General features: G+C 40.8%; 2 protein-coding genes and 1 long non-coding RNA gene across 9 annotated transcripts; 1 reads left to right on the top strand and 2 right to left on the bottom strand.

Annotated features, from left to right (window-relative positions):
* The first annotated feature begins 1686 nt into the window (after positions 1 to 1686).
* Positions 1687 to 117604, top strand: FLT1 (fms related receptor tyrosine kinase 1). 2 transcript variants are annotated; one of them, XM_030477809.1, is made up of 30 exons: positions 1687 to 2014; positions 17595 to 17691; positions 17996 to 18216; positions 27550 to 27674; positions 31430 to 31592; positions 31684 to 31820; positions 33341 to 33515; positions 35380 to 35497; positions 37511 to 37680; positions 38073 to 38232; positions 53293 to 53407; positions 62946 to 63054; positions 70655 to 70945; positions 75953 to 76099; positions 77987 to 78118; positions 84368 to 84474; positions 87810 to 87948; positions 94050 to 94154; positions 97201 to 97314; positions 98045 to 98133; positions 99880 to 100039; positions 100443 to 100540; positions 101082 to 101204; positions 102320 to 102431; positions 104040 to 104139; positions 105470 to 105575; positions 105669 to 105799; positions 106230 to 106314; positions 107168 to 107259; positions 115598 to 117604. In XM_030477809.1, exons 1-30 carry the CDS (start codon positions 1807 to 1809, stop codon positions 115800 to 115802), a joined length of 4134 nt encoding a protein of 1377 aa, XP_030333669.1. In that variant the 5' UTR covers positions 1687 to 1806; the 3' UTR covers positions 115803 to 117604. The 2 variants fall into 2 exon arrangements, with proteins under 2 accessions (XP_030333669.1, XP_030333670.1); XM_030477810.1 differs by lacking the exon at positions 77987 to 78118 and having other exon boundaries at positions 1717 to 2014.
* Positions 117605 to 118856: 1252 nt separating this feature from the next.
* PAN3 (poly(A) specific ribonuclease subunit PAN3) lies at positions 118857 to 199630 on the bottom strand. 6 transcript variants are annotated; one of them, XM_030477812.1, is made up of 21 exons: positions 198965 to 199394; positions 193205 to 193345; positions 186116 to 186237; positions 176022 to 176088; positions 174292 to 174362; positions 172003 to 172065; positions 164853 to 165014; positions 156348 to 156498; positions 149119 to 149366; positions 148461 to 148565; positions 147776 to 147833; positions 146468 to 146626; positions 146200 to 146316; positions 145993 to 146094; positions 135890 to 136055; positions 135363 to 135450; positions 129456 to 129595; positions 128745 to 128874; positions 125830 to 125894; positions 124952 to 125090; positions 118857 to 121894 (listed from the first exon to the last, which is right to left on the bottom strand). In XM_030477812.1, the coding sequence occupies exons 1-21, from the start codon at positions 199392 to 199394 to the stop codon at positions 121754 to 121756; spliced, it is 2865 nt and encodes a 954-aa protein (XP_030333672.1). In that variant the 3' UTR covers positions 118857 to 121753. The 6 variants fall into 6 exon arrangements, with proteins under 6 accessions (XP_030333672.1, XP_030333677.1, XP_030333671.1 ...); XM_030477817.1 differs by lacking the exon at positions 198965 to 199394 and adding an exon at positions 194036 to 195079 and having other exon boundaries at positions 146468 to 146629; positions 193205 to 193347; XM_030477811.1 differs by having other exon boundaries at positions 118935 to 121894; positions 146468 to 146629; positions 198965 to 199617.
* Positions 195639 to 198887, bottom strand: LOC115604564. The gene is made up of 2 exons (XR_003990322.1): positions 195976 to 198887; positions 195639 to 195796 (listed from the first exon to the last, which is right to left on the bottom strand). It is a non-coding gene; the product is annotated as an uncharacterized LOC115604564 (long non-coding RNA).
* Positions 199631 to 206522: the final 6892 nt, after the last annotated feature.

Raw genomic sequence — 206522 nt, forward strand, 5'->3', positions numbered from 1 at the left:
ACATCTGTTGGAGAAGGAAGAAGGTATGTCTTGCCAAAGTGCTGTGGTCTTTGGAGGACCATGACTGAATGCAGCCGTGATGTAGGAGGTGTGAAGAGGGCAGGGAGGAACTGGTGTGGCATGGCTGCTGAGCTTGTGGTGGGGCCTGTATCATCTCACACTCAGCACATACTCAGCACTGTGTAGGTCAAAGACAGGGACATACTGTTCCCTTAGCTCCTTCCACAGGGAGCCCCTGCTCCTAGGGAGTCTGAGCTGTCAGAATGCCCAGTGTCCCAGTTCTGGTTGGTCTGTCCTCACTGGCCGACAGCTGGTTTTCCCAGCTGCTATCCTCTCCGCTGGAGGAGGTGATGTCTTGTGAGTCACCCTCTTCTGGAAAGAAATCTCTGGGTTCTTCCCCCCATGGTGTGAGCAGATGAGGGGGAAGATATCCATAACTATTTTATTTTCAAGGTCTCAGCTGGGGGCAGGAAGATTGGAAAATGCAGACTCAAATTCTTAGCTTAGGGTGTCACTTACGAATAGGAGTCAGACAGAAGTGTCCAGGAAACATTCTCACAGACTTTAAACTTGAAAGTTAAACAGTTCTCAAGTTAAAAACAACACAAACTTCTCATCTTTTTTCTTGCACAGGATGGTCTGGTGGGACACAGGAGATCTGAGTTCTATTTCTGGCTCTTGTCACCAGCTTCCTATGACCTTGGACTAGCTGCCTAACCTCTCTACGTGCCTCCATTTCCTTCTCTGTAAAGTGGGGGTGACCACATCTACCTGCCTCATGCAGACAGTCTTGCAACTTATGTCATAGCATAAAGACATAGGAAGGGCCATACTGGGTCAAACCAAAGACTTGACGCACCCAATAGCCCTTCTCTAGCTACACAGAGGAGAAGCGGAAACATGGGGCTCAAGTTTTGCAGTCACGGGCTCTCTTCTGGTCTTTCACAAAATAAAACACGTATGGAAAACATGAGGTAAGTGATAGGGAGAAAAAATATATTTCTAGGATAGCCCTGGGTGTCGTAAGGTCAGTGAAGGCCAGCAGCAGCGCTAGCAGGGCAGAGTCCTGGAGTATCTTTAGCCCATGCTGCCCCTTCCTGGCTTCCCTGCTCGAAGTGCCCCGTGCTGCTGGCAGGGGACCCGAGCTGGTCCGGGCCAGGCCCTGCACAGGGCAGGCTCCCTCTCCCCAGGGAAGGCAGGGAGAGGAGCCTCAGCTCCCTGGGCACGGGCAGCGCTCTGGGGCGCGACGAGCATCCCGCCCGGCAGCCGCGGAAAGGCTGCGCGGCACCGGCCTGACCTGGGCCCCGGCCCCGGAGCCGACGGCGGGGCGCGGCACTGCCGAGGTCTTCTTGTGGAGCAGGAGAGGGGCTCTGCGAGACGAGGACCTCCGGCGCTCAGCCTTCGGTCCGGGAACCGCAAGCTCGGTGCGCGCCTTCCCCGGAGGTGGCCGGCGATGGGCCGGCGGCGAACCCCGCTCCCCGCCCCGGCAGCGCCGCAGCCCCGGTGGCTGGAAACCCACCAGCTCCGGGCATTGGGGAGGGCACGGCCGGGGGCGGTGGGGCTGGGAGACCCGCGGGAGAGCAGCCCCGTGCCCGCCGGCGGGCGGAGGACGCGTCCGGGGAGGGCGTGCTCCCGGCGGAGGATGTGGGCCGAGGGGGCGGAGGGGTGCGCGGTGAGGGGTGGAGAAGTTATAAATCAGCGGGGCCGGAGCTGGCTGCTAATTGATGCCGCAGGAGGTGAAGCTGGCAGGGCGGCTCGCAGCGGACACTCCCTTTCCGCGGGCGGGGAGGGCTCGGGGGCTGCTGGATGCGGATCCGCACCGCGCTGCGCCGTTATCTCCGCCACCGCGGGAGGAGCCTGGGACTGAGGAGAGCCCGTCGGAGCCTGGCCGGAGCCTCTGACTCTGCCTTGCCGCCGTGGGCAGGGGAAGAGCCCTGCGCTCCCGCGGGCAGGACCATGCACCGCCAGCTGCTCTCAGGGACCGTGCTGCTGGGAGCAGCCCTCCTGCTCGCAGGTAAGGGTCTGCTGGGACCCGCTGCCCCATCCAGTCCCCGCTCAGCGCCGAGCTCTCCGCGACGTGCCCCAGCATCGTACCTCCTCGGCGGCGCCTCCCGACTAGCCCCGCCGTACCCCGCTTGTCGGCTGGAGCCGGCGGCACCTGCCTTGCCCTCTGCGCGTCTCTCCTGGGCAGGGTCGGGGGAAGCGGTCCCCGCTTCTCGGGGGGTTGCCAAGCGCCGCATCTCAAGCGGCTCTTAGCCTCCGGATCCCCGGCAGTGTGTCCTGGGAGCGGCGTCCCAGGGATACAGGCGGTACGGGGCCTCAGTGCTTCCCCTGCCCTGGCAAGGCGGTGGCGCCGGAGGGAGGCTCTCCCGGGCACGGGGAATAGCCGCTCCGGGAGATGTCCGAACCGGTGCATCGCGGAAAGAGAGCATGTTTTGGCCGCAGGGCAGGCTTCTTCCCTCCCCACTTTGTTTCCAAGTGTCAGCCTCCCCCGTGAAGCCGAAAAGGTGCTCGTTTCCTTCGCGAGAATCCAGGTCCTGCTGCCTCCCGCCCGAGCCGGACAGCGGAGCATAAGGTCGGGGCTGCCTGCGGGGGATGCCCGCGCGGGTACCCGGCATGGGTCTCTCTGGAGAGTGGGATGGAGCTGCTCTCCGGAGCCTGCATCCCGCAGTGTTGCGTGTGCCGGGACGGATCAGTGAGGATTTGCTTTTCTTAACAGAGTTTTATTTTACTTCGAGCGAGGAGCCGGCCCTGCTGGGCCGGAGCGCCGGCTGCTGGGAGCGCGTCCCAGCGCTGCGTTGCTAGTCACCTGGGAGCTGTGGTGCGTGGGGCAGGGCAAGGGCTAGTTCCCCATGGGCTCATGGCACCTCAGGCCCGCCGACCCATGGGTCTGCCCTACGGAGCAGATCGGAGCGGGTCGACGGCTCCGCAGCCCTCCCGCGCTCGGGCTCCCCGTGCGCGCCCCGGAGTGCGGGCGGCTTCCGCGGTGCTGGCTCGCAGCATCGCCGGTGGGCAGCTAGAGCAAGCCCCGTCTCGGGGAGGAAAAACCCGAGCTGCCTCCGGGCCAGGCGTCAAGGCCAGCGGCGGAGCAGCGCGGTGTTTCTGCTTAGCGGTGCTGTTTCTGGTTAGCGGTGCTGCTGCCCGACCGGCACCGGTGAGTCCGCGGGAGCCGTCCCTGCGCAGCGCCGTGCTGAAGCAGCCCCGGCGTGGTGCTCCCCGACGCTGCCAGTGCTGCCGGCCGGCGTCAGCCGCGTCCCGGGGCTGCCGGGGAGCAGAGCTGGCGGAACCTCTCTGACGAGACGTTTTCCTGCTCGGGAAGTGCTGATTCATCAACTTTGGTGTAGATACATGGGTATTCTCTTTCTTTTCTTTTTTTTTTCCCCCCTTTCTTTTCCCCAGGAAAGTGCTAATTTCCCCACATTATTTGTCTCTGTCAAGGAGGTTCTTATGCCCAGGATGAAATAGGCACAAGCATGGGACAGCCACCCTGGATACAGGAAATGTGGGTTCAAATCCTTGCCAGGCTTCCTTCACAGCTTGAGCTTGAACTTCAGTGTCCTGCTCCCACATGGGCTCCTGCAGTGACCAGCTCTGCAAGGGGACTGGCTTCCTCTTTCCTGCCGGAAAGGTTTTCCATTGGGCAAATCATGGCAAACCCACTGCCCAGGGAGAAGGTGGACACTGGGAGCTAGGGGCTGCAAGGGACCCTGGTTCACCTTCCTGCTCCAGGGACTGTCAGAGATACGAGCACCCTAGACCAATTCCAATGGGGAAAACTTGCCTTGTTTAGGGGAAAACCTGGTCCTCTTAGTGCTGGGGACATACATCCTGGGGATGGCTAAGGTGCTGCAAGCATTGCAAAGACGCTTCGCTATAGTTTGGCTGAGTGCCTTTACAACTGTTTTGGCTGGAAATGCGTATCTCCTCCTTAAACGTACAAGAGAGTGTGCTCCAAATCTGAATCTAAACTTTTTCAAACGCTTCAGGATTTTGTTCCATTTTCTTTTTTTGAAAGAAAGTCATCCTCACACAGCTTCGTTTGGACATCCCATGGTTGATCATGGTTCTCCTGGTTCAGTGGTAAAACGCTCCATACTTTCATTTGCATGGAAAGTTTCAAAGTTATAGGTGAAGTGGGGGGATGTTTTGTACCATGCAGCTCTCTATGCCTTTCTTCCCATTTCACCCTCCTTTACTGCCTATTTACTTAAAACTCTTGCTTGGGCTGTCCAGCACTTCCCATTTTGAGTGTTGTTGATGAAACTCAATTCACCACCACCTTATGGTCCACTCTTGTAATTCAGTCTCTGTGGGTGTCTGCTGAGCTTCCATTTACTGGCAAGTACTAGAGGAGATTCACAGAAATAGTCAGTGGTTCAGGAGTTACTAGAGAGAGCTTTACAAGGAAGCAACAGAAGGAGGTCTTATAGCTTGTATATATTTGATAATTTAAATTTCTCCAAAGCAATATGCAATCTGTGACAGTCTCCATTTGAAAAAAAAGATTAAGGAAATTATGTTTCTTTGACATGTGAGTGTTGGATACTTCAGCTCTCTTGTATTTCTATGCACATGCATATTTTGGCTAATGTGGGAAAGAACAATACTTTTGTCTGTGTTTTGTGTAGTACTCTCATATGTTTCCCTTATAGTGCATATACATTTATTCCACAAACTGTATTGCATACACTTATGCCAAAGACTGCACACACAATGGTCAGCATGAAAATGTTGTTGCCATATTAAATTCAATCTCCCAATCCTAGTCTTTGTATGACAATTATATTAATTGATAGCATGTGGAAATGTGAAGGACTCGGTTTAAACCCTGAAAAGATCAGATTCTACAGCCTGGATTGAGGATTATGTGGCTGCATTTCCAGAATCATATGATGATAATTTGGCTGTGTTTCCAGCTTTCCACACCAAAGCAATACCTCATAATTAGCAGCTAGGAGGTAGTTACTCTACTGCAATCTTATCTGTGAACAGTGCAATATGAGTCTCAGTTATTCCAGTTGGATCTACTTCATCAAAATCCCCAGCAAATGATGGACTTTTCAATTTCATGGTCAGATGGAAAAAAATTAAGGAAGAAATTCCAGGTCAAATCTAGTCGGCGTTGGGGCTGATTTCTTGCAATAACTAAGCTGGCTTCTCTGAAAGTGCTATTCAGATGTATGTCAACACATTAAGGCTTCAATTTTATTTAAGTTCTTGCTGAAGCAACTGTGCAGACACACAGCTACAGTGGTGTAATCTGGGATTAGGGCTGGAGATCTTAACGGAGTCCAGAAAAACTGGGTTTCCCACTTCTGGATCTTCACAGAAACTGGGCTCCCTTAAAAATTTCAGACTGCATTCACATAAGCGAGAAGAGTTTGACCCTGCTGTATAACAGAGGCTTTAAAATAATGTACATACAGGGTTTAAACTTTCTGGCATTGCTGAAGAAAATCACTTTTATCACTTATGTTTTTCTAGACAGGTGTTTTGCTCATATGCTCAACACAAAGCTAGATTTCATTCTCTTATAGCTGGTGTAAATCTGGAGCAATTCCTTTGGGCAAGGCTAGCATCTTCTAGATTCATGGTTCCTGCTGGAGGAAATTAGGACATGGCCTGCACCCTAGTAAAGATCTTCATATCCCGAAGCACCCAGTACATTGAAAACCCTAAAAATTTGTCCCTGGGGAGAGTTGAAGATCCTTTTTTTGGTAGCGTTGGGGTTTTTTTTACATGTGAACAACTACAAACAAGCTGAGCCTATTTTTTGTCAGATGCTTCAAAGGCTGAAACCAGTAGCCCTTCACATTGTGTGGGTGTACAGCACAAAAGGAAATTGTCCAGATTTTCAGGACAGTTGCTGAGTCCTTACACTTTAATGTGGTTTGGAAACTTCAAGCACAATGTTTATCAGCTTGCTAGTTTTCATGTCCGACTGAGACTGGGAAAGGAAGAAGCTCAGCACATGAGGGTTAAGGTTTGGCATTTCAGAAGTCTGTGTCCAGTGGGGCTTTATCAGCAAAACGGTTCCTTTGAATCCCCCAAAGTCAGGGGTTGAGACTTCCTGCTGCAGCCCCAGAGGGAGTAGAAAGTGAGACTGTGGCAAGAGTAGCTTTGCTATGAAGTGTGGGATGCCCAACCACAGTCACCTCTGCTCTTGGAGGCAAGTCTCTCCTGTTGGTGTGAGACCTTCAAGAAGCAAACGCTCCCTCCACAGACACACTTCATCTTTAGGTCTCACTTCCCACAGCAGTACCTTTTTTCCCCTCTATCAATATTTGTAAGAATTTGGGGAAATGTTTCTGCGTATGTTTGAGCAGGAATTCCGCACATGGACAGCACCAGGCTCTTCTCTCTTTGCCTTTGTGATGCATCCTTACTACACATATTCCTGCAACTGAGAAACAATCTTTCCAAAGCATTCCTAGCTGGGAATGGCCTGACTTCTTTCTTCATCATGTGGGGACTGCTCACCCGAAAGCTGGTCTCATGATTGTCAGGAAGGTGCCCACACAGTTTTCTTCTACCAAGATGCAGAAGTTCAGTTTCATTCCCCCAGGGTTGGAGGTCAGCATTACATAAATTCTGGTAGTTAAAAGAAAAAGATGTGCTGCAAGCAGCAGTATGAAAAGTGAAAATACAGGCATTAGTGTTCTTTCCAAAGCCAAGCATGGCACAATGTCATGCCCTTTGTGACCGGCAGAATGAATTCATGCTGGAACTTAGCAAAGCAATAACAGATTGAGAAACGCAAGGGTGTGGGGGAAAAGATTTGAAACTATACATTTCAGAGGTACTTTTGTCTGAAACTTAAGTCTTGAGCCATAGAGATGTATGGACAAACTTGGACTGGGAGTGTGGATGACTGTTTCTTGTGTGTTAAGTCATGATTGGTATTTGGATTTTTATTTTCTGTGGCATGGTGTTTGGAAATGTGCCAGCCTAAAGATGAAGAAAAGGACAATTTTGCTTGTGATGCATCTTTAATACCATCTTTAATGGTATTAAAGACCATTATAGATGTTTGTGAAACAGTTAACTGATTTATTCATCACCTTCCCAGACTTTTGTTTGGCTTGTGTTAATGGAGAAGCAAAAGGTTCATGTTTGTGATGACCTGATTTTACTATCTTGATTTTTTTTCCATCAAATCTCAGCTGATTTTCATTACCAAAATCAATTTGTCCGTGATTGGACAAATCAACTCAATTTGTTGTTGTGGTGCCGAACCCACAATGTTAAGTCACCCCTGTAACATATTTGGATGGAGCACAATCCAGCATGTTGCAGTTGACACTGATTTCTGTTTGCATGACTTTTCTGGATGGTAAGGCTGCTCTTTCAACATCCACTGATACGTGGCACTAAGCACTGCTAAATACAATCCATTCTAAGTTGTATTCCATCTTTTGGAGCTACGGCTTTGAAACAATGTGCTATTAGAGCAGCTGAAGGATGGGGAAGTGGTTAGAAGGAAGCCGTTTCTAGGACTTCAGTGGTTGAAGATGCTGTGGCAATGCAGTGACATTTCCGCGCAGTGCCTGGAAGCGGGGGTGGAGCAGGCAGGGCATGGTAGCCCTCACAGACCTGGGGACCTGTAAGCAGATGTCTCCCCTTCTCGGAAGTTCCCTCGGGAAGCCCGTGCTCTGGGAACAGGACCCCCTGCTTAGTGCGTGAGGAGTGGCAAGGGATGAGTGTGAGGGTGTTTCATGAGAGGAATTTCACAAGTTCACATAGTTCACTTCAGCGTCCTTCCTGTGGGATTCTTCCCTGCCACGGAGTGAAGGAATTTGCCCCTTTTGTTCCCATTGTCATTCCTCTGTGGAAAAACCTCTCATCAGGATCACCATGGACTAATGTTAAGAGAAGTGTGAGAGTTGCCATCCTGGATCAGACAAGGGCTCTGTTTAGCTCCGAGTCATGTCTCTGTTGGTGTCCAGATCTGATCTTCAGGGGAGGTTCAAGGAACCTTGCAGGAAGCAGTTATCTGATAAAATTCTCCAGAGAGGAAATTTTTTTGTAGTATGATCTAAAATCCACGATTATTTAGTAGAAACCGTGGGATTGAGGGTCAAGGAAACTAAAGTTAGTGTCTGCCAAAATTTAGGTGTTGTCCGTATTTATGGCAAATGGATATAACATAGTGGGATAAAGTTGCATTATATCGTATAATACAGAGAATTTTCTTCTCATTTGCTGGTAGCCTTTTGGGTGAAAACCCCACCTTTTATTGTCTCATGAAGTGCTGTAATGTTCATCCTAATCTATTTTCTAGGTATTAATAATTACACATTTCCCAAAGTAAACTGGGACATAGGCAAGCTTGACAGAAGCTTTCTGCATGTGTACCTACTGCAGACCTTGTGGTTTTGATGTCATTCAACTTCAGAAGGGGTTTAGCATCTTGAGTTGTTGCAAAGGAGTCCTCTGCAGACTGTAGGGTGGATGGAAAGTCAATTCCCAACCTTGTCCTTTTACTTTTTTTGGTCTTGGAATGCTACAGGTCAGTTCAGCCTTAATGATTGGGCATCGGAAGTGATAACCGTCAGCCTCCAGCAGAGTGGAATTCCTGAAATTTTGCTTTAAATTTTCTTTTATATAGTTCCTAATTTATTTCTCCCTGCACAGCTTAATGAATAGTACAGCCCCAGATGAATTTGACAGACCTGTGCTGCTGGCTGAGCTGGCATGCTGCTGGCAGGTAGGCAGTTTGTCTGTCTATATGAAATAATCTTCCAGTTCAATCCTATTATACTGCTTAATTTTTCCTGCCAGGGAATCTGTAACAAATCTAAGCATCAAGTTGGTAAGGAAATTGAATTTGGTCAAGAAAACAAATCCTCTTACTTTATGTAGGAATTCTAAATCATTTTCATGTCTGTTTTAATGCACTTGTTTTGTCTTTATACCATATCAATACTTTTTTACTGTGCTAGTGTCCTGGGTTCAGCTCTGTGGCTGGGCTTAAACCACAACTAGTTAATGTGATAAACTTTCCTCAGAAATATTGGACTGATGATTATGGGCTAGGATCTGTCATGGTGGAATTAGAGCAGAGGCACAGTGGTTGCTGACACAGGTGACTAAGTGATAGAGTAGATATGATGGCTCATGGACATAATATGATTAGGGCTACCTACACTCCTGTAAGCAGCACGAGCTTGACCGTGTGTGGAAGTGTGAAGACATACTCCTGGGTGAATCAGCTGGGAATGGCTGATCACATGGGATTGCTTTTGGATGGGCAGATGATGGAGTCACAACCACAGCTTTGATATTACTCTTGCTTTTCTCAACTCACACCATCTATATGTGTGTTTTGCCCCTTGGTGTGGTTTATCGAAGTGATGGTCCTATAAGAGTTCATAACGGAGGCGTTAGACTGTACATTTAGATTCCCATTTTCAATTCCATATGCTCAATGGGAAATAAAAAGAGTGTGATTATGTCTGGTTTTATTTCCTCTCTAATTCTTTTTCTCTTGATACAGATAATGATGAGCATCTTCACCAGGCTAGGTAGTGGCAAAGGTGATCATTTCACATGATAGGTTTCTAGAGTTATTAAAGCTGGATGGATAAAAGAGGTAACTAAGATTATTGTTTTTTTTCTCTCAGGTTCTCTGAATGTTAAATTCTGAAATGTATTTTTAATTGGCATTATGTACAGTGCCCATGCTCATGCACAAAAGTCATCTGGTGACTTTAGGGAAGATAGGACACAACCTTCTGATGAGGCAAGTACCTTTAAGCAGGTGCTGTGTGGGCACAGCACACTGAACTGAGTGGTCTTGGCTGCCCAGGTGTGATGGGAAGTGGTAATAATTTCAGTTGGTAGTAACTGGAGCCAGATTTATTTCAACCAACCGTGATTTCAGTGTGTTAAATTTCTGCATCTAAATTTTTTTAATTAACAACCTCCCCCCTGTTGTTTAATAAAATGGCTTTACCACAGGCTTCTGCAAGAAACTAGGGCAAATACTGGCAAAACGTTGGACAATTATTGGGGAAATACATATTTGTTCGCATTTACAGCTATGGACTATATTGGCATGGTAGTGTGTACTGCTCAGGGATATTAATGAAGTACTACCAGAATTTTACGTGCTCCCTTTTTACCTACTGCATGTTTTGCTTTGCATCTATAGCATCTAATCTTATATCAGTGTGTATACGCATCTAAGGACAGTGAACACATGCAGATAGCAGACAAACTCTCATCACTCGCTCTGAGACCCAGAACTGAGAGGGTAAGGACACACTTGTTTAAATAATAGACACACACATCTTTCTGTGCTTGTGGAGGCCTTTCATGGGCAGTTGCATTTCTATTTGCCCTGCTGACTGATTTTTAGCTCCAGGGCATGCAGTCAGAGTAAAGACATTTTTAGTCTGCCCAGGACTCTTCTGATCTACTGTGATAAACCTTATGCTGTTCATTATGATGGAGTAGTATACAACAGAGTATTATGATAGAGTAATATCATTCAGCAGCCTAATGTTCTCATCCACTAACCTACCAATTTTCTTGTCTGGCTGTTATGTCTTGATGGTACTTTAAACTCTTAGATTATAGTTGAGATTAATCAGACTCAAGGGTTCGATCCAGAAATCACTTGGTGTATGTTGCAGAACATCAGACTGGATAATTGGGAGGTTCCTTCTGGAACTGAAAGGGACAAACCAATGAATTGGTGATTTTTATGCATTGATGTGTACTTTCTAGGTGGCTTCCAACAATTTTCTTGATTTTTAAAGCAAATGAGAATATATTTCAATCACAACAGCAGCATGTACAAGTAATAGATCCATTGAGAAGTGATAGAGCTCAAGCTGCTGCTTCTGCCCTGAGTGTGTTCTGTTTGCTGGCCATGTACCAGCACACATGGTGCCCCTCTTTGCACAAGAACCAAGAGGAAACGGGGGCAAAGCTACCTTGCAGTTCAAAGACCCATGGGTCTGTTAACCCTTGCAAGTCCCTATGGCCCTTAATTGCCCTGCAAAGTTCTGCTTTGACAGAAAATAGTGGTTGCAATTTGCTGCTTCAGATCATGAGCTTGCTTATTTGGACAATTGTTAACATGGCTTGAGACAAAGGCATACCTCCTTGTTTTCTCACAGATAAGCTGTCCTAGTTTCTCTTCTGCAGGTTTCAGGTGTGAAACTTGGATTTGTGTCAGAGAAGTGGTGTGAAATTAGATGTATGAAGGACTGTGAAGTCCCCTCTAGAATGGGGACCTAGATGGCATCGGAAAGACTTGGAAAAATGGCTCTGAATCTCATGGTGGCTCATGGTTTGGCACTGTAGGTCTTTCCTGGAGGCTTTTTCTAAGTGCAGGCAATGCAGATGGCGCTTTTGCCTCTGAAAGCAGGAACCAGGCTGCACTGCCTGCTTTGCCTGTGCCTGAGCATGAGAAACCCAGGTGACATAGATGAGATGGGGCCTATTGCTGCCATGGAGATAGAAGTGTGTGTTCTTCAATTAGCAGCTCTTCTCAGCCACCAGCAGTCATGGAAGTAGAAAGCTTCAATAACCAGTGTGATCCCTTTCCCTTCTAGTCGTGTGGCAGGTTCAGGCCAGACTTTCACACTTCAAGCAGGAAAACAGAAAGTTGTTTTCCAATCACCATGCAAATTTTGAGACAACTCTGCCTAAAAGTTCTTCTGTCTTATAAATGCAAGTATTGATGCTGAGGAGAATCTCAGTGTCCATTAAACTAGGAGGACCTGCTGGTCAACATGCCTCCTTATGGTCAGATGTAAATTTTAAATGGCTCTTCAGAGCTGACCACAAGTTCCTTTTTCTCTTTCTCTCTCTCTTTTTTTTTTTTTAATAGAGTAATTTGTTGTAATGATGCAGTTGAAATTACTGTGCATAGGTACAACTGTTTGACCAAAAAAAGGTTATATTTACTTATAGAATGGCCTGAAGTACCTTTAGAAGAGATGCTAATACAATAGCTTGTCAAGAAGAGCTCTGAAATTAAGAAAACTACTGTTATTCCAGGTTTCCTTGCAAAAATGATTTTATGATAATATTAAAATGGAGGAAAGCTGTATAGCTCACATGAGGTTAACTGGTGGCCATGTTCTGGTTAAGGTGCTGCTGTGGATCAGCCAGTTCATTTTCACTGAAGACACACTGAAGGTCAACCCACTGGACGCTACCGTGCGCTTAAGATTTTTGTCCAGATTCTGCAATTGCTTATTAGTTGCACACATGGGTATTCCCATTCCCTTCAATGGGATGACTCATAAGGAAGTGCTCATAAGCAAGAGTAAAGTCCTGGGCTGCATTTGAACTGAATGACCCACATTTTAAGGAGCACAGAGAGGTGAAGACTCTATTAAGCAATCTAGTGCAGTCTCTTTCCAGTGTAGGAGTGTCCTCTACAAAATACATTTGGGCTGAATGTGTTTGAATTGGGAGGAAATGATATTTGATGGTAAAAAGCACAAAGGGTTGGTTATGTTTAACAAGTCTTAAAACATGTGCAAATCCAGCAGTGACTGAAACAATTACTTCATGATGGATAATTTTATTAGCCACAGATGGCACTTTAAACCCAGAAGGTCAGATTCTTTGTATACACTGAAGTTGCAAAGATAAACTGATCATTCTCTTTAACCTCTCATTGTGTGGGTGAAAAAAGATTAGTCAACATGTTCAAGATAACTGGAGTGGTTGGAAGACAATCACTCAGCCTCAAATTATAAAGAAGATATTAAAAGTAAAAGGCCACCAAACCTGTTCACTTCAAGGAAATTTCTAGTAATTTCTAATTCTCTTTTTTTAACTAAGCCATAAAGCCAGCTTTTGGGTTTACTTTGTTTAGTCAAAGGTAGCAGAAATTCACAGTGTATGAAAAGAAATTGGAAAGTAGAAGCTGGAAAAATCAGTATGGGGATAATAATCCAGAATGTGGCCCTGCTTTTATGTTCAGCAGATCTGTCCTTGTAAAAGAAATCGAGATTTAGCCGAAATGTGCATGGTTACTTATTTGTCTGCAGAGCTGAACTTGCACATCATATTGGAAAATATGTGCATGTTCATTTATTTTATCTTCTTTTAATTACTAGTTAATCAGTGTGTTTGGTTAACAGATAATTTAAATTTTTGTTTACTTCATTCAGGAAGAGTATCATCTTTTTGCAAGGCAGAAAATAGCTGAAGAAAGTTTATTCTTTTGTTGCCTTGCAAATTACAGATTATACCCTCTGCTTTCTTAAAATAAATATTTGTCTTTTGTTTATTTTAGACAGAATGGCCAACTTTTGCAATCCAAATTAATGTTTGCTCATTAATTAAGCAACCCTGTTGACTGACTTTCATATGTACCTAATAAGCCTTCCGAAGCAAATAGAATATGTCCCCCAAAATCACCCCTTTCCTTATGGAAGGAGATTCCTCAGTTATCAGGATTAATTAGTTCTCTTGTTGTCACATGAAAAGAAGTTGCGCCCCCCAATGTAGGTCAGTGTGAGGGTAGGCTGCTGATGGTCGCTTAGTGACAGACACAATGATAAGTGAATGTGTCCTGTTGAGCCATGACCCTTCAGAAAAGACAGTGTCAAGTAAACTGCCCAGAGAAGGTACACAGAAGGCATAATCTGCTTCTAAATATTGACAGTAGGAATTTCCCTGCTATTCTCCTTCTTTTTTCTTTTCTGGTAAACATGTCAAACTCTATTGCACTTGTACTCTGCGTCAGTTTTGAAGCATTTAAAAATGTAAGGAAGCTAATGACCCATGAATAGATACGATGTCAACTAAAGCTATTTTTCTTCAAGACTTAACATCTGGCTGGTAAAAGCGTTGTCTCTCATACTTGTAAAAGCAACATTATTGGCTTGAAATAAGATCTTCTACTTCAGCTTTTTGTCAGTGAAAAACTAAATGAATGAGTATGTAACAAATCTGATATGTCATGCCAAATACACTGATGTTAGGTCTTGAATATTAATATGATTAACTACTGGAATTAAGCGTCTAAAATGTACTTGAATTCAATGATGAAACTCTGGCTTATAGAAACAAGAGCAAAGTTGGACAAACACTAAGCACTCCTTAAGATCCCGCCCACAATATTTACAAATACTGCAGTGTCTTTTAGATGTACATAATATGTGTAAAAAGGCAAAAGCTTGAATATGTATCCAGTGTATCTGGGTTTCTTTGTTGTCTACAGGATGGGTGAAAAGGTCTGTGTACGTTGTTTCGTGGTTTGTTTTTTATTTTATTTGAATTTATTTGAATTTAATAACTCTGAGGCAGACCTTCTGACATGCAGGCTTCCAGGCTGTCTCGTTTGGTATGCTTAATTTAAAACAGATCTTAAGATTTTCATGTGAAAGTCTTTGCTTATATCACTGTAGAGTTATCAAAAGTTTGTAGCATTTATAATGGTTTCTTGCCCTTCACCTTTGGCAGACTTTGAAAACAGTAGCCCACACACCCAAGATGGTCTTCTTGTCTCATCACGGTGCTGCATGGCTGGTTCTGCTCCTGGGCAAGGTGCTGGTGCTGAGCAAAGCCAAACACTCAGCATCAGGCACTACAGACTTGCTCTCAGTGCCTGTCACTCACATGGATTTTCCACTTTTCCATCAGTTTTACACCGGAAGGAACCCACATGTTGCTCTCTAGCAACTGTGTTGAATGTTCTTAACTCCAGCAGCTGGCTTTGATCCTGATGGAACCTAGTCTGGCAGACCATTACTGATGGTTTTTTCATGCACATTGAACTGTCTGTATACACTGTTGCTTGCTTTCAGCTTTTCTAGAGCCTGAAATAAGGAGAAGTTCAGGGAAGCTTGAGGCCAGGTTCTCTCCTGAAGTAAGGAACAACATTCATAAAGCTGAATATGAACGCTGCGTTCTTGGGAGAGCATCTGAGCCTCCAATTCTGGGATGACCAAAGGAATACAAATGAAAAGCAGGAACATGGTATTTTTATGAAACTGTCAGATTGTTTAGCTGAAGGACATTGAGAGAGCCTCTTGACCAAAGTGCCTGGGTTTTTCTTCAAGAAGCTGCCTGAGCTCTTGTACCATCTTATCTCAGCTCCTCAGTGTTTAGCTTTGGGGACATTATTACAGAACAGCACATAAGTAGATTCATAGACCGTAAGCATCTGCGGAAGACTCTCCCATAAAAGCACAGTGTGCTCTTTTGGAGATCCAGCATTTCAGAGTTGAGATCCATAAATAGTAGGTGAGAAAAATGTATGTTTGCAATATATCATGTAACAAATTGTTTCTTCAAAGATTTGCTGCATATTTTTTTTGTCGCATTTTAGCAGTTGGCAGAATATATTCATTTCTAGTTAGAAGTGTGATTGTCCAGACAAATCAGAGAAGTAGTCTGTGTATTTGTACAGCATCATCATTCAAATTTCTGGTAATATTTGTGCTGCAGTTCAGAGGACCTCTTTATTCTGAAAGCTTGTTATGCCCTTGCTTGAAGCCTGTTCAAGTGAGCTATAATTTAGTTTAAGTCTATGCTTAAGTGTACCCTTTAAATCTTGTTTTGAATAGGAATGGATGATAGTATATACAGGAAAACTACTGGAGCCACAGCTTAAATAAATTATTCAGAGCTAAAAAGAAAAATGCAGATAAATGAACTAACTTAGATGCCAAAGGTTAGTTAAAAGTTAGTTAACCCCTACAGTGTACATTTCCTATATTGCTAAGGAAGAGAAACAGGTCTCTGAACACCTCTAACAGACAGATTTGCAGACCTAATTGGCTATTTGCTTCTTTTCATGGATAGTGCTAGGGAGTCCCAGAAGTTGATTTAGACCTCTTGTCTCCACTGATGTTACAGGAAATCAGCAGGAAATACTGACAAGTGGAGCATAGCTGGCTCCTCAAAAAAAAGCCAGACAACCCCCAAACCAGTAGATGGGGGCACTACCTCTTTACCTTTTGTACAAAATACTTGTGCTTTGAGCATCTCTCTCCAAAAGTGGAGACTTGGCTTCTAGGCCTTTCTCAGGCTGAAGGAGTTCAAGTCCACATCTCGGAACAAAGTTTTGCTATTCAGCCTCTAATCTGAGGCTACATCTGCTGCTGGGTGAAAGCTGCTGAATTTGGAGCAGCCATTGACTTTGGAGGGTTTATGCAGCTAAAATTCAGTTGCCAATCTTGGCTGGAGCTAGTGTGCAAAAACTCCTTCTATAGTCAGCAAAGAGGGAAGCCTTTCCAGTGGATGATACATAGCAGCCAAATAACATTCGTGCATTGCTACTATGTTTGGTGTGTATGGCTGTTCATATCTAGCTGCAGTAGGGACCTCTTGAAAAAGCTTAACATAGGTAAACTGAAACTACTTGACTGAGTTCTAGTGGAAAACCTGCATTACCCTTGTTTACATGATGCTGCTTTTCTTGTATATTGACAGCAGAACTCTTGGAGTAAACTGATTCAGGGTGCCCTCTGCTCCTCTCTCACAGCACTGAAATCTTTACGAATTGCACTCAGTTCCAGATTTAGACTTAAACTGGTTTTCGACTTGAACTGTTTCAAAATATTTTCTTGTTATGTTTCTCGCTTCTGGAACACTTTGCTGTCAGTGCGAGGGCAACGGGATGGATCAAGGACTGTTTTTTCCCCAAGGAAGGCAATTCTGACTGCTTGCCGTGAAAGCTTTTGTGGCCATAGCCTATTATGGGGCAAAGATTAAACATTATACCTTTCCAGCACTTGCTGGCTTGATGAGAGAGAAGGTCCAGTGTTCCTCTAGTCTTCTGCCCACAGGGTTTTTTCATGGACTCCCTAAAAATTACCTTCACATGACCTGTGAGAAGCCTGCCTGGATGTTTTCAAGTGTCCTAAGCAACCTCATGTGTTACTGACACCCAGGGTTTCATGCATACCAGAATGTTCTGGCCACAGCTGGGGCCATGTTGGCATGCTTGCTTTCTCAACAAACAGCAAATCTGGTCTGGAAGGTGCTTCATCTTGTTCTCAAAACCTATTGTAAAGCTGTCCAGTTACCTTTTGACACCACTTCACTGGTAGGAAGCCTGGAGCTAGTGAGGGACCATAGGTAACAGTGCTGGGACCTTCAGTCAGGAAGGGAAGATCTTTAATCCCCTTTCATTTCTTCCAGAGCAGTTCCAGCTTTCCAACAAGTTGTTTGAGTGAGAGTTCAGTATCTTAGAGGTGAATACGTGTCTCCTGCTATGGAAGTGAACGACTTTTGCCCTTCCCATTGAAGGGGGGCTGTCATGGTGGTGTTTCCTAAGGAAATGCAGCCAGCGGTGCTTGAGGGCACGCTTCCCTGGTTAGATGTGTAACTGCAAGGTCCTGAACTTTCTTCATGGTCTGCGCAGTGAACAATTTGAGAGCAAAGTTGCTGACTGAAACTTGCATAGCTTTCATTCCTACTTTCTTTCCTGAGTAATTCTTGTGGAGGATTATGTGAGTCCTGACTCAGGACAGCAGGAAGAGAGTATGTGCAGCGAGGGGACACCCCATTTTCTTTGCTTTTCCCTTCCAGTGTAACATCATAAATGTGAGTGGACTGGGAATGGGATGATTTGTCATTATTAATGTTTGTTTGTTTTTTCTTTGTTTTTCTAGGATCTAGTTCAGGATCAAAATTAAAAGTTCCTGAGCTGAGTATAAATGGCACACAGCACGTTGTTCAAGCAGGACAGTCTTTAAATCTCACCTGCAGGTAACCAGCTGAGTTGGATTCTGATAATTTGGCTGGGAGTTCATACACCTGACACTTTATTTTACTTTTTTTTTGTAACTGAAATTAGAAAAAAAAGAAAACTTATGTTGTGGGGAAAGGTGGGGAGTGAACTTCAATGGCAATTGTTTGATAGTTCTTTGTTTTTTCTGTTGTTGTTTTTGGAAAACAAGATAAAAGAGAACCCCAGAAATAGCCTAATATAATAAAAAAGAAAGCTTGGGAACTGGAGCTATATAATTGCAGCCCAACATAATTGTTTCTGCTTCCTTATCTGTATTTGCAGGGGGGAAATGGTTCATTCATGGTCTTTGCCTGAAACTCTAAGTAAGGATAGCAAAAGACTGAAAGTAATTAAATATGCCTGTGGAAGGAATGGAAAGCAGTCCTGCAGCAGTCTGACCTTGAGCAGAACTCAAGCAAGTGACACTGGAAACTATAGCTGCAAATACCCAACAAGTCCAGCAAAAAAGAAGAAGGAATCTACAGTCTATGTATTTATTAACGGTAAGATTGTTTTTTAACACTTCTTGGTATTTGCACTTCAATACAGCAAAATGGATAAATAAGGCAGTTCAGCTGTGGTTAAATACAGGGTTTTGAATGATATTTTCAGCCTTGCAAAATGTGCGGTGATTTACCAATCAATGTATAAAATCTGCTTTCTCAGAGCTTGCAAATACAAATGTTAGTGTTTTATCTGTTAGGGAAAAAATGAAGAAAAAGACCCAATTCACCCAGTCTGCAAGAGTAAATAGAACTCCACATGGAGGTAGACTAGAAGTGAATCTGTGAAATGGGTACTAGAGAAATCATATCTTACAGAATCAGATGATGACTGATAAAACCCAGGTATCTGGTACAATGTCCACTTTAACCTATCTGTGTAAGATTATAGATTTCTAGGCAGCTGAAGGATGCCAAAGATGTCTATCTAGATCACTGAATTATCTCATGCTGTAGAAAATTACTATTTGTGTGTTAAGTCACATTCAAAAATGTACTCCGTAGTCCATATTACACAGGTTGTAAAAATACAGAATAAATGAAATCAAACTAAACACAGAATTGTGTTCAGCAAACAAGCATTGTGCAATGTATGGAAAATGCTGGAATTAGGTCAGTTAGGATGTTACAGAAATTACTTTCTGATCTTGTTTTTTTTCCAGGTTATTAATCAGATACTTCTCAGAACAGTTGAACTCAATAGACACAGTAATAAAAGAAGAAATTATAAATATTTTAGGGGTTTAATTTAATTTTATATTTTAGTTTTTCTTGATTTTTACATAATAAAATTAATAGATTAATGTAAGATAGCAGATTCAAAGACTTAGCCCATATTACAAAGAATGTGCAACTGGAATTTTTCCGAATTATGTGTCTGCTGCTTCTAATGAATTCACATCGGAGTGAATTAGCCTTTGTTTTAATTTTTTGACACAAAGTGGGACTGGCGCTGTGAAAAAGCAGAATAAAGCGGGCCTTTTATTACAATGATAGAAAATAAGATCCCCCCATTATTGTGTTTTATTGAGAATTACTGAAAAATTCATGCTGTTCATCCTGCTTTCTTTCATCTGAAATATACTGCAGAGTGTTTTTCTCACCCAACTATTTCCATACAATTCATTCTATGGGTATCCAACTACACATGCATCCATGGAAGCATAACCAAATTAAGTTAATCATTTGGCGACCAACATTTCCTGCTGCCTAGGAAAACTTAATAATTTTCTTGGATGACTTTTGCAAGTTTCCTGTCATAGGATTCTCTTGAACCTCCCACCTTAGATGTCATCTCTAGCTGAGATCTACCCACAATCCTTTCCATTCACCACATGAGAAGAGCAAGGATGGTTGTGACTCTGACTGAAAACCTAACTGCTCTGTTAAACCCACTTTACGATATAAAGAGATTTCTTTATGTTCTCTTGGTCTCTTTCCTACTTGAAGTGTTAGTTTTTCTATATCCTGATTTTTTAGAAATGGAAGCTACAACTAGTCTTTCTAACTCTTCACTGCTTTCCTGAGTTGTATGTAGCATAACTTGCTTGCATGTGAAAGAGTTCCTCAGTTAGAAGTATGTGAACCAAGATTAACTGCCTCATCACATGGTGATGGAAGAGAAACATATCATCAGACAAATAGTTTTATGACAAATCTCCCCCCTCTTCCCAAAACAGCTAAGAAAGACTGCCTAAGTGTCTTGGTTTGTTGACTTTTTTTCAAGGACATTCAGTCATTGAATGTTGATGTCAGTATTGAAGATAGGATTAGATTATGTTTCTCCTCCTACTTTACTTGCCAAAAAACCTGTAAAATGTTTAAAGGACAAACCTGTACCAAGCTTAGACCTCTTTGGCATCTTAATTTTCTGAATTTGACAATCCTTTTGATTGAAAATCAATTTTTTAACACTTAAGTGTTGACTCTGTCCTACTAAGCCCATATGAGAGTTAGGGCAAACTACTGGTAACAAGGGAGGCTGTAAGGAAACAGCTCATTCAATGCCTGTTGAAATTGTCACTCTGCCCTAAGGTGGAGAAAGATATATTAGTCCTCAAAAATTCTACATTTGCGGGAAGAATTGTTGAGTAAGTTGAAAAGAAACAAGATATTGAGTACCAAAAGTCACCCTTTCTGATCACTGTCAGTGTAGCATTAGGAAAGAAAATACTCAAGGAATCTCTTAATATAGGTCATTGTTTCTGTGAACATGCATGAAATTCAATTATCTGGCATAAGCGGGAGTGAAAAGGGGGTAACAAAATCCTCTGTGGAGACTACCTTTCCTGAGTTTAGTTGTATTTTAAGTGAATTTGTGGGTGCTTAGGAAATAAACATTTGTAAAATTGGATCCCTACTAGTTTTGTATTGTTTCCTGTGGCAGGACGTTGTGTCAGTCTATTTCCCATATTAGCTCCATGTGGATCACCAAGGTGCCTGTTTCCCATGTCTTAGCATGCTAGTTGCTATTTACAAACACAGAATCCGAATCACGAAAGTTGATATTGTTTGTACAGGAAGCCATCACTTCTTGTTTTAAAAATGTTATTCATTTCCGTAATTAGAGTGATACTGAAAATGAACTGCATTAAAACAAATAATTAATTAAATAAACCCCAACAGCCCTCTCCCCCAAAAAACCCCAACAACAACAAAACAATAAACCCAGTAAGGCCTTTAGTTCAGTAATGAATGTATGCTATGGCAGAAGATGAGCTTCTATAAGAAAAAAAACTCAAGGTGCCAGATGATGAAGAAACTGCAGGTCCCATGTGCCCCTGGATGACTTGAAGCACTTCTGAATTCCTGTGTTTGGGTGATCAAGAAGAAGGCATGCTAGTGACTTCTCTTGCAGGAGCTAGTCCTGACACCACCCTTCTTTCAGCTGGAGAGGTCACTACTGAGTTGCACAGGGGAGTCAGTGTACAGTGTGTGCTGCAACTCTTGACCACACGCAGTTCAGGAATTGACACAACAAGCAAGGGAAATGAATTCTCTTAGGAGCCTTGGGCTTTGCTCTAAGAAAACTGATGGCCTGATTTCCACCACGAGCCATGGGAAAAATATGAAATGAAGAAGAGCTTCTTTGCCAATTTCTCCACTGTCTCAGACCCAAAGCTACTCAGATCTTTATTCAGCTACGCAACTGCAGCCTAGTAGTAAAATGGAAAGATTGTAATGAACACTCATTGCATACCTTAGAGTGAGGCATGGGGAATTTTCTGCTTGAAAAGAGGTATTTATGAAATAAAGACATTTAAGAAACACCAAATTATCAACAGACTGTTTTGAAACCTATTCAGATTTCCCTGAGGACAGTGCTAAAGGCTTTTCTTTCTGTCTGGCTTTGTACTGGTATCTTCAAGATACTCTTTTCCAGTTTCTGGAGCTTATTCACTTTCTTCAAAAAAAGTGCAGCTCTCATTGTCTCTTGCCTTTGATCAATTGTTCCCATTATATGACAGAGGAAAAGCATATAAATTCAATTAAATTGATATATCAAGGTTCAATTTTTGCAAGAATTTAAACAAACTTTGATTCAAATCAAAGTGTTGTGTCGTTACTTCCTGTGATGAAGACAGCTGTCAGCTATTAATATACAATAGTAATGCCTTAATTCTGCTGCAACAGAATTCTTTGCTAGATGAGGTTTACTTGGCTTTAGGGTATTATCCCATTTATTAGTCAGTGTTCTCCCTCTCCTCGTCTTTCCTCACGCTCCCGCTGAGCACGTCTTCTGGCTGCATGCTTTTCCTTGCAAAATGAGACGTACTGGTGCTTCAATCAAACACCATTCAAAATATTCTGTTTTAAAATCAGACCTCTAGGTTGAGTCAGTTGTCTATTCTCTGTCTGTACTTAACAGAGGAACAAGAAAGAACCTTCTGATACCTATGTCTCATCACTGACTTTACAAGGTATCTGGAGAACAAGCTTAGAAGAGATGTCTTTCTTTGAGATGATATAAGTCAGGTGACGCCAATCAAAGCTGGAGAATAAAAGGTGCTAGTTCTAAGAGTATTTGTACTCACTAATGCCTAGAACATCGAACACATCCACTGGTTTGGGATATTTGGCTTGAGATGTGTCTCGGGTTGGACAGTCCAAAACGAAGGGCTTTAGTGCTAGTGAAGGGTTCAAAATGTGTGTCTTTCACGTGCCAAAACGTCTGCGGTTTTGAGTGCATTTTCAAACTTTAGGGTTGTATTCTGCAAGTGCTGAATATATGGCATCTCCTTGGGAGGTCCACATGTTGACAGATAGCTGGATCCAGCCCCAGAACTGACATGGATTTAAGATTTAGCTTGAATGGTTTGACTCCTGTAACCCTAAAGGTACTATATTGCAGAACAAGGAGGGCATCCATGGAGTTCCCCAAAAAGGTCTTTTAAGATCAAATATGTCCAAGTCAAAATATTCAACAGGTGAAATAAGCAGTAAGAAAAACACCCTGAAAGCTGACAGAAAGGGAGAATTTCTTCTTCTTTTTCCTTCTTATTCAGAAATAATGTACTGATAGAAGAACCTACCAAAGCCTGGGAAACTCTTCCTCCCCTGTGCCTTTTTTCTGTCTTTGCTTTTGGCACAGTTTTAGCATATGAGCAGTACGGTTTCTGCTTGCACTGTCAGAGTCAATAATATGATAGTGCTTCTGTTATGAAAAGGAAACTAGTTGAAATTAAACTATGCTACAGCTGTATCAAGTATGTGGACACATTTTTAGTGTCTAATGAGGTTCCTGTTACAAAACAGACCCCTCTCGGACTTGCTGACGTCAATCACTTATAATTGCCATGTTTCTGTCATTGTGTGTACATCAACTTTGCATCATAGTACACTGTGTTGAGTGGAACATGTGTGGATGCCTTGGCAGCATCAAAGGCCATGCACTAAGCCCTCTGAGGTCCTTCCTTGCCAAGGCTTATGGCTCCTACTGAAACAGAAATACATTTCTGAGATGAAGCATCATAAGGGAGGGATACATCTGAAAAAGTGTTCCTAATGTCCATTAGCCTTTCCAGAGATCACTTTCTGAACATAGAAATTGCTGTAGTGTGGATTTTCTGGGTAATGTGGGTAAGAATATTTTTTCTTAAGAGTTTTAACTGTGTTTTTTATGTGTTATGGACTTACACTGATGATAGCGTAGTATAACTAGCCCCAAAAGAAAATAAACAAACCCTGACTAAAAGTCACTGTACAGTTAGGCTAGCAATGCTTTGTGTCTGAATGTGCTCCAGATATGAAGTATTCCCCTCCTTTGTACTGTTCTTTTTCCTGGACTTCTGTGATCATTAATTTTTTATCTCAAGTCTTCCTTCAAGGTTTAGGAAGAATTTGAAGAGTATTATTTTACAGGCTAAGAAGAGGCAAGAGTGGAAAAGCTTTTCTTGCGGTTAAGTGTTGTGCTTCCAGACACACAAAATGAGATTATTTTTTCTTTTGTTCTTAAGGAACATAGACACCTACACGTGAGCAGGTTGAATAGGTGTGTTTCTTAGGGCATGATTCATCTCATCATAAAACGGATGTCTAAAACAGATCAGATGAACCCATGGCAGAATTCCTTCTTTTTCCCCAGTGACAACACTACCAGTTTGGCCACCCATCCTAGTGAGAAATGTCTATATTTTCAATATGCAAGTGAAATGAGAGCCACTTAGGTTTGTAAGGTTCTCCTTGAATTCATTCTGAATAGACTTACTAATTTAGCAGGGATAAATAAAGATACTTAGGGTGAATCCCTACAATGGAAAGGGGAATTTGGCAATTGGCCCATTAACTTTAATGAAGTTTGCATGTCTGTACTTCAGCAAAGACTGGTCCTCTCTCCGCATGCATGAGGGAAAAGGGTGTAATGTGAATGTGAGGAAACTGATTTGGCTCTTTCAGCTTGAAAAAGATCTTAATGATGAGCCAAATGTAAGTAGGTATTCTGGAAGAACTTCAGAAGACAAGCTTTCAGAGATTTCAAGAAGCTGTGATTTTCCTGCAGAGACTTTTATTCTTGCAAATGTATGCGTAAGTACTGTCTTATATAGCTCAGATTATTAAAAATAAAACAAACTCCAGAACAGTAGCTGAAGCTTGTGGAAACAAAGAACCTCTCCATCTTTCCAGAATTTGCCATTTCAGTGTTGGCTAATTTAGTTGTTTGTGCAAACCCCATAAATAGCCTAGACAGGTTACTGATACCAGACATAATATTGCTTGTGTTAAGTCTCTTACCAAGTTTGTATCTGGCTGCCAACCAACTTAATAAAAAGCTGCTATTTATGTTCTTTAACAATATAGCAAATGACCTTCATGGGTTTTGTGATTTCATAAATGCTCTTTGTGGTTTCATGTTTATTGTAACTGAGAGATATTGTAAGGAACACAGTCAAACTAGCGCACAGCCAGTAATTCCAGGCAGAATTTAAAAATACAGCAAGCGGACTTCTAGAGTAACCTTTGGCATATGTAAATATTCTGGCTGTCCATCTTTCATTTTGCTATTCTTGCAGGCAGCTCTAAAGAGATTAAAAAAAAAAACAACAACAAAAACTCAAAAACCAAGGTCGACCCTCTTAGATCTTCCATTCCAAGTTTAATGGACCTAAATGTGTAACTTGGATGTGGTCTTCAAGATAGGTCAATCCATGATGTTCCTTTTATGTCTAGAGATTTCTGAATGTAAAAGTGAATGAAGCTGGCCCAGAAGACCTCTGGCAGGAGGTTAGGTCATCCCAGATGGACTGCCAACTGGCTATTCAGGGAAGGATGGCGTTTACTTTCCCTCAGGAAGGAGTTGAAAGGAAATGTAGCAAAAACACTGGCAATAGCTAGGGCTATGACGGGAGGGAAAGAATTAAAAAGAATCCGGGAGTGCTATTACTTGAGGGAAAGAAGGGTTCCATGTTGTTGGCATACCCTGCCAACATGGAATAACCTGCCATCATGCTGCTGTGGGTTCACCTTTACCTCATCCAGGCTGGTAGAGCCTGTACCAGATTCTGGTCTTGAGGCACTGAGAGTATCCCATTATGGCCATTAAGACGGAAGGAGAATAAAATCAAAGGGAATAGGAAAAGCCTCCACACTCATTATGAAAACAAAACTGTGCTAGGAAACATAATGCGTATTTCTTTTCATCAAAAGCAGGAAGACATTTGGAGCACTCGGGGCCACCAATTGCCCTCCGGCCCATGGCGGAAGTCCCCAGTGATGTCAATGGGAGCTCTGCACGCGAATAGCGGGGGCATGGAGACGCCTTGGCGTACCTCTGCAGGGAGTGTACCAAGAAAGTCTGTGACTGAGCTTTAAAGCCTACCAAGAGCAGCTGGGGTGTTTGGTTGACTTTTATAGAGCACTTCATTGACTTTTCCAGGTGCAAACATGCATTTCCATTGTAGAAGAAGGAAAAGAATGCCAAGCTTGATGTTTTGTGCTTGTTTCCTGTCCCTGCCTTCATATGGGCAGGAATTCTGTGAAATCTGAACTGCACAGCCCCCACTGCCTTGATATTGGCATCAGTCAGTGGTGACACTGTGTCTGCAGACAGCACCGGTAGTCCCCAGAACAGCTCTTCCTCACACTTGTAATGATCTAGAGATTATGATACAGGAAACTACTTTGCAAAGCTTGCTGGTTTTGGGCAGGAGCTCTTGATTTTGTGACAAAGACAAATGAGTCTTTGGGGAGTAGTAAATCGTTTTGTCTGGTGATAAGAGGCAGGTGACCTCTTCTGTGGCTGCAGCCCCTGAAACAAAAAAGGTTCTTTTCACCGTCCTACAAACAGGTTCATTCTTGGTCTTTCCTTGAAACGTACTGCAGAGGAAAAGTCAGCCTAACAAGTCCTTAGGGTTTTTTTTATTACATACGCATTCTCTATTACTCATAAGTTCCTTTTGCGATTTTGGTGGACATTTAACACTTATTATTATTATTAAATAAAGCATTGTGGCTTTCATTTCAGAAAGTTTGCATAACAATTTCATTAAACCTCTTTATGAAAACTTCTTCCGTGTCATGGGGTACATTTGAGATGCCCCACCTTAGGATTCTCCCCAGTATAAATCAGAGTAGAATTTGCTTTTCCTCCTGTTTGTTGTCTTAAAAATATTATTGCATAAAACAAGAAAAGAAGATCCTAGGGGCAGAACAATTTTACGACACTGGGAAGTACAGATAATACTTTTGAAAGAGAAGCAGAAGTAATGTATTTGAAGAACTACTTGAGTGAACATAGGTCAACATGCAGAAGTCTGGGACCAGAACACTTGAATAAAGTATTGCAATTTGAGGTTTCATAAAGGATCAGGTCTTGCTAGCTTTACTCATTTCTTGTCCAAGAAAGATTTCCATTGTTTTTTGTAAGATTCTTGACTGACTGGGAATAATAGGATTTGCCTGAAAAAACATTGGAGCTGTAGATAAACACACAATTAAGATCTGAATGTTTCACTTTTTTAAGAGTTAAACCCCAATCTGACATGAATTTTGAGCTGGTCTATCTGCAATGTGAGTCAACCCAAACCTTCAGATCTGAACACCTGCAAAGAAGATTTGGAGCTAGAGCCTGTGGCTTGAGCCCCTCTTTGTTAAGTGGTTCAAACAATAGCAGCAGCAATGTTCCCTGTTCCCAGCGCAAGCTATTTATGACAATGCCCTTTGTTAAAGAGATTGTTCAAGGGACAGTAAATTACTCTGCCAAGCTTTAGTTATTGAGTCGAAAGGAATTAATGTTTTCCTGGCATTTTCATTTACCTTGTCATTTAAAAAAGAGACATACAGGTATTTTGGTAGTGGGAAGAAGGATAATAATTAACTCTTGCTAGTCTGTATTCTCAGAGTTGAAAATATGACTACATATTCACAGTAGATTCTTTCTCCTGGTGAATTCACTTGAGTTTTTCCCATCAATATCTTTACAGAGAGCAGGAACGTGTACTGTGTAGGGGTTTTCTGATAAGTCAATTTCAGTTCACTTCCCATATAATTACTTTTCCTGGTGATAACAAGATAGAAATGTCCTGAAATACGAAACATGTATCTTGGCAGTAGAGATGACGCTGTAATGGGAAAACTGTACCTTAACTATCCTGGATTTTAAAGGAGATGCCAAAGTGCTCCTATTGATACTGACGAATAAACATATTTTCAAATATTTAGTTATATTTTGCTGAACTTGTTTACACAAAAGTAAACAGAAGATTGATTTGAGGGCTTTGTCTACTTTTCATTATGGACAGGGTTAGTCTGTTCTCTCAAAGCTGTATGCACCATTACGATTTCCATACACTGCCTAAAAAGTTCAGATATTAACCTTTTCTTTTTCTTCTCTTGCAGACACAAGCAGTCCATTTGTAGAAATGCACAGTGATATTCCTAAAATAATACACATGACTGTGGGAAGAGAAATGATCATTCCATGCAGAGCTACAGCTCCAAACATTGCTGTTAGTTTAAAAAAGGTACTTCAATCCAAGCATGCTCTGAAAGTGTTATTGTGGATGATGCTTTATTTGTTTGCTTGTTTAGAACTATTTTAATGCTTTTGAAATATTTCAACAATTTAGTATTTCTTATACAAGGTTTCTGGGTGTCAGTGTGTTTAGAAACATTTAGTATTTCAACTCTGGAGGCTTTGCATCATATCTCACAGAAGAGCTTCATCAAATCTCTTTCACTGGATGCGAATTTTCTGAAGAAACTTAAGCTTTTCATACCATTTTAGTAAATCTTTACTAACAAAGGTTTCTGAAGCCCAGGAAGGAATTTCTTGTTAGGAGAAGAGATTTCCTCCCACCTCTTCCCCTGCCCTTCCTCCCCTTTCCTCTTCTGTCCTATGGAACAGGCAGTAAGTGCAGTCCCTAGAGACTTGCTGGGGCTGTACAAGGATCTCTGCAAGCCTTTACCCTACCTCACTCTCACCAGTGGCTTTGCTGCTTCCTTTTACATATGAATGCACTTATCAGACAAGGGATTGCTTCTCTTTGCAGGGAAACTTCTGCAGAGTTTTTGTGGGGCCAGTTTTAGAAAAACTAGACCTCTTTCATGTTTAGGAGAAACCCTTTCTTTCCTAGGTGCCTTGAGAGTTACATGGACAGGTAACTGACCTATATATATGTAGTAAAGTACCTGGTATCAAGACAGAGAATGATGCTTCTTTTTCCTGAAGTTCTTTAGTTTGGTTTAAAAAGCAAGTGGAGCTATCAATCAGTGATGTTTTGTTTCTAAATAAAGGGAGTTCTGTACACAGTGGTATAAGTATTCACCATTGTTACAAGGAAAAGAAATTTGTCTTTTTATAGAATAACATGCAATTGCCAAATAATATCACCATAAGATGCTTATCTAAATCAATACACGTCTTTGATTCCTCTTTGACTGCAGAATTTTACAGCAGCCACAGATTTGATCCTGTGTTTTAACTTGACCTGGAGTTTACAAATTCTATCCAGTGCTGTTTTGGTAATATAGATACTGATTTGGCCTTTCGGCTTCCATCTGCTAAATCACATGAAAGAAAGCAAGATACAGAGAAAAGAAAGTAATCTGACCTAGGATGTTACCGTATGTGTATGCACGCACACACACACAGGGTTCTGCTACAAGAAGTGTACCAGGCATGGATGGTGCACAAGATCCTGTGGCTATAGAATCAGAAGCAAATGAGGTTTTGCTTTCCATAGGGTGGAATGTAGTAAAGTGGGAACTTATTAAGGCAGTGTAGTGTTGCATCTGAAATCTCCACACATTAAATTCCTGAGAAAAATCCTGACAGGTTCTTCTCTTATTAAGCAATATAAAATCTTTTTTTTTTCTGCTTATTTGGAGGAGATTGGGACATATCTGCTATCTTTTTTTATATCAACTTGCCGTCAGCTTGGGGTTGTGGTGTGAGGCACATTTTTACACTTTCAATACCAGATATAATACTCTGAGAAGGAGAAAGAGGAAGTGGAGCTAAGTCTTGAAAGAAAGGATTAGTTGCTTACGTGTTTTGCATTCCAGGAAAAATAAATGTGTATCCTAATTAATCCCAGAATTTCCTGAAGCATGCAAGCTACAGTGCACTACATCATATCTTTATTTATCACCTGTGACACCCATATACGAAGATTCCAGCAAGTTTTTGCTCACAAAGCAATTAAGAGGTGCGTTAAATGAATTTCACAGCTGCAGGCTTAGTACTTCTGGAAAAAGGGGAAAATCTATTCTGTTTTCCATTCAGTGATAAAGGAAGAAGTTGGTGTCTCCATAATGCAGTCTTCTGGAGCTGGAAAGAAAACCCCAGCATTAGAGTCATTAGGTGCTGCATTCTATATTGCCAGGAAGTAAAAAAAGCTGTGGAGGAATACACTCAGAAATCTTTGGTTTCCACCAAAGCAGCAAAATGATAAATCTAGTTGAAGCCTTGAAAGCGTAACTGTGATCTACTTAAACCAAAGCTTGAATATTTGTTTTACTTAGAACAGGAATGGTAACAGAGCTCTTAGATTCCAAGATATGGTAGCCAGCAAGCTGTAATGTAATAGGCTTTACTTGTGTGTAACACACCCTTCCCCTGTGATTTGCATGCTTATTATAGCATCTTATCAGCTGTTGTAAAGATAAGGAATTCTACCACAACATTTTGTGCTCCGTAATTATTGCTCATCTGATTCATCATGCATTTCTGTTGGAGGAAGTGGCATGAGATGAGTGGAGGTGATCTCAAGTGTAGCTTTCTGCACGCACTGAGGAGGCAGCATCAAGGGTGTCCTGTTTTGGAGAGAATCTGTACCATGCAGGAAGGTCCTGGGCAGCCATGCTTCTCCCAGCATCTGGCAGCCATTCATTTTGGCTTTGGCCATAACAAGGAGAGGGCTGGCCAACACATAAGTCCTCTATTCAAATAAAAGAGAAGAAAGAGGTGAAGGAGACTTAGTGAGACTGGGTGCGCAGTGAGAGGTGATGGGCTGCAAGGTGCTTAGTTGACCCACAGGTCTGTGCTTAGGGCATTAATTCACCCAAACTCTGCTCTATGACATCTTTAAAAACATGTTATTTTTACCACAAAAGTAGGCTTTATAAATGTAGGCTCACATCCAGGCTTTGTATTCATGGCTGATATCTGTGTTACCCAAATGGTGGTATTTATTCCATCAATAAGACATAATAAAAAGCACAATGTGGAAGCAAGAGGTCTTGTCTGACCTTCAATGTCTATGTCATGCTTTGCATTTTCAGGGTTGGTTTTTTTTTTTTTGATACCTTATGGGGCTTAAAACTCCAAGGAACTTAATGTAAAATCTGATTTGTAACACTGACAAAGTGAGTGCTTGATCCCACATGGTGATATTTTAGTCTGTATTACATTTCAGGTCTTCTAATAACACTGCTGGCTTTACACTAGTTGTTGGCTCCTCAACTTTTCAAGGTCTTATAAGTGCTATATTTTTAAAATGTGATGAATACTTTTCCTGTAGAAATGTGATGTATCTAGTGTTTCAAGGTGTTGTTTCAAAATCTCTAGTCAATATCACTTGTCAATATGACTTGTCAATAGTCAATGTACCTCATTAAGTATGATCAAAAGTTCTCAATAAAAGTGCCCAAGGAAGCTTTCTGGCTTTAAAATTTGCTCATCATGTTATATGACTTAGAGACACATACTCTGTGACCTGCCAGCTTTGGAACAGCCATTTATGTCCTCGACTGTTTGGGGTTTTTTGAAGTAGTCCAGTCCTTTAGACAACATGAATGTGAGAAGCATCAGATTGAATTCTGGCAGGAATTTGTTAAAGCCACAAAATGACAGCAAATTAAGCCCATTTGTCACCTCTAGTGAAAAATGTGTATTTGTGTCTCAGTGGTGAAACCAGGATACTTAATTACAAAGGTTCACCAAGACAAGCACTTTAGCTGCCAACCAGGAGCCAACAGAATAGCAGTCCAAGTGCTGAAGCTGATGATAGTGTCAATCTATTATGTCATAAATTACATCCTGTTATAAATAATGAAATCTTGGAAACAAATAAAACATTCACATTTTTCACCCAGTTTTTTCCTCTATTTTGTGCTGAAAATGTGTCCTGAAAAATTTGCATAATTAGATGTCATCCTTTCTAGTTTGATTGGCATTTTTGGGGTGTTTTTTTCACATTCCTTTTTATTAGGCTGCTTTGATTAGAGAGTGGCATGAGGATGAGTTGTTTTTATGATGCGTGTTTGACACTTCCAGATTCCAGGAGAAACCCTAATTCCTGATGGCAAGACAATAATCTGGGACAGCATGAAAGGCTTCAGAATACCTAAGGCAACTTATAAATTCATAGGGCTCCTGAGCTGTGAGACAACCATCGGTGGACACAAGTACAGCACAAAATACCTAACGCACCGAGAAAGTAAGTAGTGCTCTCCACACGTTCCCTGTTTTTCCAAAAGCACTCTGCCCTGGTGACATTATTCACTTTTCTTTCTCTTCATCATGTGCAGCCAACACAATTTTTGATGTTCAGTTAAGCACCCCGCGTCTTGTCAAGTTGCTGAAGGGAGACAGCCTAGCAATTAACTGCACTGTCACTGCAGCCTGGAACACCAGAGTGCAGATGACGTGGACTTATCCTGGAGAGGTGAGTGCTGTGGTTGAAATGAAGAAAACAGGGGTTTCCCACAGACCACACTGCATCTAATATCCCAGGAGGAATTTTGCCTCGAAATGCTTGCCATGGTTCACATTCCATCATTTTGACCCTTGCTGACATGTCTCTTAAGGTTTCCTTTTTTCTTTCTGGTGCACAATTGGATAAGTAAAAATGTTTACACAACGTACTCTGGTTATATTGCATAATCATGAGTAAACGCTAGAATTGTTTCATCCCTGGGAGCTTCTTTTCAACCTGGTGAGATGACAGAAATTTGTCACCAAGTCCTGATCAGGGACAAAAAAGTTTTCAGCAAGGCTGTCTTTCTTGACACATTCATTTCAAAGACTGGCAGACAGTCAGGCACCCGACTCGAGCATGTTTAGAAAAGATATTTTGATTTAGCTAGCCAAAATCTCATTTGTTAAGTGTCACATGAACAATCCTCTTGTTTTGACAACTTACAGGAATGATCTTGAATGTGCTTCTCCTCCCCCCACATTGGGAGCATCCTCGTAAATACTTGTCACATACAGAGTAACTGCCAGGGAGTCAGTGTAAAACTGATAAGAAATTTGACATTAGTTTAAGGTTTACAACTCCCATTTCTTTCATGTCAGTTTGATTTATGCTGGTGATTCAAGTCAAGATCATTTATTATGTCACTCATTGTGCCTAATCACAAACCAAAATTATGATTACATTATATAGGGAAGATTAATGCAATTGTTTTTTGCCATTTTCTCTGGATTTTTTTCTCTGGCACTTTTTCTCCTTGGAAATAAACAACTTAGCAACAAGCAATGCTTCAAATACATCATATTGCTCATTGCTTCCTTACCCCTAGTTGGGCACCACACTTGTGAAATTCTGCTTTGCTTTTATTTGGATGGTAACTGAAGGGTGCTCAGTGTTTGAGAGACACCAACAATGTCCTGGGTTAAATAAACTTTGAGGCCAAAGGCTGAGGGGGAGTTGCAGGAAATAACTCCTCAGACTCACATTATATTATCTTCAGTTCCACCCTGTTATTCCCTTGCCAAATCTAGTCCTTTTTCTGTCTATAGTATTTCCAGAATCCTCCCTTTCTTGTGTTAATGCCCTCTTCTTCTATATGTCTGCTGTCTATGGCACTGAATCCAGGCACCAAACTATGTGCTGCTCTTCACGTTGTGGCTTCCAGGATTTTTATGAGCGATGCTGGACAAGGCGCAATGAGGAGCAGGTGTCTTGGTGTGGCAGGCCATATAGAAGGAATGATTTTCATCTGGAAAAAACTAATTTGGATGCTGTTAAAATTTTGGTGAAGATAAGAATGACTTCCCATATGATGTTACTTACAATTTTTATTGTTGATCCTCTGGGAATGTTAGGCATTTTTTCACGTCTGTGCTGTACAGAGGAATTGGATTTTTTTAAATTTATGCATGCTGGCAGTATAGTAAAATAAAAATCTTAACAAAAAGTAGTCTGTTTAAGCTCACTCTTGTTCATTTTCATTTTTATAGGCAAGAAGGAGAGGTTCTGTAACACAGCGCATTGACCAGAAGAATACAGAAGCCAATATTTTTTACAGCATCCTTGTTGTTGACAAAGTGCGTGATATTGATAAAGGCCAGTATACCTGCCACGTGAAGAGCGGGCCATCAATCAAAGCTGTTAACACAACAGTCATTGTTTATGGTAAGAAGTGGTGCAAATTTGTAGAATACTGAATGCTCATGTACCAAGTTCAGCCATATGATAGCTTTACATCTTGACATAAAGTGGAAGTGAATTTATAGCACGTTCATTGTGGCCAGAAAAAGGACTGCAACCAGAGAGAATCTGCGCCTTTACTTCCAGCATTGTTTTGTATTGTTGGCAGTACACCTATTAATGCTAAGTTTGATCACTGCTAAATACTATGATGACCCTGTCCTCAGACAGTTCTGGAGGAAGCAATCTGTTAAACTACAATTTGGGGGAAAAAAGCACTCAAGATGAATTTAAATAGAAGAATTCCACTTCCTTTTCTACGGTACTTATTCACTGATTTATATAAAAAATGAAGAAGAAATAGATACTCTAGCTTTGCATGGAGCAGGTGGCTGTTAGGCCATTTAAAAAAATGAAACAAGCACTAGATACTGCAACTCATTAATATGGTTTTACAGTGGGAGCCTTAAATGAGTTCCCTATGATCTGCCAGGAACTTCAGTGAAATCTAGAAATTTCTGGTGTCATTTCAAATTTATGTGAATTGGGACTTTTTTGCATTGGGACTCCCTTCTTTGTGGCATCCTGTTACAATTCGGACTACCCAGGATCTTTGGAGCATTATTGGTATTAAAGACCAAGCAGTTGGTGGATGTCCTCTATGACAGATGACTTATGGTCAGAATATTGATTAGTTCCATGTTTTCAGTGGTCTAGCTTTTCTCTCTCATCTCAAATTGTGGGCTGAACACCCTGTGTTGGTATTCTTAGAGAGTATTTCAGTCCATTTTCTCTATTTACGCTCTGGACTAAGTCACTGGGAGCATAGGATGAATCATGATATTCACTTGTACTCTTGAACAGTAAGCTGAAGCTGTCAGAAAGTAAGTTTTAAAGTCAGAGAAGCTGGAACTGTTAAAGGTAGCCTGTAAGCTCTTTTTCACATGAGCAACCCCATCTATGGGATACCCATGTTAGAAAGAAAAGGGTTTGCAGCATCAGGGTTGTATATTTATAACTTGACTTGTGTAATTTAACTACTGATTTGTCTTGTGCATGTTGTTTACAATGTATGTGGCAAATGTGATTAAATATTGCAGTTTTTTAATAGATATTCAACATCCTTATGCAGTCTCTAATGTGGGTAAACATTGCACCGTAGGTATTATGAAAACGACACTCAAATAGTTTTTCATGTTTTGAATGTTCTTATTTTCTCAAGGGCAGTTTGAGGGGGGCAGGGAAAAAGAATAAGATTTTTCTAATGTATTGTGTTTTATTGCCTCTGGTAAAACCCATCAAGAGTTTGAAATATGGGCAGTACAACTGGAAAAGAACAAATTCCAGCAGGTTGAGATTGTTCCAATGAAGTGATAAAGATTTGTTTGTTTGATGAAACAGCTGTTTACCAGTGATAAAGAAAGTTTCTGCCTTTTCCTTTGCTGTTTCTCTGAAGGTCCCTTAAATCATCTCAGGCAGAATATGTTCTTTTGGGACATTTATTGATTCTTGGCCTTTAGGAGTGGAAGGGTCATATGACCATCTAGTTCAGCTTCCCCTGTACCACAAACCACCTTATCTTTTGTGTCTTTTGACTGAAGCACAATGTGAATTTGGCTAGAATATATCTTCTCCAGGCGGATTCATGGCCTGGAAACTCTATCTCAGTTTCTTTTATGTTTGTGGTATTCCTCTCTAGGATGTTAGGCTTTTTTCTTGCTGTTGCCATGTGGGAACATCAAAACTATTAAAGATTATTTTTATTTGGATTCCTGTTCTCTTTAGTAGAAAAATTTTTTTTGCAGGCTGAAAATCAGTAATAAAATGGACTCTTTTTATTTTGTTTAAGATAAAGTGTTCATTAATTTGAAACGCCGAAGAAAAACTGCACTGGAGGCTGTAGCTGGAAGAAAGTCTTATCGTTTGTCAATGAAAGTGAAGGCATTTCCTTCTCCAGAGGTCATATGGTAGGACAACAATTGCTTGCACATATGCATACTGGACCTTTTCCTAAATCAAAAATACTGTCTTGGTAAAATATTCAAATATGACCCCTTGAAATGGCAACAAACTGGATACAACACAGTTGTGGAGTTTTGCTGGAAGTTTTAGGGTTGTCCTGGGTTTTAACAATTTATGAGAACATTATCTCCATTTTGCAAGTGTGAAAAAGGAGATCTGGAAAGTTTAAAGCTCACATCCTCAAATATATTAGGTATGTCTCCTACTGAAATCAGTGGACACCCTACAGCTTAATATCTCTACCAAGCTTGACTGAAGTGTTGCATCTAACTTTATTCAGACCTAGATATGAGACCTGAATTTCCTTTCCAGAGAGTAGGAGAAAGAAAAGATGATTTTCATTAAAATAAGTAACTGAATTGAGTCACACAGACATGCAGTAATAGAAAAAACAATGGAAGTTGGGTTTATTATATGGTGAAATGCAGGTTGTGCATCTACTTTAGTGACTGGAGCATTCACTTTGGCTCAAATATACCGTACTAAGAAATCTTTTGAACAGTTTTTTGTATTAATCCAAACCACTTTTATATGAAACAATGTTATCTATTCATGATCTCAAGTGCTGAGGGTTTTTTTGTTGTTGTTGTTGTTTTGTTTTTTTTAAATAATTCTAAACACCAGTAGCCCTGCCTCAATTCATTGCACTTTAACAAAGGGTTTATGACAAGACTGATTAAGAAAACAAACTGTACACACATGAACAGCGAGAGTTCATGTTACTCACAGCCAGGAATTACTTTTGCTCCAAACTTTTTGTTTTACAAAACCCTTACGTTTATAGATCCACATGAAAAATTAAGCGGCAAAAGTAGAGCTGATGCTAGCTATTTATACAGTATTTTCAGTTTCTTTAATGGTTGGGCTTGTGGACTACACATATAGATCCAGAACTTCTGAAATATGAAAAAATAAAGCCAATTTAAACAAGAATTTTTATTTATCTATTTATTTATTACAGTGAGGTTGGCCAAACACTGGAACAAGTAGTCCAGAGATGCTGTGGAGTCTCCACCCTTGGAGATACTTAAAACCAGACTGAAAATGGTCTTGGGCCACCGTCTGACCTTGCTTTGAACAGTAGGTTGGACTAGACAACCTCCAGAGGCTCTTTCAGCCTCAATCATTCTGTGGTTCTATAAAACACAGATGCAATGAAATGCCTAAGTCCATAATCCTTAGACCAAATTTTTAGTCCTCTTTTACTGACAGTAGGTTTTCTGTAAATACTTACTAAAACGGATTTTAATCAAGTCCGTCATCATAGTGAAACTCTGTTGCACTCTTCTACTAACATCATGTCAACCTTCATATATCATGCAACCTACCGAAATGTGGTTTACACTGTATTTTAGACTTCGAAGAAAAGAGTTGTGCTTCTTCAGGAATCTGTGTGTGAGCAAGAGTTAGTATTTTCTATGCTGATTTTCTGTTATCTTTAAAAACATTCGCTTGATAGCAGGATATCTGATTCTTTAGTGCTTATCTAATCTACTTACTCTTCCTCTTCCTAAAATCACAGCTGTGCTTAGGCTACTGTAATACTTTGTCCCAGGATGTATTCTGAGGTCATAGAGAAATGGTCAGTGCTGGATGATGCAACCTTTTTTTCTGAAGGACCCTTAGCCAAAATGGTTGTCTTCTAGACTAAATGGCGGCACAAGCATGGAAAACTGGGATCTTCAGAGATAGAGCTGCAATTTTCAGCAGCTCTCAAATACTATAGAGCCCTGTCAGATCCTTATCAATTTTATACATAGAATAATGATATTTATAAAACAGTTTGGAGAATACCAATCTTATTTGTAAGGGAAGGATGAGCCTCTGGTAAACAGAATCTCAGGCTGTAAATTCAGTCCTTGCCCAAAGATTGAGAAATGTTGTGAAATGAAATAATGCAGGCAGTTTAAGCAACACTATTTTTTCTAAATTTTGATTTCTGGAATTCTTTTAAACAGGTTAAAAGATGGGCTGCTCGCAGCTGAAAAGTGTGCCCGATACATGGTTAAAGACTATTCATTAATCATCAAGGATGTTGCTGAGGAAGATGCTGGAAACTACACTATAATGTTGAGCATACGGCAGTGGAATTTGTCTAAGAACCTTACAGTCACTCTTACAGTAAATGGTAAGTATACAGCATGTTCCCACTCTTTTCCCGAATCTTGAACTAGATATTCTTTTATCTTGCACATTTAAGGTCATCGAGGATTTTCTTACTGACTTTCATGAACCCAAATCCAAGCCCCATATGGAGGGTGACAGACCCATCTTGGAATCAGAAAACGGACGCTGGTTTTAATTAGAAGGGTTTCTGTCTTCCATGGTCACATACTTGTTCCTGATGACTTAAATGTGTTACTAATCACTCATCTGACTTGACTTAAGTTTGCTGTTTTTCTTTGTTTTCTGGGGGATTTTTCGTATTACTCATCCTGCAGGAATATAGTATTTTCATGATCATGTAATACATTGGAGATAAGCTGGTTTTAATTGCTTTCCAATTTTTGTCCTTTGCAGTGAAACCCCAGATATATGAAAATGCCGTGTCATCATTCCCTGATCCCAATCTGTATTTACTGGGCAGCAAGCAAGTGCTGACATGCACCGTGTATGGTATTCCTCAGCCTAAAATTAAGTGGATGTGGTACCCATGCAGACAAAATCATTCTAAAACAAGGTAGGACAACTTCCTTACTTCTATTTGTCATGTTTTCCCTTACTATTACATTTAAATATTTACTTATTTTACAAGAATAAAGCTTGCCTTGACCATTGCTTAGTTAGTAGAGTTTGTGTGCTTTTAATTAATGTAGTTTTTAGTAAACATGTGGGCACAATGCATTTTGTTCTGCATCATTATTTGAAAATGGAGGGCAGAGTTGTTATTTTGTATTGCGACTTAGGTTTGTTTACAGTTCACTACCATTCATGCATGTAATGTCCAGAGGCGATAATCACTTCTTAATTTTTGAGGGAAGCATTGCAGACAATGTCTTGCAAAGTTCACACACTTTCTCATGAAGGAGATTTACATGCTTTCTTCCATGCACAGTGATTCCCCTGTGTGGCATCTTTTGAAATTCAACAGAACTAATCTTAACGACTTTTTCCATTACGAAGGTCAAATGTCTTTTATGATACATTGACTCACAGATTCAGTTCAGCAAGCCAAATGTGCCCAGCATTCTCCAGATGATATTTCAACAGCGTAAAATACAAATGGCGCCATACAAGCTTACGTGGTGCTGATGTGGCGCTTAACTTATCCTCTTTTATATTTAAGCTTTCTTTGAACTTCATTTCTTACTATTACAAGTTTGTTTGTTGACTCATCTATCCAAAGCTCTTCCCACATTATGAAATCTGACAAAATCTTAATGATTAACAATCAAGCTCCGCAATGGCATTAGCAATAAGCTACTATTGGAGGGTTCAAACATGTAAGGTATTTGGATCACACCACAATGAAGATACTTCAACCTAACAGAAGTTTAGGAACCAGAATTTTCTCAGTTTGAGCTGAAGATAATAACTTACATAGGACTTATGTTCTTTAACGCTTTCACAGAATTGGGTTTTAGTGCCAATCCAGCCACACATTTAAGCATATGCTTAACTGCAGGGGTATAAGACACTTCAGCCAATTAAATAGGACAAATATCTTATTTCAAATTAAGGGCAGTTGTAAGTACTTTGTTATCACTAAGAGAGTGGTCAGCACTTCCTAGAAGCATACAAAATTTTTCCAAATATGCCTTGCTTTGGTATTGTGCTAATGGATGGCTTTCTGTGCCCTTCTCACCAAGAGGTGGCACTAGCAATCTCTCCTTTTGACGGAATAAATATAACCTGAAATTCTCCATTTTGAGGACAGGTGAGAGCTGTCCTCAATTTTCTCTATCTGTTATATTACCTTTGAAGGATGAGTTGCAAAATTCTGGGTATTAATTTGGCTTTGCTCATGGTTGCAAGGTGTAAGACAAAAGAAATAGCAACATCTTTTAAGCAGAGAAACCCTGTGAAATGTGTATGTGAAAATTTTCAATCTATTCATTTCTGTCAAGTGTTTATACATCTATGCATACTCTTGGTGGAAATCACAATGCAGCACTGTTATAACCATTGGTTCTTCTTTGGGAGATGGGATGGTGCTTGTCCATTGTCAAATATTTCCTTTGGTTAACAAGCACGGATCTGCACTACAGCACAGGAGACCGTGTCATTAGAAATAGAAATCAATATCCACAAGCAGGTGTTTAATAATGTGTTAAACTGTAGACTCAATTAAATGCTAATTAGAAGTGTGTTTGAGCAGGTGATCAAAGGAGAAATGTAACAACTGGAATCCACTATTGGCTCTGTTACAAGGTTGTTTCCAGACTTGCTTCCAAATTGCCTTCATAATTGTTCTGTGACAATTCTCTTTAACCCCCTCCCCTTCCTTCTGCTTTAAATGCTCATTGAAGAAGTAGCCTGGAGAACACCATTTTTATTGCTTTGTCTAAGAGGAGTGAGGTGGCTCCTCCTGAATGATATGGTGGCAACTAACTATCACAGAAAGGCAGAAATGCCTGAAAAACTACATTTTGTCTCTGGCTCTGGGAAGGGAGCAGTGTGGACTACCTCGTTGGTTGGCACACTGTGCTCAGGCTGATATCTGTGCCACTTCAGGTATTCTCCCTGAAGAATTGGAGAACCCTGTGATTCCACTTATTTCACTATACTTTCCCTATTGTGTGAGGGGAGTTTTGCCTAAAAAAACAGATTTAAGGTGTGCATACCTTGTGCAGCAGAGAAAAAAATGTATCTTGTTCTGTCATTACAGCATTTCTCTGGGTTTACCTTCTCAAAATTAGGTTTCTTAGGCTAAAATGTTACTTTATTTGTGTTTGAGTAGTGCCTATTTCTGTGCCTTTCCCTTAAGTTGATAAACCCCCACAGGTTACCATCATTCAGTGTATGGCAGTAGGGATTCTCCTCAAGTTTGACTCCCATGCCATTGGACAGATTGTGCACTCTGAATGAAAGGACGCTGTTGCTGCAAAGACCTTGCAATGCACAGATCTGTTTGCTCCAAGGTTTATATGTGTGTTTAACTTCACATCACTTGAGTACTATCACTTCAAGCCGGAGAATGACAATTAGTGTAAAAATTAGATGGTTTTATTTTTAAAGAACCATTGCCTATGGGCTCCTTAATAGAAACTATTAGATTATCTGGCTTTCAATTTCTGTTCCAAACAGTTTCTGTTTCAAAAGTCTAAAAATAACTCAAAAGGATTCCATTGCTTTTAAATAAAACGCAGATGTATTTTGATGTTTTGTGATTTATCTTCATAAATCAATCTGCATAACTCTTCTCTGTACTTCATTCAAGCCAGTAACAGAAGGCCAGCCAAATTAAAGAGTTTCCATAGTTTCCTGGTAGCAAATTTAAAAAAAACAGACAAACAAAACAAAAAAAACCAACCCAAACTTGTAAAATTGCTCAACAAATGGACTTTTGGAATGTGGAGAGACCAACATCATTAAAATTTCCCCTTCTTTATTTTCTCTTAAAGTTACTTTGCTTAAACCAATGCTATTGCAATTAGATAACCTGCTGTTAGTCAGCTAGCTAACTAGATGGATAAGTGGAAAGATGATCTTCTGATGTGTACCCCAACAAGGAAACGTAGAACACTGAAGAAAAACTGTCTTGGGCAAAAAATTATGTTCTGGTGATTATTAAAGCTTATGCAGAGCTAGTAAATTCAGAGATGGCACGCAAAAGACAGTAGAAGATGCAAGAAGAGTTAAAATAAAATGCAATTTAAATAATGAAAGATTAGTCTTTCTTAAGTGACTGAGAAACTTCTTTTTCAGTGCTATCTTACTCCAGCTTACTCTCCTGCTCTGTAGCAGACACAGCCCCCAGTTGTTCAATGGATATAGCAGAAGACAGCCTGTGGGACACTTGCCCTGCAGTGTCCATCAGCCTCCTTGGCCTCTTCCCTACCACCCTCGAGTGGTTTCTTCTCGATTTGTTTTGGCTTGGGCTGGCTTGTCAGAGGAGGCGTGCAGAAGGGCAGCAGCAGCAGGGCTTGCTGAAGGTCTCTGGAGACAGCCAGGCTGGGCTCCACCTAAAAATGATCAGCTCTGAGCCTGCAGAACGAGCGTCTGCACACTAGGAACGTGCTTGATGTTAATGGTTCTTGACCTGAATCTCTTCAGCAGATTTATGTTTATCTTAAACTGGTCTGGCAGAGATTGCCAAGAAAGGCATGTGGGATACTGATATTGCTCAGTGGAAGCACTGGTTTCCTCAGCGGTTGTGTGGTGTCATTTGGGAGCAGTTTCTCTCTGTGGACATTTCCATGTGGGCAGTTCCAGAGAGGGCTTCGTCATGGTCTGCCCAAGGTTTGGCCAATCGGCCCTTCAGAAGCCTCAAACAGATGCAACACTGAAATTTTACCTTGAGTGTTTCAACTGTCCCACCACCTCGCTGACTCCCTCTCTCCTCGAGCTATCAGGTTTGTTTAGCTTCAAACTGCATATCAAATTCTTTTGTAATCCTGCCATCGCATCAGTCTGCATTTTCTGGCTTTTGTTTTTTCCTCTGTGTGTGTATGTGCACATGAGGCAAAGGGAAACAACAGTATTGCGGAGATGCCTACAAAAACAAAAAGTCATTGCAAAAACTGGTACATGATTCTCTGCCCCCGCTGACTTATAGCATAAGGATATGAACTCCTCTTGGTGTAAACCCACCTGAATGATGGGATTGAGAATGAAGGGCTGAGTATATGAAGCTGAGGACAGAAGCAGGCAGCAGGGCTCTGGTGCTGTGCAGCAATGCCTAAGCTGATACTGCTGCCAAAGAGCTAAGCTCAGGAAACCACAGCCCTCTGGTGTGTGGGTCCTCACCGAAATCACTACTGATTTAACACAGAGTGATCAGAAGAGAATATTACCTCCCTTTGAGGCTTGTCTGCAGTGTAAAGTTTGGGTCACATGTCTTATTTTCAATAGAAATCTCTCTCCAGCACTACAGAGGGAGGAAGAGGAACATGTTGTGGATCTCCGAGAGGCGGAAACTAGAGGCTTTCCTTGAAACTTCTGTGGAGATATAGAAAGACTGAAACTACCAGAATGAAAGTGCATGGCCAGACTCCCACCAGCTTCAGTGAAAGAGGAGGCAGGCCATGTATGCATAGCAGTCTAATTGCATTTCTTCATTGTTTATGTCAATGTATTAAGAAGGGATTGAAAGGCAGAATCATTAGGATGTGCTTGGATAGATTAGCAGGGTAAACCGGATTCGAAACATCAGTGAGGTATGTAAAATGGACAAGTAAAGAACAAATGTTAATTGTACTTAATTAGAAATGTACTGAACCACCCAAATTTAATTGTTGGATGTCTGCAAACATTGATGCCCATTAGTTTGTCCACAGCAACTGTTTTTGTTCCCCATGCCACCTTCTATTTTCAGGAAGGGGAAGTCTGAGTCCATAGAGCTGGTAAAAGTAGGTCAGATGCCATTAATAAACAGGTAGTTCAAAAATGCCTTTGTTTAATTTGACATGTGGCCAGATCCTCAGCTCTAAATTCACACTGGCTGAGGATCTGGCTGGTGACCTTCATGCCTTCCATGCTCTACTACAAGAAAATCTTCCTGCAGCAATCTAGTAATGTAAAGGTACTTAAAATGGGTACATCAGAAAATATGCTAGCTATTCCCTGATTTTGCTATGGTTGGGGAAATAGATTAGCATAAGAAAAATCAGCCTCTGTGTTTTTCACATAGCTTTCAAAATATGCAGAGGAGCAGACATGAGTGTACGTTGCAGCAGTGTGGACCTGCAGAGAATTTGAAGCCAAAAGAAAGAGTGAAGTATCATCTGGTCCGCAGTGTGCAGAGGCATCTCATTCTGCACTTCCACTGTGAGCCAAAAGTCAATGCTTGCTTGTGAACACCTTCTATCCTCTGAAAACAGCTAGTAGGGCTGTGTCCTTGTCCTCAGTCAGTATTTCAGATTTTTCTGATAGATATGTTTTAATATATTACTAATAAAATGCCATATGAATCAGACCTGGCATATACATATGGATGAATGTTTGACAAACACATGCTATACACTGCATACAGTTTGCCTCAGTCTGTCCTCAGGGTGACACACTGATGAACTTACATTCTGCAAGCTGTTAATGATTTGATTATGGGTCTTAGCTAAACCAGAAGTTTAAGCTTCCAAATTTCAAATTTTTTCTAACTCACTTTAAATCAAAGTTTTTAATATTCAGTTGGAAATATTTTAAAACAAATTGCAGTCTATTTCCCAAGTAATTTTTTTAATTGGTCATTGATCAAACCTAAACCATAAGGACTTCAGTAAGATCCAGATGGCACCACACTTTTATCCTCACTCCCCTACCTTTTTTTTCCCTGCCTCCTGTCCCTCTTTTTTTTTTTTTTTCCCAGTTCCTTTTTTTTCCCCTCTTGTTGCCTTTACAGTGTGGTGTCTTGGCTTTACTATGGACAGCCTGACCCCCAGACTTAAGGAAGAACACATAAGGGTCAGGCAGACAGTGGGATGTTTTTGCTGGATCTTTTACTCACTGTGGCCCAGCCCATAGAAAATAAAACATGTGACAAGTTGTACGTGGGGACTGCACGTCGTGAGCGAGGGCCTGCATGCTGGTGGTGTCTGAGCCAGTGGGACGTCCCAGCCTGTAGCCAGAAACCTCTTGGCCAAAGGAAGGCACCAGTTCAAACTCTGTGTGTGCTTAGGAGTGATTATGAATGGAGAACTATTACTGGATCAAGTACACCTTTTACAAAAATATACAAACTTTAGTTAGCATCCTTTTTCCTTTTAAGTATACGCCTTTCAAAAAGCCTTTGCAGAAGGCTTTGAACAGATACCGCGTATGGGGTAAGATCACGCACAGAAAAATATATTCAGTTAAAAAATAGAAAACAGAGGCTAAGAGGGAACAGCCAGTTCTTGCAGCAAGGGGAGGCGACTCGTGAAGCTTTTCAGGAGCTGGTGCTGGGGTCTATACTTGTCAACATGTTCAGAAATAACCTGGTAAAGGTGGTAAGGACGTGACAGAGTTTGCTGATGATACAAAGTTATTCAGATTTGTAAGGATGAGGGCTGATGGCGAAGAAATGCAGAACTATGTGAATCTGGATATCTGAGTGATAAAGTGGCAGATGAAATTCATGGAAGATAAACATGCATGATGCGCATAGGGAAAAAACAATCCTGCTTTCACATGTAAAATTGAAGTGTAAGAAGGCTGTTGGCTGATCATTACTACCACAAAGAGGGATCAGAGTGTTGTGATACACAGGTTTGTGAAAGTGATCACAATCATGAGCAGCTCTAAAAGCAGATTAAGTGCTAGGAATTCCCAGGAAAGAAATAAAGAACAAAATAGAGAACACCATGATAACTCCATGTAAATCCATAAATTACTGACATCTTTTATACTATGAGCATTTCTGATCCTTTCATCTCAAAGGATGCAGCCAAACTGGGAGGCACACTAGGAGGGGAAACAAAAAGGATCAAAGGAAATTCAAGGAATGAGAGGAATGTGTGAGGGATGAGTGAGGAGGGAGGTCAAGGCCCTCAGACCCCAAAAAGAGCTGACTTGGGGGGTACATGGTAGAGATCTACAGACTTGTGAAGGGGACACATGTCTGGGGTTCAGTTGTGTATGTCTTTTCCAATTCAAGAATTAAGGCCTATTAAAAGAAGCCAGGAGAAACGTAGTTTGGAACATAAAAAGGAGGTGGCTCTTCATGTAGTGGGTAGCAGATCTGTGAAACTCTTTGCTAGAGGACTTCGGGGGTTTGAAAAGTCTGCACAATGTCTTGGAAATCCACTGAAGTGTAGAAATGGCCTCCATTGCTTTAAGTTCCTGAGCTGACAATAATTGGTGACTGGGGGAGTATTAGGAGGAAGTACCTGAAGTTAGTCCTGCTCTTACTCATCCCCAACCATCTGCTTATGGTCATTGTTGAGACAGGATATGGGGTAGGTGGATCCTTGTTCTTATATCCACATCTGTCAGTATTTTCTCTTCCTGTTTTCCCTCTAATCGATTCCCCTCTCTCCTTAAAAATGTTTCCCTCCATTCTTTCTCATCCTTTCCTTGTTTTCTGCCTGCGCTTCCAGTCCCTCTCTCCAGTCAGCCCAGAGCTGCTCTCAAACCTCTACTTGCAGTGAAGCTGAAAACAAATAATTTTGAAAAACACAACCTCAGTGCGGCAATAGCTCTTTCATCTCCTCTGCTGATCACTGGGAAATAAAAAGAGTGTTACTTGTGCTTCCTGCTTGTCAACAAGACAAGGAGTATTAAGGATTGTGTAAATAAATTAGTGAAGAGTTACTCCTTTTTAGAGATAAAAGAAAAGAGGATCCAGTCAGGACAGCAAGGGAAAGGAAGGGAATTTTGGCATTGTGAGAAAGAAGATGTTGAGTATACCTGGATCTTGGAAGCTGAGGTGACGTTATGTCTAGAAGTCATGTGAGCTGTTGGAAGTGACTTGTGCATGGGAAATAACTTACATCAGAAGGGTCTGAACAATATCTTGGACTTTATATATGGGGAACTTAGATTGGAAATAGGAGAAATGGAGTACGAGCGTGGACATTGTACGTAGAGGCTTCATGGTCTTTCTCTTCAGGTTTCTTACTACTCAACCAGATCAGAAAACGCATCTTCCTTTCAGTACTACAGACTATTAAAACCAAATACTATTTTTCCTCTGAAAGAAATACTAGGTGCCCATGGAAATCTCATGCTCTGAGTGATAATTCTGTAGTTCCAGCCAACATCCAGCTCCTCTGTGGAGGATATGGTTGCCACTTTCACACAGGGAAAGTGGGGGCTGAGTCGCACTGACTGCATGGGATATGAGAGTGATTGTAGTCTAGCAAAGGAGGGAAAGGAGGCGGAGAAGAAGGAAGGAGGGAAGGATTGGCTAAAATATGATCGTATTCTGCATCCATGAAGAACACTAAGCAGTGTGAAGCAGGAAATTGAGGGTCAAGAAGCAAAATATAATTATCTGATAAGAAACATCAGATGTGAAAATGTCAAGTCACCTCAGGATGTGCAAACACCTTAAAAATTACTTTCAAGTGCTCTCATGTTCCCTAATGGCCAGAGGTATCAAGTACCGGCAAAGATGTTGGAAGCACCAAAATGTGTGTTTTGGTGGCTGTCAGCTCCAGGCATTTGCATTTTTCTTGTGAATAGCTGGTGTGCAGATGTAGAAGTGATCCCCCCCCCCCCCCCCCGTAGAAACGTGAGTGTGGGATGATGAAGAGCTGAAAGGTGGTTAGGTAAGACTGCTGTTGATCATACTGCTTCTTTTGACATAGCTCAAATAAATCAGTTTTCAGTGGTAGCATACTGGAATAGTCCAGGGCAAGCCATAATGTTTGGAAAGGATGAGTGTGAAAGGGAAACACTATGCATTTATCTGGTTGCACGTAGATAACAGCAAGAAAGGCAGTGAGCAGCTGTCAAATGTTTTCTTTTCCCATTAAGCCATGGCAATATGCAGCAAAGCTATGAATGCCATATACCCTACTGTTTTCAAAGATGCTCACCAGGAGGATGAGGCATCTAGGGGAGGATCTTCCCTAAGAGAATGAGCTTTCCCTCTAGGTAACCACCTTAACGAGCACACAGATCATCCTGCAAAACAGAAGACAACTCAATCCTCAATCTGGCAAGTGAGCAGTGCCAACCTAATGCCAGGAGGCCACTGAGAAATCTTTCAGCCACCCTGCAGCTCATCAGTGAGTAACTTCTCAGCATGGCTAATAGTGTCCTTGGTCATAAGTTGGTCCTGCACTGCGGACAAGGGTTCATGAGTGGTGATGGAGAGTTGCTGCTCTCTGAGAATCATGATGGTGTCTGAAGTGAGATGGGCTGGTGACATCTCATCTCCTCTTGGTGGGCAAGTGCTGACATTACCGTAGGAACCAGTGCCAGTGAGAACAGAGAGGCAAATGAGATGTGCAGAGGAGGAATCTGCACTGCTTTCACAAGGATTTCTTGTTTAGCATTCCTTGCTAAGCTCCTAAATAAATATAAATAAACAAACTACAATATACAAAGTAAAATGTATCCAGCTCTTACTATTTGTAGCCCCACTAACCTGCATATCAGTGAAGGTGCTTGGGACGAAATCCCAGCTGGCTGCAGTTTTTCCACTGAATGCAGTAGAGCCAGCATTGATTATTTTTGACCTAAAGCAAGAACACTTAGACCATAGCTCCTTAGAATCATAGAATCATAGCCAAAGCCGTGGAGCACACTGGCAGAGGGCCGGCACATGTTCTCACCCTCCACCCCCATAAGGCACATTTCACAACCTGTACATGTCCCTCCTTCTATTTTCCCTCTCTGTTTCCTGCCTCAAATCAACTCAATATACTCCAGGACACGTGGCTAAACAAGCCCTTTGCTACCAATTGCACAGTGCTGGATGCCAAGGCGTGGAGCAGGCAAGGCCCATGTCATTCAGATTCTTTTGATAACTTTCAAGTGGAAAACAGTTCCTATATATTCTTTACAATTCCAGGAATTTCCAGAGTTCCTGTCTTAAAGTTGGTGTCGTCACCATTGCCTCTTGAAAGATGTGAGTCAGCCCAACTTGAGTTTATAATAACATTGTCCTAATGCTGCTAGAAATTGATTGCTGCCCTAAAAAAAGGGTAGATGCTGAGAAAAATATTGTGCCTGTTGCTAATTGTGCTCAAAAATGATCACCGTCAGTGACAGGGTGGTTTCCTTTTGCTCATAGTACTGGTGTAATTGCCAAATACTACCTCAGTAAACAACAGTGTGATTGAGGTTGACAGTGGCTTTGCCAAAAGGAATGCTTAGAGAATTGAATGGGATATTACATGAGGGAAAGATTGCAATGGCCTCTGGCATCACATAAGAGGGCTTGGGAGGGAGGAGCTGGGAAGATGAGCAGACAGATGATTAGTATTTTTCCAACTGATACAGGGATCAAGGGTCTTCCATTCGTATTTGTCACTGTACTACTTAAACTGCAGAATGTCTCCAGGATGGGGAAGAAGATGTGTCTGGACAAACTGGGTCTAGGGCTTTCACTTAGGACTGTCACGCAGAGGGTCAACTCCATCCTGCGAATAATTAGACAAATCCCTTACCTCAGCTAGTTTGCTCCTCTATAAATCACTGGGGTGACAACAAAATAGCTTTTCTTCTGAGACCGTAGGCAGGACTTTAGCTTGGAGCTGGTCTGTAGTTTTATTTCAGTGAAATACATCAAGATGACATGAAGTACACTCTTACCCTGGAAACTTTTCCCCATCGATAGTTATAAATACACCACTCTATTGTGCTTGGCATGCTGTATGCTAATAGAGGTGAGGGCTCTGAAACTCATTAGGAAAGGGAGAGGGCTGCGCAACAGAGTGAGGACAGTGTGAAGCTAAGGTTGATAACCACGGCCTTGTCCAGAATAGGCCATGGGAGTTTTCTTATCTCACTTTGGCAGGAGGTGCTGCTAGCTTCCTGTGCGAAATCAGGAGCATATGCTGCTTTCCTCTTGTTGTTTGGCTTCCTCCGCTACACAAGACGGTTCCCAGCACTGTGATTATCTTTGCATCTTCAAACATGGCATACTCTGCTTCCTCAAGGGCTTGATGTATTCTTGAGAAGCAGGCTGGGTCCCCTCCCCCAGGCCACTTCTCTAGGGCCCCCGCCGGTGCCAGCTCCGCACATCACAGACCTTTTATACAGCTGAACTTATTCTGGTTGCATAAACCACTCCTAGGCCTTCCAAAGAAGTGTAAATTCCCAAAGCTAAGGGCAGCGAGCAGGTCTGCTGGTGGAGCTCGCCCTGCTCTGCAGACAGCTGGGCAGGGCAGGCAGTGCATGCTGCCAGCTTGCCCCAGCGCCTGCAGAGCTGCCCTCACCCCTGCTTCCGCCCTGGATACCCACAGGAGAATTAACAGTTTCTGTTTTTACAAAGGAATAGCCTATTTCTCAGGCTCTGGACACAAAGGACGAAGTGCGCCTGTGCATGCGGGTGTGTGTGTGCATGCGGGTGTGTGCATGCACGCAGGCAAATGCGCATGCGAGCATGCATGCAGGCACATGGAAAAACTACTTTGAGGGGGAGAAACCTGGTTATTCTGTTTCTCCCAGCACTCCACTAAGACAGCAGAGTCTGATCACCTTGCTCTGAGGTTGCATAAAGTTTAGAAGCATACATTTCTACATCCCCCTGCCCCCATCCATTATTATTTATTCTATAGGGTCTCTACACTTGCATAGTTGCACTCACAAAGTAGGGAAGAGAAAGGACTGCAGGGAAATATAGAAGAAGTGCTTAGAAATGTGCTGGCAGATTTCAGCTTGTTTATCAATCTCTGTGCACACTGTGTGCTTTTTCATTAACCTGGCAGTAACCCTGCTGTAAGCTTTCCTGAAGATGCAAAGTAATGAGGCTCATCCCACAACAAAACATTTCAGGAATTCGCATGCTCTGGAGATACCTAGAGTAAGATTCAGATATTCAGTGGGATTTCCCTGCAAACACAGGCAGTTCTTGCTACAAATAGGGTACTGAGTGGATAGGTGGAGTAACTTGTAACTTCTTTACGAAGAAAAATATATAGCTGATGTTATCTAAGGACACACGCAACAAAACATCGATTGGATTAACAGGAAGATGATTTGTATTTTGGTCCCAGCCAGAATAAAATTTTATATTTTCATTTTTCTCTCTTTCTTTCCAAGCATCTGTAGTTAACACAAACATTTGGTTTGATGACTACTTCTAAGTTCAGCAGAGCCTTTTCTCTTTCTGTTACAAAATGCCTGTTGTTAGAAGCTGAGGTCAGGTTAGGAGATAGGACTCTTAATTACTTCCATTTGTTCCATCCCCATCACTTCCTGATGCCACTGGCTTAAGCAGTGGCTTCAGGTGGCACCTCTGACAGCCGCATGAGGCAGGGTGACTGAGTACTAGCCTGATCAACCAGCTTAGGAGACTGGAGGTGGCTTGTGTGCTGTCCTAAGCTCTCTTACTGTGTTTGAGGTTAAAGAGAGAGCATTTGGCAGCTGAGGAGAGAAAGCATCTGGTTCTGCATCCAAAGGGATGAGCCTGAGTCTTGTCCTAGAGTTTGCCTGGCAGTTGTGCTGCAACTGATTTGTAAACGTTTGCTGATCCAGCAGGCTGTGGAGTCGAAGTGGCGCATATGACTGTGCTCACATCTCCCGCTGTTTACTGTGGGCTGTTTACTGTGGGCTCTCAGCTTGATTGTGACTCCTTTTTTATTAAAACCATGGACAACAGCTATTAAGGGTATTTGATTTTCTACTATAATTGCATTAACATCGTAATTGGCAGCTTGGAGATAGTATAGTATGTGAAATCAGTAGGGTTCACATATGTGCCTCCAGGGCTAATATTTCATCTAGAGTTTTACATGTGTTTCTCTTGTTATTGTGATGTTATTGTAATTATGTTGATGGTTTGTGTTATGGTATTAATGAGTAATCAGCATTTCATTGTGCTAAGCATCAACAAAGACATACCACTGTCCTCATCCCTAAGAGATTGCAACCTAATTATATACAGTTTTGTTGAAGGAATTATGAGGACGAGTATCATAATAACTAAGCCTGGAGGCTCCAGATCTGCAAGAAAAGAGATTGCCTTTCAGAGATGCACAAGTAGTTTCTGAATATACATTATTCAGAAAATATCTGTCCTTCTTTCTGTCCTTTACCAAAATATGTGTCTCTGTAAGGTCTTTTGTAGTAAAAAGCAAAAATTTTCAGCATTGTAACAAAGAAACATAAATTATTTCTGTGCGGAAAGGAAAAAAAAATTAAAAATTACTTTTTACTATGGGTGAAATGAGATTTTGGGGTCTCTGTCTTCCTCTACAGAGATTGCCCAAATATCCAGTGACAGGGATGTGCCTTTGATACTGCCTGTTTGTGTGCCTGTACTGGCATCATGAAATAAGTTCTGCTATGGCACAAAAATGTTATCAGCTTACCAACATTATTATGTCTTCTGTGTTCTAGTCTTGTTACAGAACCAAACTTCTTAAAGCTTTAAATGTGCAAAGTAAATAGCATCTACCCTTCTGAATAATTTTTAACCACTTTCTTTTCCAATCTGAATGCATCAACTGTCTTAATGCAGTTGTCTGTCATCTACCATGGCCTCAAAAATCATATCTTAGAAGCTGGCTTTCAAATCAGAGTCTGGAAGAAATGGTTGTGCAGATAGGGCTTTCTTGACATGCTATTGCTTCCTATCCGCTTTCCATGCCTGAATGACAATGGCTTGCTCCTGGTTTTTGGCTTTTTCAGCTCACTGAGCCTCACAGTGCACATTAAGAAATTTGGGCAGGCAATCATGTATTTGTGCTAATGATCATAGCCCAAGTTAGTTTACATATCATAATTTCTTTAAGCTGTAATATCTGCTAAGACACTGGCCAGAGTGACGCAAAATGCACAATTAAGAACAAGCATGTAAAGTTAGTGTACCATTGATATTATAAACAACACAAAGTTTAAGCAAATTGCACAGTTAGCTGAAGGGAAATAAACCTCATTCTTTGCTCGGGATTGCATCACATGCTGTTATCCAGTCACTGCATTTTAAAGGTCATTTCTCCAAACAACTGATATACATGTCAGAACTATTTGATTACAGATACTAGAATCATTATCTTTGAAATCCATGAAAGATCAAAGGACCGTGTCATATTTGAAAGAGCCTGACCCTGCTGAAGGGTTAAGCTCTACTGATGAAGCTGGAATTGAACAAGCAACAACTACATTTTGGATGAAAAGCAAAACTAGATATCCTCAAACAGGAATAGGGACAGACAGCATTTAAGAAGCATTCCAATGTGTTTATTTCCATGTGTGTACCACATTAGGCTTTGAGAAACAAATCAGCTCTACCGTGACCACACCTGAATGTTCTGATTATAAGCCAATTTGTTGCATAAGGCAAAACCACTTCTTTTCCCTGAGGTTTGCATTCATTAACATGACATTGATTCCCCTCCCCAGATTAAATGAACATTGAAATCCCTTTGACAATCATATATAGTTTAGTTTAACTTTGTTTTGCTAATTTACAGGATTATAGTGATTTTTACTGTGTGTCTTGTAATCGCTGAACCTTGGTATGGATATTTTGACATTTTTGTAAACTAAACTAAAGAAAACACACAGAAACAAGAACTTGCATCATTTTTCATGATAACAAAAAAACCCTGCATATAGTAAAGCAGCATCCATTGTGCAATGGATCTCAAAACAAATATAACTTGTCTTGAATTTAAGGCTGAAAATAGTATGAACTCATGTTTGAAGCCAAGCTTGAACTATGACAATGGCTCTGGAGCACTGGAAATGGGATGCTGGTCTTGCACAGTCCTATAATTAGACTCCGACTGTAAATTCTGACCTCCCAGTCCATAGTGGGTTATGTGTTGAGAGCTAATATTCAAGGAGGAGCTGTGGAAGTGGATACAATTGTCAGGCTACAAACCACAGGATTTAATGAGAAGTATACTTTCCTGGTTAACACCACACCTGCAGTTTCCTCACTGATCACTGAAAACCAATCCAGAAGAATTGGTTTGTCTTGTGTGTTGGTTGTTTCTCTCAATCACCAAATCAATAAAATTTCAATTTTTGTTGTCTTCAGGCATGGCTTTTGCTCTTATACTGAAGGATCTTTCATCTTGAAGGCTGGCAGCAATATAGGAAACAGGATCCAGAGCATCACTGAGAGGACAGCTGTAATAGAGGGCAAAAATAAGGTATGATTCTTAGCAGCAGATAACCTTTCTGTGTGACAGCATGTATTGAAAAAGCACTGTAAAATGCTATTGAGGTAATGGTGAAGAAGACAGTGTTTTTCTATTGTTTAGATCTGAAGAAGAGCTGCATATATGCAAATAACTTTCATACTTGGTATTTATCTGCTGAGATGTACTTGTTTCTGCAAACAGTCATATTAAGGTAAGAGACATGCCAAGAGAGTGTATCAGTGGGATTCACCATATATGCTTTCTTAGAGTTGGTTTGTAGTATCTTGGGGCACCTCAGGAACACAAGGGCATGGTTCCAGGCCATCTTTGCTTCATTTGTGACATTGCACAATTTCCTGTTGTTTTTCCTATGAGAATTAAACAATTTACTCTCATTAGAGTTTATTCGCAGATGTGGTCCTAGGTTATTAGATGACCAGGTCTTTTCTTGCAATAAAACTTTTAAAGGGCCAAATGAGTCAGATTACAGAAACAAAGTTCATAAGACATCTCAGTCGGAGAGAACAAGGTGAGATTCATTCCAGTATTATTAACCATCTAAATGTTAACTGTCTAGTACAAGTCAAGCATTCCTTTATGGGCCACAGGGAGATGTAGGCACTTCTGAAGGATGAGTAAGCCTGTAGTCTATTGGTGAGAGAGAAAGCCAATGTGATTAACTTGCCAAGGGCTATGGAGGACTGTCCATCAGTTAAAACCTTCAAATCAAGATGTTTTACTAAAGGATGCCCTAGATCAACTGCCTTTCTCTTGGTTAGACGAAAGACTGATTTGTTGTGGTTGGGTAGCCTGTGCTACAGGGGAGCTCAGCTGAAGATGCACAATGCCATGCCACTGTCACAACATCTGTTTTCATAGGCTGGTTTGGTTTGTGGTAGTAATGGCTGAAGAAGTTATATATTTTAAAGCCTACTTTATTCTAGGCTTGTCATTTCTAAGGACACTGAAATGCTTTTTATAATTCTAAGGGCACTGGGGATAGAGGTCTCATTTCCTTACAACCTTCAATCTTCTGCATATGAAAATGAGCATAAGCTGTAATTATTCTCGTGTTAGGGCCATTTCACACACTGCAGAATAAATACAGCTTATGTGAAGTCAAGAATCAGGCCTGAGACTGCATTTTCTCCTGCTGTTGTATTATTTAGAAAGTACCACAGGTGTTCATGGCATTGTTCCAGTGCATGGGAACGGGCTGGATCCCAGTGAGGCATTTGCTCCTATTCAGCTGGCCACCTCTACGTGCTTAAAGATCCAGGCAAAGATGGGAGCAAACAGCTTCGTAGAGGAGACTATCATAGGAAAGCACATGAAAAGTGAGATATAAAGAGGGATTTGAAGGAGGAAAGGGAAATAATTTCAGGCACAGGAAGACACAGTCTATTCCAAAGGGGGAATGATGATACAGATTATAACCAGTTATTTTCAAGAAAACATCTAGCCATGTTATGGGTGAAGTCCTACCTGCTCACAAGGTGCAGAAGGAGCTCTCTAACAACAGATCTCATTCTTCTTGTGTGCCATGCATTTTGGAGACAGCGGAAGAGGAGTGGCTGAAATGTCAAAGCAACTTCCAGTCAACAGCAAATAAATTCCTCCCTGGAGGAAGATGCTAATAATGGGTCCTAGCAGCAGAACTGCAGGTTTTGTTTGAAATCTTTGGCAAGCAGCCCTTTTTAAAAAATGTGCCCAGAAATGACCCAAGGAATGGTCTCTGCATGTGTTACATGGAAATTTTTGCCATAAACCTTAGTGGTTTTCCCTGGTATTCCTTGTCTTCATGCTGTTTAGTTCAACTAAGAAAGGTCTACCTTGCATTACTTTATTCCTCCTGGTCCCTATGGGGAAGGGGAGGTTAGTGAAGCAACCTTTTTGCTCAGCTTTTTCGTAGCTTTTCTGAGGTTTCTTAATTTCTGCTGCTCTTCCATAGCTTTTCAAGCACAGCTGGATTGCTATTGTAAGCAGAAAACTCTCTCTAGGCTTGGGTTCCTGGCCAAGCTGTGAGTTGCATGATTTGCGCACACACGGCTGCTCTAGAGCATCCAGGATTTATTTTTTTTTTCCATGGAAGTCTATAGGCTTTTCACTCTTTGCAGTCCAAGAGTCGTTCTTGGTCTCCCAGAGCAAACTGAAAGGGGCACAGTTCCTCATCTGCTGGGATATTGTAAGACTGTTAATAGCACTGAGATCACTGAATGCAGCACATCATCACAAGTGTCTGGCTCTGATGGACTGCTACTGTGAGCAGTTCTGCTACTGCAAACAGCTATGAACAGCTCTCTGAGGCACTTCCACATCGATGGAGTCCTGCTATCTAAACAGAGCATCTACCCCACTTCCACATCCGAGCATAGCAAGCATGGTAAAAACGATCTTAAAGCTCAATGGACACAACAAAGATGTAGGAGACAAAGCAGTAGGAAATGGATGACGAAACTCAAAAAGTTGCACATTTGGGTTAGCATGAAAGGAGAAATGGGGATGACCACATTGGATGAGATTATTGTAATCAAGGGAAGAGATGAATGAGAAATGGTCGGAAGGTTTCTTTCAGCAACCAAGGTAGCTGTTTTCACCTTGCTTAAAGACATTGTGCCAGTTTCCTGTATGTGCAACATCTGAGTCCCTCCAGTTTGGCTTTTCTCTGTGGTAGGTTGATTGGTCGTTTGTTTGTCTGTGATTATCAAGGTAGCCACAAATATATTTTTAAAGTTAGAAAAACCTTAAACCCAGTGTCTGTATGGTTAAAGTAATGCAGGAAGCCTGTGCTACGTTATTCTTCCAGTGACAGAGAAACCGTGACAACAACAGTGTTTTAGTAACGTTTCCGTTGAAGCCTCTCTAAACGGACATTAAGAAACTCGAGTGGTATAATGGAAGAACTTTGTAACATAAGCCATAATACTTAGTCATAAGACAACTCTCGAAGTGATTTGATTCCCCCACCCAGAGTTTTCATTTTGAGTTTGTTGGACATTTCAGTGACCTCCCACAAGTTCCTACAAGTCCTATTCTTAGACTTATCATGTAAACAGGTCACAGACACTCTTCTGTCATTCAGCTGCTAAATCTCATCACTTCTCAGTGTTCACAGCTAAAGCTAACTGCTATGTATATAACTCAGGGCTAATACTGATGAATATTATTCTTAGCATGACCAGTGTTCATTAAAATGTCAATCTGTGAATGTGCAGCAAAAATGAGGTACAAAGAGCTGGTGTATTCATTGGTATCAGTGCATACATATGGAGCACGTATTCTCTCCTGTGTGTGCAGGCACACACTGGTTCATAAACAGCTTCGAAAGAAGGAGTCTGTATGCCTTGTACAGGGGTACAAGGGACAGGGAGGTGCAGGAGAGATGGACAAAGTTCCTGGGTTTGGAGAATGCACACAAGAGCACTAAGGCAATTTCAGATGAGGGAGAGAATAAAGTGTTGGCCAAGAAGAAAGGATGATAAATCCAAGGGAACGAAACAATAGACAGGAGGGCGGTTGAGTACAGGGAAAATTTAGAGGGAGTGGGAAAAAAAATACCCTCTTTTTTTAGGGAAGTAGCATACTAGAGCCACAGGTTTGGGAACCTGAAATGGAACAGAAGGTCTCTGACTGTCCCATTCCTCTGCTGCTAGCAAATGTTGGGATCCCACTGACATTAACAAGTACCATGAAATCTGGGTCTGTGTCACAGTGCATGCCTCCAGGAGCTCTGTATAAAGAATAGTAATGCATCAAGGTGTTTATTATTCATGTATGTATGTTTATATGTATGTGTATACCTATATGTATGTATGGCCTTGTTTTCAACTGCATAAATACCTTACTGGTGCAAGTTTTTAGTGGTGCCATCCCTCGTGGGTGACAAAGCCACTTGACTTCAAAGAAAAAGGAAAGTAATGGCCCTGTAACAGGATTCTGCAAGACCAAAACTAGGCTTGCCCTTGTCCATCTTTGGTTTGGCTGACAATGATGGGTCAACCTACATGTGCTGGTGGTGGGTAGTATTAAAATCTGTGACCATCCAACATAAAGGTGGAGTGCTAGATAGTCAAAAGAGTCGATCCTTCTTGGACATGACTGATAAGTTTTGACCACGCAAAATAAGATGGGTCCATCTGTCTTGCATCTTCTATGCCAATCCCTAAACCTCTAGCTCTCTTCCATGTCCGCTTGTTACTGATGAGACCAGGAAGCATGTGTTGTGTCTGTTCTTAGTTTCTACGCATGCCAGCTGTCTGGCCAGTACATGTGTGCTGATTTGCCATCTGGAACCTAAAGCTGTTTAACTGACTACATAACACTCATTTTGATCTTCCTCCTCTACTGAACAGCTAGTTTTCATGAGATGTATAAGGTCTTGGGAGCTTTGAGTTGTCTGTCAATTTTGGTTGAAATTGGGCAATCGGTTCAAAAACTACTGAGCACATGGTGGAGGACAGACTGGTGACAGACAAATAGATGGGCTGGCCGTCAGATGGACAGACAGACAGTGTGATCTTACTAGGAAGCCAGGCTAAAGATAGCAGTGGGAGTGTAGCTTGCCTCTATTCAGCACATTGTAACTTCTCCTGGGGCCTTCATAAGCACTATTAAAATAGCTGTCAACACTTCTGAGTAGATCACTGGGAGGTGCTCGCTGAGCCGAGCCCTTGGTGAGATTAAAACCAGCAGAACTTGGCACCTGCCTCTGCCAAGCTGCAGCTCCCTCCAGCTCTGAAAGCAATGCCCTCCCTCAGTGAGGGAATCGAGCACTGCCTCACTCTACCGACGGCCCTAGGAGGAGGGCAGGGGGTGCCCGTGGCATAACTGTTGTAGCGTGGTTTCCTCATGAGTCAGCAAAACCAACCCAATGATGTGCTGCCAATATTTCAATATCGGTCTTCCTAAACATATTCCTTTAGCCAAAGATAAATCCAAGAGGGTGAGGAGAGCATATTTTCATTTCTTTTTGGGTTGGTTTTGTGTTGGGTTTTTTTTTTTGTTGTTTGGTTGGTTGGTTTTGGTTTTGGGGGGTTTTTTTGTTTGTTTGTTTTTTTGGGTTTGTTTGGTTTTTGTATTGTTTGTTTGGTTTATGTTTTGGTTGGTTGGTTTGTTTTGGGGTTTTTTTTAACAAATACATCCTAAAAGCATAACTAAGAGGGACTCCACAATATTTGGCAGACTTGCACTGACCTGCTCAATGTTGAAAGGACAGTACTTTGCTTTTTAAATGTACAGGCTGTTTCAAGCAGTTAGGACAGCACTCTCTGAAAGGAGAGTGTTTATGCCAGTGTCTGCAGAGGCCTTCTAGGAGTCAGGCAAGAGTCAAGTTGCCAACCATTTTCTGAAAACTCCTCTTGCTTCTCTGGCATCAGCTGGAGCAGTTGGAATCCTCTATTTCAGCTACTTTGAGACAAGAGAAATTCAAGCAGACCCTCCAGGGGAAAGATCAGCCTATCTCCAAGCACCATGATCATGCCCATTGCTTTGCATTCTATTTTCCTCCCAGCCGTTTTCTCAGAGTTTTCCACTGTGAACAAATCTGTTAGTCCCTTTTCCAATTCTTAGGATTTCTGCTTTATGCCTCTTTTATTTGCCAGCAGAAGCAGCGGCAGTATGGGATTTACTTCCCTAGCCCCTGGCTTTGAGATGAGCCTGTAGTGTAATGCCTCAGCTGAGATGATGGGTGAAGAAAGGAGGAATAAAAGATCAAAACTTTGATGATAAATGGGGTTTGCGAACAGATTATGCTCAAGATGCCAAGCATGCCAGAAAGGATTTGCCGTGTTCTGCTGATCATGATAACTGGATTCAGACTTTCTGTATATAACACTGTTGCAAATCCAGGGCCTGAAACTCTCTGTTGCAAAGCCAGGCAATACAAGGCTGCAAGAAATTTTTCTCTTGCTCTTTTTTCAGCAATAGCTGTATAGAGGAATGGTGCAGCACAGACTGATCTTAAACAACCGTAACTGTTCAATAAACGACATGCCAGGCTTAGTTTTGTACACACTGCTTCTCTCGTGGGTTTTGGCTCGCATCCACAATGCAGAACACAGACCGCACCACTGGAGGGCTCACAAACTATTTAAAGAGATGTTATCTTCTGCTTATGACTAATTTATAAGCTACAAGATTTATGCAGAGACGTGTTGTCTCTAAAATATTCTGTTCTGTTGCAAAGTCAGTCTTGCTTTTTCCTAGATTCTATGGCTTTCTCTGCCTTAGTTAATTAAATCTACCAGCGACTTCTCCCTGGCACTAACATTCATCATAACATTTATCTCTCTTGCCCTCCAAAGACATTGGTTGCATGGACGTTGCCTGTTAGAAATGATCCTTGGCCCATTCTAAAGGAGTAGTTGGGACAGTGCAAGTTGGACAAAACCAAAACAATGTTGGGCAAAAGCTAAGTTTTAATCACTGAATTTCAGTGCTAAGGAATGTTCTGTAGAGCCATTTAATATCCAAAAAAAAGGGACAATCTGTAAGCACTCTGGTCAGTAACTGCATTCATACTGCTTTAGTGTAACTAAATATGCTTGAGCTGTGGGCCAATGCCAGCCTCATGAAGTTCGACAATTCAAAGTGCAAGGTCCTACACCTGGGCTGGGGAAATCCCAGGCACAGCTACAGGTTGGGCGGAGAAGAGATTCAGAGCAGTCCTGCAGAGAAGGACTTGGTGGTGTTGGTTGATGAGAAATTGAACATGAGCCGGCTTCAGTGTGTGCTTGCAGCCCAGAAACGAATCATGTCCTGGGCTGCATCAAAAGAAGCGTGACCAGCAGGTCAAAGGAGGTGATCCTGCCCCTCTACTCTGCTTTCGTGAGACCCCACTTCAAGTACTGTGTGCAGCTCTCATGTCCTCAACATAAGAAGGATGCGGAGCTGTTGGGGCAAGTCCAGAGGAGGACCACAAGGATGATAAGGGGGCTGGAGCACCTCCCGTATGAAGACGGGCTGAGAAAGTTGGGGCTGTTCACCTTGGAGAAGAGAAGGCTGGGTGGAGACCTCAAAGCAGTCTTCCAGTATCTGAAGGGAGCCTACACGGATGCCAGAGTGGGACTCTTCATCAGGGACTGTAGTGATAGGACAAGGGGCAAGGGATTCAAACTTACCCAGGGGAGATTCAAGTTAGGTATAAGGAAGAAATTCTTTACTATGAGGGTGGTGAGACACTGGCACAGGTTGCCCAGAGATACTGTGGATGCCCTATACCTGGAAGTGTTCAAGGCCAGGTTGGATAGGGCCTTGGGCAACATGGTCTAGTGTGAGATGCCCCTGCCCATGGCAGGGGGGTTGGAACTGGATGATCTTAAGGTCCTTTCCAACCCAAAGCATGCTATGATTCTATAACTGTACATCCCCAGCATAACAAAAGTAATAACAACATCATAGTGGGCTGGAGTAGTAAAACTCAGACAGGATGCATAATTTTTCAGTAGGAACTAATACCTGATAATGACAAATACATTTTGATACTACCAAAAACTTTCCAAATCATTGGAGTAATTGTGGGAGGAATAATTGACTTGTATTTTTCAGGCTTACTAATGCTCTGGTTCTGAGCATAGTAGAATAAATACAGGTATCATGGAGTCAGAGAGTAAGAGTTTCATTGTCTTTCACTATGCATTTTAAGTCACTATTCCTTCCAGGGCAAAGTTGCTATGAGACACATAAAAGGCTAATTTTGTGGTGGGAAGTCTGGGATGGCAGAAGCAGTGTTTAGCCACCCACATTAGCCCTCTGGCAGATGTTTTGGGACTTCCTTCTATTCTGAGTTAGTGTTGATAAAATGGCTGCACGAATCCTGGTGCTGGGCCCTATGTCCACACTTTATAAAATTATGTTTAAAAACTGGAAGGAATTCAAAGTGAATGACAAAATATAGACAGGGCTGGACCCATGCTTTATAATTAGGAATCTGTAGAGGTCAATCTACTGAATTTAGCAAAACAGGATGATTTTTTTTAAGGGCTGTAATTATCTATCTGATATTACTGAGCCTCTTTCATCTCACAGAAGAGCCAAAAAGGTAGGCTAGAAAAATTCTAGCTAGAAATGAGATGTAGTTCGTTAGCAGACAAATAGCTGACCATTAAGACACCTTAACAAGGTAGAGGTGCTGTTAGCATCACTTGTAGTCTTGAATTTGCCATAGGGTAGTTTTCTAAAACAAATAAGCCAAAATCAAACGTCTTGACTCCACTGTGTTTGCTAATGTAGTAGGAAAAGTAATAGACTCTTTCTACTAAAGAATGTTAGGAGAAACCAGAAGATCTGTATTATATAGGGGTTCAACCAGGAGCCTGGGGACAGCCATAAAGTTTGAGTAGGAGTCACAGAAGCAGTGCAAATGTTGAGCCAGTGTTTATGTAGAAATGTAGATAACTGGTTCTTATTTATTACTGACTCACCCTCTTGTTCTTGTCTCTGGACTCCAGCAATCAGGCAGACTTAAAGGAATGTATCAATTGTACAAAAATTATTTTGAAGGTTTTTAAAAAAGCCAAATAATTCCAAAGCAGGATTCTGCAGCCACACAATTTCCTTTCGTCACTGTCCCAGCTCTGTCTGTAACTCCAGCTAAAGCATGTTCTACAGAAGAAGAAAAATGGAGACAGAAAGACAGAAAATTAAGCTACTGAGCTGCATCTGAAAGCACATCCCACTGCTGAGCTGCACATGCAAGCCCCATGTCTCCACTCCATATCAGAATGACACCAGAGTTATTTCTTCATAACTTTCTTTTTTTCACTTAATGCCAACTCATTAGACCATGTCATTCCATCACCATAAAGGTGTAACTGTTATTGTTACAATGGGTTCTATTTTTCTAATCTGACATCAGTTGTTGTTGGTCCCTGGCCTTCTGAGGTCTTATCTTACAAGTCATATTACTTTGTGAAAATACTTAGTGTGCTGAACCTCTGAAGTTGGTGATAGAATACAATGTAAAGAAAACTGACATGTTATTATTTAATAACAGAAATGGTAAGTCCAAGAAGAGGAAATAGTCTGAAAAAGGATGAGTAAACATCTCTTCTGCCCCTGTCTTTTGTCACGCAACATGTATATGAGAAAATGAAAGAGAAATCAAATTGGTAGTGCCAAACAGATACTTTTTTCCCAGCATTTTCCAAGTGCCTGAGGCATGCTTCACCTATTCCTCTTGCAGTCTGGCTCTCCTACAGGCTATTTATCTCCTCAGGTATACCACATTTTGTCATGTTCCATGTTTTGTAGCTTATCATTACATCAACAGCAAGAGATAAATCAATCTGAAAGACACATTCAAGGGTTTTTGGTTATGATGGCTCTGATAATATAAGGGTCATGCAAGGAGCTTGTTTCCTGTTATTCTTCTACCCTTTCCAAAACTGTATATGGTGACATGTCCTTTAAATAGCCCCAGTGGTGCCATCACTGAGCAAATGGAGAGAGTGAATCATGGGACTGTCAAGGGTGGCTTAGGAAAAAGAGAAGGGAAGCTTTAACTGAATTCCTGAGCCTGTGAGAGCTAAACCTCTTCTTTCTTTCACAGACTGCTAGCACTCTCGTTATAGCTGAAGCCAAATCTTCTGGAATCTACAGCTGTGTGGCATCCAATAAAGTGGGAAAATCGGAAAGAAATGTCAGCTTTATTGTAACAGGTAAGACCTAGACCCCACTAGAGCCAAACATGTTTCCTGGTCCTGAGATTATAACTGTTAGGTTCTTGTGGCTTTTTCATATATCACAGTTTGAGAATTGTAACGCGTGAACCTGCAAACTCATATCATGCTTTTGGGTGATCCTAGAAGGGTTTGCCACAACAGCTGGCTCATACTCATCCGTCCACCAAGTGTCCAGCATGACACAAATTGCTCACAAATATAGCAACCTGTAATTCCCCCTTTTAAATCACCCAGTCTCTGCAATCACTCCATACCTGAAATTTTACTGTATTCTCATATGTCCGTAAGCCAGTATCATGTGTGACATTGGCGGTGTCTACAGCCTGATCCTGCTGCCAACCAGGAGGTCTCACAATGAGCAGTGCCACTGTCTTTAGGCAGCTTGGTGCTAGAGGAGGGGTGTCTGGGGTACCCGGGCAGCCTCTCATAGCTCTCAAGGACTATGGTAACTTGTATGTAGAAAAGTGGCAGGGCAAAAATTAGAGTTCTGTTCCCTCTTCTGAGAAAGACAACTTTGGATGTCATTTGGGCCATGACACTGAGCATACTCGTGTTAGCTGCACATATGAGTATGCTTCCAGCTATTTTTCCATTACAAGATGTATTTGGATGTTTTCAGAAACAAGTTGTTAAATGTTTGAATTCAGGAATTACCAGGGAAAAATCCCAAAACCAAGGAGTTTTCAAGAATAACTACTGCATGATTTGGCAGCATGTCTGCAAGTGCCATTACAAGGAGTTTGTTTTCTGGTGAAAGATTTTATTCTGGTTTTGTTTACAAAGTGGTAGTACATAGAACACTTAGGATAATGAGAACTTTCAGGGTAGGTCATTCAAGAAATGTGATTCATTCAGAAGTATGACAAAAGACAAAAAGGTTAAAAAATTTGGATATTTTAATCCCAAAGTTGTAATCTTGAAGATGAAATGGAAAAATAGTTTTTATGTATCCCTTTTAATTTTTGCTTTCTCATATGTTTTTTGTTGTCAACCTTTTAGTTATCATTCTGATGAGTGATTTTTGTCTAACTCATTCTGTTAACACTCTGAGTAGACACACACTCATTAGATATGGTTAAAAAAGGAAGAAAACTTTTTTGAAAAATGTCCCCCCTCTGGATTTTGTGGACCAAAATTTGTGTTTTTGAAATATTCTGACCAGCTGTAATATAATCATAGAACACCAGGTTGGAGGGGACCTTAAGGATCATCTGCTCCAACCTTTCTTGGCAAAAGCACAGTCTAGACAAGATGTCCCAGCACCCTGTCCAACTGAATCTTATAAGTGTCCAATTTGGGCAATCCACGACTTCCCTGGGGAAATTATTCCAATGGCTGACTGTTCTCACTGTGGAAAATTTTCCTTTTTATGTACCAACTCTTCCTTCACTGATGGTGGGTCTGTGTTTGCATCAACCTTGAGTTTTGTCCCCAGGCCCCAGGGCCCAACAGCTTTGCAGTGCTGGTAAAGACAGAAAGTGTTGAGAACCTCTGCCTTTTCAGTGTTGTTGGTGGCTATTTCAGCTCTCCTGTTTAACAGTGGGCCAATATTTTCCTTTTTTTTCTGCTTCTTGTTTCCATACCTGAAGAACCCTTTCTTGTAGTTTTCGACATCTCTGGCCAATTTCAATTCAAGCTGAGCTTTTGCTTTTCTAACTGCATCTCTGCACACCTGGCAATGCTCTTGTAGTTCTCTATGGGTATTTGTCTGCTTTTCCATCTCCGGTACATGACTCAGAAGCTCACATCTAAGCCAAGGTGGTCTCTTGCTCCGCCAACTTCCCTTCCCTTTAAACTGGTTTTGTGCCTCCAGGAGAGCATTCTTGAAAAACTCCCAGCACTCACTACCTCCTTTATCCTTCATGGAAGCTTCCCACGAAATCCCTCACAACTGAGCTCTGAGCGAGTTGAAGTTTGCTCTTCTAAAATCTAAAACCTTTGTCTTAGTACTAACCTTCATGGCGTGACCATTGCCACTTGGGACCGTACTCCCTGAGTTCTTCAGTTTAAAGCCTGCCTCGTGAAGTTGGCCAGCCTGCTGCTGAAGATTCCCTTGCTTCTTCTAGACAGAATCCCATCCTTCCCTAACAGGCTATAGTCATTGAAGAACGTCCTGATGTCATGAAAGCCAAAATCCTTTTGATGACACCAGCCACAAAGCCAGAGTTGATTTGCATTGTACATCTATTTTTGGCTGCATCCTTTTCTCTCACTGGTAAAACAGAAAAAAGGTAACTTGGGCACCAATACTTTTCGCTTGGACCCTCAGGGCTTTGTAGTCTTCCTTGATTCTGCCCAGGTTCCAGCTTGTGGTGTCATTCATGCCCCCATGAAAGAGTAGCAGTGGATAGTTGTTGGTGCATTTGACAGCACTCTCTCACATCTTGGAACTTAGGTCCCAAAGGCAGCACACCTCATGTGCCTCCCTGTCAGGCAGCAGATGGGTGCCTCAGTGCCCCTTAACAGAGTCACCCACTACAAGCACTAATAATTTCTTCTTGTGGTATCCACTGTGTGCTGTTGGTACAGTTTCTTCCCTGCAGACCTTGCTCATGGGTGTCTACAGCTGTTAAAGCTTCATATCATAATACACTTCCACATTTAGAAAATGCCAATTATCTAGAAATTCAGAAATTTGGTAACAAGAATGAGAAGTATAAACAGACAAGTGACACCTAGGCAGGTTGTCTGTTAAAATACAGAAATGAGAAGAATATCTCCATGTTCTATTAATGGACGTGATAGGAACATTTGTCACCTTGAATATGACTGCTGTCCCCACTCTCAGATTAGTTTTGCTTTCATGCCTATGCTTACGCTGTGTCTGTTTGGACAGAAAGCTAAACAACGATGTATAATTCTCCACAAATTAACATGCCAATGGTGCTCATCTTTATGTGGGTACTTCACATGTAACTTTGAGCAGTCATTGCGAGTCACTTACTGAGGCTGTTGCCCTTTTAATGTGCAAGATGACAAATTTGGCCTTTTCTAGCTCTTACTTCTCAGTCTCCAAAATGCTGCCTAGAAAATCCTGAAACCAAATGAAGCTGTATTTTGATAGGCCCCGCTCACTGTATTCAAATCTCCCTTTCAAAGTTTTGATGGTCATTTCAGATATTTCAGTGAAGTGACATGAACAAGTTAGTTTCCCTGCTTAGATCTCCAGTTCTTAGATCTTGACCAGGGATAGAAGGAAATCCTTCTTCTTGATACAAGAGCTTGCATGAGAACATACTGAATATTATGACTTTCCTTTGAAGACTCTTTTATTGGCTGGTGTTCAGAGAGAGGAGTTGGCAGCTTTATTATGGCTTGGAAATTTGTAATATATTGACTGATGGCAAACCTTCTATATAGGGTGGTGAAATGTGTTTGTCCTTAGAGTTCCTGGAGCTGAACACTTCAGTTGCATGACGTGGAAAGTCCTGATCAACCGCTGACGCTCAGTTGCACTGATTGAAGGAAGCTTAAACAATCCTGCTGTTTTGTCCTTTCAAAAATCAAGTAAAGCTCATTCTTCTGTTTTGCACACAGTGCATCAGTTGGGCTCTGTGGTGTAATCATAATTCTCCTCCATTAGGCTGAGACCAAACTGCTGTGGCTGTTTTTCACGTCAATAAAACAAACGTGTCCGGCGTTTGCTGAAAAACACACTGAGGGAATAAAAAATTGAGAGCCCTAAATGCTGATGGATGTGAACAGGACACTGCAAAGTATTTCCTTGTGATGAGTCCAAAACCAATACTTCAGGTCTTGTGTGGTAGCTTGGGGCTAGTTTGTCTTGTGTTGTTGGGTCTGCTGGCACCATATGAAGCCAGCCTTACAAACCATATAAAAGTAAGCATTTAAAAGTAAGAGAAGTGTCTAAGCAAGAGAAGGCAATCCCTTGTAGGAAGGGGAGTTGCCAGAAAGGGCTCCAAAGAGCAGATGGAGGCAAAGCCTGTCCTGAACAGGAATAATCCCTTTCCTTGGAGACAATCTCCTTCAGGCCTTGCGCTGGGGATGAGAAAATGCACATGCCCTAGTGAAGTGGTTGTAGTGGTGTAAGAAGTCTGTTTTCTATAGGCAGAAACCACTGGGAGGGTGGTGGGAAAGCAGAGCTTGTCCCAGCAACCGTGTTTTGGTGATGGCATGTTCCACCCCTTCAAGGAAGAATGGATGTGCAAGAAGGTATAGTAGAGAGGACCCAGTAAGAATAAGCCCTTTCTTAAGTTATTGTAAATTTCATTATTTCTGGGCTTGAAGTGCAGCTTGCATATGTGTCTCTGGGTGGTTGGAGAGTGCTATAATTTTATTCATTGCCTGAGGGTGTAGGACCTGAAGTCCATGGCCTATGGAGTAGCTCTCCTTTCCTATGGCCTCTGTCAGATGAAGGGCATTTTTGTGGTATTGTCACACTGACTTATTTCTAAAAGGAAATCTTTGTTCAGAGCACAAAAGTTGCTGTGAGCCTTATATAAAAGTGATGTAGAAAAGTGATTTCTGAAAGGTGTCCTGCTTGCTGATACAGAAACAGTCACTGTAACAACACCTTTATGCCAAATTTAACTGTGGTAGCCCCTTTTCCTCCAGCCTGCCCCTTTCCCTACATTTTGGGCTGTTTTGCTGGCACACAGCAGGCCCATGGGTGTGTTTGCAATTACAGAGGGTGAAACAGGAACAGCTCTGCCTTATCTCCCTGGTTTCCCAATGTCACTAAGCGCATTTTATTTTGAGATTCCTGATGGTGCTTGGCAAAGATAAACAAAATCTTCCATCAGGAAACCTGGGAGCTATTTCCACAGGAAGCTTCAAATCGCTAAAGTAAATAAAACCCTTTTACATTATTTCCAGCCACGTTATTTAGCTAGCCTGAGCCTCTAACAATTGGTGAGAGGTATCATATATTCGGGGGCTCGTAGCCTTTAAACAAATGATTCCCTTGGAATCCTGTGCATTTTGCTTTTGTCCCTGGATTTATTCAGAAAATAGTCTTTCTTCACAGAAGACACATCTAGGAAGAGCTCCAGACCTGACAACGTGGAAGTAGTTGCAACTATATTATTCTCTTCGCATGCTATCCTTTTACGTTAAAAATAGTTCATTTGCCTCAGCCCCAGAGGATCTTTAGTTTCATCTTAAGAGTTTTGCTTGGCTCTTCCTAGCTTTTACTGAGCACTGGTATCTATGAAAGTCAAAAATTAGCAGTATTTCAGATCCATACTGGCTTTCCCAACAGATACCAGAACAATTTGAGATGTACTGTGAGTAAGATGTACTGATTTCTTTCACCCAGATACTTCAATGTGATCAAAACTTTGGATGCCTGATCAGTTCTGTGTCTGAATTCAATGTTTTTTAACAAAATAAAGAGTGGGATTCACTTCATCTAACTTAAACCTTAAATATAGGTATCTAAGCCTAAGGCGGTCATGTAGGATCTCTTCACAGTTATGTGTGAGGGAACTGGATCTCTGTAATTTGACTCATCTTAAGGCAATGGGATGCATTGCCCTTTGGAGCCTGTGTCACTCCATGGGCTGTAAACTTTTGCCCATATACAAAACAACTATGTAGATGTCTACATTTTGGTGGTTTAGGATAAACATGCTGTAGCCTGTGTAAGGAAAGGTTTCATCTTAGTAGCACTTCCAGTATTCTTAACTGAGATAAAAATCTAACATCATGCACTCTTACATATCAAAAACAATGTTGATGATAGTCACTCACAGATAAGTTACTAAATTTAAAGTTTTCCATGAAGTTTTGTTTGCTGGAGAGAGTCAAAAAGGGAATCCCAATGAAATGTAAGAGAAACAAGTCAATACACAGATTTTAATACCCAATCTGTCAGTGTAACTTCTCCATTAGGTTGATCTTTGGACTATATCCCTGAACTACAGCTAATGACAGGCACACTCTTCACTGCCAGGGCTCGATGAGTTCAACCAGCAGAAATCAGGCCTCTCCCTGAAAGGCATCTACTGTCAGAGGAAATTCCAAACCAGGACTTGCAGGAGCTCATCTACTCTGTGCTTAACACTCAAAGCTAACTGTGGAAAAGAGGATAATAATGGCAGCAACTGATGCCAGACTTTCAACAGGCAGAACTTTGTTTGGAAGGCAGCAGTGAGCAGGTCATGTTCATGGTCCCCTTGGGGAGGCAAGGCAGCTCAGTTTGCATTGTGGGGATTTAGGGAGAAGCTATCTATCTGATGGATTGGTCAATCAATGAAAGAGGTTACTGAAAGATGTGAGATATTAATCACTGGAGGTCTATTCTTATGCACCCCTCTATTGTGACATTAAACCCAAAGCGACGCTGGTGAGCATGGAACTGGATGAAAGTCGGTGTTGAGCTGTTCATGCTCTAAGAGGCAAGAAAAGAAGGCATAATCCTCCCTTATGAAAGACAAACCCATTCTTATGATTTTGAATCAAGTTCACAGCCAAGTGCCATAGCAATTAGCAGTGAAAGAACAATTGAAAATGGCCAAAGTTGATGTCACTTGACTGAGAAGGAAATGACTTTATCAGAATATTGGCTACAAACAAACCAAAAGAGATTGCACTCTAGGAGTAAAACTTGGAAGTGCTTTCTCTCAGGAACTTGCTTCTACTTTCACTGAGGTAACTCTCCCTCACTGGAGGGATAAGCCCCAAGCGGAGGCGGCCGGGAGCCAGTCCGCACCGCCACGGGTCTGTGCCGCTCCGCCGGCGGAGGAAGCTGTAGTAACATTATAACCAACTGCAAACATGACTTTTTCAAGTATGGCTTTATATTGTTGGCTAAATTATTCCTGCTGGAACTACTGGCTATGAAAAATGCTTGTGAAAACTTAAGTCATATAGTTAGTGTCATGGTCATTGATTTCTCTCAGGTGGAAATATTGTTTATCTATGTTTAGTGCCAAGCAGCCTGAATAGAGTGATCTTCATCTGTGTGCTGCTCACACATGATCAGCCACTGAGGCCAGAGGGTACTGTTTCTGCTTTCCTCTTGGGTGGCTGACACACTTTAGATGCATGGAGGGTAAATACCTCTGTTCCAAGGGAACTCTCAGGTGTGTAATCACAGATTCAATAATTTCTCTGTATTTGAAGCATTTTTGAGGAATAAGACATAATTTGTCTGAATACTTAGGAATAACAAGAAAACAATATAACTAAACATGGTGAGCTGCAATATTTTTCTACTGTCCTCCTGAGACTCCTTTTCTCTCACGCAAGCTGGAGCTGAGATCAGAATTTTCCTCCTTTTTCTTAGTCCCACTGTGCTGTCTTTAAATAAATCTCTTTTGGTACCTTGCCCCGATCTGTCTTAACTTGGCATAACATTTACAAAAACTCGTTACTTCCAAGAGCAACTTCAGTTTACAGCGGCTGATGTCTGAGCCCAAGTGTCTCATAGCTCCAAGACAAATTATAAGAATAGCTGGAGCCTAGCATATGAAAGGAAAGATTAGAGACTTCAACAGGAAGACATCAACATTGATTAGTACAAAGGCTTCCTGATAAAGGGGAATATATACGCCGTGTTAATTTTGGCTCGTTCATTTCATATAAACTAAAAAGTGTTCTTGATTTTTGACAGATGTACCCAGTGGATTCCATATTAGTTTGGAAAAAGTGCCTATTGAAGGAGAGAATTTGATATTGTCCTGTTCGGCCAACAAATTCCTGTACAAAGACATTGCTTGGATTTTACCGAGGACAGTCAACAATCAAACGAAAGCAAAAAGGTCCCTCAAAAAGGAGTACTCCATCACCCTCACTCTGACCATCAAGAATGTTTCGCTGGCACACTCAGGCACCTATGCCTGCCGAGCAAGGAACATATACACGGGGAAAGAAGTGCTTCAAAAGAAAGACGTTACAATCAGAGGTGAGCACTGCAACAAAAAGGCTGTTTACTCTCGGATCCTCAAATATAAAAGCACAAGGAATGATTGTACAACACAAAGCAATGTAAAACATTAAAGGACTCATTAAACAGTAACAGGTGTCTCCTATCATCTTGATTTTTTATTACTGTTGCTACCTTCCAGGCCATGAGGTGGTGCACATTCCCCCATGGGTTGGATGTAGGAAGAATAGCAAAAAAATCATAACACGTGAGCTTCCAGTTGAGTTCAGACGGGTGTTTTCTGCTTTGACAAGGCACGTGGAAGCTGGGGTTTGGAAGATCCCCTGTGCTACGTTTTGCATGTTGTTATTTTTTCTCTTGCTGTCTCCTACTGAGCGATAAGGAAAACTCTGGATCAATCTTTTCTTCCACTTTGATATCGGCCTCGTCAAAAGTGTCAAAGCTGAATAAACTGATTAACTTTAAAAACTGCTGTTTTCAGTCAACAATGGACATTTAATAAGTTAACTTGAACGTGCGGAATGAGCACAATTCAGTTTGAGATTGACTGGACTCTATATTTTTTATTTTAATCTGATCTTGATGGACTTATAAATATTACCTGCTGAGCAAGTTCTAATGCTTATTTATTTGAAATTATTTTCTACGCTAAAGTACATTAATCTTAAAAAGTACCTTCTAAAAGAAGTATGCAGGGAAGAAATAAAAATGTTGATATAATGCACAGACCTATCATATCATTTATAATAATGATGATTTTAAAATTGACAGACGTGAACCATGTTTCTCCAAATAAATCCAGGTAGACTTCCAGTTGCTGTGTTGGTCAATTTTTAAAGTCAGTTCTGCACTAATGTAAAAAACTACTGATAAAAGTGTGAGTATTGCTCCTGGCCTGAAGGTTCAGGAATTTGTAATGTTGTAATTATTTTATTAAATGAGAAATATTACACTAACACGACTGACAAGGTTGCAGCCAGCACAGTGAGTTGTTTAATATGTTTTCAAAAATACAAATTCAAAATTGAAGCCATTAAAAATATTCATTGCTTTTGGTATGCAAATGACAATTGGATTTATTATGGGAATTAAGAACCAGCCAAACTGTTGAAGGAGAATTAAAGGCAACCTAAGACTTCCTCATGAGCTTTCCCCCTTTTTTTTCCTTCGTGATTATTTTGCTATGAGGTGTTTCTGTGTATTATAAATGCTGTATAAGGAAGAAGTTACTATTTTTAATAGATCTGATGATAACTTTATTTTTTTACAATACATAGCTTTTATTATTTTTGGTTACACTTATGATTGATCATTTATATAGCATTTACATAAGCCATAACAAAACAGACTGTAGTGACCAAAATAGCTACAGCAAAGGAACAAAGTGGCTGTGCTTTTAAAATAGAGGGTGACAACATGACAGTTTCTTGTGCTTGGGAACTCACCAGACTATTTCCTCCTTTAGGTATCGAGACTGTGTCCCACGGCTAAACTTGTCTTTCACGTGGGAATTGCTTTTGTCAAGTGTGAAAGGGTAAACAATAGCATTTCCCCATAATGCCAGTTTCATGGAGCCTAAAATGCTTAGAAAACAATTGATAACCTGGAAGTTGTCAGAATAAGAAAAGAATAATCATTTATATCTTGAAATGTCACCTATAGCCTGCTTGCATACAGTAGCTCTTTTGTTCATTACTAGTGTGATGGCTTCCAGAAATAATGTGTTCTTGCGAAGGGATCTGGCTCTCTTTTTTTTCTTCTAAAACATGCCTAAAAAGCAAGAGAAATCTTTGGTGACTGCTTAAAAATGACGCAAGTGTGCTCTTTGGCATTTGCAAGTCTTCAGAAGGGTTACAATACAGAATCCCCTTTTTTATGAGGCTCTTTTTTATGAGAAGACATTTGATGGCAAGGTGGGCGGTGACGACAGGACGTTATGAATTTTCCATGGTCTTGGGAGCCGGAGCACAGTGACTTGCAGGAGGCAGTTGTCAGGCAATGTGGGTTTGGTTCAAAGAAAAAGAGATGTGGCTATTAGACTGTTCCTCTGTGAAATTGTTGTGAATTGTGGTGATGTGTATCACTGCTGGGTGGACGTCCTGACAGCCTGGTCTTGACCATGCTTGAAAGCCCATGCTGTGCAAGGATGCTGTAACACCCTGATGTGGCTGCCTCTGTTGGGAGGCACAGAGAAACCTCACTGGAAACGTTTGAGTAAAGCAGTTCTTGGTGGACAGATAAAAACTACTGATGTCACTTTTGATGTCCTCAGATGATTGGAGAATCTCATTGGTTTGGGGAGTTTCTCTGCCTTTTGTTGTGTAATATATTGTTTAGGGAGAAAGGTGTGAATTATCTTTTTTTTTTTAAGTGTTAAAATTAAAGCTTGTATTTATATTTTTGTACTGATTAATAAAAATAAGTGAACAGACAACATAATCATAACAAAGGGCAAAAATGGATGGAATGCCAAAGTAAACCCCAAAGTGAAAAAATTGTTATGTTTTCACTCTGTGACCTCCCTGTTGCTCCCATGGGCCAACCTCTGCCTACAATGAAGTTCCTCAGGGTAACTGAGAGCAGAGTTTGGCCTGGCAAGGCAGCATTTGTGGGAAGACACCAGGGCTGAGGATGAGCCTGGAGGGCTGCCCTGGGTGCTGAGCCCTGCACTGTGCTTGCTGGTAGTAGCCAAGGCAGCCCCTCGATTTGAGTGGGCAGAGAGGGGTGTTGGAAACTGCCCCCCCTTGGCTTCACTGCAAAAATGAATGGGAGAAAATGGGTGGTTTGCAGAAGAGAATAATCCTCAGGTTGACCAAGTCCTTGAAAAACCAGCTGATTGCAGCAGAGAAATTGTTGAACGTATGTGAATGGTGATTTAAGTTTTAAGCAAAAAAAAAGTTTTTCTTAATATGAAAACCCATCTTTAGTGTATGGCTGTAAACAAATTAAAATTAATCACAAGTAACTCACAGAATGTGTGATTTGCCTTTGTTCTGTCATCTTGTCCGCCTTCATTTTGGATGTCTGGGCTGAGGTGTCCATCAGGGACTACTGATAAATGTGAGCTCTTCTCAGCGTGCGTATGTGGACATGTATCAGATGGTACCTTTCATAGACAGTGTTGTGAAAAATGGAACTGTGCAAAAATCAGGTGGTGTGCCAATGAGAAGAGGGCAGCCTTCTTGGTTGCAAGGCAAATATTGTTGACCATGTCATTGTGTACATATATGTTGAAAAATTTACTTCACAGCCTCTCTCATGAGCATTACTGTTTGGGAAGAGAGAATAAATTGTCTACTACACTGTAAACAAAAAAAGAAAATAGCATTGCCTGTGGAAATTACAGACTTGCAGCTCAGAAAAGCCCAAACTGGTCACTGCACAGTCCTGACTATGTCGGAATTAATTTCAAGGGGTAAAAGTGTAACAAAGCTAGCCTACTTTAAAAATGCTTTTAACACTATGGAGTTCATGCACACTGCATAAGCTGGTAGTACATAGGTGCTTAATTTTTCTAGAGAGTTTTAATTTACAGCTGGTAAAAGAATGTTTGAGAAGATGGAAATATCTGATAGTCCGTTTTTCTGAAAGGATAGACAGATCTTCCAAAGACAGAATGTCAGAAATTCAGCTGTGACTATACTTGAACTTGGTATATCTGTGTCTATTGCAATCTAAAAGAAAATATTTGCAAAGAGTTGTTTTCTGCTCTGTTTTTTTTCACATTTTGTAATGTGTAATCTTACTGCGTTGATAACGGCTGAGTCTGGAAGTGTCATTGAAGGGAAAGGTTGCAAATAATCGCTTCTTGCAAGATCGGGGAATCTGGGGGAATCTGCAGAGCATCTGCATCTGTGAGATTGCTCAGGACCATCCTGGATTCTCCATCACTGCTTTAAAGGAACCAAAATACCAGAAAGGATAACATGAGAGTTACAAATGTGACAGAAAGACGTTGCCATGTAACATGCATAAATATTGCCAATATCTTGATCTTCGTCAGAACAGCCTTCAGCTCTGTACAAAATGGGGGAAGGAGTGGTAAAGGTTTGAAACAACTGAGAAAGATTGGTTGTTTTGATTCTTATAGGGATAACACTAACATGATGTTTATAGGGTGTTTTTGAAATGCCCTTCTGGGAGGCCCTTGCACCGAAGCAGAAGAGATGAGACACACTTCCAATATTCATTGTCACTGGCTGTCATGGAAATGTGTTTTACTACATTGTGTTCATATGAATGTCAGTAGATCAGAGTGAAACAGGAGTGGTGGTTGTATGCTGTGTGGCCTGCTATCACTCCGCTTTGGACCCTGCCGTCAGGGTTTCCAGTGCCTGTGCGATGCCGGAGGACACGGGCGCATTTCTTACCAACGGAGTTTTGGCATGTGGGCTGTGGTGTGGTTTGGCCAAGCTCTGTTATGTTCAGCCAAATATGTGAAATACAGAGTGGAAGAATTTATGAAGACTTTGGGACATGTAACACAATACTTCTGTGCTTATGGTTTCTGGGTTTAGATGATGTGAGTTTACTGAATATGATTTGTAACTGTACTTTTTAAAGTAAATGATAAAAGTCACATACATGGGTATCATGGTGTACAAAGTCGCATGGTGCTATATCAGTGTCACAGAGATGCTCTGCTACAAGTGTGTCATGCTAATTGTTTAAAACTTTGGTGTCACAGTTTTTTTCTCTTGATGATGCAAAGACCTGAGCTCTCCTAGAAACTCATTGCTTTTGATAGCCAAATATGGTCGGTAATGGAACTGAAGAAATCTTTGAAATGGTGTCGTCACTGGGTCTTCATAACTTGTTCATCATGACTTGATATCACTGAATAGTGGGAGTACTCTGTAAATACCAAACACTTTAGCAAACTGGAATGGTAAATAAAATCTGTGAATGATTAACTTGGTAGAACAGCCATAACAATCTCTAACATCAGTAAAATGCTGGTAGGAAAGATAATTAAACCCCCACAGTTACAAGAATGTAAAATGGAGGTGTTGTTTTGTCTTGTAGCTCAAGAGGCACCAGCCCTGCTGCGGCACCTTACGGATCAGACAGTGAACACCAGTAACTCTGCCATATTGGAGTGCCAGGTTCATGGCATCCCCGAGCCCCAGATATCCTGGTTTAAAAACCATGAGGAAATACAGCAAGAATCAGGTGAGAACTCTGCATACTCACCTACCTTTTGCAGCCTTTTTATTTACCCATTTGCCTTAGATAGCCATTTGCAGAGTCGTTGGCATCAGTACCTGGATGTAAGGAAGAATTGCCCAGGCATTGAAGGCAGGCAGGCGGCAGCACGGGTGCTCTGGGCTATTCTATCTCACTCCAAAACCTCAGCCAGGCTGGAAGTGTAGACACAAAGGGTCTCTATGGAGTCAGTATAAAAAATATAGCTCTCAATTTGCATCTTAGAAGAGTCATCTCCAGAGAAACATACTTCTCTCAATTTACTATAGAGGGAGCCTAAGGATCAGGCATCTTGGCCAACGTATAGCTAGACAGGAGAAAACCAAGCTTGTGCGATGTGTGTAGGAGGACTACCAGGAGAGTCTGTGGTCAGGTATGGAAAGCCGGCTCTTGATTCACCAGACTAAATCCATATCTGGGGTGTCCAAAACCAAAATGTGTCTGCTGGCAGCAGAGGACTCCAGGTCTCACGTAGCAGAGAGGAACAACTTCTCAGGTGGCATACTGCAGCTGCAGGAAAACTCTGGGAGATGTTTACTGCTGTCTCTGGAATGTGGCTTCAAAGATCAGCTAAGGCTATATACCCAGTTCTGCTGACACCACAGTCATGGAAGTGTTCCTTGGAGATTTCAGGTGGAGATGAATGATGGGGGAAAAGGCAAAACCTTTCTCATAGGAATTCATCCACATTCAGATCTGAAGCTCATAATGAGTTAGTGTTACAAGCTCAGCAAAAATGTTCAAGGAGGTTTGGTCTGTAGGTACTTGCATCGTAAGTGTACTCTTTAATAACAATGTTTTAGAAAGTTCATGTTTATGGTTCTGTCCTGTATTATTAGAAATTAATATGGAGTGAATAAAGGCAACTGGGAAAACATCCGAGAATTTCTCCAAGTGAATTGTAAGCCTTTGCAGACTTGCAGCCCAGGCACTAAACTTAATCTAAAGCTGGATTCCATAAAGCTTTACAGTGACCACATCGTTGTAATGTGCATTATTAACATTCCCCTCTAAAATGGGTGTTATGTGTTTAACTTGGGTGTGATGCAACACATAAAGTTAGTAGCCAGAAAGATGTCTTTAGAGGGCAGGTCAGAGCACTTTAGTTAGGTGACTGAAAGAGATGGTGGGAGTACACTCTGGCGGTTCTGATGGAGGCAAACACACATGTACTTGACTGCATGTTTCCTGGCTGTGCGGTGCCTTAGAGGCAGTCCTGAGGCCACATCTGCTCCCTGCCTCTTCCTCACTTGCTGGAGTACTGCCCAGGCTGGCTTCTGGGTGGAATAAACGAGATGTTGGAAGCTTCAGGTAACTCCTGTGTTTTAGGGCACACCTCATGGGATTTCTCTTGCACCAGCTGGGGTCCCTTGTGAAGGGGCTTGTTGTTGCATGCCACAGGGGCAACTGGGATTTGGAGTGAGCCTTCTGCCCGTATGGCCAGTGTGGATGCATAGAACTGGGTCTTGGAAGCTTGAGTTGCTGTGGGGGCAGACCTACTCCTGCAAGTGCAGTAATCAGACCACCCGTTTTCCAAAAACTGGAGACATGCTGAAGAACTCACCTACATGACAGTATAGGCACCATGCTAATCAATATACGCAGTACCAAGTGTTTCCAGATCGTTCCCTTGGGCTGAGCTTTTTCCTTCACACAAGTGCTTTGTAAACACTGATTTCCAAAAGATTCCCAGAACATCCAAGAATATTTGGCTTTCCTGCAGATAACATTGTGCTGTGCAGTCTGCATGCTCAGATTTCTTTTCAGAAGAACTTACAGCAGAGATTATTACACAAGGGCCTGTTTTTGTTTATATCCTGGCTCCTTCTCATTGAAAAATATTTCATTTCACAGGAATAATTTTAGGGCCCGGAAGCCGAATGCTGTTTATTGAAAGAGTAAAAGAGGAGGATGAAGGACTTTACCAGTGTGTAGCCACCAACTTAAAAGGGTCCGTGGAGAGTGCAGCATATGTCACGGTACAAGGTAAAGCACAGTTTCAAATTGGAAGGCAAGCTCACCAGGGTGATGTTCTTACTCTAGCTGAAAAGGTGGGGGTATGACTTGGGGCTCATGTGATCTCTGAAGGCAGCAATTTGAAGGAAGTCCTAGCAAAGGAAGCGTACCAGGTTGGAAAGGAAGCCTAGCAGGAAATGCTAACTCAGAGCATGTTTACACTGATCTAAAAAGAAGAATTGCTTCAACCCAACAAAGATCAGGTCAGGGTAGAAGACAAATGTAAATTTAGTATTGTCAAAACAAACAAAAAACAGAGTAAGGAACACTCTCCTACCCACTCATTTTCCCATTTCAGGTTAATTCCGTAGAAATTAGAGACCTGGGATATTTTCATTTGTTTATTTTCAACGTAAAGCAAACTGCCAAATCGGACTAGAAGATTTTAGTCTAGCAATAGCTACATATGCATTTTTCAAAGATACTTGTTGTAAAAAGTAGTTATGATCTAGTTATTTCTGTAACTATTACTTGAATTACTTTGCTATATATTTAAATGTCCACATTGTTCTGCCTCCTACCAAGCTTGACTCAGGCCTGTGGCAGTGACTTCTGTCAAGAAATTTTACACTGCACAAAAGTAAAGTTTATTCAGTGACTTTTCAGTTTCATGGATTTCAGTTTCATGAACCCTTTTGGTTCATATATTATGACATAAGAGAAGCACGTTAACATTTTCGATACGTCAGTACCATGTATGAACTGAATTTGACATAACCTATCTCACTGATCTCATCTGTTAATTAAATAGTCATAAATGCATTTAGTTTCTCTTTATAGAAGAAAATTTGACTACTGTCAGCCTCTCAGGAGAGATTATGTCTTTATGGATATTCTCATACAGCTGCTAGATGTGTCAGAATACTACTGAGTATTTGGAAACTACCCTCCAGCAGAAGGCAACTACAGCTAGTAAATCAGTATTGATTTTCTGCCATGAGAGTGTTAGCAGTCTCAGTTAATGGTGATTGTTGATGATACAATGATGGTTTTGCTTTAAAAGGTCTGGGATAAGCACTGGTACATGTGGGCTGGCCAAACTGGTATTATCTAGGAGTTAAAAACACCTGTCTCCCAATACTAAGGTTTTTATGGCTGCTATAATAGCTAAAAGAATAACTTGTGCTTAAGAGCTTACTGTCCAATGGATCCTACTAATTGATAGTCGTGGGCAATGTAATTCATTATTGTATTGATTTTTAACATCATTGTAGCTTGGCTATTTATTACAACTGCAAGCATTCTGTCAGATGGTTTCTAGGAAGTCGTATCTCCTAGTCTGTTATTCAGAGGAAGGAAAGAAAGCAGCCAGGAGGGCTTCTTCTCTGGTTACATGTCCTGAAGAATCAGTGGCAATATGTTCCTATGCGGCTCCTACAGGAGCTCTTAAATAAACAAAAGTTGAAGACTACCATATTAAAATAAACAGCTTTGATACTGGATGAGAATAAGAGAGAGAGTTTGTCTTACCTACTGTGATCAAAGAAAATGCCTAATACATGAAGGAACAACGCCGGAGTTTTTTTCACGCATTCCTACATTGACCTGTAGGGTCTATTCATCTCCCAGGAAACAGCAGCTTCTCACCCCATCCCTGAGCCTGGACAAGGTCAGGGCTTAAATGTGAGGCTCTCTCTAGGCTTTGCCACTTGCTTGTCTTTCTGAGAAGTACAGACTCTGTCACTGTGAGCACCAAACCTTCCCTCCACCCCAGGAGCTCTCGGAGCATAGGGCTGCAGATCAAAGGGAGTGGAGAAACACCTCGTGTCGATGGCCATGTTTAACAGATTGGAAGAGTAGTTTGTGAATAAGTCAGGAAGGAAACTGTCTGCTCTCTTTATTTCCTCTGAAAAAACATTCTTATACTCACAGATAAAACAATGTGTTATTTTTGTATCTATCTGAGATGGGTGAGTGGAAAGTGGAATCAAAGGGCTGCCTTTAAATAATCACAGCCCACGTTTGATTTGGAAGCTGTGCTTGCTGGGCTGTCTGAGAAGGAAAGGGGTTGCATTTGTGGACATGTCAGAGCAAGCCGTCTGCTTGCCCTTGGCTGAGGAACTGAAGAAGCAGCAAATCTGCAAAGATGGAAATGGAATAGCAAATGGCTGCCAGAGCACCCAGCAGGCGGAGGGAAGTGTGTCCCTAAAAGCCAGGGCACACAAGCTGCTGAGCATAGGGGGAACACGGGCCTTCTTTGCCGGCTCTTCTTCTTCAGCTCTGCTCTCTGAGTGGATGATTTGCCATGAAATTCCTCAGCATTTCTAAGCACCCATGCCAGTGCTGCACTGCCGTGATCATTGGATTACATGGATTAAACAGGCTGGATCATATTGGTCTAGGGATGAGGGATGTTTTGGGTGCAACAGAGTAGTGTTAGTTCCCCAAGAGTTGTTTTTTCCCTTAACAACTGAGTTGCACTTTGATGCTTAGAGCTGAAATCCTAATGACAGAGCCCATGCCAGCCCAAGCCTTCAGCTCATACCTGGAGAGGTCAGCACATTAGTCCAGGTTCTCATCCCCACATGGCTGCATAGTCCTGGTGGCTCCTGTTACTGCTGAGAGACAGAAGCTGCTATTAGTGGCACTTCTTCACTTGCCCTCTCCTTGCCTCTCTGCAGCACTGCAGAGACACAGGATGGAGTGGGAGGATTTCGGAGGGGCTCTGGGACGGGAAGGAGGTTGCCACTGGCCACAGGGAGTCAGGCGAATGGAACAGAATTGCACATGGGCTAAAGTCTGTGTGTGATGAGGTAGCTGGTGGATGGAAGTCTGGGAGGGGTGTAAGGTGGAGCCAGCAACCTTGGGCTATTGGGCATAGAAAGGGATTTACAGCTGCTCTAAGCCTCTCCAAACTCTGTTAATCCTGACCTTTTCTGAGTGTTGTTGCCTGTTCTGCCTCAAATCAAAACTTTTCATACCCAGCTGAGAGGCATTCAGCCAGCTCTGCCTGCAAGGCTTTTAGCAAGACTAGGAATCAGAGAATCACAGAATCATGGAATCATAGAACACCAGGCTGGAAGGGACCTCAAGGATCATCTGCTCCAACCTTTCTTGGCAAAAACACAGTCTAGACAAGATGTCCCAGCACCTTGTCCAGCTGAATCTTAAAAGTGTCCAACGTTGGAGAATCCACTGCTTCCCTGGGGAAATTATTCCAATGGCTGATTGTTCTCACTGTGGAGAATTTTCCTCTTGTGTCCAATAGGAATTTCCCCAGGAGGAACTTGTACCCATTATTCCTTGTCTTTTCCATGTGACTCCTTGGAATCACATGGATTCCATGTGACTCCTTGGAATCCTAAAAAAGGAGTCTCCATCTTCTTCGTAGACACCCCTAAATACTGGAACATGGTGACAAGGGCTCTCCTGAGCCTTCTTTTCTTAAGGCAGAACAACCCCAGTTCTCTCAGCCTTTCCTCATATGGCTTCCCAGTCCTTTGATCATCTTCACAGCCCTTCTCTGGACACTCTCCAGCCTGTCTACATCTTTTTTGAACAGCGGGGACCAAAACTGAAGACAGTATTCCTGATGTGGCCAGACAAGCACTGAGTAGAGTGGGATAATGACATGTTTACCTCTGCTGTTGGTGTCTTTGTTAATGTAACCCGGCAACCTGTTGGCTTTCTTTGCCGCAGCAGCACACTGTTCACTCACATTGGGCTTGATGTCCACCAGGACCCCCAGGTCCCTTTCCACAGAGCTGCTGCCCAGCTGGGTAGATCCCAGCCTGTGCTGTACTCCTGGATTGTATTTTCCCGGGTGCAAGACCTTGCACTTGTCCTTATTGAATTTTGTAACGTTTTTGTTGGCCCACTCTTTCACCCTAACCGGGTCTTCCTGCATGGTGGCTCTCCCTTCTGAGGTGTCCACTTTCCCACTCAGATTGGTATCATCGGCAAACTTCATCAGGGTGCATTTGATCCCATCTTCCAGGTCACTTGTGAAGACGTTAAACAGCATTGGGCCCAACATTGATCCCTGGGGGACTACATTAGTGACAGGTCACCAGCTGGAAAAGGAGCTATTTACCACCACCCTCTGGATGCAGCCAGGCAGCCAGTTCCCCAACCACTGCGTGGGCCTCTTGTCTGGACCATAATACATCAGTTTCTCTAGGAGGAGGCTGTGGGAAAATGTATTGAATCTGGTTTTCGAAAACCAAGCCTTACCCCAGATTGAAGAAATGTTTTCTGGTTGCCTAATTTAGCTTGGACATTTCAAAGACAACACCTTTGCTTCTTTCACTAACTCCTTGGTAGCATAAGGTAACGGTTAAGGAGTTGCTGCCTTCCACCTCAGGACTGGCAGTACTGTGCCTCAAGGGTGTTCTGAGTCCTGCCATATGGCACAGCTGCACCAAATGAACCTTCAGCCCCTCTAGGTTTTGGTTAATAAATGTCAGAAACTATTACTCACCACCTGCACGGGTACTGCTCAGAACCAAGAGCAGGGCATCCATATGTAAAAGGAAAGCCTGATGCCAGAGGGTAGTCAAGCTGCATTAGGCTGTATCATTTCTGTTATCACTATATCACTATGTCCCATGCCTAAATCAAGCCTTTTAAAAAATACTGGTGAAAAATTAACACTCTTGGTATTTTGAAGAAACAGATTCTTTATATCTCTGTTTGTAGTTGAGGTCATTGTTTTTCTTCAGTGAGCTTTATTTTAAAGCTCCAGAATGGACATGACAGAGGAATCGTAGACATAGGGCATGAATGCAAACCTGATTATCACCTTTACAGAGGAAAGATATTATGCTAGTTAAGCTGCAGCTACAGGAAGCAATTCAACCTCTGAACAAAGCTCTGTAGCCTTGCTTGAAACCAGGCGGCACATCCCTCTGGATTATGTGGTAAACCCACCAATGAGGCATCTATCATCCCTTTTTCATGTGTCAGGAGCAACACCGAGCTGCCAGGGGTCTGAAACTGCTGCAAGTGCTGTTGACAAAACTACTGTGAAATCATGTTCAAGATTACTCCTTGTCCTTTCATTTTCTCTCTGTGGAGGGTGTATCAGAATAACAGGCAAAGCATGAAGGGTTTTATTTTTGCATTTTCTACCAGTCAGATGGAAAACATATTGTGGGAAGTGTGGTATTTTGACATGATCACAGGATTTACAAAACTGACTGTTCTGAAACTATGAGTCCCTAAACAGCAGTCTGAAATTAATTTAATTTTTACTTTTTTTTTAAGATCTGTCAGTGGGCTCTAATACTCTCTGGGTTTCTAATGTTCATGTTTTCTGCTGCTCTGTTTTCAGATGTTTTTGTTTTCCATTTTCTGTGCTTAATCTGTTCTCCGGTTTGGAGAGGTCTCCCTGCTCCCTGCCAGCTGGGTTCTGAGAGGTGCTGCTGGGGAAGGAGAGAGTTCCGTGTCCCTTCATGGCACCATGCTCTCCTCCATCAAGGTTTTTGGTGAAGGCTGCTGGGTTTCCAGCACAGCTAGGGCAGAGATGTGGGCTTCAGGGCTCAGCCATCAGCACAGAAGAGCTCGCTGAGCTGGGGTGCAGCAGGCAGAGCACCTGAGAAAAGGCATCAAACACTCCCAACAGCAAAACCCAAGCAGCAGCATCGCAGCATGCCCTGGATCACACCTGGATTCACCGGTGTCTATACCAGCACAAGCCCTCCCTGGAGCTTGTCCTGCACGTTAGCAGCAGCTCTTACACCACGGCATTCCCCTAGAAAGGGCCAGCAGAAATGTCCCCTCCGCGCATCCCCTTCCTCTCCCAAGGCTGCCAGGGAGTGAGCGTTTTCAAGACCTCTCTCTGCTCCTCTCTTGGCTACGGGCTTGTCCAGATGGATTTTGCAGTTGGGGGTGGAGAGGAGCATGAAACTGCATACACAGGCCCGCACACATTCTCACACAGAGAAAGTTTGGCTAAAAATACCCCGCAGCTGAATTTACAGCTCTAAAGGAAATTATTACCTGACTGGCCACCCTCAACCTGGGTACTTAACCTACTGCACCTGAGAGAAGAGCTGACATTTTACAGCTGATCAAATGCCATTTTGCTGTGCTCAGTGCAACAGCTTTGCTGGGGAGACCATTTTTTTCCCAGGGTCTGCGAGCCAGTCCAAACAGAGATTAATACTCCATTGAAAACAAACTGGTCCTTCCTGGTATTTTATTTTAATGTCAAAGAAACATAAAGTGCCCTTGCTTTGCAGGTCATATTCTAAAATGCTTGCCACTTGATTTTCCCAGGCACATCGGAGAGGTCAAACCTGGAGCTAATAACCCTGACCTGTACCTGTGTGGCTGCAACACTCTTTTGGCTCCTGTTGACCCTCTTCATTCGCAAGCTGAAGAGGGTAAGAATGGACAGGGAGCTCCCAGTGGCTCCTGCCTCTCCTTATCAGCCCTTTGCTCATTTAGAAAATCCTTCCCGGGACACTGGGATTGCTGAATCTAATGAAAGGACAATGTGATTGACTTACTGCTCACCTTTGTTCCCAGAGAAGTCACCAGGCTGCTGATGAGTGCTCAGGGAACTGTAACTCACAAGGCTGAGTATGAGTAAACCAGGAAGCAAAGCCTGGTTGGGGGCAGGGCTCTGAGTCTCACAAGCATTTGGGTGCCTGACTCCCACCAATGGCATCCCCATTCCCTGAAAAGATGTGGGGGTTTGGCATCTTAATGTCTTTGAAGATCTGAGTGTGTGGGAATGACAGATCTTCACAGATCTAAAGACGCTAAGACAGATCTTCAAACGCCGAGGTCTGGTTTGCACACAGTGTCTGCTATAATTACATCACTTCCAAAGTGATGTTTTGCTGAAGTAGTTTTGGTGGTGCAGCTTCTAGAGAGATGACCCTATATCAGAATGATAATGTTAAGTGCCCCTGCAGCTGACCCTCCTTCTTGTCCAAGGCTGATGGTGATGGTTTAAAGCCCCTTTTTGCTGACAGCACCATGCCTGCATTGCTCGGTTGGTGTGTGCAGCTTAAAGCACAGCAGCTCTCATAAGCAGAAAATACACTACCTCAGTAATGCAGAAAGATCTCGTACAGTTTTCCGGAGGAGATGGATTTGAGGAAAGGGCGGTACTGGAGAGACAGGGTGCACTGCAGGACATAAGGAATGGCTGCATGTCCCCCTATCCCCACTCCCACACCAGAGCTGAGCCCAGCTGCCCTCCTTCACCCAGCATAAGAGGTACCACAGGGCAGCGCCACAGGCATCAGCTCACAGCCACCATGGCTCAGCATGTTCCAGCTGGCCGAGCTCTGTGACGAACGCTAAAGGCTGACTGCAGCCCGCCAGACCATTTTATCCCAACCTGCACTAAGGCCTGTCTGTATCTTAAGTTTTGCACTGAGAACTTCTTTTGACTATTGGAAAGCAGGACCAGACCTCCAAACCAGGGTGATACGACGGCAGCTATGCTGCCTGCCTTCCTATTGCCACAGACTTCCATAAGGAGAAACACATGGGAGTTTGGGTGAGGGGGAAAGAAAAGTAGAGGTCAGTTGAAGATGTGGAGAAACTTTGTAACTATAAGAGAAATTACAAAGCAAGTTCTGACTGCGCACCAGTAATGATGAAAAAAGTCAAAACGTGACTGCAAACCCTTGGAAAAATGCAAGTTTTAAATGTAGCAAAGGGTTGCAGCTATTTTTTTAATTTGTTATGACACCAAAATTTGACATTTGCTTGTTAGATTGTTAAAAGATTATTAAAATAATCACTGTTGCTCTAGAACAAGGGACTTGATGACATGTGAAGACTTCTTTCCAGATGAGCCTCTCCAGCTAGTATTGGCCTATGGTTATGGTCTTCTCCATGTTTCTGTTACAAACCCTTACTCTCAAGGATTTATGTCTGGAATTAGCTCTAAATTACATTACCACAATGAAAAAAAATACTTGTATGCTTCTGAGAGAATTTTCTTAAAGCCTGTCTGTTACACATACAGTGACAAATGATTTGGTATTCAGCATACCTCAAGAGAGAACTGTAGGAAGCTCTCAGCACCTTCCTACTCCCCTATCGCTTTATTGCTGGGATGGATTCACTTAAAAGCTCTTCTCAAGTCACTGGTAGAAACAGTCTGGTAGACGTCTCTATCAAGAAATGCTCTTTTTGGAGCACCAAAACATGCCTCTGTTTCTATCCATATCCCACTTATCCATGTCCTGTCCAGGGTCAGTGGATGGTTTGAAGCCAAGAATTATGCCAAGTGACTTCTTCCCAAGCATCAGTGCAATCCATCTTGGGACAAACTTTCTGATTATTTGGGATGGTGAAAGGCAACTAAAACAGGAGCTATTAGCTACTGTCATTTTAGTCTAGTTTTGTTTGTAACCAAAACATACACAGCTAGTAGTATCCTTGTCAAAGAAATGTCTTGAAACGCATGTATTAGGGGTATATTTCTAAGCTGTAGAGAAGGAAAGCTGAAAGTCGCAGAAGCCAACAAGAAAAGAGTATGTAGGTATATATGTGTGTTTGTGTCTGTGCCCATGTGCTGTTTCCAGGAGTTTCGGAAAAGCAACACAAAGTGGCTTAGTTCAACACTTTCCATCATTCCAACTAATAGGCAGGAAATTCGAGCAAACATTAGACTTTTTCTATAGAAATGTAAGTGCTCCTGTGTCAAGAAAATTCCAGTGGATTAGAATCATAGAATCATAGAATCATCAACACATAGAATCGACTAGGTTGGAAAAGAACTTTAAGGTCATCAAGTCCAACCTTTACCCAAGGACTGCCAAGTACACCACTAAACCATGCTGCTGAGGGCCTTCTACACGTGAATGGCAATCCTTTGAAGGAAAATATGTTTTTAAATGGATGGACTGCAGAAAACTTTGCTATTAGGTTCATCTTTCCTTACATTTCTCATGTGAAGTGGATTATTCATTTGCTCAGTAGAAACTGAACTTCTGGCAAATCAATTTGAAATAATGTGTTTGAGCCTGGGTGTTCATCAATTTCTTCAAACTCAAATAATTTTGTAGAATCACAAAATTATAGAAGGGTTTGGGTTGGAAGGGGCCTTAAAGATCATGTAGTTCCAACCCTCCTGCCATGGGCAGTGGCACCTTCCAGTGTTGACAGTGATCGGGTTGCTCAGAGCCTTGTCCAACCTGGCCTTGAACACTTCCACCAATGAAGTAAAAAATTCTGAAGATTTGTAAACAGTTTCTGAAATGTATAATGCCTGGTCTCCTGATGACTGGTCTTGCACAACTTCTAACCACATATGACCGATCTTTGCTGGGTTTATGGAAAAAATAAACACAGTCAGTTGAGCCCCATGTGTTGCATATGGCCACTTCTCGCTTTGCACAATTGTGAAGGAAAGTTATTTTTATCAGCAATGTTTAGACATTTGCTGAAAATATTTCTCTTGACTGTGTAGAAGGCCTGTATCATAACACCATATGTTAATACAGATCCACATGGATTTCATTGAAGAAACTGATATGCCACATAGGAGGAAAGCTAGAGGAAGGAGTTTCTTTTACATAAAAAGTCTTGCAATATATAAAAAAGCCAAAGGGAGCTTAACCAAACCATCTATTAAACTATGAAACACACAGCTCCATGTACAGAATTAACTTGGAGACCCTGATCCAAACAAGAAGATGCTGACAGATATCCTTATCCTCTTTCTAATTTTGCAATATTCTTTCTTTTCTAGCCTTACTCCTCCAAAATGAAGACCAACCATTATCTGTCAATCATAATGGATCCTGACGAAGTCCCTTTAGATGAGCAATGTGAACGTCTGCCTTATGATGCCAGCAAATGGGAAATTGCAAGGGAAAGGCTTAAACTAGGTAACACTGGCATACTTCACTTTGGGTTTGCAGTGATTGAATTAGATGTACCTGTAGCTGAAGGAAAAGAGGAGCTGGGTGTGTTTTAGACATGCAGCACAATGTATTGCCAGGTTTGGTGTGAGCTATTCCATACCAAGTGCCCTGGTCCCTGGCTGAATTACGGCATTTAGGACTGACTGACTCTGTCTGCCTGACTTTCCATGTGTATATTTTGACACCAGGTAGGAAAACTAAAATAGAATCATAGAATCATTCAGGTTGGAAAAGACCTTTGAGACCATCAAGTCCAACCCTTAGCCTACTACTGCCAAGTCCGCCTCTAAACCATGTCCCCTAAGCACCTATACATCTTTTAAATACCTCCAGGGATGGTGACTCAACCACTTCCCTGGGCAGCCTGTTCCAATGCTGGACAACCCTTGTGGTGAAGAAATTTTTCCTAATACCCAATCTAAACCTCCCACGGAGCAATCTGAGGCCATTTCCTCTTGTCCTATCGCGTGTTACTTGGGAGAGGAGACCAACATCCACCTTGCTACAATCTCCTTTCAGGTAGTTGTAGAGAGCAATAAGATCCCCCCTAAGCCTCCTTTTCTCCAGACTAAAAAACCCCAGTTCCCTCAGCTGTTCCTCATAGGACCTGTGCTCCAGACCCTTCACCAGGTTCGTTGCCCTTTTCTGGACCCGCTCCAGCACCTCAATGTCTTCTCTTGCAGTGAGAGGCCCAAAACTGAATACAGGATTCAAGGTGTGGCCTCACCAGTGCCCAGTACAGGGGGATGATCACTGTCCTAGTCCCACTGGTAACCTATTTCTGATACAGGACAGGATGCCATTGACCTTTTTGGCTGCCTGGGCACAAGCGGCCGTCATTCAGCACCCCAAGTCCTTTTCTGCTGAACAGCTTTCCAGCTAGTGCAGGACCCTGCACTTTGCCTTGTTGAACCTCATACAGTTAGGCTTGGCCCATCAATCCAGCCTGTCCAGATCCCTCTGCAGAGCCTTCCTACTCTCTGGCAGATCAACACTCCCAGCCAACTTGGTGTCGTCTGCAAATTTATTGAAGATTGCACTCCATCCTCTCATCCAGGTCATTGATAAAAGATATTAAACAGAACTGGCCTAATACTAAGCACTGGGGAACACCACTTGTTACTGGCCACCAACTGGATTTAACTCCATCCACCACAACTCTTTGGGCTCAGCCATCCAGCCAGTGTTTTACTCAGTGAAGAGTACACCTGTCCAAGCCATGAGCAGCCAGTTTCTCCATGAGTATGCTGTGGGAAATGCTGTTAGAGGCTTTACTAAAGTCTAGGTAGACAACATCATCGCCTTTTCCTCATCCAGTGAGTCACCTCATCATAGAAAGAGAATGTGGACAAGAATACTGCACTCTAATTTTTTGCAGGCTGATTTACTTAAAGCGCAGCGTAAAACCAAGGCAACCAAAGGCTTCCAAATCAGACCACTGGCTTGAATGCTGCTCTCTCTAGACTCAGGAGCCTGACCTTTGGCATTTGCTGTAATTTTCTTCCCTGGTAGTCTTGTTATGTACTCATTTGGAAAATGAGCCTATGCAGAAATGAGTCCTCACAGTCCATCCTGTACCCCCGCCTGTTCCTCCCTTTCCTCCTCTCTCCATCACAATCTCCCTGTTTTCCCTCTGTGCTGCAGATTTATAAACATTTTTGTCAGTGCACCATAAAGTGCAAGAATGTGACACATGAGCCCACTCATAAATAAATAAATAAGTATCCACGGAAACTTTGAACTTACAGCTATCTTGCCTACAGATGCCCAGTGTAAGGCCTGGGTTTGAGAGCATTCCTCACTTGCTTAGCATGGTGTGGGGCTGCTGAGGAGGGCAGAAGGGTAGGGACCAGGTTTTGAAGTTGAGGAATCCCTCCAGAAACCACACGGATTTTGGCAAGGGGGTCAACATTAAAATGCCAGTGATTGATAAGCTCAGCCTGTTGCTGTAGTGCTGTTTGTTCTTTCAGGCGTGCATTACATTTGACCTACAGGAAGGTCTAGAAAATCCCTGCATTTTAGCTAAGAACTGTAACAGATTCTTTCTGTCCTCCAGAGATGAGAGACAGGTGATTGAAACATGCATACAATTGGGATTGCATTTAATTTGCCTGCTAGAAGTCACAAGGTGACCAGATGTGGACAAGCACAGCTGAAATACATTGCTAGCAATTTATAATTGTCATACACAATTTTGGGAATGCTGAAACATAACCTTGTGCTGGAGTGTCTTCAATCTTCAAATAGTTTTTTTACAATGATGGACCAAGAACTTGATGTGCTGACAATGTGGTTGCTGGTTTATGCAATGCTTTATTTGTGTGTAAAATCCATGGAAAGAATCAAGCAAAAACGGAATGTAAACACCAAGGAAAAACCACATCTTGCAGGGTTGGTGTTTTTGGAATCTGAAGGTGAGGAATGGTGAGCAAAGAATGAGTTAAAAGTGGAAGAACTGGTGTAAACAAACAAAGAATGTTGACAATGAATAAGAACCAGATTCAGAGACCTTGGGTATGTGCAGTATGCTAGATTAGCTCAGTGCAAGTCCTGCCTCCATGGCAGTTGGCTCAGCTTTTGAGTAACCTTGGCAGTCTCTGAGGATTAGTGTCTCACAAACACAAAATGTGCTTCTACAGTTTTTTAAAAATATTTTTACTTAGAAATTCAACCCCTTCCAGCATCAGATATGTGTGGTTTTCTCTTCCCACCTACTTATCCTCCAGGATACATATTTATTGTAAGCTTTGCAGATAAGTCTCTCTTTTCAGCCCACATCTCCTTTGCTATGTGTTCCTCCAACACACATACATACAGCCCACAGCTGTGGTGCAATGCTTGTATAACAGGGCTCCCCCTTCATCTGTAAGAGCTACAGGAAATCTCATACAGGCACCACTGAAGTCAGGATAATTAATATTTAGTATAGATTAATCTGACTGAGAGCAAAATGTCATCTTTTCATTAGGTAGAAAACTGCAGTGCTATAAATCACTGTCAGTGTGGTCAGCGATAACACTGCAGTCTATCATGCATTTCTCACCCGACTCTTGGGCTTGACCTTCCTAATCTGTGAGAGGTCACACGCTGCTGGCAGTGTGGTGCAGGCCCTCGAGGGAGCATTGCCACATAGCTCCAGTGCAATGTCAAACACGCTGGTGGTAGACGGCTTCCTGAGCCCTGCTCCCTCCTGTGCGCTGCAAGCCCACAGAGCTGGCACTAGGCAAAGCGCTTTCTGTTCTCCTTCATGTGCAAAGCTGTTGTACATAACGTAACGGAAAATATGAAGCCACATATGGGGAAAACACAGATGACACAAACTGCAGAAAAGGACCTGAGAAATGAACGCACCTTTGAGACTCTGCTCTCTCACAGACATGGAGAGCAGTGTCTGCAAGTGCTTTTTGCAGATGTCGCAGTTCAGTACCTCACATGCTTGAAGGACCTTGTTAAAATGGGACCGAAATGGAAACCTCCTGATCCAAAACTCCTTGAGGGATATGTTCACTTTAATGGCTACTGAGTTGCACCAGGAAACCAGACTCAAGTGCAGAAAATATAAGTAGAGCATTTTTCTTCCTTGGTCTGGATGTAAATGCTGCAATATTTCATAACTGAGCACTACCTGACACATGGGCAGTGTTGCTGTTTGAAGGCTGTGACAATCTGAGAGCTCAGATGGTTGGGCAACTTAATATTCCTCAGTTTAATTCCTCCATTTAATAATTTTGTAGTTACTTTGTATGTCAATTGCAAGAGCAATCATAGCCACAATACACATACTAAACTGTGGAGTATGATCTATACACTGAAAAGTTAAAGCTGCCCTATTCTGCGCTAACATTTAGCACGATACAAACAATAGTGGAGCAACAAAGACTAATACATCAAGTATTATTACAGTTTCCCACTAAATTGCAACCGTTGTTTAGAGAAGGAAATGTTGTTTCCAGTGCTTATTCTCCTTTAGGAAAGGTTAGCAGCTTTGTGTAGCTTTATGAGCTAACTAACTGGTATGTTTTCCAAGTGGTGACTAAGTAGGTTATCTTGATGTGGGAAGTGAGCTAACAGTGATGGAAACAGACTAAAGCTATGGATTAAACAAAGGTGTGATGGGTTTTATAGGACCTCAGACTGTAACTTCATCTTGTAGAAATCATGAACAGTCAAAACATTCAGGCCTAAGAACATCAATTCACCAAGAAAACAGAGACTGTGGTGTTAACACTGCTTCCCTTATACATCTGCTGAATGAAGCAACTGAAAAAGGCGACTGTAGACTTTCAAAAAGACATACATCAGTTCACCTGTACTTGTGTGTCAAACACTAAGCCCTTCGCAAGCCAAGATTCAGTCATTTGATGCTTTTCAGCCATGTAGATTAAGTTCTTAATGGTTTTTATTTAGTATAAAACATGCCACACCTTTGTACATCTAGGAGGGAAATAAATTTCGGGGGCTGGGGGGTTTTGGCTTAGTGTATTTCACTTCATGTTTCCATTGCTTTGGTAACATATGCTTTTTGCTTCTACTGACAGACATACTGAGACTTACAGTTTAGAAATGTGATACACATATAAAAGGTAGTATCTATTTAATTTAGAACTGACAGCAGCTCTTTTCTCTGCTTGTGAGTGCCTGGGTGATATTCATCTCTCACTTAGACATCAACATGTTAGATGTTCATGTGAAAGCTGGTCAAACAGATGTCCATCATAGGAAAAGGAAACTGTCCTATGGAGATGGCTAGATCACATGCACATATCTGAAAAACAGGTATATAGCACGTTACCCTTTGCTTTTATATGAAAAGCTGGCCTTTATTTTCTGCTCTTCTGCCATACACCACAAAGCCTGCTGCTATACTTTTGCTTAGGTGCCTGGGTTCTGCTGAAAGTAAAACACAAATAAAATCTGAAAATTGTTACTTGGAAATAAAGTCTATTGCCAGCTGATATTCTGACTAGATCTTGCTGATCAAAACTCTGCCAGCCACTTGAGAAGGGCAGGGGTAGCCAGGCCTGTCCATGTGAGCACAGTGTCGAAGAGGTAGTCCCTGCTTCAACACTAATAAATCATGAGTGAGGCTGTGAAGATCATAAGATTGACATAAAATGTCATGAACTCTAGAAAAGTTATGACTGTACCTTTGAAATCTTACCTGGTTCTGAACATGAAGGAAAAGGACACTCAGCTTCTACTGCTGGAGAATTTTACTGATGCCCACTGATTTATCTCAAGGAGCTCTGGGTACTTGTCCTGGGGTCTGCTCAGTAGCATGATGATGATGGTGAACAGGCACAAATATCTGCCCTTGGACACCTGGAAGCATCATACCCACCATGAGCAAACCCATCATTTGTCACTCCAAGTCCCCATTCACTGAATTCCCCCAGACCTCATTTCACAAATATAAAGGTCTCATTTGCACAGATTTGCAGCTTCTCACCACTCCATAATCTCAACCTACAAGGGCGTGCTAGGGAAGGGCATCAGTGGGTTGAGCATGTACTCTAGGGGTTTCGATGCAAAGTTGCTGCTGCCTCCCTGGAATGAAAATAATTTTGAGGCACCTTGATTGAGATGGAAGAATTTAGCTTGTAGAAGTTACCAAAGTCTGTAGCAAGCTGCATCTTAGTGTGTGTGTGAGTTTAGGCGGGGGCCATGTGTTATGGAGGGCATAACTAGCAGTGTTACAGCCTGCTGCATGGTGCAGTGTGCTCAGAGGAAAAACAATAAACCTTTCTCTGGCAGAGCTGGACTTTAAAAACTGGGTCAGAAGCCAGGGTATCTCCACCAAATGGCTGCATTCATTTAGCATCATTTTCAATCATATCACTTTTTCCCTCTGATAACACTGTCTTATGGTTTGTCTGCTCACTCTTAAAAAAACTAAAAACAACCAAACAACAACAAAATACCCAACCCTAAAAAACCTATATATTGAAAATATACATGTAGGACTCATTGTAAAGCATATTTTTCAGTTAATTATTTATGAAGCCATTTGTTGACAAGGTTTCTTTTTTACCAGAATGTATCTCTCCCATTTATTTTCTTTACAGGAAAGTCTCTTGGACACGGAGCTTTTGGAAAGGTGGTACAAGCATCTGCTTTTGGAATTAAGAAATCACCAACATGCAGAATAGTTGCTGTGAAAATGCTGAAAGGTATCTTGCTGCAAAACTGGGCTGGGAAAAACGATGACTTATATAGTGTCCTACTGTTAATATGATTCTGTTGACAGCAAGAGTGTGTGGTGTTGTCCCCCCACCAATAATTCTCTGAAGCTTCCGAAATGTGCACACCAAGTTCTGGGTCCACGACGAGTGAAATGGCAGAACTATGAAATTAAAATTACATTCACAGTAAAAAAGGTGATAAATTGTCAAGTATTTTAGGAGGAAATTTCAGGTGCAGTGAGAACCTGAGTGCCTAATGTTTTTGAAACATTCTGGTTCCACTACCTCAAATCCCAGGAAGAATGAAAAAATGACTTTTGTAGGATTGGAAAGGGCAATTAGGTTTCGTGCATACCCTACATTGTATCATTATGCTAGACTTACCCTATGCTGAAAACCGTAAATAAAATTTAGCTGGAGCACAAGACACCCACCTTGGTGTGAAGACATTTGGACAGAAGCTTTCATATTTTCCTTTGTCATTCATTCCAGTGATTAATCAATGCACTATTAAAAACAGGTGCCTCTTGTCTAATTTGCATCTGTCTGATTTTTGCATCTCATTCTAACCCTCTCCATTAGATTATATAATGATTTTTCTTCATGAAGCTAAACAGATGGAGCAGTTTAAATCTTGGAACTGTTGTGCAGGTGTGTCCTCTCTGAACCATCTGCAGGGTCATCACATAGTGCTTTGGATGCTGACACCCAGGTTGTGTAATGGATTTGCCAGCACGGTTCATACACCAGTGCTCTTCCCAAAGTAAAATAATCTCCCAGTTTATTCACTGCCACTTTCCTCACTGGAGCAGAAAGGACAAAGACCCTCATCAGTTTGAAGAGGGCACTTGGAAGTTAACAGCAGGATGATATTCAGCCATAGCCTGAAGCAGCCATGGCTGAATTCCTTAGCCTAGAGTCCTGGTGGCATCCCTTCCTGTGTGTTTAGCTTTCCCTTGTTTGTATATCTAAAGGATAATTTTGCATTGCCCTGGGATCTTATGCTGCATTGCTTATCTATCTTAATCCCTGAATCCTTCTCAGTGTCACTCTCTGCCAGGACACATCCCCTGTTCTGCCAGTAAGGCTGGGATCCCTGGTGCTCTCAGTTCGATCTGTTCAGGCACAGTTTGAATATATCCCTCTTATCCAGTAGCTTATAGCTTCACAGCTGCTTACTTATCAATTATTAGGAGATCTGTACACGTTATTTCCAGCCTTTTGGAGGAGCATGTGCAATACCCTCAGACCTAGACTGTTCCTGCAACACTCAACCTGAAATAGTTCCTTGTTCCTTGTTTCTTGCTGGTGATGACCTGGCAGCTGTACTCTGTGTAGGGTGTGCCCTCTTGATATTGTCCTCAACAGGCTTGTTCTGCAATATAATATTAAACGCTTTCAGATCATCCCCAAGGAGCGTATTTGCAGCTGAGAGGGTTGCAAACCTACGTCCTCACTCTTGTTCCAGAAGCACAGAAATACCCTGTTGGCCAATGCCAAATGAACAACTACCCTGCAGCAAGCATGTCTGGAAAATGGGAAGGAACTAAAGCTTTGGTCCCTGTCCAGCCCTTCTGCAGCAGTGGGCCAATAGCCATCTGTGACATTGGTTTCAGGCCTGTCACCTGGGTCATTGCCTGACCCCTGGTTAACTGAGCTTTTTTGTCAACATGCAGATGCATGTGCTGGCAGAGTGGTCTCCTAGATTCAGCACTTCTTTATGTACATTGACAGCCTCCTTGTGCCGGCCAGTACCATCCAGGCAGCAACGGTTACTCCTGGAATAGATGGGAGCAGACAGCAGCTACAAGAAGTCTTCATGATAGGATTTGTGTGTGCTCGCACAGGGTAGATACTTGTATCTGAGTCAGTGGTGAGAAACAGCAGTTCACCCCATCCTAAGGCAAATCCCTGCACCTGGTGAGCTGAGCACTTGTTTTGCTCTGATGACTATGAAGAGAGCCTGCAGTGACTAGATCCTCTGTAGGTGTCTTTGCTAAGAGCACGTGAAGTTAGGGGAGATCTGCCCTATTCCTTGTGTCCTCACTAGATTATCCAGGAACTGTGCAGTCATTTATGAGCTGTGTCCTCACTAGATTATCCAGGAACTGTGCAGTCATTTATGAGCTTTGTCCTCACAGAATTCCCATGAAACGGAGGAAAAGTGTCACCACCTATACAGATCTGTTATTCTTACTCTTGGTGTCACTAAACTGATAAAGTCTTTTTGGGATTACATGAAGCAATATGTTTTTTTCTTGCTTTCTTACCAAAATAAAATTCTAAAAAAAAAAAAAAAAAAATTGCTGGGAAGGTATTAAAAGTTTCATTCAATACTAAATAAAATCATTTGGGTTTACTTGTGGGGTTTCTTCTATCATTACAATTACTATACTCTTACTATTATTATTGATATTGATCATAATTAATAAGGGTGAGATGCAGCCACCTTTAACTAATTACTTTAGCCAATTAAAATTTACTTCCTTCATCTATCTTAATACTCCAGGCTTCCTCTGTTAATGAGCAGAACCAGACAAGCATCACGCAGAGGTGGTTCCTCTCTTCCCTATACACATGGCTAAAGCTGATGGCTGCATCAGCCTCTGGATATGGTTTGCTCTTTCCACGGATTCCTTGAGACGTTGGTTAGTTCAGGCTAGTACATAACCATTAGATGGCTGAAGTCAGATCAGCTGAAACCTACTCTAGCTGGAGTTAATTATAGTCTTGAAATCCCTTTTGATTTGTTCTTTCATTTTTTGGCTGAAGCAACAAAACTATTCATGTGAAAAAGATTTCTCTCAGTTCTAAATATAACAGGGCCTACTGGGAGGAAGCTGAGTGCCTAAATCTTTTTATGGGTTTTATTGCAAGTAAGAGGATGCTGAGCAGGGAGGAGTTGACAAAGAACATCAACACATGAAATACATCCAGTAGTGGAGGTTCTTTCAACAGAAAATAACAAAAAGTGGTAAATCTCAGTAGGGCCAGTTCTTTGCCATTTCACATTGACTATATTTTGCATTTACAGAAGGGGCCACAGCAAGCGAGTACAAAGCACTGATGACTGAGCTGAAAATCTTGATCCACATTGGTCATCATCTCAATATTGTGAATTTGTTGGGAGCTTGCACAAAAAATGGAGGTAAAAAAATCTGCACTGCATTGAAAATGTGTTTGGATCATCTCCCAATAAGTTAGTTGGCTATGTTGTTTTTCATCCAGAGGTCAAGTTATTAACTTGAAATATTTGAGCTCATCCTGTGGTTGGTGAAAAAAAAGAGGAAGAGAAAAAGAGATTTTTAATCATTTAATGAAGTGATTAAAAAAATTCTCTACTTAAACTCTCTTTTGGTATTAAGATGAGAAGTGTGAATTTAAGAACGTGCCACTTGTTGTCCTTCACTGCTCAAGCTCATGTTGAACATGATTTGGAAAGGCTGGGAACAAGTGGTATCAGCTGCTGGCCCTCCACAATGAATCACAAGGGAACTGTTATAAAATCCTTTACGATATTCCACCAAGAAAGTCAAAGGGCCAGTGTAAGCGATCATTTGTTTTAGATATGTCACCTATTCTAGTTGTGTGGGCTGAGGGACTCCAGTCTGAATGCAGACTGCCCAAAGGGGAAATGGAGGGTTCCTCAGGACCCAGGTTAATGACCCAGATTTTAGGCCATTACCTGATTTTCAGAAACAGTATTGTTTTGCTAACATGTCCAGTCTTCCTTCAAGCAGCCTTCTACTTCATTAGGACATGTTGTTAGTTATTCTGGACTCAAGGTATAGCTACTGGCATGAATGACTTTACTTCTCAGAACTGATGCCACCTTCTATTGCTTTACACTGCTAAAAATGCACTTTCATTTTGCCCAGGGCCTCTGATGGTGATTGTTGAATACTGCAAGTATGGGAATTTATCAAACTACTTGAAGAGCAAGAGGAGCAACTTCTGCCCCAGCAAGGTGAGGAGACAGATGCCTCTAGTAAGGTTCATCTTACCTAACGTAAGTTGGTAGTGTAGATGTCAGTCACTGAGCTGATCTCCTTAGACTCTTCTACCAAAGGAGAGAAACAGCTTTTGGGTGCAGTTTACCTGAGCTATTTTAATATTTGGCGTGGGGTGTGTAGTGCCATGAAAGGACTCATTTCTATCCCCTGACTGTGCAAGGAGACTGCTGTGAGTAATTTGGCTGGAGCCATATACAGCGAGAGGAAGTGAATCCTATTCAAAGTGTCCCCACATGCTCTCACCCCACTGCTGACAAACCCATTCCTGGTGAGCTTGGTGTCACTTCACAGGCTGGTGTCAGCGAAGCTGAAGGAAGTGGTTTTGCCCACTGATTTCAGTATCGATGGGAACACAACCAAGAGAATGCCATTTAAAGCTTATGTTCCAACATACCCTAATATTCAGAGATTTGCAAGTAATCCCATTATTGTGAGAGAAGAGCTATCAAGAGGAAAAACATTAGTCTTGTCCTCACATCCCACAGCCTACTGCGTGTTTCTTATTACAAACACGAACCCAAGTATGCCAGCTATATCCTGCTTGTGCACTTTCAGCAAAACCCCCCAAAGGATTAAGGGTTCTAATGTGGGATTTCAGAGCCTGGACCTAGAACAGCAGTCCGCAAAACCCCTACTCAGCTGTGCCAAAAGCTCAGCAGCATCTCAGGGTTTGTTTTGGGAGGGTTCTGCAGGAGAGCACACTTGGGAGGTTGTCCCCCTCCAAACAGCTCTGTTCCCAAGGCTGTCCCTGTTGGACTCTGCATGAGACACAGCAGTTGCCTTCTCCAACATGCAGTTGTTGGTGTAGGATGCTCAGCACGGCATGACTGTGCGGGTCTACACTGGGGGGAGTTGCTCACATCCCCCCCACCCAGTGATGAGCCTGTCCAGACTTGGTGCTCCAGCACCCTTGGGAAGGGCACCCAGCAGGAGGGAGGGAGAGAGCCTGGCACTGCTCCAGTGTGCAAAAGGAAGAGAGACAATCACAGGACAAGAGGAAAGGAAGCAGGGGCAAGACCATGGCCAGGCAGCTAGGCTGCTCTCTGGGTAGAAGAGAGAAAAGTATTTTCCAAACAGTGTTACATGTGTCCCAGTAAACTGTCATTGGCCATAAGACAAAAGCATTGGATAAAGACCCTGCGGAAGAGAGGCAGTTGCTGCCAACATCAGCTGTATTTCAAACACCAAATTCCCTTGCTCCTCTTTGGAAGGCCTTACAGCCCCACACCAAGCACTGCACAGAGAAATAGAGGCAGATGCCTTAAACAGCCTGGGACAAAAAGCTGACACTCCTTTAGAGGTCTGGGCGAGCTGCACTGTGGACACATCTTTCTCAACTCATCCCACCATGCTCCTTCTCTGGCTACCAGAGAGAAATAGGCCTTTTCAAATGCCTCACTTCAGGCTGAGGTGACCCACATTCCAGCAGACATGTCCACCCATGGACCCTGCAAATCATCACCATCACCAGGTTGTCCCAAAATCATGTGCTGGTGCTCCCAAGCCACCATGTTTCAGTCCTGTGGGGATGGGAACCAACCCCGCCTGTGGCACTGGACACCCACATCCATGGGAGATTTGACCGCACGTGCCACGGACCAGCCTTTTCCTCCGGCAGAAAGGCGACAGAAGTCTGACTAGGTTCCTCTCCCACCCTCTCTGTTGCTCTGATGTAGCACCTCTTCTCTGTTTGTTTGAAGGAGTCCTCTCTGCAAGGAGAGCCAATGAAAGAGAAAAAGGATATCGAGCCAGTGGAAGGCAAAAAACAAAGGCTGGCCAGTGTCACCAGCAGCGAAAGCTTCGCAAGCTCAGGGTTCCAGGAAGATAAAAGTCTGAGTGATGTGGAGGAGGACGAGGAGGGTAGGTATTAATTCCTTCCTGTCCCTACGCGGTCTGTGATATTTTTACAACATACTGTGCATCCCTGAATTTTTTTCCTCATTTATCACCCTAATAAACATCCGTGGGAGACGCTCACAGGGTCATGTCCAGAGGGTAGGAGATTTAAAAAAAGATTATTTCCAGGGTTACTATATCTGACAGGAAAATGTGTGATTGTTTCTTCTGACTGCTCCTTATCTTTGGGGAAAACACAGCAGTGTCCAAAGCAAGCACTATTTTTGTTTCTAGTGACAGTAGGTTGACCTTCAAATACTACTCTGTGAAGACTGAATTTATAGCAGTAATAGGGTCAGTAAAAGAGGAGGGAAATAACTGCCTTGTGAGTGGTCTTTGTAACGAACAGCATTTTCCACCTTTGTAGATGCTGATGAGCTCTACAAGTTGCCCCTCACTATGGAGGACCTGATCTCTTACAGCTTTCAGGTGGCCAGAGGCATGGAGTTCCTCTCCTCCAGAAAGGTGAGTTTTGCACTGGCGATTTTTCCCTGCAGAAGGATGGGATTCAGAGGAGAAATCACATCTACATTTTAGTGACACCTTCCTCGGGAGAGCTCCCAAAGGAAGAGCCATTTTCCTCTTGGTGTTATAAATATAACAATGTGTTTATCCAAGTGTCCGTAGTCCATAAACACAGGATCATGGCTGAAGGCAGTGGGACAAACTCATTCATTCAGGGAAGATCTTCTGGGTGTGGTGGGGTTTCTTTTCTTCATTTCAATATATATTAGGTAGGGAGTTCCAAATGAATCAGCGCTTTCTCTGCAAATGTTAAGGGGCTTAAAAATGTATCACTTTCTGGACTTAGGAATATTTTTGTATTTTTTAAAGAACTCTCAGTTTACAGTAACTTCATGTAAACTGAAGTCAACTTCCCTAAAAAAATATTAAATTGATCTCTCAAATAATAATAATAATTTTTTAAAGGATATGGGAGACAGTCAGGAAATTTGTGGGCAGGATTAAGGAAATGCAGTTTGATTATGAAACTGTTTTATTATAGTGCATTCATCGTGACCTGGCAGCCAGAAACATCCTTTTATCTGAGAACAATGTCGTGAAGATCTGTGATTTTGGCCTCGCTAGAGATATTTATAAGAATCCTGATTATGTGAGAAAAGGAGATGTAAGTCAAGATGCTGTTTGTTCACTCAAATGTTTATAACATATCATATCAAACTGTCCACCAAAATGTCTTGTAGACATTCACATTTCCTGAACTTAATAGCTTGAAAGGTGTCATGGTTTTTATGTGAAGATGAGCTATCCAGATGCATTGTAGATCTGGAAAGCATCTCTACCCTCAGGCATAAGGCTTGGACATTCTCTCTGTTTCACAGCTCTGCCCTGTTAATATTTTAGATATCTTTTAGACATGTCTCTTGGCTGGCTCGGCATTACCCCCTTTATCAGTAAACTTCCTACAAGGAAACCAGTCTCTCCAAAATAAGGTGCGTGTCCCCTGGTGCTCCCACACCAGAGCCATGGCTTGTGGTGCCCCAAGCTGCTGAGGTGGACTCACTGCCTCCAGCACCTACTCACTTGGTTGGTTTTTGTGCTTCTGCTGCAAATAGCGGGCGGTAAGCCCCCTGCCAGGCTGGGTCAGCAACTGTGCCTGTGCCCACTTATGCCATGGGAATTTGGTCTGGGAACTGGGGTCATGCAGAGTCTCCTTCTCCAGGTCTCACCCATCTGCCAGCTATTCCCTCATCCGTAAATGGCTTTCAAGATTTACAGCACTGCATATCAGCTGGGAAACTAACTGGACATAACTTGGGTTCCAACAGGAACCCCCAACAGGCTGAGCTGAGGTGGTTTCAAGGTGGCTGATACGCTTCTGCAATTCAGGCTCTGAATATTTCCCTGAGAGCTTCTCTGACACCATCACAGATGATTTACACTTGGACGTAGGGTTTTCTCCCCGTCACTAGAATTCCGGCAAGAGACTCTTGCTCCTGCATATTCCCACATCCCCATAAAGAAAAGACCTGTTCACTCTGGTCACAGGTTTCCAATGTCTGGTGTTTGTGCCAAACATACTTTAAAAACAGCCCTTTACTCCTACAATTTGTTAAGAAAGTGTCTGAATGAGTGTGGGTTTATCTTGACTGCCTGTAAGGAAATCCCACAGGTTCTTGCTTGAATGGTAATTATTTACATAACAATATATAGTTGATTCATCTACGATTAAATTCTTTTAGGCTTTGAAAATAATAGTCAGGTTTGTCCCTTTTATTCCAGGCTCGACTTCCGCTCAAGTGGATGGCTCCAGAATCCATATTTGATAAAATCTACAATACAAAAAGTGACGTGTGGTCCTACGGGGTCTTGCTGTGGGAGATATTTTCCTTGGGTACGTTAACTCTGCCCCCCGGGAGCTGGAATCAGAGGCGGGGACTTAAGTCTGGGGAAGAACACCCATTACCTTCAGCTTTTGCCAGGTCTTTTGCCAGGAAAGACTTACATCAGGCAGAGGTGGGGTGTGCAGGTACAGGGAGAGCTGTGTGTATCACACCCCTGTGAATTAGAAATTCTGGTGCTTGTTAGGACACTGAAAGCTGATTTTCCAGGCTGAAAGCCTTAATAGATAGCACAGCTATCTGATAACTTTACCACATATTTCTGCCGTTGGCATAACCTAAGATTCCCTTTTTATCTTGCGGAAAGCCTCAGCAGAGATGCAGGGCAGTATGGCCAGAGCAGTCGCAATGCATTGTCTGCCCAATGGAGCAAACCAGGAAAATCACGCAAATTTTTAAGTGTTTTTACTAACTATAAAATATTTTTACCAAATGTGGAACCCCATGGGATAACACAGAGCTGTGGTCCTGGGCTGGCAACAGCATCACCTCCTGTGCCACACGTACATAGCATTCAAGACACCAAGTGCCACGGGCTGGGTGCTCCCTCAAAAGCTTCTTAGTTCTCTCGTGGGAGCAAAGGAGCTGAACACACAAGAAATGTGTCTTTGCACGTCTCAGCCTGTGTCACCCCCATTTCCAGCCAAAGACCAGGTGGTCCCCCCAGCCCAGGAGAGACCCAGCCCCGCCTGCTGGATGCAGCAGGTGAGCAAGCATCTGCATAGGTGCCACAGGATGAACTAGAGCATGCAATCCCAAATTAATACTCAGAGCAGCTTTTCCCGCGCCCCTTCTTTCACGTGGAAAAGACAGGATACAAGATGTACACTGAGTGGGAACAACAATGAACATCAGAATAGAAGAATCTTAATTGGGTTCAACATAGAGGCTGGCAAAAGAGGCGAACAGCAGAGGAAACAATACTATACAATTCTCAGGACAATCAATCATTTATTAGTTTAAATACGTGTTGTTGGTCAGCCTGCCAACTCCTGTGATTTTACGGTCAGACTCATAATACCTGCTATTTTTTTCTTAAAGTCCCAGCTCCTTGAACCTGGAGATTGACTCTGAAAGGTCATGTCTTTTTTTCCTTTCATTTTCCTTTTTCCTGATTTTTTTTGGTTTTGTCTACGAAGAAAAGACCAACAGCACAATCAGGCTGCAACTTAAAAACACTGAAACTAGAAATAAAATGCACATGAACTGTGATCTGATTTAAAACCATGATTTTGTTATTTTCAAGGTGGTTTTGAGCATTCAGGGTTTGTTACTACTCAGCTTACTAGAATTCGGGGTGATCCAAACTGGCTTTTCTTGAGGGATACTTTTCAAGTTAAATTCATGTGTATTTTTTGCATTCAGGCCAGGTAAGCACCACTAATAGCGCTGGGTTTGATCCTGCCCCTCCAAGAATCAGGGCTTGGAGCACCAGCAGCAGTAGTTCCCTGCCTGTGGCAGCTGCCAGGGGCCAGACCCCCAGCTCTGCAAGCGGATGCTGCACAACCCAAGTGTTTGAGGGGGACGTGTAGGACCAAGGCCAGGTCACAGGTACCCTGCTCAAGGCATATATGACCCTGTTCTCCCCATGATTCCTTCAGGTGCCTCTCCTTACCCCGGAGTCCAAATAGATGAGGATTTCTGCAGCAGACTGAAGGAAGGCACAAGAATGCGAGCCCCGGAGCAAGCGAGCGAGGAGATGTAAGATGCCTTTCTCTGCTTGCCTTGCATACTGCTGCCCTCCCGGGCTGCCTTGCACATGATGTACGAGTCTCACAAAAAGTACCCCGTGCCAACATAAGGAAAAGCAACCTGAGGCTGCCTCATATCTTGTTGCTGTCATCAGCATCTTCTTGCATCCCCCACTCCTTGGCCCCTTGGCCCTCCAGTGGGCTAGGAGAGGGTGAGGAGGGACGTGGACCCAAGCCCAGGGCACCACCCGGGCTAGGCTCCAAGGGGAGCTGAGTGAGCAGCCCAGAGGAGGAAGGCCATTCATCCCTCTCCAGGTTTAATATTTACTGACTTGCACACAGATAAGTGCTGGAGGAATGTGACATTATTAATGTCGTCTTGACTTAGGAAGTGACAGCAGAGGCTTCCTCGCAAGCACTCGGGTGACGAGGGCACACCCTTTCCTGGAGATGGCAGAGGAAGGTGACGGGGACCTGCAGCCTCCCAGCCCATGTCGCCTGTGGGGTTTGTCTGAGCCTTTCCATGGCGACATTGGCTGTAACACCCTGGTACCCTGCCTCCAGGCTAACAGCTTTTTAGAGGCCTGGGAGGAGTCCAAGTGAGCCCCTGAGTCTGCAGTGCCTCTACCCTGGGAGTGAAATGGAGCACCCTATCCAGGGAGACACCTGCAGCATCCCAAATTCACACGCCATGGCACAATCATTTAGGATCATGAACACATCCAGGGTATTTTATCTCTGGAAGCAAAATCAAGTATGTGTATGCGCCTTCAGTGCCTATTCAAGTGCTACGTCATGACTCGAAATAGCAACACTTACCAAAAAATAGCTCTGGAAGAAGGAGGATGCGAGCCAGCCATGCCCATCTGGGAGTATCAGCCATTGGCTAATTTTGTTATCGTAGTGACAGCAGATAAGAGGTTTTTTTTTTTTTCTCTTCCACACACTTTATTGCAGGAAGGAAAGCTTGACTGGACCAATATGAGGAAGTGACACATTCATATAAGTCATCTTAGGATGCCTTAACCTAAACATTGCCAGTTAATAGATGTTTAATACAAAGGTTTAATGCTTAATTAGGAATAAAATAGAAAGTATGACTAGTTGGCCAAATTATTCTTTTGATGTGGTTTTCCCGGTGTCTTGCGGGAAGGTTTTTGCCTTTTTTGTGGAAAGTTTACTCTTACTTTGAGTAGGAGGCCCCATGCTGGAGAGCCTCTTTGAAAATCAGGCAGGCTCCGGAGTTAACTTTATCAATGACAAGCTGCCGGAGCTGTGCTGTCTTGGGTCAAAGTGAGCTGTAAGCCCACCATGTGCTCACTTTGCTTTTGTCCTCACAGCTACCAGATCATGCTGGACTGCTGGCGAAGCAATCCCAACGACAGACCACGGTTCTCCGAGCTGGTGAAAAAGCTGGGTGACCTGCTGCAAGCAAACGTCCAGCAGGTACCAACGTCATGGCTGTGCACTGTCACCGAGGCAGGGGTGACTGGCCACATGGTCCCAGGAATAACATGTTCATTTCTTGTTTGCATTTAGGACGGCAAAGACTACATACCTCTCAACACGATATTCACAAAGGAAAGTGCGTTTCCCCCTGCGTCTGATCCTTTGTGCAATGAGAACTTATCTGTTACAAGCTCAAATTGTGGGAGCACTGAAAACATCAGGTGAGAGAAGCAAGATGAAGCCTGGGTTGGTTTATTGGGTATTGTAGCTTGCTGCATAGCTTGTTTTGGTCCTGGACAGAGAAAACACTCAGACACTCCATGTAGCCTGCTTGTCCCACCAGCCATTGAGCCACCACCACTGGGATCCCATTAGGCTGGGACAGCCCCTCAGGGTGTCTTTGCCCAGAGAAACATCAGGTCTACTACTAAAGGGGCACACACGGGCTCAGGCGCTGTGAGAGGGGCAGCTGTGTGCACCCCAGGACTGGGGAGTGAGGTTTGGGTAGGGTCTGCTTAACCAGTCCCATTTGTGTAAACTACCCTGATGACAGTTAGGAAACTGCTTAAAGAAACAGAGGAATACCCAGCGCTTCCTGCTTATGCGCTCCACACTCTCACCAAACACTGCCCTGCTTTTCTTGTTGAACAGATACATAAACACTTTCAAAATAAAACCACCCCAGCGCATAAAGACATTTGAAGAGCTTCCCATCAAGGAAACACTTGTATTGAATGTAAGTGACTCTTGGGCCAAATGGTATGTCATTTATTTCTTTTTCTTTGTGTGACAGATTCATACAGAGAGAATCAAGATGAGTTTTACTGCTTTGTCAGCTCTAGTGATATGAGGTGCAAGATTAGCTGTGCTTGCAGCATTGTGTTATCCCACTGTCCTATTAATTGAGGTCAGCGGATCCTTGCTGGCCATGCCATGGGCTGCAAACACGCCTTACCTGGTAACAAATGGCCAGTGCCAGCAGGCCTGGAAGGTACCACTGCCAGAGTCCCACCTGAGTCCCACTGGTGTCGGAAAACCTCTTAAAATCCCTTGGATTTGTGTTTTCATCTGAATATTAGCGCACAAATGAGAATTGGGGGTCACATTTCAGAGGTCCCAGTTAGGAACAAGTCATGTTACCAGGTGGACAAGCTGGAGAAGTGTCTACTAAAGGGGCACACATACTGTCCCAATGGGGGTGGGCATGGTGAGAAGTTGGGGGAAGCTTTCAGTGACCCAGTTGTACACATTAAGTGGTGGGAGGTGGGAAAGGCAGAGTGGTGCCCGCAGGGTTAAACTAGTAGCTGGCCAAAACCTCACGTTGTGTGTAGACACTTTTCTTTTAGCACTCTGTATCTGCCTTACCAGCATGTGCTTGCTGTACCCCAAAGCAAGGACAGTTTGGGAAGGTACCATTAAATACCTGGGCACTACAGCACCTTCAGCAGCACAGGGCCGCTGCCTCCTAGAGCTCTGGAGTAGAAATGACCAAACAAATGCTGCAAATCAGACCAAAGAGGAATTGAGTCCATTCTAAAAATAAATTTCTACAGTTAACATCTAATAGCGTTGCATTTTCTTTTTCCAAGGATTATCAAGCAGACAGTGGGATGGTGCTGGCTCCAGAAGAACTGAAACGCTTCACGTGGACAGGCAGCAAGCAGAAACGGGCACTCTTCGGGTCTGTATTTTATGTTCCTTTCTTCAACTTCATGTTTTAGAGGGTAAAGGAGGATTCAAGGTCTTTGTGCTAAATCATGCCTAACGAAAGCAGATGAGGCATCCCCAGTCCCTGCAAGCACTCTTGCTGAGCTGTGTCCTGCTTGGTTGAGTGAGCAGGCAACCACCTCCCACACCTAACCCTCCATACGTCTTCAAGGAAACAAATAACCCTCAACCCCTTCAGTGCACATCACCAATATGATTTATTAGTATTCTATTGATCAGCCTGCTCCTCAGCTTAATGCCAGGCTGGGCAAGTGAGTGCCACAGAGCACTAAACCACACTAGAGGTAGGTAACTCTAGGAAACAAGCCCTTAGCAATGATGGGGGAGGAGGAACGTGTGGCTGTGAAGGATTTGCAGTTATTTCTGCAAGTCCCCAAGGGCACCCCAGCTGGGACAAGGCTCCCCGTGCTTGTTTTTGCCCTTCTTTTCCATGACTCAGCTAAGCACGGCCCATTTAACATCCATGGGCTCAGGATGCTAAAGTGGCAACTTTACAATAGATGGATGTGAGGGCCTCACTTCTCTTCCTGCCTTTAAGCACTTTAATATATTGGCCACCTTCCTCCACCTAATTCCTGACAGCTGCCCAAGCAGGGAACTAGGGTTGCTCTAAGAACTGGGTTGCACTGACATGAACTCTCTATAACCGGGAAGTGTTTGTTTTCCCGATGCTGGCAGTGTCTCAGTTCCCAGCCGCTGTGAAGCTGGCAGTGTCCGTGGCTGGTTTCAGCTCTCAGCCAGCCTGGGGACTGCCTAGGCCCAACCCATCCTTCAACTTAGGCTGGCAGGAGGTCAAGGCCATCCTGCCTGTGGGGAAGGAGTCAGCGCCTCACAGCTGAGCAGGCTGGGAGGTGTAGTATTGTCTGGATGAACAATTGGAGCTGGCTGGAACGTGCAGGCAGGGCAGCGAGGAGCTGCTGCAGGAAAAATCCCAGTGACTAAGAGGGCGTTGGTTGAACGCACGGGAATACATGAACGAGAGCGTGCACGCTCACACGGCCAAGACACACAGCGCGCAGGATAAACGTGCTGCTGGCAGGAGTCTGCAATGGAGCACTGCTCATGCGTGGCAAAGCCGGGGGGATACAAGCCACTACAAACAAGAGCCGGGAAACCCTTTCTCCTGCTTTGACCTTTCAGAAAACAGGCCGGTAAGGGAATTTTATGGTACTTTGATTCTGTGGAGGCATACTCTCTTTTGAGGGGCCTGGTATCACAGAGCTTGGAATGCATGTGGACAGTACAGAGCTCCAAAGGATGCGATGTTTCCTAGAAGTGCTTTAACCCATTGTTTCTACGTGTAAACGTAACTTTTCGGAATCTGTCAGCCGCAGAGGCAACATGTCAACCTCCCCAAATGAAAGGGATGAAATGCCTTTGCATGGCACCGAATACACAGCATGTATCCAAGCACCCTTCTGGAAATGCTTTAAAGAGCATTTTCAGCTGCAGAAGGAAAAGGAATGCTTGGATGGGGAAAAAAAAATCATCAGACTCAGCAGTGACTGCTAGAAGGTAAATCCTCAGGGAAACAGCAGTTGACTGAGAACATACAAGGTCATCTGGCCTGCAAGCTAAACAATTGGTACTGTAGTGTTATGCCAAAAACAGAACACAGACTCAGATCTGTGAATGCATGCAGTGACCCTTGTAGTCTGCACACATTCCTGAAAGTGGTAGCTTCTTAGCTAAGCATCCTTTTCTTAGGCTAAATTGGACCCTTGAAAGTTGTACTGAACAACGTAATGCCTGGAGGGGGTAAGTTGATCTCACCAGATGCATAGTCCTGCTTCTTCCCCTGCATCTCAAGCATCCTACTCTGCAGTCCTGCCCTCTCTCTTGTGTTCAGGTCGCTGGATTACTGGCCAGACTGACCCAGGATAGTTTCTGAGTGAGCAGTAGCAGCTCACTGTCAGGGTGCCAGCACCAGACTGAGGAATGGGTCACCCCCCCACCTTAGCAACAGCTTACACCATCACCCTAACACCTAACCACTCCCAGAGCACTTACCATCATGCTGTAAATCTCAACACTGCAGTTTAGGACACAGCAGCAGGTGAGTCCTGAGCAGAGGCAGAAGGGCTGCAGGGCCATGCCCTTGCTGATTCCTGCTTGCCTGCAGGCTGGGGCAAGCTGGCCTGCCTTTCCCTGGGTGCCTGCCTTTCCCTGCTGCCCATGGCAGAATGACTGTACTCGGCATGGTTTTTTCCTCAGTTTGAAGCATCTGAAATGGCATCTGAGCCAGCCAGGTAGGGTGATGCTTTCACACCAGCACACAGTGTGTGCGTGCCCTGGGCATCACATTAGCAGATTCAGACTTAGAATCATAGAATCATAGAATCGTAAGGGTTGGAAAGGACCTTAAGATCATCTAGTTCCAACCCCCCTGCCATGGGCAGGGACACCTTGCCCTAAACCATGTGGCTCAAGGCTCTGTCCAACCTGGCCTTGAATACGGCCAGGGATGGAGCATCCACAACCTCCCTGGGCAACCCATTCCAGTGCCTCACCACCCTCACTGTAACGAACTTCTTCCTTATATCTAATCTAAACTTCCTCTGTTTAAGTTTGAACCCATTACCCCTTGTCCTACCACTACAGTCCCTAAGGAAGAGTCCCTCCCCAGCATCCTTGTAGACCCCCTTCAGATACTGGAAGGCTGCTATGAGGTCACCACGCAGCCTTCTCTTCTCCAGGCTGAAAAGCCCCAACTTTCTCAGCCTGTCTTCATATGGGAGGTGCTCCAGCCCTCTTATCATCCTCGTGGCCCTCATCTGGACTCGCTCCAACAGCTCCATGTCCTTTTTATGTTGAGGACACCAGAACTGTACGCAGTACTCCAAGTGGGGTCTCACAAGAGCAGAGTAGAGGGGCAGGATCACCTCCTTCGACCTGCTGGTCACGCTTCTTTTGATGCAGCCCAGGATACGGTTGGCTTTCTGGGCTGCAAGTGCACACTGCCGGCTCATGTTAAGCTTTTCGTCAACCAACACCCCCAAGTCCTTTTCTGCAGGGCTGCTCTGAATCTCTTCTCTGCCCAGCCTGTAGCAGTGCCTGGGGTTGCCCCGACCCAGGTGTAGGACCTTGCACTTGGCTTGGTTAAACTTCATAAGGTTGGCATCGGCCCACCTCACAAGTGTGTCAAGGTCCCTCTGGATGGCATCCCTTCCCTCCAGCGTATCAACCGAACCACACAGCTTGGTGTCATCGGCAAACTTGCTGAGGGCGCACTCAATCCCACTGTCCATGTCGCCGACAAAGATGTTGAACAGGACCGGTACCAACACCGATCCCTGAGGGACACCACTCGTTACAGATTTCCAACTGGACATTGAGCCATTTACCACAACTCTTTGCGTGCGGCCATCGAGCCAGCTTTTTATCCACCGAGTGGTCCATCTATCAAATTGATGTCTCTCCAATTTAGAGACAAGGATGTCATGTGGGACAGTGTCGAATGCTTTGCACAAGTCCAGGTAGATGACATCAACTGCTCTGCCGCTGTCCATCAGTTCCGTGGCTCCATCATAGAAGGCCACCAAATTGGTCAGGCAGGATTTCCCCTTAGTGAAGCCATGTTGGCTGTCACCAACCACCTCATTGTTTTTCATGTGCCTTAGCATGTTTTCCAGGAGAAACTGTTCCAAGATTTTGCCAGGCACAGAGGTGAGACTGACTGGTCTGTAATTCCCCGGGTCTTCCACCTTCCCCTTCTTGAAAATGGGGGTTATATTACCCTTCTTCCAGTCATTGGGAACTTCACCTGACTGCCAGGATTTTTCGAATATGATGGACAGTGGCTTAGCAACTTCATTCGCCAGCTCCTTCAGGACCCGTGGATGGATTTCATCAGGTCCCATGGACTTGTGCACGTTCAGGTTCTTAAGATGGTCTCGAACCTGATCCTCTCCTACAGTGGGCCTAAGGTCTTCGTTCTCACAGTCCCTGCATTTGCTTTCCAAGACTTTCGTGGTGTGGTCAGAGCATTTGCTGGTGAAGACTGAGGCAAAGAAGTCATTAAGAACCTCAGCCTTCTCCAAATCCATGGTAGCCAGTTCTCCTGATAGCTTCTGGAGAGGGCCTACATTGTCCCTAGCCTGTCTTTTATTTGCTACGTATCTATAGAATCCTTTCCTGTTATCTTTTACATCCCTTGCCAAACTTAATTCTAGCTGGGCCTTAGCTTTCCTAACCTGGTCCCTAGCTTCTCGGGAAATGCTCCTGTATTCTTCCCAGGCCGCCTGTCCTTGCTTCCACCTTCTATAAGCTTCTTTTTTCCCTCTAAGTTTCCTCAGCAGCTCCTTGTCCATCCATGGAGGTCTCCTGGCCCTCCTGCTGCACTTTCTTCTAGTCGGGATGCAACACTCTTGAGCACGTAGCAGGTGATCCTTGAATATAAGCCAGCAGTCTTGGGCCCCCCTGCCCTCTAGGACTGTATCCCATGAAACCTTACTAAGGAGGTTCCTGAAGAGGCCAAAGTCTGCTTTCTTGAAGTCCAGGGCAGTGAGCTTGCTGCACGCTCTTCTCACCGTCCTGAGGATCTCAAACTCAACCATCTCATGATCACTAGAGCCAAGGCTGCCCTGGAGCGTTACATTTCCAACCAGTCCCTCCCTGTTGGTGAGCACAAGGTCCAGCATGGCACCTCTCCTCGTCGGCTCCTCTACTGCTTGAAAGAGGAAGTTGTCTTCCACACAATTAAGGAACCTCCTGGATTGCTTGTGCCGGGCCGTACCGTCCCTCCAACAGATGTCAGGATGGTTGAAGTCCCCCATGAGGACCAGGGCCTGTGAGCGTGAGGCTGCTCCTATCTGTCTGTAGAGCGCTTCATCCACAGAGTCCTCTTGATCAGGCGGCCTGTAACAGATCCCCACCGTAATGTCCCCCGTTGCTGTTTTCCCTTTGATCCTGACCCACAAACACTCTGTTACCTCATCACCCGTCCCCAGACAGAGTTCCATACTCTCTAGCCTATCACTGACATAGATAGCAACGCCCCCTCCCCGTCTGCCTGGCCTGTCTTTTCTAAACAGCCTGTAACCTTCCATTCCGACATTCCAGTCATAGGAGCCATCCCACCATGTTTCTGTGATACCAATGACATCATATTCCCGTAACCTTGCACACATCTCTAATTCCTCTTGCTTGTTCCCCATACTACGGGCGTTTGTATAGAGGCACCTTAGCCGAGCTCCAAATGAAGCCGACTCAATGGCTGGGGCAGCTGGAACATCTCTACATCGCTCCAAGCACTTATTACAGGTGCTGGCAACTGACCAGGAATGTTGGGATGGATCAATGCTCCCCTCCCCCAACACATCTAGTTTAAAGCTTTCCTGACCAGCCTGGCAAGCCTCCTACTAAAACAGCTCTTCCCCTTCTTTGTCAGACCAGCTCCACCAGCCTCCAGTAGATCTGGCCTCCCAAATGGAGCCCCATGTTCTAAATAGCCAAACCCCTGACTATGGCACCAGCTTTCTAACCATTTATTAACCTGCCAGACACGCCTAGCTTTTTTAAGGTCCTCCCCTTTGCCCTGGAGAATCGATGAAAAAACTATCTGAGCTCCAGAGCCCCTAACCACCTCTCCCAGGGCTCTGTAGTCCTTCTTAATGTCCTCCAGGCAACTGCTGTCTATATCTCTAGCACCCATGTCAGCACCATGTCTACTGCACAGGGTGGAAGAAGCCAAACCCAGCACATCCCACCTGTCCCCAGAAGTGCACCCAGGGTTCGTTTCATAGGAAATAATCCATTGACTCCAGAAGAAGCCAGTGCATGCACTGGTGCTTACTCAGCATGACTAACCAGAGAGCCATGCCCAGGGGAGAGCAGAGCAGGGAGCCAACCTACCTGATAGTGCAGAAGTGCCCCACTGACCCCGCTGAGCCCCCTCCCCTCAGCCTTCTGCTGCTGTGGAGGGAAAGGCATTGACACGCAAAGCTCACCCTTGGTTTCACTATAAGAAACTGAGCTTCAGCCCAAACCCTAGTGAGCCCCACAGGCTCAGGTGGTGGCCAGGAGGACAACAACAGAAATGGTTGCTATGTGCCTTGGACTTCCTATTGCCATTGAGATGAAAGTAAGCGATACTGTGAACAGCATAGAGATAAGTCCTTCCTAATGTAAGGCCTCAGGTAACAAGATCCCAATAGAAAGGGTTGGGGGAGAAGAACAACCTTCTGAGCTCTGCTCCTTTGCAAGTGGAAGGGATCTCAACTGCAACTATCTTCTAGCTTTTTAGTATTGGTGAAAAAGTCTAACCCGAATAAGCCAAAATCTTTGGGCTGGAGCAAAGCCTAAGCCAGAAAACCAGTGAGAACTCCCCACTAGTGAGCTGGAACAAGCATCTTGAGAGCCGCAGCCAGCCTCTAACCTCACTCCGTTCTTCAATCCATCAGGAAAGCAGCAGCTGTTTCCTCCAACAAATGATCCCAATTAAAACCCAATGAGAGACAGTTTCTAATTTACATTTCTAGAGTGGAAAGAAGATAGTCCACAGCTAGAGAAGCCTTTACTGACTGCAAGCTCAGTCTCAAAATGAAGCCTGACTATGGATGCCAAGACCCTGCGGGCTCCCTCAAAGAGAGTGCATGCCCAGGTACAGCTGTGCACTCAAGGTAAAATTAATAGATGCAGCTCTACTGGTATAAAGGTTTATTAATTAAAGTAGAAGCCAAGTTTAGCTCACAAGAAAGTTCTCAGGATGCAAAAGCCTGATGATGAATGAAAGAGTCAAAGCACAATGATTTTAAGGCTCATAACTTCACACGCACACTCCACTTTTGCCAGCCCACTGCTCACTAAGACAATTGCAGTGCAAATCACAGAAGCGTTTCTCTTTAAACCCATCACAAAATGTACCTTGTCACATAGTTACAGAATTCATCCCAAGGCAATTGTTTCTCCATCTGCCAACAGATGCAATGTAAAAATATGGGATGCATCTGCAATCCTCATCATGAGGGCTTCCCCTCATGAACTCCATCCATCCACAAACAAATGTGGTCTTGTGAGGACCCTCCAAGTTCCTACAGCAGGACAGAAGGCAGAGATCACACTCCTTAAAAAGCACACAGGCTTGTGAGCTAAAGATGCAAGAAATTGTTACTTCTCCATTTCTCAACCCAGAATAGCCTGTGCTACCAGTTCTGTCTTGTACTTAAAGATCTAACAGTGCAAATTAAAATGAAAAGCAAAACCCTGGGCTCCAAAAGCCTTAGATGTTCTGACTGTCTTCACTGGAATTCAAGATGAGGGCTGCCAGCGTTCCTGACCTTATAAATGGAGAGGGGTGGATTATCCCTGAACTTATAAAAATACAGGGGAGGAAACCTAATTTAGGCATTGCAGCCCAGCATGTGTTTGCATTAGGCTTTCACATCAATGATGGTAGATGCTCTGGCTTGTCCTTCATCTACAGATAGATCTTTGGTATCTAAGTTCAATGGTGTTGAAAATTCTCTTTGCCTTTATTTTCTTAATTACTGAGGGAGCCCTTTTAAGCATTGTGCTTTCTGAACATGGATGAGAAAGTGCTGCAAGACAAATAGTATCTTTAAGAGAGGCTCAGCTGGGAAGACATTAAACCCCTCTTATAAAGGGCATCTTATAAAAGGCAGCCTACAGGATAACAGGAAAACTCTAATTCAAACCAGCAGTTCATGTCTGCTGCCAAAGAGAAGCCAAAGAGACGAGATACCCAGACCTTGTGCCCTTCCTCACAAACATCAGCCAGTTATCTCAAAAATTTAAATCCTTAAAAAAGCATTAGGCTTTGGGAACACCTACATCAGTAACTTTCTGCTCTTGCCACAAGGCTTGAGACCTTTCATTAATTCACTCCTGCTCAAAAAAAGCCCAGCTCCCTTAGGAAGAACATTTAAATGTGAGGACCCCATGGGGATGCCCAACCCAGCAGCAGCACAGATACCACACTCCACACTGCTTTGCCCTGCAGTGAAGTTTCACTCCCCAGCACCTGCAACAAACAAACAATTAGAGCTTAGGCTGAGCAATCAAGAACTCCCTGTAAGCACTGAGACTCTAATACTTACAATGAACATAAGCAACTAGTAGCGATGTTCAGTCACAGAAGGGGAGTTCAGGGGGACATAGGAGGACTCTCTCCATCCTTGGTTCTGCTCTAACATTGAGCAATCCCTTTTGCATCAATGCCGTTCCCACCATTTGAGAACAAAGATGTTTCTTGTGATGTGGCTTTGCTCAAGTCATTAAAACGAATGCCCGTGCACATTAAATATGCTAACAAGGATGCTGCTCTGTTACAGCATTAAAGGTGCCAGCAGGAGCAAGGAATCAGTGCTTTCTGGAATAACCAAGCCAAGAAGCTTCTGCAGCTTCAGCTGTGACCACCTCTGTGACTCCAAGCAAAGATACACATATGGTAATATGGTGCTGGAGAAAATGAGAGCAAGCCATTCTCCCCCTCCTGACTACAACTCCGTTGTCCTTTATTCTCAGCCACCCATTTAAATACTTCTAAGACCAAGATTTAAATATGCATTTAATCCACAAAGGTTCTTCTGCAACGCTGTCAGTTTAAAAACTTTGACCCAAATAATTTTATTTATCCTAAAATTCAAAAAGATATCATTGGCTTAATCTTGGCGATCTGCTTTTCTACAGACTGCAACAAGCATATACAAAATATATCAAAATACTAATGCTTAGGCCTTGACTTTCCCAAATGCTGAACACCAACAGCTGCCACTAAAATTGCCCAGTGCTTCTGAAAACCTGTATGGTCATTATTATAGAGAAAACTAGTTCACTGTTTGGTCCCTGGCAGCAGGATGGTCTTTCATGCTCTAGTCAGCCAGCCCCTACTCAGACTGCATCAGACACTGGGGAATTTGCACCCTGTTGCTGAGACCTGTGTAGTGCTGGAAAAATGAAGGAGTCCTCAAGAAGAGACAAACAAGAAACAGACCATGCTCTACAGCTTTTAGTGAAAACTCTACTCTGAGAAACTTGAGGGAAGGCTAATGTTCCAGGGAAGAGGGATTAGCTAGGTGGGGATGGGGCATCACATGGCTCTTACTGCTTCAGATGGCATTCGTGGCAAGGAGTCATGCGAGGCAAGAATTTCAAATTTGTGTTGCAAAATACAATTGGCAAGGATAGAAGAGAACCAAGATCAGAGCCAGGTCTGCACCATCAGGGAATACATATCAATTTGGTTTGGACAAGCCTGCTGAAATCAAGTAAATATTCTTGAAGTTTTGCACTTTGACACTATGCCAACACACACACACTGGAACCAAACCACAAGCTAGACATTAAAGCCAAGCTCTGTCCATGAAACCCTGTGGACCTTCTAACACTGCACTGATTATATTTTATTTATGGGGAATTTGTCTGAAAAGACAGGATGGCTACTAAACTGTGTATACTTTAAATGAATCGATCACTAGAGAGTTTGAAGAGATTAGTTAGAAATCACAAGACAATCTCTTTGGAGAGTTAGCGCAGCTTTTCTATGAAGACAGTTGAATTTCTGTGTTAGTTTCTAGTATATATGTACAGGAATAAAAATGTTATCATTCATTTGCAACACTTTTGTATAGAATCTCAGAAAGAGCATGAGTGTTCTTTGTTTGAGAGTGTAAGGATGCACCATCCCCTTTCACCTTTGAATGCAATGTTAAAATGAGTTGGCCATTTAGCACAGCAGCACTGATGTCTTCCAAATCAACAACTACTGCCCAACCTCAGCTTCTCGTGGTCCACTATAAATATATTAACTCAAACGCTATGTATAATATGGTTCTGACCTCTTAAAACTCAGCTTAGGAGCTGTGAATTTAACCCACTAATTGCTTAAAGGCAAATGACCTTTTGCATATTTACAAAGAAAAAATTTCTTGGATATTCACATAAAAGAAATATGTACCACTACATCTCAGCTAAGTATCAATTCTACATCTTCCTGGCCAAGAGATCATCAGTTTTAAGTATCTATTGCACTGTCTCTTGCTGGAAGTATATTTGATCTTGATCAAAACAAAAAGAAAGTTTAAGAACTGTTTCTTAACTCCAGCTGAGCAAAAGTAGTTGTGGGATGATGCATCTCAAAGGAATGTTTGCACAGTGTAAATATATAAATATGCTTTTTGTGCACAAATATTTAAGAAAACTGGACTGCAAAGACCACTTTTATATGAATCCCCTAAGTTTCTTTGTATGTGAATAACTCCTATTTTTGTCTTGCATTTTCTGTCTTCATATAATGTATGACTGCAAAATTCATATAATAAAGTTTGCTTTTGAAAGAAGCCACAGTTCTGCCAAACTAGTCAACCCAGTGTCAAAGACTGTTGCAGCAGATGGTTCAGCACTGGGCAGCACTAACATCTGGCAAAGAACCCAGGTTGTAGGCCAGTTTTGTGAGCAAAGGAGAATATGGAGTAATTGTATGGAAGACACATTTTCACACAGCAAAGCAGATGAACTGTGAGGGACACTTGTACTGCTCCCTATGTGAGTGATATACCCTAGACTCAGCATAACTAAGAAGGGCTTACTGCTGCCTAGAGGTAAAGAGCCAACTGCGTGCAAGAGAGGCAAGGTTTCATGGTGGGGGAAGACAAAGTAGCTCCTTGACAAGCACCCATTCAACTGCTCTCCAAGTCTGGTTACTTCTGCAACTAGAAGGTCTGGTACAGATGAAAGGACTTCAAACAGAGCTTCCTCAACAAAGCCTGTTCTGAACTGACTGTGACAAAAGCTAGCACTTTAGTCCTGGTAGATGCTTTGCCTTCTTCAGAGAACCTACACATCTCCACTCCATCCATCAGAAGCTTGGAATGCTTCTTCCACAGAGGTGGCAGTTGGGTGCTCTCTGCTATATAGCATTTTATAGCCTGAGGGGATCTCCAAGCCACACTGCAGATAAATTACACAAGTGCTGGAAGGAAGCAGAGATTGAACCTTCTCTGGAAAGGCAGAACGTAACAGGATTGCCTAGTGCCACAGGAGTTGTGTAGCTTTTGCTGCATGCCACTATGGAGGAAACTGGAGACTAGATAAGCACATCTACCAGTCAATCCACATTAAGTATATGCAGGGAATATTGACAATTACACTTACATTGCACAAAATTTCACATTACATAAGCATGGTTAGGACTGGAGGGGTATATGACATTTTACCCCACCAGTAAATCATCTTACCTTTGCTGGTTAACAAAACACAAAACTAATTCTGGAAAATGAAGCTGTCATCACTCCACATACAAATTCTCAGAGAAATTAATATACTTCATTATTGGGCAAAAAAGTTCAATAAACATGAACATAAGGGTACTTTAACAGTTTCCAAAATTAGGGCTTGTCCAGTAAAGCAGACCTGATCCAGAGAGAGATGGGACTTGAACTGGGAGTTATGGAAACGTGTATCAGTATGACTCCAGTCAGCAACATGTGTAAGCTTTAGGATATCTGATATAGTGTAAGCGGCACACTTTGTGACTCATGATTGTTTAAACTGTGCATTGCAGACAGTGAATACAAAAGAAACATGATGGAATGAAATACAATTACAGCACCAAAGTTTAAATGCCCTGTATCCAGCTTCAGAACTTCACATTGTCAAAATAAGGCCACATTATTTCTGGTATTCTTTATTAAAAATACTGCTGTACACATGAAGAATGAAAACAGGATTAAAGATGAGTAACACATATTGGGGTCATGACATTAGAACTTAACATACTGGTGCTTTTTAGGGGAAGTAGTTGACACCTGAATTACTGAAACAAGGGCAAATCAAAAATACATAGGTACCCTCAACAAAATATTTACAATATAGTAAATACAGCAACAGAATTTAAAACAGTTACAAAAATTAAAATGACCAACATCAGATTTTAAAGGTTGTCCCTTCTGTGCTTTTAGCTGTAAAAAATAGGAAGGTCAGAATTAAATTTCCCATCTGGGAGGGCACATCCTGGTGGCTCTTCTTTTTAAATACAGGTAACACAGTTCTTCCTATGAATAGATCAAACTACAACTTTAGGACAACCTTCTAAATGGAATTAAAACGGGGCAGAAGGCCTCTCCCCCAAAAAAACACCCAAGCTGAACTTCAGACTGTTCAAATCATTCCCAAATACAGACCAAATGAAATAAATAAAAAACAAAGTTAACTTTTTTTTTTCTATGCATTACCTGAAACCAAATATTTTCTGGCTGACATATGTATGAAAACTTATTAGCTGTCTACCTTTTTATTTTTAAACCAAGTCCTGAGGTTACTAGGGGCTGAAGCAAACTGACATTATGCAAATACACACAGGTTTGCAATTTAGACATGTCTTGCAGAGGGTGGTTTGCTGGTCTAAAAAGGATGAGAATTCAAGCCCTATTTTACCCCTGCCTTACACTTTCACAAAATATTGGTCCACAAATTAAATTTTCAAAGGTTCCCAAACCCCACAACTGAACAGATGATCCCCTTTCATTTTCAAAGAAAACAATACTGGAAAAAACCTCAGCCCGCTTATAAATTAAGCATTTCATATTTCTTCTAGAATACAAGTACTTCTTTTTTGTACAAAAGAATTACAATATGATTTGTCAAAAAACATATAAAAGACAGCTGCTCTTCCTCAAATACATGAGCTAATGATAAAAGACTGTTTTGCATGTTCACTTTTCAAAGTTCCTGTTCCTTTTATATTAAAAAGAACATTCTGGCAACTGTTATTGTTTGAATATTAAACATTATGTTCCTTTTAAAATTCATTCGATCAAATGTGACAGTAATCAATTTTTAAACTCAACAACTGATGCTACCTAATGTGGATTCAACCACATTTTCTAAAATGTGTAAAGCATGTCCCTAGTCTTCAAAGCTTTCGATGTGAAGAGAGTTGCTTTTTTCTTGATGCAAGTCTCAAGGCGGAGAATCATTTTAAAGCTTATAAAAGTGGACAGAGAAATATTAAAAACTTCTCTGAAAACTACAAATATTGAGATTTATTAAAATTGATGTCAGTAACATCAGTTGCAAGTGCTTAGAGTCTGTCCTGACCTTTTGAGTTTCCACATTTTCTTCATGGTGAGCACCCAGTGCTATTAAAACATTCAGTGCTGGGAAAGGATAGATACAGTCTTCACTACTGCTTTAAGAAAGGAAATTCCTAGATATTTGGCAGTCTTCGGTATCAAAGTGTAGGTGTTTAACTAGAAATTCCATGAATACCCAAGTTTGGAGACAAATGCATGTCCAAATATTAGAAAGGTAAATGAGGAGGAAAATTCCAGACTTTTGAGACTGAATTACTTCAGGAATATTCATGTGTTGCGTATTATCAAAAGTAATATTACTTTGGGCTAAGCAGTGACTGCAAAGGCACAGCAGATCATTATCCCTCCAGATTCAGGCTGTAAAACTTGAAAAGCTCTTGATGCCAGACAACTGCTGTGTTTAGTTAATCTTCTTTTAACAGTGTCTTTGTATCTGTATCCAGTGTAGCGTACCATAATAAAGCTGTGGTTCAAAGAACAGAACTTTATACAAAAATTATACTGTAAATAACCTAAAGTAATACACTCCTGAAACTTCAGGCATTTAAACAATTTCTTTAAAAAAAAAAAAAAAAACTATTAAAAAAATTGCATAAATGTAAATGCTTCTGACTAGCAGTAAAACGTATAAACAGTTTTTAAAAGGCGCTGGTTGTGTTTAGAGCAAGTTTGATATGCTCCTTAAATTATAGATGTTTCCCATTATGCTATTTTCGTCACCTCGCTTAGAAAAAGTTTAAATCAAATGGCAGGGGAATTTCTTTCCTTTTTTGTCAATTCACCGATACTTCACTTGACTGGTTTTAAAAAGTTTCCTCTTCTCACATTTCTTTGAGCTAACAGTGGGTGGCATACAGAGCTTGCATACAACACACTTTTACAGAGGTTACGAACTAAATGGTCATTAATAGAACACAATTTCTATTAAATTATTTACCTGGTCCTTTATGCTATTCTGGGTGCAAATAATATCAAAAATGAATAAATTTTGCTATATCCTCAGTGACAAAAACATATCCCAGAAATGTCCTTGCAAAGAGTTTCCCTTAAGTATACAATGTGGCAAAACTTCAGAGATCAGAAAAGTCTTAAAAAAATTAAAATTAGTGCATATACAAGTGGAAAAAATAAAAGCAGGAACATCATGCACCTGATGTGTTCCTTAATCTAAAATAAATTCTTCACAGATAAAGCCTCCAATGGCAGCCTTAGCTCTAGGATAAGTGAAACATTCTTCCCTTCAAGTAACAGTGTACCTGACTGAAGTGCAAGCAGCTTTGCTCATCTCCTGTTTGTTTCCCAAATGTGAAATGAGATGACAACAACAATTCAGCTGTAGTGCAATTTGCTATTGGTTAAGTTCCTCAGCAATGTCCTGCATGCTTTCAGCAAATACTACAACTGACCATTTGCGGCTGCAATCAGTTCTTGAAAAGTATTTTCAAAGCAGCGTTTTAAATCGCTGTAAGTTACCACAAGTACACTCTTCTCATCTCTGGAAATGAGGCTTATTTTTTCTGGCACACCAGCATCTAACTGTAACAAGAATGCAAAAGATAAAATAAAAGAAGTGTGAAAGAAATGGCAAAACATTTCCCCAATAACAAAAGCAATCAATTTCTTGGCAAGCACATTGTTGTGGTGCAGTTCAAATCTGCTGACACCACAGAAAGGAAGGATCTGAATCGCACCACAACAATGTACTTGCCAAAAAATCGAGACATTTTGGTCTTAACCTGATGGACATTCCAGACCTTTGGACTAGGTTACCGTTGTTTTCTTCCCTTTCCATAAAGCCAATAATCCTGCAATGCTATCTTCCCCTGTGTAGAAGGTCTAGCAAAATTTCCATATAGCTCCTGATGAACAAAACCATGTTTGACATTACATTTGCATATAAGTTCCACAAGCCTCCATGTAGGGTAGGTAGATTACTTCTTGCCCACGCTAAAATGAAATAATGGATGGATCAGCTCCAGGTAGTGTGAAAACTGGTAGAAACCCAAACCTCATGTTTTCGCAATACTGAAACAAAGTAGATCCTAAGCTGTATGGTACATTTCACTCCCTACTCTATTAAAAAAAACCCCACCAAACCAACACCCTTGATTACCTAGTTAGAATCAATAAACAAATAGATAACTTGGAGTTAGAGATGAAAGTCTGTTCCACATTTGTTTTTATGTTTTTTATGGCTTCTTAAATTCAATTTTTAAAAATTGTATGTTACGCTATGTACTTTAAGATGTACCACTAAATCCTAATTTGGAACAGAGGAGTATCCTACTTTACATGCTGAAGTCCCTTCCAACACTATATCTTATATTCTCCCCGCTTTGCAAGAAATGGTCATCAATGAAGAACTGTCAGACTCTTATAAACACAAAACTTTTGTAGCTCTGTTTTAGCCAATATATTGTTATTTCCAAATAACCTGACACTACAAACTTTCTTGTTCCAATACAGAAGGCGGGGCAGAGAAGTGGGATATGACACTATCGATAAAATCTTTGGAAATACAACCCTAGCAGGATTAAATAAATGTATTGTAATGTACTGACTAGCAGAACAATTAAAGTTGTCACTGAGACAATAATTAAAGTTGACATTGCTTGACACCAGCTAGTGGAACAACGCAGTAAGTTAGTAATTTCTTGCATTTGTTTTCTAAAATAATGTTCTGAGCATAGCCTTAAGAGTTGGAACCTCCCCAACTTAAAGTTCCTGCTTTGTGAATAGTTTCAGAAGGACAAAAGCAGGCCAATTAGCTTTTAATTCTTGTGGAGTAGGATAAAACCACCACCACCTTCCAACATCCATTACAAAAATATTATCATGATTAAGGTCTTTGTAAAATACTGTTCACTGTCTCCATTAACATCATACAAGATAACAGTGAATTACCTTAATGTATGTAAGGATACGGAAGATCTGTATTAAGAAAGCCACACAGTAACTAGAAACATCAATATTTATGGCTTGTTTTCTCTCCCTCTGTGAAGGCATAAATCAACTGAAAAGACCTCCTAAATGCCACATTGAAAATTATTATTTTTTTAGATAGAGCAATTTTCATTCAAAAGGAATGCTTTTGAAGTGTAGCAAGAAAGCCCAAATAACCATTTCTACTAGTACACACTACAGTTTCAGAAGTGTTTTTTAGAGTGTATTTCCAAAGTAGAGTTCTGCGAACCTTATATTTTTTTGTGTGCTGAGCCCACAACCACAGAAGAGAAGAGCCTCTGTTTAAAAAGGTAAGCCATGAACATTTATAGAACAGGCATTCTTTGACACCGTCTCTTACCTGACCTACGAATTCAGGACTGTCCCCTCTTGCTACAGTACTGTACGGGTCACTGCTTTCAAATCATGATGGCATTTCACTGCCTATTTGAATATCAACATGCTTTCTTTTTGATTTAGCCTCAATCCCTTTAATGTCCTTTTTAAAGTGATTACAGACACCAACCAGAAAGATAAAAAGGAGGTTAAAGAAATGCACAGCAGTGGTCTAATAGGTGATTAAAAGCCCTGACAATTTAGATAAAACATTTAACTGTAGTTAAGTCAGTTGTTACATGTCAAAGAAGCTGAATATATTCATTTTTTTCTGAATGAGAAAGTTGGCTACCCTCATCCTAGAAAAGAAAATACTAGCCACTGAAAAAACTGTATATTGTCAGTGTCTGCATCACCATTCTCTATAGAGTGAGTGGAATGACTAAGCAACTACCAAAAAAACCCACCAAAAAAAGAAAATGGGGAGGGGGGAAGAAGTAGCATTCTATGAATTACTGAAGTTTAACAAAACAATGTGAACTAAGCTGAAAACTGATCTGCCAATTAAAAAAAAAATAAATAATCAGATCATGTAATTTTTACACTTACAGAGCAACACAGTTCTACAACTACTCAAGATCTTTTGGTCTCTCACACATGTCCTGCTATTAATCGTGAGAGTGCTCAGCCAAGATATTGCTTATGGTGCAGCTCTTAGTTTTGTTACATCAGACTTAGAAAACAAAGGGCTGGAGAGGCTAGGGAAGTTACTGAATTGGACTTCGCTTTTTAAGTCACAGATATTTTCCAGCACTGTCCTAGATGGTAAGGATTTTGCACAGTTTTCTATTGCAGTTTCCCTCCTGTCTCCTACTCTGGTCAGCACAGTTTAGGAATGGATCCTCTTGCCTTATCATCATTCTCTGTGATATCTATATCAGCAGAAACCTCCTCCAGTTAAAGGGGTTTTATGGATCCTTTATGCTGTGTTGAAAGACCAGAGTAGCATAAAGGGACCAGCATTGCTTATCCACAGAATTCAATGCATTCTAGGATGAAAAGTTAATACTGTATCTCATGCTATATGACCAAATTCCAAGTTTTTAATATTAATGTACTAAGTTTATTTAAAATATCCATAAATGTATGAATATTAGCTTAGTGAATACATTGTTTTCATCCAAAACGGGGAAATAATCATCAATTAAATCAACAGAATTAACTTGCCAATGCCAACTTGCTTTGAAGTGGAATATTATTTTAAAGAAAGTTAACCCAAACAAATTTTTAAAAGCTAACCCAAGTACAGTGTACCTTGTTAAGACATGAGATAATGTGACTGAGGTCAATCCAAGGAGTACCCGCTTCTGTCACCTGATGGAAAAGGTGATCTCGAAAGAGCTTTAGTAAATACCTGTCTCCAGTTTCTGACCACGTTGGGTCTTTCTGAAACCTGGTGTAAAACAAAGACTCATATTAAAGCTCAGAAAGTTAAAAAATAAAAAAATTAAAAAATCAAACCCCACATATATACATGATTCTTCAATCTAAACTTCAAATCTAAACTTACTGCTCTAACCTACCTGCTATAATTTGCAATTAAATTAGTCTCCCCCCCTGCTGCAAACAGAAGATATACATATTCAAAGTTTCTCAGCTGTTGAAGCACCTGAAGCTAATGTCTAACAAGGGCCACAGAAAAGTAATGGTAGAAAGCAAGAGTTACCTTCAACAAGTTTAACATGTTCATAATGCTGGTTTCTAACATTTACAACTTCAAGTCTATTCAATAGGATGGAAAACAAACCATGAACACTTCATTTTTATGTAGTAGTTGATTAAAAAAAAAAAAAAGCTGAAAATAAACTAGCTTAAAACCAGTATCCATACCATTTACTACAGTTAAAGCAAACTACAGATTTCCTCAAAAACTATTATCACAAGAGATTGCTAAGAGAAATCACACTAAAAAATTAAGCAACTTTTGCATGTCTATATGCAGCTTTCTCTTCTCCTTTAGTTAAACTTTTGATTGAAGTTGCTTATCTTGTTTTCCTCAAAGCTTCTTAAGTACTCACTTCCTCGGGGGTAAAACATGGGGAAAATGTTTAGCTTAAATTTATGAGGGGAGAAAACTTGCATTGCAAACTGGTTTTTATATACTCTATACCATGAAAACAAGTGTTTCTTACTCTGGCCTCTCATTGATTGTTCCCAATTTTGCTAGAAGCCTAAACAACCTTCCATTTTGCACCTCCTAGAAAACAAGAAAGAGGTTATTAAAGTTTCTGAAACATAAAATTAAGGCACTTATTTGCAAAAGATATACAATAGAAATTCAAACAAAGTGCTATTATTTATTTATTCAAAGAGGAGAGTACAATTTTTTCAGAAAGAGATTGAATGCATTATACTGTGTATTGGTAGCTCATTTTAGCACTTCGTATTCAAATTATAATGTGGAGATTTAACAACTAACACCATCTTGCTGACCCAGCAGGAACTGGATCAGACAATCTATTTCTTTGTGGAAACATGTGTCTAGTCTCTTGCTAGCCTATATTTACAGATGTGCTAAAATACAGTAAGTTAAACAAGAACAATACACTTTATATATACACACAGTTATAAAGACCTGTAGAAGTATAACACCATATTTCCGGTAAAGATAAGAAAGAACATAATCTACCAGATCTGTTTTTCAGAAATGCTTTGTAGGCCATTATTAGTAAATATTTACCAACAATAATATCAGACTAGCATATAAATTACAATTGATCCAAATACAATTTTGAAACAAGTTTTTCTAAAAAAGCTAGAATTTAAGTCTTAAAACAGTATAAATTCTGAGTCAATCAGTGACAGAGATAAAGCAATGAGAACAAGTTCAAAGACAGAACATTAAAATTACACATGCTTAGAATACATGCAACTGAAAAATTAATTTCAGATGTTTTTCCTCATCACTTAGGATAAAGTAAAAAGTTACATCCTAGCTTATATTACACTGTGGATTAATCTTTTAAGTAAAATCTGCTCAAAGCTGGCAGGAAAAGATACTCTCCCATATTCATATGGGAATATTATTCACATTCTCCCATATTCTCAAACATTATCCATTCTAAACTGCATCTCATTCCATGCAGGATCATACTGATTTCAAATTAATTCAGTCTGGAGTAGATTACTGTGCACAGCTGGGTAAATAAAGTAGGTCAAGGTGATAATAGCTTGACATCAGACAACCTACGGGCTGCAAGACTTCTATTACCCATCCAAAAACACCCAGCAGAACAGCTTGTACCACAACAGTAGCTACACTTAGAGACTGACAGGGAATACTTACCTTGTCCAGCTAGCAAAGGTCTATACAACTTCCAAATAACTTTTTGTGTGTGGCCAAATACACAAAAGCCAAAACTGCACCTGTGTGAATGCCACTGCCCTGCAGATTCCCAGTCGATGATAACACAACTGAGCAATAACAAAGGCAAAAGTCTCCAAGTGGCCTCTCTACAGGCTTGGCAGCCTGTAAAAGGCAGAGAGCTCTTCTACATAGTGAATTAGAGGATGTGAAAAACTGAAGCTTTGAATGCCGTGACACAAATGAGGGGAATATTAAGGTTAGGAAAGGAGTAGCATAATGGGGTCACTGCTCTGTGAAACGTGAGCATTACAGGAGTAACAAAATATTCATGGCTTTAAGAAAACACAATTATTAACCACATACAAACCACTTCCAACATCAGAAGCCCCTAAGCTACAGATGACTGCACGCTTGGAGGACACGAGGGAAAACATCATACATGCTAGTCTTGTTCTAACCCTCTCCTCTAAGCACCTGCTTTGGGGCAGTAATAAAGACAGGGTACCAGGCTAGACTTCAGGGATACTGTGGCTCTGATGTTACTGAGGATGTGGTACTACGAACAAGTTAAACTATGGCTGCTAATTAGCAACTGCTATTTATCACTGCCAGCTAAACAGCTATTGCCAAACTGGGGGCTATGCAACAACTTGGATTTGTAGTGGATCTGCTCACCTGTCACTGCTACAAACGACTGAAAAGGCAGACTGCTTAATACTCATCGCAGGACAATTTCCATCTTAGATATGGGAAAGGGTCTAGCTGCACACATTTGTTCAGGCACATTAGCCAACCTTAACAAGAAATGATCTTAAACATCTTCAGAGCAGGAGTAGTTGCTGACTCCGTGTGGGCACTTGTCATCTAGAGCTCTGCATCAAACGCAGATACAGCACTGCGCTTCCACAGCTCTTTGCTGCTGATATATTTCAGTATATGTCACTGAACAGGGAAAAAAATGTTTTCCAACAAGCCAACAGTAGAGAAATTAAGAAAAATCAGTCCATCAGAATCGCAACCATTGGTCTACTATCTCTTAAAAAGAATAATTTTCTATAAGGGCATATAAGGGAAAGGAGTCACAGGACTTGATTAAATCCTTCAAAACTTAATACCCTATCTTCAGCATTACGAAAGCCTTAGTAATATATATCAATCTTGTTAGAAAATCCTGTTAACATAGGACAAACTACTTATTTCCTTTGTGGCTAGCACTTGATACCTTGACTGAATATGATAGACTAACCAGACCCCACAGCCAGAGGTGCAGAGTCCCAGGAAGCTGAGGATGGAAGCCTTTACCTCCATGATTTAGCATTCATTTAGAAAGGAAAGTGTATGAAATAAGTAAAGGTACACTGGAATACAAATCTATCCAAGAATTTAAAGGCAATATTTGTTCTGTACAACCTCTAGCACAAACTACATGATCTAGTGTGTTATGACATACATGGCCTTATTTACTCAGAATGCTACTTTTTAACTGTTCCATAAAGAACATTTTTTCCCCAAGACTGCTGGTTGGACATGAAGATCTTACTTCAGTTAAAGACAGCTAAGGACATCCTAAAAGTGGTTCTTAGAGCTTTTGGACTTTCAATACCTTAAGCTCAGACTTCTCAAGTCTGCAGAGAGATTACTTAAGTTGCTAAACAAACAGAATTAAAAAAAAGTAGAGAACATTCCTTTTGTAAAATATAACTGTAGGAATACTATCAGTCTTTTTCCCATAGGATTTACCTTGGCAAGGTCCTCCTCTATAACATCATTTCGCATTTGAGCAGCATCCAACTGAGTATAGAATCGTGCACCAATCATAGGCATGATATCATTTACACTGCGAAGCCTGTTTTGGTCGGTCAGCAAATACCTGCCAAAATATCCCCACCCCAAAAAGATTACTTAAAGATGCTGCAAATGCCAAGAGAAATCATCCTATTATGATTTTCTAACTATACCATCCTGATGCCTATTTAATGCATAAAGTTGAGAATTGCAGTGTTTCTTAAAAAATACATTAGCAGAGGAAATGTGTTAGCTTAATGTATACATCTAGTCAGTTATTTATACACGATAGGAACGTGCTTTCATGGAACTGTAGTTCACCCATTCAAACAGCAAGAACAAACTCAAAACAGAAAACATGAAGATTCAGGATGCAATGCAATTGTTTTTCAAATGACAGAGGGAACGCTCCTAATTCTTATAAGGCGCTCCAACAGCATTTAGTAAAGAAAGGACATTGATTTTATTAGATACATCATGAGAAAATACACTATACAAACAAATTTTAAGTTATAATGTTTAGTGATGCGTTGACTCTGGAAACAAGTCAGTGACAGTAGTTATATCTATTATCTTTCTTGCATCTAAAAATACAATTTGACATTTTCATTTGTATGTTTTAAAAAATTAGCAATTTCCTTTAAAAGATTTATTAAGCAAACTTACAAAATCAGATTCTTCAGATCAGAGGAATAGTTGATTGTCACCAATTCCATTGCCTTCTGCAAATTCTCTCTCTGAATTCCTGATAAAGAATTGCAAGCCAAAGCCAATACAACTTTCCCCAGGGAGATCAGATCTGCTTGCTAACAGGGAAAACAAACAAAGGCAAGATTCTTAGTATAGATAAATACTACCTATGACACTAGATGGTGTTTAAAAAGAGACAGTGTTTAAATAACCTTAGAATAAATTTGGGCAACTAAAATAAGTGCTATTCAAATCATAGTTCAATATGACTGTCCAAGTTATAGTAGTTAAAATGTCCAGAGGAAAATCTGTCCTGATACATAGCAATTTCTAGGTACTATATTTATCTTTGAATGCTTAAAATTTACTTATTTTTAGCTTAAGGATAGTACCAGAGAGAACTCTTCTGTAGTGAGCTGAAGCTCTGCAAAGAGGTTCTCCTAACCACCCACCTCATTCCTGACAAGTCAAGTTGTTGGTGGCAAATAGAAGAAGTCTTCTCAATATGAGATGCAGAAATACCCATGAAGGGTAAAACAGAAACCACATTTGCTGGACTATCCTTTCATATCAGATTCCAGCAAATAATGTTTCTGTCTTAAAAGACCTCAAAGATTTTCATCTCTGATGGGCAGTGTGAAAAGACATGAACTGCCTGAAACAACTAGACAGGAAAAGGCCTGTATGACTGGCAAATTGAGCAGAATCACATTTCATGATTCTGTGATCCTTTGCACTAGTAAATGCTTTCCTTAAAAGTAGAACTGCTCTTGAAAGATGCATACTGAATAAAGGTTGCTTTGCCACAACAGAAAATCCTGCCAATTTTTATAGACAGCCACCAGAAATTATTCTGAAAAGCTATACCAGATTTGAAAACTCACTCCTAAAAACAGGAGCTTATTTTAGTAGTAGACAATGAGAATTACAGCAAAAGCTGCCTGATTCTTTCCATGGAAAGACTTTCAGCTGCACACAACTTGGCCAAACTTGAAACACCTGCAGCTTTCCATGCTGGATGCCTGCTTCAGACTGAATTTAAGAGTCAGCTAGAGATACAAACTTAGTATTTGCCTGAGGTTTTTTTTTTTGAGAAAGTAAGATATTTTTGCAAAAGTAAAAAAGTGAAAGCTACTAGCTCTCAAGAATGTCAGTTCCATAGTCTAGACCAAGGCTGTGCCATTTAGCAGAGAATGCAGCCATACAAGGAGTACACCTTCTGTCATGTCTGTAAGAAAGGCTAAACATTTGGCACCACTGCAACATTAAAAGTTCTGCTTAGAACAGCTTTAGAAAAGTGCTGTGATAGTGAATGTGCCACAGCCCTTCACAGCCCTTCCTCCCAGAGAGGTAACCATGTTTGTTGCCTCTGGCTGCAGTAGCTGAGCAGAGCTTTCCCCAGACGTGGAGGGACAGAGTAAAGAAAACCTTTCCAGGTCTCTCCATGTCCCCACTGTTTTCATACCAACTATGATTAAGAAACACAATTTAAACATGAATACACAACATGGCAGAAGTTTAAAAGCACAGTACTCCCATAGCTAATAAAGACAGTAACAGGATGTGGAAAATGAGACAGAAACAAGAATGACAAATTGGTGGAGAAGGAGGTAGACTCCATTTCCTAAGGAACCAGGAATTCCTGAGTATCAGCATTCCTTTGTACTTTGGAAAAGAGAAATGAACCAGAGCAAACAAACTCATTTTGGTGGGAACCCACTTGTTTCCATTACCAAATAGTCAATTTGAGCAGCTCAGGATACTGCCATAGTACTAAACAGAGAAATCTTGCTGATGCAGTTATCTACAGAGACACATATGCCACCTGCCACAATGGCATTTTTATTACTGTCTCTAAAGAAATATGGAAGTATTTGTATTAATCACAATCTTCCTTCTGCAGTCCCCTGCTTTACTCTTCATACCTTCCAACTTTTAGTAATTCATAAAGATGTATCCTTTAAAAATTATCTATCATCACACAACCCTGAGATACTGAAAATACACAACTTCAGGCAAGACCCTATGAAAACGTAGTCTTCTTTACATAGGTGTTTTCATAATACAGATTCCATTAGATTTAAAAAATGGTTAAGAAAGTCTTAAATTAACATCAGCCATGAAATTTTAAATTTGGGGGTTTGGGGTTTTGAGCATTTGACTCACAACCATAATTTATTTGTTTTGCAGGTTACATCTAATAGAAAAACTGGCAGAGACAATACAATAGACCAGTGCAACCTCAAACACGCATACATCAAACTACAGTCAGTGCTTAACTTGCTTTAGTTGCAAAGTGGCTTGGATTCATCCCATTAATTTTAGGAACTTAAACTTCATGCAATTCAGTTAAGAGTCTGATAGATTTAAGATATCTGTAATTCTGCAAGACTACGGATTTTGAGTGAGCCTAACTGCTCTCTGGACATGCTTCACTATTCACTGACAGCTGAAACCCTCACTAAAAACTGTTATTACAATGCCTCATGTTTAAAGACTTACAAGTGCACAAGGGGAGGCAGTAATTTTTCTGTGTAATAAGGGTATCATAGAATATCTTGAGTTGGAAAGGACCTATAAGTGTAAGGATCAGGATTTACAAAAGCCCGATTCCTATTTCAGAGGGGACAAAACCACCATCCACTGACGAGCTCTATCCGTTCAGACAGCATACACAATGTCCCAGAAGCAGAGGTACACCATCCTTTTTATAAAAGGAAGCAATCCACATATGCCTATTAAGCCCCAATCTCCCCTCTGAAAATATCAACATATTCATCTCTTCCTGCTTTTAAGCAGAGAAAGCTTAAAGGAGGCACACAAGAACTACTAGACCTCCTTGGAGCAGGGTTCCAGAAATTAATGCTGTATTCCTGTGGCAGCCTTGCAAGTGCAAGGTACAGATCAACATTAGGTATGATAATTTTCTCATCTATATGCCATATCACATATGCATGGATTGCACCAGTTCCTTTTACCACAGACCTGACTGACTTGCTGTGGTAACTACCAACAGTGACTATTAGGTGATACCAAGTTGATTCTCAACTTCAAGGAAAAACTTTACACCTTTTAAGTACAGCATGCCTTTTGTTCAGATATGTACCTTGCATACAACTAATGCCCATTTAATTAGCAATTCAATGCATAACTAACTAACCTGTACCACCCTATCTTTTTATCTCCTGAAAGCTTTCTAGTATAGATTTTATCACCATCTAGTTCACTGATAGAGCTATTAAATACCATTAGACTGAAAACCAGCCCTTGGACGATAAACTCAGAAACAGCCCTCTTCATTAGTGTCTCCCTGTTATCAAATGAATTTCAAATATGTCAGTGAGCAACTTAAAAGTTAACTGAATAGGTACCCTTTCTCTTCTGTATTTTAATATTAAAAAGGTATGTACTACTATGCCAAAAGCCCTGGAGACACCTTAGCATTTTATGTACTTGGCTTTATCACAGACATGTAAGCTAGTCAAATAAATCTTAATTTTATTTTTTTCTTTTTTTTCAAGATTCATTTTCCATAAACACTCTGGAACTGACAAGACTTTTGTTTATCCTGTTCCACTGCTTTGCTTGGATCAATATCAGCTCATCCACTCTACAATTCTGTGGATTCATTTATCCTTTCAAGTTCTGGAATTGCCCTTAGAAGTGCCTCCAAGATCCCAGATTTTTTATTATTTATTTTTATAAAGTCAACATTAATAATTCAGATCCTCTTCAGCAAGCTTCTTCAAATTTGGGGAGCTGCATGTGAAAATTATTTTGGTTTGCTATATTAAAAATATTTACTTTGAGCAAATGTAACCTTAGAGCCCTTGTTAAAACAATGAAACTTACATTTTTTTCTTCATTTCATATGGAAAGGACTCATTTTCATTATATTCCAAATACAGAAATATTTATTTAACCTTTTTACTGTTTCCTACATCACCATTTACAATTTTCCCATCTGTATCTTGTAATTGACTGACATAAGATTTAAGGACTGGGGGGTGCAAAGTGATATGCTGGAATTTATACAGTTTAAAGCCTTGATTTTAATACCATTCATATTCATTCACTTCTTTTCAGTTTCCCTTATTGGTGCTTTTATTTAACTCTTAAATGATCATATAAGGTGATGTGTTTAACACAGCTTGTAAAGAACAACTGCATTCCTTTTACATAGCCCCTAAGTGTTCTGGCCAAACTCTTTCCTATCTATATTAACAATGGGAAGTAGCTAGAAAGTGACAAATGCTAACAAAAATACCTTCCTCCATAGAAGACAGCAACAAGGAAATGCATATTAGCTGGGCAGTAAACCAAGAGATAACCTACATTTTTAACAGTCACGGGAGTCCCAGAGGAATTCAGGAACTAGGTCATGGATCGAGAGGAAAAAGGACAAGCAGCAGCTGTTATTTTGTAACTTTATCTGGCTGGGGCAAACAAAGGTAGAGCATGATAAATGACTCCTGAATTTCAAGGAATGAACTCAGTCCAGAATCTCTGAAGAAACAAAATGGATAGTGAAAGCCTAGCCCTTCTACGGGAAACAACAAAAAACGAAGGCAGAAGAAGGCACTGTATTTTCTAACTCCAGTTTCTATCTTCCAAATTACGTATTTAAGAGTACTTCTTTTCTGGTTTAGCAGTGATATTTGAACAATCTGGATATTAACAATGTATAAAACAAGCAAAAACATCCCCCTAAACAAAACTAGACATTACGAAGTGTTAGGCTGCCATGGTGGTAAATGCTTTTGACAGACTCGTGTACCTGAATTTTTAGATTTGTACCACCATGTACATTAAACGTTTTGCTTCAAAATTACTTGAATGTCACAATACCTCAGGAGGATCTCATTCCCAGCTGCAATTAAAATAAGTTTAAAGAAGTATTCAGATAAAAAAATTCATCTCATTACATTTTTAGGCATGGAATCCCTCACTTGCATTCCTATCTTCTCTCAGCTGTTTTCCACTAAATTATTACTAAAGTCCATTGATATCGAGCCAGGGGAAGGCAGGGAATCCTTTGATGTACTACTCAAAGTACACTGAAAATTGCTTTATTGTATCATTCAAACAAAAAAAGGAAAAAAAACCAAAAAAGGCAAAAAAAAAGGTTGCTATGTTCTAGGACATGGTCTCCAATAAGCTAGTTTCTGCCTGGCCAAAGTTCAAACATTTCATTTATTACTGGAAGATTCTGAATGAACAATTTCTCACAGCGAATGAGCTCAATGAAAATAAATTAAGTCCAACTCCCTACTGTAGTCTTTCACTCCCTGTACAAACAGGACATGTGAGGACTGCTGAAGCAATATACTTTACCCTGAGGGAAAGTTAGGGAAAGAGGCACTCCTGTTCACAGTGATGCTCCAGATGACTGAGGAGCAGTTTTGTTAAGTCTAAAGAGATTCTTCTTAACTCAGGATTTACATAGAGACCTCAGAATGCCAGGAGAGCATGGCAAAATTAGGAGCCTAAAACAAAGATACACTAGAACCTTTTAGGAGTGAGGAGAAAGCCTACCACTAAATGTAAGTTTTTTCTCCTCTTTGCTGTAGGAACTTTTATTTCCAATCATTTCTGACTCAAATTTATTAAACACTAATAGTTCAACCTGTTTGGTGAGTTTGCTGAAATTTTAGAAGCAGAAGATAGCAAAATGAGCATTCACATTTCTAAATTACAAGCAAATTTGAATAATGCATAGCAGAACCAAGATCAAATCAGAAATGAGAAAGCAGTCGTTTAGAGATAGATATACTGGACCTACAGTTTGATTAACATACTTGTCTTCCAGAAGGAATCACACTGGTTTTCAGTACTCCCTGCACCAAGTCACCAACCGAACTATGGTGCTGCTTGCTGTCTTACCTGAAACTGAGCCATTAATGCCAGTGGATTATTTTGACTGTTGTCAAATGTCAAAACATCAAAGATTCCAACACAATTAACTCGCAACCTTTAGGAAGAAGAAAAGAAAAGGAAGAAGTGCCAATAAGTTTCATTGGTTACTCAGTCTTTCTTGTGGCATTCATTGAATGCTTTTTCTGAGGAAAAAAAAAAAAGTCATCATCAATATGCAGCAAATTACTGTGAAGCAGAAAGTACTAATTTTGCTATTCGATAAAATGCAACAGACAGTTTTCAGTATGCAAAAAAATCAACACATTTCTAAATAGTCAGTAGTGGATCTGAACAGTCCTAATGTATAAATCTTCATGACATAGGTTTAAAAGGAACTTTGAAATTAATTTACAAGTTTTAGCAAACTGTCTCATACCAGTTAAAAGTAACAGAACTTTCTAGTTAGACTTTGTTCTTTCTGTAATAGGTGTACAGTCAGCAGCTACCATGAATACAGGTCACAGTAACACAGTGAGAATGAATGCTTTCATTACCTTGTTTTGCCTGTTACTAGTATCTTTGTTGGATCCATAACTCTGCATGCCAGTCCTGCTGTATGAATGGTTCGTAACGCAGAGCTGAGCTGCACAATATATGCCCATATCAAAGACTCTGGAAGCAATCCAGCATGCTGCCGTGGTAGAGGTCCATCATGCTGACCTAGAAGCAAAACATTGTAAGTATCAATAGAAGGCTACTGCACAAAATTCAAATTAGGACATTTTGAGTTATACAATTAACTTGCTTATTTATCTCATTCAACTCTTAGAAGTCCCTGAAAGATACATCTATTGTCCTTTAATGGTTGGTTTGGGGTTGGGGCTTTTTTTTGTTTGTTTTGTTTAGTTTAAGATGAGGTTTTTTGGAAGGACACCACATTTTAAAATGCTGACCATTCATTAGACATTGTTTTCACTCGTATTCAGGAAAACCATGCTGATTTTTCAAGTTTAGGATGAATAATCACTACAAAAAGAACACTGGTTAGAAATTGCTGAAAGTGGGTGGTAAATCAAAATATGCAGATACTCCAGAAGTAAAAATGCCAGTATTCTGAAACAATAAGCATGTAACACAATAGCCACAACAGATACCATTTTACCTCCTTTACTGTAGGAAGGCTTACAAATTAAGCCTTCTCTATCACGCAATAAGACAAAATAAAGATTAACTTGAGCTAGATTCAAATTACACATGCAAATCAGACTGGAAGATTTGGTGGCTAAACATCAACAAACACAACTTCATGTAGGTTCTACTGTGACCCAACTCCCTGACAAGTCTCCCATGAGTCCAGTGGGCCATATGAAAGCAATGCTTCACTCCCCTTCTAAATGGATTTGTAGTCCTCCTTTCAAAAGTAAAACTTATCCTCTGCAAGAAGAAACACACCCCCAAATTCTATACTGCAAAGAGTTTGAGTAATACTGAGCCAGAGATGAAAAAATAAAGATCATAGAAAGGTTAGGGTTGGAAAGGACTTTAAGATCATTCAGTTCCAACCCCCGTGCCATGGGCAGGGACAACTCACACTAGACCATGTTGCCCAAGGCCCTGTCCAGCCTGGCCTTGAACATTGCCAGGGATGAAGCATTTACCACTTCTTTGGGCAACCTGTTCCAGTGTCTCACCACCTTCACAGTAAAGAGCTTCTTCCTTATATCCAACTTGAACTTCCCCTGTTTAAGTTCAAACCCACTACCCCTTGTCCTATCACTACAGCCCCTGATGAAGAGTCTTTCCCCGGCATCCTTGCAGGCCCCCTTCAGATACCAGAAGGCTGCTCTGAGGTCTCCACGCAGCCCTCTCTTCTCCAGGCTGAACAGCCCCAACTTTCTCAGCTTATGTTTGTATGGGAGGTGCTTCAGCTCCCTTATCATCCTTGTGGCCCTCTTCTGGACTTGCTCCAACAGCTCCCATGCCCTTCTTATGTTGGGAATAACAGAACTGTACACAGTACTCTGAATGAGATCTCACAAGAGCAGAGTAGAGGGACAGGATCACCTCCTTCGACCTCCTGGTCACACTTCTTTTCATGCAGCCCAGGACACCGTTGGCTTCTGGGCTGCGAGCGCACACTGAAGCCAGCTCATGTTCAGTTTCTCATCAACCAACACCCCCAAGTCCTTCTCTGCAGGGCTGCTCTGAATCTCTTCTCCACCCAACCTGTAACTGTTCCTGGGATTGCCTCGACCCAGGTGCAGGACTTTGCACTTGGCTTGGTTGAACTTCAAGAGGTTGGCATCAGCCCACCTCACAGGTGGGCCCTCTGGATGGCATCCCTTCCCTCCAGCATATCAACCAAACCACACAGCTTAGCATTGTTGGCAAACTTGCTGAGGGTGCATCAGTCCCACTGTTCATCACCGACAAAGATGTTGAACAAGATCGGTCCCAACAGCAACCCCTGAGGGACACCACTCGTTACCAGTCTTCAGTCGGACATTGAGTCGCTGACCACAACTCTCTGCATGTGGCCATCCAGCCAATTCTTCTCCACCAAGTGGTCCATCATCAAATTGATGTCTCTCCAACTTAGAGACAAGGATGTCATGTGGGATAGTGTCAAACGCTTTGCACAGGTTCAGGTAGATGACATCAACTGCTTTGCCCCTGTCCATCAGTTCTGTAGCCCCATCACAGAAGGCCACCAAATTGGTCAGGCACGATTTTCCCTTACTGAAGCCATGTTGGCTGTCACCAACCACCTTGTTATTTTTCATGCGCCTTAGCATGTTTTCCAGGAGGATCTGCTCCAGGATTTTGCCAGGCAAGAGGTGACTGACTGGTCTGCAGTTTCCTGGATCTTCCATTTTCCCCTTCTTGAAAATGGGGGTTATATTACCCTTCTTCCAGTCATCAGGAACTTCGCCTGAGTGCCACGATTTTTCACATACATGGCAACTTCATCTGCCAGCTGCTTCAGGACCCACGGATGGATTTCATCAGGTCCCATGGACTTACACACATTCAGGTTCCTAAGACGATCTCAAACCTGATCCTCTCCTACAGTGGGCCTAAGGTCTTCATTTCCACAGTCCCTGCGTTTGCCTTCCAAGACTTGAGCAGTGTGGTCAGAGCACTTGCTGGTGAAGACTGAGGCAAAGAAGTCATTGAGAACCTCAGCCTTCTCCAAATCCAGGGTAGCCAGTTCCCTCATTTCCTTGCAGAGGGGGCCCACTTTATCCTTAGTGTGTCTTTTCTTAGCAACAAACCTATAGAAGCCTTTCCTGTTATCTCTGACATCCCTGGCCAGACTCAATTCTAACTGGCTGCACTCCTCTCCTCCAAACACTTATTTCCTGGATTTTGTTGTTGGGGTTTTTTTTTCCCTCCCTCTCCCTACAGGAGCATATTAACAGCTGTGCACTTGCATGTGTACATAAAAACACGCACAAATATATGCAGGAGTTAAAGAAAATGAAACTCCTTACTGAAAATTTTTAACTTGGAAATTTTACAGATTTAGGGTTGATCAACCTAAATCTGATTTTACAGATTTAGGTTGAAAGCTTGGAATATTCCCAGCTTTCATTTCTGAGCTTTTGTTTGTTTATAAACTTGGTTCATTTTTCAGTTTTAAGGTGCTTTGGTTTAGATTACAAAATCAAGACACCAACTCCTTTAAATAGCAACAAGCCTGGCATGTCTACTGAAGGCTGAATATAATGAGATGTTTTTTCTGGCCTCCTGATGAATCATTATGCAAATAACTTCCCACAAACCAGCATACCAGAAGTGTCACATAGCAAACTTTATTTCCCTCATGATTCTCTCTTCTTCAGCATGACAAAAATTATGATATAAAATGATTGAGGAGATATCACCTCCTTCATCAAGACTCTCTAGTTACTACTTGCTATAGGATATACTTTATATTTCATGAACAGCAATGTGTGTGCTATGTTTAACAGGAATGTGTATGGACACTGTAAGACAGAGTTATATCTGTATGAAATAAGTAAGTCCAGAACAGAAATCTTGCTACAACATGCCAAAGAGAGAAAAGTCAAATCTTAGGAGTTATTTTTCTGTGTGCAACACCACTACTTGTTCTTTGATTTTCAGATACAGGCAATGTAAGCAAGAGAATATTCAACTTTATGCTGAAAAGCTGAAAGATCAAGTTTGACTTCAACACAGCTTCTTCCCTCCATCAGAAAACCCCAATCAAGCAACAACATTATTTTACTACTGGAAAGAATCACTTAGGTCCTACAGCCAAGTCTAGGCTGCTGCTTTCAGACTGGTTGGCAGCACCCCACGTTCCTGTGCACTAAAGGTACAAGCTAAAATGCTAGAGGAATCAGTTTTGAAATGCCCTCCTACATATCTATCTGTTTAAAACAAGCAAGATCTAAAGCAGTTCAGTTTCCTGCAATGCTCGCTACAAAGTCTGTCCCACGAGGCCCACCAGGCCTGCCCCAGATGGTACTTGGGCAAGGACCCAAGGAGATGAGACCCTAAAGCTAACTCTTCAGGCAAAACACACAGCTGAAAGCTTTCCAAACAGTGCTGAACACAGTGGAAAACATCATAAGAACATAAGAAAACAGTGCAAAAATTATCAGAACTACTTTACTCCAAAAAGTGGTATTTTAAATATTTCATGGTTGATTTGAAAAAGGCTTCCCACCACAGGTTGAATCCACTGCCAGAACATGCAAAATTTCACATGCTCTTCCCACCTACTGCAGGGCAGACTCACCTCTCGCACTACTTTAATCTCTTTGAGGTGCAGAACATAGATATTAATGAAGAAGATTAAAAAATGTAACAATGGCCATTTAAAAAAACCCACAGATTATCCATTATTTCTCCTTGCCGCATTAAGATAAAAATCATTGTCAGCACTTTTATATATTTAAGTTCTGTGGTATAATGCTCTCAGTGGAATAAGAAGTGTAGCTTTTGCAGTGTTATGCATGTGTATACTACTTTATTGTTTGCTAAAAAAACATTTAAATGAAATTCAGTTCCCCAGAGCAACGCTAAAGCCAGAGATAGTCCCAGGGTGGAAGGAAGAGCTGGGACCACTGGCAGTAAGACCTGTTTTACATCATCAGGAACACTGCCAGAAAGCATGCTAACAAACACCAATTCACATCACAGTTATGAGAAAAATCAGAAGCCCAATGAAAGATTTAGATGGTCACTGAATTGAACCCCTCAGGTCTGTAAATCAGTTTTTTACATTGAGAGTTGTTCAGTGTTTTCTTTCTGCTCCTGAGTTAAAGTACTGAAAGTACAGTAAAAATAAAAATGCAGTAGCCTTCATTTCCCCTCCTCCAAAGAAACTTGGGCTTTAGTTTTACATTTCCCATTTTTCAAAATCTAGAAAGGTTCTGAACTACCAGTTTAGCACTATATTCTGTAAAAAAAAAAAAAAAAAAAAAAACACCAAAACAAAACAAAAAACAAATCAAACCAAAAAAAACCCCAAAAAAAAACCAAAAAAAAAAACCCCTGAAGATACTGAAAATTTGAATTTACTCTGAAAGAGTTGCAGCTTTTCGCATAGATATTTTAGGATAATTACAAATCACATATTTTGCCCTCACATCATCACCCTGACTTTCAATATTCATATATTCTTTCTCCTCATAACAGTCTAAGCACTCAACATTTCTTTTTCAATGAAATGGGTATTCTACGAAGAAAAAAAAAAAAACCATTCAGCAACTGAGGATGCAAAAACTAATGTCAGCAATGAAGTCCCTTTTTGTGCATTATGTACGACAAAGGAAAACAAGATCCAGGAAACTTGCCTATCTTCATTAGAAAGTATCTGTTTGCTGAAAAGCAGAGTCTGTGATGCTGAAAATTATTAACAGCATGTACGCCAGCATTTAATTACTCAGAGAGCTTTTAATAAACAGACCAAAGGACATATCAAAGCCATGCTTATCTCTGCCAACCACAGAAACTCATCAGGATAAAGAGAAAATGTTATTGGCAGCAGTGGATAGTTACTGTTGATTTGCCAGGATTCTGTAGCCCATTGTTTTAAAGTACGTACATTCAGAATGTGGTTTGCCATTTAACTATTGGACTGTTAAGAAAAACATCCCAGTACTTCTGGTTTAACTTGCTAATTTAAAGAGATCATTTCTGCAGAGATAAATGCACTAGATGTACTACAATCTGAAGCTGAGAAGTATCAGAAAGGTTGAAGAAACCCAACAAGTTCCAGAACAACAGAATTAATGTTTAGGCACTTCTGATAGAAAAAGAGTATTGAGGCAATATGAGGTATGAGAATCAAACAAAAAGACACTTTTCAAATATATGTACTTTGAAGAACAATTAACCAAAAAGTCAGACTCCCAATTTTAAAACTTTTGTGAATTTAGTAAAATATGACAGAACATTGGACTACCACACTGTTCCACCTAAAGAAAGATGGTTTCTCACTGCATAAAGTACACAAGCTATAAATTCAGTAGCATTCTGAAGTAACAAAGACATTAGTTTACAGTATAAAAATCAACGTAAGCTGCTATTTTTCCCCCCACACACACCAAACCCCTTCCAAAATAGTTCTGTAACAGGGTCTGTAAATAACACAGCAAAAAGAAAAAAAGCCCAAGACTGACCACACTGACACCAGTGACATGCACAACAGCTATTTAAACCATAATCCTCATCTTTTAACTGTCAAAGTCTTGTGTTGCCAACTGGAGTGTTCAACATAAATAAGGTTGCATACCTGAAATCAAATTCTCTGAGTTCACTGATCAGGTTCACAGTGTTGTGCCTCCTAAAACCTTTAAAAGCAATTGTACTAATCTGGGCCTCATGCTGCAGAGTACCCAACTTCCATCCATTCCCCTGCTTCTCTTGGGAGTCTCCTCTAGGCAGGCAGACGGCCAAGAAACTCTGTGAGGGGATGGAGAAAGGATCCGTGAAGGCAGGCAATTCTGAGAAATCAAGTTATAGGTATGCAATCTTATTTTTCTCTCTTAAATTGCTCCTTCTACTGAGGACCAAGCTAGAAAGCAGCAGTTACCAAAAAAGAAAGGCCAAAGCAAAGATGTGCAGAATGATTTGGCAAAATTGGGAATTTCAGGTGACTTTAATTTATCTAATAAAAAGAGTGAAGAGCAGGTTATGAGAAGTGCCACAGGCAGTAGAAAGTTATCTTCCTTACACATCCCTATAGGTTCTGCCACAACAGTTCATTCTAATTAAATAATACTTTGGTTTGGCTGAACAGAAATTGGTATCTTATCCCTACCTATAGGAGGAAACTATAGTAGGTCAAATAAATGATCCAGATAGCCTACTAGCCTGCTTCAAAGACACATAAGAGTAAAATTAGAAGAATAGCTTGCAATGGATACCTGAGCATATGAACATAAAGAAATGAAATACTCTACTAGCCCCCAATTTGCAGCTCAGAGAACTACTGAGCTAGAAACAGTGTCTTGGCAATTAACAGTCCTCAAGTATTTCTCCTCCATGAGTAAATCCCACTTTCCCCTCAAACCCAGCCAAACATCCACAATAATCTGTGATAAAGTTCCATGGCTTAATTATCTTTACAAGGGTCTTGAATTTGTTACCTGGCTAGTTTCATTTGTCATTCCCTAGTTTTAGGCTAGAAGAAATAGAAACTATTGTTGCTTATTCATTTTTTCTTTATCCCTGATGATTATCCAGATACCTACCATATTCCAGAAATTTTTAACCCCATCACATTCCTGTCCATCTTTAAGAGCAAGACAAGTACTAATCCACCTTGCCATTCTTCACACAGAAGTGCTCCATGCCTTTGATCATCCCTGTCACATCTTAACTTCTTTGCTCTTCTTCTACACCTTTCAAAATGTATAAGGAGGACCACAACTACAGATATGAGCCTATGATACACCCACATTTTGAATTGCAACAATGCATTTCCTGTTTACAGCTATTCAGCAAGGGGACAATATTTTCCTTAATCTACTTAACTATAGCCCCAGATCTATTATTGAGTGGCAACAGCCACCACAGAGGCCGTCATTTTATGTTTGAAGCTTAGAGTTGTTTTCCCTCGATCACATCTGTTTACATTACATCACCTGCTAGATTACTGCCAAGAGTCCAAGTCTTGTAAGATCCTTCTGCAATCCACCACAATTGGCCTTTTTTTTTTTTTTAACAATCAAAATAATTTGGTATTACCAGCAAACTTTGACAGACCATTATTTATCTTCAAAGCAAACAAGCAAATGGGTTAAGAAATACAACTCCCAGCACATATTCTTGTGATCTCCCTTCACTGTTCACTCTTACTCTGTTTCTTATGTTCTAACCAGTTATTAATTGAGGACTTTCTCTTTTGTCTCATGGTCACTTAGGTTTTTTTAGAGACTCTGATAGACATCATAGAAAGCCAAGATGTTATCTACTGGAGCTTCCTTGAAAGAACTTTGATAGATGAGACATGACTGTCTTTTATAAGAGCAAAACTTAACTCTTTTCCAGTGAGACAAACGAATGTGTCTCCAAGAATTTTATAATAACTTCTATTATTTTATCTAGAAGAGATATCTTTTTTTATAATACTCTAGAGAGACATAAAAATATAACAGGGACTGATTTTCACGGAAATTGAAAACCATGGGAGACATTCAGAAGTCTAGTACTGCATGTAATAGTCATTAACCTGGCAGTAGGTGTTCCAGGTTTATCCTACCAAGTTAGTTTCACACAAGGCTCATTGAATTTGTAATTGCATTCTTTCACTTGCCTCAAGATATGACATGTCAAACCAGGGTTTCTTCCAGCTGAGATATTACTACCAAAACCAGTGGTGGAACTCAAGTTCCAACCTCGCTTATACAAGTCAGCTTTGGGCAAAGCCAATGGAAATTATTCAGTACATAAGGGATCTACAAGCCTTTGAATGTATTCACACACTACTAATTCATTATACTTGGCTATCTGGTAATCAAAGTTTTCTCAGTCAATGTTTGAAACAGATTGAATTCACAGCTAAATGATAAGGGAGCTAGAGCACCTCCCATACAAACATAAGCTGAGAAAGTTGGGGCTGTTCAGCCTGGAGAAGACTGCGTGGAGACCTCATAGCAGCCTTCTGGTATCTGAAGGGGGCCTGCAAGGATGCAAGAGAGAGACTCTTCATTAGGGACTGTAGTGATAGGACAAGGGGTAATGGGTTTAAACTGAAACAGGGGAAGTTCAGGTCAGATATAAGGAAGAAGTTCTTTACTGTGAGTGTGGTGAGGCACCGGAACAGGTTGCCCAAAGAAGTGGCAAATGCTCCATCCCTGGCAGTGTTCAAGGCTGGCATCGACAGGGCCTTGGGCAACATGGTCTAGTGTGAGGTGTCCCTGCCCATGGCAGGGGGTTGGAACTAGATGATCTTAAGGTCCTTTCCAACCCTAACCATTCTATGATTCTAAAGGCTCTCATTTCAAATGGCAGAAGAAAGAAGAAACCTTAGCTGCTGGTTTTCTGGATACACTAACCACCTAAAGACATTTAGGGAACACATACTCCAATAAAACAAGCAAGACGAGGTCATAGCCCTCTGATCATCTCTACCAGTGGACCTAATTTCAGGGCTAGTCCTGCATTGAGCAGGAAGTTGGGCCAAATATACTCCGAGGGTACTTTCCTACCCTAAGTCTTTCTATGATACTATTCAGGTGTGACAATCTCTCTCTCCGTCTCTGAGAATGGCACTGGGCTTTACTAACAGCTTTGGCCTGTTGTGATCCAGACAATACCTGGATGCACTTTGTGGGACTGCACGGGTCACAAAGTGGTCCAAATAGGCAGTATGATTGACAGCATACTGTTTAGGAGGGGAAGAGGCTTTAGCCATATGGATATGAGCTCTGCTGGGCAACTTGCTGAGCCACAGATCATGCTGTGACAGATTTTATTTATGAATGTAGATGTAGCCTTAGTGACTCCTTTGAAGCCATAGTATAAATCTGAAAAAAAAGAATAAAAATCAGACCTATGTGAAGTTTGTGTCTGAACAGAATGTGTGTTACAGGGATTTTTCAATTTATTTCTTGTCTTAACTAGTACTTCACATTTCAAAACTTGAAATAAAACACTAATCAGTCCTCATAATACTTGGGGGGGGAGGGGGCTGTGGAGGAATATAAGTGGAGGCACCTGAACAGTGAGCATCAAATTGATATAACATGTGTCTTACAATTTTGGAAATATCTCCAATAAGTGTCTGGTGTCACTCAGTGACAGACCTGCAACTAGGACCTCAAAGTTCTTGGCTCCCAATCCCGTTCAAACTTACTTCCCTGTCAAAGAACTGTAATTCCCTTACAAACTGATGTCAGTTTTGAAAATTATTCGTAAGTCAAATGTGACCAGAAAAGTTGTTCATTGTTAGACTTGTCCTTTAACTTTTAACTCTCGTTATGCTTTTTCTTTTTTCAATTAAAAAGAAATTTATAAATAGGAAGCAAAGAAGAGCTCACTGATCCCAGTCAGCTTATGATATGACAGAATTGACTAGCTAAAAAATTAAGTTGAACAAATATTTCTGATGAATATTTACTGCTTAAATATTGGAAATAGTTTACAGAAGTATTGTATTATAATGTATTTTCCTTACCCCATTTTCGTTTTGTGAAATAGGAATCAGCACTAGGGTCATTGAAGTGTCTGCTCATCATGGTCTCTCCTCCAGCATGAAAATCATATGCAAACACAAGAGCTTAAAAATAGAAACATGTGACAATTACTAACTCAAGTATATTTAGAAAAAAGCCTCAACACATTTCGGGTGGGGGGGAAGGGAGGGGACTAACAAAAAACTTACAATGTTCTCCAAACGCTTTAGTGGTAAACACTTCACGCAAAGTTACTATATTTGAGTGCTGAATTTTTTTCCACATGTCAACCAATACCATGCACTTTGTGTTAACAAGACGAAAACCTTGAAAAGAACAAAACCCATGGTTTAAAATGTAATGTTTTGAGGGAGAATTTTTTACTTTAACATTTTTACTGAAAAGCAACCAGATGTTAAACTATGATGAGCATGCTGAGGAATGCTAGTCCTATTGAGCCAACTCCATTTTTCTCACCATGTATCCTCCGAAGGCAATACGGCAGGTCATCTTTACTATTTACAGCTTTATAGCATGATGTAATGTACCCAAAGTTGCTTGTTTTCTGTATCCGATTGGGCGGTGGCAGTGGTTCCAAAGGAAAGAGGCTGTGGTAGCTGTCCACTTCCGCAGGAACTGCTAAACTCAGTTTATACACAGAAACATTAGGCATCAGTTAACTTTGAGAAAGTTATCACAGCAGCAGAGAAGATTAAAATGAGTGTCATTAAAAGATAAATTCTTTGCACCATCTTTTTGGTGCACGTAAAGTTAAAATTCACTATTTTTCTTTAATACCAACATATAGGTTCCTGGAAGAGATTCCACAGAGCTAAAATAGCTGTCTTCAGAAAAAGTGACACCAATTAAAAAAAAAAAAAAAAATAAAAAAATAAAAAAAAAAAAATCAACAGAATAGATGCATAAATTCCATGTGCCATTTTCTTATCTGCTTTTAAAATTCACCCTTCTAACCTTTCTTTGGTGTTTTTTTCCTGCAGAGATCATAAATAAGCACCAATTTCCACTCAGACTTCAGACCACTGGAAGAACCCCATTTTCATCACAAAAAAAAAAAAAAAGCAAATCCGAATCTTACATGCTTTAACATACTGGTTTAGAAAACAGGCAGAGAGAGGTGCTGAAGGTTTACAAATCAAATTAAAAGATTACCCTTACAAGAAGATACACAGTTGTACTTCATCTGGATTAGTAAATTAAACTGCATTTTTTTTACTGTATCATTATCACATTAAACATGTTTGAGAAGGATGCTGCAATAAAAAGGCAATGTGTTTAAATCAATTTGAAGACAGTCAATTGTAAATTCTCCAAAAGCCAAATTACAATGAATACTAGTTGTCAGGCAAGAGAAGCATATACTACAAAGCCTTCTCTGACAAACCAACCAATTCTCTCTTCAAAACAAACTAATTTACTAGTTTATATACAGAGTTTGAAAATTTATGCCTCCTTTAGAGGAATATTGAATACGTACAGAGTAATACTATACTATTCTTCGGAAGGCTTTATTGCCTTAATGATTTTTTTCCTTTCTCAGCAATTTTAAGTATTCCCAACCATTAAAGAGTTTCTAAACAGAATAAAATTACAGAAGAAAAAGATAATAGAAGCAAGAATAAAAATTTGTATTTGTGAAATACTGACTATCTGGTTATCCACAGTCTGTGCTTGTTTTTTTACAAGATGTTGTTAATATTGTTGAATGCACAAGGTTACAGAATGATATGACCTGAGTTTAGTTTATAAGAAACATTTACTTACCAGGAATATCAGCCTGATCAATCTGCGCCATAGTTATTAAGTGTCTGTTGATCAGTTCCTGAAGAACAAAATAAGTCAAGTTTTGAACATTATAGTTCTGGTCATAATTTCTGATAAATTATCAGTACACTGTCTTTGAAGTACCAGCTACTTGTACTATAATAGGAAGTTGATGGAAGTGTCTGGGCACTAGTTCGAAAACATCAATGACAAAATATATAAATTCTTGAAGGAAGGATCTGCAGAAGACATTAATTAGAGATAACATTGACAGAGGCACTTACCACGGTAAAACCGAAATAAAAGTCACAGCCAGCCTTCAGAGAAGGGCTCATCAACTAACCCTGCACACACTTTCATATCACTGAAAGATTTAAAACTGGATAGGACTACAGCTTAAAGGAATGCTACATAGATGAACTCAGGCACACCAAAACTACACAAGTAGTAAGACTACTTAGGTGAATAGTAAATCATGGCATGCAGATTAGATTGCAGTCACATGTGTTGTAATCAGCCTTCACCCTCTGTTGTACTCCATCTATTACAGGACTTAAAATTTTTAAATTCTCCATACTGAAAATGGACTGCACAGATTCTGAGTGGCTATTTCTCTTCTACTAATATTGATTTTCTAGTTTTTGCCAATATATGTGATTTTCCTTTAACTTCTCTATCATCTTACCTGTCTGAGTTCATCCGCCATGAAGAAGGAAGGTGCATTTGCTTTTGGCTGCATGTAAGCAACATGAGGTGCAGCTGGATGGTAAATGTGGTAGTTTGGAAATACCTGAAAAACAAAACATTTGAAGCAGCAGTTTAAAATCCAAAAGGATAGGAAAAACAAAGAGTTTTGTCACCCTTTTAGTTTGAACTACTGAACTACAAAGTCTTTATGCACAGTACGTGTTACAAATATACTGTCAGATACATTACAATTTCCTTATGTGATATTCACTACTAATGACTTCAGGAAGGGAAGAGGGAAGTATGTATGTAGATAGTTATTTTAACATTTTTGTAACTGTCTTTTCCCCTCCACTGTAAATGTAAGTTACTTAACCTATCAGAAAAAAAAAAAGCAATCTGAATTTTTTATGTTTTCTCATTACATATGTAACCACTGAGATGTACATAAAACGCTTTCTTTTGATTGCTGCATAAAAAAGCCCCTCAACACAAAGGTCCTTAAGTTTCAGTGATTTGGGAGAACAATTATAACAATTAAAACGCCTAATCTTTATACAAAATAAGGGTTTCAAGGTGTAAAGAATAATCTCTGTGGTATCAACCCATTCGGAATTTGGAAGTTCCATACACTTCTGTATTAAAAGCAAACATACCATTCCTGTGAGAGGTGCTGGAGTTGTATCAGTATAGAAGTATGTTGTTCCACCTACTGTTTCCTTCTGTATCACCTGGCCAGTAGATGGAGGCTGAGAGACAGCATTAGCGACAGAAGCAGAGGCACTAGTAGGCACCATATAGTTTGCTGGGTTAGGAGTATGACTTCTTCTTCGAGGAGCAGGAGATGTATGAGGAGTTATTTTGGGGGAATGAAGAGGAGAAGATCCTGCTGACAGTGACATTCCTTAAAGAAACACAGGAAGATATTCTTGATCAAACCTGACATCAAAAAATTAACAGTTTGAAAAACAGCAGCCCTCCCCTACCAATAATATCCTGAGCAGGTGAGATGCTTTAGGATTGCTACATCTATATGAAAAGTTAAGAGGTAAAACATTAAGAGTAAGACTGAACAGATACATTTTCCCGAATATCTTTGTTTAGTTCAGAAAGAGCTTGAGAACTTCTGATCTACTCATGAAGAACCAGAATGAAAGACACAGATGTACAGAGAAGAATCAAATTCATGCTGTGTCTAGAAGAGAGTTTATTAAACTGTGAAAAGATAAAATATGATAAGTAAATGCTTATGTAATAGTTACATGAACAGTCAACAGAGTTTGCTAAGCTACAATAAACCTTCCAGGGTACTAGTGAGGAAGAGATAACCCTTCAAAAAAAACTCCTAGTGTTACTAGCAGAAGGTCCTAGATATCCAGATGTTCTGACTAACACCAATGAAAGAATCTTTTAAATTTATTGTTGCTCCAATTGGGCTGTATTTTCTCTTCTTGAACAGTCAGAACATTACTAGTCATAGTAAATTCTTTTTTTTGAAAGGATAGAAAATGCACAACTTTCATATTTAAAGCTCTATTGACAGCTGAGAATTAGTCAGATATTGGCTTAAATTACTCCCATTTATAAGCTCTGGTAACCAGAGTAATTTAAGCCAATATCTGACTAATAAAAGCAAAAGCAACTTTTTTTATTACATACACACTTTTTAGTTACAAAAAACTAGTTATTTCAATCGAGAGTTCTCAATATGCATCATCAGTAACATGTAGGAGTGTTTTTACATTCGTGTCTTGTCCCTACAGTAGTCTCATCCCTCCTACGTTTACTTCTTTGTTAAGCAAACTACAAAAGCAAGTAAAAATTTTAGTATTAACGGTTTAATCAGTGGTTAAGGAAAAGTGACTGAGAAGCTATATTATCCTAATTATATTGAAAGAATATTTGTAACCTTTTGTTTAGCTCAAATCATGTACTACTTTGACACCTCAAAACCGATGCATACTAATTCAGCACAATTATTTCTTTTGTTCTTGAAAAGTGAATAGTTCCAACATAAACTTTTATGAGGGTGGTGAGGCACTGGAACAGGTTGCCCAGAGAAGTGGTAAATGCTCCATCCCTGGCAGTGTTCAAGACCAGGTTGGACAGAGCCTTGGGCGACATGGTCTAGAATGAGGCATCCCTGCCCATGGCAGCGGGGTTGGAACTGGATGATCTTAAGGTCCTTTCCAACCCTAACTATTCTATGATTCTATGATAAACAAGACTATTTAATATAACCCATAAGAAAGTTTTGCCTTATTATCTTTAGTTGAGTCTCTTCAGTCATTTATTCTTTTTATAAAAATATAAAATATAAGAATATGCAAAATATAAAGTCTACACTTTTCTGGGCCAGAACTTTTTCTTATATTAACCCATATATGTGTGTGTATACACATACCTTACATAGATAAGCAGTATAGTGGAACAACTGCTTACTGATTACTGCATTAAATAGTGTGAATTATAATAGGTACTTCTGAATGTTTAATTTCAAAGTACTTCTGAATGGTAACATAAGTGTCCTAAAAATCTGTTTACAAATCAATTGAATGACCATAAAATGTTACACATTGTGACAGCACTAGTTTATGCTACAAAATCAACTAAGTTTCCATCACAGTAAAAGTTGCCTTGAGCAACTGAGTAACACTTAAATATTTCAGTAGCTACTGTATAAATAGTTACATCTTTAACAAACAACTAAAACATGAATACATTCTTAATCCACTGGGGGTGGGGAAGAGCAATTTCAAAGGAAACAATGTATTACTATTAAAATTGAAGGATGGATAATTATGGACAAAAAACTGAAGCAGCTCTACGATTTGTGTCTAGGACATTCAAGGGATTCTCTTCATCTAGGGAAAGTTACTGACATGTCTTTTTCCACTCCATTGCAATAAAATACAGTATTAACCAAAGTCCTTGCAAGCATGTAATCTTCTACCCAGACAGAAAAAACTGGCTTCAAGAAACTTTTGTTTCAATAAAACATTCAACTGTAGAAACCAGGGAGGGGGAAAAAACAAAAAACAAACCAAACCACAAAACCCAGCAGCCTTCATATATACTAATGAAAAATTAACCAGTCTTCCCTTACTTTAAAATAAAAACTAGATATACAAGACACAGTATACTGCAAATCCTATCTTAAAAATGAAAGTGATAACTTGCAACCTCACTTTAGTGATCATTTTAATGATATTGTGACCTTCTAATGAAAGTTTCTCAAAAAAAAAAAAAAAAAAAATCACTAGCAGTTCTTACTGATACAATTTCCACTACAAGATTTAATTAAAAAAAAAATATATTCCTGCCAAAAATAGTTACAAATATAAAACTTCAATGTCTTTGCTTGAGTATTAAAGCAAGACTGAAAGAAGAAGAGAGTTAAGTGAATTCTTTCAAATACCCTTCCAGCCTCAGTTAGGTCTCATTTTGGTAGGACATTGAGAGTTCAATTAAAATCATCTGGTGGGCAGAACATACAGGCTTCTCATTCGCCAATATACATAGTAAGTTCAAGATATGAAACAAGCTTGACTACAGTTTCGTTTTATACTACTAGAACGTATACCACAAGTTACAGAAAATTTTTCGCTAGTGCTGCAGTGGGTGCTGTTAGGCTGAGGCAGCAAATATTGAAGGTGATAGATTCTGCTGAGAGACTTGCACTAAATACTGCAGAGTCTAAATAAGTATTAATTATTAAAAGTGCAGTATCACAAGAAAACCTCTTAATACAGTGAAACTGAGGTATAGCTAAGTACTTACGGAAGCAAACAATTGGACGGACAAACTCATGCAGATCTCAATAATTTCATTAGTATTTCAATCAGTGAAACCCTTACTAATATTCATATTTAACCACAACAAAATAGAATTAGAGGAAAATAAAGGAAAATGGCTCTATTAAAAGGTGAATGTATATTCCCACTGGCTCATCCTGAAGGAAAAAGACTGTACTGAACATATGATGCTAACAATGTGGTGAATACAGAACAAGCTGTTTTGAATAGCAATTTATATCAACACTTACTCACTTAAAGGCAAAAACTGGTTTTTAATAATCTGATTTTTACTTATATATCATACCAGTGATTCTGACAAAACAACATTGAGCTTTCCCCTCCCCCCTCCCTTTTTTTTCCTCCACTCATCTACAACTATATCCCTATGCCTCTAAGGTTATAATATTTAGAGGTCAAAAATTAAGCATTTACCATTTTATCACATCGACATTCTATACATTAGAGATACTCCAGCCTACTAGGCACATTTTGAGGAATGACAAACCAAAGTAAATAATAAAACCAGACTATTTCAAGAACTTAAAGCAACATCCTTTAATTAATTTAAGTATTTATTTTTATTATAAGAAGCTTTCTATCAGGTCATTAGCATTGTAGCTGTATATTTCTAAGCTAATTAAACTTGTTTAATTCCCTAAGCTTTATGGGCATCAGTTTTTCCTCCTTGATCGGGAGGGGGGAGGGGAGCCCAAAAAAACCAACCAAAACCCCAAAAACCCAAAACACCCCAAAAAAACCCATTCCAACTAATTTTCCAGTCTCTTTGCCTTCTTCCTTTCTTGTGCTATTCTGGAATGACTGCGGAACTTTCTCCATAGAATGCTGCCCCACTGTTGATACGGCAGGTCAGAACAAGCTCTTGAGGCCTTAGGCCACTCAAACAAGCTCAGCTGATAGTGCTTCATTTCCAGCTTGGGTCATGCGCTCCAAGAACAACACTCTCATAAGCCCATCATGAATGGAGATGTGTAAAGTGATCACAAGCACATCACCTTCATGCTCTTGGTTCCTAACCTTGCAGGTTCATACTGGCAGGAGAAATAGGACCTCTTACGTTCTGCATAAGCTCAGAGTGTGTCTTGGACTAAATACAGAAGCAACAGCAATTTACTGTCATTGCCATTGATAACAAACGCATTACTCTTTAGCTATAACCTAGCATAAGCGAACCCAAGCCAAATGTTTTCTCTGCTGGGAGCTATACATCTGTTCTCTCTGAAGTTTAACACAACAGTGTTGTCTTACCACCTCGATGACATTCATAATTTCTTTCATATGCTTTGTTGCATATTTTAATGGCACTATTACTCTAAAACCGCAACACAGAACTGGGCAAAATAAGCTTGTTAATAAGAGTACTGTTTGAAGATTGACAACAACTCACTAAATTTCCCATACAAATGATAAACAGGATGAGTTTGCCAGCAAGGGAATAGAATGAGCAAAAATAGGGTATTATCCAAGGGAGCTTAAGGAAAGAAAGTTTGGAGACGAGATGGAGATTTGTTCAATGCTCTTCAACAGGACAATCTGCTCCAGCTATTTGTGTAAGTTGCATTTTATCTCATTATGCTTCGTATTCTGTTAAACACAATTGAGATGAAGACCGATTCTGTGTTGAGCTTATGCTAGAAAGCACTTACCTAAATAAATACACATAAAAGTAGGGGTAACAATCTTCATGCTATGCACTAATGGATGTGTCAGGTATGGATACAAGGTATCTATTAAAGTAGGCTAGGTTTCAGTGGTCATTTTTTCCAGTATTTCTGCAGTACCACTGATAAGACAGGCAAAACATTTTCCAGGGACAATCAATTTTGTGAACAGTTATCTTTGAAATACTAGATGCCAAAAGTGGTTTTGATTTACACCTACCTTAACAGAAATCTTATAAATTAGATATCTTAAATTTTTCCATCCGCAAGAGGAAAATCAAAGGATTGTTCTCATTATTTACCTACTTTGTTATGGGTGAATTAAACTATGGAACTTTTAACAAATTACTCCTAGTACATTTCCTTATTTCTTATGACACATTAATTTCCTCCAGTGTCCTGTAAAGTACTGTAAGCAATCTTAATCTCATGCAAATGCTTAAATCTTACAAGCTTCCTGAAATGTGTACACTTTCTACTGAAGAGTATACACCATTTAACTGGAAGAAAACTTACCTTTATTTAAAGGAAAAACTCTCACAAACTCTTTGTTATGGGTTTCACTTGAATTTGTTTTCACTTATTAAAAGCTAACAGATTAATTTTTAATGAAAATATCAGAACAGATTTAAATCTTTTTTTATTCTGTCAGGCAGTATGACCTAAATGGTGTAGTTACGCCACACTTAAATACTGCTTTCTTATTTAAGAGCCTAATCTTTTAGAAAGAGCACCGCCTAACTCATCTTGAGGTAACAGAAATTTCTGTGGATGCATACTATTAACAGCTAAACCATTTAAATAGAAGTGTCTGAGTATTATTTACACAGGACATTCAGGTTCAGAGAATACTGCACTCAGCGTAGAGAAAGAAGCTTCTACAGCACCCAGCCCAGGTCCCTACTCTGAACTCTATTTTCTTTTTAATTATACAGGAAGAGCAGGGAAACAAGCCAACTTTGCCTAAAGTTAGCTCTTGTGAATACTCCCCCATCCCTCTCATCCATAAAACAAACAATAGTATTTGAACCTAGACAGTTTTCAGCATTGGCAACTATATTTCTAGGAGCTCAAATCGTTGTGCTAACTTCTTTCATCAGTGTTACTTATCCTTTCAAGTGTTACTTACAGATAGTAAAGAAATTGGACTGTGAAGGATCCCTCTGAGACCCCACTGGATACTTTCCAAAAGTAGATCATTTTACTGTATGCTATTTAATCCTTTATACACTTTTCAATCCAGGTGACAAGGCTGAGAGGCATATAAACACAACAGTTTTCCAATAAGACTGCACAGCACAATATAGTATCAATCAGACACAGTACTGCAACATGTTCATTTGGTCAGCAGAAGCATCAAATCGCTTTCCTAGCCTGTTGTGATAGTTACAACATGCAAGCTAAGTCCTTCTTTCACATTGATAGAGATTTATCCCCTGGCATCAGGAAAGAATGACGTTCTGTCTAATAGACGGTAATTGACAATACTGGTTTAAAAAACAATACTTAGAATACTTGCCCCTCTGCCTTTTGGCAGCCTTCTAATGCTTCTTGGGAGTGGCAAGAAATTGCCAAAGGTTTAAGTACATGCAGAAGCTTGCTAAAGGATCTGCAATGTGTAATATCCAGATCTGCTGATGGTTATATCTTAGAACAATTTCATTTTATTTAAAAAAATAAAAATTAGAATTAAGCTAACTTGTTAAGAACAGAATTCCAAAAGATGCATTAAGAGCTTGAAGTTCTTAAGTGTAAAAAATAAAAAAATGAAAAAATCTTGGCACATTCTATACCTGCATGGAACACATTTTGGTAACAGTTGCAAACATGTGAAATAATCTTAAATGGGTCTTCAAAGTGAGTTTACATACGACAGATACAACAATTAACACTACTTTGCAAGGCCAATTATTTTAGAGTAAGTTTATCTTCTACTTTTTATTTTTCATCAAGATTTTAGTGACAATCATTACTTCCAGATTACATTCTCTAGAAACAAAAGTGTATGTTTGTGTGTGGTAAACAGAACACATTCACTCTAGGCTGCAGTGAATTTCTAGACTAGTAATTCAAAGCAACTTCAGGTACTACTCTGGCAAGGACTGCACAGAGCACAGTATGTGGTAATTCAGCACCTCTTCTCCCAGAAAGGGCAGAGTAAATTAAGCTGAGTTAATTTCAGTGCTACTGCGGCTGAACAGATTTCACAGCCTGCAGCATGATTTCCACACTACTGGAAGATAAATCCCAAGTTCCTGCATGTTTATACGCTTGAAGACTAACTTAAAATTAGGAGCTACAGTAGGAGATGCCTACATTTATACCCAATAAACCTCATAACTATCTATATGAGGTTATGTTTGACATTAGAAGAAGTAACTGTACTGGAAATCATTACTCTCAACTTACCTGGTGCTAGCCCAGCAGTAGCAGGACTTCCCATGGAGGGGTGAGAGAACAAGGCTTGAGAGAAGGCAGACATACTTGACTGGGATACATTACTCAGCCTGGAGGTTGATCCTCCTTTAGGAACAAACTCACTTGCAGAAGGATTTGGTGTCTGTTTAAAAACAAATGTAAATTAAATGTTTATTAAGAAATGGACAGTGCCTATTCGGTAGAAAATACTTTCTAGGTAAGCCTACCAAGTGCAGAGGATATTTTTAAGTTACATACAGCATGCTGACAAGAACAGGCAATATTGGAAGCTGGTCTGCACTAACAAATTTAAATGTGTTTTAGCTTATGTCTGAAGTAGCATTAGCAAGCTTTCCATATGAACAGCTGATGTTTGAGTTCATACTAATACTTTGCGAAAGGCTTTCCATAAGCATTATGTTACAAAACTGGAGAGCAGACTTGCCAATGAAAGCTTTGCCACTGCCACACAGGCTTCCTACACGACCTTAGAGATTTCATCTCAATCTAAGGAACAGTTTCAAATTAAGGCAGTAAAAGCTATTCCGACTAAAGAAGTTATCCCTACCTCTATTTCAAATAGTCCTATATGTTCCTTTTTTTTGTGAAGTTAACTTCTAATTACCTATTCCATTTATGTAGCACCTTTAATAATGACGTTTGATTTGGTACCACAGAAGCAAATAGCAGCAGAGTGACTGTCAAACATACATTATTTATTAGTACATAAAACATATCACACAACCAGCTTTTAATTTCTACTAAAATCTGTGCAAAGTGTTTTGTAGAGTTTCGGAGTGGTGGTGTTTAGGGGTGAGTTTTTTGTTTGTTATAGAGTAAGGAGGGTTAGGAAAAGAAAATCCTAATTAGAGCTCAGAAGGCAAAAAGCTTATTATTGGACAGCAAATTACAAGAGGCATTAGAAAAAGAAATTACGCCAAGAAGTAAAGCCAATTATTACATGAACACACTGAAAAGCTTGAAGATTATTAACTGACAAAGTTAGGTTTATTAAGTACTCTTCAGAGTACCTCTCAAAAGTAGTCTAAGCAAGAGTTAAAATGAGATGATGGTAACAACTCCCAATAGACAAAGATACTGTTAAAATAATCCATAACGTTTTTTTAAAGCAAATTATATTGGAGCATTTTGGGTTTAGGCAGTTTTAAAATGACCACACATAACATCTCTTAGTTAAGTTACCAATATTGATTTTTACCAATATGAATAAAGTGGCGTCAGAGAAGTTAAGTTAGTGCCAAATTAGGAAAGAAGTGTAATTACAAAATACTAATTTAGACAGTGAGAAAAAGTATTTTTTGGGGTTAACCTGTTTTTAATATCTGTATTTGAATACTTCAGCCAAATATCGTAGTAATAATTTATTCCAAAGCACTGGAAAAGCAAGAGGATTCTAAAAGCTGCAAAATAAAGAGGATTCTAAGGTTTAAAAGCAAAGAATAATCATATTTCACCTTTAATCACACAGTAAATTTTAACGTCTAACTACCTTATGATGTTACATATTAGTCATTCTATATGAGCATGTGTCTGAATATTCAAAGAACAGCTATAACCAAATATGTAGACCAGTGAAGTAAAACACTTAGATTTACATGGGTTAAAAGTTCATAAGGGTTTTAAAACTCTTCAATTACATTTAAAGAAAAACTGGAATGATGTTCCTCCAGATAAAATCTGGCATGAAACCATTCAGCCAAATCTATACTGAAACTGGAGAAAATGACAGAGATGGTAAATAGCCAAGTAGAATTTGTCCAAATAGCGATAGAGCTGAAAAGTCATCATCAAACAAACAACTGGGACAGCAAGGGACAGAATTTGTAGCATCTTGCTAAAAACATGTAATTTCAAAGAACTGCAAGATCCACGTTTTTCCACAGCTAAAACTAGCCATAACACATTCACAGCTCTACCACACCTGAATACCATGTCAAACAGGCAACAAGGGCAGGACATGGCAAAAAATCTGAAGCATGGAAGTAGAAGAAAAGACACCTTCTGGAAGGTAACCTCAGCCTTTCCTAGGGCAACTGACAGAGTTTGCATAATCTCAGCTATACCATTCTGACTAAACTCTTATCACATTAACCAACTGATTCAATCAATGCCTACAGCACAGGGCTGCTTTTTATTTCTAAATGCATTCTGCAAGTTTTCATAGACCAGTTTTGGTTCCCTGAAAGTTACTTATATATCCACCATTATTTTAAGATGAAGTTGCCCGAGAGCTCCACTTTAGCTGGTAGGTGTTTCAGTTTATCCAAGAAAAGAGTCAAACCCAGGAGCCTGCTAGATCAGTTTGGGTTTATGCTATAGAATTACAAACAGCAGTGGGTCAAACTGATAGAAATTCAATGGTGTCACAGTACAGGATCAGAATCAAAACCTGATTAAGAGTGAGTTGTTTCTATATAACTTTGATGGTAGCATTTTATATCAGTAAACAGCTTTGATTTGCAGAGCTAGACCCTTTACTGTAATAGCCTGGTTTACTCCTCTACGATATTACAAAACATGAAGCTGTAATCCAAGACTTTCCTCACTGGTTAAAAATAGTGATTTAACTTTTGGTTCCAATTTTTAAAAGACTCTTCCACATTCAAGCTGTTTTCTAAATTCAGAAAAACACACCTGAGCCATCTACAGCCATCAGCCAGAATAAACTAATCAAACTAGTACAACAAAATTTAGTAATTTGTGGTCAAAACTAGTAAATACTTTGTCAGAAAATTGAAGCTTAAGCCCCAGGCCACATTTAAATACATTACATCTATGTGAAGTTGCAGTTCTTAAAACATTTCCAAAAGCATACAAGTTTTCATTTGAAGTAAGCCACTAACTTTTCTGCATACATTTTGCTTTCAACAAAATAAAAAAACAAATCCCAAACATTTTCATAGCATGTAGGCTAGCATAAGTGACTAGACTAGATGAAGTGAAGGAATGGAATATCACTATGAGTTCTTTAATATTTAATCTTTTATTTTTTTAAAACTTTGTAGATAACCTAATTCTGCAGCATATGAATCCTGAATATGCCTAATGAGCAGATGAATATGCCCAAATTAGGAAGCTGCATTCTTAATTTTTTGAATCATTGGCCATTATGTTCTTGGTCTGGAAAAATATCTCACTTTCACTTTGGTAACTCATAATACAAAGTGTAAATTCTGGTGTTAGTTTCACATTTCTATCAATAGTAAGCTTGAAGGGGACTATGCTTTCAAATCCTATGGGGCATTTTCACAGGTTTTCTGTTAGAATCCTACCAAACTTCCCAAAATGAAGTTGAGTAAAAAAATTAAATTTTGATATGAATGAAAATAATCTACATCTAATTAGTTCTGTATGTTGTTTAAATTTCCCACTAGCACAGCTTTAAAACAAATCTCAGTTAATTATTCATCTCAAACTATCTTACTCATGCTAGACCAGGCTTAAAATTTTAAGTCTGAGTAAATTGGGGTCAGTAAAAAAATGTAGATAAAACAGGTACTGAAGACTTATATTAAACCTTGGGAGTAATTAAAAGAATGGAGATGCAAGAAGTACTTAGAGGACATGTAATGAATTATGCAATACTGTGATGTTAAAAACAAAAGCAGCGAATGCACTTTCTAAAATCCAAACAAGAAACACAAAGCGCACTAGCACTGTCTGCACTATGCAGCAAACTAAAGACTGCATTTTCAGTTCCAAATGCAAGTGTTCTATAGAAAGGAACACACAGAATTATTTCAAAACATTAGTATGTTTTCAAACAGCATTAAACAGAAACAAGTACAGCTGTGTCAGCTATTTTAGATTTTTCTAGCAACCCACCTAAAGTAACTACCAACTTTTACATTTGCTAAGATTACTACCATGCCTTTTTCCTCTTACCCAGGTTAGTTTAAATCTCCCCCTGCTTCTTCCAGTAAATACATAATAATACTGTCAGACAATAGCAAGGAAGCAACTTCCCTGCGTATTATCTGAATTAATACCTGCATCATGCATTCTCAGGCTGATTTCATGTAGAAATTTCACCAAAATGCCCTATTTTCAGATTGTCTGTGCTCTCTTAAAGAGAGAAGAGCCTCTTTTCAGTCAGCTTTGCAGACAAACTTCCAAAGACAGACCACAAAACTGAGTCCATCCAACTCCACATACAAAACCAATTTCTATACTTCTGTACATCAGAGAATGCAAAATATTATAAAATACACACAAATACAGTCGAAATGAAGGCTGAATTTAGTCATGATAACATTAGTAAGGATGGAACCACAAGAGATGTAAAACATGGGGGGAGGACTATAAAACAACTCATTTGTTTAAGTTGTTTGTCTGCACAGTTTGTCTGGTGGCTTTTATGCTTTTAAAGATATAAAAAGAAATACAGTGTGGAGGGGAAGAAATGGAGTATTTTGTGGGTGACACAAAAAAAAAAAACAATTCAAGGCTTCCTCCAGGAAGGTGCAGATGAAAGTAAAGAGGAAGCTAAGATCTCGTCTGAAGACCATCACTGGGAGAACCACACAGGAGCACCTAGCATTACTGTATGTTGAGGAGCTACACATCTCAACAGATTTCTGTAATCCAGAAGTAAATTGAAAATTCCTGTTTCATCAAGTATCAATTTCAACATACATGCTCCTCAGTGATAAAACTCCCACGACCACACTGCTGCATTCATTCATAAATGAATCCTTGAAGTGCCACGTATACTGTATCACAGGGATGCTACAAGTTATGGAGCCTCTAGAAGGTCCCAACAAGAGCAGGGATCCTACAAGAGTACTGGAAACCACCCTCTCTCTCATTTCCCATTCCGCATCTCACAGCACAGCTGTACAGCAGCAGCAGAGCCACCACCTCTGTTTCAGTGACTTTAACACCACTTTGTTTGATTGGTTCTGGTCCTATGTTCAATCAAAACCAGCTACTTAAAGCAAAAAGTAGGCCAATTTCATTTTATTTTGGAAGATGTGCTAATGTACTTACCATGCTAAAAACTGGATACAAGCCTTTTAGTTCTTCTCTTTTTATGTTCTCCTTCACCTCTAAATTCATGCTGATCTGTTCTGACATCCCAAATTGCATAATCTTGTAATGGTTACAGAAAAACAGCACTAAAGTATACCCATGCTATAAAGCAGGACAGTCCTCTACCAGTCTACATTTTGTATAGGTTTCAGAACACCTCTTCAAAATCCAAAATCACGCAAAACTATTGCTTGAGGTTTTCTGGGTTTCTTTGCTGTTGTTTTAAATGTGCAGATGTGTCACAGGAGGAGCTTCAGTTCATGTAGAGCGCATCATTGCAATTCCTCCGTTTCCAGGATTCCTGGATTACTATAGTATCAGGGAAGGACACATTTTGTGATGTCAGAGCAGCCCAGCAAACACTGGAGGTCACCGAGGGCTTCAAAACAAGTCTTTCCCTTCCAGTACTGAATTTGTGCAACATACTACCTTATCACAATTACCATGACAAGTCATTGCATCACCTGTACAATTAGCCCAAATAAATTTCAATTCGCCAACATTATTACCCACCTTACTCTTCTGCTCTTGCAGAAGAGTTAAGACAATTTCATTAAAACTGAAAAACTAAAGCTTTAGAAGTCCATGTTCTTGATGCTAAGTATTTGAAAAATTCATTTCCATAAGAGGTATTCAAGAAACAAACATGGTGCTTAAGACTGATCTGCATGACTGAAACCAGATCTATACCTACTATTTCAAGGAGAATTACCATTTTCTATTATGATGCATCAAGTGGTGGTGTAGTAGCTCAGGACATTTCCTAATATAAGGAAGGACATCTCACTATAGAATGAACTTTGGGGTTTTCTTGGTTTGGGTTTTTTTTTTTTTAATTTTTTAATGCACAATCCAGAATACAATTCACTATGGACTTCACTTTTAATCATATATGTCTAACACAGTATTTAAAGAAAAATAGATCTGGATTATAAATTCAAAGCCATGCATGAGAAATATTTACACTGTTTTACAATACATGTTGTAAACTACCTTGCTTTTTTTAAACAGCCACTTTTTAGACGAAGATGTCTCAACATTACACCATGAAATAGTGTATTCCCACATCTTAAATTATACATTTGGAAGAGTGGACATTTAAATAGACACATGAGCTTCAAGACCTCCTCAGCATTGCAAGTCCTCAGCAACTGAGATGTAATTCTGCTTTCTCATCTTCAAACACAAATGAAAAACATGTTCTCAAACAGATGTGCCTCCATTATAACTTAACCTTATTGCTTAGCACTCACCGTCAGCCAAAATATAGTTTGTGCAACCTATATTCACGCCTGCAGAAATCTTTAAGCAGCCTGTATTTCAAAATACTGAAGGGCAATGCTATCTGTGGATTACATACATAATGAAGTGGACAAAAAAAGGTCAATCTGAAATCTCAGTATGACACTACCCATTTTTACGTAGTTTCAAACTTCTCTAGTCATTTTTAGTGCATTTGTAATTAAAATTTCCAAATTTTAACAGTTCAAGTTTTGTTTTAATGGTAATTTAGAAAACGTTCACACTACAATATAAAGATTTACAATGATCAGCTCAAGATAAAATTTGGGTTCTCATCTATATATCCCCATATGTCTCCATATAACCCATAATCTCATCTGCAGCCTGGTTTTACACCTTTCCCCATTCAGACTCCACTGTTTCTCTGTAATCTCTCGTGTTTCTTCTCCAATTCTACTTCCTGTGGCTGGAACATCCTCCTATTGTTACTTCCACCACGTATGCATATTCACGCTTTTCTGAAGTCCCACATCACCATGGGAAGAGACATAATTGCATTATATAATACAAAGACTTGTGCTGTACATAGTTTAATCAATTATGTAGTGGAGATTCTGGGACAATAAAGGAGCTTGGAATTGCACCCGTCAAAAGCCATATGCTCTGTTGCCAGTCCCAGACTACTGTCACTAGTCTCAGAAAACTAGGGGACCTTGAGCCTCCTTTTGCCTCACTTTCAACACAGCTTTGGAGGGCATAGGTACGAAGAAGACAATTGCTTCTGGACAGAAGTTTCACATCTCACTGGCTCTTCAGCCTCCATAAGCACTTTTTCTTCTCTGTTCTAAGTGGAATCAAACTAACGACACACCTTGCTGCAACACTGAACAGCAGAGAAAACAATGGAGGACGAGTACAAATGGGGCATTTCCTGCCCTTTAACGTCCACCTGAAATTCAAAAGATCAATTTTCTAATTCTCTCTTCTCCAAGCAACTGTCTGTTAATTACAGCTTACGCTCCCATTAGATAAACACAAATTCCATCTGTCAATCTTCTCTCCCTTGAGAAAAGTAGTGCTTCACAGGCTCCAACCAATCCTTTGCAATCTTACCTGGTCCTTCTAGCAATGTTTCCTTTATGCTTCCTCTTTTCTCCACCATTGGCTGTGCTGCTTCCCCAGCAGCAAAATGGCCAAGACAGATGTAAGCCCAAATGCCCCCACACGGTGTAGCACCAGTCTGCCTGCATCACACTGCCTGTGACTCCCAATTTCAGTAACATCAATGTCCAAACATCAGCAATGAAAAACTAGTATTTGTATGGAAGGGCTTTTGTATGAGCTTCGTGGTGGTCCTCACATGGCAGAAATTTAGCAAACTGAAATAAACTCTTAAGATGTTACAAATTTAGTCTGCTGTCATTTACCCATTTCACTCACTTAGAAAACATCAAAAATAACATAACTCTTATAGAAAGACTAAAATAATGATCTCCAAGGAATCAAAAGCACTACACAAGTGCAAAACAGTATTAGCAGCAGTACTGCAGTTCCCACCACGATAATAATTTCCATCTAAACCTGATTTTAAGGGAAATGGAGCAGATTCCTCCTAGACTAAGATTACCCTTCATTATCACCCCAAGGATAAGCTGCTACCTCTATACAGAGTTGCTCAAACCCAGCTGTACTTCTCCCCTCTTAAGGAGCTGAAGAAAATTCAGGAATAAAGTAATAATAAAGTTTAACAAACAAGTTGAGAAATATAAACTATCCTAATATAAAAATCAAAAATGTACATTTTCTGATCATGGTGATTACATCTTTAAATTCTGTACTAAGGAGATTTACTCACATTAAGTGTCAATCATTTTAACAAAGATCACTGATTTTTCCAGTAGAAACCTTCCTCATATGAAAATTAAAAGGTTATGTTTGTTTGCTTTTAGAAGACATTTAATGATTACTTTTGCTTCTCCTCCACAGATTACAGCATAATCAAGCAAAGTACATAGCACAGCAACAGGTGAAAAGAATAAAACATCTGAGTCTCTCTCCTGGAGGACCACTTTGCCTTCACTGTGAAATAAATGCTTGTTCTGATCTCAAACTATATTTGGAGTAACTGCTTCTAACATTTTCCAAAATTTAAAATAAAGCATCCAAACTACTGAAAAAGTGACTAGTAAAAAATAATTTTACCTGTAAATTGTTTTCTGTGACTCTGTTCCACCAAACCATATTGATGGGTACTCCTGTTTTACACCTGTCAGCCAGACAGCCGATAGGGTTCTTTGATTTTCTTGCTTTTGATCCCACCGGAACTATCCTCTCATCCAGCATCCCCAGTCGATACTTCCTGGGCTACGAAAAAGAAGGAGAGAAACCAGGCCACTCCTAACAACCCTCATCTAAAGCTACACTAAAACAGGTATTACACTGTGATACGATTTCTGGATTGGTGGAATAGGAAACAATTTGCAAGTAAAATTTATCTGAGACTGTTTCCTTTCAATCCTGACTATTTGGTTATAGCAAACAATACTATAAAGAAAAAAAAAACTTCAGGGACTACTGATTATTCATAAGCAAAACTGTCCATCACAAGTCAGCCACTGAAATGAGTATAAATCGGGGAATTCTGTAAAAATTAGGAATTGTTTAAACAAAAATAAAAATCCATATTTCTCCAGTAGATACCTTCAATCACATCATAACAATGAACACTTCCCTTGAGATTTCTATCAACAAGAAACTAACATTGGCTTTTGTATGCTTCTTTTCAAATTCAAATTTGTCAAGACTCATCTCCTGAATCCTTGCTTTTAAAAATCAGGTAGAACCAAGTAGCCAATTGCAGCAGAACTCAATGAAAAAAAGGCCCAAACATTTCTGCTCAAGTTAATATTCAAAGGATTAACTTCAGCCACCATCTTTAGTGAAAACAGACAAGAATTACCATGATAAATGCATTGGAAACTGACTTAAAATTGAAAAAATGAAATGTGCTTGAGGAAGTGAACTTGCAGGAGGTACTTGCACCTCAATAGCAGTGACATTTCTATTACATTGGCAGTGATCTCTACAAATGAAACTATTTATAAGTTATGAACATTATAAAAGCATACTGTGGGAAAAAAAAAAAAAACCTGTTAAGACTCTCAAACAGGTAAAATACGGAAGTTCTCCAGATTTCTCGATGCTTTCAAACACATGTATACCTACCTAAATAGTAAATACCACCAAAAGAAATATTTCAGCATCTTTGCGTATTTAGACCAGGACCTTTTATACCAATTATAGCAACAATTGAACCAAATTGCAGGGGTTGGTCTGTTTGTCTTTTGCTGTGGTTTTTTTGGGTTTATTAATGTGAAAATGCAACTATCATCATCTGGATGTAGACTACTTTAAGTAATCAAAGCTTAACTTACCTTTATTCCAATATCTACTTCATCTGGGACCTTAGAAATCTTAGCAACATGTACCTTGATATGCATTTTAAAAATTGTCTCTCAGGAAACAAGGCGAGAATCCAATTGGGAAACTTCTCACTCACACAAACAATTTGTAAAACATAGGACATAACTATCATAAAATGGCTGCAAAAACAAAACCTAAACAGATTCCCTCCTCTACTTGCCAAAATATTTAAGCTGAAAGCTTTGGAAAGAATTAAAAGTGAATAGAATCATCAGTACTTTATTTGCTAAAACCCAACCAAGCAAACAAAAAAGCAAGCCCCCAAGGATACCAACATTGACTATGAGCTACAAAGGCAATAAACTCCATGAAGATCAACTTAATCAACTTTAATTACAATAAACAAAACTAAATTTTGCCATACCAATTAGAAATTTGGTAAACTGTGTGACGGATAGCACAAAGTTCTCCTGTAGTTTGAATGCAAACCTCATCATGGTAAATTTAAGCACTGGTGATTTATTGGGAGAATCACTCAGCTATTGGGCAAATTACCATCTTTATTCAGAAGGACTACTACTATCATAAACTGTAAGGTCTGAAAAGCTAGACATTCAAATAATGCCAGACTTTAGGCAGGGTTTGAATGCAGTATGTGTCTTCCTTAGTTTGGCTATTAGAAACAACAAAATAATGAAGAGTAACACTTTCTCTGGCTTCCCCATCTCTCTCCATGTTCTCTAAGCGCAGGGGCAGAGTCTGCCTCAGACTACAACCCAGTGTCCAAACACATTGCTATTCATAAAGGTTTCTTTTAATCCTCCATAATAAAAGATGATCTATAAATATGCTAAAAAGGAGGACCAAAACAAAAGAGGAACTGAGCCAACATGGAGGGAAGCTATTTTGGTTACAATGGGATTCAGATTCCAGGTAACAGAATGAAACTATATTTCAGGTTTTACAAAGGACCATACTAAGGGGCCGGGGAGGGCAAACAATGGTCAATTCTATGCCATAAAGCAACATAGAGACAATTTAGGTTTATATACCAGTAGTTCTTGACCTACTGGTATAAAAAAATTAAACTAATACATGGGTAAGACTAAATTAATATTTTACTTTCATTTTCTATTATAAAACATCACCAGGGGATTACTAGGACAGGATTTTGTTGCTCAAATGGGCATTAGAAGGTGGAATATACAATATTAACATTTGGAAATAAGTTTTAGTCTATTTGAAACAAAATAATTCTAAATTACACTTGCTATCAATGTCCAATGGCATCTGATTCAGAAATCCAATCAAGTTTACAGGAGACCAGAAAACACAGGAAAGAGTACCTGTGAAAGATCAAATAGATTGAACAGTCTGAATAAGCTCATCAACTTCACTACAATCCTTCCCTCTCAAAGAGCAGCAAATAAACCAACAGAGACAGAATAGTGTATCTTGAAACAAGGAAGAACTTACCAAACACTGAACATTTCTGAACTAATATATCTACCTAAAACACAGAGGCATGACAATCTGGACAAATAAACCCAAACTTCTTGGCATGGGGCCAATTTCTCTTGGATGACTTCAAAAGCGAGTGCATTTTTTCCTTCCCTAAAGTCTCTCTATGATGTTAAAAAAAAAAACCTGTTCAGCCATACAGATGAAGGGATACTCCAATATACTGAACTATTTTTATTTTTAGGGAAGAGGGCAGAGGGTGGCTAAAGCATTTAAATACTTCATAATCCTTCAGCAAGTATTTCTCAAACTAGGTTTCAACTCCCAATATGGTTACGAGTTCCAAATGAGTTGTGAAAGGTCAAAGACATCATTATTATTTTTAAGTGGAAAAATAAGATTAAGCTACAGCAATTAAAACGAAATCTAAGAGAAAGAAAAAAAACTACAAACCCAAATTATTACAAAGCATTACTAGAAGAGTTCAGTTCCTTCAGGGCAAAGAAGTATGAAGCAGTAGTAATTACAGGCTGCAAATGTTTACATGAGGCAGGGAACAGCTAACTACCTTTAATTGCTAGCAACAGCTTGGCTGCCCAGGGTGAGAAGGGTAAGCATTTTCAACCATAGCTAATAATTATAACCCTCGCCCAGTAGAACCAAGCTTCTGCCAGCAGTTAATGATAACAACCTACTGGTTAGCATGATTAGAGGGAAGGTGTTATATTAGGAAAGATAAACCCTCAAAGTCTGAGAAACATTACACTTGAACAAAAGATATCCACTCTAAAACCAAAAAGGTCCTTCCCAAGTAGCATCTTCACATCAGAACATTACTACAGATGAGTAACTTAATTAGCCCATGCCAGAAAAAATATGCCTCAAGTCAGCTTAATTACTTGCTTCCCATTCATTCAAAAAGAAGTTTGGGAACATGTTTAGCAAGTCTATTTTCTCCCTACTATTCGCTGTAACAGCATCTTTGCTCCTAGTTCCTCCTGTTTTGTGGACAATGAGCAATATTACTCTTCCTCTTTCTAATTCAGGGTTGCGCATACCACTGGTGTAAGATGTTATAAGGCTATCCTAGATGAATAAATCTAAACAAAAAAAGGTTTATGTGAGCTATGGTAATGCTGTCTGTGTGCATATACTACTGAAGCAAATAGAAGTGATCTTAAGCCTTCCCCATCAAAGGCTAAATTAAGCAGCACTACCTTAAATTACCATAGCTAAAAGGTATCATAGTAGTGTTAGCTAAGGCTCATCTGTTGTACAGTCAGTTTACTGTATCTGCATGTATAAGCAGATCAAAATTAAGTATTACATTGTCAGACATAGGTAAAAGAGGACTAAGGACTGATGCAACTTTTATTCTGGTCTTTGCTAAGCATACGATTTCTCAAAAATGGCATTATTTTCTAGCTGCTTTAAATATTTGTATAGCATCTTCAACATTGTTTGCACAAGTTTAAAAAAACCTTTCAATCACTCTGAAAGACTACATACACCTTGGCATAGAAAGACTCAAATAAAGCTTGTAAATATAAGCAAAGCATCTTGCACATTAAAGTTACATTTGTAGTTAACTGCTTCATCTTGTAAGCTGCACCTGACAAAATCTACATGCCTAACTGAAAAGTTATGCTTTAAAAATGGGGACCAAGGGCAGCCTTTACAGTTTTAGATGTCTGTAGGTCATAACATATCTGACCTGCCTAGCTACAAAGCCAAAGCAAGCAAAGATCTTTTTAAATACAATCCTAAAGTAAGTGCTGTGCTATGCAGTCATCTTATTCTGCTCTTTTTCCTTCAAACACACAACAGGATTAGGCAACAAAAATATGACGACTCCTCACTAACATTAAAGTGTTACATATTTCTGAAAGGAAGCGCTTTAATAATTTGATTTCTTACATAACACAATCATCACTAGTCCATACACAAAAATAAAGTCAATATTTTCTCATGTCACACTTAAAAATGAAAAATACCATACTATGTAGTAATTATTAAACCAGCAAGAGCACTCAAAAAGGGTCAATTCCAACAACAATTCCAAACAAAAGTGTAAAACAGATTAGATTATATCATACTTAAAACACATTTTAGACCAAGGAAAACATAATACTACCTGCAAACATTTGTTTTCTCTAGAAGCATAGTCTGTCTTCCTATATTCCTGCAACAACTTTTCCTTGCAACACTTTCAAAAAGTGCAGTGCTTTATTATTGCAGTAGGGGTGTATAATCCCAGAATGAAAATTTCAGGTTTGCAATAAAATAAATTTAGGCCAGACACATTTTAAAGTCTGTGCAGCCATAATTCTGCAGTTTACAACACAGTGACATGACATGACATGGTGCTTCGTGATGACCCCTCAACTTCTCAGAATGTGATTCACACTTCTGAGATGGTTTTCAGGAGGCTATGAAACACGAAACAACTGTCTTGGCATATTTTCATTAAAGGCAAATACAGAAAGACCAAAGAGGGCACACACTGACTTTCCAATGACCACCACTGAACTCTATCAGAGGTATCAAAAATAGAGTTGGAGACAGTAAGCTGGAAAGAAATATAGCTTCTCAACAGGTAACAAAACTAGATGGAAGACAGGACACTCAAAATAAACTAGCTATAGTTTAGGTCTTAAGAATTTAATTTCCATAGGACCTGAAGTTTGCTCTATTGTTTTAACATGAGATGGGAAGCTCTCTTTGTACTCATTAAAAAGCTTGAATTTATGCAGACTAGGCTTACAGGCAGTCTTTTTGTTTCAAAATAATTCTCTCTGCACATTTATTACTGCTGATCAAAGTATATGAATTAAAAAAGTCTGCTGTCCAATCTCACTTCCTTTAAATCTCCACAGAGAGCGCTAAACAACGGCGCCCTTTTCCGCATGCATTTCAGGCCAAATAATCTATCCTACACATCCCATTCTAATCTAGAGTCTTTTGGTTCTGGCTTTACCCACCTAAAACCAATGGAAGGGGTCACAAAACAAAACAAATATAAAAACAAATAAAAAAAAAGGAAAAAAAAAGGAGGAAGATTTCTTCAGAATACATACAAAACAGCATTAAAATTTTACAGAAAGTTGTTCACTACAGCAGTTGGTTCACTTCTTGCAGCCCAGCCCGTGGACCAACAGTGGTTCTCACCTTAATGGCCTTCCTCTAGGTGTGACTGAACAATTAAAAACAAAAATATGAAATGGAAATAAACCAATGTTAGGAACTTTTCAGAAGAGTTCAGTTTTCATGAGGATTGAAGGTATGAAAAAAACAAAGTAAAACGTAGAAGCAATGTTTTTCACTATCCTGGAAGGCTGACAAGTGACAAATAGGGGAACCCTTTAGCCTGGATGGGCAGCAACAGTCTCAGAACAAATTTAAACAAAGGTTTCCTCATATTTTTTTTTTTATAGTGCATTAAGCTGTCATTCCCTTGCAACGGATTCTGATCAGTTATATTGCACATGTTTTTATGAACTGTTTACCAGAATCACCAAAATGAATGCAAGGAGTTTTCCAGCCAGATCATTTCAAGGTTTAGAGAGAAGCATTTTTCAAGACAATGGCTAAAGCCAGTTTAGGAAAAACACCCACTCTATTGCCACTCTTATTTTTAACAAGCATAACATGTATTTGAAGAAAAAATTAAGTAAATGTGACATCATTATTCTCAGGAAAGAGGGTTAGTCTACTACTAACTCTAGCTTTTGTTCCATGCTTCACAAATCCTATTTTTGCATTGTAGATTAATACTTACCTGAAAATCTCTTATAGGAAATTCACTTTAAGGTTGCTTGTCTTACTGCATGTGGAGTTACAACAACCGGACAGTAAATCCAGAAGGTTTTACAGTTGACAGAACCTCCACCAAGGCTCCATCTACAGAAATACTTAGCTCCTTTGATTTCATTTTAAGTATCCTATTAAAATGTCTTTAAATAGTAATCTTAGCTTTCCTGAAATCTAAAATTGAAATGCAGTTTAATAATTTCTAAACAGAGAAAATAACCTCATGAATGTTCATAAAAACTCAAGGACTATGTTTACTTTTTAAACAAAAAAATAGAATGTCTTTAAATATCAAAATTATCAAAAGCAACTTAACTAGTCACACTGTCTAATTAAAAAGCAAGGATATTCAGAATTACAGTCATCAAGTCTTGTCTTTAATATTTTATTGATATCAAATATTTACCTCCATATGGCTTGCCCACTGTTAAAAGGCCGCCAGGATAACATGGTCAACAATATTCAGAGACAATAAAGAGTACTGAACTGAACTTCCTTGCTTAGTCCAGCTACATATTGCATGCTTTTACAAAAACTATTCCCAGTTTTACACAAATATGTAGTTTTTACATAGTTGCAAATAACTTAATAGTTCTAAATATTTAAAATATCGTAATTCTAATTTGTAAAGGAAAGTGATTGCTCTTTATTCACTTACCAGGACTGTATTGTATCTGTCCTCCAAGTCAGTGATAAACGAAGGAAATGCTGGTTTTGCCAGCTAGTTCAGAAAAAAACAAAACCTCAGCCTTGGGCTCTTTGTAAGAAAATAGAAAGGTTTTTTTCAAATAGCAGATGTTGTAAACACCTACATTTGAGCACATCACCAAGGCTCCCTTTAGAGTCAATGGACAGAAGCACACACTTCTAGAAGGCTGTCTATCTTGTGTCGCAGCAGGCATCAAGCACTGGCCTGACAGATTTCAGTACTCAAGCTCTACAGAAATCCCAGTTACTGGGGTGAGAGGAAATTAGACAAATTTTTAAATCCCAGGCACTCAAGCATTTAGTGCTTTTGAGGAAGTCACTTAACACAACTTGAATACTGTACTCAAAAAATGCTAAAAATATTAAGAAACTACATCCACAACTGGTAGTAAAAGTCAGCAAAAAAGTGTGATTAATTTCTCATAACTTTAGACATTATTTTTTATCCATGTAAAGCAGTCACTGACATCTAGTCTTTTCCAAAATACTTGTCTTAATGTGAACCAAATATTCCTTTAAGCTGATCATCTCTCTCTGCTGACTATAGAGGGAGCCTGGATGCCTAGATTTTAGATAGCTCAAGTAAAATTATATGAAAACTTCCCCATTACTTTTATTATTTAACAAACCTTTATAGAAAAATACATTACAAAAAGGCAATCATAATAAACAATAAGTTACTAATATGCAAAGCAAAACACAAACCTCTTTCAATTAATGACAGTTATGTTTGAAGTAGTAATTGGAAAAAATCCAAATCAATCTGTTTCACAAATAAATCTTCCTCTTGATACTATGTTAGCAGTAAGTGTCTTAATTTGCTGATTTTTTTCTTGAGGAAAAAGGGACCAAGTCAGAAAAGACTCTACATTAGTATTTGAGTTTTGAGTTATTTGAGCTTTACGCTCAAACATTAATTGATTTATTCTCACTTTTTACTGTTTAATCAACTTTGAAGTAACTTTCAGAGGCAGTGGCCACTGGCAATACTTCTGTATGATAGTTCATTTTCTTCAGTGCATGTGGTTTATATACCTAACCACACATGTACATGCACATACATACATGTTTGTATATATACACACACAGTTCTTGCAGACTGTACTACATAGGAATGTACGCTTATTTTCATTCTTACTATCCTCAGTAAGTGGATAAACTACACATTTGTATTTCTTTTTTACATCCAACTTCCGGTGCGCTGTACTGGCCTTAAGGAAAAGGGCAATTCAGAGATTCCACAGAGTTTGGCTACATCATAATATTAGGAAATTAACATTCTACAACAGCATTTCATTTTAAGACACATTAGTCTGATGGACCAGCTATGGTAATTATCTTTAAGCTCAATCTTAACCTGCAGGAATGATACAGAACTCCCAGCTGGCAACACACAAATGAAGCTCTATGAAAAATCACAAGCATGCTGATGTAGCTTGCTTTCAAGACAATACATTATTGACTACAGGAAAGTTCAGGATCATGTGCCTAAAAAAAAGTAGTAAAACATGAAAGTCATTAGTGAAAGTAAAATTTGGTAACTGGTTGAGACAAGATAATGTCTTTTTGATAAGCCACAGTTCACAAAAACGACAAAGAACCCTGCTGTAACCAAACTTTTCTCTCTTCTTCCAGCCACTGCACTTGTAACTGGAAAACACCACAAGCTGTGCTGGCACAGGACAAAGGTGTTTGAAGATGATGTTTAGCATCTAGAAAAAGATGTTTTACCCTCAGCAAAAGAAAGATTTCTCAGTACAGATTCAAGGGAATGAACAATCCCAAACCCTAGCTTCCCAATAATATCAGTGTCTTCTAAACTAAACGCATTTCAAACTGTAAGAATTACTTTCACATCATGTATGAATAAACAGGGGAATGATTCTTAATGTATTCAGAACTTGTTGCCATGAAGGCCTGCAGGTGCTTGTGCATCAGTACAATAAAAATAATTTGTTTTCAAATTCAATGGGCTATGTCCTGATTTTCCTATTCAAAGCATTCTTTAAAACTTCTGTTTACAAGTGCTTGGATATTTCATAATAGCAGCAACAGCCTGATCTGGTGTGGCAAAAATGAAGCAGTAAGATCTTATTTACACCACAAGCAACGTATTAAAATATATCTAGTAACATTAGAAGAATCATCCTTATTTCACCTAGCATTTCAAGTTATTCCAGATCTTCTTCCCTGTCAACTCATACACAAACATGCTACTTAAGAGTTAGTTGCTGCCTACCTTCCTCCTTTGAGACACACTGAGGGCAGCAAAGTCATTAAACAAGGATGAATTTGGTGAAGTTAGTGGATCTGTAAAAAGAATGCAAAAGAACATGTTGTATATCTCTAATATTAAAAAGACATTTTACATTTTTAGCTTATTTCTATGTGCAAAAAATCCTTTTGAAAAACTTTAGCAACCACCCTGCTAAAAACCCATATTTATTAGAGTCTGTGCAACTGCCCAATAGAAATTGTGCTCATTAGCAGAATTTAGTATAATCGTTGTTGACACCAATGTCCATCTAATATTTCACAGACATCATCTCCCGTTCCCTGATATTACTCATCTTCCGTATATCATGGCCTTACAAATGATGTGAATTTTACTTGTCCTGTCACTGTTCTGCACAAATTTAAATCAGAATCAACTGTAGCAAAAGTCTACATTCTGTTGGTAGCTTTTTATTGCTTTTTCTTTGTCACTACTTATCCTTTCCAGAGTTGAAGCACAAAAAAGTGAGTAACAATCACAGATGCAACTTAAAACTCCAAACTGCATGGGTAGAGCTGTCAAATTAGCAGATGACTGCCAGCTGTAAGTATTGGTGTTATTCCTTTAAAAGTAATTCTACAAGTGAAACACAGCTTGGCAGGGCAGGAGGCAGGGGAAAAAAAGGACTCAAGACACACCAGAATTTAAACTGGTTTCCAAAAGTCAGTCTGGTTTCTTTCCTTCACATGCATCACCGTCACTATTTGGCCTGTTAACAGTCAAACTCTGACTGCATTAAAAACTGGAGACTTCCACTGCCTTGAATAGCTGATTGTTTGGTGAGACAAAGGAAGCAGAATTAATCACAGAACCTACTGGAAATGAACCAGGAGGAAGAGAAAATAAAAAAATCAACTTTCAAGCAAGTTAATTTCATAGTAGCTACTATCATGCTCAAAAAATTATAACCCTAGAAAGTAGACTAGCCGCAGGGTCAGACATGCAAATGGAGTTCTAGAACATCATTTACCCAGCAATTTTAAGAGCAGAAATACATTTTAAATATATGTCCTTGCCATAAGGGAGTAGTACCCTCTTCTTTAAAGAGCTTAGTTTAACAGCCACAGCTGAAAATCTGCAGGGATTCTGAAAAGTTCTTTACAGAAGTTCAATATATCTTCCACAATAATTTAGTGAGTATGCAGGTCTGCACTATTGAGACATTTTATTTAGTTCAAAACCATGTTCCCAATAGAAGGGAAAAAATTGTAAGAGGTAAAGTACTGCTTATAGGACAAAACTTAATAAAAATTAAGAATCATCAGTTATGTGACACATTTCACAAAACCCGTACACCCTAAATTTAAGAATAAAACCGCATACATTCATTCCACACACTAACTTACTTGAAAAGCACAATAAAAAGACATACTCTTGGAGAGCAATAAAAATGCTTAAGCTATCAGTGCTTTACAATAGATGTCCAAACTAGCAATTCACTTGAAGTGACAAGACCAAAAATGACTTTTTTTAGTTTTTCCCCACTGGAGCAAAGAGAAGGCTGAAAATTTGAGTTTAGTAGCACTAAGCTTTGTATTAAAAGTAATCGCACAATACGCTACTGTTAAAGAAATGAAGTTCTGCACCTCAAATCAAATCAGAAGAGAAAGGAAAAAAAACCCCATTAAGTTTTGCAAAAGTGAGTTTAAATTTCCAAACATACTTTTATACGTATTACTTTAAAAAGTACTCACCATGGCCTGCATACTGCTTGGCACTGTCATTGAGAAGGCTAGGGGAGCTGCTGCTATTTGTCATCCTCTGCAAAACAAGAGGCAAAAGTGTGTACATGTAAAATACAGCTATAAAAGACTACGTGATGGCATTTGGGATGACATTTAGAAAGTTTTAAGAACAGACTATGAAACCTGTGCTCATTCCCCATTTAGTAAATACTCTAAACAGACAATGATTTGTAGTTGACCAAAACATTTAGTAAAATAAAGCATCTTGTGTGAGAGCAATGTGACTATATTAAAACAAAACACTATCTTCATTAATTTCTTCTAACTTGGGAGGGTCTACCAAACCTACTGTTCTCTTTCTGCACACTGTCAAAACATTACACAAGCCAATTACTTATCTTCTTTAAACATTCTTTCACACTGTACTCCTGAAACAACTCCTCCCTTTATTATACATTATCATCACAAAACTTTTCCAACATAAAATACTCAAATTAGTACAACATTTGATAGGTTCTTCTTAAAAACAAAAGAACCTTTTGAGACCTTTGAGCAAAATCATGTGATTCTTGTAACCCAGCAGGACATCTGAAACACACTCAACATTCCTCCTAGACTCCACCTGCCTCTCCTGCATTCCTCTAGAGATATGGGCTAGCAATAGACTGGACTAAGTGTGGCAGTGCTGCCCTAAACTACCACTTTGACAGAGAAATTTAAAAAGGTCTTTTCTTACTCCTGCTTCTTATTTTCTTTGACCAGTCTCCCATAGGAAGAAAAAGTGCAAGAAGAAAAGAAAGTAAAGGTCAGGAAGTGTTCTCCATTACCGAGAGAGACGACCAGTAATTTGTTAAAAAATTCCCTGGCATGCTTTTGGCCCACATCAACCAGGACTCTCCCAGCCAACTTCCAGGCACTATTCAGCAGTGAAAAGGTTTGAGATCCCTTCAAATAGACAGTTTTCATACAGTCTCTGCTTTATCGGGTGAGCATACACCAGGACAAACAGGCCATTTTATGCCAGCTGGCCCTAAACACCAAGGAAAGTTTCCAGGCATGCTTAATTTTAGTAGTCTAGACACAGACTAAGACTCAAAATTTGTCACTGGTGTTGCTCTTTATGCTTACATTTTTCTGCAACCAACCTCAATGTTGGTGGCAGAAGGCAAGAACCTTGCTACATTATACTTCAATGCCATTCCATCTAATTCTTGATCAAAAATATCAATATTCTGGAGTAAATTTGGTAAGAACAGAGGAGAACCAAGAGAAGCTAGAGTGTTATCCAGTATGGTGGAACTGTAAGCCTACAACAATCAAAATTTCTCAACATTTGCAGTTTTCATGATACTACTAACTTCACCAGAAGTTGCAGCTTTTAATACTTTTACCTAAAAGAGTAAATAGATTGTATAAAGCAGAAAGTTTTATGTTGTTACTTCTCAACAGACTCAACCCCTCAATGCTTTATTCCCCCATTTATTATTTCCATTATCTGTGCTTCATTTATACAGCAAGCTTTCTGCAATCATTCAGGCTTCTCTGATACAACTCTTCATTCCGTACAAGTACGTAGTACTACAGGAAACAGAACTGTAGGATGTGTAGATGTCCTAGGACAATATGTATACTATATGTACACATGTAAATACTATGTAAACCTTAGCTTTTTCAAGACTTAAATGAAAAAAGTTGTTCACTATACACTCCTCTTCTTTTGATGCCACGTCTCATGTTCCTAAACATACTCAACTGACACAACATAACCCTAAAAGGTTAGTGATCAACAATTAATTCTTTACACAAGGGGGATGCCTCTAGTGAAACAAAGTTTACTTGTTTCTACAAAGTAACACTTTAGGACACCCACGCTAAGTTAACAATCTTGCCCAAGTTCAGGGATGCTCATCCTACTGTCCACATCATCAAAAGATTAAGAATACATCAAAATAACTAACTTCTGGATTATAGTGGCTCAACTATCCATACATTTTATTCCCTTCCTGACGAAGCAATGGAAAGAAGTTAAATAGTTTTTCACAAATATTTGACAAGCATCCCTATTAAGCATCTTTTCTTGGCATTTGATACATCCACATTGATCCCACTAAAGCAAAGTGGTTTAGGAAGAAATCTCCTATAGGGAGCCTTTCAGATTCACACAAAATTTGTCCCTGTGTAGATAAAACATCTATTTATTAATGTCTATCTATAACACTCATTTTCATAATCATTTTCATGCAAAAGGTAATGGTCTGTCAGAACAGGGATAAATACAATATCGAGATGTGGGCTGGCATCAAAGATGGTAAGCATATTACTTAAGCTTGAAACCAAGCACTTTTATGCCATCAGTACTCTACCTCTTCAAGTACAGGAGTTAAACACTCAGATTTGCAACATGAATAGGTGACTGCAATAATGAAAATCAGTGCTGATACAATCACTAAAAAAACACTGTGCGTGCAAGACAGACTGCAACAGAACACACTGTTCAGGGTTCTGAAAGCACAGTGCAAACAAAGCCTATGAACATCAACTGTGCTTCCACAAAGTCAAGTCCTGTTCAAGGTGCAAACATATTTTACACGAACCAGCATTCCGAAAAACCAAAGCCTCTCTTGGGCAGCTCTTGCTTTAACAACTGCTTGCAAACTGTACCTTGAATGAGGTTAAAAAACCTCCACTTCACCACTCAGGATTTTTTCATTTTGCTCACTTCTATTACACATGCAGAAGCTTCTTTCCTTAACATTATTCATAGAAGACTTGCATGTAACCAGTAAAGGATTTTTAAACTGGTTTAATATTAAAAGTTCTATTACACCCAAAAGCATTTAGTCTTCATGAAGGTTATTCCTGTACCTGATATTTACAAAGGCTGAAATGTCTTGAAAGAAAGAAAAAAAAGAAAACCCAAGTGCTATTTGTTATTTGCGTTTTCCAGAAGGCAGTATTGATTTCAAACAACACTTCTCAATCTCTTCTAATGGTGTTGAAGTATTTTTCATACAAATTCAATTTCAAGATGACTACAATCACAAGAACCTCAAACCCAAAGGATGAAAGGTTCAGAAAGGTAAAAGCAACCATTAACAGAAGAAGAAAATAAACTACTAAGCCTGCCAGGCAAGGCAAGTACGCACACATGAGAGCTTCAGACTTTAGTACATCATGACTTTCACCATACAGAAGTTAACATAAAAAAATCTACTTTGTCATAACTAAGCACCACACCAATGTCACTCAGTTCCATATAAACTCCTTTTCTTTGCCTGCCTATTGACAGGAATTATTGAGGTTCTTTAAGCACTAGTTAAAATTCAACTGGACTGACTGGCACACATCCTGTCCCTCTCCCTTTGAAGGAATTAAAAGCTGTTTCTGTTCACATCTCAAAAGCAATCTACTACAGAATAAAACTGTCGCATTCATCTCTGTCCAAGGATTTAACCTGAGGCTTCAGCTTAAAGTTCTTCCACTGTTGAACATTCTGTTACACCAGTAACAAAACACGGCGTCTTTAATTTCACAGAAAAATTGAGAAACAGTTTTCCAAAATACTGTGTTAATTCCTGGATATCCAAGCAATTAAGTAATTAATTATTCAACAATTAATCTGCCTTGCACCCTCCCTTTAGGTATTTATGTACATGGATATAGATTCCCCCAAGCCTTCTATTCTCCAGGCTGAGCACTCCCAGCTCCCTCAGCCTTTCCTCACAAATGAGACACTCCAGTCCCCTCACCATCTTCAAGGCCCCTTGCTGCACTCTCTCCAGTATGGCCATGTTTCTCGTGTACTGAGAAGCCCAGCACCCCAGGTGTGACTTCACCAGTGCTGAGCAGAGGGGAACCATAGAATCATAGAATAGTTAGGTTTGGAAAGGACCTTAAGATCACCTAGTTCCAACCCCCCTGCCATGGGCAGGGATGCCTCACACTAAACCATGTCACCCAAGACTCCGTCCAACCTGGCCTTAAACACCGGCAGGGATGGAGCATTCACAGCTTCCTTGGGCAACCCATTCCAGTGCCTCACCACCCTCACAGTAAAGAACTTCTTCCTTACATCTAACCTAAACTTCTTCTGTTTAAGTTTGAACCCATTACCATTTGTCCTATCACTACAGTCCCTAAAGAAGAGTCTCTCCCCAGCATCCTTGGAGGCCCCCTTCAGATACTTCCCTAGACCTGCTGGCAGTGCTTTACCTCATGCAGCCCGGGACACCATTCACCCTGACTTCAATACTTCCTTGGTGTAGTATGCTAGGAAGAGAAGTGTTACAAAGAAATACTCCCACCTTCTAAAAGTACACACCACCTTGCCTCCAGCCTTCAATGTTCAGTAGCAAAAGCCAAATTATAGCTGCACTTACAACAAGTTTGCTTTGCTTTTATAACCCTCCAGTAAAATATATACTTAGGAAATTCTCATCAAGATAGAGTACAAATAAAGCTTTGCTGCACACGATTATAATTTTACATAGCTTATGTTACAAGACTTAAGTGAGGAGTTTTGATTTCTTCTCCACCATTTCTTCTCCCAAAAAATACTTGAGAGAGTATTTGTTCCCTCTGTCTCCATATTCTCTGCCCTAACCCAGAGAAAACAATCACCTTCCTTAGAACCACAGAATCACCTAGGTTGGAAAAGACCTTTAAGATCATCAATTCCAACCATCACCCCAGGACTGCCAAGTCCACCATTAAACCATATCACTGAGGGCCTCACCTACACAGTTTTTGAACACTTCCAGGGATGGTGATTCCACCATTTTCATGGGCAGCCTGTTCCAATGCCTGATCGCCCTCTCTGTGAAGAAATTTTTCCTAATATCCAGCCTAAACCTTCCCTGGTGCAGCTTGAGGCCATTACCTTCCAAGTATCAAGCGACAGGACAAGAGAAGAGACTGATCCCCCACCTCACTACAACCTCCTTTTAGGTAGGTGGAGAGAGTCATTCCTGTGTTGTATATCAAAATATTCTGTAATATGCCCTCTTCATCTTAATACTGTTCTACTGGAACTGTATTTCAAAATACTACTTTGTAATTTTTAGAATAATATTGATTGGACTATGAAAGAAGTTATGCTGCAAAAGAATGAGATTGTCACAACCAAACAAATCATTGTTTACTTGTCAGATTCTCTGACCTAACTTTTGATTTTCTTTCTAAACAATCCAAAACTTGTCTTTAACAGCCAGTGTATTTGGCATGATCTACTGCATGTCCCACTCATGACTGTTTGAACTAAAGCAACTGGATTTCTTCAGAAAGCATTATGTAAACAACTGCACAATTTTATATTTAAAATAGCACATCTGTAGTTCCACCCAGTTCTCAACAGTTAAAAACTGAAGACATTTACAAGCTTCTGTGCTATAAGGAGAGTTTTATTACTCAACTCTTGGCAGAGGCAGCAACAGGAACAAAGGTCTTCATGTTTATTCAGCTGCGAGGCTTTGAAGTGAGTGTGGTCTTTACTTCTCACGCTTTCAAGAATACTTAGTATACCAACATTAGCATGGCGAAAGCAAGCAAGATCAATTCTTCTCCACTGCTTGGCCTTGCCAACTTTAACAATGAAGACTGTTACCCCTTTTTTATTTTATTAGAGTGATTAATTGAAAAGTTGTGATTCTTACTTTCTACATTACCTGCAGTCCAATGGAAGCCATGTAGTTATAAATCTCATCCCATGAAAATAAGGAAATCAAAGATCTTTGTGAAGCAACACACATGACACCTTCTACTGGTTTATGCTCTTACAACCAAATTGATCAGTTCTAATATGACATTAAAAGTTATTAACATCAAGATACTCCTCTGCCTCATCCTGCTATAATATTCTTTTAACATCCCAACATAATACTACTAAAACTTCCTGCACCACCTGTATCTTTCATCAAGCCATAAGTCAGGCAAGGGGCAGCACTAATGCCAGACACCAGCCAGCCAAGTGGCACACGCAGAGCAGCTGAGCAAACAGCCAAGCATCAGAGGCATCCCAGCCAGCCAGCTCCTGCCTCCTCATTGCTGGGAAAGCCAAAAGCAATGAGCTGCTGCTTGAACCACACCTCTGACTGTCTCTTGGCAGCTGCTGATATGCCGAAAAGAGAAAGAACAGCTTTGAGGACAGCATGCAGCCTGTGGGCCATGTGTTGTGCAGGCCTGCTCTGTTATTAGTTTGAGAGGGGAAAACAGAAAATATTCACTTTGATAAGCTGGAAGCCAATACTGCTAATGTAGCATATGAAAGCACATGCAGATTCAGGTAAGAAAAGACATGAAGCAAAACTGTATTATGGGAAAATGCAAACCAGTGAAGACAGGAGACTATTAATCGATAGGAAGCAGTAAAAACAGAAGATGCCAACAGGGGGAAAACGGAACACTGGCTAACAGCAAAGACCCTTGAGGTAAGAAGAGTGGAACAATGAAGCAAAGCTATTTTTCAGAAAGGAAGAAAAAGAATTAAAACCATGGCCACATCAAAAATCCTTTTCCCAATTCTACCAAGGATTTTTACTCTTTTTTCCACTGCAAACTAAGCATTGCCATAATTGCATCTTCACCACTAATCTAACCCCAATGAGATATTCTAGATCTCAAAACATTCTTCAACACATACAAATGAAATCTCAAAGTCAGAAATACCCATTCTGCAGAAATGTTGGCCGCTAATCACCTACACTATTTATGACTAAAGCAGCACATCCCCTTCCCAATTCATGACTATACAATCCACTTTTACTTTCCTTTCTTTTGCTGTTTACTTAATACTGTAACAGATTACGCATTGCACACAAAAACATAACGATTGTGAAATTTGTATACAGTATTGCTTGAAGCAGTTTGGCTCCATTACATATGTGTTATGATAACCCAAATATACACAATCACATACTCTTTAAACTTCAGGTTTATGTGCTACACATGACAAATATGTTCTGTAGATTAATTGGGAATACTCAAAAAGACTCATCTATTGAATCCCTGATCATTATGTTGGAAGGTATCTAGTGCATAAAACATGGACTGAAGAAAGATTATCTCATGGTAAAAGTAAAAGCATGTTACCCAGAAGATACCGACTATTTCTATCTTTGCTAGATTGAGGCCAGTTAAGCAACTTGAACCAAGCTTTCTACAGGCAGTCATTAACTCCATTCCTCACCTTCCAGCTGTACAGGTTAGTTTGGAGTCTCTAGTTTGCCAGCACTGCTGGGGATTTTTTTTTGTTTGTTTAGTTGCCATCCTTTTTCTTCCCAGGCCTCTCTAAAATGCAGACTGCTTTCTTCTTTCATAAGGAAAGCATTGCATAAAGTTGGATGCAATAATCATAACCTGCACAGGAAAGCACACTGCCAACTAACAGTCTTCATAAGAAGGACGTGAACAGCATGCAGGAGTAAGCCATGGAACCATAAAATGAACACTTAATTATCAAATGGATGCTCATTACACATGCACCACACATCTTTTGTCCTGAGCAAGTTCCACTTACAATCTTCCCACTGAAAAAAATTATGAGAAATATATCTCAGCACACAACCTCAAGACTGCACTGACAACCTAAACTTAGCATTTCTTAACATGTAACTGTATCTTACTATTGCTTTTCTAGCAGTGTATTTGCACATTTGTGCAACTTCCCAGTTTAAAAAACACAAGCTGAAAAAATTTCCTCATATTTCATCACTGATGCATCTATTTGTGAACTGCACAGATCCACCAGAGATGACAAAGTAACTCAGGGACAGAATTAATGTTTTCATCTGCAAAAGCTGAGAGCTATTGACATATTTTACAGACACCTGATGTTTCATTGATGGCAGAATGCTACATTTTCAGTATCTTTAGTTTGATTCAAGGAACTGGATTTGTTCTCTCCACCCTACTTTGCCCCAGCTTTGCATTATGTCAGTTTGTTTGTTTGTCCCATTTTCTGTGTATTTCACTTGTGCAATTCCAGTCCCCCTCCTGTGAGTATCCCACCAACACCTCTAAGCTTCAATCCCTTCCCTCAGTCTTTCCTAGTTCCTTCTTCACTTTTCAGCTCAGTTTCTCTAAGCCCACAGCATAAGTCTCTCTTCCCTTATACACGCCTCTGCTCCAATTAACATGGTTGCAGCTCTCATTAAATACAGATCCACTTCCATGCTGCTTCAGTCTGAAGTGGAAGAAAAAGGAAGCGGGAAACAAAGCAGATCAGCATTCCTGCTTGGAGTTTAGACAAGGCCTAGATTAAGCCAGAGCTGTAACTGCAAGAATGAAGTCAAGATGGAACATGCCAATGCAGGCTACATCTTTTGGAAACTGTCTAACATCTAGGAAGTCTCCAGTGGGTCTATATAAACCAGTTTTGCAAAAGTTTAATCAAGTAACAAAATCTGGGCAAATTTTTAGAGAGCGAAAGGTTCATTCCTGACACAACCACCTATCTATGATATTCGAAGTCTCTGTTCCAAACCATCAAGCATCAGTATTATTTAAAGTAAAAGGCACTAGGATTTTTCCCTCACCTTGTTCTCCAAAGAGCTGAGTGACATGGAAAACCACATTCCAAGTGGCTAAACTTTATCAGTTTGGACTTAATTGAGAAGCTGACACACAATCAAAACAGACAGTGTTACCAGCTTTAGCTATGCAAACAAGAACTTAAATTACATGATTCAAACAGGAAAAAAAAAAAAAAAATCAATATAAGAATGCTTTTTAAACTGTAGTTTAATGCCTGTAAGCATTCCTCAACTCTAATGAAATCCTCCTTCAGAAGTAATTTTCCTCAGCCTCCAATGGGCAAGAGGCACATCCATTTCTTCTCTTTTCTCAAAGAGAAACCACAATGCCTTGTCTGTAATCTCACTAGCATTAGCAAAGTATTTCAAACCCTGTGAGTGTTCATGTGAGATGTATGCCTTATTGCCCTTCTAGAATAAACAGTTATAACTAAAAATTCATGTTTAGAAAGTCACTAGTGCTTTTGTAGAATACAGTTTAAGGATACAAAACATGACGACTGTGCACCGAAAGGTTAAAATTACATGATCTCAGTGATACCAAAATTTGTAACTTCCAGGTTCAACAGTACATTCTGGAATCAGAGATTAAAATTTTTCTTTTTAAATCATGCAGCACTGTCAGTAACAAACATTTCCATAGTTTTGCAATTCTGCTGAACGAGAAAATCCAGCGTTCTTGAAAACATGCAAGGGAAAAAAAAAAGGAAAAAAGGGAACACACCTAATTATTTCCCACCTTTTGCTGAGTTATTTTTCAATCCATAATACAGCCACAATTGAGATCAAAGTAAGCTCATAAGGAGTTTTTCCTTGATATAAAAGAAAAGAGTTGTTGTCAGGACTCTGTGTGAACTGTTTGACTTGTGCTCTCTTTCATTTACCAGAAGCTGGTTTGTTAAACCTTTGAGTACAGGGAAAGACCATCTTTTCAGCTTTGTAAAAGCATAACAGTTTGAGGGTGGTGTTATAGTACTTCATGTGTTAATTCAATAGATACTCATTTGGGTTTTAAATGACAGCCTTTTGCTGAAAATTTTGCATAATACTACCTACACAATAAATTCCACCTCATGGGAGTTCCTATGCCAACATCTACAGAATACTATAAATACAAGAAAACATGTCAGAAGACTTAAACATGAACGGAATGCCCCCAGAGACTGAGTTTACAAATTCCGAAGTTTTTGCCTAGTAATTTACAGGTCTGACAGTTCCCATTCTGCTTCAGTGACTTTCGATCTTTGAAATGTTTCAAAAATCTAATTTTTATATATTTACTAAAAGGCTATCAAAATAAGCTATAAGCTTAAAAAGAAATCTAGGAACAGAGAGTTAATATATGTGCCAAAGCTCAACAAACAGCTCAGATAAGTGCCAATAAAAACAGACTAATTTTAAAGCAATGATATTGTTGCATTTCCATCTGCAAGATTAAATTGAGTATATACTTTGTATATCCTACAAGATGACACATTCCAGAAGGCCCCGTTTTTTTCTGCCTGGAACAGTTTTCCCTTCTTGGTGTAACACCATCCAGAATTAATGAAACACTATAGAATTTACTGCTATTACCTGCATCATGGGATACTTTGTTTCAGCAGGACCTCCAAATCCATTAACGCCAATGAAGCTGGTGCTAAAGTAGGAATCTGTGAGACTAGCATCAGCTAACCCACTGCCATCTATTCCAGGAACTAAAAGAAAAAAAGAAAACTGTTTCAGAAAAAAAATTAGTTTACCATGGGTTTATTTGCTAATACCTCTTACATAATTTTTTTTGGCAGGAGGGTAGAAAAGGAAAAGGTTGGTAATACTGTATTTCCAGCCTATCTTCTCAGCAGAACGACAAAAAAAAGAAAAAGATTTTATGAAAGAGGTTGCTAAATGACAACATATGCAGCACGAAATTACAGCACAAATTCAGAAAGAGGCAGAAGAGTGAAAAGCTTTGACAGAGATGATGAGTTTGAACACAAGTAACAAGAAAAGTAATGATATCATAAAGAAAAAAATTAGAAGACAAGTTTATTTTAATAAAACCTATATTCTTGCATATGCATCTTGGAAATACATCTGCCAAGTACAGTTTTTAACTGGATGCACTGGTTCTTTTAAAGGGTAACACACAAAATTTACACTTAAAAACATCTCAAGCCCTTTCATACAAAGCACAAACATTTTCAAAGCTTCCTTAAGAACATAAGACTATTTTCATTACCTCATACTTCATAAAGTGGCAACAATTCTATGAAACGTGGCCAAAAGTATCTTCTAGACTGAAAGCAAGTGTGAAGGATGTAAGAAGAAATTAATCTCCTGTCCAGAAATAAGACCCTTGACATTCAAGGACAGTACTTTAACTGCAAATAAATTAATTCAATACTATGAAACTACATAGAACAACAAGAAGCAGTCATAATAAACACAGAACACTTGAGCAGGTATTAGTTAGATAACAAAAAAAAAAAGTTTACAATGGTATAGAAGCTCAAATTAAGCTTCCACAAAAACACCCATAGCAAATTATAAAGACACTAATCAGAATGGCCAGGCCACTGCAAGCCAACAGGCATGAGTAATCGGTAGCTCCAAGGTAAGAAGGCACACATCCAACTCAGAAGAACATCCTGTACCAAACTATCCAACTTGAACTTCTGGGAGCACTCGCAGCCAGCCAGGAAACAACTTCCTGATCCTAACCCTCAAAGGAAATAAAATGTAACTTTGTGGCAGAGCTAAAGGAATGCAGATTATAAACCCCTCATATTTCATCAGAATGCGAATTTTCCTTCCAAAAGAGACTACATAACCTGGTGAGCTATTTCTATGCTGTAGGCACAGGAAAGAGCAAAAGCAGTACTGCCAGATGAACTCGCAGGAAGGGCTGGAAGAGGAGAATGACAAACAGTGCCCTTACTGCAGACAGATGGCAACACTGCCCAGCTGCACCCCCCCCGACTGGAACTAGATGAACTAGACAACTGGGGTAACACCTACAGCACCCCAAATGAAGAGCTGTATGTGAAAGAGATCAAATAAACTGAATACCTCAGTAGCAATACATGACAGTTTTGCAAGCAAAAAGATTCTTGAAGTATTGCTGCCAAATCTAGGACTTTATTTGTCTACTCTGCATGTTTGAGGGAGACACCTAAAGTTTGAGAAACTTTAAAGATCCTAATTACTAATGAATTGCAACATATTTATTTTTAAGTTAGCTAAGAGAATAGGAAAACAAAGCTCCTCTATCTGTGCCCCAGATCCTCCTTCATAATTTCAAAGGAGCAGCCACACAAACTTTAGAAATCCTCTTGCTACAGTCCTAGAAAAAGCTTTTAATGTCTTTTAAATGTCTGTCCCTCTTTTGCCTTCATTTGGGAAATTTACATTCAAAAACTTAAGTATTTTAAGTTTGAACTATTGTATCAGAGAAAATATTAATGTCTGCAATAACGCCAATTACTGTCTCACCCTACCTGCTACAGTCAGTCCCTAATTCACACTGTGAAGGTTAGCATTTTAACACAATTGTTTTCTGGCATCATGAAAAATACTAGGACTCCATCATACAAGAATATGAAAATATAGCAAATCAGTGTTCAATTGTAGTTTCAGTCCAGTTTGTCCATGAATTATTCAGGGTTCACACCGTGGGTTTATTTTAAAAATGCATTTCCAATATAGCTTTCTCTGCCTGCATTTCAGCCAGTATCAAAAACTGAGCAGTTTTTATGCTACATCTTTACTGTAAAAGACCAAACTTGTTTGATTTCCAGGAACACTGTCATTTCAAAGTACACTGTGTAATTTCATCATTATATCTGCTATTTCATGCTATACTTCTGTCAAACTCCAGATTCTATCCAATTTTTAACAAACTAGCAAGCGACTCCCTCAGATTACACCATCAGCTTTACAAATCCTCAGCCTCTGTTGAAAAGTCAAGAAATAGCTGATTCTTTCTGCTTCTTCCACTGCTCTTCAATACACTAGAGTCAACGTGAGAACCCACCTCCATTTCTCCACTGGAAATAGGCAAGCGAAAGGTTGCAAGCTTTGCCACATTCAGCAGCAAGACATGTGAAGAGCTCCCTCAGTGTGAAGAAAAGCCAGAGCTGACCTCCAGTAACTCCAGACAGCTGGTACAGCTGCAATCACCCATTATCCAAACAAAGCACTGGAGCTGGTGCTGGTAACCGGTAACCTTGCTGGGACACAAATACAGCACCAGATGCTCTACTCCTAGTCTGGCTGAAGCACCGTCAGGGCCAGGCAGCTCAAGCTGCAAGCAGGAGCAGGCTTACGGCAGCAACCCCAGACCTGAGCAGGGCTGAAGATGCTGCTGGGAATAACAAAGTTTATCTTTGAAACTGCTGCCCTTCTACTGCTGGTATGTGCTATGCAGCCTAGCCAAATCACTTAAAGATGCTCAAAGCTACAATTTAGGCTTTCTATTGGCACACTGATATCCAACTGAGCACTCCAGATAGCAGAAGCTTCTCCAGAACGTTTACCTTTATCTAGCTTTATGAAGACTATCTTTCTACTGAAGTGCAATGGTTTGGCTATATCGATCAGCCTTCTTATGCCATTACTAAAAATTCTGTACTCCAGTGCTAAGCCATCTTTATACCACTCATTTCTACAGGTACCACAGCAATTTCAAGATGGCTTTCAACTATACAGCTTCCTATTGTCCAGAAACACACATCTAGTGGAGGGACCAAGACGACAAGAAAAAATATTCCACAGGAACAATCAAAAGAAAACCATCAGAATGAAGTAAGCTCAGTGGAGCAGAGGCCAGTTTTCTTGGCAGCAGCTCCTACTAAGAATAGAATGCTCTAGAAGTGGTAAGTATAACTATTGCCTTCAGAAGAAAACACCACCAGCTTCCTTAAACTAACTTCCCTATATAACAAGCAATAAAATTAAGACTAACAAAAAAGATGCAGCTTACATAGGTACAAAGGAAAAAAAAAAAAAAAAAGTAATTCCATCTTGCCTATAGAACCAAAAAGAATGTTCACTACATACTCCATTTCTGTTCAAAGAAGGGACATTCATTTGTTACAGTGATGAAAGCTCAGCAAATACCTAAACAGCCAAGGCAGTTATACTGTATTTGGCACCTGGCCTTCTCCATGAGAAGTAGAAGGCTTTTATCCTCCTTCTGCCAAACATTTGGCAAACCATAAATTCTCACTTGCTTCTTGAAGACCATGGTAGTTCAGAGCATAAAAAAAGAAAAGTGATTTATCATAAGCAATCCATAGGAGAAGTTCTTCAGAAGTGGGCACACTTCACCACACAAGCAGTTTGGCATTAAAAAAAAACAGAGAAGTCTAAACTGAAAAGAAAAATCTTAGTCCTTAGAAAGTTTTTATTCTCATATGTTTAATAATTTACATTAGACCCTGCATTCAATTTGTCTATCAAGATCTTTCCTGTGTAACAATTGGCGAGCACACACTGTCAAGTGCTCTGCACACAGCATTATTAGAATGACAAAACTTCTGAATTTTATGTCTTTTCTCTCCTAAAGCATTGATTATAACTTCAGGAAAGTAAGTTTAGACAACATAGCAAAGTCTTGAATTGGTTATTTTTTGTCAAAAAAACATGCCTTTCTGTTGTGTAACTACTATCCATGCATTGAAGTTGCATATATTTTCAGCACGCTCTTCCTTGGAGAGAAGCAACAACTTCCTTAGAAAAGTAGAAAGGTTGACGAGGCAGGTCTGAGAAAAGATGGACGTGCAAGGGAACTAGAAATCCAGCAAGGAAAAAAAACGCTAACATGTTATGTAAGCACATATGTGAAAACAAGAAGAAATTTCTAAATTCCATCAACATTAATGTCAGAAGCTACATCCTGGCAATTCTGGAAAGAAATTAAAACAAAACATCTTGAGAAATTCAGAAGACGTTTTCTACTTTTTTATGCACACATTACCTAATAAGTTTTTGCTTGGTGAGTAACACTGCAGCTTAATGTGACAACTGCAATTAAAAATAAATATCTTCTTATATAATTCTTCTCCCACAGCATTTTAACAGAAAGCAGGCTTCCCATCAGATGCAGGCACCAAAGAGGGGGAAAAAACCCCAAGGTAGTTATTTTTGCGTCTTACTTATTACAAAGACATTTTTCAGAAACAAAGGATCTCACCACAGCTGAAGTGTCTGAGTACTACTGTGATGAACTCAACACACATGCTTCAACAGGATCGGTGGGTTTGGGATGGTTTTAGTTTAATGCTCGTAGTGTCTAATACTAGCACTATCTGAACACTAACACAAGCAATATCTGAAAAGATGGCATTCCTGATATTTTCATTCCAACATTATACTAACCAGTAAACAAATACTGTAATATACCTTGCTGCTTCTTTTATGAACTTAGTACCAGCACTGATCATCTTGGAAACTGTTCTTAATATAAAAAAGGGTTACAGGAATGTGATATATTGCCCCAGAAGTTAATGGGCTAAAGCAGGATCACAACAGATTTTTGTTGACATATTTTTCAAAACAACAATTTAAAGACTTCTGGCAAGATACTAAAACATGGATTGAAATTATTCACTTTCTAGTATCCCCGCTCAAAAAACAAACAAACAAACAAGCAAACAAAAAAAAACCAGAAAAAAAAAAAAAAAAACCACCACCAAAAAAACCAAGAAACAAAAAACTGTGTTACAATTATTTTTATGCTGGGGGAAAAAAGCTCTTGTACAGAGGCAATCTTTATTTAAACTCCCAGCACTGCAACAGAGCAGGCACTTTTCACCTCAGCACAGCTTGGTAAACTGAATCATAGGTTTGTTGCATACATGTGCATACAAAGGACAAGGTGTTATCTCAGCTAGGTATAAAGCAATAAAAAAACACAGCGCCATATCTCCAGTGGAATTTTACACAGAGATAGCTATCCTAGTATTGAGACAAGAACAATAAAAGTTTTATACAACGCCTATCTATGGCAAGTCATTTAAGACTTGTGTCCTTTCAGTCTCCTAGAAGCACAGAGGTGTCAGAAGAGCTTATGGTTGTCCTACTTTTTTTTGTACTGACATGTTTGTATCAGGAAATAGTAATGTGCTTGTACACCTCTGTAACAGTTCCGAAGCACTATGCATAGGTTACTTTCGCTACAGTGCTGCTACTGTTGCAACTTGTTAGGGAAAGTAGATTCTCTGGTGTATCTCTGTCTCTCTCATTTAATGCAGTGTTTTTGAAACACACGCTGGGAATCAGGGAAATAGAGACAACAAAGAAAGTGAACAACACCCCCAGGCATGAGAGGTAAAAGTAAAAGCACATGCCTGGGTTAGGATGCCGTGACAGAAAGCACAATACGAGGGCAGGCAGCATAAATGAACCAAGTTGGCTGAAAGGCAGACAGGGAGCAGAACAGTTTGGGAAATGCTGCCTTATTTACAAACACTCCCACTAGGCGATGAGATATTCATGGGCAAGCAAAGGAAAACAGCAATCTTTACGGTAATATTAAATGACTGAGCTCTTTTGGTTTTGGTTTGGGTTTTTGTTTTTTTTAATTTATCTCACATATCATAGAAGCATCTGATAACTTAAAAAAAACCCCCACACCAATAGGTGCCATCCTTTCGCTCTGTAAAACTCTCAGTAGAGAGTCTTGAGTAGCAGGATTCCTCCTCATGGACCAAGTCCAAAAGCACAGTGATAATACAAATGAAACCTCATACTTTTTCTAAAGTCAGAGCTACTCTGTTATCAGAAACAGCAATTCAAAGTAATGCAATTACTTAATATCATAGCTTTCCAAGCAAACCTTCTCCAAAAGCCTTCACAATTCCTATCAGATTGCACTGAATTATTCAATAAACTGCATCAAAATTCTCAAAGCATAAGCTTTTGGTTTTTAATAGCCTTCTAAAACTTAACTTTTTTTTATATGTAAATAGTTGTATGAAATGTGCGCAGATAACCTGAACAGAATGTTAGGACACTTTTCACACCAGCTGGGGAGAATGCATAAAAGAAAGGAAAAGAAAGGTCTTCCTGCCAGTTACATCTGCATTAGAGCAACTGAAGTTGAGGGAGTCTACCCACAGACGACAGGAATTGCATAACAGATAACCAACCTGACAACAGCTTGCACAATGCATGTCCCTGCTCTCACTTTTATATATCTGTACTTTGTTTCTAAATCTCTATTCTCAAGTTGGTTGGTTTTTTTGGTTTGGGTTTTGTTTTTTGTTTTTTCGTTTTTTTGGGGTTTTTTTAAAAAATCAGGAGCAAAAGGCTGATAGGAATCAAAATAAAAAATACAAATAAGTTCTAAGTATGAAGTATCTTTGAAGCTCAAACAAAACAATCACATAATCAGAATTCTTTTAAATCCTGGAAGACTCATGGAACAAACACACACGTGCACACACATACAGAGCGTGATCTATTCCAACTCATCTCCAATACGCATTGATTCACCACACCGTTTTCTGCTGGTGTAATGCATTACATCTTTACTAGAAAGCAACAGATGAGGAAAACATCAGCTCACTATCTAAATTCCTCCTTTTCATCAGCTGCCTCAGCACCAAGATTACTTTTTTTCTACTTTGGAGGTTCTAGAGAAGTGCTTCTACCTGTGTTTATCACCCACCCCTCACTTACCATTTGTCCACTTTTCCCGCAGCAGTCTAAATTTGCTTCTAGGTGGTTCCTTACACATGGAACTCTTTCTGAGCTGGTCCCCAAGGTCACTATTTTCTGGGCATTCAAATCCTTCCTGAAGGCCCACTCCTACAGTGATACCTACAAAAAATCAGTTATCTAATACCTGCTAGATAGAAACTAAATGGGGATGCTCTGTATCTTAAAAACACATTATCAAAACTTCAAATTATTAAGATATAATATATAAAGTTCACTCACATAACGTAACTATCCCCCCACATACTCCTTTTCATCTTCACTTTTGAAGCAGAAAAACAATTACAACAGTAATAGTGCTTTCTTTACATTCTTCAATACCCAACACAGGGTGGGTACTACCAGAAACAAATAATTACCAGTACTCCTCAGGAATCTGTAATTCCTGTGGAATATTTGGACTTTAAATGATTTCCAATACAATAAGGAAAGCCCACAAAGTATATAAACAGATACAATCAGTTTCAAAGCCAATTAATAGTGGATTTTTTAAAAAAGTTTCATATGTGAAAACTGCCCCTCAAAATCCCACATCACTTTGCAGACTGAGCAATTTTTCCTTCCCTCCTTTCTTTTTCCTTAGCTCCTCCTAATAATTTTCCTCCTCATTTCATTTCCACACGAAACACGTAAAAGGAAGAAGCAAATCCATGTCTATAACTTCCCAATTCCTGGAGTTGACATACAAGACAAAAAGTCATCAAGTGAAATCAGTAACTTTCATTTTCTCCTATGCATTTCTAGCCGGTTATTGTTTTTACTCTTCAACTCTCAGTTGTCTCTCAACTGTCTTCAAATGTCTCAAATGTCTCTTCAATTCTCAGAATTGTCTCCCCATTTCTTAAAAACATTCAGAGGAAAACAAGATGAAATTGTATCATGTATCAACTCCTGGAAAAGGCATCAGGAAAATCAGAATGGGAAACATCTCTCTAAAAAGAAAACTGAGGCATGCAGCAACTAATACAGCATCACTTGCAAAAAGTACAAACAAGTTCGGAAAAAGAATTCTCAACCACACACTTTAACTGTAGTACAGTAATTCCGCTTACAAATGAAGAAGAAACAAACCCAGAGAAAAGTGACCAGTATGTGACATACCTCAACTACATTTATACGTAAAAGTTTGAGATAACTGCCTGTTTCTAAGTAGTTCAAGCAGTAAATACTGAAATGCTACCAAAGATAAGAAAAATCCATATTTAGAATAATCCTGACCATTGTTTCATTGCATTAAGAAGTGTAATCCAACAGATTATCTTTAGTACCTGTTTTGCTGAATAGCTTATCTTTCCATTTTTTTCCTATATCCACTGCTTCATTTGTTTATAAATGAATGGACTGGTAAAGACTTAAAACACATTTCAAAAAGCAGGAAATATAAAAAAGCCTTTCCACTCCAAACCTAGCTCATTTATGGATTTCACAAAACCTACACTGTAATGCTCACTAAGCTAAGCACTAAGCGATTGCACACAGAGCTGCTACAGCGGTGGCCACTATCCACTACTGCTATGACCAGCCACATGACACACGGATGGTGGGCTGCAAAAACAGCATCATGCTTTTATTAGGCTAACCCAACACAATCCAAGACCTTTCCACCTTCACATAGGCTGGCAACAAAGTCTATTCACAGACAGGCTTTCCCAGTATCTGCAGAGAACCCCGGAGCAAGGCCACTTAGGGAAATATTGCAGGCACCTCACAGAAATATTTTGACTACAGATTTCCTAGGAGGACTCCGAGAAAGGGTTTCTGGCAGAGAACCAGATGAAAACGTCTCAGAAGAAAGGGTGAGCTAACCTCTGTCATGGGGATCTCGGGCAGCAGCACCGCAGCAGTGGCCAGCTCCGCCGCCAGCAGCGGCGCCCACCCACTGATGCTGCCGCTGCGGTCCGGGGCTGGAGAGCACCGGGAGCTCCTTAGCTCAGCGCCTCTGGGTTTAAATCACATTTACAGGAACCAAAGGCAAGAGGAAAGAGTGAGTGCTATGTATCATATGCTCTATGCCAAAAAGCAGGGTGGAAGTTCACAAATGTTTAGAGACATACCTCAGCTCCTATCTATTTATATACAAAGTCTACACTCAAAACAATATTGCATCTGTTAAGCCACCTGAAGGCTAGCAAATACAATTGCAGTTGCTTGTGCAACTTTAACCTGTCCAACATATGTACAGACATGATACATTTTAATACCACAATGACCTTTTCCTTCAGACCCTCCCTCAAGCAGCATCAGGAAGGGACACTGCCCTAGGAACAAGCCTGCAGCAAAGCAGGCTGCTGCTTTGTTTCTTACAGAAGTTGGAAAGTGCCAGAGAGAACAGAGAGCAGATAAAAGAAATCTTTCATGCTACTATGCCCCCTACCAATCCTCTCCTAGGCTATTCCTTACAATCCTATCAATCAATCATATCTTTTCCCCTAAATGCCAAGCATCAGTCATTTCCCCACCTGTGCTCCTTCTACAGCCTTCTCAGATCTGGCACCACTGACACTGCTGCTCACTGGGCTGACATGTGGGACATACATGGGCAGATTTTGGCAGCTAACAAATCTAGAGGAAGCTTTTCCTAATTTTTTCTCTCTCTACCCCCCCCCCACCCCCCCCCTTTTTTTTTTTTTTGGTCACAAAGGTCATATTAATTATTTATTTGTTCTTTAAATCAAACTTCAGACAGGGAATACTTACTATGCTTCCTATTTTGCAGGCAGTCAGATGGCCACTTTATACCTGGAAGGTGAACCACACAGAAAGCTGAGCACTCACAGCTCTGGGGGAAGAAGTAGGAATGGCACTTTGAACACATGTGCTCCACATGTCAAGTAATTTGGGGGTGGTGGGCAGCAATGCTGTTTTCTGAGAGCAGACAGAGCTCATCACCACAGTCAGTCTCATTCCCCAAGAACATGAAAAGCCACAGCCAGGCCAAAGCCACATTAGCCCACCACCTCATCTCTGACACTGGACAGCAGCAGATACATGAACAAAAGCATAACCATGAGGCAAGGATAAAGCAGGATTTCCTAGCAGGCCCTCAGCCATATGTAGGGGAAGATGAGTCCAATTCAGAGATGATTTTTTCACATTTAATAATCTCAAGCAGAGTTTTCTTCCAAGAATATCTGATCACTTTTGGAATCCCTGTCAGATGTTAGTATCCAAAACATGTCTGGTGCAGAATAGCTTAATCACATGTCATGCAAGAAACTTCTCCTAGTTAGCTCTGAGGACATCACCTGCTCATTCCACTTCATACCCTCATATTGAAATACTTCCACACTGGAGTATTTCTTGTATTTTCACTGTTCATCTCCTCACCACTCAATATTCCTATCACTTATGTTGTGAAAATAAGTGGGTATTTGGGGAGCCTTTGTGATTACCACAGAAAAACCTATAAGTAAATTAATAATCCTGTACTCAAAGAAGGATTAGAGTAACACACATTAGAATGAGGCACTGACCCACTTTAACAATAAATAGGACTACACAGTTAATTAGTCAATGAGCATTATCTGCTCTGTGCACTGAATGAGGCTGGGGTCCAGTGAGGAAGGAGGAAGAGAAGGTGGCATCCACAGCCATATAACTGAAGACTAACAAATACTTCTGAATTCGGGAAAACAGCCTGTGAGACTGTACAGGTAGGCAATTTTTGGCAATGCCCAATTTCTTGTTCTTAAACTCAGAACTTTATTATTTAATACAACTTTGTGCATTACTTCCTACATCCATAGAAACAAAATTTTCATTCCATCCACATAGAAATCATACTGTTAACACCATGGGTCATCAGCAACATAAGGATTTTAGATATTAGATTGCCAGTACCTGTACAGATGCAGTCCAGATTTTGAATTTGTTTCTCAAATGTATACCAAAGCAAGGAAGCTTAGAAGTGAGACTCGATCCACCCCCTGGCTCTTCAACTTTAATTTCTCTCTCCTTCCTTTCCTTACTCTTTCTTGCCAGTTAGTTCCTTCCTGTAAGATCTTCTACCAGACCAAGCTTTTGGCTCCTATAACTTCAAGGGAGATGGCTTTCCCAGCAGGTAACCACTTATAACACCAGAGTGGGTTTATCCGTTCTTGGTGCCCTCACTCCTCACAATGGGTGCAACTGCAGAGAGCTCTATGCAGTTTTAAACCTCTCACACATTCAATAGAATCCAGTTTTTCTAATAATTTCATTGTTCAGCAGTATCAACCTCTGAGCACACAAAAATTCTGAGGGATTTTTTCTTAGATTTAGGGCTTGGGGAAATTTTGGAACTTCTTACAAGAAGAACTTTCATCTAGGAGCTTTTACCCCCAAGCTAAATTATACACCCTCTCCCCAAGCCTGAATCCCCTAGTTTAATAGATTTTAGTGATTTGCTTTTACATAGGGAAAAACTGTATTTCATGCCTAAACTCAATCCAAAAGAAAAACGAACAAAGATCAGCTTATAGCTGCTGAATCTCTCTAAGATATTTCTACCTGTAAAAAAATAAAAAGGGCAAGAAAGACTTCCACTTGAACTGAAGCTTGACAAAATCATCAAAATCTGAAAATAATGTCTTTTAATAGAAAGTATTAAGCAATTTTATATTACAGGCTCCTCCTGGAAGGCTGCACATGACAGTGATGGGTTAATGTAAGACACTGACAAGCTACCAACTAGAGAGATAATACTCTTCAGTGGCACAAGCTCGCCACACCTGGCAAAACAGCAGTTGCAGGTTCCCGAAACACATATCAAGCACTAAAAACCTACATACAGGATGTTCAGCATGGTTGCATGTTAATTTCAGAAAAAATATTGCTGTGACCATTTAGTAGTTGAGTCATTTCATGTAAACAAACGCCAGATTTATGACAGAAATCAATAATGCAACCAAGCTTGATATACCCATTAAAAGGGGCATGACTTTTCTGAAGGAGCATCTTTTCCTAGCTGCCAAGTGCTGCTTTACCTACAAAACGAATGGTTATTCAAATCAGTTTACTGCAACATCTAACTATCGGGCCGCACATTAGGAAGATGAGTAACCAGCCAGTAACAGAAATGCCACTCTGCACAGCATATCGGCGATCTGAACTCTCACCATCTGAGAAGGGGCTGTCTATGAAGGCTGAAGAAGCCTTGGAAAGCAAAACCTTCTACACAATTTCTGCTCACAGTAGCAGATAACGCAGATATAAAATTATTCTATATCTCTTAATGCAAGACTTCAGTGGGAACATTTAAAACTTCCAAGACCTGAAACTCAGCAGAGGTCGTTAGGAAGTGCCCATGCAAGGGTACTACCCCGGAAAGCACAGCCTCACTGCCACTGCCCTCCTCCCAGCCCCGCTTCGGGCACGGAGGTCCGGCCAACCTGCAGCAGCCCCGGTGCCCCCACAGCCAACCGCGGGGAACCCCTTCCCACACACACCTGCCCGCTCCTTCCTGTCAGCACCGGCCGGGTCCCCGCTACGTGCCTCCGGCACAGCCCCGTCCCGCCCGCCCGGGACCAACCACCAGGGCGCTCAGCACCGGCCGAACCCGTGGGCAAGGCGGCGGGGCGGGCGGCCCGGGGACCACCGCCGCCACCATGACTGTTGTTATTTGTTTCCGGTAGCACCACAGCGTGTCGGGGAGCAGGAACAACGCGTCGCCCGCCCCCCGCCGCCCCGCTCCCGGCAGCGCCCCCGCCCCACCCCACCGCCGGGCCGCCCCGCCGCACTCACTCGCCAGCCGCGGGCCATCCAGCCCCCCGCCGCCGCCGCCGCCTCCCGCCCCCAGCTCGGCTTTCTTAGGCCCCACCACCGCCGCCGCCGCCGCCGGGCCCGAGCTGGCCCCGTGCGGCGGGTAGCCAGGCCCGCCGGCGGCGGCGGCCGGGGGGATGCCGAGCGGGAGCCCGCCGAGGGGGGCGGCGGGCCCGGGTCCGGCGGGGGCGGCGCCCGGCTCCTCATGCAGGAACTGGCACTCCTCGCCGTAGAAGCAGGTCTTGTCCTTCGCGTAGTAACGGCAGAACTTCAGCTTCACGGCGCCGCCGCCGCCGCCACAGCCGGCCCCCGCCCCGCCGGCCGCCGGACCCGCCACGCCGACCCCTGCCGCCGGAGGCGGTGGCCCCACCACCGGCGACGGCGACGAGCGGGGCAGGCCGCTGCTGTTCATGGCAACCGCCCCGCCGCCGCCGCCGGGGTCGGCACCATGGGGAAGGAGGGCGGGCGGGAGGGGGCGGGGAGGGGGAAGGGGCGCGGGAACCGCCGTCACCCCGGACTCCGGCTGCGGAAGGGGGAGGAGGGGGCGACTCCGCGCCTCTTAAAGGGGCCGCGCGGCCCGCGGCGGGGGCGGCGGCGCCTCCTCAGTGGTCCCGGCGCTCAGGGTTGTTTATGCCATTTTCCTCTTCCTGAGCGGCCGCACGGGCGCGCCTGCGCCGGCGCGGGGCATGATGGGTAGCGCCGCCGGGCCGGGGCCGGGCCGCTGGGTGCTGGGGCCGGGAGCGGGCGGAAGAGCGACGGGCAGGGGCTGCGGAGCTGCGGGCGGCTGAGCGTGGTGTGCGGCGGGCAGAGGGAGCCGGCCGTGGGCAGAGGGAGCCGGCCGTGCAGCCGTCCTGGCCGGGTTCGAGCGGCCGGGCGTTACCCGTCCCGCGCAGCGCCGGCCAGCCCGCCGGTAAGGCCCGTGCCGAAAGGGCAAACGGCCGGAGCGCCGGACCACCGGCCCCTGCTCGAGCCCGGGGCTGCGGCCGCTCGGCTCCCGTGCGGGCTGCCGCGCTGGTTCTGCCGCTCCCCTGGCGGGCGGAGGGCAGCGTACCGGCGGTGCGGCAGGATCCCGACCCATGTCCCCATCAAAAGCCATGTACCCCTTCCCCGCTGCAGACATCCGGCAGCCCGCTTGCTTTTCCCTGCCGGCTGGGCTAGCGGGAGGGCAGCCTGAGGGATGCTCTCTCTCCTGGAGGCGAATCGGAGGGCGGGCGGTTTTTAACGGGACGTTTGAAGTGTTTTCCTCTGAGCGTGGAGGATTTTGTTACGTGAATTTTTAGTGACTCCCTTGCAAAGCTACTCAAGATGTTTCGTTAATTTTTCCTCAGTCGAAGTGTTGGCATAGCTCGTGCAGCTGAAGTGATGTATATATAGTCAAAAAAGCATCATATGTTAAAGTGCACTTGACATTATTTTGGTAAGAAAAACATTTACTGTGGAATTAAGATTACTTTTTTGTCTGTCATAGTCTTCTCTCTTATTAAAAGTGAAAAGAAAATCAGGGCCTGCTTCCAAGATGCTTTGACAGTTTGTACAAAAAGAAATTAAAAAAAGAGTGAGCTTTTAAATGTCACATTGGAACAAATGGAAGTCTTCCTTCCTCAGAAAAAGTCTTTAAAGACTTCAAGAAGTAAGCGGGCCTTAAGCTGAAATCTTAAGATTTGCACCATTTTTGCAGTCAGAAGAGTGGCTTCTACAAGCTTAGGAACCAGCTGGGGAGGGGGGAAAAGGTGGTGGTTCTGCAAAAAAGAGGTTGGACAGAAAACTATTCTGGACAGGACTACAAGAGTCAGAGCTCCAGTTCCAGCCTTGTATCCCAGGAAAACAAGATGTCATCTCTCTGTCATTCCCCAGCAATCTTTTTCTTCTTTTCACCCGTGTGGCAAAAAATTCACAGCTTCTGTGTTCCTGCAAGTTTAGAAAAGCAGGCAAAAGGGTGGAAAGGCCTTGTTGGGTTTTCCATTAAAATCTCTGGTTAGGAGCTTAGACAAACCACAGTGGATTCCACAGAGAAGACAGTCCTCATAAACTCTTCAACCATGGGAAATATCCCATCTTGCACCTTCTCAGACAACCAAAATCGGTTTGCATCAGCATATGGATCAGAGGCAGTCCCAGCTGCTTTAGCAGAGGTACCCACTGAGTTACTTGGTTGTGTATTGCTCAAGCCCCTGGCATCAGCATTGTGCCTCTGAAGAGCAAAACCAAGGGCTCCCTTGCTCTGTGCACAGCTGCACACCGATGACCACCGGTGGCACTTACCTCAGTTACTGCGGTTGAGAAAGGGAGAGCCTGGGATTGCATTGTTTTCTCTTCCTTCATCCTGCTTATCCATGCCCTGCGAAGATGCCAGCACAGGGCAGCTGGAGCCTTTAGGGTACATGGGTACATATAGGCGAATGGGAGGTAGAAGATGTGTTGAGGTAATGCCAGGTGTGAAGGAAGAAAAGAACCCCATATCACCTTCTGCTGAAGTCCAGTAATCAGCAGTCTATCCCCCTTTATTCCATGTAGCATGTCACCTGGAAAAACATCCCTTCCCTCCAGGAAGGTCAGGCTGTGTGGGCAAGTTATACATGCATGTGAAGAGGTTGGAAGGGGCCACAGAAGGATGTTTGAGAAGAAAAACCTCAGTGTTCACCCAGAGCTTTCCCAAGCTCTGTGGGTCTTTTTATCCAGAGCTTTAGAACTGTGGATTTGATGGTATCAAGTTATCTTACAAGAGATTTCTTGATACACTTAGGGTAATACCTTTTCTGGGTAAACTGGTTGAACATGAAATGAATTCTTCCAAGCAAAGACTTCAGTTGCATAGCCACTCCCATCACTGAAGTGTATTCTAACCTGAGTTTTCAACCTTGTGAATCTGCTTTTCCCACAGTTCTTTTGCTGATCTATGCATATGTCTAATATTACATATACATGGTGAGGTTAGGAACAAGGACACAAAAAGGCTTGCATATACAAGACCCACATTTTCTCTGTCTGCATGCTGTAGCTTGGGTCAAAAACATTCCCACTGGATGTGGGAAGAGCTGAGATAGCAGACCGGGCAGTAGCATGTGATCCTGCCAGCCAGAGTGCCCAGGTAGCTGTGAGATGTGTGGTACGGTCCTAAGGGTGATTGGGTTTTCGCCCACCAAATCTGGTGTAAGTGCTCTACCTGGTCCAAGCATCAAACCAGTTTGGAAGCGTTCCTCTTCTTTTCTGTGTTTTCTTGGCCAGCAGAGCAGCACCAATAATGGGAAGAAGCTCAAGATGGCATAAGCCTCTTTCTGTGCCTCCGGCAAGCTCTCATCTCTCCTGCCTTTTAATTTCCCCTCACTAATTTAAGGACCTGGCCTGAAGACTGACCTGCAGCTATTGAGTATCCATACGGGAGCCTGAGACCTTCTCATTAAGCATGTGTTCCCCTCCAGAATTCTATTTTTATTGCCTGTTCCTGCCAGTCAGCCAGGGTGCTGAGGAGTACTGCCGGCCATTTGCTATCTTCTTGAACTTGCACTGCTGCCTTGTGCAGCGCAAGGAGATTTGCTGGACATTCCTGCAGAGTAGTGATTGATGATGTTATCTTTTTTCCGCAAAACTAGGTCCCCTGTTAATTGAAGCTGGCACCTATATGGAGAGCTCTACCATTCCTCTCCTGAGCACATATAGAGATTTACTTTGCATGAGATCCAGAGAGCAGGACAAAGGAGAAACAGATAGATACCTCTGGGTCTTGTCGCACTTTGTAGTTAAGTCATAACTGTGGTGTGCTTTCCAACCGAGAAATAGCAAAGTGACAGAGTTTGTATCAGCTCTGACAGAAAGGCAGAATTAAACATTATGAGATGAAAAATAAGGGGGAGGTAGAATCCTTGGGAAGGAAATCCCCGCCAAGAGCTCTTTTCTCCAGCCAAATCAGGTCGCAAGTGCCAAATAGCTCTCCCCTAACATTCAAACCAGTGACGAGAAAGCCATGTCTGCTGTTGAGAGTGACAGTTTCTCTTTGTGTCGACCCAAAATTAACATGTTTAGTAAATCATGTGGAAATAGATCCTGAAGCGCAGGCTGGCATCAGATAATACAAATGAATAATAAGACTTTTTGAGGGATAGGGTTATTGTAGCTGTGATTTTAATTTTTTTTAAGGCATAGGCAAGACAAGTTTTGTAGGTAGGAATCTTGTTAAACCAAGTAGTTGAAAAAAGTAATGCCTGAACGCTTTTTTTGAACAGCACCAGTTGGTCTATTAAAAGATACTATCTCAACTTACAAAACTGGCCTTGCTTAATATTGTTGAAATGGATCAAAGGAAATGCTTCCAAAAAAAAGTTTTCACATAATCTGGATTTAACCTTTAAAGTCTATCATTATAGTGTATCATTAAGAAAAAAAAGTTAGCAAGATTTACAAAAATACAAGCATGATCAGAGTCCACAGTAATATTCGACAAGAATTTAGCATTTGCTCGTTTATTTTTTTGAAGGAAGAGTAATAAAGTCTGATAGTTCAGGATATATACCAACTGCTGCCTGAAGTCTAAGCAAAATTGCCACTCTGGAGGAAATGATTCCACAAAATTAAGGGGCTTTTTGATCTTCCTTTGAAATGTTTGAGAATTACTAATATGGCAGCCAAGATATTGGCTTGAATGGACCAACCTGCTGTGGCAATACATACGGGTCCCTAACTAGGCGGTTGTCTTTACTAACAGTGTCCGGAAAAAGCTATATGTTGCTCCTAACTCAACTCCCATTCACATGCAAAAGAAATTCGTTCCCACTCAGTGAAGTTTTGAATTCAAATCAAGCAGCAAATCAGGAGTTGACCCTGAACTGCTCCTGCTAACACCTACATTCAAAATGTATGCTAACACCTATGTTAATAATGTATAAGGGGGAGCTCTAGCCCTAAGCTAGAGTTCATATTAGTAAAAGCACTAAAATGTAAGTCTAGTTTAACCACGCTAGTAATCCAGTCATACATTTTAGCTGGAGAGTTTCTTGCCATGTGGCTACTCCCACTGGAGCTGGCTTTATCTAACCAGTGCAGTGAAGACCAACCATGGTGTGACATAACCTGGATAAAATACTTGGTAACAGAAAGCACTCTTTCATGGTGGGAAAAAACCCAACCCAACCTACTCACTTAGAAGAATGCTTTACATGTGTATGACACATTTGTTGAACCCCCTCTACCCTCAGTCCAGCATCTTTGGGAATAAGCTTATGTGCCAGATTTTATACATTTATTTTGCCTTCATCCAGTAGATATGAACTGTCCTACCTGATAACATCTTTCACAGAAGCTTTTAAGCTGAAAACATGACGTGTACATTAAGACTTCTGATACCAGATCAGCTGAATCACCAGCAACAGTCTTGTGATTAAGAAAATTAATGTCAGTTTCATCTTGTCTGAAGCACAAAAAGGTAAAATAACTTCAGTGGCATCCCAGCAGCTTCCAGTGCTGAATGCATGAAGTAGAAAAGAAAACAAATACTTTGCTTACTTGCCAATTTTAAATCAAATAACACTTGTTTAGTATGTATGTAGGTGTTTGGACAGGTCATTGCCATGCCACCCAGCTGCCCATGAGCAGTAAGTGGCTGGGGTAGATGTCTAGTAGTTTCAGAACAAAAGCACAACTGTCTACTCCCTGGTTTCTGAGGGCAAAACGTGTATGTAGGTGTGGTGTTGAAAGGGATACAAGAAAACATGAGAAAAACATGGACTTACTGGAGTGAGTCCAGTGAGGAGCCATGAAGATGACAAGGGATTGGGGTATCTGACATATGAGAAGGGGATGAAGGGGCTGCGACTGTTTATGCTGGAGAAGAGAGGCTTGGGGGGATCTTACCAATGTGTATAAATACCTATGGGGAACCCAGACTCCTTTCTGTGGTACCCGGTGACAGGACCAGAGGCAATGGGCACAAACTGAGACACAGGACATTCCCTGTGAATGTCAGGCAACCCATTTTTAATGCGAGGGTGGTTGAGTGCTGAATAATTGCCTGGAGGAGTTGTGGGCTCTCCATCCTTGGAGATATTTAGCACCTCACTGAATGTGCTCTGAGGCAACCTGTGCTAGCTGACCATGATTTCAGCATGGGACCGGACTAAGGGATCCCCAGAGGTGTTTTCCAACCTCATCCATGCTGGCACTGTGTACCAGTGAGGGCTGTGGAAAACAAAAATGCAACCTGCCAGCCAGGAAATATTTTTGCCAGGATGACATTTCCCTGCTTGTAATGATTTCTCTAAGGCCTGTGGAATCCTATACTTCCTTTCCCAGTTTTTGCATCCTTGCAAATATGTACCTCCCTAGTTTTCATATCATTTCAGCTCCTTCCTTTGCACTGCATCACATACAAACTTGTCTCCAGCATCAGAGTACAGTGCTATTGCCTCAGTCTTGTAAGGCAGTCTTGTGAAAGAACTTGTCTTTACTAATAGTGCTCGTCTCAATGCCATTTCCCCCATTGTCTCTGCAAGTACAGATGGGACATTTTCTGTGGCTTCTTTTACCTGTGATATGTCTGTCTAGTTCTAGTCCATCTACATTTTTATTTAATCTTCCCTAATGCAAAAGAAGCTATTTACCAGGTATCAGTAAAAAATCAAAATATGTACATATCACCTCTGACAAGTTTCTGAGAACACCTTACTGATGCTGAATTTATTTTTTAGGGATTCTTTTTATCCAGGTTCTGTACAATTGTAGAATGGATGCTTAGTCCCTAGCAAGTAAAACTGTAACTGATTGAATAATATAATAAAATATACTTTTAGATATAAACTATAACAGCTGAATGAATAACAAAAATCCCCCAGCATATCCCATGGGATCATGGAGTGGATACTCCAGCTTATCGCTTAGAAGTGGATCCGCTTTCTGCCTGGGAGCTGCGACATGGGGCTATGGAAGCTGGGGAGACCCTCATGCCCCTCTGTGGTCTCCTGTTGTGATACAAACCAGGGGCTTCGCTGGAGTAAGCAACTTCAGCCAGGGCCAGGCTGGTTCTATCTTTTACACACCAGCAACTGGGAGAAAATGTGGAGACAGATCCTGGGATGCTACACTCTGAGGAAGATGGCAAGTAGGGACAGGCTGAGGGCGGAGGGGCTGTGTTCCTAGAGGCTCACATCTGAGGGTGAGCCTGGAGGCCTTTATTTTTATCCCCTTGACAAATCACCTGCAAAATGACTTCAGAGCAGCTGTAGTTCAGTATAAACCTCCTGTGGACAGTGCTAGTTCCCTGTTCCCCTGGTGTAAACACAGCCCCGCACCACAAACCTGCTCCCCATCCGGAGGCTCTTAAAGATGACCGCAACAAGTCCTCTGTCACCAGCAGACCAAGCACTCACCCAGCACAGGAAACTTCACTTGGCCCGCAATGACAGAAGCGGCAAGGTATTCCCATGGCACCACACAAACTTTGGATTGGGTTTTTAAGCTCTTTAGCTTGGCAGTGACACTTTCGCTTCCCCTCATCGATAGTCAGATAAATTATGCAGACTGCCAGTGCATGAAAGCAGAAACTATAACTGCT

The sequence above is a fragment of the Strigops habroptila genome, chromosome 2 (genome assembly GCF_004027225.2).
Source record: "Strigops habroptila isolate Jane chromosome 2, bStrHab1.2.pri, whole genome shotgun sequence".
NCBI lineage: Eukaryota > Metazoa > Chordata > Aves > Psittaciformes > Psittacidae > Strigops > Strigops habroptila.

Coding starts and splice junctions, on each gene's coding strand:
- FLT1 (XM_030477809.1), top strand. CDS start 1,807: ATGCGGATCCGCACCGCGCTGCGCCGTTATCTCCGCCACCGCGGGAGG. Junction 53,408..62,945: donor TAATAGAGGGCAAAAATAAG/GTATGATTCTTA, acceptor TTTCTTTCACAG/ACTGCTAGCACTCTCGTTAT. Junction 107,260..115,597: donor CAGAAACGGGCACTCTTCGG/GTCTGTATTTTA, acceptor GCTCTGTTACAG/CATTAAAGGTGCCAGCAGGA.
- PAN3 (XM_030477811.1), bottom strand. CDS start 199,394: ATGAACAGCAGCGGCCTGCCCCGCTCGTCGCCGTCGCCGGTGGTGGGG. Junction 172,066..174,291: donor GTGTGTCTCAAAGGAGGAAG/GTAGGCAGCAAC, acceptor TTTCTGAACTAG/CTGGCAAAACCAGCATTTCC. Junction 148,566..149,118: donor CAGCACCTCTCACAGGAATG/GTATGTTTGCTT, acceptor TTTGTTTTTCAG/GTATTTCCAAACTACCACAT.